The sequence below is a fragment of the Callithrix jacchus genome, chromosome 12 (assembly GCF_049354715.1).
Source record: "Callithrix jacchus isolate 240 chromosome 12, calJac240_pri, whole genome shotgun sequence".
NCBI lineage: Eukaryota > Metazoa > Chordata > Mammalia > Primates > Cebidae > Callithrix > Callithrix jacchus.
In genome coordinates this window covers 93025934-93311916 of record NC_133513.1, presented here as the reverse complement: position 1 = coordinate 93311916, position 285983 = coordinate 93025934, and the positions used below count along the sequence as shown (strand labels likewise).

Sequence of the window (285983 nt, the reverse complement as noted above, 5' to 3'; positions counted from 1 at the left end):
TTTAAAGTTTTTGTTGTTTGTGCTTTTACTGTCATATCTAGGAAACTATTGTCTAATCCAAGGTGGTAAAGATTTACACCTGTGTTTTCTCCTAAGCATTGTAGAGTTTTTGTTGATCCATTTTGAGTTAATACTCCTACGTGGTGTGAGGTAGTGGACCGACATTCTTTTGCATGTGGGTATCTAATTGTCCCAGCAGCATTTGTTGAAAAAAACTATTCTTTCCTCATTGAATTGTCTAAGCATCTCTGTCAAAAATCAATTGGCCATAGATGTATGAGCTTATTTCTATACCTTCAATTTCATTTCATTGATCTATATGTCTATCTTTATGCCAGTACCACACTGTCTGCATTACTGGCCCTTTGAAGTAGTTTTGAAATCAGGAAATGTGAGTCCTTCCATTTTGTGCCTTTTTCATCATTTATTTTTTGCTATTCTGGGCCCCTTGAATTTTTCTATGAATTTTAGCATCAGCTTATCAATTTCTCTAAAAAAAAAAAAAGAAGCTGGAATTTGATAGATTGCCTTGAAGCTAACGCCCTTTTCGGCATTAGCCCACCTGCACCCAGGTGAAATTATTTTTTTTAAAAAAAAGATTGGGCCGGGCACAGTGGCTCACGCCTATAATCCCAGTACTTTGGGAGGCCGAGGCGGGTGGATCATGGGGTCAAGAGATCGAGACCATCCTGGTCAACATGGTGAAACCCCCTCTCTACTAAAAATACAAAAAATTAGCTGGGCATGGTGGTTCGTGCCTGTAATCCCAGCTACTCAGGAGGCTGAGGCAGGAGAATTGCCTGAACCCAGAAGGCGGAGGTTGCGGTGAGCCAAGATCGAGCCATTGCACTCCAGCCTGGGTAACAAGAGCGAAACTCCGTCTCAAAAAAAAAAAGATTGCCTTGAATCTGTAGATCAATTTTGGGAGTATGACCACATTAACAATATTGTCTTTAATCCATGAACATGGGATTTCTTATTTATTTAGTAGGTCTTCTTTAATTTCTTTCAATAGCATTTTGTAATTTTCAGTGTACCATTCTTACATACTTATATGGTTAAATTTATTCCTATTTGTTCTTTTTGGTGTTGTTATAAGTGGAATTCTTTAATTTCATTTTCAAATTATTCATTTCTAGTTTAATTTTATTTTTGCAAATTGACATTATTATATCCTGCAACCTGGCTGAACTCATTAGCTTTAATATGTGTATGTGTGTGTATTCTTTAAGATTTTCTGTATAGTCATGTCATCTGCAAATAGAGATAGTTCTTCCTTTCCAATTTAGATGCCTCTTCTTTTTCTATCCTGGCAGACATCTTTAGGAACTATCTTGGTTCTTCCAGGGAAAAGTGAAAAAACTGGTGGCCATTTGGGCATTGGAAATTTTACTTCCATGCTCTTCTCCATTATTATCTTAATTTGTTTTTTGTCCTTTTGTCCCATGGTTAATCTTAATTTCAAAACAGAACCTTAATTTCTTTATACCTTTCCATATAAAACATACCAAAATCAGGGTTCATTATTTCGTTCCCCTAAAACTCTTATTCTACAAATCACCCTTTCAGGTAAGCTCATCACATATTCCCTGTCTTGAATTCAACTGACCCTGTTCATCAACCCTTTTCCAGCTCTATATGTCTTTTTTCTTCTTCCTCTTTGGAACTTTTGCAGCTAATAATAAGGAAACAGCTCCAGGGTGAAATAACGAACATGCAAAATACAGATTCCTGGAGGAAACACAGAGGTGTGTGTAATCAGAGGGAGCTCAACTGTGAAATAAGAGGATATAAGAAAGTAGCAAAGGCCACGTGTGTTGGTGCGCACCTGTAGCCCCAGTTACTTGGGAGGCTGTGGCAGGAGGATCTCTTGATCCTAATAGTTAAATGCTGCAGTGAGCCATGATTGCACCACTGCACTCCAGCCTGGGTGACACAGCAGGACCCTGTCTGAAACAAAAAAACAGAAAGCAGCAAAGAGCACAGTGAGGATAAATTATTTAAAATGAGGCTGCATGTGGTGGCTCACGCTTGTAATCCCAGCACTTTGGGAGGCTGAGGCAGGTCAGGAGCTCGAGACCAGCATGGCCAACATGGCAAAACCCTGTCTCTACTAAAAATACAAAAAGTAGTCAGGCAGGTGTGGTGGCAGATGCCTGTTATCACAGCTACTTGGGAGGCTGAAGCAGAAGAATCGCTTGAACTTGGGAGTCGGAGGTTGCAGTGAGCCAAGATGGAGCCACTGTACTCCAGGCTGGGCAACAGAGGGAGACTCTGTCTCAAAAATAAAAAATAAGTAAGTAAATTAGATCCCAGTTAATGGGAAACAACATGGAGACTTGGAAGAAACTTGCAGTTACTTACAGAATGACTGAAAAAATACTCTGGCTTGAACACGTTAAGCAAAATAGAGAGGGAAAGGGACTCATGGTAGAAAGCCAGATATTGATGAAGAAAACATCACCATTAAGGTCTAGCAAGGCCTCCATGTACATAGTTTTGAGTTTGGATTCTCTGAATTACTCTGAGAGACTTGTGCTTCTTCTCCAAGGTGCGGGCAACCTTAGATTAGAAAGCAAGGTGAGTTGGCAGAATTGGCTCTGGGGAGCTCTTAGAAACCCAGGTATTGGTCAAGGTGGCTCCTGATGGAATATGGAGCTTCTTTAAACTCTAAAAAAAATTCTGCCTTCTTTTTTCCGTAGGAGGATTATCAGATAAAGTAGTAAAAGCTAGGCTGGGTGTGGTGGCTCACACCTGTTATCCCAGCACTTTGGGAGGCTGAGGTGGGAGGATTGCTTGAGCCCAGGAGTTTGAGACAAGCCTAGCCAATATAGTGAGACCTGTCTCTTTAAAAATAAAACTAAACAATTAGCCAGGCACGGTGGCACATGCCTGTAGTCTCAGCTGCTCGGGAGGCAGCTGAGAATCACTTGTGACTAGGAGTTGAGGCTGCAGTGAGTTACGATCACACCACTGCACTCCAGCCTGGGCAACAGAGCAAGACCCTATCTTAAAAAAAAAAAAAAAAAAAACAATTTTCAAAGTATTAAAAGCTAAAAGGAAAAACCAAAACCGTTTCCACTTTGTGCACCTGTGAGCATGAAACCCTCTGCTCCAGGAACATATAAGCCTTCTCTTCGATTGGTTTTCCTTTCTTCCTGCTGTTGTGCATATCAGCATTCTCAAGCAGCCATTTTATTCCCTGCAGGCGACTACATTTCAGAAACAGGAAAGAGCTGGACTGCCCAGCCTGGGTTGCAAGGTAAAGAACTGCTTTTGACCAGGTGTGGCGGCTCATGCCTGTAATCTCAGCACTTTGAGAGGCCAAGGCAGGTGGATCACCTGAGGTCAGGTGTTCGAGACCAGCCTGATCAACATGGGGAAACCCTGTCTCTAGTAAAAATACAAAATTAACTGGGTGTGGTGGTACATGCCTGTAATTCCAGCTACTTGGAAGACTGAGGCAGGAGAATTCTTGAACTGGAGGCAGAGGTTGTAGCGAGGCATTGCACTCCAGCCTGGGAAACAAGAGCGAAACTGTCTCAAAAAACAAACAAACAAAAAGAACTGCTTTCCCAGGGAGTGCTTCTCCTGCTGGTCTCTTCCTCTCCCAGTATCTCTATCTTAGGTCTCTGTGCCCGAACACGTGACACATCTGAGAACCCTGGCACTTCCCCAGGCTCAAGTTGCCAGCTGGTGTTAATGTTTGATTTAATGGCAGCAGACTCCTGGCTTCCTGCTTCCCAGAGTTTAACCTAAAGTTACCTTTAGGACAGCAGGGCAGGTTACTGGGGTATGAGTCAACCATTGTAACTTCTGTCTTCTATACTCTTGAAGGTACAGACATAGATAGAAGCCAATCACAGCCAAAAAAACTCCCAGACCCAGTGCAATCAGATTCACTTCACTTTTATTATGAACAAACACAATCCAGATCAGTACAACTAACTTCAGAGTTGATATTAATAGAAATTATTCCAAAATTATTTTGTCACAAATAACTACTATCCCACATAAAAGGGGAAAAATCCCACCAAATCAAAGAAAAGGTATCCTGCGTATGTTTCCATGGCAATGAGTTTATGCATTCTCAAATTTTCTTCTGGCTAGTTATCTACCACTTCTCCAGTGGATTCATTCAATCTCTTGGAGAACCATAGACTAATGAAACTAACAATAGCATCTGGGACACATGGACATAGTAAGTTCATGGTGGACATTGCTATTAAAAAAATACTCAGGTCTTGAGAATTCCTGTGCTGAAGGATCCCAAAATGCTTTATAAAAAGCATTAGTCACGCCTCAAAACTGCCCTTTGAGGTAGGTCAGTATTATTATCCCCATTTTAACAGAAGGAAAACTGAGGCACATTATAGTTAAGTGACTTGCCCAGGGTCACGTAGCAAGTCAATGGCACAGTGGTAGGAGAGGCCCTGGCCTTAACCACCAGCAGAGCATTGCCACCTTGCTTTATTTAACCTTTCATGCTGACCCATTTGAGCTACACTTAAAGAGAATACACTCAGGATACTACCAAACCAAAGAGAAAAAATTCCATTTTAAATGCTACGATCATCTTTTAACCTAAAAAAAAAAATTATAAATCAAATACATTCAAATTACTTCCACCCTTCATCAAATGTGGGCACTTAAGAAAAATAGCCCTAACAAAAAATCTCCAGAATGAAGCCCAGAAGGGAATCCTGCAATTCGTGATACTGACAATCCTCCATTCAGGCCCCTTTTTCTACCAGCCACTTCTGTAGGCTCTCAGGTGCAAAGGGACTCCACAGAGGGAGTGAGGGCAGGCTCATATGCAACACTGATTAGAAAGATGTAAGGCACCGGGTAAGTTGTCAGCACACCCCCAAAGCAAGGACTGTTAGAGATCTAGACTCTTGATCAGATCTGAGTTTCTCATTAATGTGTCGCTTGAATTGAGCTTTAGAATATGGAAAATAGTGTTCCTTACTCAGCAGACAAATCCCCACCCATACCCACACATATATTGGGGCCCTCAGCCTGAGGTCTCCATCCAGCCTTATATAAGGGTCATGGTACAGATCAGATCCATGGCACACGATTACAATAGGAAGAAGTGAAAGTTATTTTTATTGTTCATATATTATCAAGCAGGCATCTGGTGACCTGTGGAATTAGAAGTACCCAGCAGACATTTCCAAGGGGTCACAAGTCAACAGATCTAAACTATACTGATTTTCCCTTAGATTCTTTTCTACTGAGGTGAATAGCTCAAAAGACAAGGATGCCTTTAGTCCAGGCTAACCCCTGTAGCTTCTATGCGATTAACACAGGAAGAAAGGCCCTCCGCCCTTCCACCACTGGGGCTCAACAGTGGACTGAGCGTTTGGTAGTGTACATTTCCAATCTTAATAGAGCAAAGCCAGGCTTCTGCTTTGATGACTGAGGTACAGGGACAGGAGTGGTCCAAGGTTCTAAGACCACTCATGTTCTGTTTCCGTTTTTTTTCAGACTTCTATACTATTGTCTGCCCTAGGCTGTAGGGAATGCTGGTTAGTTTGCTGAACACTCTGTTCAGCAGGTTTTGTGGTATCTCAAATCCCAAGTCTCAGCCAAACCTTTGCAGTCCACCCTGACTCCAGGGAACAGGGCCTCCTTTCTAGGTGAGGCACTTGGGTTCTTGCCCTTCCAGTGAGGACTGTTTCCTCCTACTTCTATAAGCATTGCACTGCCAGCTGAGAGCACTGACTCAGGCGGGGCAGCCTTACTGAGCAAGCAGGGGGCAATCAGCATGCTCTCTGGTTCTGACCCAGACTGAGGGGACTGAAAACAAACCCTCTTTTGCTCTGTGGCTGGCTCACTGGCTCAACATGAGCGCTTGGCTTGGCCATGCCCCCTGAGAGAGGAGGAGGGAAAGGGGTTCTGGGCCAGAGATGTTTCTGGGAAGGGTTGCCAGCCTTGTCTTGAGCCATCACTGTGGCAGGGGAGCACAGGGTGTAGGTGGAAACATGCCGGAGGCCACGTGAAAGTGGCAGCCAGCTCTACTTTCGAAAGAGAAGCAGTGGTTCAGTGACCCTGAGCATTCTGTCTGCAGGAGGGAGCTGCCTGGACAGCAAGTCATCACCACCTCTGAATACACACAAAGGAGGCTGCCCATCCAGGGAAAGAAGAAAACGTTCAGGGAAGAGAAAGATCTGTTAAGAGAAAAGGGACAGACAGGGTAGAGCCAGGAATCAAGAATCAGGATAGTGAAGAGATTCCTAACCCTGTCCCTAACAGGCAGTTCTATTCATTAGGCTAGATGTTAACAGAGCCAAAAAAAAAAAAAGAAAGAAAAAAGTGAAGGGACCCAACACTGAGGAGAGAAGCCTTCTAGATTTTACCCATTTCAAGGAGAAACTGGAACTAATTAATGAATGGACCTAACATCTAGCTTATTTTATTAAGACTTTCACTAACTCCCTCAGTAACCTTCTCACGCCCTTGGCAATGTGTTCTCAGATCCTTTTCTATATGAAGTTCACTTAGAAGCTGCCTACAGATTCTGTCCCTCAGCCTCTCCATCTCATGTCCAGCAGTGGAGAGGAAACTGGCAGCCCAACTAATTCCTCCTCTCCTTCAGAGTTTTTTCAAACATCCCTCTTTGGAAGGGAAATACTCTAAGTGAAATAGTTTAACGTTCTAAGCAATGTTTATGTATATATATATTTTATGTTTGACCCGACTCCATCTCCTAAAATCTTTCCCTTTTTTGGATGTTTGGAAATGCCACAGCCATCTTCTTACTATGAGGGGAGCAACCAATATGCTGAAGATGGCAGAGCAGAGGAAAGAATTTTGATGAGCAGCTCATGGAATCCTCAAAATTCTGTGAGCTACTGTATTTACCAATTCTGGAATCACCCAACTTCAAGACTTCTTGATAAATGACCTAAGAAATCTCCTTGTCATTAAAGAAAAAAATCCCTTCCCCAGCAGAGACCACTTTTTCTACAAACTTATGTTTCTTCTTTATCCTCAGCCTAAACTATACATTGTGACATTGAGATTAGCATTGCCAAAACTCCATAGCCACTTCTTACTCCAAGCCAGGAGAGAAAGGAAGCATGCTGTGTGGTGGGGCTTGAAGTAGGCAGCTGCATGTCTGATCATGGCAAGAGCTTCCTCTTGCTTCATTTCCCTCGTCCTTACATCCATAGATGCTAACTCCCTCCCCCCACAATTCATCTGCTTTAGAAGCTTTGTGTCAAATGAAGTTACTTTTCCATTCCATCTAGCAAAAGCCTGGGCTGAAGATAATTCACAGGGGGGAACTGCCCAGGTTCTGTTTTATCTCTAGCTTGAGCCACCTGCCCCAAAGCTCACAACAGCTCAAGGAAAGAGAGTTATTTGGAGCAAAGACTATTACTTTTAGGCTACAGAAAGGTTGTCTAGGCTTTGGAAGCTAGACACTGAACAATGACTGATCAGCTGTTTGCCTAGGAAGCAATGAGAGGAGAAAGGAAGGTGATAGCAACAAAGTGAAAGGAGGACAATGGGCTTAGAAGAGAGAGAGGATAGAAGAAAAAATATCAGCTTAGCATCATAAAGACAGAGTTCTTGACTTTCAATACTTTCGCATTTTAAAAGAATACTGTACTGGAACGGGTTAACGTCATCATCTTTAGCATCCTGGTAGCATTATTCAGTAGTTAATAAACAGACATAAAACCTCTGCCTGGCTGACTTTGAAAAAGAACCTGAGGGACCCCAAACTCAGCCACTCTTGTAGCTTCCATCCCCAGTTCTTTTAATCCTGGCCAAGATGGCGGCCTTGGATACTTTCTTCCGGTCGTAGGCCAGACCGAGGAGAGCCATGCAATCAATGAAGAATGTGGTTAAGTTGATGTGCCAGCGGTACTCACTGGCAGAGTAGTCATAGGGAAAGGAGTGGTGGTAGTTGTGGAAGCCCTCACCTGAAACAAAAGCAAGAAGAGATGTTATGGAGTGAGGGTGCATCGAGGTCTTCTTGATTTGTGCATACCAGTTAGCTAGCAGGGTACCTCACACCAAATAGATCCCCTCAGAGGTAACTTTACTTTTATTTTATTATTTTACCTTTTCTGTAGAGATGGTATCTTGCCATGCTGCAAACAACCTTCCCACCTTGACCACCCAAAGTGCTAGGATTACAGTCATGAGTCACTGCACACAGCCAGTGAAAGGCATCTTAAGTAGTGATTGGAGAGACTCTGGCCACCCATGGCTGGCTGGGAGCCTGATGGGAGGAGAACTGACAGTTTCTCGGAGGATACAATGACTAGAGAGAAGCTGCTACTTTTGGGAATGGATTTCAGACTGGAAATTCCAAATTCACTATTGGCCCTGCCTCAAGGCTGTGTGTGTATGTGCCTGTGTCTGCAGAATGACTGTTAGAGAAGGAGTAAAGGAGCACACCTTTCCCCACCGCACTACCTCTAGGGTGGGTGGTTCCTACAGAGGGAGCCCTGCAGCCAAGGGTCAGAAGAAAGGCCAGCCAAAGGCTGGAATCTCCTGAGCCACTGCAGTTCAGAGGTGGGAGGGGTGGCGTGCTGCTCTTTTTTGACCTTTGTCCCTGGTGTAGGGGAGGTGCTGATAAAACAGACACTCTCTGAGGGAAGAAAACTGGAAATGCTTAGAAACTCTCTAACATCTGAGATTCTGAGGACTCTTGGGATGACCATTTCACTTTGCAGGAGGGAGGAAAACAAATTCTGGATTCAGGGCAATTTTTGTAACATGTAAAGCTTTGGAAACTCTACAGATAGAGACTTCACCAACTCTTGGCAGGACTCTTCTTTCTGAACCACGGCCAACAATAATCCTGAATGCAATCAGGCCTGGGTAAAAAACAGCTACTAAGAGCTAATACTGGGCTCTGTGTGGATAAAAATACCCTCAGACAGACCAGTTATGGCATTAATCAGAAGTGAGGGAAGGAGTCCTGCAAAGTAAATGATAACATCCAGGGTATTCCAAGGTATGTCCACCCTCTGTGACACTTGATGATCTGCAGAGTGAATGAGAAGGAGGGGGGTAGAATGCCAGAAATAAAGGTACTGATGATTCTTAATTTCCAATAATGGTTTTGCAGCTGGGCTCTGTGTAAGCACTAGCCAGGCCTTTAGTTACCAGATTTAAAATGGAATCAGATACACAAAGAGACACAGGGAGGGAAAAAAAAAAAAAGAGAAAGAGGGTCAATGGCTAGAAAGAAAACAGGACTTTGCAACTGGGGCAGCAACAGACAGCCCAAGAAAGCCTCAAGGGAGAAGGTTGATTTGGCAGAGATGAGCATGTGACCATGGGGGAGCTAATTCAAGAAACAAAAAGATTAGGGTGGCAGGAAACAGAGCCAGAGGAAACAGAGAGTGAGGTGATGAGGGAGGAAAGCAGCCTGGTAAGGAGGAGTGAATGATAACCAAGAGGCAGCTACTGTGAACCCAGAGGCTAGAGGTAGGGAAGGTCACTAGAGATCCGTTTGCAATACAGGACACGTCTCATGCCAGAAACTCCATTCCTATGATCTCAGATTTATACAGTGTATGTGATTTATTTTAATCATGGGTAAAAGTAAGAATAGGCACAATGGCAAGAAGATGCCTGAAAGGAGCAAGGAGATATATGAAAGTTTAAAAAAGACAGGGAAAAAATTGATTTTATTTTCATTATTGGTTTTTTGAGATGGAGTCTTGCTCTGTCACCCAGGCTTGAGTGCGGTGGCACAATGTTGGCTCACTGAAACCTCCACCACCTGAGTTCAAGCGATTTTCCTGCCTCAGCCTCCTGAGTAGCTGGGACTACAGGTGCGTTCCATCACACCTGGCTAATTTTTTTAATTTTATTTTTTAGTAGAGACAGAGCTTCACTATATTGACCAGACTGATCTCTAACTCCTGAACCTCAAGTGATCCACTCACCTTGGCTTCCCAAAGTGCGAGAATTACAAGTGCTGGAATTACAGGTGTGAGCCACCATGCCTAGACAAATAAATCCTTTTAATAAAGATGGGCCAGTCATGGTGGCACTTTGGAAGGCCAAGGTGGTCAGATCACTCAAGCTCAGGAGTTCGAGACCAGCCTGGGAAACCCGGCAAAACCCTGTCTCTACAAAAAAAAAAAAAAAAAAAAAAAAAAAAATTAGCCAAGCATGGTGGCATGCACCTGTAGTCCCAGTTACTTGGGAGGTGGAGGCCAGAGGCTCACTTGAACAGAGGAGGTCACAGCTGCAGTGAGCCATGATCACACCATTGTACTCAAACCTGGGCAACAGAGTGAGACTGTCTCAACAACAACAACAACAATTTAAAGGACAGTAAAGATGGTTAAGGTGGAGAATATAAAGGAAGATTTTAAAGAGAAAATGAGTGTAAGGCAATGACCTGCATAGACGTGTATAGTAGTACAGTTGTCTAGATATTATCGAAGGACTAATAGCACCAGTTGCTGGAGAGAAGAGGCCACCGGATCTATTTAAGGAAAACTCATCCAGGGCCTTGACCAAAGTCTATATTCAGTTGGAAAGAGGGACAGAGAAAAAAATGTAGACACTTTGGGAAGCTGAGGCAGAAGGATCACTTGAGCCTAGAGTTCAAGACCAGCCTTGGGCACCATGGTGAGAACTCATCTCATTTGAAAAGAAACAGTCAACATTAGAAAACTGAGCAGGAACTTGTGATCAAACTAACTGCTATATTGGGAGATTCTTGAAGGCATGTTGGGGGAAGGGACGTTCCTAGCTCAGAATAGAAGAGAGAAAAGCACAGGCCAAGAGACAGGACGGCAGGTGGTAGTCAAGGGCCACCAGCAGTTACTTTGATGCCCTTCATAATGGCGTCACCAAACAGTGAGGCACGGCACACACTGAAGAGTACAGCATATCTGAGTGGAAAGATAAAAAATACTGTGTGTGGCATACTTGAAGTTGAGAACACTAGGCTTGCTGGCCACTCAGATGACCCCAGTGTTCTATTTATGTATTCCTTGCCTCAAGCAAGTCCAGCCCAGAGCTGATGAAAGAAAGGAAAACTCCAAGGTGCTCATCATACATGGCATTTGGTTTTCTGTTTATTTTCTTTTTTCTAGTAGAAACAGGGTTTCACCACAATGGCCAGACTGGTCTCAAACTCTTGACCGCAGGTGATCTGCCTGCCTCAGCCTCCCAAAATGCTGGGATTACAGGCCTTAGCCACCACATCTGGACCATATATGGCATTTGGAAATTGTTTTAGAACCTGGAATCAAAATCAGTGTTTTCTTTTTTATCCTTTCATTTTTACATAAAACATGTTGCCTGACTCTCATAGGGTTTTCCAATATACTGCTCCCTAGTTTTATAGTAGAAAAACTGAGATACAAAGTAGCCATAAAAAACAGGTTTATCGAATTTTTCTGGCTCCTAGCCTAATACCCGGATAAGCAGACCCCTGGTTGTTCTTGCTTGGACCGCTGACTTACCCACAGCTCCAAAGGAAACCAGGATGTTCTCCCGGGGGCTAATGTTCTTGTCATAAGGACGATATCCGTAGAGGTGGGCAGCGCTGTTCACCAGCCAGGTGGCATTAAGCACTACAGCATATCGCAAGAAAGTGGCAACGTACAAGCTGTGTTGAAAAGTTTCACCCCAGAAATAAAAGGGCACAAGTGTGGGCAGGATGAAGCACATCAGCAGCACACCAGGTTTGTAGTACCTACATTGAGACCAGACACCGTGTCAGTGGAGGGGACTCCACACCTACCTGGATCTTCCGCACTAACTGGGATGGGCTGTCTCTTTTCTCCGTCATGAGTACAGTATGGCAGACAACAGCAAGGGGGAATACGGTGGAAAACTCTTTTGAGAATGTGGCGTTACCTCACTTCTTAGATGAGGTGGTGGGGAGGGGTTAAATGACTTTTCTAGGATCATACCCATATCCACTATGACATGGTAGAGCAAGGAGTGAAAGCTGAATTGCTTGTCTCTGTCTCCTGACTCTCTAAGTTCACTGTTTTATTATTTGTTTGTTTGTTTTGACAGGGTCTCACTCTGTTGCCAAGGCTAAAGTGCAGTGGCATGACCATGGTTCACTGCAGCCTTGAACTCGTGGGCTCAAGAGATCCTCGCACCTCAGCCCCCTGAGTAGCTGTGGGACCACAGGTATGAACCATCATACCCATCTAGTTTTCAATTTTTTGTAGAGATGAGGTCTCACTACGTTGCCCAGGCTGGTCCTGAATGCCTGAGCTTTCAAACGATTGTCCCACTTCAGCCTCCCAAAGTGCTGGGATTATAGGCATGAGCCACCAAGCCCAGCCGTCACTGATTTTCACTAGCGCATAATACCACATTGGTAAAACAGGTAAGGTCCAAATTACAAACCAACGAACAGACTTCTTCATCCTTGACTGGTTTTCCAGTCTGCCTTTGGGCTCCTTTCTGTTTCCAGCAGCACTCTTAATCAGTCTGTGTTTAGTGTCATGCCTCCATTTGCTGCTAGCTACCCCCCAATTATTTGGTCTTCTTTTCCCTCAGAGGCCCATTGAGTGTCCTTGATCACCTGCAGCTCTCTGTCCCTCTGGAAGCCCTTTCTCAACCTTCATTCTCAATGTACACCAGGCCATTGACATTCCAAGGGCACTGATTCCCTATATCCCTTCAGCAGTCAAGTCTTTGACATTTACATCACTGATATTCCCTGCACCCAACTCTTTTTTCCATTTCTGCCACTGCTTCCCTAGCAGGGGTCCTCATTACCTAACTTATGTCCCTAACTCTTGCTTTGGCTCAATGGTTTCCTACACTTGCTCTGAAAGGAGGCTTCCTAAAGCACACGTCTAACTCCACCACACTGCAGTTCAAAAAATGTAATGGCTTCCTATTGCCTAAATCCTAAGTCTGCTTTTTGGACTCTACAAGAACGGCAGTCTCTCCAGTTTTACTTCTTCCCACACCCTATACTTCAAGGAAAAGGACTCTATTGCTGGAACATGCTTCAGGCTTTAGCTCCTTCTGTTTCTTGTGTTTGCACTGTCCCTCCCCACACATAGTTGTAGAAATTTCTATCCATCGGTGGATTCCAACACTACTTATGTCATAAACACCTCCTTGGCATTGCCCATTGAGCAATCTCCCTCCCCTTTGTACCTCTCACAGTACAGAAAATATTCTGCCTTATACCATGGTTATTCGGATACTTGGCTTATCCTTCCATCCCCTTAGAGGCTACAAACTTTTTGAAGGTAAGAACAAAGCTACCAGCCTGGGAAATATAGCAACTGAGACCTTGTCTCCACAAATATTAGCCAGGCATGGTGGTCTGTGCCTGTAGTCCCAAAAACTTGGGAGGCTAAGGTGGAAGGATTGTTTGAGCCTGGGATGTCAAGGCTGCAGTGAACCAAGATTGTGCCACTGCACTCCTGCCTGGGCAACAGAGAAAGACTCTGTTAAAAATAAAAAAATTGAAACACCTAGGCAACTAGGCTATCATCATCTTTGAATCTATGACTGTCCTAGGTCAACAAACATCTGTTGAACGTAATGAGTTTAATTAAGATAGCTCAGAAAGAACGAAACAGAGCAATAGTCTATGGCTATGCGCCTGTGGGACGTTACAAATTGGGATTTTAAATTATGAGTGTGAACATGCAAACCCAGTCCATTTCTCAGCATATATATTACAATCTAGAATATGCTCCTAAACTCAGCTTCTATTTTGTAAGTCTTAGGAGAAAAGATGGAGTCCCTAACCACGAGGTGCCAGGGCCATATCCCCACCTCCATCAGGCCTTCACTCACCTCCTCTGGAACATCACCAGTTTCTCAGCTTTTAGGTCAGACAAGTCCAGCGTACCGCCCTTCTCTTTGACAGCTGGGTGTTTGCGCACAAGCAGCCAGCCCACGTGAGAAAAGAAAAAGCCACGTCGGGAATTATGAGGATCAGCATCTGTTTCTGAAAACTTGTGGTGGGCACGGTGGTCACGAGCCCATTCAAAGACATCATTCTGGGGAGAGAGAGAAGAGGAATGTAAGGCTGGAGGATAGACACGCTCTTAGGAGAATTCCAATGGACAGTTATCAATAGCCCAAGGCTCTCAGCCCAACCTTACAAAATACCCAGGAATCTGGGCTCCAAAGGAGTTATGGAGTTACCTTCCCTCTTCTCCCAACTTGCCACTGAAGCTTAAGTGGAAAAAGCAACTTAAAACCCCAAGACCACAGGAATAGGACTGCTGTTTCCTGAAAGTTATATGGTGGGCGGAATGGAGGTAAATCATACAGAGCTCAGAGAGTTTCAAGAAGCGAGAACATTACAATTCTTTAAGCCAGGAATGTTGGAAAAGATCCTCATGGGGTACCTAATCCCTGGGCATGGAGAACATGAGCCAGACAGCCTTGTGTCCTAAGGTCTCAATCAGTAGATAAAGCTGTAAAGGCACCACCATTCTGGTGCCTTGTAAAAGAGAGCTCAGATAACCCAATAATAAGGCCAGGCATGCAACTCGTTCATGGCTGCATTTGCAAACGGACTCTGGGCTTCTCCATGACTTTTTCCATCCCTTAAAGAATGTACCAATATCTTGGGCTGGGTGCAGTGGCTAATGCCTGTAATCTTAGCACATTGGAGGCTGAGGCAGGTGGATTACCTGAACTCAGGAGTTCAAGACCAGCCTGGGCAACATAGCAAAACCCCATCTCTACTAAAATCCCAAGAATGTACCAATAACTCTCTTCCCTCCTTTCGCCCCACAGGACAACCTCAGAAGCCTTCAAGGTATAAGCTGCTATGGCAGAGATGATTATGCAAATGTGGTAAGTTCTTGGGATATTGCCATGACTTAAGTTGGTTTCCTTTATTCCTCTTGCTCCAAGCTAAGCCCCACACCACATGCTATAATTTGCCCATTGCTACAGTTTCATGGTATGATGTGTTCCCTTTCCCCACTTCCCTTCATTCTGTCTTTGCTATAAACTTTTTGCCTCAACAAACCTGTGATTTTACTTAGCCAGCATGACACCCCAAGAAAGGGCCACAATGTTGGGGTGGTCTATATAATCTCTGTGACTTGGTTTCCTCATCTGTAAAATGGGGATAATAATAGTATCTGCTTCCTAAGATTGTTGTGAGGACTTTATAACAAATGCTTAAATAGTGCCAGGCACATAGTGCAGTAAAAGTTGTCTGTTCTCATTATCTGAAAATAAGAGTTCATGAGTCTGGGAACATCAACTTCGGTCCCACTGTGGTAGAGTCCTCAGTTACTCACTTTTTTTTTTTTTTTTGAGACAGTATACTCTGTCACCAGGCTGGAGTGCAATGGCATGATCTCGGCTCACTACAACCTCCGCTTCCTGGGTTCAAGCGATTCTCCTACCTCAGCCTTCCGAGTAGCGGGACTACAGGCATGCGCCACCGTACCCAGCTAATTTTTTATTTTTAGTAGAGACAGGGTTTCACCATCTTGGGCCAGGATGGTCTCGATCTCTTGACCTCACGATCCGCCCCTCTTGGCCTCCCAAAGTGCTGGGATTTACAGGCGTGAGCCACCATGCCTGGCGAAGTTGTTCACTTAAAAAAATTTTTTTTTTAAAAGTTGGGGTCTCATCACCCAGGCTGCAGTGCAGTGGTGATATTATGGCTCACTGCAGCTTCAAACTCCTGGGCTCCAGCAATCCTCCCACTTCTGCCTCCCTAGTACTAAGATACTGATCTTAAATAGTGAATTTATTGTCCAATGTCTGCCCAGGCACCCAAGGTCAGTCTCTGGCTTATGTGCCAAAGCCCCTTATGATGAAGAGCCTCAACAGCCAGACTGTGTGACAACACAGGGACCTTAGGATCAAAAATAATCCTACACACCAGCGTATTTCCCATTTATCTTCCAGTTCCCTTTTCCAAGACTCAGAAGTCTCTTCAGCCTTTATGGACTTAAGGACTAAACTGGCACTTGAGGTGACCAAGGAGAGAAGAAAGTGAAACCGCTGCCCAGGTGTGGCTCCTCTCTGGCTGCAGATCCCTCTTTTCTGCCCCCAGATCTTTGATAGGGTGGAGGACAAACGGTTGAGCAGAGACAGCTTCTTACCTGGAATGCCATTGTGTTGGCAATGATCAGAAAGACCCGCAGGGGCAGCCGAGCTTTGTAAGTTCGGTGGCTCCACAGGCGATGAACTCCCGCTGTTATGCCCAGGGCACTGACAAAATAGTAGAATAACCCTGCCAGGAGAAGACAATGGGGGAGTCACCAACCAGTGTGAGTTCGATCTGGGGAAGGATGCCAGAGACACTCTCTGGATGTTACAAACTGTGTCTTCTTCAGGCTTAGGGTGAAAACTGCCTTACCATGAACTCTAGGGATAACCATGTCCCTTGCTTTCACCACTTGAAAAATCATCACCCCTCAGACTCTCAAAGATAAAAAAGATTAAGCAAAGGAATCCCAAGAACTAAGGAGTCAGAAAGGCAGGAGAGAGAATAATGCTCTTACCACTCATTCTTTATCCGGAACGCGTTCTTCCAGGGCCTAGCTATCTCCTTTCACTTCTGTCTAGGCCTTCTCTAAGGCTTTTCTTTTTTGAGACAGTCTCACTCTGTCACCCAGGCTGGAATGCAATGGTGCGATCTCGGCTCACCGCAACCTCTGCCTCCTGGGTTCAAGCAATTCTCTGCCTCAGCCTCCTGAGTAGCTGGGATTACAGGCACACATCACCACACCTGGCTAACTTTTGTATTTTTAGTAGAGATGGGGTTTCACCATCTTGGCCAGGCTGGTCTTGAACTCCTGACCACATGATCCACCTGACTCAGACTCCCAAAGTGCTGGGATTACAGGTGTGAGCCACCACATCCGGTCGCCTTCTCTAAGGTTTTAAGGGCCACAAACTACTCCTACAGAGCTCAGGATTCATAAGCAAGGGTGTTATTAAAATAACAGCAGAGGGCCAGGTGCGGTGGCTCACACTTGTCATCCCAGCTCTTTGGGAGGCCAAGGCAGGAGGATCCCTTGAGTCCAGGAGTTCGAGACCAGCCTCGGTAACATAGGGAGACCTTGTCTCTAGATAATTTTAAAAATTAGCTGGGCATGGTGGCATCTGCCAGTGGTTCCAGCTACTCCACAGGTTGAAGTGAGGGGATCTCGAGCCCATTAGGTCAAGGCTGCGGTGAGCCATGATTGTGCCACTGCACTGATGCCTGATCAACAGAGCAAGACCTTACCTCAAAAAACAACAGCCAATACAATATGGGCACTGACCAACTTGACAAGCCCTTAGCTGTAGGGGACTCAGAACTATGGCCATTTATCAACTGGTACAGAAAAGCACGTCAATATTCTAGCAGGCAGTGTGGCCATATAAGGGGAAAATTAGCCCTGCACTTAAGCCCTATTTGCACAGTGTCTTAAGTTTGACCAAGGATTTTAATATTCTCCACTTTATTCGGTACCTTCAATGGGGTTAGGTGGTATTAATACCCTCACTTTGCAGCTGAAGAAATAGATGCTCAGAAAGGTGAAGTGTTTATCTAGGGTCACATGGCTAGTAAGAAATGAAGCCACGGTTTGAAGCTACATTTTCTGTTGACAAGCAGTTCACCTTCTAGCTATACTATCCATCTCCCTGAGACCCGTGCACAGCTCCTGAGTGTCTCCTTTGCCTCGTCCCTGTCAGACCATACTCTTATGGGCAATGCTCCTTCTAGACAATGGTGGGATATTCTTCAAGCTGTCAGTGCAGCTCCCCACCATTGTCTTCCCTCACCTTCCTGGAGGCCTGGAGGCCCAAGAGGTGCCAGAAATAATCTCTAACTGGGAAGTGGGTGGCTGAGCACCCATTTCTTCCTCTGTTCAGTTGCTCTAGCAGGCAGCTGTGGCCTTGGTAGAAACCTTTAACAATGTTTCATTCCTAGGGAAACAGCTAGAAACAATAGAGCCTCAGTGGCCACAGAGCTTAGTTGCAGCTGGAGACACCACACATTGTAACAAACTGTCCTGTGTTCTTTTGCAGCCGCTTCCTAAACAACCTCCTTTTTCCCCAATGCTACCTCCATTTTTCTTTCCTTTTCCTCCTATAGAATCTCCAGGAGAGCCATATGGTCAGAGTCAGCCTCAACAAGAGCTCTCTCCACACTGCCTCAGAGTGGGGATTAAGGCCCCAGGTGATCTGGCTTCAAGCCAAGTGGTGACCACCATCTCCCCAAATGCCGTAGCTAACCTGCATGTTACCCAGAAATCCATCCGTTGAGCCAGAGCCCTCTCTAATGACCAAAGGAGCTTCTGGGGTTGTTTCTTGCCACATAATATGCTGGGGTAAGTTGACTCAGAAAGTACATAAAATCTTATGTTAACAGGGAAATTGGGACAAGAACTCAGGCACTCTGGTGCCTTTTCCGGAAACACCTTTAGGCCTATCAAATAGAAGGGCTTAAAACAGTTGGAGATTCAGTCCCTCTCTCTTCCCCAGGGGAAGAAATACTAATGTCCAAATTGATGGTTAAGCAACATCTCATTGCTCTGGCCTTAAGAAAGAGACTTGAAGGGTTTTGCCTCTGGCTCTCAGTGTTGCCAGAGGTTTTCTCCTCAGTCCTGCCCTAAGGGCTCCTTTGGGAGACTCCAAAATGAAAAAAGGGCTATAAGGTTCTCAAAAGTGCTCAGTCATAAGAAATGCTGGAATCACGAGCAGTTGCTAACATCGTCTGTAGGGATTAAAACCAGAAAGACGAAGCTCCTAAACTCTGAAGGTGGGAAGAGAAGACGCCCAGGTTGAGACCTCTGACCCTCCTCCCCTCATCCGCCCTGTTTCTTCAGACAGAGTTCTGATACTCCCATATTAAGATGGTCATTCTGTCAGCTAAGCCATCCACCAAAGGGCCCAGTAAAGTAAGTTACCATCCAGTCTCTGTGAGCCAAGTTTCTCTGCCTGAAGGCACAGCACACACCCATGGGCAAGTCACCAAAATAAAGGTAGCAGGCACAGCCTTGGCTGAGAGTATTCTGCTTCCTGTCCTAGCAGCTGAAGGTGACCAAGCAGAGTCAATTGGGTCAAACTCTGGGCTTCAGAAGACCTACAGGGAGTGCTGAGGCTGGAAGGAGCTTACAGGTGAGAAAACTACTACTTGTGAAGACTCTCCTCTTGGGGAGAAAGGGTGGAGAGGCATCCACAGACTCCCTGGGGAATCCTATCCTGGCTCTTCATCCTTCATGCTGCAAAAGAAGTTCTGCTGGATCCTCAGAGGGGCTAGACAACACATGTCGTCCTCCCCTCACTAATACAAGAGCCCTTCCTGGTATGCAGATGAACTCATCTGCACCTGGCCTGTTCTTTCTGTCTCTACCACAGCTGCAACACATATGTAACCCAAGGAATGCTACCTTCCTAATCCTAAGAAAGTACTGTTGCCCACAGGTGGCACCTAGAAAAACAGAGATCCTGACAAAGGAGCTCTTCTCAGTTGCATTTCACTGTAGCACCTGGAGGATTTCCCAAAACAAACTTAGTGAACCAGATCTCACCATCTTTGGAAGACCTAAGAGGTCCTGAGGGAAACAGCTAAAACTTGGCCTACTAGCCCTTCTGCATAACTGCCCACCAAGGGTCAGCTGTCAGGTATCCCACACCCAGGCTGTTCTGAAAAACCTCAAGTTGTTTTCTGGAAGAGTAGTCCTGGCTCAGTATCCCTTAGAGAGTAGCAATGCGGAGCCCCTGGTCTGCAGAGCTTCCTGCTGTCCCTTCCCAACTTAGGCTCATGGTGGCAGAGGTGAAAAAGGCTGCAAAGCACATGTGTGTATCCAGGGGGCAGGGCCATGCCATCAGGCCAATGGGTCCCTGAAACAGCTGAGCTAAGGGCAGGTCAGGGACAAACTGGAAACTGTCTCCCTCATTACAGCAGACTTAAGACCAAGGTCTCTTTTCTGAGGGCTCTTTTCTGGCCTTGCCTCGACATCCCTGGCAAGGAGGGATGGGTAGGACTGGTATTAGAAGGTTCAGAATTCTTGGCACTTCACTGCATCAGCAGGGGTGGGGGTCCGGGGGGAGGGGCCTGGAGCAGGCTGGATGGGAGATGGAACATGAAACATTTCTTCAACCTGATTTCATTCTAAGAGCATTTTGTTGACTGGCTTGTGCACCCTGGAGACCTAAGCAGAGTAACAGACCAACACACATCTGTGCGACTTGGGTGACGTGGGAGCTTCTTCATCTTCCTCTGTAACAAAGAAGCCTGCTCTGGCCCAGGGATAAGGGCAAAATAGTTTTGTGGATGACGACCTATGTTCCTCCCTTTCCAACGAACTCTCTCCCTGACTAGTTTCCCTCTGCCCTAGCCCGTGACTGCTCAACACAGACCCTAGAAAGCCAATGGTTTAGTACCAAGTTCCCATGCCTCCCAGGTAGAGGGCTTTGATTCTTTTGTGGCTGGCAGGGGTGGGACAGGCAGCCAAGCAACTGACTCAAACAGAAAGACTCTTTCAGGAAAAGCTGACTCCAGCACAGGTCTACACTTCAAGGCCCACAGCACATGGTCCCAGAGCTCTCAATGTCCCCAGCACTGACATTCCTGCATTTCAGTCCCCGCCTCCCCACCAAGGCTCTATTCCCAGCCCACTAGGCCTGAAGCAACCGAAGAGAAATGCCTGACAAAAACCCCAGCCGGGAGGCTGGGAGGGGCTGGAGTTCTATGTAAGATCCTATCTTATTAGAAGAGCAGTGAGTACCTGGAGGACTGAGTCAGGAGGACAGGGAGGCTGCTTACCCCAAAGCCAGGTGTAGAACTTGCAGGTAGGAATCAAAATGATCCCATACAGGGCGCCCAAGTGTAGCAGAGACATCAGGATGATGTTTCTCCAGACATACTCAACCTTGGGCCTTGGGCCTTCCTTATCCTTGTAGGTGGGGTCATATATATCATCTTTCATATCTGGGCGAATGTCTTCTTCCAAATAGAGGGGCGTCTTCTCCAACTTATCTCCTCCATTCTGCGGGACCCTGGAGGGAGGCGCTGTGATGGTGGTGGTGGTGGTATAGGAGCTAGAGATCTGGAAGGGAGAGGAAGCAGAGAGTCTGGAGAGGAGACACGGAGAGTCATGAGGAGACACGTGGAGGTAGCTGGGGCTACTCGGCTCTCTAATCACACTGGGGGAAGGGAGGACAGCACAAGCACAGACCCTCCCCCAGCGCCCGGGTTCACTGAAGATAGGGGTGTATGCCAGATGCAACGGAGAGAAGTTCCCAGAAACTGTGCAGATGGATTAGGGGCGGAGGGCGAGGGGGCGGAGGGCGGAGAACGAGGGGGGTGGGAGGCGAGGGGCGAGAAACCTACGGGAGGCGGCAGTAGGAAGGAGATGTAAAGCACTCACATCCACACGAACACAAAGGAAAACCTGCATAATTCATAAAAGCACTAGCACGAACGGATTTTTCTTTACTTTAAAGCTTAAGAAAAGTTGGAGACTCAAATCTCCCAATTACAATCCACATTCCCAACTCACTGAAGGCAGCACAACTCGAAAAGGACGCCCAAGTCCTCCGCGAAGCTCTCCCCTCTCTTCTGCCGCCAACCCGTCCCCTGGAATCCCAGCCCGCGCCGGCGACCCTGCGGTGCGGGGCCAGGCTGGGAAGCTCACCTCCTCCTGCAGCAAGTGGGCCGGCATCTTGGCTCTCGGATGCCGAGATCACTTTCCAGGGGCTGAGGCTGCGGAGCGGAGTTCGGGGGCGCCGGGGGACTTCGGTTTCAGAGCTCGCCGGTGCACGCTGGATGGGTGTCGGGGCCCGAGCCGCAGTGCGTGGAGGTTCCCGAGCCGGGAATTTAAAGGCTAGAGCTGGCAGTGGGTGACCGTATCCTGTATTTTTTCAGCCCCCGTTTTATGCGCTGCCAAGCAGGGGCAAAGTGCGCGGAGTTGACTGGCGCGGGCGGCCCCGCGTGGAGGTGAGGGCGGGACGGGGAGGAGACAGAGGCCGAGGCTCGAAGCAATAGCAGCCGGGCGCCGGGATGCTGCAGACACCGACACCGCACCGCCGGGCCCCGGCCCCTGCCCCTGCCCCTGGGGAAATGCTAATGAGGCTCCTGTAAACTCCGGCTTGTCATTGGCCGAAGGGAATTTGGTGCCACCTCGTCCTGCCGTTGCCATTGGCTCGGCGCAATCTGCTGTTCCCTCTGCCGCCAGCTCCTCGCTCCCCCTCCCCTCCCTTTCTCCTCGGCTTCTCTTCCACCGGCCGCTGGGCCTCTGCCCGGCATCCCGCGTCGGGAGCTTTCTCTCTGGAAGGGGCTGGGGCCCCTGTTTGGGGCTGGGGCGCGGGGTCTAGCCCAGGACCGGCCCGGGGCACTCGGCGAATGGGTGGGTGGGCACTGGGGAAGTTTCTCAGGAAACGGTGGGGAAGCCTCGGGGGCGCCCACTACTACTCACAACTCGGTCCCATCTTCCCGTCTCCCCAGGCGCTTGGCAGGGGGACCTGGCCGCCACCCTGGGGTCAGGGGACGCGGGAAGCCCCGCCTCCCTCTCGGGCGAGCGTCGGGGGCTCGGTCCTCGGACGAACAATGGCTCTGCCCCGCCCACCAGCCACGCGCTGCTCACCCGGGACCGCACCGGACTCCGGCCCCACAGACTGACTGACTGGTGTGTGTGCCCGCGCGCACGCACCCTGTTCAGGCCCCGGGCGGGCAGTCCCATCCCCTTCCCGCGTCTCCAGGTTGCGTGCGGGACGTTTTGGAGATTCTTCAGACTGACAGATTGTAATTTTGGAATCTTCTTCGTGGAAAGAGGCAGGAAACACTCGCATGTGCTTTCACCCAGCAGCAGGCGAAAGGGCTTGGATGTGGAATAAGAATAGCTGGCAGGTATCGAATTGTTTACTGCCAGCCAATTCACAAGAATCATTTTCTGTAATCCTCACTGTGACCCTGGGAGGTGGGTACCCCATTATTCTATTTTAAAAGTGAGGAAAGTGAGATATGAAGAGATGGAATAACTTGCCCATATTCACGGCAGCCAGTAAGTGATGGAGCTGGCAGTTGAGCTGAAACAGAAACGCCGTATGAGAGCCCTGATCTGTCCCTGTGCCCCATCTTTTTCCGGCCTGTGGGAGCCTTACCATGAGAGCTCTGTACCAGGCAGATTATGCATTCACCCGGTGTCCTTCCATGCCCATGTCTCCCCGAATACTGAATACTGCCCCGGGGTCCTTCCTCTGCGAAAGGGAGAAAACAGGCAGTGCTGTGCCAAATGATTCGCTTCTTGAAAGAGAAGCACCTGAGATTTCCTGGGAGGAAGACTAAGCAGCTCCCTTCTTGGCCACTGGTCTCAGGGTCAGGCCAACTGTCTGGCCAGTGACCAGGAGCCTGCATTCCAGTCCTGGCTCCCTGTCCGGTATGAAAGCTCTGAACAGGACTGGATGATTTTAGATGTAGACAGCTCATCTAGTCATGTCTCAGAAGTACTTGGTGTGTGGTGTAGAAATCTGTACATGGGCTGCCGCCCTTCAGGTTCTCTCTGCAATGTCTATTTGCTTAATTTTTTTTTTTTTTTTTTTTTTTTTGAGACGGAGTTTCGCTCTTGTTGCTCAGGCTGGAGTGCAATGGCGCGATCTCGGCTCTCCACAACTTCCGCCTCCCAGGTTCAAGCCATTCTCCTGCCTCAGTCTCCCAAGTAGCTGGGATTACAGGCATGCGCTACCCCCCCTCAGCTAATTCTTTTGTATTTTTAGTAGAGACGGGGTTTCACCATGTTGGCCAGGTTGGTCTCAAACTCCTGACCTCGGGTGATCCTCTCGCCTTGGCCTCCCAAAGTGATGGGATTACAGGTGTGAGCCTGTATTATTTTCAAAATAAAGAAAAGTTTGATTTTTATTATTTTGTTTACATCCAAGCTCCTTAATTTGGGTATTCAAAGTGCTTCATTATTTTAATCTGAACACCCTGTTCCAGCCTTAATTTTCACTTCCTACTTAATATCATTTGTACCTTCATCAAACTGCACATTTGTCAATAGAAGATAGGAAAACTAAAAAAAAAAAAACCAAACAAACAAAAACCCTACACTGTTGCTTGCTTGCTTTTTTTTTTCTTTTTTTTTTGAGACAGAACTTTGCTTGTTGCCCAGGCTGGAGTGCAATGGCACTATCTCGGCTCACCACAACCTTTGCCTCCTGGGTTCAAGCAATTCTGCTCAGCCTCCCAAGTAGCTGGGATTATAGATGCACACCACCACATCTGCTATTTTTTTTTTTGGCATTTTTCGTAAAGGCGGGGTTTCTCCATGTTGGTCAGGCTGGTCTTGAACTCCCACCTCAGGTGATCCAGCCACCTCGGCCTCCCAAAGTGCTGGGATTACAGGTGTGAACCACGGCACCCAGCCCTACTCTTGCTGATTTCTAAATATGCTTCATCTTCTCAAGTTTTTCTTCCCCTGAACTCTGTCAAAATATTACCCATGATCCAGCAATTCCACTCCTAGATATAAACCCAAGAGAAAAGAAAACGTATGTTCACACAAATTTATATATGATTATTCATAGAAGTATTATTTATAATCGCCAAAAAGTCGAAACAACCTAATTGTCAACTACTGAACAAATAAGATGAGGTTTCCAGGCATACTGACTCAGGCCTGTAATCCCAGCACTTTGGGAAGAGAAGGTGGGAGGATGATGGCAACATAGTGAGACCTTGTCTCAACAACAAAAATAACAGCCCAAGGAAGTAGCAAGAGAAAGACCTTGTCTATACTAAAAATAATAATTGTTTTAGGTCAGGCACAGTAGGTCACGCCTGTACTCCCAGCACTTTGGGAGGCTGTGGCAGGTGGGTCACGAGGTCAGGAGTTCAAGACCAGCCTGGTCAACATGGTGAAACCTCTTCTCTACTAAAAATACAAAAATTAACTGGGCTTGGTGATGGGCTCCTGTAATCCCAGCTACTTGGGAGGCTGAGGCAGGAAAATCACTTGAACCCAGGACGTGGAGGTTGCAGTGAGGCGGGAGAAGTGCTTGAGCCCAGGAGGGGGAGGCTGCCGTGAGCTATTACTATGCCACTGCACTCCAGCCTAGGCAACAGAGTTATATCCTGTTTCAAGAAAAAAAGTATTAGCTGGGCATGGTGGCATGTGTCTATAGTCCCAGCTACTTGGGAGGCTAGGCAGGAGTATCACTTGATCCCGGGAAGTCAAGACTGCAGTGAGCTGTCATCGTGCCTCTGCACTCCAGCGTGGGTAAGAAAGTGAGACCTTGTCTCAAAACAACAACAAAAAAGAAAGAAAATAAGTATATAAAATGAAAATTAAAAAATAACAATTAGCCAGGCATGGCGGTTATATGCCTGTAGTTCTAGCTACTCTGGAGGCTGGGGTGGGAGGATCGCTTGAGCCAGGAGTTTGAGGTTACAGTGAACTATGATTGTGAGCCTAGGTGACAGAGTAAGACCCTGTCTCTAATAATAATAAGAAGAAGATGTGGGAAACCCACATAATGGAATATTATTTGAGAATAAAAAAGAATAAAGTACTGCTAGATACTATAACATAAATGAGCTTTAAAAATTTAATGCTAAGTGAAAGAAGTCAGTCACAGGCTAAGTGAAATAAAGTCCCCCATGTTGTTTGGTTCCATTTATATGAAATGTCCAGAATTGGCACATTTATACAGAGAGAAAGTAGATTGGTGGTTGCCCAGGGTTTGGAAGGAGGATCGAGGATGTTGGGGGGTGATGGCTAAGGAATTCAGGGTTTATTGTTGGAGTAATAAAAATGTTCTAAAATTGATTGTGGTGATGAATGCACACCTGTGAATATACTAAAAGCCATTAAATTGGCTGATTTAATGGATGAATTCTGTAGTATATAAAGTATATCTCAATAAGAAAAGTTATTTATTTATTTTTGTTTGTTTGTTTTTTTAAATAACTTAAGGCTGGGCATGGTGGCTCATACCTGTAATCCTAGCACTTTGGGAGGCGGAGGCAGGTGGATCGCCTGAGGTCAGGAGTTCTAGATCAGGCTGGGCAACATGGCAAAACCTACTAAAAATACAAATAATTAGCTGGGCATGGTTTCGGGTGCCTATAATCCCAGCTGCTCTGGAGGCTGAGGCAGAAGAATTGCTTGAACCCAGGGGGTGGGGGTGGAGGTTGCAGTGAGCTGAGATTGCACCACTGCACTCCAGCTTGGGTGAAAAGAGCAAAATTCCATCTCAAAAAAAAAAAAGTCAGCCAGGCGTGGTGGCTCATGCCTGTAATCCCAGCACTTTGGGAGGCCAAGGAGGGAGGATCATGAGGTCAGGAGATTGGGACCATCCTGGCTAACATAGTGAAACCTGTCTCTACTAAAAATACAAAAATTAGCCGGGTGCGGGGGCACATGCCTGTAATCCCAGCTACTCGGGTGGCTGAGGCAGGAGAATCGGTTGAATCCGGGAGGCGGAGGTTGCAGTGAGCCGAGATCGTGCCATTACATGTTAGCCTGGGCAACAGAGTGAGACTCCATCTCAAAAAAAAAAAAAAAAAATCTAAAATGCGATACTACTACACACTTACTAGAATGACCAAATTAAAAAAGGCTGAGAACAACTGGAACTCGCATACATTGCTGGTGGGAGCATGATGTGATACAACTACTTTGGAAAACAATGTGGCAGTTTCTTGTAATGTTAAATGTTCATCTATCCCAAGACCCAGCCGTTTAATTCCTAGGAGTTTCCTCAAGCAAAATGAAACATATGCCCACAAAAAGACTTATACGAGAAAATTTATGGTAGTTTCATTTAGAATAGCTTCAAATAGGGAATATTACAAAAGTTCATCAATAGGAAAATGGATTAACAATTTATGGAATATTCATACAATAGACAATAAAAAAAATGAACTTCAGGAACAAGGCAAGGATGTCTCATCTCATCACTCCTTTTCAACATTGTGTTGGAAGTCCTAGCTAATCAGACAAAAAAGGAAATAGACAAATAGATTCATGGAACAAAATAGAGATCCCCCAAATAGACCCAAGTAAATATAGTCAACTGATCTTTGACAAAGGAGCAAAGACAATGCAATGGAAGTAAACAGTAAATGGTGATGAAACCACTGGACATCACTCAAAAAAACAAATCTAGGCACAGACCTTGCACCCTTCCCAAATACTAACTCAAAGTGGATTATAGATCTAACTGTAAATGTAAGACTGTAAAACTCCTCAAAGATGACATAGAGAAAATCTAGGTGAGCCTTGGGTTTGGCAATGACTTTTTAAATATGTGAAAGGCATGATCTATGAAATAAATAATTGATAAATTAGACTTCATTACAATTAAAATTTTCTGCTCTGTGAAAAACACTCTGAAGAAAATGAAAAGACAAGCCACAGACTGGGAGAAAATATTTGCAAAAGACATTATCTGGTGAAGGACTATTACACAAAATACACAGAGCTCTTGAGACTCAACAATAAGAAAATGAATAACCCAATTTTAAAATGGGCCAAAGACCTGAACATACATCTCACCAAAAAATAAATAAATAAATAGAGCTGGCCAATAAGCATAGGAAAATGCTCGATATCAGGGAAATGCAAATTAAAGCAACAAGTTACTACTACATACCTATTAGAATCGCCAAAATCCAGAACACTGACATATGACGCTGATGAGGATGTGGGGCAACAGGAACTCTCTTACATTGTCAATGGAAATGCAGAAGCCACTTTGGAAGACTGGCAGTTTCAACGGGCGCAGTGGCTCGTGCCTGTAATCCCAGCACTTTGGGAGGCTGAAGTGGGCAGATCACTTGAGGTCAGGAGTTCGATTCCAGGTTGGCCAACATGGCGAAAACCAGTCTCTACTAAAAATACAAAAATTAGCTGGGTGTGGTGTAGTGGCCTGTGCCTGTAATCCCAGCTACTCATGAGGTTGAGGCAGGAGAATTGCTTGAACCCAGGAGGGAGAGGTTGCAGTGAGCTGCAGTCATACCACTGCACTTCAGCCTGGGTGACAAAGCAAGACTATCTGGAAAAAAAAAAAAAGAAAGAAAGACTGGCAGTTTCTTAGAAAACTAAACATGGTCTGTATTTTTATTTATTTATTTGAGATGGAGTTTCGTTCTTGTTACCCAGGCTGGAGTGCAATGGCACAATATTGGCTCACTGCAACCTCCACCTCCTGAGTTCAAGCGATTCTCCTGCCTCAGCCTCCTGAATAGCTGGGATTACAGCCCTGCCACCGTGCCTGGCTAATTTTTGTGTTTTTAGTAGAGATGTATTTTTCACTATGTTGGCCAGGCTGGTCTCAAACTTCTGACCTCAAGTGATCACCCACCACAGCTTCCCAAAGTGCTGGGGTTACAGGCATGAGCCACTGCACTTGGCATTTTTTTTTTGACAGGGTCTCACTGTCACCCAGACTGCTGAAATGCAGTGGTGTTATCATGGCTCACTGCAGCCTCGACCTCCCAGGCTCCAGTGATCCTCCCACCTTCTCCTCCCAAGTAGCCGAAACCACAAGCATGTGCCACCATGCCCAGCTAATTTTTGTATTTTGTAGAGACCAGGTCATTGCATGTTGCCCAGGCTGGTCTCAAACTGCTGGACTCAAGTGATCCTCCTACCTCAGCCTCCCAAAGTGTTGGGATTACAGGCATGAGCCACCACATCCAGCCTTCAGAAAATGTTCTATGTCTTGATTTGGGTGGTGGTTGCCTGAGAATGTACAACTGTCAGGATTCATCAAACTGAGCGCTTGTGATCTGCACATTTTATTGTAAAGTAATTATATCTCAACAGAAAAAAATTAGCAAGAGTTGGAAACCAGAGTATGAGCCCATAAAAGGGTGTCCTAAATTTGCCTCATTCATTCATTCAAAATGCAATCGATGTTTACTGAGCCCTTGTTATGGGCGAGGCACTATTGTTGGAGCTAGGGACACTGGTGACCAAGTTCCATGTGGGAGAGACAATCAACAAAATAAACAGATAAATGTCTGGTGCAGAAAAAAAGATAAGGGGATTTAGAGTAAATTGTTCTATAAAATGCATGAACTTTCAAGATTCTGGCATCATCTTTGCTCAAGAGGAACCCAAGCAAACCTCTTTTTTGTTTTTGTTTTGTTTTGAGACAGAGTTTCACTCTGGCTCCCATGCTGGAGTGCAGTGGCACAGTCTCATCTCACCGCCACCTCTGTGAGCTCAAGTCCTCCCACCTCAGCCCTCTGAGTAGCCAAGACTAGCTGCCATGACCTGCTAATTTTTTTTTTTTTTTTTTTAAGACAGGGTTTTGACATATTGCTCATGCTGGTCTCAAACTATTGGGCTTAGGCGACCTGCCTGCCTTAGCTTCCCAAAGTGCTGGGATTACAAGCGTGAGCCACCGTGTCCAGCCTGGTTTTGTTTCTTAACTCAGTGTCCACCTGCCCTTTACACCCGGTGTTGCAGGCATTGTGTCTATGTTTCTTAGCTGAATTCACACTTGGCTGTGGCTTTTCTGGCTCCCGTTTGGGGTACAAATACAGTAATCAGGACACGCCATTATGGATGTTTCCAGAACTGGCCCCAGTGTAGGTATACTCTCCGTCAGATGAAGCTATTTCCAAGAGCATAGATAGCTCCAGGAAAGAGCCCCAGGGCAGAGCTGGCCAGCAGAGCCCAAGTCTCTTAATCTAGGCTCTCATCCTTACCTGACCTCTGCCAGGGTAGGAATCTTTCTGAGTAATTCTGCGCCCTCATTCTTATTGGATTTTGCTTTCCAGCAGAGTTCTGGCAGCTAAGCTATCTCTAGCACCTGAGCTGTTGAATTTACCTGACCTTTTTCCTCAAAGGAACACCTGGTGGGAAGGAGGATCATTCAGAGGATTTCTCTCCTCATCTCACTGCTAAGAGGGCAAAGATGTTGATTGTCCTGTCAAAATTTCTGTCCACCCACGAAGAAAGGACATGACCCTGAGTAGGTCACTGTCCAGAGAGATGAGACAGTGTGGTGTCTCTTGCACAGTGGAGGTGCTTGTCAAGAGTGGCATTGGCCACCACCCCCCGCCCCCCACCCTGCCTCCTGCAGAGGCCTCTCTGGAATCACCAGTCATTTGTCACTTCGAGCATGGCTTCAGGTTTCTCAGTCTAAGCAGCTCAATAACAATGTGGTAGAGTTCCGTGGGAAATCATGGCCTCCCTGGAACGGGTGTCCTCCGGGGGCGGAGAGGGGAGGGTGGTCCACTCCCAGAGCTTTCCAGAGTTTTCGGGGCAGAAGCAGACTTGTGGGGCATCATCATTTCGCCTTTCTCATCTCTGGTGACTATGAGTCACTTTGGCTGCAAAGTCAATTGCCACATCTATGAAGACATCCTCCTTGTTGACCTCGATGTGGCCTGGGCAAGGGTTGTGTTTTTTGTTTTTTGTTTTTTTTGAGACGAAGTCTCACTGTCACCTAGGCTGGAATGGTGATGTGATCTCAGCTCACTGCAACCTCCGCCTTCCAGGTTCAAGTGATTCTTCTGCCTCAGTCTCCCAAGTAGCTGGGATTACAGGCACCTGCCATTATGCCTGGTTAATTTTGTATGTTTAGTAGAGACTGGCTTTTGCCATGTTGGTCAGGCTGGTCTCAAACTCCTGTTCTCAAGTGATTCACTCACCTTGGCCTCCCAAAGTGCTGGGACTATAGGGGTGAGCTGCTGTGCCCGGCCCTGGGCAAGGGTTTTGAAATCCATGGGTGCACTCTGCCTGATGGTCTTTCTGATAGTTTGTTGGTGTTTCTCTGCTCCATGGACTCACGTTGAAGACTCCAGAGTCCTAGGCAACTAACTTACTTTCTTTCTTTCCTTTCTCTCTCTCTCTCTTTCTTCCTTTTTCTTTTTTTTCTCTCTTTTCTTTCTTTTTCTCTTTCTTCTATTCTTTTTCTTTCTCTCTCTCCTTCCTTCTCTCTCCCTTCCTTCCTTTCTTTCTCTCCTTCCTTCCTTCCTTCCTTCCTTCCTTCCTTCCTTCCTTCCTTCCTTCCTTCCTTCCTTCCTTCCTTCTTCCTTGCTTCCTTATTTCTTTTCTGATGGAGCCTTGCTCCATCTGGGAGTGCAGTGGTGCCATCTCGGCAAACTACAACTTCCGCCTCCCAGGTTCAAACAATTCTTGTGCCTCAACCTCCCGAGTAGCTGGGAATACAGGCACCCACCACCATGCCCAGCTAATTTTTGTATTTTCAGTAGAGATGGGGTTTCATCATGTTGGCCAGGCTGGTCTTGAACCCCTGACCTCAAATAATTCACCTGCCTTAGCCTCCCAAAGTGCTGGGACTACAGGCACACGTCACCACACCTGGCTAATTTTTGTATTTTTAGTAGAGATGGGGTTTCACCATGCGCTAGTCTTTCTGATGGTTTGTTGGTGTCTCTCTGCTCCCTGGACTCACGTTGAAGACTCTGGAGTGCTGGGTATTCTGATACTGAGTCTGGATTGCTTCATGACTGACCAGACTACACTTCTGCAAGTTTCCATTTCTTCCTCTATTTCACAGTGGTTAAGGGGGTGACACAGGAGCTTTTATATTCCAGAGCTCACTTAACCATTCCCTTCCTTTTGTCTTTCTGGGCTCCTTGCAAGGAAAGGCTAGAAATAGCCATAGGGCTCTGACCCTGGAGAGGTGAGGTTTATACGTGGACTGACTATAGGCCCCACAAGTGTTCAGGGACCTCAGGGCTGTCCCTGATCTCAGTTCCTTCCCTTCTCCTTCCTCATCTGTTTACATTTTTTAAAAAACCCAGATTTAAGCCAAACTTTGGATGTAAATAAGAAAACATCATCCCTTCCCTTGACGTAAGGCCCTAGCGCTTAAGTGTCTGAAACTAGACACATGCTCTTCCCCATGACTGGTGGGTGCTTAGCCCAAGCCCTCTCCCAGCCACTGTCACTTCAGCCATTCCAGATCCTGAGATTAAAGTGTCAGCTTGCTCAAATAAACAAGCATGCTGAGACACATTGTCATCGAGCCAAGCCCATGGCTCTGTCCATCCACACTGCCCGTGGCATCATGACACTGGGCAGGAGGCCAGAGCTGCAGAAAGTTCCCTCCTAACACTAGTCCTCTCAGCCTTTCCTGTGACAGGGCAATGTGGGGAAGGGATAGAAGCCAGTGCCTGTCCCAGAGGTTGCCTGAGTCAGTGCTCTGTGCCAAGAGAATAGGGCAGGGTCCTTCCTGGATGTGGGCTCTTTCCTGTCCAGTGTCAAAGCTGGATAGCCAGGAGGAACGGGGAGAGTGACTCCTCCTCCTCCTGCCAGGCTCAGGCTATTCTGCCTTTATGGAGCCTGTCTGGCCACCACCGGCCTCTGGAGGAGATTGGGGAAAACAAGAGGTTGGGCCCCCACACTTCCATGAGTGTATTAATTCACTAATTCAGGGACTTTTTGTGAAATACCCACATGGGTCCCAGACACAGTGGTAAGAGCTGAGGTCACAGGAGATCACAGGTGACCTTGGACAGTTCACCATAGTAAGGAGATCTCTTTTTGTTTTTTATTAAGATGAAGTCTCGCTCTGTCGCCCAAACTGGAGTTCAGTGACATGATCTGCAACCTCCATCTCTGGGGTTCAAGCAATTCTCCTACCTCAGCCTCCTGAGTAGCTGGGATTACAGGCATGTACCACCATGACCGGCTAATGTTTGTATTTTTAGTAAAGATGAGGTTTCACCGTGTTGGCTAGACTGGTCTCAAACTCCCAACCTCATGATCTGCCTGCCTCAGCCTCCCAAAGTGATGCAATTACAGGCGTGAGCCACCATGCCCGGCTGGAGATCTTTATAACTCTAGATGATTGTGCCATAGGTTCCAGAGGAAAGGCACACTCCAGACCAGCTCCCGAGAACCAGGGAAGACTTCCTGGAGGAGATGGTGCTGCTAAATCCCAAGGGACCATTAAAGGTGAATGTGGAGAAGGGCAGTTGGCAAGGTCAGAGGCCTAGAGGAGGAGAAGACTGAAGACATTCTATGAACAAGGACCCTCAAATATGGCTCCTCCTGGGCCCCAGGCTGGAGAGACGGTGCAGCACGCCCTCCCCCGGTAGAGAGCAGGCCAGTGCATTGCCCTGCACATCTTCCTGTGTTGGCAGCATCTGTCTCTCCACACCATCCACAGAGCCATGGCCTTCCTCTCCAGCCTTTTCTGTGTGTGCTAGTGCACAGGAATGTCTGCACACACAGGTGTGTGTACTGGGGAGAGGCCTCCACCAGCTTATTACCTACCCCTGGAGCCTGGAGGTAGGTCCTCAGATCAGATAGTGCATGTGATGTCTCAAGGGCAGAATGTGTGAGATGGAGACTGACAGTCCTGGAAGATGAGGCCTGGGGACAAAGGCCTTAGGACCAGGACCAGGGCCAGAGAGTTCTGTGGTGGTCTGACCTTACAAAGATGCATTTTTCCAGGCCACAGTCTCCTCCCTCCCTCCTCTGGAGGCTCACAGTGGGTCCTTCCCCAGCCTGGAAGGCTACCCCTTTCTGAGCAAGCCATCTAGGATGAACACATCGAGAGGAAAGGCAGCTACAGGCCCAGGACCTCCAACAACAAACAAACAAGCCGAAGGGAAGGTCTCTCCAGCCCTGACTCAACTTCGGAGCCACAGTAAAGAGAGAAGAGGAGCTTGCCTTCAAGTTGCCCTTTTTCTTTTCTCTCTCTCTCTCTTTTTTTTTTTTGGTGAGACAAAGTCTTGCTCTGTTGCCCAGGCTGGAGTACAGTGGCATGATATCTGCTCACTGCAGCCTCCGCCTCCCAGGTTCAAGCAATTATCCTGCCTCAGCCTCCCAATTAGTTGGGACTATAGGCGCTCATCACCACACCCGGCTAATTTTTGTATTTTTACTAGAGACAGGGTTTCATCATGTTGGCCAGGCTGGACTCAAACTGCTGAGCTCACAATCCGCCTGCCTCGGCCTCCCAAAAGTCTGGAATTATAGGCATGAGCCCCTGTGCCTGGCCCCCGTGCTGCCTTCGTGGTGGTAGAGAGGTACACCCCCATTTTCTTCCTGCAGTTGCTAAGCGTGCTCCGAGGAAGATCACAACTCTCTTGAGGAGTTCAGAATCCGTGCCTCTCTCCCTGCTGTAGGTGAAAGGTACAGGCCCTGGCCATTCCTGGCCCTTCACCCTTTTTGCTTCTCTCCTCCCAACTGCCCCTCCCAAGCTGTCGCTTCCCCTACAAGGGAACCCTTTCCTGAATCCATCTAACCTTGTGCCCCAGCCAGCCAGCTCTCCGTCGGCCTTCCCTTTGCCTGACAGTAACCTCTCCGGCAGTTGATGTCACCCTGGCTTTGCACTGACACAGCAGCTGAGCTGGCCACAGCAGGGCGGTGAGGTCCAGAGGGCAGCTGGCTGTGTCTGAGGCCAAGATCCCCTCAGCACTCCCCCAGGGCTCTTCCTCAGCCAAAAGCCTGCTTCTCTCTCATTCCATGCCTCTAGCCCCACATAGCCACTTGGGGATAGAGTGTTGACTGAACCTCCCCTGTGCCCAGCGGAAAGTCAATTCTCTGCTCTGTGTGGGAGAGAATGGAGCCAAAGCTCTGCTCCCACCCCCGGGGAGCTCACAGATTTCTAAGAGAAACAGGACAAAGCACAATAGCAAACTGGGCAGACTAGCGTCTGATGAAGGCAGAGTGTAAACACACCATATTACACAGGTTAGGAGTTCAAGGAAGAGAGAGGGGTGCCTTTCCTAAGAGACGCCCCTAGAACCAGGCAGGGGGAGAGAATGGGCTGGTGATAGAGTCACTCTGTGTTTGTTTGTTTGTTTGTTTTTTATGTGTCTATTTATGTGCACTTTGGCACTTTGACAATCTATTAATATTTGCCCACGTGTTTACCTCTATTTTGCAAGGCTCAGAAAAGTTGTACCAGACTGGGGGCGCTGGGGTGGGGATTTGTCTGTACCTAACATCTGCTAGGCGCGAACTAGGTACTTAATATATTGTGTCTAGTAATTCGTTCTTCCCAGCCACAAAACAAACATGCTAAGCAGAAAGTCAGACAGACACTTGCTGGCTGTGTCTCCCGTGCCCTATCACCATTCACCACTTTCTCTGTGATCACATTCCCTGCTGCACAAGCCCTGGAGGCCTGGCCCCTGGGTATGCTACAATCTGGAAGACTCCCCAGGTCAGCTAAAGGCTTCATCATCCTACTCCAGCACCCAACTCCACCTTTCTTCCCCATCTCCTCCTACCCAAGAGAGAAAGGGAAAACCCAGTGCTAGCCCTCAGCTTTACCTTCAGCATCTAAGGTGTACATTAATGTCATCAGGTGAATTTCCATGCTATTTTTCTGCTGTTCCCACACCTGGGGTTGGCTGGATTTCCTTTTCAAGCCCAGAGTTATTTCTTCTCATGTCGTAAGGGACTCTGGATTTGCAATATCATCTGGCCCAGATATGCTCTTGCACAATCTTTGGTGTCCCTATGTCCTCCTTTCAGGCCAACTGCTTTTATCCCATCCCTCCCAAGCCTGCAGCTGAGGACCAGCCAGGGAGAGAGGGGAGCCAATCCTGGAGCCCCATGTACAGCAGGCCCATCAGCCCCACCTCAGTTCCCACAGCCTCAACGGCACCCACAGAGCCCCAAAGGGAGCTGTGGACCCTGACGATCCCCAGGACAAGCCAAGAACCCATCAGAGGTTTTCCCTAACATGCACTTTACCAAACCTCTGCTTTCCTCAGACAAGTGCCAACATCTTTTTTCTGATCCCCAAGAGCTACCTGGCTCTCTGAGCCACCTGGCAAAGCTATGGCTGCCTGTCACATAGTTCAGGGAGGTCTTTGAGCTCAGCTGAGGCTGGGACCTCGCCACCAACTCTGGCACCAGAGGATGGAGGGTTATCTGAGAAACAGAGACCCCACTCCCCACCCCAGGAAAGGGTTGGGGCCTGGCTCTGGCCAGCTAGCTTCCAGCCAGGGCAGGCTGGCACCCAGGACCAGGGCTAAAGCCAGCACCCACATGATCCCATTACCACCTTCGTGTTTTAGGGCTTCTAAGCAAGAAGCAGCCAAAGGCAGAGACATGGAAATGTAGGGCTTGCTTGTGAGGGTGAGTGTGCCCGGATTCATCCAGGAGAGCAGGCACAGAGGCTGATTCAGGGCATGGGAGGAGCCATGGGGAGGGGGAGGTGTAGAGAAGGAAGCGAGATCGAGGCGTGAAATCAGCACAGGAGGTGAGAGGTGAGGGTTGAGTTGTCTTCCTGAGAGGTGGAGAGCATATGTGGCACTTGGTAGAGACTCTCAAGGGCTGAGGCTGTAAATTCTTTGAAAGGAAGGCAAGGAGGCAGTGCGAATGGGCCTCAGAGACCTCTGATTACAAGCAGGGCAGCTGACCAAGACATTCACCTGGGCTGCACTGCCCCAGGCCTGCTCCCACCCGGAGCATCTTTGCCAGGAGTTGAATGTGGCGGGGATGCGAAGGCAAGCCCATTTCTGGGAGATGCAGAACGCCCTGATGGCCTATTGTGGCTCCCGAGTGGTCTCACTGAACCTCTCTTCAACTACACACCACAGCCGTCCTCCCGGCTTCCTACCCTTTCTCCTTCACTCAGGCGAGAATTTCCTCACTTCCTGCCAGTGCCCTCAGCCTTACTCAGCTCCCTGTTTTCTCTCACAGATGTCTCCCTCACAAGAACAACACACATAGTTGCCCAGCCTTGGTGTCTGCTTCTCAGAGGAGCCAGTTTAACAGGGGCCACTGCTAGGCCTCAAGAATGAGAAAGCCCTATGGGTTAGGACTGTTAGCAGGCCCAGATCTGAACCTGCAGAGTGACCCAGAGGGGAAAAAATGGTAAGGTATAGGAAGAAGCTGGGAGAGAACTGGTTTCTAGATTGGGGCCCCTCTGAGGGCTCAGCCCTCCAAACTGGATTATCTGCTATTTTACATCCAGAAAAGAGCAGGCTCTCTATGGACAGACATAGGTCCAGGGTCCTGCTGCCACCCAGTGGCCATGGTAGGCAAAGCACCTTTGTGGCCTCGCACTGGGTCCACTGATGCTGCCAGTGAGGGTAGGAGTAGAGAATTTGTTCTGGTGGTTGGGGTCCTCTCCCTCTCTCATTTACAGCATAAGTTACAAAAATCCTGACTTCCAAACTTAATTCCCAAACTTTCCTCCTTTAAAATTAGCACCATAGTCGGCCAGGCACAGAGGCTCACGCCTAGAATCCCAGCACTTTGGGAGGCTGAGGCGGGTGGATCACCTGAGGTCAGAAGTTCATGACCAGCCTGGCCAACATGGCAAAACCCCATCTCTACTAAAAATACAAAAATTAGCCATACATGATGGCAGATGCCTATAATTCCAGCTACTCGGGAGGCTGAGGCAGGAGAATCGCTTGAACCGGGGGGCAGAGGTTGCAGTGAGCCGAGATTGTGCCACTTCACTCCAGCCTGGGCAAAAGAGCAAAACTCCATCTCAAAAAATAAAATAGCACCATCGTCACACACATCTATGAATGTGCTACAACCACTGAAGTCTCTGTTTTAAGAAGGTGAATTGTGTGGTATGTGATTCTATCTTAATAAAATCAGCACCATAAGAAGAGGTGGGTGAGGCTTTTAGTAGGTGAAGATGAGGATGGTTGTTTCTGTTTCTTGGAACTCCCCACACCGATATGAAAGAAGGTCACACAGTAGGTTCTCAACAAATCTTTAATACATTACTAGTGTTGTTAAATGGAGCCATTTTTTTTCTTTTTCTTTTCTTTGTAATTTCTTTCTCCTTTTTTTTTTCAGCCACTGTTTTCATTGCCTCACTACTCACCCTTGAAGCTGTACACCTTCATTTCCCCAAATCTGTAGGTATCTAAAGCCTTCTTACTTTCCAAGGTCACCTGAGATCTTCTGGTCTAAACATCCAAAAGCTTTTCAGTGATCAGAACCCTCAAACTTTGAGCAGTACTGAATACTGTTCATCATGAGCCCCCCACCTTTTTTTTTTTTTGAGATAGAGTCTCGCTCTGTCAGCCAAGCTGGAGTGCAGTGGTGAAATCTCAACTCACTTCAACCTCTGCCTCCCGGGTTCAAGCAATTCTCCTGCCTCAGCCTCCCAAGTAGCTGGGACTACAAGCGTGCGCCACCACACCTGGCTAATTTTTTGTATTTTTAGGAGAGACAGGGCTTCACCATGTTAGCCAGGATGGTCTCGATCTCCTGACCTTGTGATCTGCCCGCCTTGGCCTCCCAAAGTGCTGGGATTACAGGTATGAGCCACCACGCCTAGCCGAGCCCCTTTCTTAAAACTGTCCTCCTCTGGCTTTTGGTCTTGAAAATCCACATCTCTCTTCCTTTCTCTCTTATGACTCTTCTGTTTTCTTTACAGCTCTTCTTCCTTGCCCTGGCCCCTTAAGCTCTTTAGTGTCTTCACTCAGTTCTTTAGCAATATCATCTATTGCTGTGGCTCCAATAATCACCTCTAGCTACATGAGCCCCACATCACTCCCTTCAGTCTTTATCCCTCTCTCAAGCTTTAGCTCAAACTGGCCAATGGCCTCTCAGGTTTCATCATCCGAGTGTCTCATTAACACTTGAGACACAAATATACCCACAGCTGAATTTATTGCCTTCCTGCTATAACCTTTCTCCTTCTTTTTTTTTGGACAAAGTCTTGCTCTGTCACCCAGGCTGGAGTGTGGTGGCATGATCATGGCTTTCTGCAGCTTCAAACTCCCAGGCTCAAGGGCTTCTCCTGCTTCAGCCTCTCAGCTTTCTGAGTAGCTAGGACTATAGGACTACAAGCATGCACCACCACACATGGCTATTTTTTTTTTTTTTTTTTAATTTTTGTAGAGATGGGAGTCTCACTATGTTGCCCAGACTGGTCTTAAACTCCTGGGTTCAAGCGATCCTCCGGTCTCTGCCTCCCAAAGTGCTGGTATTACAGGCATGAGCCACCGTTCCCAGCCTTGAAAGCTAGCTTCTTCTGACCCTTCCCCACACCCTGTTAACGTCACCATTATCCATCCAGTTGTCCAGGTCTGAGGACTTAGAGTCACCTTTGATTTCTCTATCCCTTGAACACTGCAGCCAATTTGATGCTAATTTCATCAGGGGCTGCCTATAAGATGTCTTGCTTATCTTTCCATTCTTTTCTATTCTTATGTTACCACCTTAATTCAGGCTTTCATTATGTGTTCCTGAACTAGCACAGAAACCTTCCAGCTGATACCCTCCCTTCCAATTTCCTCTGAAACCAACCCATCTTACTGTTCGACTGTTTCTCATGAAGTCTGTCTTGGATTTCATTACTCTGCTCAGAAAACATGTTTGTCTTTCTAATGTCTAATGAAGTAAATGCCTGGCATTCGAGGCCTTGTGCATTTGCTCCCAATTCTCTTTCCAGGCTTACGTTCTATTCTGTAGTCCAAGTGGAATGATTTTTCCAAAAAAGCACCCAGTGTTCCTGCCTGCCTTCTTTTCCTCAGGCTGTTTCTTCTGCATAGGAGACAGAGAGGAAGCTTTTATCTTTACAGCCACAGGCCAAATTCCAAACCCTAATTCCCCCATAAGTTATCTCTCTGATCCTCAGTTTCTTCGTCTGTAAAGTGGAAAAAATAAAAATCCACCCCATACAATTGTGTGAGAATTAACTAAGATAATGCACTATAAAGTGTCTGGCCTTTGAGTGTTGATAAATGGTAGCTATACTTTATTTCTGCCTCTTAAAATATTACCCATCCTTCAAAGTCCATCTCAATGCCATTCCTTAGAAATTCCACTCTTGACCTTCCCACTTTCTAGCCTAATCATCTGCCTTTCTTGGAAAAACTTCTAGGTGCTGTACTTATTGTAGCTATTTCCATACTTGCCACACATTTCGCAGTACTCTTCCCCAACTGTTATCTACAAGGAAGTCATGACTAATACAATAAGTTGGCACAAGGAGGTGATAAAGCAAATCTATTGCATGGATGACTTCCATGTCAAGAAATGAACGGTAATAATCTCCTGCTGAAGTGAAAAGCAGGCTGACCAGCTGGGAGTTTCTCTGAGTCTGAGATGAAAATGAGCCTCAAGTCTCATAACTATTGACTACTGGCTTTTAAAAAAATATTTTTCTAGCTGGGCACAGTGGCTCACACCTGTAATCCCAGCACTTTGGGAGGCCGAGGTGGGTGGATCATCTGAAGTCAGGAGTTCAAGGCCAACATGGTGAAACCCCGTCTCTACTAAAAATACAAAAATTAGCTGGGTGTGGTGGTGCACCCCTGCACTCCCAGTTACTTGTGAGTCTGAGGCAAGAGAATCGCTTGCACCTGGGAGGTGGAGGTTGCAGTGAGCAGAGATCATACCACTGCACTCCAGCCTGGGTGACAGAGTGAGACTCAACCCCCAACCCCCAAAAATATATATATTCTAATTGTGAAAGTACTTATAATCATTGCAGAAGAAAATGAACGCAATAAAAGCACCTGTAACCACACTATCCAGAGATAACCACCGTTAACTTGTTCCTTTTTTAAATTACTTTCTGTTGGAAGGTTGTTAATTTGTTTTTAAATTTGATTTTTAGTCAGGTCTCACCCTGTCATCCAGGCTGGAATGCAGTGGTGCAATCATACCTGCAGCCTTGAACTCTTGGGCTTCAGTGATCCTCCCACCTTAGCCTCCAGAGCTAGGGCTACAGGTGCACATCATCACGCCTGGCTAATTTTTAAAATGTTTGTAGAGATGGGATCTTGCTATGTTGCCCAGGCTGGTCTCAAACTCCTGAGCTCAAGTGATCCTCCCGCTTCGGCCTCCTAAAGTGTTAGAACTGGGCCACTCACTCAACTCACACACACTGGGTGTTGAGCCACTGAGCCCAGCGCAAGTCTCAACATTTCTTGCAGTATTGTGACTTTTTCTGTGTTTGGTCTTTTACTCTGTGTGTTCTTCTGTGCTTTTTAGTAAAATATATTCAAATCTCAGAACACCTTGTTTTCCTCAGGGACAAGAAGTGGAAAGAGAAGTAGAACTCATCATTCTATTTCTCATCAGCTTCAGAAAGCCTGGTCTGTATTTCTCCCTTGTAGCACTTTTTATGATTATAAATCATAAATTATTTAAGTATGCATTGAATTCCTGTATTTTCTGCCAGAACGGAGCTTCTATGAGGAAGGGGCCATGATCATCTTTTTTGCCACTTCATCCCTAGAGCTAACCTACCATATAGTCAGCGCTTGGAAAATATTTGTGGAATAAATTAATGCCTGGAGGGAGGACTCTGTATGGAAGAACATGTCTCCTGTAAAGAAGCCCTCAGAGGCTGGGGCAAGGAGGCGACTGCCCTGAGACCCCAAAAGATGCTGGAAGTGTGTGTATCAGGAGGGTCCCCTGGTATCTCAGTCTCTCCTCTTTACAGTCGCTGGGCACTCAGTTAGCTGTGCCTCACGTGGAATTTGGCGAGTGGCTCTGAGGTGAGAAGAATTGCGTTCTCTTGTGCCTTTGTCCCCAAACCCCCTTGCAGACTTTCCTTTTCTCCCTCCTGCCTTTCTTGATGCTCCCCTCACCTCGCAGTGGCCCCTCTCTGTCTAGCCTGCTGTCTCAAATTCACATGGTCTCTCTCTTCCCCCACTCTACTAGCTCCAGCAGGTGGCCGGACTGATACTCAGATACTCAGCTACAGAGCCCCGTCTGACGCAGCTGGAACTCTGTTTGGAAATGATAATACTGATGGATTGCCTCAGAGCCTGTGAGCACATGATGTCTGGACTACATTCAGCAAGGGATCATGGCGTGACCTCAGGACCACATTCCCAGCGGCTCAGGGAACTGAAGACTTCCTTCCTGATATTTGTTGATGGCATCATCTGTCTCCCGCCACCTGGGTTCAATCGGTTCCTTCCATCTATTCAATCTTCTATAGAAGGCATGGACAAAGGGACATAGATTTCCAGGAGGGCCCTCTAGAAATGGGAGAAAAGCTAAGGATTTCATTCAAAAAGGATCTCTTTAAAGACATGGGGCTGGGTGCAGTGGCTCATGCCTAGCACTTTAGGAGACTGAGGCAGGAGGATCACTTGAGGCCAGGAGTTTGAGACCAGCCTGGGCAACATGGTGAAACCCTGTCTCTCCAAAAAATGCAAAAATTAGCCGGGTGTGGTGGTATGCCCTGTAGTCATAGGTATATGGGAGGCTGAGGTGGGAGGATTGCTTGAGCCTGGGGTGTTGAGGTTGCAGTGAGCTGTGATTGCACCTCTGCACTCCAGCCTAGGCAACAGAGCGAGACTCTGTCTCAAAAAACAAAGAAAAAAAGAACAAATTTTTTGCCACGCAGATAACTAGTGGCTTATTGATGAAGCTTAAGGTCTCATGCCCAGGATTCTTTCTTATAGGTAAGTGATTTCCAATATTTTACATTAAGAATCATTGTCACAGTGTGTGGGGATCACTCCTGAGAAGGGCCCTTGACAGGACCCTCGCCATCTTGAGCTTGAGCCCATACACGTTTCTCCTCTCCTGGAGGCTGTTGAGCTAAGGGAAAGGAGGAAGTCTGGTTGCACTGATTTTATAAACATCAATCTTTGCCTCTGACATTTGCAACAGAATGGCTGAGCTCAGGCCTTGTGGTCTAATGAGACATTGTATGGTTAGATGTTGTGTGCCTCCTAGTTCCTTCTCAGCACAATAACTGTATGACTTTGTTTACCTCTGCTAACTCAATCATATTGTTTGCATATGATTCTGTATGAATAGGCAAGGTTAGAATGACATTTGGAAAGGTCCAGCTATACCTTGTTAACAATCTTACTTACTTGCTTAACTGATTTTAGAAAAACACATGTTTAGATTTATGATCCCCTTTTTTGCAAACTTTATTGTCCCTTTGCTGTACACCCTTTGATTAAGTCATACTTTCTGTACCCCTTTTCTTGTGATTTTTTGTTCTTGATTTTATTTCAAGATACAATGGAATGTACGTCACTCCTCAAACACTGAAAGGTATATAACCTGTAGTTTGCACAAATAAACTTGCTGTCTTGGCACTTCTTGCTCCGGCATTGCCTGGCAGCCCTCCAGACCCCGCTTTCTATCTATCTTTTCTTCCGCGCACTCCCTCTTCCAGGTTAAGAACACTTGAGTGGGGCTGAGGCTCTCCGCTGGTCGGAAGCCCCCCGGGCAGACATGCCGGACCCCCACAATAGTGAGCCATGGTTACTTACGGATTGTGTCCTATGATGTATGCTTATTGAGGTAGAAACGGTTAAGAATCATTATGTAGTATACAGAAGCGAGCCTCCCATCTCGGCAGTTTGAAATTTGCCTCTCTCCGTAGAACTTGGAATTCTACAGAAGGTGGTTTGAAGTTTGCCTCTCTTTGTAGAACTTGGAATGTGAATCACTCCAAGGTTCTATTGTCTGGAATGTGGAAGGTGACTTTCCCCAGGGGTTCATCAGGAGAACTTATAAGGTCATGGGCCAGAAGTTTCCTTCCTAGAGACTTTGCTATTTCTGGCTCTTCACTGGAGTCCAGTAGATTGGGGTGTCAGTGAAGAAGCTTGCTGGGATGGGCATGGTGTGGAAAGAAAGTGCACTGGTGGTAGAAATGGGGTAATCCCCATCCCAGTGTCTACACTTGGATAGCATATTACAAAAACCACATCCCAGTGAAGCCATGGGACCAATTCGCCAAGTGGGTGAAAAGCTTCCTAATGAAGAGGTGCTTCTGATTTTGATGGGCCACAAGACTTGTCATGTAGTTATAAAACTCGTCTAAGGCTGGGCAGGGTGGCTTACACCTATAATCCCAGCACTTTGGGACAGTAAGGCGGGGGGATCATGAGGTCAAAAATTCAAGACCATCCTGGCCAACATGGTGAAACCCTGTCTCTACTAAAAATACAAAAATTAGCTGGGCATGGTGGTGTGCATCTGTAGTCCCAACTACTTGGGAGGCTGAGGGAGGAGAATCACTTGAACCCGGGAGGTGGAGGTTGCATTGAGCCGAGGTCATGCCATCGCACTCCAGCTTGGCGACAGAGTGAGATTCCACCTTAAAAAAACAAAAAACAAAACTCCTCTAATAGGTGCTGTCACTCAAAGATTACCCTTCAAATTCTCTCCAGGCCAAAGATTGCCTTTTGAATTCTCTCCAGGCAAATTGGTATCACTCCATTCTGCTGGTGTCAGCTGCTCGAAATAGTGTAGACGCAGAGAGTTCTGGGACCCATGTCGCTCAGAAACCATGTCAAAGTCCTGGCTGAAGGTATCTACATTACCCACAAATTGCTGTATATGAGTAGAATGTCCAAGCATGATGCCATAGTGAGAGAAGTAAATTTGTATTGTGCTTCAAAGTGCACAGTTTATAAGACTTCTATGTTCAACTGTCTGAATCCTAAAACATTCCTTAAGGTCAAAAGGGCAGGCATTGCTATCAACACTTTGGAGATTTGCAGATAGGTAAATTGAGTCTCAAAAGCTACTTATCCAGAACCATATACTAGTAAGTTGTGAGCCCCCAGGGACTTTATGCACGTTTTTTGTTTGTTTGAGGCAGTCTTGCTCTGTCTCCCAGGCTTGAGTGCAGTGGTGCGATCTTGGCTCACTTCAACCTCCGCCTCCCAGGTTCAAGCGATTCTCCTTCCTCAGCTTCCCGAGTAGCTGGAATTACAGGAGTGCACTATCACACTGAGCTAATTTTTGTATTTTTAGTAGAGACGAGCTTTCACCATGTTGGCCAGGCTGCTCTTGAACTCCTGACTTCAGGTGATCCACCCGCCTCAACCTCCCAAAGTGCTGGGATTACAGGCGTGAGCCGCCACACCCGGCCTACACTGGTTCTTTTTTAACTGCAAAAGTCAAGTGCTGGCAGGAGCTTGAGGACATGGAGATGTACTGGACACAAGATAATCAGGAGATGCCACTTGATTACTACACTTGCAATTTCTTGAGCAAATTTAAACATCATAAAAATGCTAAGATCTTCTTGAGAAAATTTCTCAAGCTGTGTTGCATAAGCTGTGCTCCTGGGGCCAGTAGAGGTTGATCCACACACACGGGGAATGGTTAATACTAAACAGGAGAAAACAATTGGATTTTGCCCAGGTAAGTGACCAAAGGTGAGTAAAGCAGTGCACTGGTGGCCTTGACCAATCAGATGTGAGACTTGTCACATGATGATCCTCCTTTAGCACATTCAAACCCCCGCTCGTCACAAGCCTCCTCCAGAATTCAAAATTAACCAATGGAAATCAGATACCGTTCTCCTGTTGCTCTTCCCGCTTCTCTGGACCATACTGTCAGCTTCCTGTTCATCACCCCTATCCTGAAGTCCAGTTATGCAAGGCAGGGGTCCTTTTGCAATTATTTAAAAGGCTGGTGGGTAAGAGGCAGTGGCTCTCTTTTCCTTTGTCATCAGCTTATTTAACACAAGATGGTTGATACTGGCACAGTTCCTCCTCCTTTTTCCTTTTTTTTTTTTCTGGGGAGTTTCCAAATTTATTGTTTATCAATTGACTCATCTTGGAAATTGAGCTGTTAAACACCAGGATAGAGGATGGTCTTGGTTGCCAAATCTGTCCCCAGCCAGGGCAGCATTGTACCCTTCCAAAATTTTCTAGGCCTCCTCCAAATAACTCAAGAAATGGGAATTTCACCACCTCTCATGGGAGGTTATTTTATAGCCTCTTAACAGCTTAGCTATTATGAAAGTTCTTCTGATGAAATCTTTTTTCCCTTGGGTTCATTCATTACCTTTAGTTAATCCCCTAAAAAGCACCTTCACAATCCCTCTTCCTTCTTTGGGATTTATGGTGCCTTCAACTATCTGCACATGACTTTTAGGCCCCCATCCCATACACAGGCACCCACACTGCTTAGCTCTTCAGCAGCCTACCCACATGCAATTCTTTTCATCTTTCCTCCTACATCAAAACCTCAAGTGAATTTGAAGGGGAATTATGGTTCCCTTCTCAAGATTTTCTCATGTCAGCTGCCTCCCTTCTCCTCAACCACATGCCAGATTTCTGTATGCCAATAGCCCTTCACCAGTGGAAATGACATTTTTCTGGAATGCTGTGTTCTATAGTTTTAAAAAAATAGATTCCTCCTACCTATAGCTTATATCTAGGTTGGATCAATATTTATACAAACTATAATAAGGAGGAAAAATCTAACGTCTGGGACTACCTTAAATCTCTCACTCTGTCACCCATGCTGGAGTGCAGTGGCGCAATCTCGGCTCATTACAACCTCTGCCTCCTGGGTTCAAGCCATTCTCCTGCCTCAGCCTCCTGAGTAGCTGGGACTACAGGCACGTGCCACCACACCTGGCTAATTTTTTATTTTTAGTAGAGACGAGATTTCACCATGTTGGCCAGGCTGCTCTTGAACTCCTGACCTCAGGTGATCTGCCTGCCTCGGCCTCCCAAAGTGCTAGGATTACAGGTGTGAGCCATCACACCCAGCTGAAACTTTTAAACTACAAGTAAAAATCTCAAAATAATATATTTTCCTTAAACATAGGCTATGAATTAATAAAATAGATTCAATCACCTTTTGGTAAAGGAAGTGTGAAGGATTGACTACTCATTTCTTTATGGATGAAAAATTCGCATGGGTGAGTGCCCTAGATGAAAAAGAACTCTTTCTTTCCTTCTTTTTTGGTATTTCCTTCCCATTGACTTTTTCAGAAGCTACCTCATTTTGTTTTTCAGCCACCTTGAATAGCTTGTAGTTTCCTTGGTCTCTGAAGGGACTCACACACACCACAGTCCTTGACGGCAATAGCAACCACCAGGAGGGCCTCACCCTCGTTATGCAACCTTGGGCCTTCCCCCTCCACTGTTTTCTTTCAGCTGCACCAAGGGCCAACCTTTTAAAGCTCTAGGGGCATCACAGACATATTCAGAGCCCCAGGACCCCACCTATTATTCCTTTGCTTAGAAGGAACCTCTCCTTCTCCAAACCTCCCCATCCAAACCTGATGGGGCTCTTCCTTCCCAAACCTCATCCATCCATCAAGATCTAGCTTCTGTTTCATTTCCTCCAGAGGAAGCTGCCTTTTCCTCTAAACTTCATAATGTTTAGTGTCTATACCATTAAAATATGCTACCTCACATTATTCATGCCTCCATTTGCTGCTGCGGCTGCTGCTTTTTTTTTTTTTGAGATAAGGTCTTGCTCTGTCGCCAAGGCTGGAGTGCAATGGCATGAACACAGCTCACTGCAGCCCTGACCTCCTGGCTCAAGCAATCCTCCTGCCTCAGTCTCCTGTGTATCTGGGATCACAGACATGCACTACCATGCCCAGCTAATTTTTAAATTTTTTTGTAGAGACGGGTCTCACTTTGTTGCCCAGGCTGGCCTTGAACTCCTAGTTTCAAGCTCGGCCTCCCAAAGTGCTGGTGTTAGCCACTGCACCTGGCCCATTTGCTCTGTTTTTAAAAGTTGCATTTTATTTTTAATTGATAAATAATGATTGTGTATACTTATGAGGTACAATGTGACATTTTGATACATATATACATTGTGGAGTGATCAAATCTGGTGAATTAGCATATTCATCACTTCAAATATTTATCATTTTTTGTAGTAAGAACATTTAAAATCCTCTCATTTAGCTATTTTGAAGTATACAGGACCTCATTATTTATAGTCACCACACTGTGCAACAGAACACCAGAACGTATTCCTCTTGCCTGACTGAAACCTTGATCCATCAATCACTCTCTTCCCCTCTCACCCACCCCTCACCCCCAGCCTCTCGTAACCACCATTCTAGAATCTCTACTTCTATAAGTTCAGTTTTTTTATAGATTCCACATATAAGTGAGAGCATATGGCATCTGTCTCGCTGTGCCTGGCTTATTTCACTTAACATAACATTCTCTAGGTTTATCTATGTTGTCGTAATGACAGAATTTTCTGTGCCTTTTTCAAGGCTGAATATATTCTATTGTGCATACATGCCACATCTTTTAAATCCATTCATCTGTTGATGGATACTTAGATTGTTTCCATATCTTGGCTATTTTTAATAATCCTGCAATGGACAGGGGAGAGCAGATGTCTCTTCAACACACTGATTTCAATTCCTCGGTGCTTCCTGAGACATATGGCAATTCTATTTTTAGTTTTTTGAGGAACCTCCATACTGTTTTTCAAGATGTCTGTACTAATTTATGATACAGCCAAGTGTACAAGGGCTCCCTTTTCTCCACAGCCTCGCCAACACTTGTTATCTTTCTTTCTTTCTTTTAAAGATGGGGTTTCACCATGTTGGTCAGGCTGGTCTTGAACTCCTGACCTCAGGTGATCCACCCGCCTTGGCCTCCAAAGTGCTTGGATTACAGGCGTGAGCCACCATGCCCAACCCTCTTTCTTTCTTTATTCTTGAGACAGGATCTTGCTCTGTTGTCCAGGCTGCAGTGCAGTGGTGTGATTTCAGCTCACTGCAGCCTCAACACCTCGACCTCCCCAGCTCAAGCAGTTCTACCCTACCCCAGCCACCTGAGTAGCTGGGACTGCATGCACACACCACCATGCCTGGCATTTTTTTTTTTTTGTAGAGGCGGTGTTTCACCATGTTGCCCAGGCTGGTCTTGAACTCCTGAGCTCAAGTGATCCTCCTGCCCTGGCCTCCAAAAGTGCTGGGATTACAGGTGTGAACCACCATGCCTAGCCAAGATCTCTTTATAGGGACACCGAACACATGACTTTGACAAGGCTGATGTTTTGCTGAACATGAAGATGGGCTTCAGGCCAGTGGGTGGCCCTAGCTGGGGAGCTAGGAGTTGGGAAAGTCTCCCCTCTAGCCATCGAAGATGAGGAACTGCAGGGTGACCATCAGCACCTGTAGGGCCAGCCCCATTCCTGGGCTTCACACATGCCTATAGGGGAACCAGGGCAGGTGATCAGAGGCTGGAGTAGGGCATAGGCAGGGATGTGCTTGGGGGCCCATGCCAGGGTTTCAATTCAGGTTATAAAGAAAGCAGATCAATCCTGATATCACTCATAGTTCCATTTTGTGCTCAAGCTTACAATTCTAGGCCCAGGACAAGGCAGAGCAATGGGAAAAGGTTTCCAGCTCAGCTGGGTCCAGATATCCACTCCCTTTAGTCCCAAGCCATACTGTCCTTGTCCTTTGTTCTCTGATCCAGCTTCCCAAACAGGTCTTAGCCTTTTCCCTGCACTGAGCCCCACACCCTTAAGAAACCCCCTTTCTTGGTATATCTCATCTGTAAGCCAGGACAAGGCAAGCCTCAGAAAAAGGAATATAAACTACCTGGGACTCTGCAGTCCTCTGCGGTCCTCTCCCCTGCCCCATCAGTGGTCAGAGACCCTGGCCCTGAAGTCTCTGAGATGGGTTCCTCCTGCCACTTTCCTTCCCCTGTGGCTGAGAGGGTGCAGTGAGGGAGGAGAGCTGCCCCTCCGTATACTCCACCAGGGGACAGCTCAAGGTGAGATAGGATGGGAGCCTCAGACCCATTGGCTGCTCCTGGGAGGGGAGCAGCGCTCTTCAGCCTCCTGCCCAGGCGTTGGTCCCCACCCCAATCCATGTCGGCCCTTTCAGGAGCTTTTAGTGGGAATGAGCTCAGACCCGCAGCACAGGCCCGGCTGCCCTCCTGTCTCAGCTCCTCCCATTGCTCTTTGATCGTCTCTTCCATCTGACCTCTGGGCCCTCTCTCCACCAGGCACTTCTGCAAGCAGCCCCCTTCATCCCAGCATCACCTCTTCCTCCCGTTTCTCCTTCCACTCGCAGGTCCACATCCTCCTCCCATTCCCCTCTCTCCCCTCTTCAGACCCCCACCTTCCAGTTTCCTCACCTCCCCTTTCTGTGGGTTCCCTGGGGCTTACAGCAAGAGGGAGAGAGAGCTCCTGACAGGATTGATGGTCCTTCCCCACCCTGTCCTCTCATCTGCTCCCTCCCCATCGGGCACAGACAGCCCCCTACAAAAGGCAGGAGCCTGGCAGTGTGGAAACAGCTGCTCTCAGACGCCCTTCCCTTCGCCCTCTGCTGGCTAGGCTGGGCTGTGCCTCCGCTCCCTCTTCCTCCAGCTGAGAGTGGGCACCTGGGGTGCTGAGCCCCCCACCTCATTCTCCATGAATGCTGTGGAAAGTCCTGAGGGGCAGGAGCTACAAAAGCTGGGAAGCGGAGCCTGGGACAACCCCGCCTACAGCGGTCCCCCTTCCCCGCACGGGACACTGAGAGTCTGCACCATCTCCAGCACAGGCCTCCCCCAGCCCCAACCCAAGAAGACTGAAGATATACCCGAGGAGACAGCACACAGGACCCGGGTATCCAGATGCTGCCTCCTTATCTGCCGAGGCATCAGAGGTACTGGGTAGGGGGCGGGTTCTCCCGGGATATTGGAGTCAGAAGAAGGAGTCATCACAGGCTTTTGGGCAGGGAGTGGAGGTGGAAGGTAATCTGAAGAAGAGGTGGCTTTTCAGTGTCACTTTGGGGTGTGTGAATTGCCTGTGGTAGTGCTGCATGCCCCAGAACACAGAGGTCAGCTGAATGGGCTACCAGTTGCAGGGAGCCTGGCATGGTCATCACTTGGGGACCCAGAAGGGTATGTGGGAGCTGCTTGGAGGGAGGATGTGGATGTGATGACACCTGGAGCAGATGACTTCTTTCCATGCCTTCATTCTCTGTGAGCCAGGGCTTTCACCCCTGTCGACCTCAGGGAGTTGATGGGAAGGAAGAGCACAGGTGTGGGTAGAGCACCGAGATTCAGCAAGGAAGAAGGCAATGGGCAAGGAAGGGCAGGCGTGGAAAGGGGCTGAAGTCCAGGGACAGAAGGGTGGAACACTGCCACTGGGGATCCCGGGTATCTCTCCCATGCCCCTTTAGGACTTTGGGGAACAACCCTGACTGAGAACACAGCTGAGAACCGGGAACTTTATGTCAAGACCACCCTGCGGGAGCTGCTGATATACATTGTGTTCCTGGTGGACATCTGTCTGTGTAAGTAGCATTTGTCTTTGTGCACATCTGTCTGTGAGAGACATCTACGTGTGCACTATCTGTATACACATTCCTGGGGGTAACATCTGTGGAGCCAGCATCCATCTGTGTACACAGGCTATGTCTGGGAACTTCAGATAACAATATTCCAATGCTATCTATTTATCTTCACAGCTTAAGATACTTTGTTTAAAAGGAATTTGTCAGTCGAAGAAGGCAGATTATTAGAAAGCTGTTAAGAAAAGTTGTTTGGTCAAGAATTACAAGAGGAAGCCAGTTTTTAAGTTCACTTGGCAGCCATTGTTTTCTACTGGCTGAAAAGGTGAAAGGTGAAAATGTTTACCCTTCTATAGAGAGTGGGCCAGCACGGTGGCCCATGCCTGCAATCCCAGCACTTTGGGAGGCTGAGGTGGGCACATCACCTGAGGTCAGGAGTTTGAGACCAGCTTGTTAGAGATCAAACCTCAGTTTGTGTCTATAGCTAGAGCCTCAGGTTTGATCTCTAAGTTGAGAGAAGCAAGTGAAAAGACAGGAGGGTGACTTTGGAAAAATAGAGTCAAAGAACTGTAAATAATAATACAGTATTATTATTACAGGTAATGACAGCAACTTTGCATTTGGTTTATCACTTCTTTCAAAAGTTGCGCAAGTGATGTTTGCCTACTTTAGTATAGCTGTGTGTCGGGTCACATTTTGTTTTGTTTTGTTTTGTTTTGTTTTGAGATGGAATTTCGCTGTTGTTACCCAGACTGGAGTGCAATGGCATGATCTCGGCTCACCGCAACCTCCGCCTTCTGGGTTCAAGCAATTCTCCTGCCTCAGGCTCCTGAGTAGCTGGGACTACAGGCGTGCACCACCATGCCCAGCTAATTTTTGTATTTTTAGTAGAGACGGGGTTTTACCTTGTTGACCAGGATGGTCTCGATCTGTTGACCTCGTGATCCACCCGCCTCGGCCTCCCAAAGTGCTGGGATTATAGGCATGAGCCACCACACCCGGCCCACCTTTTGATAAAAGCTGTAGGTGAGGTCATACAACTAAGGTACCCTCATTACTAGGTGTTCTAGGCTCCATAACACTTCTTGTCAAGGTGCATAAACTTTTTGGAAGTGGAGTCAGAAAGTCAGTCTGACATCAGTACTGATGAAACATTTTGTTTTTTGAGCCACGCACATTTGTGCAAGCCCTCCAGGAAAGCTGGCAGAAAGCGCTTGCTTCTGGCTGTGCTCTGTCGGGCTCACTCTGTGCTGGACAGAAGGGGCGGTACTCTGTGTTTACCACCCACCACTCGGCAGGGAGTGAAAGGACACAGTGCACGTGAGGAACAACGACCTGCCCAATGTGCATTTTGTGGGGCCCTTTCAATTCCTTTCAGCAAATGGCTGTCAGAAATTCATTTGTTGACATATTGATTTTTTTGTCCTAACCATCTGCTAGCAAGGAGGATTCATCTCCTTTTTCAGATCCCATGACAGCAGCTGAAACCCACAGGCAGAGCCATTCTCTATAAATGACTTAAACATCTCTCTTTCCACATTAGCCTCTGGAATGGGACTGTTTCTAGCTCCCCAGAGTTACAGTGAACCATTTTTTTTTCATGATCTGTGTTTTTCTTTTTAATTATCTTAAGTCTTATGATCACACATAATTTCTAAATTTGTGTATATCTCCTCTACTTTAATCCTTTTAAGTTGGCAAAATCGCCATTCCCAATCACAGATACACAGCAGGTCTACGGTTTTGCTTCTGAATGGCTGTTTAAAGACAATCCTAAATTATAACTTAGTTTGACTTAGATTGTAAAGAATCCAAGAGTGAAGTTTAATTGGCTACTAGGCATGTGACCTTATAGATCATCTATAAAATGTGTGAAGTGTTAAATAATTTTTGATATTACACATAAACCATACTAAAATGGCTTTCAAGAAGTAAAGGGAGCCATTTTAAATACAGGGAATTCTAATTAGATTGGCATAATTAAGGCCGAAAATATACAGTAGCCATTGCTACCCATTTATCTTCAATCCTTGCCTTTAAGAGGCAAATGAACACAAAACACAGGTGAATCTTGCTTGGTTCTGAGACAGTGAAGGAATTTCCCCCATATTTAAACATATTCACATAACCAGTTATATAAATCTAAATATAAAACCAATCTCCATTAAGTTTTATGATGGCACTCACCATCTTTGTGAAAAGTTTAGCATTGCTAACAAAGTCTAATCATATCTTTAGAAGGGGTAAACAGTGATAGAATTTATTAAGTTGGAATTACTATTAAAATTCAAAAACTGAACATACTCATTTAACCACAAGCCAGTCTTAGTTTTAAATCAAGACTTCCCAACAAAATATTCTATCATTCATTCATGATGTAAATTCTGGTGTATGAAGTCTATTAAAGTATGGTACACATAAAAAAAGTCATGAGATCTGTTTTGTGATAAATAAGGCAGTGGCCAATTATTATTCTTTAGTAGCTTTTTGAGATAAGCTATCAAGTCTGCCCTTTCTCCCTTCTTCTTCTTTTTTTTTTTTTTGAGATGGAGTTTCGCTCTTGTTACCCAGGCTGGAGTGCAATGACGCGATCTCGGCTCACCGCAACCTCCGCCTCCTGGGTTCAGGCAATTCTCCTGCCTCAGCCTCCAGAGTAGCTGGGATTACAGGCGCGCGCCACCATGCCCAGCTAATTTTTTGTATTTTTAGTAGAGACGGGGTTTCACCATGTTGACCAGGATGGTCTCGATCTCTTCACCTCGTGATCCACCAGCCTCGGCCTCCCAAAGTGCTGGGATTACAGGTGTGAGCCACTGCGCCCGGCCCTCTCCCTTCTTCTTAATGCCAGTAAATATCATTTTTGTTCCAGGGATGTACTTCTTGGGATTCTCCAAATATTCCATCAGTGTATCCTCTCCCCAGGTGATGCCTCTGTTCTTACTGGACTCAGTATAAGGGAATCCAGTGGGCTGATCTCAGTGATACCGTGGAGATTAGGCCCAGTCTTGTGGTTGCCTCCCTTTTCCACGGTGTGGCATTGGGAACACTTCTGAACAAAAATCTTCTTGCCTTTCTCAATATCACCCAAATTTAATTCTCTTTTTTCATCGCTGGCACAACAAAGATTACCACTCCGAAGCCGGATGTCCCACTATTTCACAGAGAACCGTTTTTTAACTCCACTCTATGGGGCAGGAAAGGGTGGAAGCTTGGGTTCTGGAAGTCCAAGAGTCCAATCCACTCATGTTCTCTGCTTGCTGAGATCTCAGTTGCATTGCTGGATGGTCTGTGACTTGCCAAAATCTGAGTCATATACTCAGTCCAATAATTACAGAATCCTTGAGTGGACAGGAGCTTTAGAGGTCATTTAGTTTGAGGATGCAGAATATGTGGAATCCTTTCTCTATGATCCTTCCCATGGTGCTCTGTCAGGTGGCCAACCAGCCCATCCTGGGGAGTGTCAACAAGGCCTTCACTGTTTCACGAGGCAACCCGTTCTGTGATTGGGCAGCTCTGTTTCCTTCCTCTTATGGAGCACCCTCCTCTGCGCCAGACGTTGGACTGAGAAACACATAGATGACTGATACTTGGTCCTTTCCCCTCAGAGGCTCACTTCCTTTTTAGGACTTTCTTCTATTAAACCAACTACTGAGGTGTCCCTGTTACTCTCTGAAGTGACAACCTTTCAACTGATTGAATGGATATAGCTTCCCCTTGGTCATCTGTTCTCTAGGTTAAATAACTTCTATTTAATCACTAAACCAGTCACTATACCATGGTTTTCAGAGGTGGTATTATGCAGAGATTGAAGGCATGGGCTCCAAATTTGCACAGGTTTGGGTCAAACACCATGCACTGCCATTCACCATTTGAGGGCCCTGGAGCAATTTGCTTAACGTCTTTGAATTTCAGTTTTCTCATCTGTTCTTATGCAATCCAATAGGATTATGTGAGGCAATAGCCATAAAATCATTAACTTAGCACCTGGCATATATTAAAAGCAATTTCAGAATGTACTTGCCTGCCTGCAGACTTCATCTATGTGATGCCTGGCACTGGCCAAAATATGCCACGGACAATCTGACCAGCACACAGTTCTGTGGTGCCATTATTTCTGTCGTAGCTAGATTCTGGGGATCTGTGAGGAAACACAGAGGAAGTGATATCTGAGCTATAACCTGAGAGATACGGAGGATTTATCCCATTGAAAGGGAGGTGAATAGAAAGGAAGTCTCTGGGAAGAGGGGACAGCATGTGCCAAGGCCCGAAAGGGAAAAGTGCATCAACATGGCTGGAGCAGAGAGTTTGAGAAGCAAAGTGGTAAAAGACGACAAGGCTGGCCTTATAAGAAGGGGCCGATCATGAGGGGCCTTATAAAGCATGACAAAGAATTTTGACTTTATTCTGAAGGGTACAGGGGGAGCTATTCAAGAGTTTTAAGCACAGGAGTGACATGATGAATTTTGAGTTCTCCTGAGGAGAAGATTGAAGTATAGACCTTGGATCACAGAGGTATCTCTGGGAAAGTTGAGTAGGGGAGATAATAGTCCTTGCTAAGGATATTAATGGGATTTTTAGAAACAAAAACCTTATCAGGGCCACTGAGTCAATCCAGTGGCAGTATAACATGCTGGTGAAGCAGTGGGGCTCTGGAGTCTACTATGTGGGTTCAAGGTCTGGCACTTCCCCAATTATCAGTTGTGTGATCCTGAGAAAGTTTGCTAACCTCTCTTAGCCTTGGGTAATGATCATACCTCCCCAAGAAGATGATTATGCAGGTTAAATAAAACAGCTCACTAATACGCTTAGCACAGTGTCTTTCTGGCACATGGTAAATAATGCCTATTGTCTTCAAGTCCCAGAAGGCACTGTAAAACAGTACGGTGGCATCATAAACCCCGCCAGAAGTGGAGGGTGAGGAAGGGAGAATTAATGTGATACCTTTAAACCTCAAAAACCTACAGGTCCTGTGGAATTGGGCTCTTAATAAAGACCCTGAAATTATTAGACTACCTGAAAATGTGCCATTTCACTGCTTTGGGCTTTAAGAATTAAAGTCCACGCCAGGTGTGGGATGTCACGCCTGTAATCCCAACACTTTGGGAGGCCAAGTTAGATGGATCATGAGGTTAGGAATTCTAGACCAGCCTGGCCAAGATGATGAAACCCCATCTCTACTAAAAATATAAAAGTTAGCCAGGTGTGGTGGCAGGCACCTGTAATCCCAGCTATTTGGGAGGCTGAGGCAGGAGAATCTCTTGAACCCGGAAGGTGGAGGTTGCAGTGAGCCGAGATCCCAGCATTGCACTCCAGACTGGGCAACAGAACAAGACTTGGTCTCAAAAAAAAAAAAAAAAAAAAAAAAAAAGGGAAGTCCGCACTCAGAAAGTGCCAGCCCCACAAGAACTTTTTATGAAACAGAATTAGGAGGCCCTCACATTCTGATGATTCCTACAACATCTAGTAAGATAATACTAATACTAGTTTCCTAGTCTCCCTGCCTTTCCCTTTCAAGCATATGTTTGGGCAACATGGAGCCTTGGAATGGTCTCAGGAGGGCCACTTGCGCTCTCCAGGGTCCTGGCCTCAGCTCCCCGGTGTCTCAGCTCCGTTAGCCTCCCTGAGCTCTGGCCAACTGCACATAGACCATACGTTCTCAATGGGGATGATATAGCCCCCAAGTGTGTAAAAATAGTTTCTCCAAGGGCAAAAAGAACCCCTTAGATATTACAATGGCTTTTGGGCCACCAAAGAGCCACGATACATAAGCAAATGTAGACTCTGTGTGATATTGGAGTGGGGAGTGATTAGGAAGAAAATGTCTAAAGAGGCTTCTGGGGAGACAGATAATGCAAAAAAGGCTAAGAAACACTGAACCAGAGACACTTAATTTTGCTAGTCAGTATGCTAACTGAGCTCCCCTGCCTAAGGATTGGGAATACAAGTTCTAAGCTTGAAAGCGGGCACCAAGCAGGGTGGCTGTTGTGTTGCCCTATCAGGAAGCTGTTCTCTAAGAACTGGAGTGACGTGCAGTAGTATATGCAGCTGTGCCAGTGTGCTTTTCCGTGTCAGTTCCCGTGACTGGGTTCAAATGCTCCAGGACCCATGTTTACTATTAGGTAAACACTGTGGCATGATGAAAACATAAAAAATGGGAGGAGTCAGACACACTGGATTCAAATACTTGCTCTTCTACTTACTGGCTTTGTGACCTTGAACACTTGTTCTACCAACAAGGATAATAACATTGATCTTCTGGAGCTATCATGTGTAAGAACCAAACACAATCACTGGTAATAGTTATCTTTGTATTATCCAGCGGAAATTCAAAACCCTCACCCGGTCCTCTAGACTGGTCATTAAAAAAATACCTTTCAAGAAAGAAGCCCTTCTGAAAAGGCTACATACGATATGATTCCAACTATATGCCATGGAAAAGATGAAACTACGGAGATAGTAAAAGTTGTCAGTGGTTTCCAGGGGTTGGGGAAAGGGAGAATGAATAGGTGAAACAGGATTTTTAGGGCAGTGAAACCATTCTGCATGGTGAATACCTGTCATTATATAAATAAAACCCATAGAATGTACAATACCAAGAGTGAAACCTAACGTATACTGCGGACTTTGGGTAACAATTATGTGTCAATGTAGGTCCATTGTGAAACAAAGGTACCACTCTGGTGTTAGATGTTGATAGCAGGGGAGTCTGTACCTATGGGAGGGCAAGGGATTTTTGGGAAATCTGTACCCATAGGCTGAGGTGGGTGGATCACCTGAGGTCAGGAGTTCGAGACCAGCCTGGCCAATGTGGTGAAACCCTGTCTCTACTAAAAATACAAAAATTAGCTGGGTAGTCCCAGCTACTCAGGAGACAGAGGCAGGAGAATCACTTGAACCCAGGAGGCAGAGGTTGCAGTGAGCTGAGATTGCACCACTGCAATCCAGCCTGGGTTACAAACTGAGACTCCATGTTAAAAAAAAAAAGAAGAAGATATAGAGTAATTATCTGTCAATTAAAAATAAATCAATAAATAATATAAAACTACATTTCATAATTTGTAGTTGGCTCCACATATAGGAATAGTATTATTTGAGCAGCATATTTTAAGTGACGTCAAATCTTTACATTAAAGTACTTTCCCTGGAAGCCCTCAGTTTATCAATACCACTATCATCATCATTATTAACAGCACAAGCAACAAATCTCAGCTCACTCCAGCCTCAAGCTCCCAGGCTCAGGTGATTCTCCCACTTCAGCCCTATAAGTAGCTGGGTCTACAGGCAGGTACCACCACACCTGGCTAATCTTTGTATTTTTTTTGTAGAAATGGGGTTTCCCCATGTTGCCCAGTCTGGTTTTGAACTCTTGGGCCTTCCACAGGGTAGGATTACAGGCAGGAGCCACTGTGTGTGCCTGGCCTCTAAGTAGTTTTTATATTTTCTTTCTTTCTTCTTCTTCTTTTTTTTTTTTTTTTGAGACAAGTTCTCACTCTGTTACTCAGGCTGGAGTGCAGTGCTGCAATCTCAGCTCACTACAGCCTCAACCTCTTGGGCTCAAACAATCCTCCTACTTCAGCCTCACAAGTACCTGGGACTACAGGTGCACACCACCACACCCTGCTAACTTTTAAATTTTTTGTAGAGACGGGGTGTTGCTATGTTGCCTAGGCTGTTCTTCAACTCCTGAGCTGAAGTCATTCCCCTGCCTTGGCTTCTCCAAAGTGTTGGAATTACAGGCGTGAGCCACCGTGTCCAGCCAGTTTTTATATTTTTATTTTAAGGACCACAGTCACACCACAAGTAACTAAAACATTTCTCTGGTTGTTTCAGTATTTGCCTATCAAGGGTAAATGTATCTATAGCTGCAGCTTTTTCTTTTTCACTTTTGTTAAAAATTTTTGGGGAATTGCTAAGGAGAGAGATTACCACGAGGCCAAAAGATAAAAATATCTCCTTAGTATTTGCTGTGTCATCATTGTGCCTCTGTAAGGGATTATACAAATTTATTATGCCACTAGTGCTATAAGATTACATCAATTTTGTCACAGGCTCATCAAATTTGGATGTTCTCATTTATAATTTTTATTATTAAATAGGTATTATATGGTAAACTCACATTAATTTACTTGCCTTTGATTACCAATGAGGATGGACAATTTTCTCATGTTTTAATTTATACTGTGTATTTATTTTTGTGTAAATTGCACGAGAGATGTTTTCGGGGGACAAAGGAGGGAAGAAAGTGAGGAACTTGGACCATTAGACCCTAGGTGAGGAATCAACCACCAGTGACCTCATTTCCAGGATCTGGGCTATTGGGAGTGGAAAGAATAGGCGACCAAGTTAGCCATCACCTGCACAGCAATTTGGCGGGGGACAAGCCCTAGTAGACTATCATGGTCAGCCATACTGACCATGTTTCTTCTCCCTTATGCTTTATTCAAGGAACTGGTGGACCTAGAAACCAAGACTATTTGGAATCTCATCTGGCTAAAATAGAGCTGTTTTTTTCAGGCAGACAATGTGGTTGGCCCATCAATCATCTCATAATAATAATGTCAATTGTGCAGTTCTTTAAACCTTACAAAGAGATTTAACACCTGCTATCTAATTTGATCCCAATGGGAATCCTGTAATGGCTAGATATTTTTATTTTCTTTTTGCAGATTCGGGAATGTTATTTTTGTCATTACGAATAGTTCAGGAATGATTAGTCACTCAGAACTCTTTCTGAGGGGTGGAGTCAGTTGTGTCCCAGCTATTCCTCAGCAGAGAAAGTGCTGGAGAATAATCTTCCTCCTCTCCCTGCCCACTGGGCCCACACCATCATCACAATATTTATGAAAGAGCTTCTAGCCCTTTGTCTTCTTGGAGGGATGGCTGTAGCCTTTTGTTGATGGAGGAAACATTGAAGGCCTTTGTGTAGAAATAATGGCTGTTTGTTTTAGGAGACATTATTGTTATCTCAAAGGTGCACCTGGGACTGGCCCTGTATAGGAGAGGCTCTAAGCCAGGAAATGGCTGGGTCTGGTCACCATGGAGCTGGGGAGGAGGACAGAGACCTTCAGCCTTTAATGTTTCATGGCTACATGTCAATTAATATCAGTTGGATGCGCTAATCCCTCACTGGTTGTCAAGAAATGCGTGTCTCTCTTTACTCTGCTTTCTTCTAGTGGATTTCAAGGTTCCATCCATAGATTGGTGGAATTGCATTAATAGGAGAGGTTGAAGTGAGCTTGGAGATCACAAAGAAGATGTCTTTCTAGACAGTATTTCTAGAATCAATGAGGAAAGGAGCAGAAATGTATTGGAGGTTCAGGAAGTATCTGTGGATGAGTTCCTGTGTAGCTGTAATGATGCAGAAGATACTTTGTGATATAGAACCATGATTTTAGTGAAGGCACAGTTGCATAATGGAAAGAGCGTGTGACCTGGATTAAGGTGGCCTGATCTAAATGATGGTGCTACCAGTTATTAACCATGCATCTTTGGCAAATAGGTCGAGACACTGAAATCTTTCTAATCCTTGATTCTTCAAGTGGGAATAACATCTGCTTTGGAGAGGCTGGTGGAAAACAAATTAGGTACCTGGTAGTACAGTGCTTGGAGTATAATAGGCTTTCAATAAATATTAGTTGCCATTCTTTGTCAAGATATAAATGAGTAAAAATTTGAAGTACATCTCCGCCAGGCACAGTGGCTCATGCCTGTAATCTTAACACTTTGGGAGGCTGAGGTGGGTGGATCACCTGAAGTCAGAAGTTCAAGACCAGCCTGGGCAACATGGTAAAACCCTGTCTCTACTAAAAATACAAAAATCAGCTAGGCACGGCAGTGTGTGCCTGTTATCCCAGCTACTCGGGATGCTGAGGCAGGAGAATCTAGAAACCAAGACTACTTGGAATCTTACCTGGCTAAAATAGAGCTATCTTTTTCATGCAGGCAATGTGGTTGGCCCATCAATCATCTCTTAATAATAATGTCAATTGTGCACTCCTTACAAAGATATTTCACACCTATTACCTCATTTGATCCCAATGGGAATCCTGTAATGGCTAGATATTTTTTATTTTCTTTCCGCAGATTAGGGAGATGTTATTTTTGTCATTATGAATAGTTCAGGAATGATTAGTCACTCAGAACTCTTTCTGAGGGGTGGAGTCTGTCCTGTCCCAGCTATTCCTCAGCAGAGGAAGTGCTGGAGAAGAATCTTCCTTGCTCTCCCTGCCCACTGGGCCCACACCATCATCATGATATTTATGAAAGGGCTTGATATGGATTTCATGATATTTATGAAAGGAGAATCGCTTGGACCTGGGAGGCAGAAATTGCAGTGAGCCGAGATCACGCCACTGTACTCAGCCTGAGCAACAGAATGAGATTCCGTCTCAAAAGAAAGAGTGGAGGAAAAAAAAAAAGAAAAACATCTCAATACTCGTTTGTTGTAGATGAGGCCAGGCTGGGGTACTGCTGTGTAAGTGGCTAGAGAAAGAGCATGTAACTCATATTATATAAAGCATGAGTTTGAGCACTAGCTCCGCCTCTTGCCCTGACCAAATCAGGTAGACTCTGAACTGCATTATTTATAGGAAACTTTGCTCATGGGTAAGAGGGAATCAGCAGACATGTCTAGCAGGCAACTGGGAGACATTATATAGGAAAACTCCTTGAAAACTATGAAATAAGGTACATAGGTAGGGGATTATAAGGATATTGACAATTATGTTATTGGTGGTGGCAGCAGGATGACTGAGATTTTAAGTTCAGACAGAAACTTCAAAAAGAAGGAATTAGGGCAATCTTTTTCTTTTCTCTTTTCTTTTCTTTCTTGAGGCTGAGTCTCATTGTGTCATCCAGGCTGGAGTGCAGTGGTGTGATTTTGTCTCACTGTGACCTCTGCCTCCTGAGTTCAAGCGATTCTCCTGCCTCAGCCTCTGGAGTAGCTGGGATTACAGGTACACACCAGCACACCCCGCTACTTTATGTATTTTTAGTAGAGATGGCGTTTCACCATGTTGGCCAGGCTGGTGAGCTCAGGTGACCCACCCACCTTGGCCTCCCAAAGTGCTGGGATTACAAGCATGAGCCACTGCACCCAGCCAGGGCAATCTTTTTCAAAGATGTCCTCTGTGGATCCCTAAGGCTTCCTGAGACCCTTTCCGGGGGGTTTGTGAGGTTTTCTCTTACCCAAAAACATATTTGCATAAGATTATACTTTCTTCATATACTTCAAGCAAAATAACATATTGCAATGATTGTGCAGAAGCAGATGTGAGAATACAGCTGTCTTCTATTAAGCCAGACATTAGGAGACTTGCAAACATGGAAAACGATTCCATTAGAATTTTCCTTTCTTTCTTTCTTTGTTTTGAGACAGGGTCTCACTCAGTCACCAAGACTAAGTACTGTGCTGAGATGACTGCTCACTGCAGCCTTGACCTCTCAGGCTCAAGCAATCCTCCCATCTCAGCCTCCCAAGTAGCTGGGACTACAGGCGTGTACCACCACACCCAGTTAGCTTTTGACTTTTTGTAAAGACAGGGTCTCACTATGTTGCCCAGGCTGGTCTCAAACTCCTGAATGCAACTGATCCTCCTGCCTTGGCCTCCCGAAGTGCTGAGATTATAGGTATGAGCCACCATGCTCAGCCAAATTTTTTGGGGGTTTGTTTGAAAAAATATAGTATTTTAAAAAAATAAAAATGTGATTTGTTTACATGTATTGGTATTATCATTATTTTCAAATGAATGAATTAATACATATTTACATTTTCCCTCAGTTTTAATTCCTTCCTTCCTTCCTTCCTTCCTTCCTTCCTTCCTTCCTTCCTTCCTTCCTTCCTTCCTTCCTTTTTGAGATGGAGTCTTGCTCTGTCACCCAGGCTGGAATACAGTGGGGCGATCTTGGCTAACTGCAGCCACTGCTTCCCAGGCTCAGGGGAATCCTCCCACCTCAGCCTCCCAAGTAGCTGGGACTACAGGCACATGCCATCGTGCCCAGCTAATTTTTTTGTATTTTTGATAGAGATGGGGTTTACCATGTGGCCCAGGCTGGACTCAAACTCCTGAGCTCAAGCTATCTGCCTGCCTTGGCTTCCCAAGAGTGCTAGGATTACAGGCATGAACCACCGCGCCTGGCCAGTTTTAACTTTTAATAAGGTAATGGTTGATAGATATAACCCAAATAAATGAAAACTGTTTTGCAGTCCTCAAAATGTTGAAGGGTTGCAAGGAGGTTTTGAGAACAAAATGTGTGTAAACCACTGGCTCAGAGACTGAGTCTATGCTGGTCGAATTAGATTATTTCATAGCATGTAGTAAAGATGAGACAAAGAGCCAGGCGTGGTGGCTCAAGCCTGTAATCCCAGCACTTTGGGAGGCTGAGGCGGGTGGATCATGAGGTCAAGAGATCAAGACCATCCTGGTCAATATGGTGAAACCCCGTCTCTACTAAAAATACAAAATATTAGCTGTGCATGATGGCGCGTGCCTGCAATCCCAGTTACTCAGGAGGCTGAGGCGGGAGAATTGCTTGAACCCAGGAGGCGGAGGTTGCGGTGAGCCGAGATCGCACCATGGCACTCCAGCCTGGGTAACAAGGGCGTAACTCCGTCTCAAAAAAAAAAAAAAAAAGATGAGACAAAGAGAGCTTATTAGCAAAATGCTTAAACTAAGTTTGAGATCCTGGATATTCATGCATCCATTCATCCAAACATTTATGAAGTCCTCTCATGTGCCAGGCCCTAGGCCAAGTGCTGAGGGCTTTGAAATACCTGAGACAAGGCCAGGCACAGTGGTTCATGCCTTTAATACCAGCACTTTGGGAGGCTGAGGCAGGTGGATCATCTGAGCTACTTTTCCTTTGACTCTTTCCTATATCTGCCTCCCTTAAAATTTGTATTAAATACTCATTTTGTAAGGCAATTTTAGGAGTGGGAAATGTGTGTGTGTGTGAGCACATACATATATAAATGTATGCATGTATATGTATGTGTATATAATATACATTTTTCATGGTATTTTAGAGATCTTGCCTTACCCAGAAATAAACCTTGAAGAGCCTAAGGACTTAATGATAAGCATGTTTTTAGAATATCATCATCAGTTGACCTGGTCAGCAAACCCCTTTTACTACAGGGTAAGAAGGTATTTTAATTAATGTAGGCTTCGGCATAGATATGCAATGTCCTCCATTGCCCTCTTTTTGCTTTTATTTTTCTTGTTGTTTGTGTTTGTTTTTTGTTTAAGACAGAGTCTTGCTCTGTCACCCAGGCTGGAGCGTGGTGGTGTGTACATAGCTCATTGCAGCCTCAGCCTCCTGGGCTCAAGCACCCTCCTGCCTCAGCCTCCCCAAGTAGCTGGGCTACAGATGTGTGCCACCACATCCAGCTAATTTTTTCACTTTTTGTAGAAATGGGGTCTCACCCTGTTGCCCAGGGTGGTCTTGAACTCCTGGACTCAAGCAATCCTCCCTCCTTGGCCTCCCAAATTTCTGAGATTACAGGTGTGAGCAACTGTGCCTGGCTCGCTGCCCTCTTTTCTAGCTCTCTTTTCCTCAGAAATAATGGAACTCTTTGGAAATGTCATGGTTGCCATATAAGTAAGGACTATGTTAAAAGGAAGGACAACCCAATGAAAACTGGCTTAAACCATAATGGGATTTATTGTCTGGGTAATGAAAATTCGAAGAAGGGCAGGGTTCAGGGCGGATCAAGCTAGTGGCTTAATGACATTGTCAAGGATCTGTCTGTTTCTATTACTCAATTCTGCCAGGGGCACAATCAGTTTCATCCTAAGGCTGACTCTTCTGGGGCTTTCTCATTCACATCTAGTATAAAAAAGAAGATCCCAAAAGGTTCCAGAAATCTTTCTGTATGACTCCTTAGCCTGAAATGGGTTACAAGATTATCCCTGAACCTGTAATTGTGCTAAGGGAGGAGTCTTTGGGGATTAGCTCTGGCCTGAACTGCTTGTCCAAGCCCTATAGCTAGGGTTGGATTTAGCTTCTGCCAACATATGTGAGATGATCCGGAGAGATGTGATACCTCAAATACCTCAAATAAAATCATGGTATTAGCTAGGAGAGGAGGGAACAAGTCTTAATGAAGGAATAGCAAAGTTCAGTACAGCATCTAGCACCTGGAAATTTTAGCCCATAACTTGAAAACATACAGAGGAAAAATTTTTAAATGATTTTATGACTTTTATATGCTTTTCTTACTACTATTGCATTAAGTGAACTCCATAAGAATGAAAAGAAAGAAAATCTATTATACCACTGGTTTTTAAAAAGTCAGTTTTCCCTTCAAGTTTTTACACTTAGTGTTTTTTAAAAAAAAATTTTCAGCCTGGCACAGTGCTGTAATCCCAGCACTTTGGGAGGCCGAGGCAGGCAGATCTTGAGGTCAGGAGATCGAGACCATCCTGGCTAACATGGTGAAATCCTGTCTCTACTAAAAATACAAAAATTGAGCCGGGCATGGTGGCATGCACCTGTAGTCCCAGCTACTCGGGAGGCTGAGGCAGGAGAGTTGCTTAAACCTGGGAGGCGGAGGTTGCAGTGAGCCTAGATCATGCCACTGTATTCTAACCTGGGCGACAGAGTGAAACTACAACTCAAAACAAACCATTGTATGGATACTGTTTTGCATTGTTTTTATTATTGTTTCCATGACTGTATTAAGTGACTCAGTGATCTCATAATTTACTTAATCATTGTCTCTGTAGGATTTTAGGTTGTTTGCAGTTTTTTGACACTATAACTCAGTTATCATTTTTATGCCTGTGACTTTTTTCTTCCTTGGGACTCCTCTATGTCAGAATATGGTTCCTGATACAGATTTAGATACTGTTACCCATTTTATACCAGAATGGAGCTTCTTTTAAGACAGCGATCTTTTGAGTTTAACAAGTGTTTTTGCAATTCACCTTCAGACTCAGATATTAAACTCTTAAAATGGAGTTTGCTTGTGAGGACATCTTCTAGACTTGCAGAATCCTATTTGGACTGAATTTTGAAAGGAGAGTCAGAATCCCTGATCAGAAGGATGTAGGGTGTTGGGGTGATAGCATGATATATTAGTGTAGTGTAGAATGGTGGCTAAATTCATGGCTTTTGGAGTAAGGCAGACTTGAGTTTGAATCCAAGTTATATTAATACTTGCTTTCTATGTGATCTTTTGACAAGTTATTTAATAACATTTTGGGGCTGGGCGAGGTGGCTCATGACTGTAATTCCAGCACTTTAGGAGGCCAAGGCAGGCAGATCACCTAAGATCAGGCGTTCGAAATCAGCCTGTTCAACATGATGAAACCCCAACTCTACTGAAAATACAAAAATTAGCTGGGCATTGTGGCGCACACCTATAATCCCAGCTACTTGGAGACCAAGGCAGGATAATCACTTGAACCTGGGAGACACAGGTTGCAGTGAGCTGAGTTCATGCCATTATACTCCCACCTACACAATGAGAGTGAGACTCCATCTCAAAAACAAACAAACAAAAAAAACAACATTCTGAATCTGAGTTATCTGCATAAAATGGAGATGGTAGTTTCTACTTTAGCAGTATTTTCCAGAATCCTGGGAGACAATGTGTAGAAAGCCTAGTGAATAATACATCAATAATGGTGGTTATTGTTATTATTGGGCAATTGTGAATTTGATCTGAGGCCAAGATTAGGAAGCATGATACAGTGTGTGCAGAAGAATTTAATTTCTGCCCAAGAAAAAAAATGAGATACTCTCTATATTTTACATGAAACCATCACCTACTCTCTGAATCCCCTTTGCACATTCTCATGTAGTTATAATCCAGTCTGAAGATTTCCTGGAATGAGCCCATTTCTGCTTCAAAATGGTAGTGATGTATAGACATTCTGGCATTTGACATATGAGTCAAATTCTGACTCCTTTCATCCTCTGGTCTAGTGTCACCTTGTGAAATACAAAAGGCAATTCCACTCCTTCGCTGTATCTTACAGGAAGGAACTTGGAAGGCCAGCCCTGGAACCCCTCCGAGTGAGGCTCAGATGATCCTCAGCTGACAATCTTTTGCTGACACTCCCAGTAGTGAAAAGGATGTTTGTGACATGGCCCATTTCATAATAGGAAGCACTAGTAGCGAAGAAGGACTGCCTTTTTTATGTAGCTTCAGTTTCTCCCCTGTAACTTTTTTATTTTTTGAGACAGGGTCTCGCTCTGTTGCACAGGCTAGAGTGCAGTGTCCCGATCACTGCTTACTGTAACCTCAACCTCCAGGGCTCAAGTGATCCTCCCACCTCAGCCTGCTGAGCAGCTGGGACCACAGGTGCCCACCACCATGCCTAACTAATTTTTAAAATTTTTTGTAGAGACGAGGTCTCCCACTTTGCCCATGCTGCTCTATGAACTCCTGGGCTCAAGTGATCCTCAAGTCCTAGCCTCCTAAAGTATTGGGATTACAGACATGAGCCACCACACCTGGCCACCCTCTGTAACTCTATCTCTTGAGATAGTTCTGGGAGCGATACGGGATCAGTCTACTATGGAGGCAGACAGATTTGCCTCTGAATCCTGGCTCCATTAGTTGTTTTCCTTGGGCAAGTTACTTAAACTCACCAAAACTAGAATGCGTGGATAATATTGGCACCCACTGCATAAGGTTACAGTAGGATTAAATGAAATAAGCATGTCAAGCACTTAGCACAGGACACATAATAGGTGTTTCGAGGTGATGGGTGTCTAGTCTGGTCATTTTTTTATCCTGATTTGGGGAAGGGTGATGGTGAAATGGATATGTTGAGCCTCTGTCAGATACAGAAATCTTTGAACTAGGAGTTCCAGTTAGGCTGGTTTTTGATGATACTTATTACCTAAAGAGAATAGAAACTAGTGGGGATATAAGGGCAGGGAGACACCAGGAAAGATCATCAAGTTGTTTTCTTTCTTTTTCTTTTTTTCCTTTTTTTGAGACAGGGTCTCATTCTGTCACCCAGGCTGGAGTGTAGTGGCACAATCATGACTCACTGCCTCCTCAATCTCCTAAGGCTCAGTTGATCTTCCTGCCTCAGTCCCCTGAGTAGCTGGGACTACAGGTGTGTGCCACTACACCCAATTTTTGTACTTTCAGTAGAGACAGAGTTTCACCATGTTGTCTGGGCTGGCGTTGAACTCCTGTCTCAAGCAATCCACTCGCTTTGGCCTCCCAAAATGCTGGGATTACAGGCATGTAAGCTGTTTTCAATCTTCTTCTACAATAATGCACCCAAGGGATGTGATCCCCTTACATGTGTATCAGTGCTTTATGTGGGCAGCGAACTCAGTGGTTTTCCCCTGGCGTGGGAAGGAGGTGTTCTAAGTGATCTGCGTAGTTTATAAAACCATCTCACAATCCCTGGGAAGTTCTGAGAGCCCTCTGGGAGGTTTTTCTTCTCTTTTCTACTCTCTATCTTGAGAATCACCAAAATAGACACTGGGAACCTCACTGCCTTCTTAACATCTTTATTGAAGACAAATGGGATTGGTTGGTTGTCTGATTGCAACAGGTCAAGGCAGCAGTTCTCAAAGTGTGGCCCCTTAACCACTAGTATCACTTTGGAACTTATTAGAAATGCAAATTGTTGAGCCCCACCCAAACCTACAGCAATCCGTGTTTTTTGGGGGTTTTTGGTTTTGGTTTTTTGAGATGATCTTGGCTCACTGCAGCCTTGACCTCTCACTTCAGCCTCTCAAGTAGCTGGGATCCCAGGTGCACACCACCATGCCCAGCTAATTTATGTATTTTTTTGTAGAAATAGGATCTTGCCATGTTGACCAGGTATTGAACTCCTGGATTCAAGTGATCCACCTGCATGAGCCTCTCAACCACTTGGCCAGCAATTCGTGTTTTAACAAGCCTTCCAGGTGATTCTGATGCATGCTAAAGTTTGCTTATCATCAGTGGGTAAGAAAAGGGGAGAAAGACACAGGAGCCAAATCATCACCCCATGAACAACCCTGGGCTTCTTCTAACCTGCTTTTAGATTCAGATTTCTGCAGCCTCCATACCTGATGCCCATCTGATGCTCTCGATGGACAACTTATCAGAGAGACTTAGTTCTGCCAGCACCATGTCTACTCTCATGCTGTGTAGGGAAGGGTTACTGACAAACTGTGCTTGCTTGCTAGATCAACCAAGGACTGGCTTTATTTCTCTTACCCAAGACTTCTATGAATGTATTGTTCTCTTTAGACTAAGGAATGTTCCAGTCTCTTTTCAACATTTACTAAATATAAGTTGTCCTTGACTATTTTGATGACATTGCTGTGATGGGTCAAATATGGAGTAATAATGCTTTACTCAGTTTGGAAATTATTGACGACTGGGCTGCCTGTAATCCCAGCACTCTGGGAGGCGAAGGTTGGTGGATCTCAAGGTCAAGAGTTCGAGACCAGCCTGGCCAAGATGGTGAAACGCTGTTTCTACTGAAAATACAAAAATTAGCTGGGCACAGTGGCAAGTGCCTGTAATCTCAGCTACTCCAGAAGCTGAGGCAGGAGAATTGCTTGAACCTGAGAGGCAGAGATTGCAGTGAGCTGAGATCGCACCACTGCACTCTAGCCTGGGCGACAGAGCAAGACTCCATCTCAAAAAAAAAGAGGAAAGAAAGAAGAAAGAAAGAAAGAAAGAAAGAAAGAAAGAAAGAAAGAAAGAAAGAAAGAAAGAAAGAAAGAAAGAAGAAAGAAGGAAGGAAGGAAGGAAGGAAGGAAGGAAGGAAGGAAGGAAGGAAGGAAGGAAAGAAAGAAAGAGAAAAAAGAAAATTATTCACTTGGTTGGGCATAATGGCTCATGATTGTAATCCCATCACTTTAGAAGGCCAAGGAGGGTAGATCATTTGAGATCAGGAGTTCGATACCAGCCTGGCCATCATGGTAAAACCCTGTTTATACTAAAAATACAAAAATTAACCAGGTGTGGTGGTGTGTGCCTGTAATCCTAACTACTTGGGAGGTTGAGGCAGGGGAATCGCTTCAACCCAGCGGGCAGAGGTTGCAGTGAGCCAAGATCACACTACTGCACTCCAGCCTGGGTAACAGAGTGAGACTCCATCTCAAAAAAAAGAGAAAATGATTCACTTATTTCATTTCTACCCTTTATTATAGTATTATAGTTATTTTTTATTTTTCCATTGTTGGTTCAGCCCAATAAACACTTATTGGGAACCTACTCAACTACTTATTGAGGAGCCTAAAAGGTATTATATTCCCAGTTTTACAGATAAGAAAGCTGAGACTCAGAGCCCAAGTCTATACTGTAAGTGGTCGAGCTGGGATTTGAACCTAAATGTGTCTGGCTCTAGTGTTCATGCTCATTCTGCTACATCAAGTTCATTCTGGGACATGTCTTCCTCAATAGAACATTTTAAGGATAGAAACCATGACACTGCTGGTTGTGGTGGCTCACACCTATGATTCCAGCACTTTGGGAGGCCAAAGCAGGAGGACAACTTGAGCCCAGGAGTTCAAGACCAGAGCTTGTCTCTACAAAAAATTAGTCAGAAGTGGTGGCATGTACTTGTGGTCCCAACTATTCAGGAGGCTGAAATGGAAGGATCACTTGATCCCAAGAGGTTGAGGCTGCAGTGAGCCATGATCATGTCACTGCACTCCAGCCTGGGCAACACAGCAAGACCCTGTCTCAAAAAAAAAAAAAAAAAGAAAAAGAAAAGAAAATATCAAGGTAAAAGACACCAAGGCACGTAGCAAGGTACTTTACACATTGTAGAATGTGAATAATGTTTGTTTAATGAATATAAAATGTGTTTTTAGAATCATTCAGTTTGGGTTTCATAAAATGGTGGGAAAGCGTCCCTCATCTCATAGGATGGAGTAAAAAATTGACAGATATAAGAATTAATGAGGGAGAAAGAGTGTTTGTATGTGGAGAGAGTGTTGAATAGATACTAAACCAAATTTAGATTCTAATTGAGAAAGTTTTTAAGGTTGCTTCTGGGTCTTTTCTGTACCTATGCACTTCAATTTAAAAAGTTACAAATAACGAATACTGAATTTCTGCATGTCAATAGGCATTTTACCGGGTGAAGCCATTTTTCTCAGAAGATAAAATACTTAAAAATTGTCTTGTATAATAATCAGAGATATTATGCATCCGTAAATGGTTGACAAGCCATTCAGAGCAACGCTAATTCTCTGAATTGGAAAAGAGGAAAAAGGAAACGCTATAGCAATGAGCACCACCTAGTGGCTACTCAGAAGATGTGACAATTTAGCCAACCTACTTCATTAGGAAAGGTTGAGCTTGCTAACAGTTGTAACTGTGCTGGGCTCTCAGCACACAGACGTTTGATTTCCAGTGGGAACCCATTTTCCAGATCCAGAAAAATTGAGTCCAGATAACTAACGACAAGTAATCACAGATTTGAGTTAGAAGTAAGGCCATATCTTGGACTTAACAGTGTGGAATGGGGAAATGTGAAGTAATAATGTTTCCTACTTTGCAGTTTCTCCCCTCTGAAAAAGTAGAATGTTAGTGCCCAATTTGTGATCATTCCCCTTCCAGATGAGGAAGTGGGAGAAAATATGGCCCAAGATCTGAAAAGGAAAATTCTTGAAGGGAATTGCTCATAAAAGGCTGACAAATTCTACTTTAAAAATATTTGATGTAATTATGGACTTACAGAAAATTTGCAAGAAAAACACAAATAATTCCTGATACAATGCATATGTCTCACTCAGATTTCCCACATATGAACATGTTACCATACTTGCTTCTCCTTTCTCGTTCTCTCTCTTTCCCCCACCCTACACACACACACACACACACACACACACACACACACACACACACCTGTTTGAGGGTAAATTATAGACATAATACCCTTAAAATTTTTTTTTTTAATTTAGAGACAGAGAGAGAAACAGGAGAAGGAAAGAGAAAGAGACAGCTAACTCTCAGGCTGAGTGAGAGAATCCAGAAAGATGGAATCCAGGAGAGGAAAGCAGCTTCTACACTGAGTGGAAGGGAATAGAGAAAGATGGAGTTTAGGAGGGGAAGACAGGCTTCCACGAGCGTGTGGAAGGGGACCCCAGTGGGGAAATCCAGGAGAGAGAAAGATGGCTTCCATGAGAGTGTTCGTGGAAGGGGACCCAAACATGGAGTCCCAATACCCATTTGTTTCTAAATACTTTAATATGTATTTTCTAAAAACAAGGATATTCTCTTATCAAAGTCATAAAATTATCAGCAATCCAGTACCATCATCTAATGAACAGATCTTATCATATTTTCTCCAATTATTCCACTAACAGCCTTTATAGCAAAAGAAAAAAAGTGTGGTCCAGGATTAGCTTTCATTTTTTTTTTTTTTTACTTTAGAATATTTACATCAAGTCAAATTTCTTTAGTCTCATTTAACCTGGAACAATTCTTTTTTTTTTTTTTTTTGAGACAGAGTCTCACTTTGTCACCCAGTGGTGTGATCCTGGCTCATTGCAACCTCTGCCTCCTGTGCTCAAGTGATCCTCCTGCCTCGGCCTCCCGAGGAACTACAACTGGAACTACAGGCATGCAACACCATGCCCAGTTAATTTTTGTATTATTATTATTATTATGTGTAGAGATGGGGTTTGGCTATATTGCCCAGGCTGCTCTTGAACTCCTGAGCTCAAGTGATCTGCCCACCTCTGTCACCCATAGTGCTAGAATTACAGGTGTGAGCTATGGCACCCGGCCAAACCTAGAACAATTCCTTAGTTTTTCTTTGCCTTTTATTACCTGGCCGAAAACCCAAAATAAATAATAAGTAGCAAAATAAATAATAAGTTATAACCCACAGGAAAAAACCCACCAAGAATCTATGTGTGTGTGTGTGTGTGTGTGTGTGTGTCTGTGTGTGTGTGTGTGTGAGTGTGTGTGTATCATTCATGAATACATGAATTAGGAATAAGGAAAAGCTCTTCCTGAAGAGAACATTAACTAATAAATGCAGAAGAAATTGTGGAATTAAAAACAATCATCATTTGACAATATTAGTAATAATCAGGCAAAAATCATCAAGGGATGCTAAAACTAGCATTGATGCTAAGTGAAAGTGAAAGATTGATGAGTAACAGAACATGTACATAGTTTGAATGGGTCTCCCACAAAAATACATATTAATTACAAAAAGAAAAACAGTAATTTTATAAGAAACTGGCAGACACCACCTTAACAAAAGATCGAAATTAACATCACCAGTAATGAGATGAACAGACAATATGTACCTCCTGATATCATGCACCGAGAAAGACACAGTATCCTTTCTATGGTATTCCTCCCAAAAATGCATAACCTGAGTTTGAAAATGAGGAAACATTAGACTAACTTAAATTGAGGGACAATCTATAAAATAAATGGCTTATACTTTTTGAATCCTGCTTTGTAAACAGAAACTTAGAGCTCCCTACAGGCCTAGAGGCACATGGGACTGGATGTATATGTTAGGATGTGTGAGGGAGATTAAGTTCTTCAGGGTAAAGGCCAGTTTTTTTTTTGTTTGTTTGTTTTTTAACTTCTACCCAATGTGTGCAAAGGGAGGACCACAGGGTGATTGCCCCTAGGTCTTTTTTAATCTGGGAACACTGAGTCCCTCTCTCAAGAGATGACTGTGCCCATCAGATTGCACTAGTCGTACTAGGGCCGGAGGTGCCGTACCTACCTGCCACTCCCCTGGCTACAGTAACTGACACCAGGGGCCATGAGACCAGGTCTCTATTGTAAGGTGTTTGGCCAAGGCCTTGAACTCCAGACGGAGTACTCTAGAATTTGGGGGTACTTTCCAAAAGGCATCACTACCTTTTGAAAGAGGACAAAAGGAATTACTACCCAGTGAAGAAGGCAGAAATATCTTGGCTCTAGGGAGTAAAAACTGGGAAGCTAAGCTGGTTCAGGAAAAGAAAAGTGTATTACTGAGTGGAGTTCAGTTTTTCTGAGGTGAGTTGGAAGAAGAGGAGGAGACATTGTAGCTACAACCCTTCCCTAATGCATTTCCTGGCTTCCTCATCCCACCATTAGGCTCCCAACCAAGTCTAGGGGTTGGGTCCAGATGGGGGATGAGCTCCCATCTTGGTAGCATCTCTGGCTCCAGAGCAATGGGCTTTCCTGTCTCCTCTGGGGGAACGGTGAGAAGGACATAGCCTCTTGGGTTGTTTTCTAGTGACCTATGGAATGACGAGCTCCAGTGCTTATTACTACACCAAAGTGATGTCTGAGCTCTTCTTACATACTGCATCAGACACTGGAGTCTCCTTTCAGGCCATCAGCAGCATGGCTGACTTCTGGGATGTGAGTATAAGATCTTTTCTGTCCCTCCCTCTCTTACTCAATTGCCTGAAGCCACAGGTCAGACAATGAATCAGACCTTGGACTCAGAATCAGATCAGTCAGGGTTCAGACTGAGTTAAAGGGTCAGGCTGAATCAATGGGTTAGGCTAGAGTTCAGGTGGAGGTGGGTAAGAGATCAATATGGTGATCAGAGAATTAAACCAGGAATTAGACTAATATAGTGAGTCAGAGGTAAGGCTGAACTTCAAACCAATTTTCAATAAAGAGTAGGGTCACTTCAGGTCAGACTCTGGTCAGAATCCATGGAGGAGTTTTTAATAGCAGGCCAGGTCTGGGCATGGTAGCTCACACCTATAATCCCAGTATTTTGGGAGGCCAAGGCGGGCAGATCACCTGAGGTCTGGAGTTCAAGACCAGCCTGACCAACATGGAGAAACCCTATCTCTACTAAAAATACAAAATTAGCTGGGTGTGGTGGCCCATGCCTGTAATTCCAGTTACTCAGGAGGCTGAGGCAGGAGAATCGCTTGAACCTGGGAGGCAGAGGTTGCAGTGAGCTGAGATTGCGCCACTGCACTCCAGCCTGGGCAACACAAGCAAAACTCCAGGCCAGGTGCAGTGGCTCACACTTGTAATCCCAGCACTTTGGGAGGCCAAGGTGGGCAAATCACCTGAGGTCAGGAGTTCAAGACTAGCCTGGGCAACACGGTGAAACCCCATCTCTACTAAAAACACAAAAATATAAAAATTAGCCAGGCGTAGTGATGCACACCTGAAGTCCCAGCTACTCAGGAGGCTGAGGCACAATAATCACCTGGGAGACACAGGTTGCATTGAGCTGAAATTGTGCCACTGCATTCCAGCCTGGGTGACAGAGTGAGACTGTCCTCAAAATATTAAAAAAATAATAATTTTTTTAAAAGCAGACTGGAGACAAGCTGGGGAGTCAGAGGATGAGGGCAAAGGTCATCCTAAGGGTAGGGGGCCAGGAGGAGGCTGGGTCAGGTTCGAGCCAGCTTGTGGTTCAGTTTGCCCAGGGCCCACTACTGGACAGTTTATATTGGACCAAATGGTACAACAACCAGAGCTTGGGCCATGGCTCCCACTCCTTCATCTACTATGAGAACCTGCTGCTGGGGGTTCCGCGGCTGCGGCAGCTGAAGGTCCGCAATGACTCCTGTGTGGTGCATGAGGACTTCCGGGAGGACATTCTGAGCTGCTATGATGTCTACTCTCCAGACAAAGAAGAACAACTCCCCTTCGGGCCCCTCAATGGCACAGCGTGAGTGAGCCTGTCCTACCAATATCACAGGGCTTGCCCCTCTAAAGTTGACAATGTTCCAATGTGTGGGAACCACTTCCGCTGAGGCTTAATGAGCCCTGAGAGCACTTTAGGGGACTTCAGGGGCCATCTCCCTGAGTCCCAGCTATGACTGTTTGGGGATCTTGGTCTGTGTCACTCAGGAACAGAGGAGGTAGGTTAGCAAACACAACCGTAGCCTCCAGACTTGTTCCCACACAAGGTCATAGTCACACCTGTCCTACTTTGCATGTAGTCCTTCCAGAGAAAGCTTCCTTTCCTGCCTAGAAGTTGGTTAGGGGTATAGAGAATGGGTGAAATTGAAGAGCTCAACCCTTGAGATTGATATGTGGAGCAGCAAGGGGTCAAGGATGGATGATGAATTAGGGAAGAAGGGGAAAAGGGTGGACAGGACAGGACAGAAAGGGGAGGAAATAATCACCCAGAGTAGAAGGTTTAGTGGATAGAATGGAGAAACATGAGCTGAAGGAGCCTGAGGTGCAATCACAGAGCTGGAAGGACTTTTTAATTCTGGTCCAGGTGCTTCCCTCAGGGGGATTATTCAGGTTGGCCCAAAAGTGGGGTTTAGCTTTGTCATCCAAATTGTTGAGTGACATAGTGAAAAATCAGATTCACATCTGAGTTTCAGTTCTGTCATTTATAGCTGGATTATCTCAGAAATTTCTTTCACAGTTTCCTCTTCTGCAAAACGTGGATAATATTCACCCTCTCTTCTCAAATGGTTGTTAGTATCAAACAGAATAGTAGACAATACATTTGGAAATCAGGTCAGTCAGAGATCAGAGTGAGTCAAAGAGTCAGGCTGAGTTAATGGGCTACACACATACACCCCCCCAACACACACACACACACAATATGTAAGCCTGTAAAGCCCAGACAATGATAAAGCATTGTCATTGCCGTGGGAGATGAACTTTTGGGCTGGCTCAGCCGGCATTTTCTGTGGCAGGTGGACATACCACTCGCAGGAGGAGTTGGGGGGCTCCTCCCACTGGGGCAGGCTCACAAGCTACAGCGGAGGCGGCTACTACCTGGACCTTCCAGGATCCCGACAGGCCAGTGCAGAGGTTCTCCGGGATCTTCAGGAGGGGCTGTGGCTGGACAGGGGCACTCGGGTGGTGTTCATCGACTTCTCAGTCTACAATGCCAACATCAATCTTTTCTGTGTTCTGAGGTCAGCCCCCTTTCCCTACTTCATCCCTCTGTCCATGGCTCCTGGTTGCAATCTCTCGTGCATAAGACCCTTGCCTAAACTCATACCCTGTGATGGGGGTGGAGAGGAGAGGAAGTGGGAGGAGTTGTCCCAGCCCAGACTCCACTAGACATCTCCCTCTCACCCCATAGGCTGGTGGTGGAGTTTCCAGCTACAGGAGGTGCCATCCCATCCTGGCAAATCCGCACAGTCAAGCTGATCCGCTATGTCAGCAACTGGGACTTCTTTATTGTCGGCTGTGAGGTTGTCTTCTGTGTCTTCATCTTCTACTATGTGGTGGAAGAGATCCTGGAGCTCCACATTCACCGGCTTCACTACCTCAGAAGCATCTGGAACATCCTGGACCTGGTGGTCATCTTGGTGAGGGGCAGATATCTAGGACTTGGGGCATTCTGGGGGGAGGAGGAGGATCCACCCTGATAGGGCCTCCAAGTTCTTCCTTTTGGAGCCCTAAGCCCTCCTGACTTTCAGTCCAATCATCGTTTAGCAGCTCCCTAAGTGAAAGGGAGATATTCCCCTCTCTCAGCCCTTGGGAACCCTGTCTCTCACACCTTCTCTCCTCCTCACCTGTCATCTGAGCCCTGCTCTTCTTTTAAAAAAATGTACTGGCTGGGCACAGTGGCTCATGCCTGTAATCCCAGCACTTTGGGAGACCGAGACATGCAGATCACCTGAGGTTGGGAGTTCAAGACAAGCCTGACCAACATGGAGAAACCTGGTCACCACTAAAAATACATAATTAGCCGGGCATGGTCCTGCAGGCCTGTAATCCCAGTTACTTGGGAGGCTGAGGCAGGAGAATCGCTTGAACCTGGTAGGTGAAGGTTGAGGTGAGCCAAGATCTTGCCATTACACTCCAGCCAGGACAACAAGAGTGAAACTCCAACTCAAAAAAAAAAAGTACTGGGAACGATCCAAGATGGCTGATCGCTAACATCTCGGGATTGCAGCTCCCAGTGAAAGCTCAGAAAACGAGAGGATGCCACACTTTCAGACAAATTTTGGTCGCTCATGGAGCAGAAGATTCCCAGTGGAGGAGCTCCACAGGTCGCCAGCGCAACTCTTGTGGCTGGCGCAGCGGTTTCGCCGGCACCTCGGTGCGGCAGCTCCTGGTGCAGAGTAAAAGGGACTGGTTCCCCTTCTGACTGAAGTTTAGAGCTCCGGGAAGGCAGAGTCGCCTATTAGGGACTCAAGAAGGAAGCCAGACTGGAGATTCCCGGGCTGAAAAGCACCATCAGTCTTAACACTGCTGTTTTGGCCGGCGCAGTGGGTTGCTCATATTTCAGCCCTGGGAATTAACAACTTGGACGTCCACTCAGAGACCTAATTTGAAAGTTGGTAATTACAAAGACGACAGGTGGATAAATTTACAATGATGGGAAGAAACCAGCGTAAAAAGGTTGAGAATACGCAAAATCAGAACGCCCCTCCCTCTAAAGATTATCACAGTTCCTCATCAACAATGGAACAAGGCTTGACGGAGAACAAACGCATCCCAATGATAGAATCACTCTTCAAGGAATGGATAATAAGAAACTTCTGTGAGTTAAAAGAACATGTTGTAGCCCAACATAAACAAACTAGGAACTTTGAAAAAAGATTTGACGAAAACCTATTGAGAATAGACAACTTAGAGAGGAATATAAGTGAATTAATGGAACTGAAAAATACAATACAGGAACTCCGAGAAGTATGCACAGGTTTAAACACTCGAATTGTTCAAGCAGAAGAAAGGATAACAGAGGTCAAAATCCAACTTAATGAAAGAAAACAAGAAGACAAGATTAGAGATAAAAGGATAAAAAGGAATGAGCAAAGTCTCCAAGAAATGTGGGACTATGTGAAAAGACCAAATTTACATTTGATAGGTGTACCTGAATGCGACGGAGAGAATGAACCCAAGCTGGAAAATACCCTTCAGGATATTATTTAGGAAAATTTTCCTGAACTAGCAAAGCAGGTCAATATTCAACCCCAGGTAATACAGAGAACACCACAAAGATATTCCTCAAGAAGAGCATATTCCTCAAGAAGAGCAACATAATCGTTAGATTCACCAGGGTTGAAACGAAGGAGAAAATACGAAGGGCAGCCAGAGAGAAAGGTCAGGTTACCCACAAAGGCAAGCCTATCAGACTTACAGCAGATCTCTCAGCAGAAACTCTACAAGCCAAGAGAGAGTGGGGGCCAATATTCAACATCCTCCAAGAACAGAACCTTCAGCCCAGAATTTCATATCCAGCCAAACTAAGCTTCACAACTGAAGGAAAAATAAAATCTTTTATGAACAAGCAAGTACTCAGAGATTTTATTACCACCAGGCGTGCTTTACAAGAGCTTCTGAAAGAGGCATTACACACAGAAAGAAACAACCAGTATTAGCCTTTCTAAAAATATACCAAAAAGTAAAGAGCACCAACATAAAGAAGAATTTACATCAACGAATGGTTAAAACAGCCAGTTAACATCAAATGGCAGTAACCCTAAATTTAAATCGACGCAATCCCCCAATCAAAAGACACAGCCAAAACTCAACGGCATGTTACATCCAGACCTGTTTCACATGCAAGGATACACAAAGACTCAAAACAAAGGGATGGAGAAAAATTTACCAACCAAATGGAGAGCAAAAATAAATAAAAAGCAGGAGTTGCAATTCTCATATCTGATAAAATAGATTTTAAAGCAACAAAGATATAGTGGTAAAAGGATCAATGCAACAAGAAGAGCTAACGATCCTAACACCCAGATACATAGAGACTTAGACTCAATGAGACAGAAAATTAATAAGGATATCAAGGACTTGAACTCAGATCTGGAACAAGTAAACTTAATAAATATTTATAGAGCTCTCCACTTTAAATACACAAAATATACATTCTTGTCAATACCACATCACAACTACTCATAGGTTTAAATGAAACATTGATTGGCCATTATTAATATCCATTTTTTTTAGAATAAAGCAACATTTCCATTCTCTTTCCCTCTTTTTCTTCCTCTTTCTTCCTCTCCTTCACTCCTTTTTTTCTTTCCTTCTCTAAAAAAAAAAAAGTACTGTATTTCGTTCATCTCTTGTCTTTTTTTTGTCTTTATGACCTGTTCTGTGGAAAGATTTGCCTTTTATTGTCTCTTCAAATATTCTGCTCCTTCATCTTCATCTCCCTCTTATTAGCTGGAAGTGGTGGGAATAGAAGGAAATGACTGGTTCCAATTCCCTATGGCCCTTTACAATCTATATATTAATATTTACCACTAGCCCCAAAGCCTTCTCGCAGGCTTTAGAACACTTAAGATGCTCCCCAGTCTTCCTATCCAGTTCCATTTGAACTTGAGACAGTGAACGACTCAGCAGGGAAGGTTTTCCCACCTGTCTTACCTACCCTGGCTCTCCCTTGGGACTTTATCTTGGAACTTCCCTTGAGATCCCCTTGCCTTCTCTGACACCCCCATCACCCCTGTGTGACAGCTCTCCATCGTGGCTGTGGGCTTCCACATATTCCGAACGCTCGAGGTGAATCGGCTGATGGGAAAGCTCCTGCAGCAGCCAAACATGTATGCGGACTTTGAGTTCCTCGCCTTCTGGCAGACACAGTACAACAACATGAATGCTGTCAACCTCTTCTTCGCCTGGATCAAGGTACCTGGGACTCCCCGCACCCAACTTTGCTTCAAGGTGCTCATTCTCCCTTCTTTTTTTCCTTCTTCTTTTTTTTATTTGAGGAGTCTTTCCCAGGCTGGAGTGTGCAGTGGCATGATCTCAGCTAACTGCAACCTCCACCTCCTAGGTTCAAGTGATTCTCCTGCCTCAGTTTCCTGAGTAGCTGGGACTATAGGTGCTCAACACTATGCCCAGCTAATTTTTGTATATTTAGTAGAGATGGGGTTTTACCATGTTGGCCAGGCTGGTCTCAAACTCCTGACCTCAAGTGATCCTCCCACCTCAGCCTTTCAAAGTGCTGGGATAACAGGCATGAGCCACCGAACCTGTCTATTTTTTTAAGAGGAGGTCTCAATCACCATGGCTGGAGTACAGTGGCACGATCTCAGCTCACTGCAACTTCTGCCTCCCAGGTTCAAGCAATTCTCCTGCCTCAGCCTTCTGAGTAGCTGGGATCACAGGCATGAGCCACCACACCTGGCTAATCTTTGCTTTTTTAGTAGAGATGGGTTTTCACCATCTTGGCCAGGCTGGTCTGGAACTCCTGACTTCAAGCAATCCACCCACCTTGGCCTCCCAAAGTACTGGGATTACAGGAGTAAGCCACCGTGCCTGGCCATTTTTTTTTTTTTGAGACAAGTCTCACTCTGTTGCCCAGACTTGAGTGCAGTGATGTAATCTCAGCTCACTGCAACCTCCGCCTCTCAGGTTCAAGTGATTCTCATGCCTCAGCCTCCCAAGTAGCTGGAATTACAGGTGCTTGCCACCACACCTGGCTAATTTTTATATCATTCTCCCTTCTTCAATATATGTCTCATTTTCTTTGTCTGGCTTGGCAATTCCTGTGGCCTCCATAGGCCCTTGGTGTGGACTTTTCAATGCTTCTCCCTTTTCCTTCTTCATCCCTTGGTTCAACATGGCCCTTCCAGATATTCAAGTATATCAGCTTCAACAAAACCATGACCCAGCTCTCCTCCACGCTGGCCCGCTGTGCCAAGGACATCCTGGGCTTCGCCGTCATGTTCTTCATTGTTTTCTTCGCCTATGCCCAACTCGGCTACCTGCTTTTCGGGACCCAAGTGGAAAACTTTAGCACTTTCATCAAGTGCATGTGTGTGTCCTGACCCCTTCACTCCTCCCTGGCCCCCACCCTCCAGCTCCAAGGATGTATGTATCCTTGGAGAAGATGGGTACATGCATGTGGGTGTGTCTGCATTTAAAGCATCTGTGTGAGAGTCTCCAGAAGCCCTGCTGTGTGTGCTCAAATAATATATGTGCCCTGCCCCGTCTCCATCAGATTGGGGTGGACATGTGGCGAGGGGTCTGTCTGGTTGGTAAAGTGGGATGGGGGTGTTTATTAGGCTCTGGATGAATCCCAGACCTGGTCTCTCAGTTTTACTCAGTTCCGCATAATCCTTGGGGACTTTGACTACAATGCTATCGACAAGGCCAACCGCATCCTGGGCCCTGCCTACTTTGTCACCTATGTCTTCTTCGTCTTCTTCGTGCTCCTGGTGAGGTTCTTTCTGAGGGGTGGGGATGTAGAGAGACTGCAAGGTGGAGTTTTGGTCCCAGTATATCCCTCACTCAGGATTGTTAAGTTTCTCGAATCAAAGATGGAGAGTGGGTGGGGGCAGATGTCTGGATCTTCTGAGAGCTGGTTACTGTAGTATAGCCAGCATGGTCAGTTTGCAGGTTTGCAGAGTACAAGGGAACCTGCAGACTCCCTCAGTAAAATCAAACCCTCATTCTCCAAGGGTGGAAATGGGGAGAAAAGTGCCTCATAAGGAGCATTCACTGCATCTGGTAGCTTCTATGACTGTCCTCCAAGACTCCCCTTCCTCTGGGGATCTCATGCTGATTTCTACTGCCACTACTTGGTAGCTCTCTCTCCCTGCCAACCATGAAAAATCTGGATTTTATTTATTAATTTACTTATTTATTTTAGACAGGGTCTCACTCTGCCACCCAGGCTAGAGTGCAGTGGTGCAATCTCAGCTCACTGCAACCTCCACCTCACTGAGCTCAAACTATCCTCCTACCTCAGCTTCCTGAGTAGATAGGACCACTGGCATGGTCAGGAGCCACCACACCCAGCTAATTTTTGTATGTTTTGAAGAGATGGGGTTTTGCTATGTTGCCCAGGCTGATCTTGAACTCCTGGACTCAAGCAATCTGCCTGCCTCAGCCTCCCAAAGATTATAGGTGTAGGCCACAGTGCCCTGCTCTTGGATTTAATTCTCACTAACAAGGCCAGCAATTTTCTTTACTTGATCAATGGATAGGGATGCAGATATGGATTGGGGGATAGATGGTAAAGAGAACACAATTGGACTCTTGCCCTGAAAAGCTTCTAATTTCAATGATTGGTGGGCCCTTATACGAAGAAGGTCTGTAGCATATGTTAGGGTATCTCCGTGGTCAGAAAGGTTACTACAGCAACTGAGAGTGAGGACACCAGGTTGGTCAGGAAGCATGATCCATCTCTAATAGAACTGTGCTGAAAGGCTGGGCTCTGGGGACCCTGAGAAGCAGGGATTAGTGGGCTGCAGAGCTGGGACTGAGAGCACTGGCCCCTTTGGAACATGTGTCTTGGACATTAATGGGGTCAGTGGGCTCAATCCTTCCAGTGGGTCTGGGGGTGAGGATCCAGGTCCCTACTTTATTCTCCAGAATATGTTCCTGGCCATCATCAATGACACATATTCAGAGGTCAAGGAGGAGCTGGCTGGACAGAAGGATGAGCTACAACTTTCTGACCTCCTGAAACAGGTGACTGCTCAGTCTCCTTGAGCTACACATTTGCATCAGTGCCCCAATCTAAGGCTCTGTGTCCTGGTCTGTTCCTGACTGGTTGAGGTCGCCCGTGCCCTTCTGTGCCTTCAATTTATCCTTAGAAGCCTGGGTGGGGCTGGGGGCCAGGGATGAGTGAGCAGCCTGTGAGAACTTGTCTATTTCCTTTCTCTTTCAGGGCTACAACAAGACCCTACTAAGACTGCGTCTGAGGAAGGAGAGGGTTTCAGATGTGCAGAAGGTCCTGCAGGGTGGAGAGCAGGAAATCCAGTTTGAGGATTTCACCAACACCTTAAGGGAGTAAGCAGCCAGACACCCAACCTTCTCTAATACCAGTCTCTAAGTCTTCGACCCTCAACCATACTTCATTTGCCTATAAGCCTTTGGTCTTAGTTTAGGATCCTCTGATCTTGACTTGCAGGCTTCTGATCTTTGCCTGTAGGTCTTTGCTCCAGACCTTCAGAACTCTGCCCTTGGTTTAAAGGTCTCTGACTGTGGTCTACAACATCCTGGATCTTGTTGAACGACTCTTAGGAACCAATGTAATAATTCCCTAATCATTGAATGCACACCCTACTCCCACAAAACTCTGATTTTTGTTCTTTGCTTCCCCACAAACATTTATCTATTTCTTTAACCATTCACTCCTTGATTCCCAAACATATTAATACACATTGAACAAATACATTGTGAGCACCAGCTGCGGTGCTCACAATATTTGTTCAATGTGTATTAATATGTTTGTCTATTACTCAGTCTATTACCAGGCACTGAGTAATAGACAACATTTTTTTTGAGACAGAGTCTTGCTCTGTTGCCTAGACTAGAGTGAAGTGGTACAATCTCAGCTTCCCGCAACCTCAGCTTTCCTGAGTCAAGCGATTTTTATGCCTCAGCCTCCTGAGTAGCTGGAACTACAGTCATGTGCCACCACGCCCAGCTAATTTTTGTATTTTTAGTAGAGATGTGATTTTTCCATGTTGGCCAGGCTGGTCTCAAATTCCTGACCTCAAGTGATCTACCCGCCTTAGCCACCCAAAGTGCTGGGATCAGGAGACAATATAATTAAATGAGACAAAGTCTTTGTTTTCTAAGAGCTCATAGACTTGTAAGCAAGTAAACTGAATCACAGAATAAACTCAACAGAAGTGACTAGGAGTAGAGGGTGAGCAATTCTATTTCTAAGCTTAAAAGACGGCTTCTTGGGAGAGGTAATGTCTAAATAGGGTATTGGAGGATGAATAGCTTATAAGTGGACAAGCAGAGGAAAGTTGTTCCAAGAAGAGATAAAAGCACATACAAAGGCACTGAGGTCTGAAACCAAGCAACATACACAGGAGGAATAAGTAGTTGAGCATTGCTAAGGTATTAAATAAAAGGGTGGGGTTGGGGGTGGTCATAGCAGGAGATGAGGCCAGAGAAGCAGGCAAGGGACACACTGGGAAAGTCCACACTGCCGCTCTGTCCAAAGAATAGGGTAGCAGAAAGGATTTCAAGAAGGGACATATTTAGACCTGCATATTAGAAAGGTTAATTACTCTAGTTGTGTTATGGAGGATGGATTTCAGGGTTAGGAAGTGAAGGGGAAGCTGGGGGATAGCAGGTTATTTAGAGGCAAATAGATTTTGCAATAATCCCTGTAGGAGGTCATGAGGCCATGAACTTACTAAGCAGGAGTCAGGAAAGGAAGAAGAAATAGAACCAAGTGTTTTCTTGGGAGTAAGATTGCTAGACTTTGGAGAAGCTTCTTTCCCAGAAAGCAGAACTTTTGCCAGAGTCAAGCAAAAGAGTGAGGAAGTCCATAATTGAGAGGTCACAGCCACAGCTGGGTAGAAATCATTTCATCATCCTGTTCTCCTCAGACTGGGACACGCAGAGCATGAAATCACTGAGCTCACAGCCACCTTCACCAAGTTTGACAGAGATGGGAATCGTATTCTGGATAAGAAGGAACAGGAACAAATGCGACAGGACCTGGAGGAAGAGAGGGTGAGTCGGGCTGATGGGTGGAGAGGCAGTGTAAGGAAACAGGTCACCCTCCCCTTCCCCCTTCCCCCAACACATCTAGAACACAAACCCAACCTGAAAACTCTCCCATAGACAGATGGTAAAGAACTCTCTAGAATAGTAGTTCTCAAACTGCTGCATGTTAGAATACTCTAGGGGGCCTTTAAAACAATCTTCATACTCAGGACACACACTCTAGACCAATTAAAGCACAGTCTCTGGTATGAGGCCAGACATCAGTACTTTTTAAAACTCCCTAGGTGATTCCAGTATATAGCCAAGGTTGAGAACCACGCTCTAAAACACAGGCTTAGGGAAAAATGACCCACTGCCTAAGAATCCCTGATCATTCCTTCAGAGGATTTGCCCTCTCCTGGGAATTTTCAAACTCGGGTTCCTGGCTGTCCCTACTCTGCCTGCTCTATCCCTATCCAGTGTAGACCAAAAAAAGTCAAAGACAGGGTGACAGCAGCCTAGAAAGTGCCAAGAACATTGGTAGTGTTCCTCCTCTGCTAAAATGAGTTGGCATCCAGTGAACACCTCATCCGTCAAGGCTTCAAGGATCTTGTGTTTTCTTTGAGAGGTGACTCTCCTCCAGAGGTTGGTTCAGTACCACTACCCTGACCCTGTTGTCTCCAGAGTCTGGGAGGGAAGGGGAATAGCAAGAACTAGAACCCGAGGCTTGGTTCTGAGATCCTGGTAGAGCCGGGTGATAGAACAGGAGCTGATGGCTTCCCAGAGTTATCCCCTCTCCTCTAACGTCTGACTTCCTGAGCAGGTGACCCTCAACACTGAGATTGAGAACCTGGGCCGATCCATCGTGAGCAGCCCACAAGGCGAGTCCAGCGCAGAGGCTGCCAGAGCAGGAGGCTGGATTTCAGAAGAAGAATTCTACATGTACGTGCAGCCAAGAAGGGCTGGCTCAAGGCTGACAACACTTCTATTATGATATCCTATCTTGTACTTTTTCCCACAACTTTCCAATTCTCTGTCCTACCCCAGGGAGAACGTCTGCTCCCCTTTAATTCTGTCTACAAGGCTGGGTCTTCTTTTCTTTGTTCCAGTCCAGAAACATGTCCTTCTGTGAACCCTGCCTCTTTAGATGCCCAGCCCCCAAACACAGATTTCTGCTCCATTCATCTCTCTCAAACCCTACACAGGCTCACAAGGAGAGTTCTGCAGCTGGAGACTGTCCTGGAAGGAGTTGTGTCCCAGGTTGATGCTGTAGGCTCCAAGTTGAAAATGCTGGAGAGGAAGGGGTGGCTGGCTCCCTCTCCAGGCGTGGTGAGTGGCCCTTCACCTGGTCCTCCTAGTTCCTCATCGGCTGAACTCTGCCGTCTTTTCCACTCAGTGGATGGGGCAAGAACATTTTTGAAAGCCCTATGTTTTTAGGCTCCTGGGGAAACAAGTTCACAGCTGTCAATTTATCAGCAGAGATGGGTCATGGAGATAAGGCCTGGAAGTTGCTTGCCCTGGCCTGAGGGCTGCCTTGGCCACTATGAGATGATCTGTGTCAGGTTGGTTGGGCTGCTATAATAAATTATTATAGACTGGGTGGCTTATAAGCAACAAAAGTGTGTTTCTCACAGTTTGGGAGGCTGGAAAGTCTAAGATCAAGGTGCTAATAGAATTGGTATCTGTTGAGGGCCCACTTCCTGATTCATAGACAGCTGTCTTCTTGCTGTGCCCTTTCATGGTAGAAGGGGTAAAGGAAGTCTATTTAATTTTTAATTTTTATTTATTTATTTATTTATTTTGAGACAGAGTTTTGCTCTTGTTGCCCAGGCTGGAGTGCAATGGCATGATCCCAGTTCACCGCAACCTCTGCCTCACAGATTCAAGCGATTCTCCTGCTTCACTTTCCCGAGTAGCTGTAATTATAGGCATGCACCACTAAGCCCAGCTAATTTTGTATTTTTAGTAGAGATGGGTTTTCTCCATGTTGGTCAGGCTAGTCTCAAACTGCCAACCTCAGGTGACCCACCTGCCTCGGCCTCCCAAAGTGCTGGGATTACAGGCGTGAGCCACCGTGCCCGATGGAAGTCTCTTTTATAAGGGCACTAAACCCATTCGTAAGGGCTACATACTCACTATCTAATCACCTCCCAAAGGCCCCACCTCCTAATACCATCATATTGGAGGTTACAATTTCAACAGATGAGTTTGGGAGAGACACAAATAGTCTATCGCAGTCTGAGTTCTCTGGAATCAGATATAGAGAAAAGAAAAGTGGTACACAAACTGTTTCTTCAAATGACTTGTCCCTTTCTTTTTCCAACAGGAGGAACAAGCCCTTTGGAAGCACCTGCAGCCAGCCCCAGCTGTGACTCCAGACCCCTGGGGAGTCCACTGTGGGCAGGAGAGTGGTGAGGGAGGAGGCCTAAAGCATCAGACAGTAGCCTCCTCTTCCTCTGCCTCCCCAGAGGTCCCCTCGCCACATCCGCTGCACTTCTAGGTCCCATCATGGCTGCTGCTGAGCCCCACCCTGCATCTGGCCTTTTGAGCCAATGTTTCTGTGTGTGGTGGGCATCATGCTTAGGCTTGTGACTCAGTGTTTCTATGTGACGCCACATAGCTCTGTGAAATAACATCTTCCACTGGTCCTTTTACTCCCTGTGCACTTAGCTCTGTGTGTTAAAAAAAAAAAAAAAAAGTTAATAACAAACAGGATAAAGGGAGGGAGGGTAATGACACTCCCTAAGCACCTGGATAGCCATCGTTTGTGAAAAAAGGTAGAAAACAAGAAAGTAAGCAATGTCTAGATGTCTTCCTTCTTCCCAGTGAATCTTATCCTTTGTGCATCTCAAGACCTGCTGCTAGCACCCATGGGTTTCTTGTTTTCCCCTATAGACGTTCTCTATAAAAGAGAAGAAGAAGCCTTAGAGGAGAGGAGACTCCCATGTGGTAAGATTCCAGTGTTGCAGAGTAGTTACGAGTGAGGCACTCCCAGAGCAAAGTCTGTGAAGGCTCTTCTGCAGGAGGCTGCCTCCTGGTTCACTGAACCTGGGAAGTGAGAGGGCTTTAACCAGGAGATTAAAATGGAGCCTGAAGGGAATCAGGCAAGGAAATGACCTCAGGATTGGGAGATCTTTGAATTAGCATGTGGTGGGTTCTGACATTATTCTTCTATAAGACCATGTGAGTTTCCATGGTGGCTATCAATAAAACTCCTTAGGAAAACTAGGACTTTGCATTTGCTTCTGGGATTATAGAGGGAAGAAAGGCCAAAACTGTGGGCCATCCATGTGCCTGGGCTGGAGTAGGTTCATGCTGTCTAGGAGGTATAGAGCAGGGGCAGTGATGTGAAGGAGCTGGGCTACCATAGGAGTCCTGAAATAAGAACTTCTAGACCAGCGTTGTGTCTCACACTTGTAATCCCAGCACTTTGGCATTACAACTTGAGGCTAGAAGTTGAAGACAACCCTGGTCAAAATGCTGAAACCCCGTCTCCACTAAAAATACAAATATATTAGCCAGGCATGGTGGCGCATGCCTGTAATCCCAGCTACTTGGGAGGCTGAGGCTTGAGAATCCCTTGAACTCAGGGGGTGGAGGTTGCAGTGAGCTAAGCTGAGATTGTGCTACCGTACCCATGCCTCGGAGACAGAGTAATACTGTTTTTTTAAGAAAAGAACTTCTGACTCACAGGAATGGCTTGAAATAGTGGCTACTGTGGTTGCACCATAGGAAGAGTGGGGACAGGTGACAAGGGAGACTCAGTCCTCAGAGTGGACAGAGTCAGGATAGGAGGGCTGGGGATAGTGGGTAGCTGGTGTGTGTGTATGTATATGGTGTACTAGCATGGGGGTGGGGTGAGAGGGTGCAGATGGAGGATAACCGGGGATGAGAAACTCCCACACCAAGATTTTGGGTGTCCAGGAGCCTGCCTGAGGCCCACTGCGTATCTCCCCTCCCTTCTCCTGTGGTCTTTATTCCTCCTCATTTTGCACCTTTCATTTCTCCCTAGTCACTTCTCATACATCTCTTTCACTCACCCCTGTTCTCCCATCCCATTAACTAATCCCTACACCTAGGAGACTTGTGATATAGCTTAAATGCAATCAAGATAACCAGAGTGTATCCTCCGCCCTAAAAAAGTTATAGTCCAAGCTTTCTTCAAGAAAGGCTGTATTCTGAGGAGAAGTAGGTGCCTGCCTGCAGTTTAAGAAATAGTGAGTTGGTGTTAACCCCGGACATTGGGAAGGGAGAATATTTAGGACCAGGGATCAGTGCCCGAAGGTTTCCCAAAGCCTGACAACCTGCAAACGTTTGGATTCCCTGAGCAATCTTTTGATGACTAACTCCAGTGCAGAGTGTCGGGGAGGGGGCTCCCCGTCTTCAGTGGTTTTGGGATGGGTCGTGAGTGGTACAAAGCAAGTGATCCCTCCAGGGTGTGACTAGGGATGAGCTCGCCTTCAGTCCCAGACGTCGCGACTGTTGGCAGTGGATCGATTCACAACAGCCTGGCGTAGCTTCAATTTCGGCTCCGGAATCACCCTTCTCTGTGTCATACCTGAGGCTGGAGAGGACCGCGAGGCGCCGGATCGCTGGGCCGGCCGGGCGGGCAGGGCATACCCAGTGCGCATGCGCACAACCCCGGCCCGGAAACAGAGCAGGGTCAGCCATGGCGGCAGCAGCGGAGGGCGTCTTGGCGACCCGGCGTGAGGAGCCCGCTCGAGGTACCCGGAATGGAAGTGGAGGAAGCGTCTGGTGGGGGACCCGGGGGTCCGTCTCGGGAGGGCGGGGTTGAGTTCACCTGGCAGGAACGGGCTGGTGGGAGGAGTGCACCTGTCTTTTGCGCGCGAGTGTTTGTCTTGTCAGGGCGACTGGTTTGGCGCGGGTGCCGGGTCTGGACGAGGGCGGTGTGAGGGAGCTGAGTTGGTGTGTCAGGTGGTCAGGGACACAGTGAAGGACTTGAAATTACGGCAGTTGGAGAATGGAGCCGACTTGATGGAATGAAGGCTGGTGGAGGGATGCCGGAACAGGCTGCTTTGGCTGGATTAGCTCCGGGTGTTAGGCGGGACACTTAGTCATTCTCCCTCGGCCCAGACGATGCCGCCGTGGAGACAGCTGAGGAAGCAAAGGAGCCTGCTGAAGCTGACATCACTGAGCTCTGCCGGGACATGTTCTCCAAAATGGCCACTTACCTGACTGGGGAACTGACGGGTGAGGCGGGATCTGGGTTGATTGGGGTGCGGTTAGCCTCGGGTGGCCTGGGAGATGGATAGCAGCATCAGTCTGCAGCTCCCTTCCCACCCTGCATGCCCTGAGACAGGCCTGTTGGAAGTTTGGGGAGGTCATGAATGGGAGAGAAAGAGAATACAACTCTGCAGGCCTCTGTAAAGTAGACTAAGGAGAAAACAATAAAAAAGGATTGATATCCAGCAACATTAATCAAGACGTGCTTCCTTGGGGAAAGTGTATTTTGAGCAGGGTTGTGAAGGGAATTATTGGTGGAGAAGGGGGAGATGATACAACTAGTGAATGAGGTTGAATGTGCAAGCAGTGTGTTTGGCTAAAGCAGAAGACATGTTTACTCGGATAAAGAAAAATGAAATTGAGGAACAGGGAGTGACCTGCAGATTCAGGGACCTATTAGGTTGTTCTGAGGATTTCACAACCCACCCTTTGGGACATGACTAGGTTTTGATCGTTTTTTTTCAGGTGGTCACATGACCTATGTGTGGAGGAGGATCAGAAAGTGAAATCTGGGCCAGGCACCTGGCTCACGTCTATAATCCCAGCATTTGGGAGGCTGAGGCAGTGGATCACTTGAGGTCAGAAATTCCAGACCAGCCTAGGCAACATGGCAAAACACTGTCTCCACTAAAAATACAAAAATTAGGCTGGCGTGGTGGTGAGTACCTGTAATCCCAGCTACTGGGGTGGCTGAGGCAGGAGAATCACTTAGCCCAGGAGGTAGAGTTTGCAGGTTGCAGTGAAGTGAGATCACACCACTGCACTCCAGCCTGGGTGATAGAGTGAGACTCTGTCTCAAAAAAGAAAGAAAGTGAAGTCTCGTCCAGTATAGCATCTCGTGTTTATTAAATTGTTTCACTTCCCCAGAAAATTACAGTAAGCTAAATTTGTGAACCAGAATCTTTGAGAAAAGGCTTGATGCAGACTAGGAGGGGTTGTGAATCTCTAACTAATTAATTAATTAATTAATTTTTTTAGAGATGGGTTTCACCTTGTTGACCAGATTGGTCTCAAACTCCTGACATCAGGTGACCCACCCACCTCGGCCTCCCAAAGTGCTGGGATTACAGGTGTGAGCCACTGTACCTGGCCTCTAATTTCTTTTCTTTTCTTTCTTTCTTTCCTTTTTTTTTTTTTTTTTTGCTTTTTCTGTTTTTAAGAGACAGGGTCTTACTATGTTGCCTGAACTGTCTTGAACTCCTGAGCTCAAGTGATCCTTTTCCCAACTATTTTGGTTGATGGCACTACCCAGGCTTAAAACCCCAGATACATCTTGGTCTGCTTCTATCCCTCAATATCTATTCGAACAAGTCCTATAAATTCCACTTCTCTAATGTTCTTGCACCCATGCTCTCCTTTCCATTCCTTTTACTGCCACTCTGCCTCAGATTTTTATTACTTTTCTTTTACACACACACACACACACACACACACACACACATATATATGATATTATTTTATTTTTTTTAAATACGGATGGGAATGGTGGCTCATGCCTGTAATCCCAGCAATTTGGGAGGCTGAGGTGGGTGGATCACCTGAGGTCAGGAGTTCCAGACCAGCCTGGTCAACAGAATGAAACCCCATCTCTACTAAAAATACAAAAATTAGCCAGGTGTGGTGGCACATGCCTGTAATCCCAGCTGTTCAGGAGGCTGACACAGAAGAATTGCTTGAACCTGGGAAATGGAGGTTATAATGAGCTGTGATCGTGCCATTGCACTCCAGCCTGGGTGACAGAGGGAGACTCTGTCCTAAATGAATGAATGAATGAGAGAAGGAACTACTGGCCTCAAGTGTTCCTCCTGCCTCCCAAAGTGCTGGGATTACAGGTGTGAGCCACTGCACCCAGCTGTGACTCTCTAATTTATCAGCCTGATTATTTGTTTGTTTATTTTTGAGCAAGAGAAACCAAGTAACAAAATTTAGATTTTTGGCTTCTCTTTAATTCCAAAGATTTGGGGCTGCTACCCACCCCCCTCACCCCCCAATTCTTTCAAGGTTGTAATTGACTAGAGCTGAGTAGCTGCCTCTTTTAAAAGGACTGGTGATATCTAATTTGTCCTTACCACTTCCTGTTTTCTCCTCTTTACTGAGACCTAGTGTCGGATGCCATTGCTCACTATTCTCTACTGTTATTTTTATTAGTAGCAGTAGAGAAATGGTTTTCTGTACCAACGCCTCTATCAAAACTGGTAAATGATGGGCTAAGAGGACCGCATATTCCAAAAAGTAGGGGGAAGCATATTTCTTCATGGAAGTGGATAATTTTCTTGTCCATTTACTGCGCAAACACTTGGCTCACTTTACGCATTTATATTATGTTGCTGGCTTCTAGGTGTTTGAATACATGACCCTTGTTTTATTTTATTTTATTGACAGAATTTTCGTTCTTGTTGCCCAGGCTAGAATGCAGTGGCACAATCTCAGCTCATTGCAATCTCCACCTGTTAGGTTCGAGCAATTCTGCCTCAGCCTCCCGAGTAGCTGGGATTACAGGCACATGCCACCACGCTTGGCTAATTTTTTTGTATTTTTAGTAGAGATGGGGTTTTGCCATGTTGGCAAGGCTGGTCTCAAACTCCTGACCTCAAGTGATCCACCCACCTTGGCCTCCTAAAGTGCTGGGATTACAGGCCACAATGCCTAGCCATGACACTTTTTTTTAGAGAGACTAATTTGATAGCAGTATAAATATGAGAGTACAGATATGAGGGAGAGAGACCAGAGACAGATGAGCAATAGTTCAGATGAAAAGTAATGAAGACACCAGGCACTGTGGCTCATGCCTATAATCTTAGCATTCTGGGAGGCAGGAGGATTCCTTGAGGCCAGTAGTTCAAAACCTGCCTGGGCAACATAGCAAGACTCCATCCTTATAGTCTTTGTCTTTTTCCCTGCCATGCAGAGATTACATGCACCAAGTAATAAAATAATAATAAGAAAAAAAAAGTAATGAAGATCTGAGGCAGAATGGTAGTAAAAGGAATGGAAAGGAGAGCATGGGTACAAGAACATTATGGAAGTGGAATTTGTAGGACTTGTTCAAGTAGATATTGAGGGATGGAAGCAGACCAAGATGTATCTGAGGTTTTAAGCCTGGGTGGTGCCATCAGCCAAAATAGCTGGAAAGAGGAACCATGTTTAGCATGAAGATGTTTTCAGTTTTTGGTTGGCTGCTCGTTGACATTACTAGGGAACTCAGGTGACTTGTACATATGATTCCAGAGCTCAGAGACTTATCAGAGCAGAAGAAACAAATTTCAGTGTCACTTTCGCAGTGGTGTGATTGGAGGCTATGCAGGATGAGATTGCCAAGGAAGAGCTTAGAAGTAGGTAAGAGAGCCTAGGCCCTGTTACCCAGGCTGGTGCAGTGGTGCAGTCTCGGCTCACTGCAACCTCCACCTACTGGGTTCAAGTGATTCTCCTGCCTCACCCTCCTGAGTAGCTGGGACTACAGGCACATACCACCATGCCCAGCTAATTTTTGTATTTTTAATAGAGACGGGATTTCATCATGTTGGCCAGGATGGTCTCAATCTTCTGACCCTGTGATCTGCCTGCCTCAGCCTCCCAAAGTGCTGGGATTACAGACATGAGCCACTGCATCTGGCCTATATTTTCTCTTAAACTATGTTAGTTGCTTTTTTTCTTTCTTTTTTTTTTGAGATGGTGTCTCACTCTGTCACCTAGGCTTGAGTGCAGTGGTGTGATCCTGGCTCACTGCAACCTTTGCCTCCTGGTTCAAGCAATTCTCCTGCCTCAGCCTCCCAAGTAGCTGGGACTACAGGTACCTGCCACTGCACCCAGCTAATTTTTTTTTTTGAGACAGACTTTTGCTCTTGTTACCCAGGCTGGAGTGCAATGGCATGATCTCAACTCACCACAACCTCCGCCTCCTGGGTTCAGGCAGTTCTCCTGCCTCAGCCTCCTGAGTAGCTGGGATTACAGGCACGCGCCACCATGCCCAGCTAATTTTTTGTATTTTTAGTAGAGACGGGGTTTCACCATGTTGACCAGGATGGTCTCGATCTCTTGACCTCATGGTCCACCCGTCTCAGCCTCCCAAAGTGCTGGGATTACAGGCATGAGCCACCGCACCCGGCCCAGCTAATTTTTTAAAAAAATTTTTAGTAGAGACGGGGTTTCACTCTGTTGAGCCAGGCTGGTCTGGGACTCATGACCCCATGATCCACCCGCCTCAGCCTCCCAAAGTACTGGGATTATTGGCGTGAGCCACCAAGGCTGGCCAAATATATGTCAGTTTCTAGCACAGCCATGGGAATGCCCATAGGTATGTGCTACCCATGTAAACATCAGTTATGTGTTATAGCTGCGAAAAAGTTGAGAACTGATAGTTAAGGGGATCTGATAGGAAAGAATCTGGCATAGAAGTCTAAGAGCAGTTAGAGATTAGAAAATCAGTGTAGTACAATACCATAGCAGCTAAGGGAAATGAGCATTTCCCAATGAGAAAGAGATCACTAGTATCCAAGACCATGGAGAGGTTTCGGAGGATAAGAACTGAGCAAATGCCATGGATTTGGTGATTAGCAGGGCACTGATGACCTTGGCATGTAATCTCTGGATGGTAAGGGCAAAGACCAGACTACAAGGATTTATGCAAGTAAATGATAAGGAAGAGGAAGTAGTGAGTGTCAGCTATTTTTTTCAAATTGTTTAGCAGTGAAGCTCCTTTGCTTTACTGAACAAATGATATAGGTGTAGCAGAACAGAGGGAGTGCTTTTGATTTGAAGGAAATGTGAATATATTGCTGTATAGAGAGGAAGGTGCCAAGAGACAGGGAGAATTTGGAAATGCAAGTGAAAGGAGATGATTGAAGAGAGGCCCTGAAGAAGTAGAAGTGTTTTGGATCAAGGGCACAAGAGGAGGGGGTTGTCTTGGGAAGAATAGGAACACTTCTGCCTCTTGGGAAGATATTAAGATCCAGAGAAGTTTAGAAGTAAGGCAGAGAGAAAAACCAACCAACCAAACAGACAAAAAACAGAAAAAAGAAGTAAGGCAGAGAGATTGAAGCAGCTTATGTTAATGGACTTGGCTTTTTAAGAAAATTGGAGTAGAGGCCATTTGCTTTGAATGAAGTTAGGGAAAGAACTGAGGATATGAGAAGCAGACAGATGGTTTGGAAATGTCACTGCATAAAATGCAATATAGAATCATACATGGTAATGAACGAGTTACTAAGAAGTAGTGAGGTCCTGGCTGATAGTATATACATTGTATGTATATAAGTTAAATGTTTTCATGCTGTAGAAGTACCAAGACTATTTCACCTTCTACAAGACTATTCACTTGTAGAAGTACCAAGACTATAAACTCATTTCTTAAGACATGAGTTTATCATTTTCCTTTGTAACCATGATCCTGAACCTGCTGGATCTTGTTTGGTTTAAATAGTTTGCTGATTCTTGCCTGAATTTCTGCTTAGACTTTCAAAGTACATAGGCTGAGTTATAAATGTCTCAGATTAAAAATGGCCGACTCATTTGACACGTCCTAGATCCTGCCTTTGACTACCATTTAGCCTATACTCCTGCATTCTAATGATCACATCATCATCTGTTTAATTTTCAAGCCACCAGTGAAGACTATAAGCTCCTGGAAAATATGAATAAACTCACCAGCTTGAAGTATCTTGAAATGAAAGATATTGCTATAAACATTAGTAGGAACTTAAAGGACTTAAACCAGAAATGTAAGTAATAATATTTGTAATGAAGCATGTTTGTATTTAATGTTCTTTTGTGCTTGGGGCCATGGAAAAGAGGAGGGAACATGACAATTTTGTCTTGTGGGAGCTTGTTTTCTTAAAATGAATTCCAAATTTAAGATGAATTTCTTCCATTCTGAGGATTAGCATGCTTTGGTGGTATGATTATTTTTGCTTCTAAATCTTGATTTTATCAGTTTATTCCTAGAAGGGGAGGGGGCCAGATTCTAATGAATTGATACATAAATCCATAAAGCCATCACATCTTCAGATTATTCTATAAGCAGAAAACCAAAAACTCTATAATGGAAAACACTAATTTAGAGTAGTCGAGTGTATTTTTCCATTGACATATGGTATTTGTGTTCCTTGACTTTAGGGTGCTCTTTCTTGGTATGGGAGTACCCAAGAAACAATCAGTAATAGAAAGCTTGCTCAAGGAGCAAGAAATGAAAAAGAACAGAAAATTAGTAGATTAGAGACACTGACTAAGTCTGGGCCACAGTCGTGCCTGATCAACTAGCTACTGTCTTCTAAAGCACCTGCCCTGCGAGTGATCAGAATCATGTCACTCCACCTAATCTGTCTTAGCATAGATGGAGAGACACTAGCATTATTACTTTTCCACTCTTTTCCTATATTCATTGTTGATACAACCATATAAACATGAGGTTTTTCTTTGTTTTTAAAGATGCTGGACTGCAGCCTTATCTGGATCAGATCAATGTCATTGAAGAGCAGGTAGCAGCTCTTGAGCAGGCAGCTTACAAGTTGGATGCATATTCAAAAAAACTGGGTAACCATTTTATTTCTGTTTTGATGTATTAAAGAGTACCTCTTGCCAGCCATGTCCTTAATAAACATAATAATTAACATTTATGGTGTGCCTACAGTGATCTATTAATCTTCACAAAACTTAGTAACTTATTATTACATTAATAAAAATAACATTTCCTGATTACTTAATGATGTATCAGGCACGGTTCTTAGTGCTTTGCATGTATTATGTTTTTTATCTTCCCAATAATCTATGCGGTAAGTGCATGATTTTTATCCCCATTTTGTAGGCAAGGAAACTGGTTTAAGGAGATAAGTAGCTTGCTTAAGGACAGAAAGCTAGTACATGGAAGAGCTATATTTCTTTTTTTTTTTTTTTTTTTTGAGACAGAGTTTCGCTGTTGTTACCCAGACAGGAGTGCAATGGCGTGATCTCGGCTCACCACAACCTCCGCCTCCTGGGTTCAGGCAATTCTCCTGCCTCAGCCTCCTGAGTAGCTGGGATTACAGGCACGCACCACCATACCCAGCTAATTTTTGTATTTTTAGTAGAGACAGGGTTTCACCTTGTTGACCAGGATGGTCTCGATCTCTTGACCTCGTGATCCGCCCGCCTCACCTCCCAAAGTGCTGGGATTATAGGCCTGAGCCACTGCACCCGGCCAAGAGCTATATTTCTAAGTAGGTCTGTTTGCTTACAAAGCTCAAGTTTTTATTTGTGGTTGAGAAGGCCGGAGCACCTTTAATAATGTAGATAGGGGCGGGGCGCGGTGGCTCACGCCTATAATCCCAGCACTTTGGGAGGCCAAGGTGAGCAGATCACCTGAGGTCAGGAGTTTGAGACCAGCCTGGCCAACATGGAGAAACCCCATCTCTATTAAAAAACAAAAACAAAAACAAAATAAATTTAAAAAATAATAATAATGTAGATAAATATGTCTTAAACAAATAGTCAATTGAGGGTTTTCTTGAAAGACCACTTTTTCTTTGAGGAAGAAACTAATATTTTTAGTGCTAGTAGCTTGCTAACTGGCTCTGGCTCTTATACACATGGTTAAAAGTAATGAGTTTAGTGGGTTTTTGTTGTTATTGTTTTGTTTTGTTTTTTATAAGAGATGAGGTCTTGCTGTATCACCCAGGCTAGGGTGCAGTGGTGTGATCATAGTTCACTGTAGCCTTGAATTCCTGGGCTCTAGTGATTCTCCTGCCTCAGCCTCCTGAGTAGCTGGGACTACAGGTGTGCACCATCACATCTAGCTACTTTAAAAATTTTGTTTTTGAAACAAGGCCTTGCTATGTTGCCCAGGCTGGTGTTGAACTTGTGTCCTCAAGCAGTCCTCCCACCTCAGCCTCCAGCCAAGTAGCTCCCACCTCCCACCTCCAGCCAAGTAGCTGGAATCACAGACCTGAGCTACCACATCTGGCCTGAGTTTGTTTTTGTCCTAGATAACATTTATAGATTATTTTAGTTTCGTCTTTTCGCAAGGGTGGATGGACTACTTCAAGAAGGTAGTTTGTAGTAGGCTGGGATTTGATATGGGTGGTGATTAACCATTAGTTTCATTGTCTACAGTTACATTTGGCCAATGATTACTGTGAACCTTACTGCATAGAAGGCAGGGGTAACCTAACCATGTAGAAGGTATCTTAGTTCACAGTAACCATTTGTGACAGAGTCCCTTTTTCTGTTAAAATTGTGAAACCAGGTACTTTCATGGTTTTAACAGAAAAATGGAATGTCACAGTAAGAGGCTTATTTGATGGCCTTTTAAATTTTTGTATCTTTCAAAATTGCTTTCCTGGGGAAAGGTATAAGGATAAGAACGTAAAAGGGGAAACATACATTTATACTTCCTAAGGGTTCCAGTCTGGTTCCAGAGGGCACCTGGGACAGTGCTGAGAGAAGCCGTTTTTATTAAGGCTCCTGATAGGTCAAGTGACAGATCTGCCTCATCCTGGTGGAGCTGTCTAAGCAGGTGCCGTTGACAGGGTTAGGACTTGTAAACCTGTGTTAGGTTCTCAATTCTGGGTGTCTGTGCTTGACTTCTTCCAAGTTTTACAGATCAATGATCTGTATATTTGGACAGGTGATGAGATTGAAGCTAACAGATTTTTAGCAATATTATAGGTATTTTTTAACTTGACCGGAAATGCTAACTAAAAGCTGTCTTTGTAAGAGCTAGTTTTAAAAGATGTAACTCTCTTTCATCCCTCACAGAAGCCAAATACAAGAAGCTGGAGAAGCGATGAGAAACTTATTTTTATGGGATAGAGTCTTCTTTTTAACATGGAAGAATGTTGTATAAAACCTGAATCCTGAGGCTGATGAATTGTGAAAACTCCTCAAAAGGAAATTATGCTGGTCATCCCAGGAACATCTCAACGTTGGAGTAAACTGGAGGACTGTGGCTATTCGTGAACCTTCTTTGAGGCAGTATTTCTCAGAATCTCACACTTAAAACTCCTTACCTTTTACTCGAATGCTTTGCCATATTCAGGACAGAGACTCTCTCAAAGTTCAGAATACAGCTGGGCTTGCCAGTAAAATCTAATGAGAGGACCTATTTTCTCTGGTAGTGGATGAATACTATATTATTTTCTTAAGTGGCTGGTTTTTTAATTACTATGTAAATGGTTGTTTTTTTTCTGTTAATGATGCTAATGTGTTATAAACAAGATTCTAAATTTAAAAAGGAAAGAAAACAAACTTGGTTCTTTACAGTTTATCACCTTGTGAATGTCAGTAACTTACTTTTCATAATACTGCAAATAACATAAAATCTTAAAATAACTCCAAGCTGAGTCTTCTAGACTCAGAAATGGTGAAAGGAATGTTCTAGCAGAAATGATGAAAGGAATGTTGATAACTTGGTGTATGTGATGGCCCCTCTTGTTTATTTTCTATGTGAATTAAATTGACATGTGGCCAGTTTGGAAATGTGATGAAGACAAAGACTAGATGGGTATGTCTCTTTATGTGTTGAGTGGGGAGGTGAGGATCGCCACTCATAAAGGATTTTATAAAATACTTCCTACTGTGTGTGTAGTATCGGGGGGTCTTAGGGACCTAATTGACTTCTTTTCACGCTAAAGACATCAGCAAATGGGACATACTGACTGACCAGTCTAAGTTGAAAGATAGGCAGCCTTACCCAGAACACAAAGATACTACACTTAGGTTGATTGCATATTAACAGCTGGGAAGGTGTCTGAGGTCCCCAATTACACCCCCCAAATAATTTCTTACTTCTCTTTCCATCATTTCCCCTCTGTGCCAGACCAACATCATTTATCCTCTATTCTTCTGGACTGTTGCTGTGGTGTCTTCTCATCTTAACTGTCCCTCAAATCACACTTCATTGCTGCCAGAGCAATCTTAAAAATATAGACTGGCCATATTACTCCTGCTTAGAATCCTATAGTGACTTATCATGGCCTCTTTGAAAAAGCTGGACTTTTATTATTCATACAAGTCCCTTTGTTTGTTTGTTTATAGACAGGGTCCCTTGTCACCCAGGCTGTATTGCAGTGGTGTGGTAATGCTCCCTGCAGCCTTGACTCAACTGATCCTCCTACCTCAGCCTCCTGAATAGCTAGGACTACCTGCACACTCCCCCATGCCTTGCCGATTATTTTTGGTACAGATGGAGCCTCCATATGTTGTCTAGGCTGGTCTTGAACTGACTTCAAGTGATTCTCTTACCACAGCCTCCCAAAGTGCTGGGATTGTAGGCATGAACCACCTTGCCTAGCATAAGGCCCCTATTTAAACATTTTTTTAAAAACTTGTAATATGTACATTATTTTCTCCTATTATAGAAAATAAAAAACAAAAGAGGAATTAAACTGTAACTCTCCCATCTCAACATAGAATCAGTCTTACCTCTTCTTCCAACCCTTTTCCTTTTCTGTGTATGTATTGACCTAGTGTGTGTGTGTGTGTGTGTGTGTGTGTGTGTGTGAGAGAGAGAGAGAGAGATAGAGAGAGAGAAAGACACTGCCCAGCCTGGAGTGCAGTGGGGCGATCTCAGCTCACTGCAACCTTTGCCTCCTGGGTTCAAGCGATTCTCCGGCCTCAGCCTCCCAAGTAGCTGGTATTACAGGCACCCACCACTAGGCCCTAGTAATTTTTGTATTTTTACTAGAGACAGGGTTTCACCATGTTGGCTAGGCTAGTCTCAAATTCCTGACCCCAAAGAATCTACCTACCTGGCCTCCCAAAGTGCTGGGATTATAGGCATGAGCCACTACCCCTGGCCATATTGATCTATTTTTAGAAAGTTTTTATTTCAGTAGCTTTAAACCATTTCTATATCCTGTTATACTGTACTGTGTTCAGCTCTCTTCAGCCATCTTAAATTCTCATGGATGCATTTTCATGAACTTTTTATTTTAGAATAGATTTAGATTTATAGGAAAGTTGCAAAGATAATACAGAATTTCATGGATGAGTTTTTTGATACATAATAGATGTATTTTCTTTTCAGAGTACATATGATAATACATATATATAATGTATAAAAATCAAATCAGTTATTGGGATATCCATCACCTTAATATTTATCTTGTCTCTATGCTAAGAACATTACTTGAATCATTCTCTTCTACCTATTTAAAAATGTACAGTAGATTTAATGTTCTAGTCACTACTGATCTATCATAGGTCTTATTTCTTCTACATTTGTGTCCACTAATCGAACTCTTCATCCTCCCATCCGCACTACCTTTCCTGGCCTCTGGTAACCACCAATCTACCTCCATCTCCATAAGATCCAGGTTTTTAGCATCCACATGTGAGTGAGAACATGTAATATTTGTCTTTTCTGTGCTTGGCTTAGTTCAGTCAACACAGTGACCAACAGTTTCATCCATGTTGCTGAGAATCACAGGATTTCATTCCTTTTATGGCTGAATGATATTCCATTGTGTATGCATACACCACATCTTCTTTACCCATTCATCCACTGACAGGCACTTAGGTCGATTCCATATTTTGGCTATTGTGAATAGTGCTGCAGTAAACATGAGAGGCATATATCTCTTTGATACATTGATTTCCTTTTGGATACATACCCAGTAGTGGAATTTGCTGGATCATATTGTAGTTCTATTTTTAGTGTTTGGAGGAAACTTCATATAATTTTCCATAGTGGCTGTACTAATTTACATTCCTACCAACTGTGTACGAGAATTCTTTCTCCGCATCCTTGCCAGCATCTGTTAATTCCTGTCTTTTTGACAGGAAATCTTAACTGGGATGATATCTTAGTGTTTTGATTTGAGTTTCTCTGATGAGCATTTTTTCTTATAGCTATTGGCCATTTGTATGGCTTAAGAAATGTCTATTTTGATTTTTTGTCCCCCTCCTTTTTTTTTTATTTTAAGAGATGAGTTTTCATTATGTTGTGCATGCTGGAATCACACTGGGCTCAAACAATCCTGTTGGGGCTGGGCGTGGGGGCTGAGGCTTGTAATCCCAGCACTTTGGGAGGCTGAGGCAGGCGGATCACCAGTGGCTGGGAGTTCGAGGCCAGCCTGGCCAACATAGCGAAATCCCATCTCTACTAAAAATACAAAAAAATAGCCAGGCATGGTGATGAGCACCTGTAATCTCAGCTACTTGGGAGGCTGAGGCAGGAGAATCACTTAAATCCTGGAGGTGGAGGCTGCAGTGAGCTGAGACTGCACCACTGTATTCCAACCTGGGTAACAGAGACTCCATCCCCCAACTCCTGCCCCCCAAAAAATCCTCCTGCTTCAGCCTCCTGAGTAGCTGGGACTACAGGCAATCACCCCCACATGTGACATTTGCCCATTTTAAAGTATAATTATTTATGGTACTTTTGCTATTGAGTTGTTTGAGCTCCTTATTTTATTTATTCCGGTTATTAATCCCTTATCAGATGGATACTTAGCAAATATTTTCTCCCATTCTGTGGGTTGTCTCTTCACTTTGTTGATTGTTTCCTTTGCTGTGCAGAAGATTTTTAGTTTGATATAATCCTATTCGTCTATTTTTGCTTTTGTTGGCCTGTGCTTTTGAAGTCTTATACAAAAAATTTTTGCCCAGATCATTGTCTTGGAAGAGACTGTCCTTTCCTCATTGTATGTTCTTGGCACCTCATTGTATGTTCTATGTACTTTTGGTGCTAAAATAAAATGAGTTGGCTGTAAATGCATGGATTTATATGCGAGTTTTCTATTCTGTTCCATTGGTCTATGTGTCTATTTTTATGTCAGTACCATACTGATTGGTTTACTATTGCTTTGTAGTAGATTTTGAGGTTGGGTAGTGTGATGCCTTCAGCTTTGTGTTTTTTGTTCAGGATTGCTTTGGCTCTTTGGGGTCTTTTGTGGTTCCATATAGATTTTGTAATTTTTTTTTTCTATTTCTATTTCTGTAGAGCAGTGGTTCCTAACCTTTTTGGCACCAGGGACAGCTTTTGTGGAAGACAATTTTTCCATGGGTGGGGGGAGGATGGGGGTGGGATTTTAATGGTATGAACCTTATTTATTGAAAACATTATTTCTTGCCTTTCTCAAATTGAAAACTGCAAAAAATAAAAGTGGTGCTTTATTGAGTTGTCATTAACCTCAAGAGCAGCCTCTCCATGCTCCGGAAACGGTGGAAACTGTGGCTGGCACATGCCACATCTATCCCACCTTGCTTTACAAAACAGTCCTGAAGCTTAGGCAAATAAAACAATAGTATATGACATTTACATTAGAAAGAAAAGAGCTGACTGCAGGAATGGGGGATGGTTCAGGCGTCAGATGATGATGATGATTATTTTTTTGAAACTGTCTGGCTCTGCGGTCGGGCTGGAGTGCAGTGGCGCGATCTCGGCTTACTGCAACCTCCGTTCCGCCTTCAGGGTTCAAGCAATTCTGCCTCAGACTGCCGAGTAGCTGGGACTACAGGCGCGCGCCACCACACCCAGCTAATTTTTGTATTTTAGTAGAGACGGGGTTTCACCATATGGGCCAGGATGGTCTCGATCTCTTGACCACGTGACCTGTCCGCCTCGGCCTCCCAAAGTGCTGGGATTACAGGTGTGAGCCACCACGCCCAGCCTTTTTATTTTTTATTTTTTAAATTTTTTTGAGACGGAGTTTCACTCTCGTTACCCAGGCTGGAGTGCCATGGCACGATCTCGGCTCACTGCAACCTCCGCCTCCTGGGTTCAAGCAATTCTCCTGCCTTAGCCTCCCTAGTAGCTGGGACTATAGGCGTGCACCACCACACCCAGCTAATTTTTGTATTTTTAGTAGAGACAGGGTTTCACCATGTTGACCAGGATGGTCTCAATCTCTTGACCTCGTAATCCACCCGCCTCAGCCTCCCAAAGTGCTAGGATTATAGGCGTGACCCACCGCGACCGGCCCTCTTTTTTTTTTTTTTTTTTTTTTGAGATGAAGTCTTGCTCTGTTGCCCAGGCTGGAGTGCAGTGAGGTGATCTTGGCTCATTGCAACCTCTGCCTCCCAGGTTCAAGTGATTCTCTTGCCTCAGCCTCTGAGTAGCTGGGATTACAGGAGTGTGCCACCACGCCTGGCTAATTTTTGCATTTTTACGAGAGACGGGGGTTTCACCTGTTGGTCAAGCTGGGCTCCAATTCCTGACCTTGTGATCTGCCTGCCTTGCCCTCCCAAAGTGCATGAGCCACCGCACCTGGCCTACATCAGATTCTTTGCCCTAGAACCCTCACATGTGCAGTTCACAATAAGGTTCTGGCCTCTATAAATAATCGAATGCCACCACTGATCTGATAGGAAGCAAGCTCAGGCGGTTATGCTCACTTGTCCACCACTCACTTCCTGCTGTGCATACTGGTTCCTAACAGGCTGCAGATGGATACTAGTCCATAGCCCAGGGCTGGGGGATCCTTGCTGTGGAGAATGCCATTTGTATTTTGATAGAGATTGCATTGAATCTATAAATTGCTCTAGGTAGTGTTGTCATTTTAACAATATTAATTCTTCCAATCCATGAGCATGGAATATCTTTCCCTTTTTTGGTGTGTCCTCTTTAATTGCTTTCATCAGTATTTTATCGTTTTTCTTGTATAGATCTTTCACTTCTTTGGTTAAATTGATTCCTAGGTAGTTTATATTCTTTGTAGCTATCGTAAATGGGATTGCTTTCTTGATTTTTTTCAGATTGTTTGCTGTTGGTGCAAACTGATTTTCGTACGTTGATTTGGTATCCTGCAACTTTTACTAAATTCATTTATTATTTGTAACAGTCTTTTTTGTGTAGTCTTTTGGCTTTTCAATACAGATGAGTTTTTGTTGTTGTTTTTAATACCAGTCAGGCCCCTCTGCTGTAGGACTGCTGAGATCCACACAGATGAGTTTTTTATATCTTATTTTTGTATCCTCATCTTGGAATTATTACCTGCTCATGGTTGGCAAACTTCTCTTCTTCAAGATTCAGTCTTGAGTGCCACTCCTGAGCAGTGCTATATTATCCAAAGAGTAAGAAAAAATGCATGCTTTTGTGACAGGAAATCAGAGGCATCAGTGTTTATGAGGCGAAAAATGAACAAACAAAAAAGAGGCCTTGCAGAAGCTGTGGGAAAAGCCAGAACTTTGTAGTTTTGTTTGTTTGTTTGTTGAGACAGGGTCTTGGTCTGTCACCCAGGCTGGAGTGCAGTGGCAAGGAAATAGCTCACAGAAGCCTCTATCTCCTGGGCTCAAGCTATCCTCCCACCTCAGCCTCTGGAGTAGCTGGGAGTATAGGCATGTGCCACCATGCCCAGCTAATTTTTTTTTTTTTTTAATTTGTAGTAGGTACAAGGTCTTGCTATGTTGCCCAGGTTGGTTTTGAACTCCTGGTCTCAAGTGAACCTCTTGCCTCAGCCTCCCAAAGTGCTGGGATTATGGGCATGAGCCAATGTGCCTGGCATGTAGTTCTTCTTTATTTTGTGTTTTAATTAGTTTTGAATTATTGGGATGCCCTTAATGAGTCTTCCCCACCATTGTCAGGGGCTCTCTTGTTTCCATTTCCTTACACACTTTTTTCCTACCATTTGGCCTGAGCCCTTCAAAAAGTCAGTATTATGAAAACTAAAACCAAAGAGGTAAGAGGGCTTTTGTGGATTAAAATAGACTAGAGACAGAACAAAATGCAAGTGTGAAAAACTTGATTGGATCTTGAATCAAAACAAGCCCCAAATATAAAATCAATTTAGGGGGACAAATGGTGAACTTTAAATATGGATGTATATTAGGTGATATTATTGAATTAATGTTAATTTTCTTAGATGTATTAATAGTATTATGGTTATATAGAAGGCTGTCCTAATCTTATGCATACGGAGGTATTCCTGTTGTGTGCACTTAACTTTCAAATGATTAAGTAAGAATAGAAGGGCTTGGGCATTTTGATAGAAAGACAGCACAAGCAAATTTGGCAACATGCTGAGACTTACTAAATCAAGGTAATAGCCATTATTCTTTTAACTTTTTCTTTTCTGTTTTTTTTTTTTTTTTTTTTTTTTTTTTGAGACGGAGTTTCGCTCTTGTTGTCCAGGCTGGAGTGCAATGGTTTGATCTTGACTCACTGCATCCTCTGCCTCCTAGGTTCAAGCAATTCTCCTGCCTCAGCCCCGCGAGTAGCTGGGATTACAGGCACGCACCACCGTGTCCGGCTAATTTTTGTATTTTTAGTAGAGACGGGCTTTCACCATGTTGCCCAGGATGGTCTTGCACTCCTGACCTCAGGTGATCCACCTGCCTCGGCCTCCCAAAGTGCTGGAATTACAGGTGTGAGCCACTGCGCCAAACCTCTTTTAACTTTTTGATAGATTAAAAACTTAGAAAAAACGTGGATAGAGGGGATCTGTCTTGCCCACTAGCCCGATATGGTTAGGATAGGTTAGAACCCGACATTGTGCTCTGTATTTCCTAGTCGTTCACTCACTTCAAGTGCTCTGAAAAAAAAATTTTTTAAGTCGTAATTGGAATCCTTTTGGTCACTTCCTTTCTCCCTTCACTCCTCACATTCCCTCTTGATTCTTCCTTGAGGCGCAACCACCTGAGAGAGGCTTCTGTCCCTCGGCGCTGTCCGTAAGTAAGTGAACAGTTATTGGCTAGAGCGCGCTGACGTCTGATTGTTGCGCGGTCGCACTTTTCCGAGGAGCGCGGATTAGCAGTCCCAATTTTAGGCGGCGGTCACAACCCACACTTTTTGGACAGATGGCAGAGAAACCGCTGCGCCTGTGAGTGACCCTGAATGGAAGCCTTTCTCTCTGTGTCTCTCTCGTGTGTGTATATGTAGGTGTCCACCCGGGCGGGAGCCTTTCCCATGACAGGAAGGGAGAAGGAAAAGGCGGAGAGACACGGGGCTGCTCAGGAGCTTCGGTCACGTCTTTGCCTGGCCGGTGCTGAGCTCTTTTCCTTGTCCTTTTCGCCTCTGAGGGGGTTTCTCCTGACGACGCTCGTTGGGAGAGGCGGAAGCTCCCAGAGTTAGGCCTCCTCCATCTTAGGGGGCAGTCCTGGCCTCTGACACATCCTTTCCCCTTCGTTTCTCCTGACCCTATTTGTTCACCAAATACTCTAAATCAGCGGGCCCACTGATGAGCCCTGGACAGTGGTGGACAGAGAAGATAGGGACCCTTCCCTGGCGCACGTTTTTTTGGGTGGTGGTTGTGAAGAGAGGGCTTCATTCAGCGAGTATTTATTGAAGAACTGCAGTGTGCCGGACATTGTGCTAGATATTACAACAGATGGAGTTCCTGTCTTAATGGAGCGTATAGCCTAGAGGGACGAGTACTGAGGAATCCAGATAATGGCAGGGCACAGTGGCTCACTCCTGTAATCCCAGCACTTTCGGAGGCTGAGGTGGTAGGATCACTTAAGGTCAGGAGTTCGAGACCAGCCTTGCCAACATGGTGACACCCCATTTCTACTAATAATAAAAAAATTAGCCAGACGTAGTGATGTGTGCCTGTAATCCCATCTACTCGGGAGGCGGAGGCAGATCAATCGCTTGAACCCAGAGGCAGACGTTGCACAGCGAGCCGAGATTGCACCACTGGACTCCAGCCTGGGTAACAGAGCGAGGGTCTGTCAAAAAAAAAAAAAGAAGAAGAAAAAAAAAAAAATCCAGTTAAATGTGAAGTGACTATAGTGATAGGGACAGGTGCAGTGGCTCACATCTATAATCCCAACGACTCGGGAGGGTGAGGCAGGAGGATCGCTTGAGCCTAGGGATTCAAGACCAGCTTGGGCAATATGGCAAGGCCCCATCTCTACCTAAAGGAAAAAAAAAAATTACCCAGCGTGGTGGTGCCAGCTGATTGGGAGACTGAAGCGGGAGGACCACCTGAGCCTGGGGAGGTCGAGGCTGCAGTGAGCTGTGATCGTGTCACTGCTCTCCAGCCTGGGTGACAAATTGAAACCCTATTTCAGAAAAAAATTGCAATAGTGGTAAATTTTAGGAAGAAAAGGTTTGAGGTTCTGGGAGAATGCGTAAGAGGGGTATTTGGCTTAATGGTAGGAGTCAAGAAGACTTTTCAAAAAAGTTAGGATTGAGCCTTGGTAAATACAGTAATACATTGCTTAACAGCAGGGTTATCTTCTGAGAAATGAGTTGTTAGGCGATTTCATCATTGTGCAAACATCCTTGAGTGTACTTACACAGGCCTAGATGGTATGGCTTCCTGTTCCATCTAGGCTATATGATATAATCTGTTGCTCCTAGGCTACAAAGCTGTACAGCATGTTACTGTGCTGAATACTGTAGGCAATTGTAACATAATGGTATTTTTGTATTTAATATAGAAAGGGTATAGTGAAAATACTGTATATAGAAAAAAAATGGGTACACCTCTGTAGGACACTTAGAATGAATGGAGTTTGCAGAACTGAAAATTTCTCTGAGTGAGTCGGTAAGAGGTGAGTGAATATTTTACTTTACACTGTTGTAGACTATGAGTACTGTACACTTCACCTATATTAAATTTATAGAAACATTATTAGTATTCAACAATAAATCTTAGTTTACTGTAGCTTTTACTTTATAAACTTTAAGTTTTTTTTAACTTTTTGACTCGTTATAAAACTTAGCTTAAGACACAAAACACATTGTACAACTGTACAAAAATATTTCCTTTATATCCTTCTTCTACAAGCTTTTTTCTATTAATTTTTTTTTCATTTTACCTTTTAAACTTTTTTTTTTTTTTTTTTTGAGACAGGGTCTCCCTGTTGCCCAGGCTGGAGTGCAGTTGTGTAATCATGGCTTACTGTAGCCTCAACCTCCTGGGCTCAAGTGATTCTCCCACCTCAGCCTCCTGAGTAGCTGGCACTAAGGCACAAGCCACCACACTTGGCTAATTTTTGTATTTTTTGTAGAGCTGTGGTGTTGCTATGTTACCCAGGCTAGTCTTGAACTCCTGGGCTCAAGTGAACATCCTGCCTCAGCCTCCCAAAGTGCTGGGTTTACAGGCATGAGCCACTGTGCCTGGCTTTAAACTTTTTTTGTTACAAATTAAGACACAAACACACACATAAGTCTAGGCCTACACAGAATCAGGATCATCAGTATTACTGGCTTCTACCTCCATATCTTGTCCCACTGGAAGGGCTTCAGTAGTAATATGCATAAAGCTGTCATCTCCTATGATAACAATGCCTGAGGCTCTTTTACAGTTAATTTTTTTTCTTTCAATAAGTCGGAGTATAGTTTAAAATGACAGTAAATAGTATAACATAATAGCTGGGTGCAGTGGCTCATGCCTGTAATCCCAGCACTTTGGGAGGCTGAGGCATGCAGATCATGAGGTCAGGAGTTTGAGACCAGCTTGGCCAACATGGTGAAACCCAGTCTCTACTAAAAATACAAAAATTAGCTATAGTCCCAGCTACTTGGGAGGCTGAGGCAGGAGAATCACTTGAACCCTGGATGTGGAGGTTACAGTGAGCTGAGATGGGCCACTGCACTCCAGCCTGGTGACAGAGCGAGACTCTGTCTCAAAAAAAAAGTGTATAGCATACTAAATATTGTATATAAACCAATTATTGTCAAATATCTACTGTACATAACTGTATGTGCTATACTTTTTATAACCACCAGCCCAGTAGGTTTGTTGTTCTACCAGCATTACCACAAACAAATGAGTAATACATTGCACTATGATGTTACAGATGGCTAGGAGGACATCACTAGGTGATAGGAATTTTTCAGTTTCAATATAATCTTAATGGGACCACTGTCATATATATAGTCCTTTGTTGACTGAAACATTGTTATGTGGCATATAACTGTATTTTTGTCTTTAACTTAAAAAGGTTACCAAAATGTTTAAGAACACCTTGGCATGGTTCAGTTTTCATTTTGGAAAGTAGTTCTGGCTGCAATGTGGAGAACAAATCGGAGCCAAAGCAGAGAACAGCTGAAATTAGGTAGAATGATGACAGAGAAAAGTTTAGGGATTCAAGGTTTATTAAGGAAGTGAAATCAACAAGTCTTGTGATGGTTTAATTGTGAGTGAAAAGGAGTAGGCCCTGTTGGGTCATAGGTTTCTATCTTTATTCAGTGGGATAGAGAACACCAGAAAAGGGCCCAGATCAGGAGATGAGGCACCTCGTGATGTATAAACTGGACATTGGATCTCACAGAAACAGTGATAATTCCATGTGACAACTGTGATGGAAGAAATGCAGGATCATGTGGGAACACTCAAAATTGGTAACTGATAGGTATTAGAAGGCTTCCTAGAGGAGGCGGTGCTCAAAATATAAATAAAAGTGCTGTTAGTTTATGACAGAGCTTGCTTTGAAATGCTATAATATGACTTTCTAAGGTTTTGAGACGGGGATGACTTCTGAGCCAGCCAGGAAAGCTTCAGAAATGTGCTAGACCTTGAAGGATGGGAAAAACTTAGATTCAGGATGGGTAGGGTGGACCTATTAGGTAGTTACTTCCCCTAGGGATGACAGAGGTAGAGTAATCAAATTCCAGTAGGTAAGGTTTCAGTTAAGAAAACTTGGAGAAAGCACTAGAAAGATGACCTGTCAGGGCCTGTGGAAAGCTGTGGTTCCATAGGCAGTGGAGAACCACTCAATGTTTTTGAGGAAAGAACATTAAACTGATGACTAAATGTAGGATGCATAGGAAGAAGAGAAGGCGTTAGATGAAATATAAGCATATCCTCTACTTTGAATCTAATACTAGAGTCATTGTATTTTTCTCTGATTCTTCCTTCGCCATAACAGAACTCAGTTGCTCAGCCTTGCAGTTATCCTCTGTTCCTACTTCTTCATTTCCCATCCTACTTCCCCACTGCAGTTTGTTTTCAGATTCTAAATTTCTCATCTGTTTCTCTCCTTATCTTCATTAGTCATTGACTTTCTTGTTGATATTTTTGCTTATAATCACCTCTTCCTCCAGACCATCTTTTACTGTGACTAAAATGATCTTTGTAAAGCAGATAAGATCATGGCACCGGGCATGGTAGCTCACAACTGTAATCCCAGCACTTTGGAAGGCTGAGGTGGGCGGATAACCTGAAGTCAGGAGTTTTGAGAGCAGTCTGGCCAAGATGGTGAAACTCCATCTCTATTAAAAATAAAAAATTGAGAGGGAATAATCCAAGATGGCCGATCGCTAACATCTCGGGATTGCAGCTTTCAGTGGAAGGATAGAAAACTAGAGGACACCACACTTTCAGACAAATTCTGGTCGCTCACGGAGCAGAAGAACCCCAGTGGAGGAGTGACATGGGTTGCCAGCATGACTCTTGTGGCCGGTGCAGCGGTTTCACCGGCACCTCGGCGCGGCAGCTCTCAGAGCAGAGTAAACAGGGCTGGCTCCCCTTCCGACCGAGGTTTGGAGGACCCACACGGGTCCCCAGCACGACTCCTGAGGCTGGTGCAGTGGCTGTGACGGCACCTCAGCGCAGAGTAAACAAGTCTGGTTCCCGTTCTGACCGAGGTTTGGAGCCCTGGGAAGGCAGAATCGCCTATTATGGACACAAGAAGGAAGCCAGACAGGAGAATCCTGGGCAGAAAAGCACCATCAGTCTTAACGCAGCTGTTCTGGCCCTGGAAACTAACAGTTTGGATGTCCACTCAAGAGACCTAATCTGAAAATTGGTAATTTCAAAGACGACAGGAGGATAAAGTTACAATGATGGGAAGAAACCAGCGTAAAAAGGCTGAGAATACTCAAAATCAGAACGCCTCTCCCTCTAAAGATGATCACAGTTCCACATCAACAATAGAACAAGGCTTGATGGAGAACGAGCGCATCCCAATAACAGAATCACACTTTAGGGAATGTATAATAAGAAACTTCTATGAGTTAAAAGAACATGTTGTAGCCCAACGTAAAGAAACTAGGAACTTTGAAAAAAGGTTTGATGAAATCCTATTGAGAATAGACAACTTAGAGAGGAATATAAGTGAATTAATGGAACTGAAGAATACAGTACAGGAACTCTGAGAAGTATGCACAGGTTTAAACACTCGAATTGTTCAAGCAGAAGAAAGGATATCAGAGGTCAAAGTCCAACTTAATGAAAGAAAACAAGAAGACAAGATCAGAGAAAAAAGGATAAAAAGGAATGAGCAAAGTCTCCAAGAAATGTGGGACTATGTGAAAAGACCAAATTTACGTTTGATAGGTGTACCTGAATGCGACGGAGAGAATGAACCCAAGCTGGAAAATACCCTTCAGGATATTATTCAGGAAAATTTTCCTGAACTAGCAAAGCAGGTCAGTATTCAACCCCAGGTAATACAGAGAACACCACAAAGATATTCCTCAAGAAGAGCAACATAATCGTTAGATTCACCAGGGTTGAAACGAAGGAGGAAATACTAAGGGCAGCCAGAGAGAAAGGTCAGGTTACCCACAAAGGCAAGCCTATCAGACTTACAGCAGATCTCTCAGCAGAAACTCTACAAGCCAGAAGAGAGTGGGGGCCAATATTCAACATCCTCCAAGAACAGAACCTTCAGCCCAGAATTTCATATCCAGCCAAACTAAGCTTTACAACTGAAGGAAACATAAAATCTTTTATGAACAAGCAAGTACTCAGAGATTTTATTACTACCAGGCCTGCTTTACAAGAGCTTCTGAAAGAGGCATTACACACAGAAAGAAACAACCAGTATTAGCCTTTCTAAAAATATACCAAAAGATAAAGAGCACCAACATAAAGAAGAATTTACATCAAGGAATAGATAAAACAGCCAGTTAACATCAAATGGCAGTAACCCTAAATTTAAATCGACGCAATCCCCCAATCAAAAGACACAGCCAAAACCCAATGGCATGTTACATCCAGACCTGTTTCACATGCAAGGATACACAAAGACTCAAAACAAAGGGATGGAGGAAGATTTACCAACCAAATGGAGAGCAAAAATAAATAAATAAATAAATAAAAATCAGGAGTTCCAATTCTCGTAGCAGATAAAATAGATTTTAAAGCAACAAAGATATAGTGGTAAAAGGATCAATGCAACAACAAGAGCTAACGATCCTAACACCCAGATACATAGAGACTTAGATTCAGTGAAACAGAAAATTAATAAGGATATCAAGGACTCGAACTCAGATCTGGAACAAGTAAACTTAATAAATATTTATAGAGCTCTCCACTTCAAGTACACAAAATATACATTCTTGTCAATAACACATCACACCTACTCATAGGTTTAAATGAAACATTGATTGGCCATTAATACCCAGTTTTTTTCAGAATAAAGCAATATTTCCGTTCACCCTCTTTCTCTTCCTCTTTCTTCCTCTCCTTTACTAATTTTTTTTCTTTCCTTCTCTCAAAAAAAAAAAAAAAAAAAAACAACTTGTAAACTTCTAGATCCAGGTCGGCAATGTCTCTCTCATTGCTTGATTTCCTTCCTTCCCTTCCCTCCCTCCCTCCCTCCCTCCCTCCCTCCCTCTCCCCCTCCCCCCTTCCTCCCTTCCTTCCTTCCTTCATCCCTTCCTCCCTCCCTTCCTCCTTCTCTCTCTTCCTGCCTTCCTCCCAAAAAATAAAAATAAATTAAAAATTAGCCAGGTGTGGTTTTGGGCATGGTTTTATGTAATCCCACACACATATATATGTGTGTGTGTGTGTGTGTGTGTGTGTGTGTGTGTGTGGCTTGGTGCGGTGGCTCATGCTTGTAATCCCAACACGTTGGGAGGTCGAAGTGGGTGGATCACCTGAGGTAAGGAGTTTGAGACCAGCTTGGCCAATATGGTGAAACTCTGTCTCTACTAAAAATACAAAAAATCAGCTGGGCATGGTGGTGCATGCCTGTAATCCCAGCTACTTGTGAGGCTGAGGCAGGAGAATTGCTTGAACTTGGGAAGTAGTGGTTGCAGTGAGCTGAGATTGCACCATTGCACTCCAGTCTGGGTAACAGAGTGAGACTTTGTCTCAAAAAAAAAAAAGTGAGGTGGACACACAAAACAATAAATTTTTTTTTTTTTTTTTTTTTTTTTTAGGGAGGGAAGGAGGATGGGAGGAAGGCAGGAAGGGAGGGAAGGAGGAAGGGAGGGAGGAAGGAAGGGAGGAGGGGGGAGGGAGGGAAAGGAAGGAAAGGAAAGGAAAGAATTCAATCAATGAGAGAGACATTGTCAACCTGGATCTAGAGGTATACAAGTTGATTTCTTTTTTTGAGAGAAGGAAAGAAGAAAATAATGAGTAAAGGAGAGAAAGAAAAAGGAAGAGAGAGAGGGAGGATGAACAGAAATATTGCTTTATTCTGAAAAAAAAGGGGTATTAATAATGGCCAATGTTTCATTTAAACCTATGAGTAGATGTGATGTGGTATTGACAAGAATGTATATTTTATGTATTTGAAGTGGAGAGCTCTATAAATATTTATTAAGTTTTACTTTTTCCGGATCTGAGTTTGAGTCCTTGATATCCTTATTAATTTTCTGTCTCATTGAATCTAAGCCTCTATGTATCCTATGTGTTAGGATCGTTAGCTCTTGTTGTTGTATTGATCCTTTTACCACTGTATTTTTGTTGCTTTTAAATCTATTTTATCCGCTACGAGAATTGTAACTCCTGCTTATTTATTTATTTATTTTTGCTCTCCATTTGGTTGGTAAATCTTTCTCCATCCCTTTGAGTCTTTGTGTATCCTTGCATGTGAAACAGGTCTGGATGTAACATGCCGTTGGGTTTTGGCTGTGTCTTTTGATTGGGGGATTTAGTCGATTTAAATTTAGGGTTACTGCCATTTGATGTTAACTGGCTATTTTATCCATTCATTGATGAAAATTCTTCTTTATGTTGGTGCTCTTTACTTTTTGGTATATTTTTAGTAAGGCTAATACTGGTTGTTTCTTTCTGTGTGTAATGCCTCTTTCAGAAGCTCTTGTAAAGCACGCCTGGTGGTAATAAAATCTCTGAGTACTTGCTTGTTCATAAAAGATTTTATGTTTCCTTCAGTTGTGAAGCTTAGTTTGGCTGGATATGAAATTCTGGGCTGAAGGTTCTGTTCTTGGAGGATGTTGAATATTGGCCCCCACTCTCTTGGCTTGTAGAGTTTCTGCTGAGAGATCTGCTGTAAGTCTGATAGGCTTGCCTTTGTGGGTAACCTGACCTTTCTCTCTGGCTGCCCTTAGTATTTCCTCCTTCGTTTCAACCCTGGTGAATCTAACGATTATGTTGCTCTTCTTGAGGAATATCTTTGTGGTGTTCTCTGTATTACCTGGGGTTGAATATTGACCTGCTTTGCTAGTTCAGGAAAATTTTCCTGAATAATATCCTGAAGGGTATTTTCCAGCTTGGGTTCATTCTCTCCGTCGCATTCAGGTACACCTATCAAACGTAAATTTGGTCTTTTCACATAGTCCCACATTTCTTGGAGACTTTGCTCATTCCTTTTTATCCTTTTTTCTCTGATCTTGTCTTCTTGTTTTCTTTCATTAAGTTGGACTTTGACCTCTGATATCCTTTCTTCTGCTTGAACAATTCGAGTGTTTAAACCTGTGCATACTTCTCGGAGTTCCTGTATTATATTCTTCAGTTCCATTAATTCACTTATATTCCTCTCTAAGTTGTCTATTCTCAATAGGATTTCATCAAACCTTTTTTCAAAGTTCCTAGTTTCTTTACGTTGGGCTACAACATGTTCTTTTAACTCACAGAAGTTTCTTATTATACATTCCTTGAAGAATGATTCTGTCATTGGGATGCGCTCGTTCTCCGTCAAGCCTTGTTCCATTGTTGATGTGGAACTGTGATCATCTTTAGAGGGAGAGGCGTTCTGATTTTGAGTATTCTCAGCCTTTTTACGCTGGTTTCTTCCCATCATTGTAACTTTATCCTCCTGTCGTCTTTGAAATTACCAACTTTCAGATTAGGTCTCTTGAGTGGACGTCCAAGTTGTTAGTTTCCAGGGCCAGAACAGCTGCGTTAAGACTGATGGTGCTTTTCTGCCCAGGATTCTCCTGTCTGGCTTCCTTCTTGTGTCCGTACTGGGCGACTCTGCCTTCCCCGGGCTCCAAACCTTGGTCAGAAGGGGAGCCATTCTCGTTTACTCTGCTCCGAGAGCTGCCGCGCTGAGGTGCCGTCAGCCGCTGCACTGGTCTCAGGAGTCGTGCTGGGGACCCGTGTGGGTCCTCCAAACCGCGGTCAGAAGGGGAGCCGGCCCTGTTTACTCTGCTCCGAGAGCTGCTGCGCCGAGGTGCCGGCGAAGCCACTGCGCCGGCCACAAGAGTCGCGCTGGTGGCCCGTGTGGGTCCTCCAAGCCTCGGTCAGAAGGGGAGCCAGCCCTGTTTACTCTGCTCCAAGAGCTGCTGTGCCGAGGTGCTGGCGAAACCGCTGCGCCGGCCACAAGGGTCACGCTGGCGACCCGTGTGGTTCCTCCACTGGGGATCTTCTGCTCCGTGAGCGACCAGAATTTGTCTGAAAGTGTGGCGTCCTCTAGTTCTCTGCACTTTGACTGAAAGCTGCAATCCCGAGCTGTTATCGATGGGCCATCTTGGATCGTTCCCAACAATAAAATTTTAATGTTTCAAGATGAGTTAAAAGACATTAAGAAAATTATAGTGCCATGGGAAAACCATGTAAATCAGAATTAGGAAAACTCAGAAATGAGATGGTAGTAAAAGTCACTTCACAATCTACGGCCAGTTTACCTTACCAACATCAGTTCTTGCCATTTTCTACCTCCTGCCCCATAATTTGACACATACCTCCTGTGGTAGCCCTTTTCTGATAGATTTATAATGATTAGAGTGTCTTCCTTTCCTTGATTATAAACTCTTTGACGCTTAAACCGAGTCTTCCTCCACCTTGTACTGCTAACATGTTCTTAGCGTAGTTTACTTGGCATGTTGTACTTAACAAATTGTAGGAATCCAGTTTGCTTACCAAATGAATGACTGAAGCTCTGTAATAAGATAGTAGAAGTCAAAATAAAAAGGATAGAATGAATGTGAAAGATGTTTGGAAAAAGGGATTGATGGGACTTGGTGACTGGATCAGGGATTTTTGATACTTGTTGACCATGTCAGCTATAGACATGGGCACAAAACTTAGGAATGAGGAAAAGAAGCTGGCTTAGTTGTGGAGTAAATGACAAGCTAAAGTTTGGATATGGCGAGTGGGAGGCGTTGGTGAGACTCTCAGTGGATCTGCCCAGTGCACTGAACCTTGTAAGGTAACTGCAGAGAGACCAGATCATCTATCTATCTAATCCATCCAAAAGACTAGTATATAGGAAACCTGGCAGGCCCATTTCTTCCTGAATTGCTATAATCTCAAATCTGTGTTATCTCTTTGTTTGCAGCTTGGCTTGTGGAGATGTTGAAGGAAAGTTTGATATTTTATTCAATAGAGTTCGAGCAATTCAGAAGAAAAGTGGAAATTTTGATGTAAGATGTTTGTTTTTACTGAATTTAGTTTTACCTTTGTAGTCATAAATAAAAATAAAGTTCGAGCTCCTTTAGGTCTTGATTAAATACATACTCACCATTTTTGTTAAATTGAGTTCCCTTCATGAGCATAGGAACTCAGGAGCTTCTGAGTGGTTGGGGGAGGGAGACCTATTTACTATTTACTGTTGACCTTTATGTTTTTTGAAGTTGAATTTTGTTACTTTATCATTGTACAAAAAACTGAAAACAGACTAGCAACACTTCCCTAAGTGATTCTGACCCCTAGGTTTGTGAGGCACAGATCTATTTTATGAATTTGGTGTGGGTTAAGTCAGATAACATATATGCCACTGCTTCACAAGCTTAAGAGCCCTACATGAATGTTAAACTCCTGAGAGTACAGCAGAGAGTATTCCAGGTATGAGGATAATTTGTTCATTGGGTTAAAGGTTGAGTAAAGAAAACAGGCAGGAAATGTGTTTTTTATGCTTTGTATTTCTAAGAGTTTCTAATATTTTAAATTTTTTGTTTCACATGGGGATTCTTTAAAGATCTATTTCTCTGTGACTGTATATTCCAGGGAAGGATACATGGAGAGAGTTATGAGTGGCAGAGTGGGACTGGGAATATTTGAGGAGCACTTGAATTCTAACTTGTTTTAAAAGTTTAGTTCCTTGACTCTCTTACCCATCTCTAAGTTGAATTTGACAGCCAGAGAGCCAAAACTTAATAATTCATAGAATCAGTAACTATTACAATTGCTGCTAATGAATTGTATATTGAAATCTGCAAATTTATTAAGAATAAAAAACTGATTTGAAACTATTAAATAACTAGTTGAATGTTACTATTAATTATGTACTGTTTGGTATTTTAAAATCTTATATATCTGTTTAAAAAACTCATTTTAGCTGCTGTTGTGTGTAGGAAATTTCTTTGGCTCCACCCCAGATGCTGAATGGGAGGAGTATAAGACTGGCATCAAGAAAGGTATAGAAATTATTTTTATTTAACATATGATTTCTAATAAAATTTCAAGGGCCACAGTTCTTTCTGAGTTGTTTTTCATTATTTAAGAATTTCCTGGCTGGGCGCTGTGGCTCACGCCTGTAATCCCAGCACTTTGGGAGGCCAAGGCAGGCAGATCACCTGAAGTCAGGAGTTCGAGAGCAGCCTGGCCAACATGATGCAACCCTGTCGCTACAAAAAATATAAAAATTAGCTGGGCTTGGTGGTGCACACCTGTAATCCCAGCTCCTCAGGAGACTGAGGGAGCAAAATTGCCTGAACCCGGGAGTCAGGGTTTGCAGTGAGCCAAGATTGTGTCACTGCACTCCAGCTTGGGTGACAGAGCAAGGCTCTGTCCTCAAAAAGAAAAAAAAAGTCAAGTTACAAGGTTTTGTGTAGTATATCCTTAGTGGACAGCACTTCTGCATTTAGGACTGCTATGTGGGGAATGTGAATACATGGACTATTTACTTTTGCTATAAGTATTTTTTTCTATAGAGAAGCATTTCTCAAGTTCTGAAGCAGATCTGGTAACTATATGGTGTCATGTCTGTTTCCCTCACTAGCTCCTATTCAGACATATGTGCTTGGTGCTAATAACCAGGAAACAGTAAAATATTTCCAGGATGCTGATGGATGTGAATTAGCTGAAAACATTACTTATCTGGGTAAGCTGATATTTGTTGTATTTGTTTTTTTTTGTTTTTTTGAGATGGAGTCTTGCTCTATTGGCCAGGCTGGAGTACAGTGGTGCAATCTCAGCTCACTGCAACCTTTGCCTCCCATGTTCAAGTGATTCTCCTGCCTCCTGAATAGCTGGGATTACAGGCACGTGCCACCACCACGTCTGGCTAATTTTTAGTATTTTTAGTAGAGATGGGTTTCACTATGTTAGCCAGGATAGTCTTGATCTCCTGACCTCTTGATCTACCCACTTTGGCCTCCCAAAGTGCTGGGATTACAGGTGTGAGCCCCTGTGCCTGGCTGATATTTGTTGTATTTGTAATGAACGTAATATAGTATTCTCAGGAATTAGTTTCCCAGAAAATTTTTGGCCAGATTTTTCGGTGTTGACAGCCTGAGATAATGGGGGTTGGAGGATTCTTTCCCGAAGTCTGTATATGTGCTGCTATGCCCTTAGGACAATGCCCATAGGATGGTGGCATTTTTCCTTTATTTTCTGTACCACTTAGCCCCAATCTCGTTGTGTTCCCACAACGTAATACGTACTTGTTTAGCCAACCGAAGAGATAAACTGCTTGTCTACAGTGTATGAAATACTTAAGGAATAAACTATGTTTAAATAAAGGAAATGTCATGTATGTGGCCTTACCATACAATCTTGGTAGATATATACAGCTTACTTGTTGATTAGGCTTCCACCTCGTGATAGGTCTAGGTTTCACTCGTAAGGTTTTGGCAACTCGAGTTTTTAATGCTATTCTTTTGGGTTTTTTACTCTTTTTTTTTTACTCTCCTTTTTCTGGTTCCAGGTACACTATTTGGTTCCTGCTTAAAGTTATTTCCTCCACAACCCTCTCTATTGCTTTCAAGTGGCTCTTTCAATGTCTGGCCATTTTCAAAACTACTCTTAAATTTTGCTTTTGTTACCCACCCCCCACCCCGCCACCTGCTGGTCTGCTGCCTCTTAGATCATTCAACTCATTTTTTTCTCTAGAAAGCTTCTGCATTTCCTTTGCTGTAAATGTCTCTCTCTCCTTCCCTGTCATAGTTCATCTGGGCCTTAATCTCTGTTTGGCTATGGCCCTCATGTTAGCAGTCTTATTTTGCACTAATTCTATAGGGCTTCTTTAAGCAAAAATTGAAGGAAGGACTTTATTTGTTGTTGTTGTAATATGGAACTCTTCATGAATTTGCATGTCATTCTCGTTCAGGTGCCATGCTAATATTCCCTCTATCTTTCCAGTTGTAGTATATGTGCTGCTGAAGTGAGCACTGTTTTTTTATTTTTATTTTTATTATTTTTTTTGAGACGGAGTTTTGCTCTTGTTGCCCAGGCTTAGAGTGCAATGGCACGATCTCAGCTCACCACAACCTCCGCCTCCTGGGTTCAAGTGATTCTCCTGCCTCAGCCTCCTGAGTAGCTGGGATTACAGCCACCATGCCTGGCTAATTTTTTGTATTTTTCTAGAGACAGCGTTTCTTCTCCAAATTGGTCTCAAACTCCCAACCTCAGGTGATCCGCCTGCCTCGGTCTCCCAAAGTGCTGGGACTACAGGCATGAGCCACTGCACCCGGCCTGTTTTTTATTTTTGACTACAGGTGTGAGATACACATTTTCAAATTCTGTTGTAGATTTTAACATGGGCCTGATGTATGGCAGTTCTTGGTATAATTTTTAGATTTGGATTAAGGGCATTATTGTAGATATTTGGCAGCCATTTTACTATGTAAATTTAGTATTAGGAGTAGAAAGAGCTGCTGAGGTACTTGGGTTATTTCTGTGAAATAGATTTTTTGGATCCAGTAGAAGGATCAAGCAATGAACTTGGCAGTGAACATGAGATGGTGAGCTTGAAGTACTGGTAGGATATTCAACATATAGTTGGAAGTGAGAGTTCTTTTTTTCTTGAGGTGGAGTTTTTCCCCAGTTGGATTGCAATGGCACAGTCTCAGCTCACTGCAGTCTCTGCCTCCTGGATTCAAGCGATTCTCCTGCCTCAGCTTTCTGAGTAGCTGGGATTATAGGTGTGTGCCACTGTGCCTGGCTAATTTTGTATTTTTTAGTAGAGACAGGGTTTCACCATGTTGTTCAGGCTGGTCTCAGACTCCTGACCTCACGTGATCCAACTGCCTTGGCCTACCAAAGTGCTAGGATTACAGGCATGAGCCACCTTGCCCAGCCTGAGAGTTCTTTCTAGAGTATCAATGTTGAAGAGTATAGACTTTGGGGAGTTGGTCCCATAATGATGAAAAACAGAGCTGAGAAGAGGATCAAATTATTAAGGAAGAAATACAATCAGAAGGAAAGCAGGTAGATGATAGTACGTTGGTGGGTGGGGATGGGATGGTATATCTTCATCTAAGGGGTAGGAAAAGAGACATAAAAGTACTTAGAGTACTGTTTGAGAGGTAAAGATACTGTCAACTTCATAGAATCTAAGTGAAGAGAACATAGTTTCAGGAGAACATGGGCATATATAGGGTGACCTTTAAGAGAGTGATAGGAGAGGGAAACTGATTGCAGTGGGTTAAGGAACTAATTAAGAGGTAAAGTAGGCCAGGCGCGGTGGCTCATGCCTCTAATCCCAGCACTTTGGGAGGCCAAGGTGGGTGGATCACGAGGTCAAGAGATCAAGACCATCCTGGCCAACATGGTGAAACCCTGTCTCTGCTAAAAATACAAAAATTCGCTGGGCGTGGTGGCGCATGCCTGTAGTCCCAGCTACTCAGGAGGCTGAGGCAGGATAATTGCTTAAACCTGGGAGGCAGAGGTTGCAGTGAGCCAAGATTGTGCCACTGCACTCCAGCCTGGTGACAGAGTAAGACTCTGTCTCAAAACAAAACAAAACAAACAAAAAAGAGGTAAAGTACTTAGCCACAGACTACTCTTCAGAAATTCAAAACTAAAGAGGAGGAAGTTTCTTAGTATGTGTATTCATTTTGGATGGCTGAGCATGTTTTCTTCTGAACAGAGAGAGCCAGCTAAGGAGACTCAGTAGATGAAAGGGAGGTGAAAATTGATGCAAGGTCTTGGAGGCAACAGGAGGAATTGGAAACAAGGCCACAAGCCAGGAATAACCCTAGAAGAGAATAGAGTCTCTAATTTTTCCTAAACACTTGCTCTTTCCAGATGTTTTCCTTCACTTGGAAGTTGCTGCCTGCCAGAAGAATGCATCTTTTCTAGACTCTAGCTTCCTTTGAACTGTATTTTTCTTCTCATTGTTTTTTCCTTTGTCTAGATGTCTGGGTTTAAGTCCATGTAGAGTCTTCTCTAGAAGGCAGAAAGCCTTTTTCCTAATCTTCTCTTCCCAAGTTTTTCCAGTAATATTGTAAGGTACCTTGTATAAACAGACTGCCCTGTGGGCTCCAGCAGCCTCCATGTAGGGCTGTTCATCCTTACTGAACAGGAATACTGTTGTAGCCATTCACCATTGATACCTAGCAACCAGAAGGGAGCTACCGGAGAGTTTACACTTAAGACATGTAAAATGGCAGGGACATAGGAGATTCATGGGAGATTCATCCCCATATTGATGGCTTTTCATTCTGCAATTTTGACTAAAATTTGTTCATTTTATTTTGAACCCAGGTCGTAAAGGTGTCTTCACTGGAAGCTCGGGGCTGCAGATTGTGTACCTCAGTGGGACAGAGTCCTTAACTGAGCCAGTACCGGCTTATAGTTTCAGTCCCAAGGATGTGTCTTCTCTGAGAATGATGATGTGTACAACCTCCCAGTTTAAGGGTGTTGATATCTTGCTCACATCCCCATGGCCCAAGTATGTTGGGAACTTTGGGAATTCTTCTGTGAGTAGAGCTTGTTTAGTTGAAGTTTCTAAAAGTGAATTGCATTGGCTTGTGTTGGGCCTTTTTTCTTTTCCTGTTTATATTGAGTATTTCAGCTCTTGGGTACCTTTCATTAGAAAAAGTCTTTTGTGAAAATTTTCAGGATTCTAAAAGCTGTATCAACTGACCAAATCAAAAGTTAATTTCATATAAGTGTGAATCATAGATGAGACTGCTGAAATCTTAATTATAAATGAATTTTTTATTATCTGCTTCAAATGCCCTTTTTTCTAAGCCTCTTAATGTTTTGTGGCTTCACTAATTTTTTTTTTGAGACAGCCTTACTCTGGCGCCCAGGCTGGAGTGCAGTGGTGCAATCTTGGCTCACTCCAACCTCCTCCTCCTGGGTTCAAGAGATTCTCTGGCTTCAGCCTCCTGAGTAGCTGAGATTACAGGCATGTACCACCACACCTAATTTTTTTGTATTTTTAGTAGAGATTGGGTTTCACCATGTTGGCCAGGCTGGTCTTGAACTCCTGACCTCAGGTGATCTGCCCGCCTCAGCCTCCTAAAATGCTGAAATTACAGGCATGAGCCACTGTGCTGTCCTAATTTTTGTATTTTTAGTAGAGAAGGGGTTGCCCAGGCTGGTCTCGAACTCCTGGGCTCAAGTGATCCACCTGCCTTGGCTTCCCAAAGTGCTGGGATTACGCGTGTGAGCCACCATGCCTGGCCAGATTTTAATGTTTGATGAGTAATCTTGAAATGGATGGTACACCGGGAGTGACAACTGTCATGGGGAGTTAAATACTACACTGGTAGGTGGAAGTAAGCCTAAGGAAGATTTTGAAAAGATTCTGTGTGAGGGCAGAAAGCATTGGCTGAGCTTCATTGAAGGGAAATGTAAGAATGCATTTGAGGACAAATCTCCATGGATGGATTCAGGATTATCGGTGATCCAGAAGTGGAGCCTGTACACCACCCACTGCCAGCTTCATCACCATGTGTCTATGACCAGAAAGGCCAAGAGGATACCAGGCATTGTCAAGGAGAATGTTGAAAGGAAAACGGTCAAGGCTCTCTTCCTTTTTGACAAACCTGTGGTTGCTCTTTACCTAGAATACAAACGGTAGTGCTGGTTGGAGCACAAGGATATAGCAAAGCTAGGGAAGATCCAGAGAAGGACTGCTATAGTGATGAACGCAGAGAGAAAGACACATGTGATGCTCTGTAAGGAAGGATGAGAAATGAGGCCCCTTCATTTTGCAGGGAGCTAAAAATTGATTTTGATCAAGACTGATAAATAACCACACAGTATCTTTATGGAGGAGAAAAGTATAGTTCACCAGTCCCTAAGATGCTAGGACTGACCTCAGAGCTAATTCCCTGCCCTTCAGTAGAAACCTGAAGAAAACAAGCATAAGACAAAAGAAAATTCTTGCCTTACTTAGTGGAAAACAAACTTTGTTAGCTTATTTCCAAGTAATACCTTCTCTTAGAATAGAGTTCATAAATAATGTTATGGGTGAGAGTTCACATAATTTGTTGTTAATAGAATCTGGGGGATATTCTGGGAACAAGAATAGCTTTGGGCAAACTTTGTTACTTAAGAAGGGTTTGGTTGTGCCCTTCCTCAAACTGCCGCTTCCTTGACAGAAGCAAAGTAAAGGGTTATATACTCACGTGACGAAATCCTTGAATATTCTATGCCAGATATATTCTGTGGATCCTAGGAGCCCTGAGGCCTAGCTTTTCATTTTGATTTTCTGCATTGACTATGACTGTCTGTACCTGTGAACTACAGATGCACTACAAAACAAACTAGAGGCCAGGCACGGTGGCTCATACCTGTAATCCCAACACTTTGGGAGGCCAAGGCAGGTGGATCATGAGGTCAGGAGTTTGAGACTAGCCTGGCCAACATGGTGAAACCCCATTTCTACTAAAAATACAAAAATTAGCCGAGCGTGGTGGCATGTGCCTGTAATCCCAGCTACTAGGGAGGCTGAGGCAGGAGAATTTCTTGAACCCAAGAGGCGGAGGTTGGAGGGAGCTGAGATTGTGCCACTGCACTCCAGCCTGGGCGACAGAGCAAGACTAGAAGCAAGTCTAGAAGCCCAGACAGAGGAAGACTAGAAGCCCAGTCTGTGGGGTTCAGAGGGAGAGCTTGCTTTTCCAAAAAAAGGTTTTAATAATTTATGTTTTGGGTACTGATGTGGAGGAGTTACCTTTTAATCTCTGTCCTCCAACAGTTGTTTCTATTTCTACATTTATAATAGTTCAGCTCCCTTGTTTGTTAGATTTTTCTTGTTAGTTTTTCTCTGATTGCCATATGCAGTTCCTTCTGCCCACATTTGTATTCATGTATAAATTTCAAAGACATTTCAAAATGTCTTATTATTTTCATTTCTTGATAACTTTTAGTCTGTATGGATGACTGAGTTTTTGTTTACTAGGGAGAAGTGGATACCAAAAAATGTGGTTCTTCTTTGGTTTCCAGTCTTGCCACAGGCTTGAAACCAAGATATCATTTCGCTGCTTTGGAAAAGACCTATTATGAGAGGCTTCCATATCGGTGAGTAGCATTTATTCTTTTTGGCTTTTTGAAGAATTTGCCTTGGATCTTCTGTGTAAACTTCTCTTGTTTGTTTTTAACCATACAACATCTTGGCTCTGTTTGGTTACTCAGACACTGAAATAAGTGACTCTCAAGTCATTCATCTTCTCTGAGTTTGTTCCCTAATTTGAAATCACTTTGGAAATCCGTCAGTTTCAGAATCAAGAACTTGTATCAGTTTTTGCCTTTTCAGAGCCCGGCTTGGTGGTATGTGCCTGTAGTTCCAGCTACTTGGAAGGCTGAGCCAGGAGTTCTAGGCTATACTGTGCAATGACTACACCTGTGAATAGCCACTGTACTCTAGCCTGGGCAACACTGGGAGCCCCATTTCTTTAAAACGTTTTTTTATCACAGATAAACATAAGATAATGCATATGTTAATTAGCTTGATTTAGCCATCCCATAAAACAGCATGTTGTATACCATAAAATTATAGAATTTTTAGTTACCAATTAAAAATAAATGAGAAGGAAAAAGAAAAATTTTTAGTTTGCACTTAGAAGTAGTTTTTATTTTAATTATTAATTTCTTTTTTTTTTTTTTTTTTTTTTTAATTTTTTATTGGATTATAGGTTTTGGGGTACATGAGCAGAGCATGCAAGACAGTTGCGTAGGTACACACATGGCAGTGTGCTTTGCTTTTCTTCTCCCCTTCACCCACATTTGGCATTTCTCCCCAGGCTATCCCTCCCCACCTCCCCCTCCCACTGGCCCTCCCCTTTTCCCCCCAATAGACCCCAGTGTTTAGTACTCCCCTTTCTGTGTCCATGTGTTCTCATTTTTCATCACCCACCTATGAGTGAGAATATGCGGTGTTTCATTTTCTGTTCTTGTGTCAGTTTGCTGAGGGTGATGTTTTCCAGATTCATCCATGTCCCTACAAACGACACGAACTCATCATTTCTGATTGCTGCATAATATTCCATGGTGTATATGTGCCACATTTTTCCAATCCAGTCTATTATCAATGGGCATTTGGGTTGATTCCAGGTCTTTGCTATTGTAAACAGTGCTGCAATGAACATTCGTGTACATGTGTCCTTATAGTAGAACGATTTATAGTCTTTTGGATATATACCCAGTAATGGGATTGCTGGGTCAAATGGAATTTCTATTTCTAAGGCCTTGAGAAATCGCCACACTGTCTTCCACAATGGTTGAACTAAATCCTTCTGTAAGTCATTAAGAACTTGCCTTATGTATCTGGGTGCTCCTGTGTTGGGTCCATATATGTTTAGGATCGTTAGCTCTTCTTGTTGTATCGATCCTTTTACCATTATGTAATGGCCTTCTTTGTCTCTTTTGATCTTTGTTGCTTTAAAGTCTATTTTATCAGAGATGAGAATTGCAACTCCTGCTTTTTTTTGCTTTCCATTAGCTTGGTAAATCTTCCTCCATCCCTTTATTTTGAGCCTTTGTGTATCCTTGCATGTGAGATGGGTTTCCTGGATACAGCACACTGATGGGTTTTGGATTTTTATCCAATTTGCCAGTCTGTGTCTTTTGATTGGTGCATTTAGTCCATTTACATTTAGGGTTAATATTGTTATGTGTGAATTTGATACTGCCATTTTGATGCTAAGTGGCTGTTTTGCCTGTTAGTTGTTGTAGATTCTTCATTATGTTGAAGCTCTTTAGCATTCAGTGTGATTTTGGAATGGCTGGTACTGATTGATCCTTTCTATGGGTAGTGCCTCTTTTAGGAGCTCTTGTAAAGCAGGCCTGGTGGTGACAAAATCTCTGAGTACTTGCTTGTTCGCAGAGGATTTTATTCTTCCTTCACTTCTGAAGCTCAGTTTGGCTGGATATGAAATTCTGGGTTGAAAGTTCTTTTCTTTAAGAATGTTGAATATTGGCCCCCACTCTCTTCTGGCTTGTAGTGTTTCTGCCGAGAGATCTGCTGTGAGTCTGATGGGCTTCCCTTTGTGGGTGACCCGACCTTTCTCTCTGGCTGCCCTTAGTATTCTCTCCTTTATTTCAACCCTGTTGAATCTGACGATTATGTGCCTTGGGGTTGCTCTTCTTGCGGAATATCTTTGTGGTGTTCTCTGTATTTCCTGCAATTGAGTGTTGGCTTGTCTTGCTAGGTGGGGGAAATTTTCCTGGATGATGTCCTGAAGAGTATTTTCCAGCTGGGATTCATTCTCTTCGTCCCCTTCTGGTACACCTATCAAACGTAGGTTAGGTCTTTTCACATAGTCCCACATTTCTTGGAGACTTTGTTCATTCCTTTTTGTGCTTTTTTCTCTGATCTTGGTTTCTCGTTTTATTTCATTGAGTTGGTCTTCGACTTCAGATATTCTTTCTTCTGCTTGGTCAATTCGGCTATTGAAACTTGCGTTTGCTTCGCGAAGTTCTCGTATTGTGTTTTTCAGCTCCTTTAATTCATTCATATTCCTCTCTAAGGTATCCATTCTTGTTATCATTTCCTCGAATCTTTTTTCAAGGTTCTTAGTTTCTTTGCATTGATTTAATACATGATCTTTTAGCTCACAAAAGTTTCTCATTATCCATCTTCTGAAGTCTAATTCCGTCATTTCGTCACAGTCATTCTCCGTCCAGCTTTGTTCCCTTGCTGGTGAGGAGTTTTGGTCCTTTCTAGGAGGCAATGTGTTCTGGTTTCGGGTGTTTTCCTCCTTTTTGTGCTGGTTTCTTCCCATCTTTGTGGATTTGTCCGCTGGTCGTCTGCGTAGTTGCTGACTTTTCGTTTGGGTCTCTGAGTGGACACCCAGAATGTTGATGATGAAGTATTTCTGTTGCTTGGTTTTCCTTCTACCAGTCTAGCCCCTTCGCTGTACGACTGTTGAGGTCCACTCCAGACCCTGCTTGTCTGGGGTGCACCTCTAGTAGCCGTGGCACAGCGAGGGATGCTACCAGTTTCTTTTTCTGCTCTCTTTGTCCCAGGATGATGCCTGCCTAATGACAGTCTTTTGGATATAGAGGGGTCAGGGAGCTGCTTGAGGAGACAGTTTGTACTTTATAGGGGTTTAATTGCTGAGCTGTGCACTCTGTTGTTCATTCAGGGCTGTTAGGCTGCTATGTTTGATTCTGCTGCAACACAGCTCATTAAACAACCCTTTTTTTTTTCTCAAATGCTCTGTGTTGAGGGGTTTGGGCTTTATTTTTGGATGTCCGATCAGGTGTCCTGCCCAGCTCAAAGGCAGACTAGCCACTGTTTGGTTGCCGAGGCTCCGCCCTGCTGTTGTGTGATTCGCGCTGTTCCTGCCGGCTCTGCTGTGGTCTCTGCCACGCCCTGCGGCGGAGTCTCTTCGTTGTAGCGTGTTGCCTCAGCAACGGCAGGCTGCGTCAGCAGTGGGCGTGTATCTCAGTAGGGACGGGTTGCCTCGGCAACGGCTGGCTGCGTCAGCAGTGGGCGTGTATCTCAGTTGGGGCGGGTTGCCTCGGCAACGGCTGGCTGCCTCAGCAGTGGGCGTGTATATCAGTTGGGGCAGGTTGCCTCCGTAGTGGTGGACGCCCCTCCCCCACAGAGCGTCTCGGTCCGTCTGCCCGGGATAGTTTGAAATCGCGGTTTCGTTCGTCCCACTGGGTATCCCAAACGATCTGTCCCTGCAATCCCCTGGGCTGGGCTACTGTGCAAGTCTCGTTCAGTCTCAAGTCCAGCCCTCTCAAGTCTCAGGTTGCCGGTTCAACAAGGCACCCGGACAAGTGCGCCCTGTGGGGATTGCTGGGTAGGGCCGGCCGCCGCCGCCCCAGCTGCTGGCTTCGCCAGGCAGACCTACTGCCTGGCGTCCCGTGTCTTTTTATACTTGGGAGTTTCCCTGTTCTGTGGGCAACAAAGATCAGTCTGGAAATGCAGCACTGACTCACCGTTTGCGAATTCAACGCGGGCTCCAATCCTGGGTTGTTCTCACAGCGCCATCTTGAGTCCCCTCCCTTAATTATTAATTTCTAATTTTTGTGGGTACATAGTAGGCATACAGAGGTAGAGTTCTTAAAGGATACATTGCCAAGAAAACCAGTACAAGTGAGAGAGTTAAGTAAACTCAGAATTATCTTCACTGATAAAGGGCATGGATTATCCCTAAAATAACTTCCTTCCCTTCTTTTTCATAAAAGTAATATATTACTTGTTGCCAGTCCAAAAAATGTAAGTGAGCAAGAAGAGAATACCCCCTGTACCATAATTTCACAGCCTAATGCAGAATCATAAGTAATACAAGTTGACCGACCTACCCTCTGCGGGAAGACTGAGCTCGTTCGGAAAAAACTGGACCGCAGGCTAGAAGAAAGTCTTAAGTTCAGGCTTTATTGAGAGAAAAGAGCCTCCGGGCGGGCCAGCCGGGGCGAAAAGGAAAAATGGCCACGCCGCTCAGAGGGGCAGGGTTGTTTTATAGGGGGCTGAAGGGCTGAGGGAGTGGGGAAGCCGAAAGCCAAGGTGGTGGGCAACTGTTGGTCAGTTTGAACTGCTGGGCGGGAAGCTGGGCGGTGGGAAGCTGGGCGGCGGGAAGCTGGGCGGCGGGAGGGCTAGGGCCGGTATGTAAAGTGAGAGATAAGGGAGCCTCTTTGTGGGGGAGGGAAAGAGAGAGAGAGAGCTTTCGCAGTAGGGGCAGAGTTTTCTAAACATTCCCGACTCCTTAAAGAAAAGAAAAAGAGGGGGTCAGGGGCGTCGGTTGTCTCTCTGGCTACTTCCTGCTGACAAGGGTCGACGGGGGGTTCTGAAGAGGTTTCTTTTCCTAAGGAGCCTGGATGTTCGGGGAGAGGTCTGTTTCTTGCACTCGTTCAGGGTAGGGTTGGAGCAGCATCTGGTGGATGGTGACTCGAGTCAGTTCTTGAAAGCGCCACTGTAGGAACTGTAGAAAGCAAGGAGCAATAAGTAAGATTAGGCAAACGGCTACTAGGGGCCCAAGCAATGGGGACAAGAGGGTATACATAGAGGAAGACCACCACGCTGTGCCTTCAGCCGAGAACTTCTGACTCTGCAGGTTAGTTTTGAGTTTCTGGAGGCTCTCGATTCGGGTTTCTACTAGGCCGGATTCATTGATGTAGTAACAGCATTCTTCTTGTAGGAAGATACAGGTCCCTCCTTGTTCAGCGGTGAGCAGGTCTAGGGCTCTTCGGTTCTGTAAGGCAACTTGGGCAACTGAGGTGATCTGTCATTGGAGTGATGCTAAAGACTCAGTAGAGTCATCAATAGCTGCTTGGAATTGTGAGGTCAGTCGGGCTATGGTCAGGTGAGAGTGGACTAGTGCCCCTCCTCCTAATCCTGCTGCAAGTGCTAAACCAGCAAGGGAGACTCCAACGGCAATGGGTAGGAAGGCAGCTCGTCGGGTGCGGCGATGGGGAGTTTGCAGCATCTGGAATTCGGCTGGGGAATATATAATGAGTCGAGGGACTAGGGTTACTGGGAGGCATAAAAGAGATGAGGAAAGACCAATGTAGAGAGTTTTTGTTAAGGTCTTGTTACACCAAAAAAACATTCCTCGTGGGGCTGTTATATTAGTGGTTACCCGTATAGTTCTGTTACAGCTAGGGAAGTTTCGGCCTAGGAAATAGCACACAGGTAGCTGTTCAAAATCAGGTGGAGTGTAGAGATCAACTTCCTTGATAGGGGAGAAGGAAGAAGTTGAGGCTGAAAGGTTGAGAGGGATGGGGTAGGGGACTGCAATGAAGGGAGTCTGTCCTAAGAAGGCACACATGAGGCATGAGGTTAGGTCAGTTAATCCTGAGAGGTTAGCTAACTTGATTCCTTCTTGGAGAAAGGTTAACCAGGAAAACGGAGGCGAATGTGGTTGCAATTGGTCATTCAGAGATTTTTCTTGTAGGCTAATGTCAGAGTGGACTTGGTGGACTGTACGTACGTATGCCCGCCAGATGTACAGGTGGGAAGAGGGATATTTGGTATCTATGTGGTCATACATGGCAGCTTTCTGGGGGCTTTTCCACTGGTTGTCCCAGGGGTCAGGTATGAGAAGGGAATACCGTGTAGAACTGATAATGGTGTTTCCTCCTCCATCTACATCTGGGATGATTTTGAGCTGAGATCGGGCAGGTACTGTGGACTTGATAGCTATATGTAGTCGACAGCTCATCCAAGTACATCCCATGCAGGAGCGCCAAGGAGTATTATTGCATGCTTCTGATGGTTGGTCATGGTTGAAGCACATGAGAGGTATATCAGTATGGACGTTGCGGAATTTGGTGAAGTTCAGATATATGGCACTTTGGCATCCGGCTGTGGGGCAGTCGGAAGTTGCAAGAAGATGGTTGTGGCTGTATGGGGGGGTATTACAGATGAAGGTGTTTTTGGTATAGTTTTCAGTTAGGAAGAATCTCCATCTGTAGGGGGTGTGGCTGCTAGGCCCTGGTAAGTTTGACAGATAAAGGGCCAGTAGGAACAGCCTTCCAGCATAAGGAGGGTCCATGAGGGGCCTTTTTTACCCGAGACAGGTGGACCCAAGATGGGATTTCAACAATTCTTATAGCTGATGGAGTGGTAAGGAGCACTGTGTATGGTCCTTCCCTCTCCCCAAAGCCCCTCGCCCCCAAGTGGGACCTGATAAGGACTGAGTCTCCGGGGGAGACTTTCTGTGTATTTTCAGATGGCTGGGTGGGTTGGGGAAGAGAAGCGTTGGCGTGTTCTTGGAGAAGGCTGCGAAGGAGAGTAAAGTAGGGGAGGTAGCTGTCTAGAGGAGTGGTCTCTGGCTGTGGGGGAGTTGAAAGTAGGAAGGGGCGACCATACAGCAGCTCGAATGGGCTAAGCTGTGATGGGCCCCGGGGGCTTGCTCTCAACCTGGTGAGGGCAATAGGAAGCAAGGTTACCCAGGATTGGCGGAGCTCAAGCATGAGCTTAGTCAGATGCTCCTTTATTAGGCCATTGGCCCGTTCCACCTTACCAGAGGACTGAGGATGGTAGGCGGCGTGTAGCTTCCACTGAATTCCTAGAGAGGTAGAAACGGCATTAGTGACTTTGGAGATAAAGGCTGGGCCGTTGTCTGACTGTATGGTGGCTGGGAGTCCAAAGCGTGGGATGATGTCTTGAATGAGATGAGTGGCTCCTGTCCTGGCAGACTCAGAGGCTGTGGGGTAAGCTTCAATCCAGCCTGAAAATGTGTCAACAATGGTTAGCAGATACTGGTACTGTTTGTGCTTTGGCATATGGGTGAAATCAATTTGCCAGTCTTGGCCAGGTAGGAACCCGCGTAGCTGATGAAGCTGGTGCCGGGGATGACAGGAACCCTGGGAATTAGTTTTCACGCAGACAATACATGAGGACTGGACTTCCTGTATGGTACTGAGGAGATGGTGAGGGTGAAAAAGTTGGTTGAGGAACTGGTATAAGGCTTTAGGCCCAATGTGGAGTGAATTGTGGATGTCTTGGATTATCTGGTACTTTTGCTTTTCGGGGAGGATGAGGAGGTTATGCTTGAAGGCCCAGTCGTCTTTGAACCGTACCCCCGGGGTAGACTGGAGAGCCTGGAGTTCTGAGGTAGAGTATTGAGGGCTATATGACTTGGACAAAAAACAGAGAGTGGAGGTGGGTGGCGGATGGTTTCTTGCCGTGTCTTTAGCTACCCTGTCTGCAAAGGCATTCCCTGCGGCTATGGGTGAGTTCAGGGACTGATGCCCTTTACAGTGGACGATGGCTACCTTGCTAGGGAGTTGAATGGCTTGGATAAGGGCAGCAATGAGTTTTCCATTGAGAACGGGCGTGCCTTTAGTGGTGAGGAAGCCTCGTTCCTTCCAGATCATGCAGTGTGAGTGAGCTATGAGGAAGGCATACTTGGAGTCAGTATATATATTTACTTGTTTGTTCTGGGACCAGGATAGGGCCCGAGTGAGGGCGACTAATTCAGCCTGTTGTGAAGCGGTCCCAAGAGGAAGGGGGCGGGTCTCTATAATTTCAGAGTGAGTTACTACAGCATAGGCCACTCTCCGTGGGCCGGTGGGATGAGGTATAGAGCTGCCATCAACGAATAGGGTAATGGAGGCAGATGGTAGGGGTTGAGGTAGCAAGTCGGGACGAGGAGACTGGGCTAATTTGAGGATTTCAGTACAGGAATGTAGGGGGCTGGAGTACGGAGGGCAAGGGAGGAGGGTAGCCGGATTTAATGAGGAGCAGTGAGAAAGAGTGATGTTGGGGTTCTCAATAAACAGTAGGTGAAGCAGTTGAATATGGGAGGGCCCGAGGTGGGGCAGAGAGTGTTGACTGAGCAGTTCAGTCAACCTGTGTGGAGAAAAGACTTGGAGTGGGAGTTGTAGATTGATCTTAAGAGCTTCTGTGGTTAGGGTGACGGCGGCAGCTAGGGCTCTAAGACATGGCTGCCATCCTCGCTCAGTTGGGTCAAGTTGTCTAGACAGGTAGGCTATAGGCAGAAGGGTCTTTCCTACCGGTTGGACTAGCACTCCTACAGCTGTATGTTGTTTCTTGTCTGTATATAGTTGGAAGGGTAAGTTGGGATTAGGCAGGGCTAGGCTGGTGGAGGTGCAAAGGGCGTTAAGCAGTGACTTGAACGCCCGGTTGACAGAACCTGGTGAGGAGAGTGGTCCCTCGGGGGCTTCTGCAGCAGCATGGTATAGAGGTTTTGCTAGCAAAGCATAATTAGGTATCCAGTGGCGAAAAAACCCTACTAGTCCTAGGAAGGAGAGGATTTCTTTCGCTGACTCAGGGGCCTGGAGCGCCTTTAAGGCTTGTAGTCGGTCGATTGTGATAGACCGTCGCCCAGGTGTGAGCTGTATACCTAGGTAGATGACGGTGGGTGAGGCTATTTGTGCTTTGGTTGGTGACACCCGGTATCCCTTATCTCCTAGGAAATTGAGTAGAGCGGTGGTGGCCTGGATGCACTCCTGGCAGGTGGGGGAGCAGATAAGAAGGTCATCTATGTACTGGAGGAGGTGAGAGGGCTTGAGGTTGCAGTGAAGTAGGTCAGAGGCGAGTGCCTGGCCGAATAGGTGTGGGCTATCTCGGAAGCCCTGTGGAAGGACTGTCCAGGCCAGTTGTTGGGACATGTTCGTGAGGGGATCATCCCAAGTGAAGGCAAAGATAAAGTAGGAATTAGGGTGTAGAGGTATAGTGAAGAAGGCATCCTTTAGGTCTAAGACTGAGAAACAGGTGGTCCCTGGGGGAATGTTAGAGACAATGGTGTATGGGTTGGGGACAACTGGATGTATGGGAATTACAGCTTCATTGACTAAGCGCAAGTCCTGGACTAGCCTATATTGTCCTGAGGGTTTTTGTACTGGGAGGATGGGGGTATTACATGGGGAGTTAATGGGAATTAGGAGGCCTTGACCTTTTAGTTTCTCTATGATGGGTCTGATACCCATACGGTGGGCTTTAGAGATGGGAAATTGAGGGCGGCAGAGAAAATGAGGCAAGGAGTCTTTAAGGCGGACCTGAACTGGCTGGTGGTGGGTAGCTACAGATGGGTTGTTAATGTCCCAGACCTGAGGGTGGACTCCGGGGAGTAGTTCTGACAGGGCTTTTTGGGGTTCAGTGTCTGAGGTGAGGGCTAGGAGAAAGAGACTGTGTGGGTTGGCGGAGGGGAAGGTTATGACGGCCTTCAGCTTTGAAAGGATGTCTCGCCCCAGAAGGGGAACTGGGCAGGTGGGGATTACTAAAAAGGAGTGGGTGAATGGAGTGGAGTTATATGAGCACATGAGTGGTGGGGTTTGGTAGGGGATACTCGGGGTCCCGTCGATTCCCATGACCGAGACCTGGGAAGGAGTGAGATGGCCAGAATAGGAAGGAAGTGCGGAGTAGGTAGCCCCCGCGTCGAGCAAGAACGAGACACTTTTACCCGCTACCTGAATTTTGACCCTTGGCTCGGCGAGGGTAACCGGAGTCAGTAAGCCAGGGCCCCACTAGTCATCTAGCAGCCCTAGTAGACTGGGGAACGGAGCTCCCTCGGAGGTTGGCTCCTGGCAAGCAGGCTCCTCCCTACTGAGGGTGACCGCCGGCTGCGTAACGCCAGTGTGCCTGTTTCGAGGAACCGGCACCCTGGGGAAGCTGGGGCAGTCTGACTTCCAGTGTCCCGGGAGCCGACAGATAGGGCAAGGCTTAGTTGGTGGCCGTGGTTGTGGACAGGCTCAGGACCAGTGTCCTTCCTTTCCACATTTGAAACATGCCCCTGGAGGGGCATGGGTTTTGGCCTTGGGCTTCTGGTTCCCTGCCGGCCTTAGAGCCGCCACTAGGGCTTGGGTCTGGAGGGCAGCCTTCTGCTTCATGCGAGTTTGGCGGGCAGCCTCAGCCGCATCTTCCCTGGCATTGAATACTTTAAAGGCCATTTTTACCAGGTCTTGGATGGGAGTCTCTGGCCCCTCTTCTGCTTTCTTTAGTTTCTTTCTTATGTCGGGTGCTGATTGGGAGATAAAATGGGAGGCTAATACAGTGGCCCCGTTTTGGGAGGCTGGGTCTAGTCAAGTATACCGGACTAGGGCTTCTTGCAAGCGGGCGAGAAAGAGGGCGGGGTTCTCATCAGGTAGTTGGGTGATTTCTCTCAGTTTATCATAGTTTACAACTTTGTTAGATACAGCATCCATTCCCCTGAGGAGGTATCTAATCATGCGGTCCCTCTTGGGTATATCAGACCCTCGATTAGCCTGATAGTCCCATTGGGGGTCTTCACCTGGGATTGCTTCAGGGCCTAGGGGGATCTGGTTAACTATAGCATGGTCTTTATCTGCTTGGTTTCTGGCTGCCGCTAGGATGCGCTCGTGCTCTTCCACTGTGAGGGTGGAGGAACAGATAACGCGAATATCATGCCAAGTGAGGCTGTAGGCTTGAGTGAGGTATTGGAATTCCTTAATATAGGTGGACGGGTCGGCTGAGAAGGATCCTAAACGTTTCTCAATTTGGGACAGGTCTTGGAGTGAGAAAGGAACATGGACCCTGATTAAACCTTCTGCGCCTGCTACTTCTCGGAGTGGGGCCAGGATAGCTGGCTGGTGAGAGCGGGTGTGGGCCGCCACCGGAGAGGCAAGAGGAAGTGCGGCCTCTGAGGGAGGGGGCTCGGAGGGAGTAGAGGGAGAGCGAGGCATGGCCTCTGAGGTAGGAGGTGCAGAGGGAGTGGGGGAAGGGCATGCCGTTGATGGCGACTGGTTGCTGAGATTGGCAGGAGAGGATAGATGTTCAGGCAGATCCTCCGGTGAGGAGTAGGGAGGGGGAGAGGTAGTGGAGGAAGATTTACGAGGGGTACGAGCTAAGAGGATTTGGTAGGTGGAGCAGGAAGAACATAGGTCGGGGTGGGTACGGAGGTCCCAAAAAGCCTGAACGTAAGGAATTTCATTGTCCTTGCCTGCACGGCGACAAAAATCGTCGAGATCTCGGAGGGTGTTGAAATCAAAAGTGCCAGTCAGGGGCCAATGTGACTGGTTACCGAGTTTGTACTGGGGCCAAGCCACCTGAGACAGGAAGATAAGCTTTTTCTTTCTGAGGGTTTGGGAATATCCCAATTTGGTAAAATTTCGCAGCAAGCACCCAACGGGGGTGCTCAGAGGTATTTTGGACTCCGAATTTCCCATGGCAGGCACAGCTACAGACCCTCCGGCGCGGATGGGCAGATGCAACGAAAAGGTGTCCCCGTTCGTTGCAAATTCCCCGGAGTACAATTAAGTACGGAAAGGGAAGCGGTCAGAGGGGGCGTCCCCCATCTGGCGGCTGTCCCTCGGAAGGCTCCTGGAGCTGGAACGGAAGACTACCTTGGCTCGGCCGAGACTAGGCAAGGAGTCTGTGCAGAACGCCGGAGAGGGAGCAACTGCACCGTGCCGTAGGAAGAGGAGACGGGAAGCGGGGGAAGGCAAAGCAAGAAAAACTTGGCTTACCTTAATCGGAGCGTGGAGGTGGCAGGGCCAGTGTTGGGTAGGTCGGGGAGGGGGGCCGTGACTGGGCCAACGGCCCCTTCCGTCCCGGGTTTCAGCACCACTGACCGACCTACCCTCTGCGGGAAGACTGAGCTCATTCGGAAAAAACCGGACCGCAGGCTAGAAGAAAGTCTTAAGTTCAGGCTTTATTGAGAGAAAAGAGCCTCCGGGCGGGCAAGTCAGGGCGAAAAGGAAAAATGGCCACTCCGCTCAGAGGGGCAGGGTTGTTTTATAGGGGGCTGAAGGGCTGAGGGAGTGGGGAAGCCGAAAGCCGAGGTGGTGGGCAACTGTTGGTCAGTTTGAACTGCTGGGCGGGAAGCTGGGCGGCAGGAGGGCTAGGGCCGGTATGTAAAGTGAGAGATAAGGGAGCCTCTTTGTGGGGGAGGGAAAGAGAGAGAGAGAGCTTTCGCGGTAGGGGCAGAGTTTTCCAAACACAAGTTTTTCTGTTAAATCTCTCTATATATGTATTCTAGAAAAATCTCTTACTCTCTAAAAGTATACTGCAAAAACAGAAATTTTGGGAACAAGCTACTCAAAACCTATACAGTTATTAAGAATCTGAATACAGTTTTTCATAAAACATATAACATTGGCCAATAGGCATATAAAAATATCTCATATCATTAGCCATTATGGTAATGCAAATCAAAATCACAATGATATAGTACTTCATACCCACTAGGATGACTATAGACAAAAAGGAAAATACATAGTAACAACTGTTGGCAAGGATGTGGAGGAATTGGAACCCTCACACATTGCTGGTAAGAATGTAAAATGGTGCAGCCACTTTGGAAAACTGTTTAGCAGTTTTTGAAAGGTTAAACATAAGAGTTATCAGCATGGTAATGGCAGTTTTACTCCTGTCCCAAGATAAGTGAAAACACATGTCCACACAAAAACTTGTACATAAATCATCATAACAGCATTATTCATAATAGCTCAAAAGTGCAGACAACCCAAATGTCCATCACATGATAAATAGGTAAATTAAAAGTGGTATATCTATATGATTAAATGTTATTTGGCAAGGAAAAGCAATGACGTACTGATATGTGCTATGATGTGGTTGAACCTTGAAAACTTTATGTTAAGTGAATGAAGCCAGACACAAAGGACCACATTTTTTTTTTTTTGAGACAAGATCTCATTCTATCGCCTAGGCTGGAGTGCTGAGGTATGATCACGGCTCACTGCGGCCTCAGCCTCATGGGCTCACGTGATTCTCCTACCTCATCCTCCTGAGTAGCTGGGGCTATAGGTGTGCACCACCATGCCCAGTTAATTAAAAAATTTTTTTGTAGAGATAGAGTCTCACTATATTGCCCAGGCTGGTCTCAAACTCCTGGGCTCAAGCAGTCCTCCTGCCCCAGCCTCCCAAAGTGCCTGGCCTATTTTAGCTTTTTATTACATCAAAGAAGAGTCAGTAGTAAAATGAACCCTCATGTGCCCATCACTTAGCTTCAGTTGTTATCAACGTTTTGCCAATTTTACAATTCTTTTAAAGCCAAAAGTTGGAGTTTTGATGCTTTCTGAATACATAATCACATTTCTTCCTAAAACAGCCTTGTGAGGTAGGGATTGTTGCCCTACTAGGTAGACAGATAGCAACTTATCTGAAATCATTTGACTTGTGGTGATGAACTGAGGAGGACCTTTGCTCTTTTCATGGCCCCATGGAGTCCACATATTTTGTCATTGCAAATCAAAAGTAAAAGTGTTAGTAATTTTTTGTCTCTCAAATATTTTCTAGAAACCATATTGTTCTACAGGAAAATGCACAGCATGCCACCCGGTTTATAGCTCTGGCAAATGTTGGAAATCCAGAAAAGAAAAAGGTAAAGATTTACCTATTTGGTGGAAGGTTGATATTCCTGGCCTGCCTGATAAGTGTTTCTCTTGCCCAGTTGAGCATTCAGATCTTCTCTTCTCTCTGACTGCAAGGTTTCAGCAGCTTTGGTGACTCCTTTGTAAAGATATGGTAACAAAAGGTCAAGTCTCTGGATCTTTTTGAGGAGAGTTTAAAGAAGGGTTTGGGAAAATAGGCCCAGAGGAATAAAGGCAAAATATCAAATGAACAGTGTTCCTTTACTTCCACATCTGTGTTGCCTCTATGGATATTTGTGCATTTGCCCTCAGATGCTTGCTTGCTTCTTTTAGCAACTTCATTTAGTTGAAATTAAAAAACCTCCAAAGAGCCGGGCATGGTGGCCCACGCCTCTAATCCCAGCACTTTGGGAGGCTAAGGTGGGCAGATCGCTTGAGGCCAGGAGTTCAAGACCAGCCTGGCCAACATGGTGAAACCCGATCTCTATTAAAAAATAAATTGGCCAGGTGTGGTGGGGGACACCTGTAATCCTAGCTACTCAGGACGCTGAGGCAGGAGAATCGCTTGAATGTGGGAGGCGGAGACTTCAGTGAGCCGAGATGGGGCCACTGCACTCCAGCCTGGGTGACAAAAGGAGACTCTGTCTCAGGAAACAAAAAACAAAAAACCTAGAGGACTTATCTAAGCCCTGCTTGGCTGAGGGAAATCTTAGTGATAACTGAAATCTATCTTTGCATTGGAAAACAGTGCAGTTGATGAAAGAACATACCAGAAAAGTAGGTTGTTTTTCCCACTTCTTTGAGAGCATTTCTGATTTCCCAGAGCCAAAACAAACCTGTTGTGGATTGAGACCGCTAAAATTAGAACAATTAATGAAGTGGGAAAATAGGCAGATAAATAGTCTGAAGATTATTCCACTATCACATCCCATAGACAACATGCATACACAAGAAAAGCAAAGCGATATTTTGTTTTGTCCATAATATTTTAAGCTTTCTTTTTAGCGGGGCAGATCTGAAGTGATTTTACCTTTATTTCTTCACTTTAAGCCAATCATGACATTTCACAGTGATTTCTGGGGTGGGGGCAGAAGGAAGACAGTGTGAAGAATCACTGGGACTGTGGCCCAATTGGCCCATTGAGGTACAGGCAGGGTGGCCCCTCAGGGGCGGCTGGAGAAGCACGAACCACCCCACTGGCAGAGAGGTGATGTTCCCGGAGTGTGACAGCTGGTACACGATGTCCTCCGCAGCTCCCACTTGCGCAGCTTGATCAGATTATCCCTGCAGTGGCCAGTGAGTTGGCGATCAGCTTGGCTGCCTTGGAGTCACCATCAGCAGAGATGATGGCCGCCTTTTTCTGCTGCTCAGCCTTTTCCACCACAAATCTGGCACTCTGTGCTTCCTGCTGAGCCACCTGTTTGGCTTCCACTGCCTCTGTGAACTCCTTCCCAAAGGTCAGATGTGTCAAGAACCGATCATCCAGGATGAGCCCAAAGGTGGCTGCTCGCTCCCTAAGGTTGTTGCTCACCTGCCTGGAGACCAGCTCTTTTTGGGTGATTAGTTCTGCCGCATCAAAACAAGCTACTACTGACTTGAGGATCTCGGTAGTGATAGACAGCAGCACATTCTCATCATAGTCCTCCCCAGTGCTGGTCAAGATGCAAGGAAACTGGCTAGTGATGGGCACCAATGGACAGTGTGATGTTGATGCTGTAAATGTTTGCTACCAGTGATGACTTGACTGGTACATTATGTGATCGAGTACGGCAGACAAAAATAATTGGTTTCTGTACCCACGGAATGAGTACTGTACTACACAGAATTGCTCAAAGATAATAGCTCTTTGCCCAGCATCCACATTATATAAGGCAAAGTTCACCACGCCACCTGCAATAGCTTAAGGCCAGGCCAGGCCAGGCCAGACTTGCTGATGGACTCAAACACTTTGGTAGCCATGTTTTCTTCTGCTGGACCTTCTCACACCGGCTTCCACTTTGACCTCCACATGAATTCCCCAGCCTATTTGAAGCTTTTTTGCTCAATTCTTAGCAAGTTTAGATTTGTAATTTTTCTTTTAATTGCCCTTTCAAACTGAATAACACTCAGTATTTTCGTCTGTTGTTTTATTTTCAGGGACATGTTACCCTCAGCCATAAGCAATTTACATTTCAGTCAAAAGGTGTGCACATTTTAAAATTTGGCAAGCATTATTTATCTAAAAATTTTGTTCCACTTTATACCCCTACCAGCAGTGTTTTTTACCTCTCCATATTTTCCCTGGATCATGTCAAATTTGTATTAAAGTTTTTGCCAATGTGATAGATGAAATATAGTATATAATTGTTCCTTAGTTGCATTTCCCTAATCAGTAGTAAGTTTAACATCTATTTATATCTTATCTAAAGTTTTCCATGTCTGTGGCATTAGTGCAAGATTCGGATGTTTATATGAATATTTACTTCTTTGCTGCCAGTCTCTTAAGAAAATGTTATTAGCATATATAGCAGAATTTGTATAATATCAGAGAAAGGAAACCCTAAGTTGTTCATTTGTAATATTCATTAGGAAAAAAGAATGGCAGTGCCACAATTCTGTTGACAAAGTACACAAAGATAAGGGTCTCAGAGACAGAAGCAGTTTGTCTTCAAGGTTTATAGAGCAAGTTTCTCTGGGCCTTGTAGTGACAGTTGTCACTATTCCTTTATCCGAGTGAGAACTCCTGATTTGTGAGGGCTGGGGCTTTGATTTATTGTTCATTTCTCTGTTAGCCCTTGGTGAGCCCATGCAGAGGTCACTGAATTGGCATTTGATTTACTGTTTATTCTCTGAGCTATGGATGGGCTGGTTGCTGTTTTAATTTTACTGAGTTTCACATTTTTCTATGAAACCTTCATAGTAAAATAGGTTGATTACATTTGGGTAAATAGTATTTCCCCTAATGTTGTTATGTTCTTTTTCTCTAAAGTATCTTTATGCATTCAGTATTGTTCCCATGAAGTTAATGGGTGCAGCAGAACTGGTAAAACAGCCTCCAGATGTCACTGAAAACCCTTACAGAAAATCTGGGCAGGAAGCATCCATAGGAAAGCAAATTCCTGTCCCTGTGGTATGTTCTGATTGAGGGTTGGCATTTTCTGGGCAAGGTTGCCTGTTACATGTGTTATTTTCCTGGTTATAGTTTAGTACATAAGACAAGTTTAACCCTTAGAATCTAAATCTTTTCTCCCTCCCCCCCACCCCCGGGGAAATCATGATGGTGTTTAGAAAAATCTTAGTAGATTTCAACTAAGCCTAGTGTTTTTTATTGTAGTTTGGGGTTAATAGTTTCGTACATTGGGTCTTTCTTTGTCCAAACTGGATTCATAGGTTTGGGATTACAGTTTCATTTGTAAAGTCTTTGTCTAAAGTTGATTATCTGTTCGTAGCTCTTTAGGCAAGGACCTAGCAGCTTCATAGCAATGTAATTTGTGATTTTATGATGATTACTTATAGGAAAATAAGATGCACTCCGAAGAAATTTTCTTAATAGAGAGTTTTCTCATTAATTTTTTCCCCACTAAAGCAAGGAATGTCAAGTTCCCTTACTAGCATGCATGGTCTGCTTTCTCAGGCTTTTCTTTCTTTCTGAGCAGCCTTCTCATCTCTTAATTAAGGCTGAATTAAGCTTGTTTGACCTGTGAAATTGTAGGACTACACTATGTCCCTGTTGAGAAAAAAGGAAAAGCTAATTTAGGTGGATCCATGTTATTCAGTTTTAGGCAAGTATTAGTTTATAACTTGCATTTTAACTTGTTTTCCAACAAGATGAATTTGGTGTTGATGTATGACTGAGAGTTCAGGCATCAGAATTGGGATTTGCTTCCCTAGAATATGCAGAAAGGACTGAGAGGAAAGATAGGTATGGCATGGCAGGAATGTTCCCTTGTATGTGAATGGTTGGCTACTTATCTAAAGGTTAGTTGAGTAACATTGACTTTTTTGCTTTTGGCCATCCAGGAAGAATCAGCCTGTCAATTTTTCTTTGATTTAAATGAAAAGCAGGGAAGGAAGCGTTCATCCACAGGTCGAGATAGCAAATCTCCTCACCCAAAGCAGCCTCGCAAACCTCGTAAGTGCCTTTATTCTAGAGGTCTCCTCTATGAACAATAACCATTATTTTGGCTTTTGTTTGGAAAGCAGCATTGCTAAGAGAGCCTCTTCTGGCAGGAGAGAATTGTGCAGTAGGTCATTAGGACCAATAGTAAAAATAAAATACAAACATGGTCTTGGCTGGCTGTTGTGACTGCACAATCTGCTATTCCCACCAGCAATGTATGAAGGTTTCTGCCTTTCCACATCCTTGTCAACATTTGTTATAGCAATAGCCAGTTTTACCAGATAGCTCCCTCTTTTCCTCTCATAAATAGGTATGGTTCTCCACGGGTGATGCTTTTATATACTTCTCTGTATTTTTAGCCCATCTACTTGAGAGTGAAGAGTTTCTTTTGCTAATTGCCATTTAAAGCAATTTTCTTTGTCCTAAAAAGGCAGTCTTCTGTGCTTATATACCCATATTGGGTTAAAAATGTTGATAGTCTTTTTATAGAGTCAGATTCAGAAACTAGAGCTTTATGAATTTTTATCTAGATATAGTGCTGGAAACTGGTTCATACTAACTGTAATCCCAGCACTTTGGATCACTTGAGCAGGAGTTTGAGACCAGCCTGGCCAACATGGTTGAAACCCTGTCTCTACTAAAAATACAAAAAATTAGCCAGGCATGGTGACACCACCTGTAGTCCCAGCTCCTCAGGAGGCTGAGGCAGGAGAGTCACTTGAACTCAGGAGGTGGAGGTTGCAGTGAGCCAAGATGGCACCACACTCCAGCCTGGGTGACAGAGCAAGGTTCTCTCTCAAAAAAAATAAAATAAAAATGGCCTGACTTTGAAGCTGTTCTGAGGAACTTCCCATAAGTTCCTGTAAGAACTGTGGAAAAAGCACCTTTTCTTCGTGTCTGCAAGACATGATGAGGTAAAGAGCCTCCAAAACCAATGTAGGTTCATAAGATAATAGAATAATCAAACTGGGAGGAAAGACTTTAAGGCTGTTTCATTGAGATTCTCTTTCTCCATCTTTTTGTTTCAAAGAAGAAGCTGACCTTGGGAGAGTAAATTTTTCAGGGTCATGGCTAATGGCATAGCCGGGTTATAATTGGGGTTCCTGACACCCAGTTCAATGTTCTTTTGTTGTAGCTTATTGCCAGTTATGTGCTACTTTAATCAGTGTGTGATTTTGCACTTGTGAGTCACCTTCCTATGGATTGGTTACAAATTCTAATGGAGGTTTAATTTTATTGAAAATGTTCATAGTGGGTCATAGTGAGGAACACAGGCTCAGCCCATGAGGCAGTGTTGTATAACAGTCTTTTTACGTTATAAAAATCAGACAAGGCTGAGTTCTGTGGGGTGATTACATGCTGTAGTGCTTGGACCATAGTAACACCTGGTTTTCTTTTACATGAAGCTCAGCCTCCAGGACCCTGCTGGTTTTGCCTTGCTAGCCCTGAAGTGGAAAAGCATTTGGTGGTCAACATCGGCACACATGTGAGTGACTTCCATGGATCTTTATAGAGAAGGAGATGCCTATTTGTTTTTTATTAACTTTACTGAGGCATAATATACATAAAACATTTACCTATTTTTAAGTGTACACTTCAGTGATTTTAGGTTACTGAGTTGTACCACCATCACATAGTATAGTTTTAGAACATTTTTATTATTGTAGCATGCCCATTTACAGTTAATCCCTGTTCCCAACTTTAGCCTCAGGCAGCCACTAATCTACTTACTCTCTCCATAGGTTTTCCTTTTATGGACATTTCTTATAAATGGAATTATACAACATGTAGTCTTTTGTGTCTGGCTTCTTTTACTTAGCATAATATTCTTGGGCTTCGTCCATGTTGCAGCATGTATCAGTATTTCATTCCTTTTTATTGCCAAATCATATTCTAACATGTAGATATACCATATTTCATCTATATCTGTTCATCAGTTGATGAACTGGGTTGTTTCTACTTTATGAGTATTAGAAATGATGCTTCCATAAAACATCTGCATGTAAGTCTTTGCGTGGATATGTTTTTACATTGGATAGACATAGGAATGGATTTGCCAGGGTATGTGGAAAAGTTATGTTTCACTTTTTAAGAAACTGCCAAACTGTTTTTCAAAATGACTGTACCATCTTATATTCCCACCAGCAATGTATGAAGGTTTCTGCCTTTCCATATGCTTGTCAACATTCGTTATAGCAATAGCCAGTGTTATAAGGTAACTCCCTCTTTTCCTCTCTTATAAATAGGTATGGTTCCCCCGGGGGTGATGCTTTTGTGTACTTCTTGGACTCTCTGTATTTTTAGCCCATCTACCTGAGAGTGAAGAGTTCCTTTTGCTAATTACCATTTAAAGTGATTTTCTTTGTCTTAAAAAGGCAGTCTTCTGTTGCTTATATACCCATACTGGGTTAAAAATGTTGATATTGTTGGCCAAGCGCAGTGGCTCATGCCTGTAATCCCAGCACCTTGGGAGGCTGAGGTGGGCAGATCACCTGAGGTTGGGTGTTTGAGACCAGCCTGACCAACATGGAGAAACCCTGTGTCTACTAAAAAATACAAAATTAGCTGGGCATGATGCTCATGCCTGTAATCCCAGCTACTCTGGAGGCTGAGGCAGAAGAATCGTTTGAACCCAGGAGGCAGAGGTTGCGGTGAGCTGAAATCATGCCATTGCACTCCAGCCTGGGCAACGACCAAAACTCCGTCTCAAAAAAAAAAAAAAGTTGATGTGTTTTTTTTTATAGCTTCGGATTCAGAAACTAGAGCTTTATTAATTTTTATCTAGAATTATATAATCTGGAAATGGATTCACACTAACTGATCACATCAAAGACCAAAGGATAAAATTTCAGTTTTGCCTAGTAGTGGAGGGCGTAGCTTACTGGTGTGAGTACTTGGGAACCCAAGATAATGACGATAAGGGTGTTTGGTAAGCACTGAATGACACTATGAGAACTGAATGGTCTTCAGTATGATTTTATTCACGTGGTGGAAAGCTTGAATGTGTGTGTCTCATGAGAAAGTCATTCTATTTCACATTTGCCTAGATACTTTTGCTTGGGCAGGGCTGGATTAGACATTAAATAATACCACTCTTTGACTTTCATTTCCCTGAATTTTCTATAGACCATTATTCTTTTTCATTCATTTAGAATGAAAAAGCTTAATTTTTAACACTCTAGTCACCTGTGACTAGACTTGGATGTTCCTCAAGATTCCTGAGGAAAATATTTGCAAGCCTTTTTTGTTTTGTAACAGTTTTGGGAAGTGGGGGCCTAATAAGAGGTGATTAGGGTATGAGGACTCTGCCCTCATGAATGGATTAACGTTATTACAGGAGTGGCTTATCATGAGATTGGCATTGTTAAAGTGAGTTCAGGTCCCGTTTTGCTCCTCCTCTACTCTCACCATCTCTTGCCTTTCTGCCATGGGATGATGCAGCATAAAGACCATTGCCAGGTGCCCGTGTATGCACTTGGACTTCCCAGTCTACAGAATCACAAGCCAAATAAATTTCTATTCATATAAATTCTAGTCTGTGGTATTCTATTAATAGCAACACAAGATGGACTAAGACAATTCTTAGTGTGTAGTGTTTCTGAAGACAGATGCCTTCGTCCATTTCTCACTGATTTGTTCTAATTTTGGTTTCTGGGGTTGACCCTTTCAACTAACAATCTGAGGACCCTTTTTTGAGTCTTCCATCCTATAGACTGACTAGAGTCTCAATTTCATCTTTCACTTTAAGTCACTTAACACTTAAGGAGTTACACTCCTACCTGTATTGTTTCCACCTGAAGCGTCCCAGTCTTTAACATTTTAAAAAATGTCTTAATTAGTGGCACACTCCTACTTCTAGAAGGAGCACTAATGGAGTCAAGGCCTGTGACACAATTGAGCCATAGAACCTGTGGATGAAGTATTCAGTGGAATAAGAGCAAACTTGAGAAGCTCTGACCTTTACAACAGTGCCCTTTTTGGATGATCTCTTTTGCATCTTTTTTCCTCTTTGGATTAGTGTATGCCATTTTCACTCCCATACAATGTGATTAGTAAGGCAGGCTTTGAATTGCCTTCTGTTTGGGAAGCTTCAGTAGGTTCAAGGTTGCATGCAGGGGATAAGAGATTTGGAAAGTGTGGCATAGCTCAGTGCTGCTCTAGGCTTCAGTGAGAAGTGACTTTTCTTTTTCATTCATCTTTCCATTGTCCAGGTTATCTAACTCAGGTTGTGGGCCTGGGCATCAATCAAGGAAACCTGTTCTCTTCTCATCTAGGCCTAAAATTAGAGGGGGAAAAGGTCTTGTTTGTAGCCCAACCTAACGTCGCAAGTAGGCCATGTGAGCATTGTAGCCTAGAGGCTGCACTGTCCTTTGATAGAAACCTCTTACAAACCTGTAATGACTTTTGGGTGTCTGCAGAAGGGTTTGGGATCTTCTCTCTGCAACCATTTTTTTGATTGCCTTTTTTTTTTTTTTTTAACATTTTTTTCTGTGGCTTTCTCTGTCTTTGCTATGCCTTCCTCTAGGGTAGTACATAGAACGGTGCTGATGGTCCATAGCCACAGATTAGTAGAAAGGGGGAAGGGCTGCAGAGAGTCGAAAATAATTATTGCAAAATCAATGGATTTTACTTATGGAAAGAAACATTTATTCAGGGCCTATTTATACATGGTTAGAGATAATTCAAGTACAGAGCAGATTAGAAGGTGAGATTTTGAAAGAGAGAGGAGATTGGGTGAATATGAAACTATTCACAAAAATAGGAAGTACATGGCTGGGTATGGTGGCTCACGCCTGTAATCCCAGCACCTTGGGAGGCTGAGGCAGGAAGATTGCCTGAGGTCAGGCATTCGAGACCAGCCTGGCCAGTATGGTGAAACCCCATCTCTACTAAAAATACAAAAATTAGCCAGGTATAATGGCAGACACCTGTAATCCCAGCTACTCAGAAGGCTGAGGCAGGAGAATGGCTTAAACCTGGGAAGCAGAGATTGCAGTGAGCTGAGATTGTGCTATTGCACTCTAGCCTGAGCAACAAGAGTGAGATTTTGTCTCAAAAAATAAATAAATAAATAAAAAATAAAAGAAATTAGAAGTACAACATTAGAGGTGGTGCGGAGGAGCCATTTAGTTTATTCTTCATTACCCAGAGTGCACATCACAGTAGAAAAGCTGATGTTCATGTCAGTGACCTGACACAAAAAGCTAGAAGACTCAGGTTTCTAGAGTAACCTTTTAAACAAATACAATATAAAATGGTTATTATAAAAATAAAAAATGTTTTAGTGCCTATGAGGTGTTTGTTGTTGTTGTTGTTTTTTGAGACGGAGTCTTGCTGTGTTGCCCAAGCTGGAGTACAGTAGCATGATCTCAGCTCACTGCAACCTCTGCCTCCCAGGTTCAAGCAATTCTCCTGCCTCAGCCTCCCAAGTACCTGGGATTATAGGCGCACACCAACATGCCCAAGTCATTTTTGTATTTTTAGTAGAGGTGGGGTTTCACCCTGTTGGCCAGGCTGGTCTCAAACTCCTGACCTCGTGATCCACCCGCCTCGGCCTCTCAAAGTGCTGGGATTACAGGCCTGAACCACTGTGCCCAGTCTGGATAATTTTTTCCTAAAGTATCTATGTTTGCCTGTATTGATACTCATTGGGCCCTTCTCTGCTCACTCATGGCATCTTCCCAACAGAGAATCTGAGTGATAGAACATTCTTGCATGTTTGGCTTTTTACAGAAATATTTTTAGTTGCTATTAAAGGCTGACATTGATTATTGGAAACTGTTCTTTTCTGCCTCTTTGGATGCATCTGAGTTTGAGGTTTTACTTTCCTTCCACCCCATTAGGTTGTACATTTGTTTTGTTCTGTAGAGTTTAGTCAGCAGCTTAAGGCTTAAAGTAGTTGTTTTTGTTTTTTGTGAGCGAGACTCTTGTCTCAAAAAAAAACCTGAAAAATTGTTTTCAAGTTTGGAGCCTGTGAGGGAAAACCCAACAGTTTGTTCTGGTTTCCTTTAGCATAGTGTATTTGAAGCCAAAAGCCTGCTTGTGTGCCTCTCCCAATTCATTTGCTACTTGCATAGAAATTTTTTATATGTAATCTCATTCTTCAGATGAGAACATTGTACTTGAGAACATTGTTGCTATGCCCTCTAAAATTAAATTTTTTTAAGTAAGAGAATTTTTATTGATAAACTCAAATACTTTCTCCTACACCTTCACGCTCACTCTTTGTATAGGCTTTTCTTCGTGGAGAATCTTACATGCAATATTGATATCTCAATTCTGTGTGCTGCTTCTTCAGTGCTACCTCGCCCTGGCCAAAGGAGGATTATGCGATGACCATGTCCTTATCCTGCCCATTGGACACTACCAGTCAGTGGTGGAGCTTTCAGCAGAGGTGGTAGAAGAGGTGGAGAAGTATAAGGCCACACTGAGACGGTTCTTTAAGAGTCGAGGGAAACGGTGTGTTGTATTTGAGAGAAACTATAAGAGCCATCACCTCCAGCTACAGGTAGGTGTTCTGTCCATAGGAACTTGGAAGGGTACTACGGGGACCTTGAAATTTGATAAATATTTAAATAATGTTTAGCTTTAATATTTAAAATATTTAATCTTTTTATATTAATATTTAAATAATGTTCATTTAAAAGGTTAAAGAGTATCTGGTGGTAACCCTAGATGTTTCACAGGGAAGTGTGTGGTCAGTACAAGTAAACAGCAGAGATAGTAAGTTCCTTGTTTGGAGAAGGAATGGGTAGTTGAGGAAGTTCCAAGGAAGATGTGGGGCTTGCTGGATAAGAATTTGGAAGAAAGTGAGTATTTTGTGTGGAGGCCTAGCATGAGTGAAATCTTAGTAGTAGGAAATAGTCTCAAAGCCTGCCTGGGGCTAGCAGTTCAGAAAATCAGATCGTTTATAGATCATTTGTAGTTGTGGTGGTTTTCTTTTTGGCACATTTGTTAAGTTTTCAAATGGGCCTAACTCTGCCACATATATTATATCGGAGATGGCAAAGGCTTGTGACAGAGATATCTCTCTTAAGCCTTTCCTGCATCAGAGAATGGCTCCCACATGTGGCAGGCTATCTCATAAGTTTAAGTCCTTACAGACAGGCTGAGGCAGGCTTGTCTGGCTTGAGGAGATTCTGTGCTGAGGGGTGTTTCTCCACCCCTATGATGGATTTGCTGCTTCTCAGAGACTGTAAGACTGTACAGGGACAACTTCTCTGGGACCCGCACAAAGAATTTCTCCTGTCCCCCTAACCCCCAGGTCATTCCTGTCCCAGTCAGTTGCTGTGCTACTGATGATATTAAAGATGCCTTCATTACCCAGGCACAGGAGCAACAGATAGAGCTGTTGGAAATACCAGAGCACACTGACATCAAGCAGGTGAAACAGAGGGGATGGTGATATTCGGGGAAGAGTAAGATCTGGTTTTTGACATGTTGAGACTAAGGTGCTATCAAGGCATTCCAAAAATGTTATTAAATAGGCAGTGGGTTTGGGCATGGTGGCTCACACCTGTAATTCAACATTTTGAGAGTCCGAAGTAGGAGGAGCACTTGAAGCCATTAGTTTGATACTGGCCTGGGCAATAAAGTGAGACATCCCATCTCTACAAAAAATAAAAAATAAGCTAGGCATGGTGCCACATGCCTGTAGTGTTAGCTACTCGGGAGGGTGAGAGGCAGGAGGATCATTTGAGCTTAGGAGTTGAGGATATAGTGAGGTATGATTGCACCACTGTACTTCAGCCTGGGGAACATAGCAAGACCTTGTCTCTTAAAAAAACACAAACAAAAACAAGAGGCAGTAGACAATTTGGAACTAGAGCACTGGGTATTGACTAGATTGGAGATGAAGAGGGCATTACTGCAAAGTTTAGTGCTTTCCTGGGAAGAGCAAGAAATTAGAATTTCCTAAGGTGGAAACTTAGAGGGATGGATGCCTCTGGGAGGATATTTATAGTATCTTCCAGTTAGTTTTTAAGTCCTAGTTCCACTAAGTGGCTTGGGATCTCTAGCTACATACACATCCTTTTTCTTGTGCATTTAGACTGAATTCTTTGCCTGGAGATGAACTAGAATTGTAGATTTCTAAAGCATTATTGAACATCCTCATACACCTCTGTTTACTTTAGATTGCACAGCCAGGAGCAGCATATTTTTATGTCGAACTTGACACAGGAGAAAAGCTTTTCCACAGAATTAAAAAGAATTTTCCTTTGCAGTTTGGAAGGTATGTTTTTCTTCTTTTCAGTGTATTTTTACTAGACCTGCTATAAGCAAAGTAGTGGTCTACACGGACAATGGATAAAAAGCTAAATTGTAAACAGTCTTTGCCGCAAAGGACCCATGGTCTTAGGGTAAGTCAGATATTTACATATATGACAGTAATGTCATGGAGAATGTAAAGAATACCATGACAGAGTTTTGGGGAACAATGTGCTGTAGAAATTCAGAAAAGGGAGAGCTCATTTCTACTTGGTGAAAGCCTTCATGAAAGTGATGAAGTTGAACCAGAGGGACATATTTAGAGGGCAAAGGTTGGGGTGAGGGCATTCCAGCCAGAAGTGCTAGAGAACTTTAATTGAGCACATACTCTCTGCCAAGAACTTTACAAATACATGCCTCATTTAATCTTCACAACTCTGTAAGGTAGGTACTGTCATCCAAATTTACCAGTGTGGAAAATGAGGCTCTAGAGCAGTGCCCAATAGACTTTTCACAATGATGGAAATGCTCAGTTATCTGCATTGTCCAATATAGTAGTGACTAGCCATTTGTGGTCACTGAGCACTGAAATGTGGCTAATGTGACTGAGGAACTAAATTTTTTAAATTTTAATTTATTAGAATTTAAATTTAAATAGCCATACCTGGCTAATGGTTACTCCAATAGATAGCAAGCTGTTAAGAGGTTAGGTAGTCATACAGTGGTAGGGTCACACCCAGGCCTGTTGGAACTGAGGCCTCTTCCAGGCCTTTGGAATACTGTAGAATACTGAGGTTAAGGCCTTGACTCAGGCCCACGTAGGCACAGCAGCACATGCCCAATGTTAACAAAACAACTTATCTTGGCTCTTAGGACTAAAGAATAACTACACACAGATACACAACAGACTGCCTTCTAATTGCCATTGCTTTATATTTTTACTTATTTCGATATATTAGAATTGTATTACACATTTATATGGTTCATTTTCCACCTTGAAGATACAGTAAATAGAGGAGTTAGAAACAAATCATGTGAGTTCTTCAAAAGTCAAAGAACCTAAGCTTCCTGGGCAAACTTTGAGCCTACTGTTTCAAATGTAAAATGAAAATAGAACTATCTTTCTTGTACAGCTGGGAAAAAAATGCCATTTTAAATATTTTGTTAACTATAAAATGCTATGTAACTATAAATTAGTATCTTGATAATTACTCAGTATTGAAAATACAACTATCATAAGGACAAAACCATTCAGAGAATCTCCTTTTTGAGTGCTTTATATGCCTATGTGTATCTGCAATCGTGTGGTTATTTTGTCAATGTTCAAAACCGCATCTGTTGCTGAAGCAACACCCAGGCCTCTTAAAAGTCGAGATCTTAACCTCAGTATTCTACAGTATTCTAAAGGCCTGGAGGAGGCTTCAGTTCTATTCCTCATATCAAGCAAAATACGACTGCAAAACCACACGGGTGGTAACTTAGGCAGAGATTAAAGATAAGAGGATGCTGACAAGAAGAGACAGTTTGAAGGGGAGTGGAAAATGTGTAGAACAGAGTATCTGATGCTGGTGTCTGTGATTTGTACTATTTTTTCTCCCCTACTTAAAAATGGGCTTTGATGAGTCTTGAACCTGTCTTGGACTAATTTGGAAAGCCTCCAAGAGATTGTTTCCTTAGATAACTCCTGTAAATGTAGTCTACATTTTTCAAAAAGATGATTTTTTTGTTATTTTTGTTTTTGTTTTTGTTTTGAGATGGGATCTTGCTCTGTTGCCCAGGCTGGAGTGCAGTGGCGCGATCTTGGCTCACTGCAGCCTCCGCCTACTGGGTTCAAGCAATTCTCCTGCCTCAGCCTCCCAAGCAGCTGGCGCTACAGGCGCAAACCACCACGTCCAGCTAAAAAAAAAAGATAATTGTTAAATGGGAACAAGTGTGTTATGAGATTCAGACATCTGAGATGATCTTTTCATTGTTGCCTCAGCAACAGATGCAGTTTTGAACATTGACAAAATAATCACACGATTGCAGATACACATAGGCGTATAAAGCACTCAAAAAGGAGATTCTCTGAATGGTTTTGTGCTTATGATAGTTGTATTTTCAATACTGAGTAATTATCAAGATACTAATTTGTAGTTATATAGCATTTTATAGTTAACAAAATATTTAAAATGGCATTTTTTTCCCAGCTGTACAAGAAAGATAGTTCTATTTTCATTTTACATTTGAAACAGTAGGCTCAAAGTTTGCCCAGGGAGCTTAGGTTCTTTGACTTTTGAAGAACTCACGATTTGTTTCTAACTCCTCTATTTACTGTATCTTCAAGGTGGAAAATGAACCATATAAATGTGTAATACAATTCTAATATATCGAAATAAGTAAAAATATAAAGCAATGGCAATTAGAAGGCAGTCTGTTGTGTATCTGTGTGTAGTTATTCTTTAGTGCTAAGAGCCAAGATAAGTTGTTTTGTTGACATTGGGCTTGTGTTGCTGTGCCTACGTGGGCCTGGGTGCCCTAGAAGGAGAAGTAGAGGAATTTTAAATCAGAGTGGGTATGACTATGCACCTGACTCTGCAAACTCATGTCTAATCGAGGTGACAAAACTACAGTTTAAGGCAGGATGTAATCACAGTTAATATGGCTCTTTGGTTGTGTTATCTCTCTACTTCAGAAACCCTGTATAGTAGGTGTTCTTATTTGCATTTCATAGGTGAGGAAATCAAGACTCAGAGATGAAGTCATCTATCTAAGTCATAGATAGCAAGCGGCAAAGCTGGAAATGAAATCCAGTCTCTGATCTTTCTCACACCAGGGCCTGCCCTTTTTCTACTATGTGGTAATGCTTCTCTAAGTACCAATAATATAGTTATAAGTTTTTCAGGAGAGGGAGAAGTAAGTGGGGTTTGAAGGATTAGGAAATACGTAGTAGCTGAGCTGGTCATTTAAAAATGGGTATGATTTTGATCAGTAGTATGGCAGAGATGGCACTCAGGGCAGGAGAGCAAAGTCAGATAAATTTGCATACCTTCTTTGGGTGATGTTGAGGAGAGCTCAGGCTGATAGTTTCCATTTTGACTTCTTTGTGCTCTTTCTTCAGGGAGGTCCTGGCCAGCGAAGCCATACTTAATATTCCCGATAAGTCTGACTGGAGGCAGTGTCAGATCAGCAAAGAAGACGAGGAGACCCTAGCTCGCCGCTTCCGGAAAGATTTTGAGCCCTTTGACTTTACTCTGGATGACTAAGCAAAGGGAAGAACTTTTTATGAACTTTATAGGAAGTAGTAAAAGCCTTTTTTTTTTAATTAAAAAAATTTATTTTGAGACAAGATCTCACTCTGTTGCCCAGGCAGGATTGCAGTGGCGCAATTGTGGCTCACTGTAGCCTCAACCTCCTAGGCTCTAGAGTTCCTCCAACCTCAGCCTCCTGCATAGCTGGGACCACAGGCGTATGCTACCAACACCTGGCAAACTTTTTTTTATTTTTTGTAGAGATGGAGTTCTCCCTCTGTTGCCCAGGCTGGTCTCTAACTCATAGGCTCAAGGCATTCTCCACCTTGGCTTCTTAACTTGCTGGGATTGTAAGCATGAGCCACCATTCCTGGCCTAGAAGCCTATTTTTAAAGAAACTACAGTCTCCCATTGTGGGGACTGTTTCCCTGCCTCTTTTGTGCAGTCCCATGGAACTGCCTGCAGCAAGAGACCTAAGATTGAATCTTTTGGGGGAAAAAGTCATTCTGGCATGAAAATCCTATGTTAAAAGCATGTCACCAGGTGCAGTGGCTCACGCCCATATTCCCAGTACTTTCGGAGGCTGAGGTGGGTGGATCACCTGAGGTCAGGAGTTTTAGACCAGCCTGGCCAACATGGTGGAACCCCATCTCTACTAAAACTACAAAAATTAGTTGGGTGTGGTGGCAGGTGGTTGTAATCCCAGCTACTGAGGAGGCTGAGGCAGGAGAATCACTTGAACCCGGAGACAGAGGTTGCAGTGAGCTGAGATCACGCCATTGCACTCCAGCCTGAGTGACAGAGTGAAATTCTGTCTCAAAAGTAAAATAAAATACAATAAAAGAATAAAATAATACCTGTCATCCAGCTCCAAGTACAGCTTGTGTATATCAACATTTTCAAAAACCTTTAAATGATCAAATAAATCCAGATGTTTTCCCATAGTTGAGAAGTGCCTTGTGTTCATGTTGCCTATGACCGTTGAAATGAGGTAATAGGTGTAATAGGAGGGGCTAGAGCTTTAGGCCCAGCTGTTAACCCAGAATCACACAGGGTGGTTTCTCCCTGAGCAACCCAAAGTAGAGAAGGGTCCAAGGCTTTTGCTACTTTTCTCTTAAAGCATTCATTTTATTCACTGATAAGAGCCCATTTCACCTGAGGCTAGGAGTTTGAGACCAGCCTGGGCAACATAGTGAGATCCCATCTCCACAATAAATACATGAGAAAAAGAAAATAGGCTGGGCGCAGTGGCTCAAGCCTGTAAACTCAGCACTTTGGGAGGCCGAGGCGGGTGGATCACGAGGTCAAGAGATCAAGACCATCCTGGTCAACATGGTGAAACCCTGTCTCTACTAAAAATACAAAAAGTTAGCTGGGCATGGTGGCGTGTGCCTGTAATCCCAGCTACTCAGGAGGCTGAGGCAGGAGAATTGTCGGAACCCAGGAGGCGGAGGCTATGGTGAGCCGAGATCGCGCCATTGCACTCCAGCCTGGGTAACAAGTGCGAAACTCTGTCTCAGAAAAAAAAAAAGAGCCCATTTAGTCCTTCAGATGTTTAACTTCTATGTGCCAGGCATTCTTTTATGCTCCAGGACCATAGCCATGTCCCAGTGTGGTCCCTGTTGTCCCAGAGATTACAGTTTAATGGGGAAGATAAAGGACAGATTTAAGGAAAAAAAGAAACTCTGCTTTGGATATGTTATTTTAGGTGCTTGATAGATCTAATGTGTGTCTGTTGTGCTGTTGGGCAATTCTAAACTCATCGGGACCTGGGTTAGTTACAGGGCTTTGGGGATCATCAGGGTATAGGCCATAGGTGAAATTATGACAATAGATGAACGTAAGATAGGGTAAATACAGTCCTGAGCTGAAGACGATTACTTGAGAAATATCAATATTTAAGGAGTGCTTGAAAATATTGATCTGTTTGGGTGTGGTGGCTCATGCCTGTAATCCCAGCACTGGGAGGCTGAGGCAGGCGGATCATGAGGTCAGGAGTTTAAGACCAGCCTGGCCAATATGGTGAAACCCTGTCTCTACTAAAAATACAAAAATTAGCCAGGTATGGTGGTGTGTGCCTTTAGTCCCAGCCACCCAGGAGGCTGACGCAGAAGAATCGCTTAAACCTGGGAGGCGGAGGTGGCAGTGAGCCGAGGTCATGTCACTGCACTCCAGCCTGGGTGACAGAGTGAGACTCTGTCTCAAAAAAAAAAAATGGTGATCTGACATTTACATGGAGAAGGAGCAAAGATAATGCTGTATATTAGAAGCCAAAAAAATGTTTTTACCTTTATATTGGCACTTATGGTCCAGATACTGTTTAACTTAATCTTCACAAAATCTCCATGAGGTAGGTATTACCTCAATTTTACACATGAAAAAAAAAAAACTTGAGACTCAGAATATTGAAGATTGTGGAGCCTGGGGTCCACAAGCTTAGGCTTTTTTGAAAACTTGAAGGCCAGGTGTGATGGGTCACACCTGTAATCCCAGCAGAGGCTGAGACGGGCAGATCACCTGAGATCAGGAGTTTGAGACCAGCCTAGCCAACGTGGTGAAACCCGTCTGTACTGAAAATATAAAAATTAGCGGGGCATGGTGGTGGGTGCTTGTAATCCCCGCTACTCAGGAAGGTGACGCAGGAGAATTAATTGAACCTGGAATGTGGAGGTTGCAGTGAGCCGAGATCGTGCCATTGCACTCTGGCCTGGGTGACTAGAGCAAAACTCTGTTTAAAAAAAAAAAAAAAAAAAAAAAAAACCTCAAGTTATGGCCCCGAGAATGGGAGCATTTAAAGAGTTACCTAAGGGAACCAACCTAGTTTCCACAAAGATGGCCACTTTGAGGTCAGCCCAATCATCAGTATCCCTGGGTCCTCAGCATCCCTTCTTACCCCTTGTGAGTGGGAATTATGAGATTACAGCCCCACCTGTGGAAATTGAGCACACTAGCACTGGCTATGCTGTACATAGGCAAACAAGAGGGCTTCATACTGTTATAACAATCTGTACCACAATTCTCTATGCAGTCTGCCCAGCTCTAAATGACATATCCTCAGAGGCACCATCATCTCCTAAGTCCATGGAAACCATGCACTTACAGAAACCAGAACCTCCCATACCACGTTACTAATGACCTACAACATCGACGTGGTCTGTATCATGCAGTGCTCAGCATTCTGGTTGCAGCATCACATTTCTCAAGAATTTGATTCCATGATGATTACTTTACTTGGAGTATTGAAATCTCCCAGGTACTGTGAAGGTATGGCCCTCTCAAATAGAAGACCAGGAGCTGATTCCCCTCTGCTATGGCAATCTGCCACCCAGAAGCACTTGCTGCACCAACAGCAAGGCAAGCCTGCCTCTGCAGCCCTGCAGCACCCATCAGAAACACTTATCACAATGAATTACTGTGTTGGCCAACCCATAACTGGACTGTCAGACAGCGAGCTCCATGAAGCATCTAGGGAAAAAGCTCCCCAAATCCAGAGAAACATTTATTCCGGAATAGAGTCACATCCTTGAGTAATTTGGGATGACAGGGATATCCTGGGGCAGGTGTATTGGGAAGTCACTGAACAAGAAAGCTGATTTATTAGTGGGCCTGTTATAAGTGCAGTATTTTTCCGATTCCGCAGGCTTTAAATCACTCATTGGTGGTCTTTGGCATGCGGGATCAGCAGATGGTGGAGTTGGAGGATAGATGGCAGGGATCTGAAGAAAGGTGAAGGGTAGACAGGAGTGGAGACAATGTGAAGTTTTCCAAAGACTAATTACCGGGCGCGGTGGCTCAAGTCTGTAATCCCAACACTTTGGGATGCCGAGATGAGAGGACTACTTGAGGCCAAGAGTTCGAGACCAGTCTGGGCAATGTAGCAAGACTACAAAAAAACAATGATGAAAAATTAGCAAGCGAGGTGGTGCGCGCCTGCAATCCCAACTACTCGGGAGGCTGAGGTGGGAAATTCCGGGACGTCGAGGCTGTAGTGAGCCGTGATCACGCCACTGCACTCCAGATTGAGCAACAGAGCGAGACCCCGTCCTAATTAAAAGAAAAACGATGGGAATGTGGGGTTTGGAGAGACCTTATGTTTTCTAAGACTAGAAAAACATTGCGGTTCCATTCAGCCCTCCCGGAAAATATCTAGGGAACTCCAAGAGCAGACCAGGTCCCTGTTATTTCCCCACCCCTTCGTCGGCAGGGGTCCCGTAGCGCCCTGGGAGAACTTAGGGCGGGGGCATTCTCGCAGCAGTTACCGGAAGTGACGCATTTACTATCGCGAGAAGAAAGACGCGCGAGCCTCGGCGGCCCGGAACCGGTCTTGGAACAACGGCGAAATCTGAGGCCGCTTTCCCTCCCGCCCCATGGAGCGGCCCCCGGGGCTGCGGCCGGGCGCGGGCGGGCCCTGGGAGATGCGGGAGCGGCTGGGCACCGGCGGCTTCGGGAACGTCTGTCTGTACCAGCATCGGGTGAGGCGGGGCGCGAGAGGTGGAACCACAGGGCTGACAGTATGGGATAGATGATTGGTGGACCTTGGGCAGTATTTATGGGCCAGTGGGCTTGTGTGTGTGTATGAGAGAGAAAAATACATGCTTGTGAGTCCAAGGTTGTATCTGAGGTCCTGGGGCAAAGATAGAGCTGTTGCGGGGAACTTGGGTATGAGTGTCAGGCTGTGACCAGGTGTTTAGTGAGTGTGACATTGCGTGTGTATATCTCTTTGTGAATGTAAAGTGTCAGGCAGATTCACAGTGTGTGTGAGCACGAATGTGTGAGAAGACTGCCTGTTGGAATGTGTGCGTCCGTATGTGTGTGTCCGTGTGTGTGTGTGTGCGCGCGCGCGCCTGGAGGCCGTGTGATATCAGTGGGGACTGGAGTAGACAAGGAAGGTTTCACGGTGAGTCCAGTGTTAAGCCTTTGGATGCATGGATGGGCTTTGGAATTGGGGATGTATTCCACATCGGGAACAGTATGAGGGTAAGTTGGTGCGGATCATGGCTTCAAAGTGAAGGGAATATTAATAGATTGGAGATGGGGAGCAGTCTAGTCGGGGTTAACATCAGACTCAAGAATTTTACTTTGATTTAATAGAGAATGTTTAACCATTGTAGCAGCAGTTAAAAATCATATTTGGGTCATGTTTTGTTTGTTTGTTTGTTTGTTTGTTTTTGAGACGGAGTCTCACTCTGTCGCCCAGGCTGGAGTACAGTGCTGTGATCTCGGCTCACTGCAACCTCCTCCTCCCGGGTTCAAGCTGTTCTCCTGACTCAGTCTCCGGAGTAGCTGGGATTACAGGCGCCAGCCGCCATGCCCAGCTAATTTTTGTATTTTTAGTAGAGACGTGGTTTCACCATGTTGGCCAGGCTGGTCTCAAACTCCTGACCTCAGGTGATCCACCTGTCTCAGCCTTCCAAAGTGCAGGGATTACAGGCATGAGCCGCCCCGCCAAGCCTGGGACGTGTCTTTTTTGATATACCAATAAAAGCTGTGAACCTTTTCCCCAGAAAAATGCACAGATGCACATCCACACAACCTTATGCAGTCATTTGAGGGGTTCATGCTTTCCTAAAGGACATTTTAGGTGAACAAACCTTGGACTAGTAATTTATGTAAATAGGCTTTGTTTTGTTACCTGTAAAATAGATATAGTATAATAATTACATGCATCGTGGATCTGACAGTTAAATAAAATAATAATATATGTAAAGCTAAATACAGTACCTTACCCATTAAAGCCCTCAACTGTTAGCACCTGCTGCTCCTTTGTTATTGCTGCTATAATCGTAATCCTCATTATTAATTGGCCTTAAGGAAATATCAAGATAAAAAGTGTTGTTCTAGGAAAATGATTTTGTAAAGGGTAAATATGAATAGAACAACACAACATATGGATGTAGAACAAGATGAACAGTTAAGATTTGACTAAAGTGCCCGAACTTGGCTTGTGAATAGAGAAATGAATTCAAGAAGAAAAGTAACAATTTGCTATCAAAAGGAATATGGGTGTAGGGAGGAAGTCCATAATTTGGGGTAGGAGAAAGGGGAGATGGGAGTCTACCTTGGGAAAATATCCATGTTTAGGGCAATTGGAATGACAACGGAAACTGGTAGAACTGAGGAAGTTTTGCAAAGCAGGTTTCTAGATAGGGCGTAGGAGGAAATCTTGGAGAAAGAGAATGGAAGGTGAAGGACTAAGGCATTAGGTCCTGTGGTAGCAGGATAAGTAGTAAATTCAGAGGGGACATAACACACTCAAAAAAAAAGTGGGAGCTAAGGGCTTCCAGTAGCATGTTTCCTGTGTTACCTAAGCCTGCCTATCAGCCTGGTTATAAGGAAAAAGGATGCATGCTGGTATGCTTTTGTGACTGCTTTTCTTCATCCCTGGCTGGGGATGGATGAATTCATCACTTTTTGTTTTATTGTGGTAAAGTATACATAACACAACACTTATCACTTTATTTTTAAGTGTACAGTTTAGCAACATTAAGTACATTCACATTGTTGTACAGCTGTCACCACTATCCATCTCCAACTTTTTTAACTCTGAACTTTTTTGTTGTTGTTGGACAAGTATAAACTTCCCATAGAACATTCTTTGTGAAAAGGTAGAATTTCACAGATTGGATGAAATATAAATTAAGGAGTTGAAGGATCTTACACAGTGGGATTTTTGAAATAGATAACTTACTACTCTATTAGCCTGAGAATTTAGGGCTTAATGTTCATGGTTGTGCTTGATTCTCATCTGCATGGTGGTAAAGGCTTGCATGGGACATAGATATAGCTGGGTACCTGCTCATGACAAAAGGAAGATTGAAGAGAGTGAGAATTGCAGGTAGGCTAGCTTGTAGTCTGCCCTAGTTTCCTTCTCTATGCAAGTATCATCTTATCTCTAGCCTCTTTTTTCCTTTCACCCCCCAGTTCACACTGCCCTATCCAAGCTATGTCTTGCTTCCCCACCTATAATATATTTTTTCTGTCCTGGCCCCTGAGCTCTTCTTCTTTATTCATACACAGCCTTTATTACAACTCAGGTTTGTGTCAGAGACTACATGTGTTGGAAATTCTTTTGAACTCTCCTCCTGGTATCAGAAATATTGTGCAGCCTATTTAGCCCTGACTGCTGTTTCTGGGCTGCATTATTAGTGTTGACAGAATATGATGGGGTCTGGCTATTTCCTGTAATATGTATCAAAATTAGTTTAATTTCAGTCAGATTTGGCTAAATTACTGGTCACAGGCAGGAGATGTTAAGTTCATTATGTGGATATGGAAACAGAAGTACACTCATTGGTAGGATTTTTTTTTTGCCTTCATGTCATTTGAAATGCAAACATTAGGATTGGAGTTTTTTGTTTTAGGCTTGGTTATATTAAAACTTTCTCTTGCTGTTTCGAGTCCAGGAAGCCCTGAATTACCTTCCTCATTCTAGTTATGCTGGAAACTGGGGCCTACATTAGTTGTTTTGACTAAGCTCTGAAAGGGGTTTGCTGGGGAAACAGAATTTTTTTTTTTTTCTAATTCTGTATGAGTGTTCTAAAGAGACCTGTTATAAAATCAGTTTCAGTCACTTTTCCCTGTGTGCTGTTGTGTGTTTGAAGGTCAGTTTTAAAGCATTAGTGTAATAGTCTCACAGTTCATCTTTTTAAGAAGTGTTGTTTCAAGAGAGCTGTGGATAAATATGTTAAATTAGTAAAGCTAAAGAGAGTTTTGTTTTCTTAGGTTATTTCTTTGGTAGCAAATAAATCTGCACAAGAACCTAATTTTTTTGTTGTTGTTGATTTTCTATTTTGGCAGGAACTTGATCTCAAAATAGCAATTAAGTCTTGTCGCCTAGAGCTAAGTACCAAAAACAGAGAACGGTGGTGCCACGAAATCCAGATTATGAAGAAGTAAGTGTGCTTCTTGACTTATATTTCCCTGGTTCTACAGCCTAACCAGATGTCATCAAGGGGAAAGAGGCCAGGAATCCACTCTTCTCAGGATCTTTTTGGGAACATATTTTTTTTCCTCTCTTTAAATATATCTATTCTATTTCAAATAATAACATCACATTAGGATTAAGAAGTTTTAGTTACGAAAATCAGCTAGGACACTTATACACTATTGGTGGGAATGTAAATTTGTGCAGCTGTTATGGAAAACAGTATGTGATTCCTAAAAACTTAAAAATAGAATTGCCATATGATCCAGCAGTTCCATTTCTGGGTATATACACAAATGAATTTAAAGCAGGGACTTAAAGACTAATTTGTACACTGATATTCATAGCATTGTTATTCACAATAGCCAAAAGGTAAAAGCAACCCAGTGTCTACCAACAGAGAAATGTATAAACATAATGTGGTATATTCATGCAATGTAATATAATGCAGCCTTAAAAAGGAAGGAAATTCTGACACATGCCACAGCATGGATGAATCTTGTGGACGTTATGCCAAATGAAATAAGTCAGTCCCAAAAAGACAAATACTGTGTTATTCCACTTATATGTGGTACCTAGAGCAGTCAAACTCACAGGAAAGAAAGCAGAATGGTGTTTGCCAGAGGGTAAAGGGACCAGCAAATAGAGAATAATTTTAAATTATTCTCTATGGAGTTTCATCCTTGCAGAATTCAACAGTTTTGTGCAGTATAGTGATAGTAGCAAAACAATGAAATTATTTGATGCCAGGCTGGGCAGGTTGGCTCACACTGTAATTCTGTCATTTTGGGAGGCCAAAATGGGTGGATTGCTTTAGCTCAGGAGTTCGGCAACATGGCAAAACCGCATCTCTACAAAAAATATAAAAATTAGCCAGATGTGGTGATGCATGCCTGTAGTCCCAGCTCCTCAGGAGGCTGAGGAGGGAGGATTGCTTGAGCCCAGGAGGTCGAGGCTACAGTGAGCTGAGATCTCACCACTGTACTCCAGCCTGGGTGACAGAGCAAGACCTTGTCTTAAAAAAAAAAAAGGAAAATATTTGATGCCACTAAACTGTACACTTAAAAATGGTTATGAAGTATTTGGATCGAGTATAGAATTAGCACCAAGACAAAGTATGCCAAATTGCAGGGTCTTTATTGCCAATGACCACGGAGGACTCACGTCTCTCCAACCCATGCCCCGAAAGGAGGGTGACAAGATGCTTTTATGCCCGTAAACCACCTCTGGGGTGATGGTGTGGGGCGGGGGTGGGGGTGAAGGGATTCAGACATTCTGAGGGCCAGGGGATTCCGTAAATCACCTCCCGGGCAGAGAGGAGGGTGCAGGTCTCCGGACATTCCAAGGGCTAGGGGACTTGTTGTCACTTTGATTGTTATCTAAGTGGTTTACAGAAGTCAAGATAAGCGTTAGTTTACACATTGCCTGGGCAGTGGTGGAATCCACAGATCTTAGTTCCTTATTACATGTCGCAGGGGCCAGGATGGAATTAGCATGGGCTGCTTATTCTGGTCATTACTGGTAAGCAAAGGCCAGAAATTCAGGCAGTTACTGATAAGAAAGGTAAGCAGCTTTACAATAGTGGGCATTTTGCAGAGCAAGGTAGCAATTTTATTTACAGAAGCCAAGGCCAGCAGTTATTGTGAGGAGAATGGGGCAGCCGTTACAACTTATTTCTGAAAAACAGCTTTGTTTTGTATAAAATGGTGTTATTCAGGCTCTAACTCTAGACCAGCTATAGCACAGTTAAGGTGGTAAGTTGTATGCTATGTGTATTTCACCACAATCAAAATTAAAAAGTATTTCATTTCGGTTAACAAAAGTCAGCTAGGGCTGGGCATGGGGACTCACACCTGTAATCCCAGCACTTTGAGAGGCTAAGCCAGGTGGATCATCTGAGGTCAGGAGTTCAAGACCAGCTTGGCCAACATGGCAAAACCCTGTCTCTACTAAAAATACAAAAATTAGCTGGGCATGGTGGTGGGTGCCTGTAATCCCAGCTACTCAGGAGGTTGAGGCAGGAGAATTACGTGAGTCTGGAGATGAAAGTTGCAGTGAGCTGAGATTGTGTCACTGCACTCCAGCCTGGATGACAGAGTAAGACTGTCTGAAAGAAAAAAGAAGGCAGCTAGGTATTTATGAGACTCAGTTCTCTAAAGGCAGAATCTGTTTCTTCTGGATCTTGGGCAATGCTCATCTATTACACTTTCTAACTAAACAATAATCACTAGTCTACTTTCTTTTTTACCTATTTTTGTTAATGTATCTATTGCTTTGTAAAAAATTATCCCAACATGGCTGGGTGTAGTGGCTCACGCCTGTAATCCCAGCACTTTGGGAGGCTGAGGCGAGCGCATCACCTGAGGTCAGCCTGGCTAACATGGTGAAACCCTGTTTCTACTAAAAATACAAAAAATTAGCTGGGCATGGTGGTGCACACCAGTAATCCCAGCTACTCAGGAGGCTAAGACAGGAGAATTGCTTGAACCCGGGAGGCAGAGGTTGCAGCGAGCTGAGATCGCACCATTGCATTCCAACTTGGGCAACAAGAGCGAAACTTTGTCTTAAAAAAAAAAAAAAAAAAGGCTGGGCGTGGTGGCTCATGCCTATAATCCCAGTACTTTGAGAGACTGAGGCAGGTGGATCACCTGAGGTCAGGAGCTCGAGACCAGCCTGGCCAACATGGTGAGACCTTGTCTCTACTAAAAATACAAAAATTAGCCAGGTGTGGTGGTGGGCACCTCTAATCCCAGCTACTCAGGAGGCTGAGGCAGAAGAATTGCTTGAACCCGGGAGGCAAAGGTTATGGTGAGCCAAGATCATGCCACTGCACTCCAGCCTGGGCAACGGAGTGAGACTCCATCTCATAAAAAAAAAAAATTACCCTAACATTTGGTGGCTTAAAATAGCAAACATTTAGTATCTTTTAGTTTCTGTGACTTAGGAATTTGGGAGTGACTTAGCTGGGTGACTTTACCTTAGAGTCTCTCCTGAGACATCTCAAGATATTGTTGGAGCTGCAGTAATCCAAAGGCTTGACTGGGGCTGGAGTATCTGCTTCTGTGCTCACTTATATGACTGTTGGCCAGAAACATCAGTTCTTCACCATGTGGGCCTCTTCATGGGGAAGCTTGAATATCTCTTCATGACATGGAAGCTAGCTTTCCCCAGAAAGAGTGAGTGATCTGAGAGAGTGAGCAAGATGAAAACTGACATGTCTTTTATGATCTTCCCTCAGAAGTGAGACTCCATCCTTTTCTACCACATTGTTTGTTACAGTGAGTTACTAAGTACAGCCTACATTCAAGGGGAGGAGTGTTAAGCTCTTAAAGGGAGAAGTAGACATTTTAAAACTTACACAGATAGTGTGCTAAGTAATTTTCAGATCATTCTTCCAATTATCACAGGAGTCTTATATGTAAGTATTATTTTGTAAATGAGGTGTATAGAGTCACTCAGCTGGTGGTTGGTAAAGTGTGGATTTGAAATAAATGCTTTCTGACTCCAATATGTGTGCTTAAACTTTGATTCTCAAACTTGGCTATGTTACAGAATCACCAGGGAAGCTTACCAATATAAATTCTCAGGCCCTACATTTACATGGAAATTCTGCTTGTTTGTTTGTGTGTTTGTTTGAAGAGATGTGGTCTTGCTATGTTACCCAGGCCTGACTTGAACTGGGCTCAAGCAGTCCTCCCACCTCAGCCTCTGGAGTAGCTGGGACTATAGGCATGCACCACCACACCTGGCTAAGTTTTAATTTTTTGGAGAGGTTATGTCTCACTGTGTTACCCAGGCTGATCTGAACTCTTGGCCTCAAACAATCCTCCCACCTCTGCCTCCCAAATTGTTGGGATTACGGGTGTTAGCCACTGCACTCAGCCTAGACTGCCAGATTTGAATTCTTACTTGACTACCTACTCACTGTGTGATCTTTTTACATAGCCAATTTGTGCTTTAATTTTCTCCAGTTTGGTGAAGTATTAATAAATCTACCTATAACAGGATTATTGTGACAAGTAATAGAGTTAATATATGTAAAGTGCTTACTGCTTGGCACATAGAAGTATAATAGTGATGGTATTTTAATGTATATTTTCTTTTAAAAATTAATTTTTAATTATACAAATCAGAAATTAGAATATTATAAATAATACTGATTTTCTATCCCCCCACAATTAAGTAGCATTTCAAATCCAGTCCCTTTTTTTTTCTTGTAATGTTTCTCTTTTATTAGGTTGAACCATGCCAATGTTGTAAAGGCCTGTGATGTTCCTGAAGAATTGAATGTTTTGATTCATGATGTGCCTCTTCTAGCAATGGAATACTGTTCTGGAGGAGATCTCCGAAAGGTAGTGTGGATGTTTTGAGATGAGAGATGATAAATCACAAACTTTAGCAATGTTTGAATCATATTATAAACTAGAATAAGAATTGGAAAAACTATGGTCTGCTTCCTGTTTTATAAGTGAAGTTTTATTAGAACATAGCCACATTCATTTCTTTACACTTTGTCTATGGCTGCTTTCTTATGGCTGCAGAATTGAGTAGTTTTAACAGAGACTATGTAACTTGCAAAACCTAAAGTATTTACCCATCTGGTTCCTTACAGAAAATGTTTGTTGACTCCTAATTTAGAAAATGCATTTTTGGCCGGGTGCAGTGGCTCGAGCCTGTAATCCCAGCACTTTGGGAGGCCAGGGCGGGTGGATCACGAGGTCAAGAGATCAAGACCATCCTGGTCAACATGGTAAAACCCTGTCTCTACTAAAAATACAAAAAATTAGCTGGGCATGGTGGCGTGTGCCTGTAATCCCAGCTACTCAGGAGGCTGAGGCAGAATTGCCTGAACCCAGGAGGCGGAGGTTGTGGTGAGCCGCGATCGCGCCATTGCATTCCAGCCTGGGTAACAAGAGCCAAACTCCATCTCAAAAAAAAAAAAAAGAAAAGGAAATGCATTTTTGTTGCTGCTGTTTGTATGATGGGTCTATAGCAATAGTGTTAGATAAAAATTTCGGTGATTAAGGTGCTTCTAAAAAGTTGTTTTCTATATTGCGATCTTTCTTTTCTACCTAATTTTAAATGTGCCTGTGTGACTTTTTATATGTATCTGTGTTTATATGCATTCATGAGATTTGTCAGTCTTTTCCAGTTTCAAATGCTTTTAGCCTCTTTTTACTTTTATAAGCCTTATGAAATTTATATGCCTTCAGTATGGATTTGGTAATTTTATTCCCTTGTATTTTATCATGACATTTTCTCATTTGAATATTCTCTTATAGTAATTAATGTGTGGCCACTATTGCAGCGCAGCAATTTGCAGAACACATTTTCTTTCTTTTCTTAGCTGCTCAACAAACCAGAAAATTGTTGTGGACTTAAAGAAAGCCAGATACTTTCTTTACTAAGTGATATAGGTATGTAATCAGTATTAAAATACCATTGTAATTTAATGCCCTTTGGTCCGTAAAAGATTCTGTATCTCTTTGGGAATTCAGGAGAATTGATAATACTGTACAGAGTCTATAGAATTTTAACATCTATAAGAAGTTATAAAAATCTATTACTGTTGATGCTAAATTCAAACTAGGATATTGTTTATTTTTGGCTAGGAGTTCTTTTTTTTTTTTTTTTTTGGTCCAGTAGGTGTTCCAATAACTGACGAAAAAATCATGTGAAATGACCTTATTCAATTTCACTCCCCCCCTACCCAACTGACATAGTAATTTTGTTTATACTGAAATTGCTTCTTCTTGAGGGATGGGTTCTCAAGTCAGCTCTTTAGGGTGAAAAATCTCTGCTTAATCAGAATGACTCCTGAAAAATTCCTAAAATAACCAGTATCTAACCTTTTGGAGGAACCTCAAAAACCAAGAATTTGTTTCCCCATATATTTTGTTTTGCCTCTTTTCTAAGGTCATGAGGGCCAAACTCCAGTTGAAATGGGTGATTTAGGAGGGAGAAAGAGGCTTATAAGAGTTGCAGGGATTTTTCCAACTGCTTGTTCAATTTCTATTTAATGTTCATTCTAATGAGTTATATGAGCATATAGTATAACTTTGTAGTTTGTTTAATGTTACTTTCTTCTGTGAAGAAAATTTGAGCTACTGTAATATTAGTTGTGTAGATATGATGATCCGTATAAACTTGAGCATCAGAGCAGATTTGTACAAAATGTGAGGTGATTTTTTCTTTTAACTCAATGCTTTCTGTTACTTCAAAGTATACTTTAAACTTTATTTAGGGTCTGGGATTCGATATTTGCATGAAAACAAAATTATACATCGAGATCTAAAACCTGAAAACATAGTTCTTCAGGACGCTGGTGGAAAGGTAGGTGAACCCTAAAGTAGTGTTTCATGCCTGTTGAATATAGTCTCTCTGATACAGTTAGTCCTTGAGCTTTGGTGTCTTTGCTGTATGCCCATAACACTCTTTTTCCATTTCAGTCCTCACCACACTGAACTGTAGTTTGGTGTTTAGTTTTTTTTTGTGTTTTCTGCTAAACAGTGGTTCCATTAGAGAAGGGACTGCACCTTTCTTTTTTTTTCATTTTTCTTTTTTTTTTTTATTGCATTTTAGGTTTTGGGGTACATGTGCAGATCATGCAAGATAGTTGCATAGGTACACACATGGCAGTGTGTTTTGCTGCCGTCTTCCCCTTCACCCACATTTGGCATTTCCCCCCATGCTATCCCTCCCCCTTCTCCCCCACGCTGTCCCTCCCCTATTCCCCCCAGTAGACCCCAGTGTGTACTACTCCCTTCCCTGTGTCCATGTGTTCTCATTTTTCATCACCCTCCTATGAGTGAGAATATACGGTATTTCATTTTCTGTTCTTGTGTCAGTTTGCTGAGAACGATGTTAATTCATCCATGTCCCTACAGGGAAACACAAACTCATCCTTTTTGATTGCTGCATAATATTCCATGGTGTATATGTGCCACATTTTCCCAGTCCAGTCTGTCGTGGATGGGCATTTGGGTTGGTTCCAGGTCTTTGCTATTGTAAACAGTGCTGCAATGAACATTCGTGTGCATGTGTCCTTATAGTAGAATGATTTATAGTTTTTTGGATATATACCCAGTAATGGGATTGCTGGGTCAAATGGAATTTCTATTTCTAAGGCCTTGAGGAATCGCCACACTGTCTTCCACAATGGTTGAACTAATTTACACTCCCAACAGTGTAAAAGTGTTCCTATTCCTTCACATCCTCTCCAGCATCTGTTGTCTCCAGATTTTTTAATGATCGCCATTCTAACTGGTGTGAGATGGTATCTCAATGTGGTTTTGATTTGCATCTCTCTAATGACCAGTGATGATGAGCATTTTTTCATATGTTTGTTGGCCTCATGTATGTCTTCTTTTCAAAAGTATCTGTTCATATCCTTTGCCCATTTTTGAATGGGCTTGTTTGTTTTTTTCCTGTAAATTTGTTTGAGTTCTTTGTAAATTCTGGATATCAGCCCTTTGTCAGATGGGTAAACTGCAAAAATGTTTTCCCATTCTGTTGGTTGCCGATTCACTCTAGTGACTGTTTCTTTTGCCGTGCAGAAGCTGTGGAATTTGATTAGGTCCCATTTGTCTATTTTGGCTTTTGTTGCCAACGCTTTTGGTGTTTTGGTCATGAAGTCCTTGCCTACTCCTATGTCCTGAATGGTTTTGCCTAAATTTTCCTCTAGGGTTTTTATGGTGCCAGGTCTTATATTTAAGTCTTTAATCCATCTGGAGTTAATTTTAGTGTAAGGTGTCAGGAAGGGGTCCAGTTTCTGCTTTCTGCATATGGTTAGCCAGTTATCCCAACACCATTTGTTAAACAGGGAATCCTTTCCCCATTGCTTGTTTTTGTCAGGTTTATCAAATATTGTATGGTTGTAGATATGCTGTGTTGCCTCCGATGCCTCTGATCTGTTCCATTGGTCTATATCTCTATTTTGGTACCAGTACCATGCTGTTTTGATTACTGTAGCCTTGTAATATAGTTTGAAGTCCAGTAGTGTGATGCCTCCCACTGTGTTCTTTTTGCTTAGAATTGACTTGGCTATGCGGGCTCTCTTTTGGTTCCATATGAAGTTCATGGTGGTTTTTTCCAGTTCTGTGAAGAAAGTCAATGGTAGCTTGATGGGGATAGCATTGAATCTGTAAATTACTTTGGGCAGTATAGCCATTTTCATGATATTGATTCTTCCTAACCATGAACATGGAATGTTTCTCCATCTGTTTGTGTCCTCTCTTATTTCGTTGAGCAGTGGTTTGTAGGTTTCCTTGAAGAGGTCCCTTATGTTCCTTATAAGTTGTATTCCTAGGTATTTTATTCTTTTTGCAGCAATTGTGAATGGCAGTTCATTCTTGATTTGGCTTTCTTTTTTTTTTTTCATTTTTCATACTTACCCAGCTCCTAGACTTCATCTGTCTCATTCATGTCAGTTTTTCCAGCATAGTTTCTATCAGAGATATAGTCAGTGAATACATAATATGTTAACTCTTACTATTCTATTCTTACAAAGCACATCTAAAACACATACACACAAATCCTGGGTCCACTTTAAGAAAATAAAAGAGCCAGGCGTGGTGGCTCACACCTGTAATCCCACTTTGGAAGGCACTTTGGGAGGCCGAGGTTGGTGGATCACCTGAGGTTGAAAGTTCAAGACCAGCCTGACCAACATGGAGAAACCCCATCCCTGCTAAAAAATACAAAATTAGCCGGACGTGGTGGTGTATGCCTGTAATTCCAGCTACTCAGTGGGCTGAGGCAGGAGAATTGCCTGAACCCAGGAGGCAGAGGTTGCAATGAGCTGAGATCATGCCATTGCACTCCAGCCTGGGCAACAAGAGTGAAACATCGTCTCAAAAAGAGAAAAGAAAAAAAAGTATGTATCTTTTTAAAACTTATTTTTTTCCCCCAGTTTAAATGAATCATCTGGAGAAGAACCAGAAATTGTGAATTGACTCTTAAAATGTTCATTTCATTAGTAATTTAAGCAGTTTTCTTGTTCCTAACATCTAAATTCCATTCCAAAGAAGACTTAAAAGCCAAGAGTCTGAACCTTGCATTGAGTTGTATGTTGTGTCTTTACTTAGTGAAGATAGTTGTTTGTCTGTTGGAAGTGTTGGAACCTTGGTGATGCTTCTTCTCTTAGGAACCTTTCGTGTATGCTTGGCACCAGATATCTCTGCTTTTTTTTTTTTTAAATCCAAAGACTTCAGGACATTCTTGAAGTTAGATCTAAGCATTTACTTACATTTAATGCACTCTAGGGTGGGTATGATGCTTCTTCAAGTTTGGACGTCACCCTAACCCTTACTTTCCAGTTTAATGGATCATGCTTATTTTGAATATAGCAAAATAAAAATAAATAGCCCACCCGTATTTAATTTTTACCATGTACCAAGCACTGTTATGTTCTTTACTTTCGTTATTTCACTGGATCCTAATAACAATTCTGTGAAGTAGGGACTGTTAGTCATCTAATTAGATTACTGAGAGAAGTTAAATGACTTGGTTGATCACATGCCTAGTTAAGTAAGTGGTGGCACGCAGGCTTGCAATATATTTGTGTTATTACAGAGCCCAAGTTCCTCACCACCACCCTTCCTATAGCCTTATAAGGATATTGTTGTCTTTCATTTTTAAATTTCTCTACCACTTAATACTTATTCAGTCTTATTATTTTGCAGATAATACATAAAATAATTGATCTAGGATATGCCAAAGATGTTGATCAAGGAAGTCTGTGTACATCTTTTGTGGGAACACTGCAGTATCTGGTGAGACCTCTTATTGTTTCTTTGACTTTAAGTGTGTATAGGATTCTCTTATTTCTGAAGATCATGAATATAGTAGTTCAAAAATAAAGTAGCTTTTCCCATACAGTGTTGGTATTTAAATCATTTTCTCTTTTGAAGGCCCCAGAGCTCTTTGAGAATAAGCCTTACACAGCCACTGTTGATTATTGGAGCTTTGGGACCATGGTATTTGAATGTATTGCTGGATATAGGCCTTTTTTGCATCATCTGCAGCCATTTACCTGGTAAGAAATGGATGAGAACTTGGGCATGCTTAATGGGAATGGAAATTTTTTTCATTTATCTGATTTTTTTTTCTTAAATTGTTTAATTCCCTTTGAAATGTACAATTGAATATGATTAAATGTCAAGAAATCTTAGAGTATTTGTGAAAATCAGGTTGTCCACTGAGATAGCTTTTGTTTTTACAGGCATGAGAAGATTAAGAAGAAGGATCCAAAGTGTATATTTGCATGTGAAGAGATGTCAGGAGAAGTTCGGTTTAGTAGCCATTTACCTCAACCAAATAGCCTTTGTAGGTAAGTATATTTTAGTTAAGGAAGTTCGCCTCAGTTTCTCCAGAGTTGTAAAGGAATAATAGAGTCTCTATCAAATTGGATTATCCAGTAGAACTTTCTGTGATGATGTAGAAATCTTCTGTATCTTTGTTGGCCACGTGAGGCTATTGAGTACTTGACAGGTAGATAGTCTGGCTAGAGAGCTGAAGTTTTAATAAATAGTAACTGTAAATAGCTACTTGGGACTAGTGGCTATCATATTGAATAGCACAGGTCTAGTGGAAACAAGAACTGCCATTTAACTGATTGGCATAGGTCCTAAGAAGGATAATGAAGTAAATGGGTTCTTTGCAGAATGGATTTGGACTCATTGTCGAAGTTATGAGTAACTGCATGTGGAGTTTTGAATAGTTTTTAATGGAAAAAGTTTGTCCCCTGTCATTTTATGAATTATTTGAAAGTAAGTTATGAAATGGTACAGACAAGTGATGTTGGAAAGGAAATGGATAACCTACAAAATTACCTTTCTAACAGTGTAAAGTGAAATTGGAACATAATGATTTCATTTTCACCCCATTTTATACATTTTCTAGTTTAATAGTAGAACCCATGGAAAACTGGCTACAGTTGATGTTGAATTGGGACCCTCAGCAGAGAGGAGGACCTGTTGACCTTACTTTGAAGCAGCCAAGATGTTTTGTATTAATGGATCACATTTTGAATTTGAAGGTTAGTCTTAATTGGGTCTACTGTGTAAGACCAGCTTTGAAATTAACAAGTTTATTTGGAAAATTAGCATAAATATATTCTAATAATCTTTTCCTGATGCTTTTTTTTTTTTTTTTTGAGACAAAGTCTCACTCTGTCGCCCAGGCTGGAGTGCAGTGGCACGATCTTGGCTCACTACAACCTCCACCTCCCAGGTTCAGGCAATTCTCCTGCCTCAGCCTCCTGAGTAGCTGGGATTACAGGTGTGTGCCACCACACCCAGCTAATTTTTGTATTTTTAGTAGAGACGAGGTTTCACCATGTTGGTCAAGTTGGTCTCGAACTCCTGACCTCTTGATCCACCCGCCTCGGCTTCCCAAAGTGCTGGGATTACAGGCTTGAGCCACTGTGTCCGGCATTTTTTTTTTAAAAGACCGGGTCTCACTTTGTCACCTAGGCTGGAGTGCAGTGGCACAATCTCAGCTAACTGCAACCTCTGCTTCCCGGGTTCAAGTGATTCTCCTGCCTCAGCCTCCTGAGTAGCTGGAACTACAGGCATCCACCAACATGCCTGGCTAATTTTTGTGTTTTTAGTAGAGATGGGGTTTCACCATGTTGGCCAGGATGGTCTTGATCTCTTGACCTCATGATCCACCCACCTTGGCCTCCCAAAGTGCTGGGATTACAGGCGTGAGCCACTGCACACAGCCCCCTCTTTCTTTTTTGAGAAGGAGCCTCACTCTGATGCCTGGAGTGCAGTGGCGTGATCTTGGCTCACTGCAGCCTTGGTCTCCCAGGTTCAGGCAATTCTCCTGCTTCAGTCTTCCAAGTAGCAGGAATTACAGGTGTTATGCCATCTAGCCCAGCTAATTTTTATATTTGTAGTAGAGAGCAGGTTTCACCATGTTGGCCAGATTGGTCTCGAACTCCTGACTTTAAGTGATCCACCTGCCTTGTAATCCCAAAGTGCTGGGATTATAGGCGTGAGCCACCATGCCCTGCCTCAGTTTAGTATCTGTAGCATCACTTATTTGGGCATCTGTGTTAGGATTTCTAAGTAGAAATAATAGTGGTCCTTCAAACTAAAAAGTGTACAGTAAAGGAAACAAATCAACAAAATGAAAAAGCAACCCATGGATTGGGAAAAGATATTTGCACACTATATATCCAATAAGAAATTAATATCTTAAATTTATAAGGAATTCATGCAACTCAATACCAAAAATGTAAATAATCCAATTAAAAATGTGCAAAGGACCTAAAATAGACACTTCTCAAAAGAAGAAATTCAAGTGGCCAACAAACATATGAAAAGGTGCTCAGCAACTCTTAGCATCAGGGAAATGCAAATAAAAACCACACTAATATATCACCCCAACCTGTTAGGATGGCTATTATCAAAAAGAAAAAAGATAAGTGTTAGTGAGGATGTGGGAGAAAAGGAATCCTTTGTACACTGTTGGTGGGAATGTTAATTATTATAGATATTGTGGCAAACAGTATAAAGGTTCCTCAAAATTAAAAACAGAACTACTGGCTGGGTGCGGTGGCTCACACCTTTAATCGCAGCACTTTGGGAAGCTGAGGCAGGCAGGTCATGTGAGGCCAGGAGTTCAAGACCAGCCTGGGCAACATGTGGAAACTGTCTCAACTAAAATTACAAAAATGAGCTGGGCATGGTGGTACACATCTGTAACCCCAGCTACTTGGTAGGCTGAGGCAGGAGAATTACTTGAACCCAGGAGGTGGAGGTTGCAGCTGAGATTGTACCACTGCACACCAGCCTGGGTGACAGAGCAAGACTCTGTCTCAAAAAAAAAAAAAAAGTAGAACCGTAAGATTCCGCAATCTCACCTCTGGGTGTATATCCAAAGGATTTTAAAGTAGGATTGTGAAGAGATACTTGCACTCCCATGTTCATTGCAGCATTATTCACAATAGCCAAGATATGGAAACAACCTAAATGTCCTTTGACAGATGAATGGATAGGGAAAAGGTGGTATATATACACAGTGGAATAGTATTTAACCTTAAGAAAAAGAAGGAAGTTCTGCGATTTAGGACAATGTGGAAGAACTTGGAGGACATGCTAAGTAAAATAAGCAAGACAGAAAAAGAGATACTGCATGATCTCACTTATATGTGGAATCTTTAATAGTTAAACTTACAGAAGCAGACAGTAGGATCATAGTTGCCAGGGGCTGCAGGGAGGTGGGGGTGTATGTAGAGACGATGATCAAAAGGTCCAAACATTATGGCAGCAAAAGAAAAGGTACAAAAATGACAACTATGAAGAGGTGACACATATATTAATTAGCTGAAATGTGATAATTTCACAATGTATATCAAAATAGCCAGTTGTATACCTCAAATATATAAAATTTTTATATGTCAAAATTAAAGTCACAAAATAAAATATTTAAAAGACAAAATAGTACATCAGGAGAGGGGGCTATGACAGATAGAAGATGGACTCTATGTAAATGATGGTTGAAACTAGGCGAGGCATTCACAGGGTTCAGAGGGGGCTTATACTATTGTCTATAGTTTTGTGTGTTTGAAAACATCAATTCAGATTTGTGTTGTAAAGGGAAAAAAGAAATAATAGTGGCCTTGGATTAATGCTTTCCCTTTTTAGTAAGGATTTTCAGCAGAGAGGATTTTAATCGTTTGTATATACTAGTCAGTGTAAGGCTTGGAGAAATGTAGGCATTAATTTTGTATGGCTTTTCTTTTCTTTTTTTTTGAGACAGTCTTGCTCTGTAGCCCAGGCTGGAGTGTGCAGTGGCACAATCTTGGCTCACTGCAACCTCTGCCTCCAGGGTTTAAGCAGTTCTCTGCCTCAGCCTCCCAAGTAGTTGGGATTATAGGCGGCCGCCACCACACCCTGCTAATATTCGTGTTTTTAGTAGAGATGGGGTTTAACCATATTGGCCAGGCTGATCTTGACCTCTGACCTCGTGATCCACCCACCTCCCAAAGTGTTGCGATTACAGGCATGGGCCACCAGGCCCAGCCAGGATTTTTTTTTTTTTTTTTGAGACAGAGTTTCCTAGGCTGGAGTGCTACGGTGCCGTCTCAGCTCACTGCAACCCCCGACTCCCTGGTTCAAGCAATTCTCCTGCCTCAGCCTCCTGAGTAGCTGGGATTACAGGCATGCGCCATCACGCCCACCTCATTTTGTATTTTGAGTAGATACATATTTGTCAGGCTGGTCTTGTACTCCCAACGTCAGGTGATATGCCTGCCTTGGCCTCCCAGAGTGCTGGGATTACAGGTGTCCACTGTGCCTGGCCTTGTATGACTTTTCTAAGGACACTGGAAGGAAGAGAATTTAAAGTCATGTTATTTTCAAAAGACTGACGTACAACTCTGTGACTGTCTGTGCTTACCTGGGCACAGCCCCACCTGACTCAGCCTCATAGTCACTTGGCCTGTATGAGGTTACTTTTAACTGGGCGTTAGGTGAGAGTGATAAAACCGTTCTTATCTGACTTTGGGCCCTTAGGCAGGTTGCTGCTCTGGGATTAAGTTGCCTTATAAAAAGGCAACTGACCATGCATAACCATGCTTTTTAGTGTTTGAAGAGAGACCTAGTTCTTTCATCAGATGATTTTAGGTAGCATGAAGTAGTCAGACACAAAAAGAGTTCAGATCCAAGCTCTACCAGCTGTGTAATCCCTAACAAGTTATTTAACTTAGAATTCTGGTTTCTTTCTCTGTTAAAATGGAGATTAAAAGGTTTAATTAGTGGGGATGTTATGTGAAAGTGGTTTACCCCTGTGATTGTCTTCTGTTAGGCATTTTATGAATTGGAATGTTTTCTTTTAGGTCTATGCTAATGTTTTTTCAAAATAAGTAAGTGTTGTTCTTTCAAATTGCGATTTTTATTTCCTAATTTTGTGTATCCTTATAACTTTGAAATTTTATTGTTGGAGCTTTTATTGTAGAAAAGGAAATTGTTCAGTTTTCAGAATTTCATTTTATAATTATGGAAGGAGATCTCACTTTGGAGAATGAGTGAGACTTGTTTAGTGTAGAAATAATGCCTTTTGCTCATAGTCCCCTTTTAGTATTTGGCAGTGAATCTTTTATGTAGCAAATGATCAATAAATTTATCTTTTTTTCTTATTTATACAGATAGTACACATCCTAAATATGACTTCTGCAAAGATAATTTCTTTTCTGTTACCACCTGATGAAAGTCTTCATTCACTACAGTCTCGTATTGAGCGTGAAACCGGAATAAATACTGGTTCTCAGGAGCTTCTTTCAGAGACAGGAATTTCTCTGGATCCTCGGAAACCAGCCTCTCAGTGTGTTCTAGATGGAGTTGTAAGAGAATCAATTATAATATACCTAGAGTGTAAGAAATCTAGAGGGATTAGATGCCCTGCAATTTTTGGGCATACTTGGAATTCCTTAAGGGGGCACATTTTGTTTTGGTTTTGTCCTACTCCCGACTCTTAGCATTGCTTTGCAAGGTGAACAGGACAGAAATGAAACATTTGTTGTTTTGAACTTTGCAATGTTTTTTCTTTGTGCCAGTTTTCTGCTCTTGTTCCCACACCAAACTGAGGGGCAGGCCGTTTGTTTTTGCGGCCCAATAACGAGATGCAGATGAACTGGTAGAGTTGGGAGTTTTTATTTCTGTAACCAGTTGCAGGGAGAAGGCCTGGAAATTATTGCCAGACCAACTCAAAATTATAGTTTTTCCAGAGCCTATATACCTTCTAAGCTGTATGTCTACATGTAAGTGTGCATTCATCAGAAGACATAAGTGATTAACTTCTTTTAATCTGTAACTATGGTCTGAATCTTGAAGATCTACCTCTGGAGCCTCAGTAAATTTCCTTACTCTAAATGGGTTCAAGTGCTGGGGTGATTATCCTTATCTTGTCTCCTTAAGGGGGCACATTTTGTTTTGTGCCCTCACAGAGGTTTGAGGAGTTCCTTCAGACCTCCAGTAAACTTGTTTGTGGAGCCCTGGGGAGTTTCCTCAGCCCCCCAGTGAAACTTGTTTAATCTTAAACAGGTCCCATTAAGAATTCCTTTGTTATTTTGCTTTTAGGCCCAGGAAAGCCTGGGCAGAACCCTTGGTGGCTTTGGTTACATTCAAGCCTTTGTGTAAGGGCACTGGCTCTTTTCAGCTTTTTTTTTTTGAGATGGAATCTCACTCTGTTGCTCAGGCTGGAGTGTGACGGCACAATCTCGGCTCACTGCAACCTCTGCTTCCCAGGTTCAAGCGATTCTCCCTGCCTCAGCCTCCCAAGTAGCTGGGATTACAGGTACCTGCCACCACACTCAACTAGTTTTTTGTATTTTTAGTAGAGATAGGAGTTTCACCATGTTGACCAGGCTCATCTCTGGTCTCAGGCGATCCGCCCGCCTCTGTCTCCTGAAGTGCTGAGATTACAAACGTGAGCCACTGTACCCACTGCTCTTTCAACTTTTAATATTTAACTTCACTACTCAGTCAGTGCTGAAACAGTTTTTATGGAAGCCTGCGTTAGTGAGACCTGGCCTGCCACACTCCCACTTAATATTCCTTCTTGGCTTGGTGCTATGGCACATGCCTATAATCCCAGCACTTTGGGAAGCCAAGGTGGGTGGATTGCTTGAGTTCAAGAGTTTGAGACCTGCCTGAGCAACATGGTGAAGCCCTGTCTCTACAAAAACTACAAAAATTAGCCGGGCTTGGTGGCACACCCCTGTAGTCCTAGCTACTTGGGAGGCTGAGGTGGGAGAATCACTTGAGCCCAGGGAGGTTGAGGCTGCAATGAGCCATGATCACACCACTACACTCCAACCTGGATGACAGAGCAAGACCCTGTCTCAAAAAAAAAAAAAAAAGGTTTTATTTCTTTTTGTATTTGAAGCCCAGTATTCTGAAACTACTATGAGACCAGCAGTCTCATAGGTCTTGCAGAGGATAAATGACTGGTAAAATATGACTATGGTCATGACTTTTTTCCTTACTTTTCTTTTTATGGTGTTGTTGAGGCATATTTTAAATATATTAGTTTCCATTTAAGGTGTACAAGACAGTGATTTTTTATTTCTTTTTATTAACTTGTCGCTGACTTGCTCAATTGCAGTGATTTTTTTTTAAAGTACATTTTACCAAATTGTGCAGCTATCACCGTCAATCAGCTTAAAAACATTTCCATTAACAGTCCATTAACTGCTAATCTCCATTCTGCATACTCCAGGCAACCAGGATCTATTTTCTATCTGCACAAGTTTGCCTTTTCTGAACATTTCATATAAATGGAATTCATATATAGTCTCGTGTCTGACTTGTTTTACTTGGCATTATATTTTTGAAGTTCATGCATGTTGTAGCATGTACCAGTCAGTACTTCATTCCTTTTGATTACTGAATAGTATTTTCACTGTATGTGTATACCTTTTTGCATTTGTTCTTTTGGTGTGGGTGATTGTTTTTCACTTTAGGCCATACAAAAGTTTAGGTCTTTTTCCTCATCAAAAGTTTAGACTCTGTTTTCTGTAAGAGGTATGCTAATACACATTGACTTTGTTCATTTGCATTTTGAGGTAGGAAATCTGGTGTATAAGTATTTAGAGAACCTAGGATTTTCAAAGATCCTTGAGCAGGATTTTAATTGTTTGTTTCTTTTTCAGAGAGGCTGTGATAGCTATATGGTTTATTTGTTTGATAAAAGTAAAACTGTATATGAAGGGCCATTTGCTTCCAGAAGTTTATCTGAATGTGTAAATTATATCGGTAAGTCCAGTCCATTTAGCAGCTGAGCTTTAAACCTGAATTAATATAACTTTGACTCACAGCATGATTAGTAGAAATGGTCATTTTGGAGTTGTGTTCTGTATCTCATACTTGAAGTTTCTATATGGATTTAGATAAGAATTCTGAAAAATGGATTTATATAGTTAGGGAGGTGAAAAGGTAGATACTAAGTCTCCATCAGATTATTCATTTAGGAGAAGATTTACTTTCTTGAGAATAGGGCTCTCACAGGAGAATGAAACTTCACTATTAGTTAAACCTACTTTTTTTTTTGAGATGGAGTCTCACTCTGTTGCCCACACTGAAGTGCAGTGGCACAATCTTAGCTCACTGCACTCTGCCACCTGGATTCAAGCGATTCTTCTGCCTCAGCCTCCCGAGTAGCTGAGGTTGCAAGCACCTGCCACCGTGCCTGGCTAAATTTTGTAGTTTTAGTAGAGACAGGTTTTCACCATATTGGCCAGGCTGGTCTCGAACTCCTGACCTTGTGATCCACACCCCCTCAGCCTCCCAAAGTACTGGAATTACAGGTGTGAGCCACTGTGCCCATCCCAGATCTACTTTTTAATTGTCTCTTCATTGTCTAAGCATGTTCAGGTATTTATTTCATTTTTCCTATGAATACTGCTTAATGTTCAAATATTTTAATTTATCCTGTGAAAATTATTATTTTCTTTTGAACAAGTTAAATGTTTCATCACTGTATGTCTACCTAAATAAAATAAAGCACAAAATTGTAAAATCAAGAACAAAATTGAACAGAGGGGCTAAAATATAGGTGATCTTACTTTTTTTTTTTTTTTGAGACAGAGTCTTACACTGTTGCCTGAGCTAGAGTGCAGTGGTGCAATCTTGGTTCACTGCAACCTCCGCCTCCTGGGTTCAAGCAGTTCTCCGGAATAGCTGGGATTACAGGCGCTTACTACCTTGCCTGGCTAATTTTTTGTATTTTTAGTAGAGACAGGGTTTCACTATGTTGGCCAGGCTGGTCTCAAACTCCTGACCTTGTGATCCGTCTTCCTTGGCCTCCCAAAGTGCTGGGATTGCAGGGGTGAGCCACCATGCCCGGCCTACATAATCTAACTTTTTTAAAATACTTTTTTATTAGTTTCCTTTTAAACTTTTTTAAAAAATTGAGGCAGTTTACATAGAGTGAAATAAACAGATCATATAGTTTGATAACTTTTTTTTTTTCTTTTGAGATGGAGTTTCACTCTTGTTACCCAGGCTGGAATGCAATGGCGTGATCTCGGCTTACCGCAACCTCCGCATCCTGGGTTCAAGCAATTCTCCTGCCTCAGCCTCCTGGGTAGCTGGGACTACAGGCGCGCACCACCATGCCCAGCTAATTTTTGTATTTTTAGTAAGACGGGGTTTCACCTTGTTGACCAGGATGGTCTCAATCTCTTGACCTTGTGATCCACCCGCCTCAGCCTCCCAAAGTGCTGGGATTATAGGTGTGAGCCACCGCGCCCAGCCCAGTTTGATAACTTTTGACAAATATATATACTTTTGTAGTCCACACCATAGTCATGATATAGAACATTTTCTTCACGTCAGAAAGTTCCCTCATGTTTCTTTTCAGTCAACTCTCCTTGCCCCAGACTTTATTATATTATTTTACTAATGGACTTTTTTTTTTTTTTTAAAGAATGGTTTTAGATTTGCCGGAAAATTGGGCAGATACTACAGAGTTCTCATTTAACTCCCCTTACTCATGCGTGTAGTTTCTCCTGTTGTTAACATTTACCTGGAAGGTGGAGGTTGCAGTGAGCCAACATCACCACTGCACTTCAGCCTGGGCAACAGAGTGAGACCTTTTCTCAAAAAAAAAAAATAAAATAAAAAATAAAAGATTAAAAAACATTAAAAAGTAAAAAAAAAAAAAACTATTTTACATTAGTATGATGCATTTGTTAATTTAATAAACCCATATATCACTAATTGAAGCCCATACTTCATTCACATTTCCTTCATTTTTACCTAGTATCCTTTTCCTGTTCTGAGATCTCATCTAGGATACCACATTTAGTTGTCATGTCTCTTGAGGCTCCTCTTTGCTGTGACATTTTCTCAGACTTCAAGTAGTTACTGTTTTTGATGACCTTGACAATTCTGAGGAATACTATTTTGTAAGATGCCCCTCTGCTGAATTTTTATTTTTTTTTGAGACAGAGTTTTGGTCTTGTCAGTCAAAGTTGGAGTGCAATGGTGCAATCTTGGCTCACTACAACCTCTGCCTCCTGGGTTCAAGTGATTTTCCTGCCTCAGTCTCCCAAGTAGCTGGGATTACAGGCCCGTGCCACCACACCCAGATACTTTTTGTATTTTTAGTAGAGACGGGGTTTTGCCATGTTGGCAAGGCTGGTCTCAAACTTCTGACCTCAGGTGAACCGCCCAGCTTGGCTTCCCAAAGTGCTGGGGTTAAGGCATGAGCCACCATGCCGGGCCTTTTTTTTTTTTTTTTTTTTTCATTATTAGACTGAGACAGTGGGTTTTTGAGAGAAAGGTCACAGAAGACAGAAGTGAACCAAGATTGCACCACTACATTCCTGCTGGGGTGACAGAGTGAAGCCCTGTCTCAAAAAAAAGGGGAGGAGTTATGTTCCCTTCCTTTAGAATAGAGTATCTATGTAATTTATTTGGAACTCTTCTGCATAGGACATTTGTCCTTTAACATTTATAAATTTCAGTCATTTATATTAGTATAAACTCATGGATTTTTTTGTGTGTGCTTTATGTTATAATACAATACTAGCTTATTCTGTTGCTCAAATTGTTCCAGCTTTGGCCATTTGGAGCTCTTTCAGTTGGCTCCTGTACCTCTCTTACATGCCCCCATCAATGAGTTGTTTTCATTTTGTTTTGTTACAGGCACGTGCCACCACACCCAGATACTTTTTGTATTTTTAGTAGAGGCAGGGTTTGCTTTTTTTTTTGGTTTATTGTAGGAAGCCACAGGTGGAGAAAGGTTGATGGAGGCTATTAATAATTATTAAGGGAAGCAAATACTTTTCCGTTTGTATAGCTTTATTTTTTTACAGTCTGCTTCAGATGATGTGCTTTCTCAGTAGGAACACTAGTGTAGCAAGTTTTGCCTAAGCTTTCTCTGAAGTTTTTATTAGAAAAGAGCAACAGAGAATATATTTGCTGCCTTACAGTATGTATCTGTTTCAATATTGGAGAATTTCATGTTAAAGTAGAATTTCATTGAACTTAACATACAGTTTTAGAAAAGCAGCATTCCTTTACCAAAAAAATGGGTAAGATAAAATCATAAATAGATAAATTTTTGAAGTCTGGCATTGAAGAAAGCATATTTTATTAAACTGCCATTTACCCTGTGTCCTTTCTTTTCTTTTTCTTTTTCTTTTTTTTTTTTTTTTAATGAGACAAAGTCCCTCTCTCTTGCCCAGGCTGGAGTGCAGTGGTATTATATCAGCTCACTGTAACATCCACCTCCCAGGTTCAAGCGATTCTCTTGCCTCAGCCTCCTGAGTAGCTGGGACTGTAGTTACACATCATCCACACCCAGCTTATTTTTATATTTTTAGTAAAGATGAGTTTTCACTTTATTGGCCGGCTGGTCTTGAATTCCTGACCTCAAGGGATGTGCCTGCCTTGGCCTCCCAAAGTGCTGGGATTACAGGTGTGAGCCATCACACTTGGTTCTTGTGTGTATTCTTAAAGCTGGATTGGTGGGCCAGGATGTGAAATTTATTTATTCAGAGGTAGAAAGATCCAGAAGAGATGGGATTTGATTTAGATCTTGAAAGAAATAATTTGGATTACCAGAGAGAAAAAGAGTATTCCAGGTTGCAGAAAAGCAAGAAATAAGACAGATACAGGAATAATCTCAAGCTCTGTGAGGGTAGTGATTATGTCATGCATTATTTTTCCCCTTGTATCTGGAGCAGGGCTTAATGTATTCCAGGTGTTCTGTAAATGTATACTGAACTGAATTAAATGGAAACAAGTGATTCTTTTAGCATCAGTTTCTAGCATCTATGGGAATGCTGTTTGTGTGGACAGTAAATCTCAGAGAATGATAAATCAACTCTAAAATCCTCAAAAGTAATTAACTCCCTTGCCCTTTTTTTCATCTTCTTGTATATAGTACGGGACAGTAAAATACAGCTTCCAGTTATACAGCTGCGTAAAGTATGGGCTGAAGCTGTGCACTATGTGTCTGGACTAAAAGAAGACTACAGCAGGCTCTTTCAGGGACAAAGAGCAGCAATGTAAGTGGATTTTGTTGTTTATAAGCACAATGCAATGCACATTATATACTCAAGAATTAATCTTGCTGGTTTTCACTAATTAGTATTTCATGTAATAGTAACATATTGGGCCAATTTGAAGTGTAATGTCCTGATTAAACTTGCAGAAGTCTTACTAATGGTCTGAGACCACTCTATTTTAATAGCTTGAGGGTAATAGTTCCCATGGTCCTAGTATAAAAAGATTGTTTATCACAGAGTATTATAGGCAGGAAGTCTTTAGAAATCAGATTCTGAGATCAGCTGTTTCTCATAGATTGATAATAGAAACTTAGGCTTTGTGGCACTTTATTTTTTTTAATTATTGTTCAATGTTTCTGAATGCTGACAATATCTTTTTTCTTTTTTTTGTTATGGTTTAGGTTAAGTCTTCTTAGATATAATGCTAACTTAACAAAAATGAAGAACACTTTAATCTCAGCATCACAACAACTGAAAGCTAAATTGGAGTTTTTTCACAAAAGCATTCAGCTTGACTTGGAGAGATATAGCGAGCAGATGACTTATGGGATATGTAAGTGCCTGGATAATGTATGTGAAAGGAGTATCTCGTTTCTTGAAGCCATCTGTTGTTTTGCCTTCTTAACTCAGCTGGTTGTTTTACTTACCTTCACATTAGAACAATAGAGTGGACAACTTACATTACCTCTTTTTTAAAATTTGCTTAGTTGAGCAATTTAGTTTCACAATTAGGGTAAAATTATTTAGCTCCAAAAAAATACAGAAGCGATTTAATGATCTTGAATTTCAAGCCAAATTTAAAAATAAATACAAAATCTGGACTTCTTAGCCAGTGCTATGGACTAAATATTTATGTCCCACCAAAATACATATGTTGAAATTCTGACCCTGAAGATGAAGGTGTTGGTAGGTGGAGCCTTTGGGAAGTGATTAGGTCATGAGAGTAGAGCCTTTATGTTGGGGATTAATGCGGTTATAAAAGAGGCCTGAATGAGATCCCTCACCCCTTCTGCATGTGAGGACAGAGCAAGAAGATGGTCATGTAGGAACCAGAAAGCAGGCCCTCACCAGATACCAGATCTACCTTTGTTCTTGGACTTGCCTCCAGAACTAGGAGAAATAAATTTCTGTTGTTTGTATGGCACTAAGTTTATGATATTTTGTTACAGTAGCCCAAATGTACTAAGACAACGAGGGGAGTCTTAAACTACTTACCTTTCTGTAAATAATGACACAAATATTCTAAGACTTTTTTTCAAACCATCTACTGTGGAGTCCTACTATTTTTTAGTATACACAGTCTCCAAATTTTCAGTATTTGACTCCAAGCTTATTTCCTTCAGATATACTAAGGAAATGTTTAAAAAAAAAGAAGAGTTAAAATATGAGTAAATTGAAGGAGTCACTACCAGCATTTCTGTTTTCTTTTGTAAGACAAATCCTTTTTGGGAAACAAATACTGTTTGTACAATTGTCTTGAGCAAGGTATGTGTATCTCAAAATAAATAGTCAATAGTGTCCAGTTGGGTGAATAAATTTACTCTCCAGAACTGGTTTTATTAATATTATTGATATTTTATTTCTATTTGCATATTATTGATTCTGGTAACAGAACATTATAATTATTTCATTAAAATATCTTTGACTTGTCAAAGGCATATTATACAATTGTTAAAGAAGAATGTGGTAGATCTATATGTGCTTTTATTAAAAATTCACCTGGGTCTTTAGTTGGCAGCAAAGTTTTAAACTGTGGGAAAAAGTAGAGTATACAGGTGTTCTCACTTGTGAGGGAGTAGGGTAGGTATTTATGTAACAAATAATCATAGTAAGGTCCCTTGAGGTAGAGGGGAGGAAGAGTCTTTTCTGTTTATATCCTTTTATAGTGTTCAATTTAAAAAAATCACATTCATGTATTAAAATTATTTTCTGCCCAGGTATGGTGACTCGCCTGTAATCCCAACACTTTGGGAGGCTGAAGCAGGTGGACCCCTTGAGCTCAGTCAGGACTAACCTGGGCAACATGGTAGAACCCTATCTCTACAAAAAATGCAAAAATTAGCTGGGCATGGTGGTGCACGCCTCAGGTACTCAGGAGGCTGAGGTGGGAGGATCACTTGATCCCTGGAGATAGAGGTTGCGGTGAGCTGAGATCATGCCACTGCACTGTAGCCTGGGTAACAGAGTGAGACCTTGCCTCAAAAAAAAAAAAAAAAGTTTTTGTTTTTTCCTCTGTCTACATCTGCACATAGATATATATATATTTTAAAGAAAACAATCATCTGTATTCATTTCCTAAGGCTTCCATAACAAAATCCCATAAACTGGGTGGCTTAAACAATAGAATCTTACTGATGTCTCACTGCCCTGGAGGCTAAAAGTCCAAAATCAAGGTGTTGGCAGGGCCATGTTTCCAGTGAAATCTGTAGAGAAGCATCTTTTTTTGCTTCTTTCTAGCTTCTTAATGGTCTGCCAGCCATCACTGGCATTCCTTGGCTTACAGTTGCAGCACCTCAATTTGTCTCCATTGTCACGTAGCATTCTCCCCTGTGCATCTGTATCCTGTGTCTCTTCTAAGGACACTGGTTGTACTGGGTTAGGGCCCAGCCCATTCCAGTATGAATATCAATTTATGTGATTACTTCTTTAACAACCTTATTTTCAAATAAGGTCACATTCTGAGGTACTGGGGGTTAGGACTTCTACATATCTCTTGGGGGATCACAATTCAACTCATAACACATCTTTGATGTTGATATGGCAAGGAGGCAGACATGCCAGTAATTTAAGATATGGCTATTTCTGAGATAACCAATTTAGACTTTTCTTTTAGCTTCAGAAAAAATGCTAAAAGCATGGAAAGAAATGGAAGAAAAGGCCATCCACTATGCTGAGGTAAAATCATTGACCTCACTCTGTATACTTATTAATTCTTGATGTCTCCCTTAGAAACTGTCTTTGGTTTTGGTATATAAAGAGCATGTTTCATGTCATTCCTGAAATACAGACAAAATACTATTAGATGCTTTGTATATAGAGATATAATAGTGATAAAAACAAGGGCTTTGCGAAAATTAGTGCGTCACTGAGCTTTGGTTTCTTTTATTTATTTATTTTTTGAGACAGGGTCTCACTCTTTTGCCCAGGTTGGAGTGCAGTGGTGTGATCAAAGCTCACTGCAGCCTTCCCAGGCTAAAGCAATCCTCCCATCTTAGCCTCCTGTGTAGCTGGGACAAGAGGTGCACCACCATGCCTGGCTTTTACATTTTTGTAGAGATGGTGTCTCACTATGTTGCCTAGGCTGGTCTCAAACTCCTGGGCTTAAGCAATCCTCCCACCTCAGCCTCCCATAGAGCTGGGATTACAGGCGTGAGCCACCACGTCCAGCTAGTTTCCATATTATGGGGACAATTTTTTTTCTAGTAGGGTTATGAAGATTAAATGGGAGTCAGTAATGGTAATTGTCACTATTATTTTTGTGATTGGTTTAGATGGGATAGCTGTACATCCTGGTTTATCTAGAACAGTCCCAGTTTATACCTTATGTCTTGCCATAATTATCAGTAGTATTCCCTTTCACTCTCAAAATTATGCTGGTTTGGACAAGAAATTATATGATGTCCCTAGGTATAGATCATTCTCTAGGCAGCAGATTTTTTCCCCTTATCCTGTACATTTGTCCATGGCCCATTAAGTACTTGACTCCTTATTGTCAGTACTTACCTTGAGGATGTGGGATACCCTGGGATACCCGTGGTATTCAGGGTTGGGAAATCGAAGCAGCAAGTCATTCTGTATCCTTAAGATGTGAATTTTGTTTCCTGTGATATAGTGGTAAGCCTTTCATTTCCTTTGTGTTTGGATCATATTTCAGGTTGGTGTCATTGGATACCTGGAGGATCAGATTATGTCTTTGCATGCTGAAATCATGGAGCTACAGAAGAGCCCCTATGGAAGACGTCAGGGAGACTTGATGGAATCTCTGTAAGGATGCACTCATTTTGTTGGTTTTCTGACATCTGTAATATTCTATAGCAGATTGTTCTTTCTGCTTACATCTGGGAAATTAAACCTCTATGTGGTTCTTTTCTATAGTTTTTCTTTCCCCAAGTATATTGGTATTATATTTTAAATGGAAGCTTTTTCTTAATCGCAGGAAAGGAAACTTTGGAAATAACTCTTTGGGTTGGCCTTTTTTGGTTTTTAATAAAAGCATTTATTTCATATGAGTTTTAAGCATTTTCCAAGTATAACTAAGTTACAAGCTATTTCCCTACTTACTGTACCTCTGGTCCAAGGTATTGACTCTCAAATGCCCTAAAACTTCAGATTTTTTCTGAATTAGTGTCTGGATTAAAAACTTTAGATTTTTTCTCTAATTATAGGCCATAATTTTTGTCTGTTTAAGTGTCTCTGGTGCAGAGATGTCCTCATGGCATTTTAAGAACTTGTATAGTTCTTACTACTAAATAAAATGTTCTGCGAAATACTCATTGGCAATATGAACTTGCTTTAAAATGGGTTCATTATTCAAATAAAATAATATTTCTTCAAGCTGTAGATTACTGAAGTCATTAAATTACCTTCACATATCAGAGAATGTTTTCTCTTTTATAGGGAACAGCGTGCCATTGATCTATATAAGCAGTTAAAACACAGACCTTCAGGTAAGACACTTCTGTCACAGTGCTTGAAGGCATTTTAGGTAATTATCACTAGCCTAACAAGGGATTTTAAATTTTTAAGTTAAAAATTTTCTTAAAGCTGCAGAATAAATTCCAGTTTAGGTATTCCCATTGAGACATGGTATAATAAGCTTTAAGTTTGTGAGAATTTAGGAGATTAGAAAGATAAAGTTACAGAGAAAGTGAGGGAGAAAAATTTTAGAAGGGGAGGTGAAAAGAAAGAATTGAATATAGAAAGAGGAACTTGAAGAGGAAGAAGCAGCAAGAAAATGTTTAGAAAGATGGGAAAACAAGTGTTGCTTAAGATTAGACAGATTGGGCCAGTTGTGGTGGCTCATGCCTGTAATCCCAGCACTTTGGGAGGCCCAGGTGGGCGGATCACTTGAGGTCAGGAATTTGAGACCAGCTTGGCCAACATAGTGAAACCTCATCTCTACTAAAAATACAAAAATAAGCAGATGCTTGGATTAATCCAAGGTTAGGATTTTGCTGCTAGAAGAAGAGGATATAAAGGTTGAAGATGAAAACAAAATAGTGATAATAGTGATTTAAGTGATAGAAGTTGTTGTAGCTAGAGTAAAATATTAAAATCTATAAGACTTCAAATAGAACAAGTCCAGTTCTTTTTATTTTCTTTTTTTTTTTTTTTTGAGTCAGAGTTTTGCTCTTGTTTACCCAGGCTGGAGTGCAATGGCGCAATCTCGGCTCACTGCAACCTCCACCTCCTGGGTTCGGGCAATTCTCCTGCCTCAGCCTCCTGAGCAACTGGGGTTACAGGCACGTGCCACTATGCCCAGCTAATTTTTTGTATTTTTAGTAGAGACGGGGTTTCACCATGTTGACCAGGATGGTCTCGATCTCTTGACCTCATGATTCACCTGCCTTGGCCTCCCAAAATGCTGGCAATTGTTTTTTTTAAATCAGTATTTCTCAGCCAGCCATGGTGCCTCACACCTGAGGCGGGTGGATCACTTGAGGGCAGGAGATTGAGACCAGACTTGCCAATATGGCGAAACCTTGTCTCTACTGAAAATACAAAAATCAGCCAGGCATGGTGGCACAGGCCTGTAATTCCAGCTACTCTGGAGGCTGAGGCAGGAGAATCGCTTGAACCAGAAAGGCAGAGGTTGCCGTCAGCTGAGATTGTGCCACTGCAATCTAGCCTGGGCTACAAAGTTAGACTCCATCTCAAAAAAAAAAAAAAAATCAGACTCCCAGTCTTCTGGCTAATGAATCAGATACTGCAGATACACAATGATAGCATTTGTTTAGGTTATATTTTTAAAAACTTTGAGGTATGAAGTTCAAAAATAAATTTGCTATCCAGGTAGCTTTGAGTATCACCTTGAGTGACAAACTGGTTGTAACAAGATTGTGTCTCTGTCATTGGGGCCTATTATATAATCACACTTGAATTGTGGCCTTGTTGTCTTTTCTAGCTTAGAGTTGACTTATATCTCTTGTTCAACTGAAAATGGTAAAAACCAACTTTCTTCATCCTCTGTGTTAGAGAAGGCTAAAGTTCTGAGGGCTTTGACTATCTAAAAGAGTTAGTTGTATGAGAAAGCTCTTGGGGTTGGTCCATGGTATTTAGGAAGAAATTCTGTTTGGAGAAGAACCTTTTTGGAGCCTTGCATTTGATTGTTGGTGAGACAACAGAGATGTGTGGGGAATAAAGTTGGGTTATGGGGGAGGTCTCTGGAGTGATAACAAAGGGCACAACTTTTTAAAACCTCTTGATGTTCCTTTCATCATTTCTTTTTTGTTACTTTTGGGATAACAAAAGTAGCCTTCTCACAGGACTCCTGCGAGGATTAAATGGGAAAATTATGATCAACTTTCAGCTCCTTTAGCCGTTTTCTGAAATATAACGATTAATGATATTATGAACTGTAGAACTCACTGTGACCAGCAGTTATCCCATTTGAGTGTATCTGTCTACTACCAGTGGCTTTAAGATGTCATACTGCCCTCAAATGGAACTTTCAAGATGTCTACAGTTCCCTTTACTGGTGTATCAGATTTGGTTTCAGTGAGTTTTTTTCAAAGTTTTTATGGGCTGTAAACAGATGGATTAACATGAAATTCCAAGCAACCTAGTTCAAGGGCCTCCTTTCTTTAGGCAATGAAAGTTTGATGAATTGTCCTACTGTTTGTAAATATGTGGTCAGTCATCCAAGAAAAATTGTTCTCTTGGCCAGAGGCTGCATTTGTGTCTGGGGCTTGGGTCAGTATGGGTTAAAGACAGCCAAGATTATTCTTCTCAAGCACAGACAACTAAGGTCTCTTACTGATAAATTTGTATATACATTATACACATACAAACGTTGTTTTTTATATATGACTAGAATTAATTTACAGGTAATCTTTAAATATTTTATCTTAACACAATTTTTAATTTAAATGGAGATGTTTATTAAAATTAGTTTCACAGTTTCATGGATTTTTGGTTTGGAGGCGGATATGTTACAGAAGAAAGGTTATATCCACTGACCGATGTCTTTTATAGATCACTCCTACAGTGACAGCACAGAGATGGTGAAAATCATTGTGCACACTGTGCAGAGTCAGGACCGTGTGCTCAAGGAGCTGTTTGGTCATTTGAGGTAGGAAAATTGCTTCATTTCCTACTGAAAAACCAGGATATGTTTACCTTGTTCCTCTCAAAGTACAAAAGCCCTATTTGGTAAAGTAGACTTACCCAGGAAGAATTCTGAGAGTACCTTGGGCAGCTTGGCCATAGCTTTGTGCATTTATATGTCCTTTTGTATGCAGTACTTTGGAGATCAGTTGTTAAATCTGATGCTGATTGTGGTTCATTTCCTCAGCTGGGTTTTGGGAATATGGTGTACAACCATGGGAGATGTGTAAGTATCTGACACTGACTTAATCTCTTCAGCAAGTTGTTGGGCTGTAAGCAGAAGATTATTGATCTACTCCCTAAGGTGGAAGTGGCCCTCAGTAACATCAAAGAAGCTGACAATACTGTAATGTTCATGCAGGGAAAAAGGCAGAAAGAAATATGGCATCTCCTTAAAATTGCCTGTGTAAGTAATTATTAATGAATTATTTAATGTGACATTCAGTTGTTATTGCCCCTGCAAAGGGGATTTTTTTATTAGCATGAGGTGGGCCCTCTTGAAGACATGTGTATTTTGTGTTGGGATGAAGTCCACGTTCCTTGCTTGGTGTCCAAACTAGCAATTGAGATGCAGGACTTCATTATCATCTCTCCTTTCCAGTTTCTCTGTTGTTATACTCTTAGTCCTTGACCACTGTGGTATTCCGACTCAACTTGCGGATAGATGTACCTGACTAGATAATGAAACTGACCATCTATTATTCAACTGGGTTTTTTTCTTTTCTTCAACTAAAATGGTATAAGAAGAGTGGATACATTTGGTTTTAGTCAATGAAGAAAGGGGCCAATGAGAGGTTACCAATGATCTGTAAAGGTGGGAATAGTTTTGTACTGAAATACTCTGGTTGTACGTTATGTAGTAATGGAAATGTAAGCTTTAGGAATATGGTAAGAAATTGTGTGAACCAACAGAGATGCTTGCCTGTAATCTTTTGATGTTTTTTTTTCTTTTCCTTCAGACACAAAGTTCTGCCCGGTCCCTTGTGGGATCCAGTCTAGAAGGTGCAGTAACCCCTCAGACATCAGCATGGCTGCCCCCAACTTCAACAGAACATAATCATTCTTTGTCATGTGTGGTAACTCCTCAAGATGGGTGGGTTCACTTTGTAGCAATAGATAGCTGTGTTTTCATAGCAGTGTATAGGAATGAGGCAATAGTTGTTAAGGTAGTCTTTGTGTGTTCAGACCAGGGTTGAGTCTTGACTATCCGTTTCTAATAATCTAAGGCAACTTACTTGACTTTCTTGATGTCCATATCTCCTCACCTGTAAAACAGGAATGTCTCATGGAACTGCTGTAGAAATTCGATTAGACAGTGTATATAAAGTGCTTGTGAATTAAATGTTCTGCAAATGTTGCTTATTATTAGCTCAATCCAAGTTCTAAGTCCTTTCTCTTACTGGCTTATTACTTTCTTTTACTCAAACCTTACTCCTTCATTAACATTTATCTCTATGAGAAAGTATGCTATCATTTTGCAAATATCATTTATCAGATTACTCTTCTAATAAATTTTTGAGTTCTATTTTATAACTTTGTATTTCTAACATAAGACTTTCTTTCAGTGCTTTAAATCAGTTTTACAAGTAAGAACTCAAATTCCAAGCCCTATATTTTATTAATTCCTACTCTTTTGCTAAAAGCTGAATGACTATCCATTTCTGTTATTTTCTCAGCATAAGATGTGCCGTATCCAAAGCCAGTGACTCTTTGCTAGCTTGTGTATTGTCGCTTTTCTCACAACTCATGGAGGCCTCTACAGCACCAGCATTTCCTGGAAGCTCTGCCCATAATTAGTTTTGCAGAAGTGCAGCCATGTTACATCACTGCTCAGGAGTTGCACATTCTGTACTCTGCTTTTATGAGAGAAAAGCACATGGCAGGAAGGCAAGCTGATATCAGGTATTTTATTTTTTTAAAGAAAGCAAGTTCCAGGGTATATCTTGGGGTCATTATACATGTGGCCCAATGCAGTACATCTACAACTGTAGCATAGGCTATAATTGAATACATAGACTTAATAAAATATTCCAGTAATCAGAGTTGAAGGAAGTAAAATTTAGTATTTTACTTACTTTTTTGCCTTTATTAAAGGCATTTAGGTTTTTTAGCGGATGCTAATGTTTGCAGATGTCATCACAATACAGGTAATTTCCAATTTGAGGTGTTTTCTGACAGTCTGTCAGAAAAGTATATCTGACATATTTTCAATGTATTTTTCTAGAAGGGATACATTATATTTTATTTTATTTTTATTTTTTGAGATGGAGTTTTGCTCTATCACCCAGGCTAGGGTGCAGTGGTGCAGTCTTGGCTCATTGCAACCTCCGCCTCCCAGGTTCAAGCAATTCTCCTGACTCAGCTTCCTGAGTAGCTGAGATTACAGGTGTGTGCCTCTATACCTGGCTAATTTTTGTATTTTGGTAAAGACGGGGTTTCACCGTGTTGGCCAGGCTGGTCTGAAATCCTGACCTCAAGTAATCCACCCACTTCAGCCTCCCAAAGTCTTGGGATTACGGGTGTGAGCCACCACATCCGGCTGGAATACACTGTAAAGGAAAATTGATTTCAATCATAACGTGCCTGTGGTACCTAACTACCAAAGATTGGGAACTGTTTGAGCACAATTTTTCCATCTGTTGGATGAGAGCTGAATCAGAATTTCATTCTAAGCTAATAGTGGCTATCATCCATGGCCTAAAACGAACTCTTAGGGTATTGAGGGTTGGCAAGGGGAGAAGATAGAGGCCATATGGAAGAGGAAAGCATGAAGGTAGAAACCAGAATCAGGATTGTCTTCAAATATGAACTTCTGGGGACACTCATTTGGTTCTGGGTAGCTCCTCCACCACACCATTTTCTTTTGCTGTCCTTAGGAATCAGCTTGCTTGTTTTGTTTCATTGCTATCACCTGTAGTTACCAATGAGTTTTTCACTTTCTGTGATCTCTACAGAACAGACTTTACATTTTTCCTCTTTTCCCCTACATTTGTGTCTGTGAAGTAAGCATGCTGGTGTTTTTACTACTTTTAAGGAAAGAGAAATACTTAGAAACAAAAGGAGGTATTTCATCTGTCTTTGCCACAAGGATTTTTTTCCTCCTTAGTTAACATTTTCAGGGGAAAAACAAGTTGTGCATAAGTGCCTCATATGTTTCAGAGGAAAGTCAGATTGGAGTTATTGTGGATTTCTTATCATTAGAGTTAGGTGGCAGCAGAGGCAGCAGCATGGTGTAAACAGGATTCTGCCTCTGCAGGGAGGGATGAGGAAACTAAAGACTACAGGAGTCTACTGCATTGGGGTCCTGGGTTCAGGAAGGGTAGTGATCATGCTGACCTAGAGGACTAGAAAGTAGAGGAAATTCATATGCTCTTGCTGAATTTGAAAAGGCTTTGTTCTTTCATCTCACAGGGAGACTTCAGCACAAATGATAGAAGAAAATTTGAACTGCCTTGACCTTTTAAGCACTATTATTCATGAGGCAAATGAGGAGGAACAGGGCAGTAGTATGATGGTAAGTTTTGTGTGGATATGGGTGCCTGTTTTAGCTATGTTGGGTGCAAAAGGTTTAACTTTCCTTGCTAGCTGTATCTGGCATTTGGGATGCATGTGGGAAGTAGAACTCAGAGGAAAGAGCATTTGAAGAATATTCTCAACCTTAAAATCCCTATCTGCTGTTACTTAGGGATATACTAGGATTATGTCATCAGTTATCTTCCATAATAGCATTTTTGGTCAAATTAAATGAATGGTAAGCTTGCTTCACAATGTAACCACTGAAATTAAATGGTTTGTACTGTACTTTTTTGTTTCAGCAATCAGTTTTCTCCATTAAGATGGGACTTGTACTTTAATTTGATATGGTACCTCCCAAATAGAAAATAAATTATGTTAATATAGTTGTAATAATAAAAGTGTGTATTAAGATTTGGTTACTATGAACCACTGATTTGTTAAAACTTGGAGAAATTACAATAAAATGTTTACTGAATCAATTTTTGCTGCATTTAGTCTTAATGTCAGTTCTGTATATTTCTTTTTTCATTAAGAAAAATAGCAGTGGCCAGGCATGGTGGCTCATGCCTGTAATCCTAGCACTTTGGGAGGCCAAGGCAGGTGGATTGCTTGAGCCCAGGAGTTTGAGACCAGCCTGGCCAATGTGGCGAAACCCTGTCTTTACAAAAAATATAAAAATTGGTCAGGTGTGGTGGCACACAATTGTGGTGCCAGCTACTTGGGAGGCTGAGGCAGAAGATCGCTTGAGTCCAAGAGTTTCAGGCTGCACTCCAGCCTTGGTGACAGAGTAACACCCTGTCTCAAAAAAACAACAACAACAAAGAATAATGACAGCCAGGCATGGTGACATGCACCTGTAATCCTAGTTACTAGGGAGGCTGAGACAGAAGGATTATATGAGCCCGGGAATTCAAGACTGTAGTACATTTATAATTGGACTTGTGAATAGCCACTGCACTCCAGCTTGGCAATATAGCAAGACCCTGCTCTCAAAAAAAAAAAAAGAAAAGAAAAGAAAAGAAAAAATTGTTTGCTTCAAATATTTATGAAAAAAACTGAAATGTTTTCTTTAAATTAGGAAATAAGGTGTAAATGAAATGATTTTTCAATTTTTGATTATAAAATGTCCAAACATACAGAAAACTTGCAAAAATGAACACCTATATACTTATCACTTATAGTCAACATCTAAGTGTAACTTTCTCCTGCCTGGTTTTAGAGTCTTGATTGGAGTTGGTTAACAGAATGACTTGTCACTTCTTCATTGCGCCCAAACCTATGGAAGTTGTCGTTATACATATTGGAAATGTGTTTTTCCCGCATGAAACCATTCTTCAGACATCAGTCAAAGGAAGAAATGGCTTTGAACAGAAACTACATTTCTGCTATGATCAGAAGAACATGATTTTACAACTAGAACATTTTTGAGTAATTTAAGCCTCTAAACAGATAGGAATTTATTTAAAAAAAAAAAATCAGTAGACTTGTTTTAATACCACAGCTATTCAGGAGCATCATCATGACACATTTGTCTTTAATCTTGGTAAAACATGACTTATTTAACTGTAAAAATACCTTCTATGTATTAGTTTTAACTTTTAACTTTTGGGTGTAAGGCCAAATGTAATTTTGTATACAGAGAAGAAAACTTCAACTAATAGGCATTTTAAATAAAATAAATAAATATGTTTTTTCTAAAAAGGCTGCTCACAAGTAAAGTTACATTTCTTGAAGAATAAATTCTACTTCCTTGTGTTGCACTCAACAGGTGCTCTTCCTGGCATCATAAGGAGTTGGTGTAATCATTTTAAATTCTACAGAAAATTTAACAGTATCCCCTTCTCACTGAAGGGAGTGTGTATCTGCCCCTAATGTTAGCTCGCTTTCATAAATCATGTTATGTGTATATGTATTTAAGATGTACATTTAATAATATCAGAGACGATGCCTGTTAATTTATAATGTATTTGAAAGCTACATGTTTTTTCATTTGTAAAAATGAGTTATTTGTTTAAACAATCTTTCATGTCTTGTTATACAGATTTATAAAGGTCTGCACTCCTTTATCTGTAATTGTAATTCCAAAATCCAAAAAGCTCTGAAAACAAGGTTTCCATAAGCTTGGTGACAAAACTCATTTTCTTGCAATCTACTCTGAACTGACCTTGAATCTTTTTATCCCATTTAGTTAGCAGAATGACTTGTCACTTGTTCACTGTCCCCAAACCTATGGAAGTTGTTGCTATATATGTTGGAAATGTGTTTTTGCTGCTTGATGATTTGTGGGGGAGTGTGCTGCCAGTCTCTGATGAGGGCTGGTTAATGTAGTATGGTATACGCACAAAATTACCTTTCTAAAATCTAAAACTTCTTAAATCTGAAACATTTTGCCCCAAGGGTTTCAGATAAAGGACTGTGGACCTCTAAGAAGATATTATTTGTCTCAAAAAATGTGAAATGCTTTTATATTCTAACAGTTTTTCACCACTTTGTGTATTAAATGGTTTTTAAGTTACTTTTTGGATCTCTATTCCTTATAAAAATCAGATTGTAATAAAACAGTTGAATATGGCTTAGGAAAATATGAAGGTTCTATAAAGCGGAATTAGAACACAGAATAACTGTACCTTCCTTAGGAATAACAAGACTTTCAGTAAAGGCAGTACTGGACAACTTCTTTAAAAGTGTTTTCCTCTGAGATGTCCTGTCACCACTATCTACATCTAAAAAACATGCTTGTATCTTGCCCTATAAACTGTTGTCACAGTCCCACACCCCCATTTTTGCTAGTGGTATCATTTTCCTAGTCAACTAGATTTTTTAGTCGTCAGATACCACTGTTCGTCAGCTGTTGTAATAGGCAGTCTCTCTCGCTTCCCTAGTTTTAGAAGATGCTAATAATAAACACTTATTGGATACCTGTTACTTGGAGGATATTAAGCTAGATGGCAAGATCAGAAATAACATAGGCAGTACAGTAAAAGTGCTCATCTGGGAGTCTAAACATTACAAGCCATCTAAGCATTGCAATTATTAAGGATTTTTTTCAATGGTCATGCATTTTCATTTTTTTTTCACATAATCATGCCTTTGTAATGAAGTGGTCATGCATTTTCTAAATATTTTAATATTGGTAAAGGATTTGCTATAGGGTGGGGGCTGCTGATGGTGTGTGGCTGGGGTTATGTCAGGGCAGCCTGATATATATAATGTGGGCAGATGGCGTGAGTCAGAACAGACTATCATAGTGGGATCCCCAGACTTGCTTTTGATGCATGAGTTGGACCACTATTTTTTGTTGGGTAACAACTTTTCAGAGGGGAATGGCAGTTGTGAATTTTATACATTTCATTCTTTGAGCAATATTATGAAAAACTAAGAGAATGTCTACAGAAAACAGGGTATAAAGCAAGTTATTTTCCATTCATTTTGCTTTTTGGAAGTTAAAATAGCTAAGCTCTGCAAATACCATTCATCTGGAACAAATAAGGTCCCAGATATTCCTAGGTAATAAAAATCGAATGAGACAGGTAAGTGTACTTATTGAAGGGTATGGGTAGAGTGGTCTGGAAAGGCTTGCTTTAATGAAGGCGAATTTCTCTTTACCTTTTCTCACTTCCACTATTAAGTAACCTTAGGCCTGCTGTTTCCTAACCACCTGGCTCGCTTGCCAATAGTCTGTCTCCACTTTCAGCCCTTTTGTAGATTCATTGGCCTTAAAGCACTGCTTTCCCATATTTCCCTACCCAAGAGTTCAGGGGTCCCCAAGCCCTGGGCCGCGGGACCACTACCATACAGTGATCTGCTAGAAACCTAGCCAGACAGCAAGAGGTGAGCAGCGGTCGAGCGAGCATTATCGCCTTGAGCTCTGCCTGCTATTAGATTAGCCCATGGCATCATATTCTCATATAAGCGCGAACCCTATTGTGAACTGCATATGCGAGGGTTGCGGTCTCCCTGTGAGAATCTTAACTAATGCCTGATGTTCTGAAGTGGAACAGTTTCATCCGAAACGATTCCCACCCCCCCACCCCCCCCAACACAAACCCACCCGTCCGTTAGAGGACTTTCCAACCCTAGTCTACCTTGTCCATTACGGTTCCACCTCTAGCCATTCAAGGCTTACACCATTAATGCCCTTAATTTCTCTTGTATTCATCTATCTCCCACCTATACCTTTTTCCTTGCCTTTTTTATTTTTGGCAATATGTGCACATGGTTTAGAATGTAAAACGAACGAAGAATATGTAGTGACGGCTACCATAGCACTCCTTTCCAACACACAAGCCTTCAAGGAAACTGAAGTACTTACTTTGGTCTCCCTGGAGGACAGTCCTCCGCTTCCCGCCGCATGTGCTTAGCAATTCTGTTCCTATTGCCTGGATGACCTTCATAAAAGCCCTCACTGGACCAGAATTCTAGCACGTAATAGGAACACAAGCAAGAGAATGATGCAGTTATATTTAACATCTTTCTCTTCCTAACTTTCACAGCACTTTACTTGCAACAAGTTTGGTTGCTTCTGAAGTGCAGGATCTGTGCCGGAAGCACGTGCGTGCCACACAGTGGGGCTCCCCATATACCGCAAAAGGACAAACCGAACAGCTACAGCTTGAGAGTGAGCGAGTGGGTTCACTACACAAGAACAAACCGACCTTGTCCGAAAGGCCCTCTCCTTTTCTCTGCTTCGCTGCTCACTCCAGACCCCCAACTGTCCTCTTCCGAGCAGTTAACTAGCAGTGTACAGAAAAGCGACTTGCCTTCAAGGGAGCCTGCGCAGCCGCGCGGCTGGGAGAATTTTGTCCCGTGCGCTCCCCGTCTCACTAGTCGCGGACCGGGGCTACGCCTTGTGCGTCCCCGCGCAGCCGCAGTGCTGGGCGAGTGGGCGGGGCCGGCTGTTGGCGGCTGTTGGCTCTGCACGGGAGTCGGCTGCACGTGCGGGCGGGGGCGATGCGTCACTGATCGGTAAGGCGCGGCGCGGCCGAGGGATCAGCTTTCCTCCCAAGCCTGAGGCTGCACTCCTTAGTTAGTGCCTGCCGCCGGGGAGCGACCCTTGGGAGAGGGGGTGACAGGAAGCTCACCGAGCAGGGGCGGCCCTCCGACCGCCTGGGGCGGAGAAGTTGGCAAGGGGTCAGCGGGCTCCGCCAGGAGGAAAGAATGAGGGGACTGGGGCACTGGACTCCCCGGCTCAGGCTGCTAGAGAGCGCCAAGTTTCCGGAGGGAGAGGGTGGAAACTGGAGGGGGTGGACCTGTCACTCACGGGACTGAGGGTCTTTTTCTCTCGCTCCCAGGAGGAACGAGGATGAATATGACTCAAGCCCGGGTTCTGGTGGCTGCAGTGGTGGGGTTGGTGGTTGTCCTGCTCTACGCCTCCATCCACAAGATTGAGGAGGGCCACCTGGCTGTGTACTACAGGTGAGCGGCATGTGCAGTCAGTTCGAGCACTAGAGCAGATAGAAGGGTACTCACGTTAGAGTGGAGTCTGGGAAGTTGTTCCCTCTGCAGCGTTCGGGGACGCACGTCCCATCTCTAGGGAAAGCACGGGGGTCGAAGAGGGCTTTTGCTGAGCACCCTCCAGGTGCTGACAGTTTTAGTGCTATGTTCGTTTTGCAGAGATTAAGTCTCCCTACAGTGAGTCTATACACAGCAAACTCAATTTTATTTTGTAGAAAAATGAAGAAGGAAGAAAGGAAGTAGTCTTTGTACCTCTGACTGAAGACATGGATAAATTATAGATCGTGCAACTGTACAGGCTTTAGTTTGCCACTATAGACGGTGTACAGAAAATTTGGTTCTGTTTATGGTTGTTCTTTAGACTGTTTCGCTTAAAAGCTTCCAGTGTCTGGTTACGTCTTACAACACCGTGATAACAGTGATAGTTGTTATATCCCTGCACCTCCTGGGACATCAGCACAACACCGATGGGCCGTCCTCCTCCTCACTGTTTCTGTTCAGGTTGGGGACAGGAGTGGTATGGAAGCTGTTGCTCTCTTGTTGAGCCTGCTTAGCTTTTCCTTCAGCCTAATTACCACAAGTTCCTTTTGATATAGACTAGTAAGAGAGAGGCCAGTTTGTGGAGAAATTGGAATAATGGTGTATTGAAAAAGAGCGTCAACTTTTTGCTTTTTTCTTTTATCCCTCAAAACTGATATTTCTTTCAGATCCATCCAGAATCCTAGAAAAAGAACAATTTTAGTGGTATATCTTAGCAGACGGACCTCTAGAGTAAGAGATTACAGATCAGCCCAGATTTCCTTCCAGTTTAGCATTGTCTGATAGTAAAACCGGAGAAAGGACATTTCAACGAATGGTTCAAAGAATTAGTGATGAACCTAAAACAGTTCATCTTTTCTTTATTATGACTTTGCCAACGTGTTTATATTTTCAAGACAGGAAGCTAAGTTCTGTGAATTTACAAGGCGCAAAATAGGACTTCTTTGTTTTATTTGCTCCCCAAATACCTCCTTTTTATAGTGCCCTTATAGGGCTTGCTTTCCTAGTTCTCACATTCCAGGATTTGGTGAACAAGCCCTTATCCTATCTATTTATATGGTCTTGCCACCCTTCATCTTTTCATGCTATTTTTTTTTGTTTTTTATATAGAAACTTTATGTTCCCAATATTTTAATTACCTTGCCAGTAGATTGAAAGAATTATAAGCCTCAGAAATTTTCTCTTTAAAGTTTGTGTTGTCTTTTTCTCAACCTGGTGATTAAATGTGTTATATATTTTGATTTTGTTCTTGTTGTGTACAGTTGCTGTAGGTACATTTACCTCTGTTAAAAGCCATTGTAATTTTTTAAACAAGTATTTCTCAGAAAGTTAAAGACCAAGGAGAATCCTTTGAACCTAAGGGCAGTGCTGGAGACCCAGAGGTGCGGTTAGTTGAGCTTACGAAACAAGGTGTAACATTGACAATTCAGTTTGATCTTTTTGCCTTTTTAGGTGTGGAGGTATTTTAAGCAGTTGTTCATTATGAGTAATTAATGTTAGTGAGGCTTTAGTAGGTCAGTAGCATGAGTAAGAGTGGGTATTTATTATAGCACTTTAGATTTGGAAAGATAATTTATCTTTTTATGATTTTGTCAAATTGAAACATCTTTTTGCAGGGGAGGAGCGTTACTAACCAGCCCTAGTGGACCAGGCTATCATATCATGTTGCCTTTCATTACTACGTTCAGATCTGTGCAGGTGAGTGATTCCTAGGGAAGCCCCCATACCAGATAGACAGGTATGACAGGAGTTACCACACTTGTGGGTAGAGATAGATTTCCCTATTGCTTAAGCAGGTGGTGGTATTTGCCTAAATGCAGCAGTTAGCGTTCAGAGTACAGTTGTTACAACACAGGTTATGTTTAACCACCCCGCTTGCATGAAATGAGTTAAAAGTATGAACTAGGCAATTAGGAAGACTAACTTCTGCCATCTGTATAGTGGTATGTAGCAAATTTTCTGTTGCTGCTTTCACAATAAAAGCAAGAATTAGGAACACAAATAGACATAAAAACCAGTGATTATGTGGTTTAGAACAGTGTTTGGTTTCCATAGAGGCAGGCTCCTGGGCTACTGTTAACATGGAGGATCAAAATTTTTATACACAGCTTTTCTGCCTCTTTTTTTTTTTTTTTTTGGCCTGGTACATTAAGCACAATTTTATGTAGAACTTTAGTACATATTATATTTTGATGACATCTCAGGATGTTTGAAATAAGTGTCTAGTCATTGAAAAGTGTCTTGGCCATGGGAGACAATAAAACAGGTATCTTCCAATACAGCAAGACAACAAAACAAGGATTAGGCTGTGACCACTTTTGCAAGCTCAGTGTGATCATAAATCTTTGGATTCAGAAGTCTGTCTGCCATCTGCTGCTAATTTTTCAGGACTTAGGAAAATTCTGTGTTATTTAATCTTGTAATCTTATGTCTAGGCTTCCTGCTAAGTGAGAGTTTAATTATAAATTCTTAAATCCCCTAGGTTTCCTTCCTGTCCCCTTTTAGATGGGTTAGGGAAGGAATTGTGTGTATTGAAGTGAAATGTATTCTTCTCCTTGTCAGACCGATTTCCATGTTTTTCCATATTTATTTTATTCATTCTTTCCTTGGTTCATGTTGTCACTTCTTTATCTACCAGTTCACTCTCCATTCCTTCTCTCCTGTCTAAATCTTGCCAGGCTTTTAAAGCCTTGTCCCAGATTCTTCCTCTTCTGATCTATAACTCTTAAAGTCTGTATTGTAAATTTTGGCCGTTTGTCTTATTTTCTTTAATATTGTTGTCTTGCATTGTTTGCTAAGTTTTTTGTGTGTTTTCTTTCCAGAAAGGCTCCAGATTTCTTAAAGGCAGGAGTAACACATATTTCTGGCTTTCTATTTATGGTGGGAGTTGTTAAATTGAGCTGATTTCTCAGGAAGCAATGTGGTGTAATGAATGTGGGGACCTGGTGTTGTCACCAGTTGGTGGCGTGACTTTGGAAAAATTGCTTAACTGTCATAGACTTCAGTTAGTCTTCTGTGGAAGAAGGAGTTTTAATTATATGATCTCATCAACAGCCCAAACAATCTGTAATAACATTAGCAATGGCAGTGCTAGACCCTTAAAAATCAAGGCTCTAAGGCTGGGCATAGTGGCTCATGCCTGTAATCCCAGCACTTTGGGAAGCCGAAGCAGGTGGATTGCTTGAGCCCAGGAGTTTGAGACCAGCCTGGGCAACGTGGTGAAACCCTGTCTCTTTAAAAAAAAAAAAAAAACCTGTCTCTCTAAAAAAAAAAACAAGGCTGTAACAAATAGATCTTGTTCAAAGTCAGGTAAATCTGTCTCTGCCTTTATGATGCTTAGTATGTTAAGTCATACTGATGCAAATATATAAGTAAGGGAAATATAGATAATAGTAAACAGATTTTGGAGTTCAATTGTGTATATATATAACAAATACACAGTGTGTGTATATGTATTTAGTAATAAACTATCTCTTATAAGATAGTTTATTACTATATATAGTATCTCTTATGAGATATTTTATTACTAAATACGTACACACACACACTGTATATAGTAAATGAAATTAGTACAGAGATTTCAGTGTAAACTAAAATACTTGCACCACAAAAAAGTTTCAAATGCTAGAGCCAGCCAGTATGACTAAATACGAATGTTCTTTATGTGTGAAACAGTAACATTCTAGGAAAGATTTATATTAATAAAACCATATTTAAAAAGTGTTCTTGGCTGGGTGTGATGGTTCACACCTGTAATCCCAGCACTTTGGGAGGTTGAGGCAGATAGATCACTTGAGGTCAAGAGTTTGAGACCAGCCTGGCCAACATGGTGAAACCCCGTCTCTACAAAAATACAAAAATTAACTGGGCATGGTAGTGCATGCCTGTGATCCCAGCTACTTGGGAGGCTGAGGCAGGAGAATCGCTTGAACCTGGGAAGCGGAGGTTGCAGTGAGCTGAGATTGTGCCCTTGCCCTCCAGCCTGGGTGACAGAGCAAGATTCTGTCTCTTAAAAAAAACAAAAACAAAAACTGTTCTTAGGAGAATAAGACATAAATTTATTTTTAGGAATTTTTGGACCATATTAGAAAACATAGTCCAGATAAACAAATGGTTTAACAAACTTGACAATTGGAAGGAACATATATAATTGTGAAGTTCCATATATGATGTAAGAAGAAAAAACAATATTTAATTACATGAAAACTTTTAGCCTTCAGAAAGTAACCGAAGATTCACTTTTTAAATAATTTTTCTATCATACTGAGAAAATAATGTTTTAAAGGAAATAGAGTTTGTCTCTTTATCAGTCCCCTTTAGTTTACCTAGAACTGCCACTAATGTTTACCATCATTCCAATCTTTCAACCTAAGAGTTATTTTTTATTCTTCCCCTCCTGGAATTTTATGTCAACCATGTATCAGATCCTTCCTCTATTTATCCCCTGGATCGACAACTTTCAATTTAATGGCTTTTACTGAATTAATCTAAATAAAGTAATTGTTTAGCCTCCCAGCTGATTTTCTTGCCTCCATATAAGATGGAGAATGAGAACTACCTCACATATGAGAAAAGGAATTAAGTAAACATATTTTTGAAAGGTTCATTTTGTGACTGTATTTAAGGTGAACTAGAGAGAGCTCAAACTCCCCAGCCAGCATTCAGGCCCCCTTATCTAATATCACCATGGCCGCTTGTCAGAATTTCATCTTTCATCCAAATTGTCCATTCTGCTCTAGGCAAGCCAATCTGCTTTCATTCACCTGTACACACATTGTCTTCAACTGTGTGTATTTCAGTTGGATATTTATTGAACTTAAAATGTTCCTCTGCCTCATCTGTTCTTATTTCTCCCACTCTAGACCTGGCTTATAAATCCTTCACGTCAGAGAACTTTTCAAACTACTATTTTTTTTTACTCTCTGTAATTTACCACTTACCAGTTCAATTTATAATATATTTGTTTGTTTGTTTTTGTACCTGTTAATGGATTTCGTTGTAAGATTTTGTGTCCTGTGCTGGATTGTGAACTCTTTGGAAACAGAGACTTCTGCTTTCCTTTGCTTTCTGCTTGATAAGATGCAGTGTGTCTAGAATGCACTCATTAGGTGCTGACCTGTTTGAGGCCTTAGAGTACAGCAGGAAGTAATTCATTCTGGATCTGAACAACGGTGTGACATGGGCAAAGCAATTAAGTACCAGATTGTTGGTTTACCAGGAGGAAGCAGTACTGGTGGTAGCACCTCTATTAAAAAGGAAACTGAATAGGACATGTAAGAGATCACTAGGTACTAAACTAAACTGTTGACCATAGCTTTAGAGAAGAAAGGTTGCTATTGGCTTCAAGGGCAGCTTTGAGTGGTAGACTACTTGTATGCATATAATCTCTTTTATCTTCAACATCAATAGTAATATTAGCAGTGGAATCAAAGTTCAGAGCACAAGTCCTAGGCAGAGTATCCATATGAGCAAGTTGTGTTGTTTACAATCCCAGGCCAGCTCCAGGCAGATAAGGGACTCTGGAAGTTTTCTACTTATTAGCAGATTGAACATTGAACCTTTCCTAGTGCATCTTGATTCAAACATTTGCTGTAGACCGGGTGAAGTGACTCATGCCTGTAATCTTAGCACTTTGGGAGGCCGAGGTGGGTGGATCACTTGAGGCCAGTAGTTCAAGACCAGCCTGGCCAATATGGTGAAACCTCACCTTTACTAAAAATACAAAAATTAGCTGGGACGTGGTAACACATACCTGTAATCCCAGCTACTTGGGAGGCTGAGGCACAAGAATCACTTGAACCTGGGAGATAGAGGTTGCAGTGTGTCGAGATTGCACCACTGTACTCCAGCCTGGGTGACAAAGCAAGACTCTGTCTCCAAAAAAACAAAATTGCTGTAAAATATTTTCTGTCTCAAGTCTTTCATTTCTACTAGGATACAAATTAAATGACTATTCTGAGAACTAATCTTTGGGAACTGAAATTGCGATGGGGCTCTGCTGCACTACTGTTAGCAGCTCTGCAGAGATTTGCCTCTGGCACCAGTAGTTTTTTGACAATGTGTGTCTTGAGTGTTGATGAGATATCTTTTCCTCCCTAGACAACACTGCAAACTGATGAAGTTAAAAATGTGCCTTGTGGAACAAGGTAAGCTTTCTTTTTGGCTACCAGCCTCCCTTTAGCTCACATGGAGTTTCTGTTCCTAAAGCTGTGATCACTTAAACATCTTTCAAATAGGCATGATAGTTAACCCAAGGGGATTTCTGATCTGAGCATTGTTTGAGCAAAGGCCTGTCTCCAAATAGGAGCTTTTCCGTCTTAGGAACGATTTGAGTATTACTGAAAAAAATTGGAGTTTTAGAGCAAGTAGACCTAACTGTATATTAGCACTGCTGCATCTGCTTTATTGACTATTTTTTAAATAGACTTTATTTTTTACAGCAGTTTTAGGTTCATAGTGAAATTGAGCAAAAAGTATAGTTTCTATATACCTCTTTCCCCAACAGATTCCTTTACTGACACTTTAAAGCTTAGTTTCCTCATTTATAAGAGGCAGTGAAATCTACCTTGCAGAGTTATTATAAGGATTAGAATTACCATATTTGAAGTGCCTAACCCAGCACTTGGCCCAGAATAGGTGCTTAATGAAACGTAGATTAAAATTAATCATCTCACCTTCTCATCTGTCGTGTTAAATGCCATCTGATTTAGAGTTTCTGATTCAGTAGGTCTAGAGTGAGGCCTGAGAATTTGCATTTCTAACAAAAGTTCCTGTGTGATGCTGCTACTGGTGGTCTGAAGACCTCACTTTGAGAATTGCTATCCTAAAGAGGTTTAGGGAAAGAGGCAATGAGGACCCAAATTATTTCTAGGGTATAAGCACTGCATTGAATTGTTTTATATACATACATACATATATATATATATATATATATATATATTTTTTTTTTTTTTTTTTTTTTTTTTTTTTTTTCTGAGACAGAGTCTTGCTCTGTCACCAGGCTAGAGCACAGTGGCGCAGTCTCGGCTCACTGCAACCTCTGCCTCCCAGGTTCAAGTGATCCTTCCACCTCAGCCTCCTGAGTAGCTGGGACTACAGGCGCATGCCACCATGCCCAGCTAATTTTTGTATTTTTAGTAGAGATGGGGTTTCACCATGTTGGCCAGGATGGTCTCGATCTCTTGACCTCGTGATCTGCCCACCTTGGCATCCCAAAGTGCTGGGATTACAGGCGTGAGCCACCGCGCCTGGCTTGTAAAATATTACAAGTGTACAAAAGACATTGACATCTCTAGAGGGACAGAAATGCTTTTAAATAAGTGACTATTAATATGTTTGATTATCGTGTTCTCCCCAGCTCTTATCTATAGCTCTGTTTTATGGATTCCCTTTAGTAGTTCACACTTCTTTTCCTTTCTTTGTTTTTAGTGGTGGGGTCATGATCTATATTGACCGAATAGAAGTGGTTAATATGTTGGCTCCTTATGCAGGTATGTTACCCATCTACCCTGTGGTTTTTATGGTTATTGCCAGAGGATTTATAGCTGAGAGATCCTCTGATGAATAGAAGGGTACTTTGAGAGTTTTATGACTTCATTGATCACTGATTAATAAATTCCTAAGGAATAGAGGCAAAAATGGGTCGAAGTTCTGGACATAGTTGACTTTCTGTAACTGTATGAGTTACTTTTCTCTGAGCGTGGTGTTTCTAAGAGCAAGATGGTCCTTGGTTATTTCTAGAATAGGAAAGTCATATTTTATACAGTCAGGATGAGAGATAATTTCCTTGTGTGTTAGAAATCTGTAACTGATCAATGCCTTGGGCCAGATTTGCCACCAAAGAGAAGTATTTTCTAGTTGAGATTTGCTATAACTTGCAAAGCAGTCTGGAAGGCTTCAGTATGGGGAAAGCATTTTCTTGATACAAGATGAAAACCTACAGAAATGGGGTGGGTGTAGGTATTATTGTAATCAAAAACTGAATCAGAAGCCCTGAAGAAAAATACGCCATTTTGTATGTATGCTTGTTAATAAAACTGGCATGTCTAGTATGTACAGAATATTTTGTTTGGTGAGAACAATTTAAAAACATGAAATTATAGCTTTTGCCATTGGGGTTTTAATTTTACTTTAGAAGACATAATTCAGATTTAAAAAAACATCTGTTGGGATGTAAGGTCATAATAAATTTCACATCACTGGTACAGGCACAAATAGTGAAAAGATTTCAGAGTAGAGGGCAGGCGTATTACCGTCAAGTGCATTTGGATTGTATTTTTTAGAGATTAAGCATTTCCCTTGTCTTTTTTTCTTTTTCTTTTCTTTTATTTATATTTTATTTTTGAGATGGAGTCTCACTTTGTAGCCCATGCTGGAGCAGTAGCACTGTCTCGTCTCACTGCAACCTCCTCCTCCCGGGTCCTGATTGAAGCAGTTCTACCTCAGCCTCTCAAGTAGCTGGGGTTACAAGCACAAGCCACCATGCCCAGCCAATTTTTGTATTTTTAGTAGAGATGGGGTTTCACCATGTTGGCTAGTCTGGTCTTGAACTCCTAAACTCATGATCCGTCCGCCTCGGCCTCCCAAATTGCTGGGATTATGGACATGAGCCATCGCACCCAACCGCTTCCTTGTCTTTTTTTTTTCATCTCCTTTCCTTGATCACAAATCACTGGAATGGATTATGATTGAAAACTGAAAAGCGGAAGGGACTGATGATTCCTTAGCCAGAGATTAATTAGGAAACTATTAGATACAATGCTTTTTGGAAATGATCAAGCAAATTATTTAGTCATAAGTATTTATTGATGGCCTAGTCATTAATTTTTTTTTTCCTTTTTGAAACATTCTTGCTTTGTAGCCTAGGCTGAAGTGCAGTGGCGCCATCTTGGCTCATTGCAACTTTTGCCTTTTGGGTTCATCCAGTTCTCCTGCCTCAGCCTCCCTAGTAGCTGGGACTATAGGTGTGCACCACCATGCCTGGCTAATTTTTCTATTTTTAGTAGAGGCAGGGTTTCACCATGTTGGCCAGGCTGGTCTTGAACTCCTGATCCCAAATGATCTACCTGCCTCAGCCTCCCAAAATGCTGGGATTGCAGGAGTGAGCCACCACACCCAGCCATGTCTATTAATTGTGATTTGAAATCCAGTTGCGTCTAAAATCTCACATGAGGCCAGTGGAGCAAATTCTTGGATCTGAAGACAGAAAGCAGCATGTTTTCATAGAGAACAGGTTCTTACATGGTCTAGTTTGTACCTTTTGGGACATTTCTAAAATTCTCTGGTTTTTAGTTTCCTAATATGCAAATATAGGAAAAATTCAGTGCTAATTTATGTAAATTACCTGACATAAAGCCCAGCTTGGTAAATATTTGCTCCTTTCCCTTCTAGCCTGCTGTCTTTTTTTTTTAACAGGTTTAAATAATTGCCTTTTAAAAAATGTGTTTTTTTGCAGCTGCTTTCTTCTTTTGTTTCTACTGTTCCTCAATTTGCTTAGTCTCTCTTTACCTCTTAGCTAAACTTTTGCAGTAGTAATTGCCTTTTGTTTTCCTGCCTCTGATCTCTATGCCTCCCAATTCAGCTTCACACTGCTGGCCAAAGAGTACATCTGACTGTCATGCCCTTGCTTGAAAACTCTGATAGTTCCTTATTACATCCAAAATAATGAATACTTTAGTGTGGACCTTAAAGTTAGCCCGTGTTTAACGGGCTAGCCAGCAGGTGTTTGGCATTAGTATTGCAAATGCAAGGGTATTTGGAAAATTGAGCACAAGCAACACATCAAGATTTGTTACTTGTGGTTTTTGGTTTCACTATTTTGTTGGCACTTTTCCTCATGTGTAATATATCACCCTGACTGTTACCCTGGCTGACTTTGAAGGTACCTGAGTCATTGTTGGGTAAAACAAACATGGGTTGTACCTCTCCTTCAGTGTTTGATATCGTGAGGAACTATACTGCAGATTATGACAAGACCTTGATCTTCAATAAAATCCACCATGAGCTGAACCAGTTCTGCAGTGCCCACACACTTCAGGAAGTTTACATTGAATTGTTCGGTAAGTATCTTAATTCTTTTAAATATATAAATAGCCAATTGGAAATCTTGTTCAGCTTACTTATTAAGGTTATATTGGTAAACCTTAGTGTTACTTAAACATTTCAAAGTAGCTTTGAATTTATCATAGAGCAGTTGTCTTTAAAATATTTTTTATCTTAAGTTTAAATTTTTTATATAACTTGGTAGAGACTGGAAAAACTACTCACAGACTATATTCTGCTTTTACTGTAATAACTTGTTGAAAATTAGCTTTGTTTCCATTTTAATAGGTAATTGAAAGAAATTTTGAAACCTGTGTCTTGAGGCTCCCATTTTTGATGATTTGCTAGGAGGCTAACAGGACTCAGCATATAGTTGCCTTCACAGCTAAGATTTATCACAGCCAGAGGACACAAACAAAATCAGCTAGAGGAAAAGGCACATCAGCAAAGTGTGGAGGAAGCAGGTGCAGGCTTCCAGGAGTCCTGTCACCGTGGAGTCAAACATGTGCTTAATTCCCACGGCAACAAGCTGCGACAACACATGTGAAATATTGTCTACTAGGGAAGCTCATTAGGGACTCATTGCCCGGGGTTTTCACTGGGGGCTGGTTATGTAGGCACCTTCTGCCTACCGTAGACATATCAAAATTCCAGACTCCTAGAAGGAAAGCAGGTGTTTGGCATAAGCCACGTTGTATAAAGTGTAGGCACGGCACAGCAAGTCAATTGTATCACCTCTGGGGACAGTGGCACCCTTCCACAAATCCAGGTTACTGTGTGCCAACCAAGGACCAGTTTGCAAAAGGCCTTTCTTAACTCACTTCTATACAACTTACTTTTCATTTATGATATTGAAGGTTGTGACCAGGGAGTGGGTTGCTGGTGTTGGTAGCTAGCCCATTTTTCCCTCCTGAAATTTTTAGTGACTTTCTTTTTTTTTTTTGAGACGGAGTCTCACTCTGTCACCCAGGCTGGAGTGCAGTGGCGTGATCTTGGCTCACTGCAACCTCCACCTACTGGATTCAAGTGATTCTCCTGCCTCAGCCTCCTGAATTGGGACTACAGGCGTGTGCCACTATGCCCAGCAAATTTTTTTGTGTTTTTTAGAAGAGATGGGCTTTCACCATATTGGCCAGGCTGGTCTTGAACTCCTGACCTTGTGATCCACCTACCTTGGCCTCCCAAAGTGGTGGAATTACAGGTGTGAGCCACCATGCCCAGCTGTGAATTTCTAAGATGAAGGAATAAGCAAGAGTAATCAATTTGAAATCTACCAATTGAGTCCTCTCAACCACTGCAACAGCATATGTGGAAACTGATGGATCCTGCTTTGTCTTACCACCAGTCTTTGAAATAATGAAAGTACCAGTGAGGTGAATAGAAAGTGCATGAGTTACAAGGCCAAATGGAGTGATGGCATCTTTATTGTTCATGCTGTGTGTACTTCAAATACTTTTCTCTGAGCTTTTCTCTCTCTCTCTTTTTAAATCCAAAATAACAGTAAGGCCGGGATTCATGGAAATGAAGTTTAGTTATTTGAGAATTTTGAGTAAAGATTTCCTGAAAATAGGAATTTGCTTTTCTGTGAGAATCAGGATCGTATTGAGTAAGAGCCCTGAATTAAGATACTAGAGATCCATATTCTCCATTTATTAGATCAATACATTTTACCCAGTAGTTGTTTATCGAGTAAGTAAGTCTAATACATTACCCAGTAAATAAGTTCATCAATAGTTAAGTAATACATTTATTGGATGAACTTATTGGATAAACAGAATAGCTGCTTGTCATCTTCCTTCCTTAATTTATTAGATAATTCCTCGCAATTTTTTCCTACACAATAGGGAGGAAAAGGCAGTTTAAGCTCTGTAAAAGAATAGTATTGTGGAAACTTTAGGTCTAATAATGATTAGTTTTGTTTCATTATGAATACAATGTTAAAAAAAATTGAGTATCATGAATCTGTTGTTCTTGGCTTAAAAACCAGATCAAATAGATGAAAACCTGAAGCAAGCTCTGCAGAAAGACTTAAACCTCATGGCCCCAGGTCTCACTATACAGGTAAGTTCTTTTCCTAGGGAAATTCTCTGGGAATTTTGAGAGCTTTGAGTTTGTTCCTGCTTTCATTGGATTATTTATTCAGCAATTATTTAATTGAGATGCTGTGGTGATTTATAGAATACCTTTCTCAATTTGACTTTAGGTCTCTGCCAAAATAAAATACTGTCATAGCTTACCATGGGTGACATTTGTGAACTCCTAGATGGAACTGATAAGCTGAGGCTCTTACAAGGAAGTGAAATTCATATTTCTGCCATGTATGAGGCATTAAGATACAGTAATGATTATAAATCAATGTAAGCATAATCCCTGCCCTCAGTAAGATTACGAAAAGGGAATTCAAGTATAAGATTTGAATAATTCTGGACAAAACAGTTGTCACAAAGTATTAATTGACAGATGAATCTATTGAATGATCATTGCTGTTAGAGCAAGAGAACATTGGAAGATAGCGTGCCCAGGAGAGGGCTGTGATTGAGTTGAGATTTGAAGTAGGTTTGGAAAAATTAATTGAATTTAAATGGGGTAAGAATGAGAAACGTATTTCAAGTGGGAGGGATAGCCCTAGTAAAAGCAAAGTAGCAGATGAATTTAGTGGTGGTGGTAGTGGTGGCAGTGGCTTTAGCATTGTGAAATAGAATGCAGAGATGTTATACCCCTGCTGTTTTGGGGGTCATTGTGTTTTCAGATCGTGGGTTGTAAAATCAACTTTAGTAGGTCATGAACAGCATCTTAAATAAAATGGAATAGAATAGGAAAAGAAACAGCATGTAATAAGTTTAAATATTCTGTGAAACTTGTGTTTTACAAAAGTGTGGGGGGTAGGTGTTTATATTGGATGTCAGTGCAAAATGTGTTTCTCACTGTGTCCATGGTCAGTAACATTCAAAAGCTACTGCTCTGGATCCAGATGACCTAAGAAGTGGCATTGAGGCTTCTCTAGTGCCCTTTCTCAGGGTATAGCAGACCAGTTGATTGTTGTGATGAACATTACTGCAACTAGAGCTTATCACATTTCTTAATTCTGTACACTCAGCAGCACTGCTACTGAGAGTGTGCATTCACTGTGATTGTGTGCGTTTGTGCTTCTCATAAACAAGACTGGGAAGATAGGTGGGGTCTTTCTCGTGGCTTCATTCATGCAATGTCATTATTTCAGGCACCTGAGAGTGAGCCCCCAGAACTAAGGGATGAAATGTCCAGAGGTAACTTTGTAAAATCTTCTGAGTTGTTCAAGTCAGTTGTAGCTGGAGTCCCTTTTTTAATTTTAAAGATAGTGAACGTGAAGGTCAGCTGTTCTTAGATTCTGCCCAGGGGGTTACTCAGAGATCTAGCTCATTCAACAGCTGTTTAGAATTCCTTGCCTTATATTACTTAGCCATTTTTCTGTTTCCAAGTTATTAAACAATAGTGTAATGAACATTCATGACACATGTTCTTGTATGTACAAATTATCTTTCAAACTGACTGTACAAATCTACATTCCTTTTTTTTTTCAGACAGACTCTCGCTCTGTTGCCCAGGCTCGAGTGCAATGGTGCAGTCTTGGCTCACTGAAACCTCCACCTCCCGGGTTCAAGTGATTCTCCTGCCTCAGCCTCCTGAGTAGCTGGGATTACAGGCGCCCGCCACACAACCCGGCTAATTTTGTTTGTATTTTTAGTAGAGACAGGGTTTCACCACATTGGCCAGGTTGGTCTCGAACTCCTGACCTCGTGATCTGCCCGCCTCAGCCTCCAAAGTGTTGGGATTACAGGTGTGAACCAGTGTGTCCGGCCCCTCAAATCTACATTCTTAACAGCAGTATATGCAAATAATTGTGACCCACAGACTCATCAACATTGGAAGCAGTCCAACATACTGATTATTACCATACGGATGGATTGTTACCATATGGATGAGTTATATCTCCCTTTGATTTGCATTCCCTTGGTTATTAATGAGGTTGAACATCTTTTGATATATTTATTGGTCATTTATACTCTCTTCTGTTGCTCACCCATTCATATCTTTTGCCTGTTTTTCTGTTGGATTATTTTCTTTCTTACTGATTTGTTCTGTATATATTAGGAATTTTTTTTTTGAAATTTGAAGTTTCGCTCTTGTTACCCAGGCTGGAGTGTAATGGCGCGATCTCGGCTCACCGCAACCTCTGCCTCCTGAGTTCAGGCAATTCTCCTGCCTCAGCCTCCTGAGTAGCTGGGATTACAGGCACGCGCCACCATGCCCAGCTAATTTTTTGTATTTTTAGTAGAAATGGGGTTTCACCATGTTGACCAGGATGGTCTCGATCTCTTGACCTCATGATCCGCCCTCCTCGGCCTCCCAAAGTGCTGGGATTACAGACTTGAGCCACCGCGCCCAGCCTATATTTGGAATTTTTATACACACACATTATATGTGCTGTAGGAAAAAGCTAGATGTTAGAAGAATGAAGAATACAGTGAAATTTACCAGCAATGTTATTATGCAGGGATAACATCATTTGTTGTATCTTTCCTAACTCTTCTTAGTATATATACATGAACAAATGTTTGTAGATGTAAATGCATATATGCTCAACTAAAGCAGAATCTTACCATATCTGCTTTTTTCACTAATATTGTCTGTGAACATCTTTCCAAAACAAAAATACAGGTTTGGTAAATCATTACTTTTAATGGTTACTTTTAGTGAATCTCTATTTTTTCACATTTTTTGCTATTATATACATGTTGATTCCAACATGTATATAATATATATAATATCTATATGCCAAGTGTATATATTCTGTACGTCTTTTTAAATCCTTCTCTTATGACAAATTCTTGAAGTGGGATTGATGATCAAAGTGTATGCCCTGTTTGGGGTTTATTGATACATACTACCAAATCACCGTTTGGAAAAATGTTAGCAGCTCCCACCTTCTCATCAGCAGTGTTGGTAAGCTGTAGTTCTTACACATTCGATTGCATGATTATATTCAAATAATTAGCAGATGCAAGCTTTCTCTTTCTCTCTTAATTCTTTTGGAGAAAATCGATCTGGTATTTTGTATTAATTATTGAAGTTGATTACCCTAGGTTATTTATTGGCCACTTTTATTTTATTTATAAATTGTTGGTTTTGCTTATTTATTTGGTTTTTTTTTTTTAGTTAATGGTATTTCTAACTGATTTTAATAAGCTATTCTTGGCTGGACATAGTGGCTCACATCTGTAATCGCACCACATTGGGAGGCTGAGGTGGGAAGCTCCCTTGAGCCCAGGAGTTTGAGGCCAGTCTGGGTAGCATAGTGAGACCCCTTCTCAAAAAAAAAAAAAAAAAAAAAAAAAATTAGGTGGGTGTGGTGGCATGTGCCTATAGTCCCAGCTACTTGTGAGGCTGGGGTGGGAGGATGACTTGAGCCCAGCAGGTTGAGGCTGCAGTGAGCTGTGTTCATGCTGTACTCCTATCTGGATAACAGAGCAATACCATCTATAAATAAATAGCATTTGTATATAGAGAACTTGTTTTTGAGCCTTACCCTTTGAGAAGGGTAGAATTCATTTTAGAAAATAAGCTATTTTTTATATGTTGGACATTGTAGCTCTCTTATATATGTATAGGAAACATTTTCTTGCAGGGTTTTTTTTTTTTGTCATTTAACTTTGTTTTTTCTCCACTGACAACTTTGAAGTTTTAATCTTTTACTTAGTAATTTCAGTGATTTATGTCTTTATGGTGTGCTGCTGAGCTGGCATGTTCTAGGAGTCTTTCACTACCTCAAAAGTATCAGAATTAAAATTACAAATTACAAAAATGTTATCTGCTTTTACTGGAGTGCAGTGGTGCAATCTCGGCTCACTGCAACCTCCGCCTCCCAGGTTCAAGCGATTCTCCTGCCTCAGTCTCCAGGCATGCGCCACCACGCCCAGCTAATTTTGTATTTTTAGTAGAGACGGGGTTTCTCCATGTTGGTCAGGCCGGTCTTGAACTCCTAACCCCAGGTGATCCTCCTGCCTCAGCCTCCCAAAGTGCTGGGATTACAGACGTGGGCTACTGTGCCCGGCGTACAGTCGTATTCTTAGATTTAAGTCTTTTAATTCATCTGGGATCCATTTTGATCTCAGTTGCAAAGTAGGCCTTCAACTCCATTCCCCCCAACCCCAAATAGGGTAACAGCAGTAATTACTGAATAATTTATTTTTCTATCTTCCCCCTTCTTTGAAACAGTATGTATGTTATATGCTACATTCTATTATATACTAGAGTCCTTTTCTGATCTTAGTTCTGTTCCATTGATCTTCCCATTCCTATTCTTTCATTAGTTATTGAGTCCTTGGTCTTTTCTTTTCTTTTTTTTTTTTGAGACGGAGTTTTGCTCTTGTTACCCAGGCTGGAGTGCAATGGCAGGATCCTGGCTCACCGCAACCTCCGCCTCCTGGGTTCAGGCAATTCTCCTGCCTCAGCCTCTCGAGTAGCTAGGATTACAGGCACATGCCGCCATGCCCAGCTAATTTTTTGTATTTTTAGTACAGACGGGGTTTCACCATGTTGACCAGGATGGTCTCGATCTCTTGACCTCGTGATCCACCCGCCTCGGCCTCCCAAAGTGCTGGGATTACAGGCGCGAGGTCTTTTCTTATCAAATCACATTTTCTCCTGTTTTTCTCATCTTGTCAGGTAATGGCAACTCCTTCCCCTCAAACCATTCTAGAAGTGTAGGAGGCATCTTTGATAATTGCCTCACCCTCAACATCTCATCAGTCCCTGTGTCCTGCTGATTCCACCACCAAAATCCATGTAGTAATAAAACTAACCACACCTCTATCTTCACTGCCATCTCAAGCCAGGCTGCCAACTCTTACCTTGACATGTCCAGTAGCCACCCCCCTGCCTTTGTCTACTTCATTTTCTGCACAACAACCAGAAGGATCTTTTAAATTTACTTGTTTTTATTTACTGTTTTTATAAGAAGTTATTGAATGAAAAAATGTAGTTTTGTTATATGTTCTTATAGTGGTAGGGAAGATCTCCTTTGATTTAGGGTTAAAATTTTTTTTAAACTTTTATATTTTGTAATAACTTCATACCCTAGAAGAGAAGAGCTCCTTTGCTTTGGTTGCTCTTGTCTTGTTATAAAACAATTTTTTATAATAGTTGGAATGTATTTTAAGAATTTCAAGTTTGTTTTCGAGCTTTGTTATTTTTAACACATTACCATATGGTTGTGATAATTCAACTTTTTATTTAATTTTAAAATCTGGCAGGAGACATCATCTTTTAAAAAATAATGGCCTTTGCTGTTTCTGCCAGCTTCATCTTACAGATGAGTTTTCATTATCGATACTTTCAAGCTGTATCAGGCACCTAAGGAGGCGTGTATGTGTTGTTTTGTTTTATTTTGAGACAGAGTCTCCCTTTGTTGCCCAGGCTGGAGTGCAGTGGCATGATCATAGCTCACTGCAGCTTTGAACTCCTGGGCTCAAGCAATCCACCTGCCTTAACCTACCAAGTAGCTGGGAGTACAGGCGCACACCACAATGTCTGGCCAATTTTTTTTATTTTTTGTAGAGATAGGCCCTCGCTGTGTTGCCCAGGCTGGTCTCAAACTCCTGGCCTCATGCAATCCTCCACTATAAGTTAAAAATAGGAACACAGTTTATGGCTTTACTTTATGATGTCAGCCTTTTTGTTTTTTAGAATTTCTGATGTGGAGGAAAAACTCATCCTAAGTTATTACCAATGGATTTAATGAATTTTAATGCTGTTCAACATGTAAAAATCACAATGATTTTTTTTTAATCATTGAGAAATGTGATTGATTCTTGTTAGATTTATCATATATCTACAACTTGAATTCACTGCCTTCTAGTAATTTTTTTGGTTAAATGACATGAGACCAACCTTATCTTGTTGTTCACTGCTATATCCACAATTCCTGCAACAAATAGCACTTGACACACAGTAGGTACCTGATAAATATATATTGTTGAATGAACATTCTCTGTTAATCACTATTTTATTTTGTTCCTTTCCATATATTTATATCCCATTCTTCTTGAAAAACTACTCTGGCAAATTAGAATGATGAGAATGGTCAACTTTTATTTGTTTTCCCTATATTATTTAAGAGAGTGACTATATTATAGGCTGTTTTTTTATTTATAATGTATGCTTAATACCCAGGGGTCAGTTTCAGCAGATACATTTATTTCCTTAGCCATTTTTTTTCTCCGTTCACTGTGTGTGTGGAGGGTGGGGGCATTATTTTATTTTATTTTATTTTTTAAGGTTAAGAGTGAAAGTTTAATAGGCAAAAGAAACAGAAAGGAGAACAGCTGTCTCTCTTGCGAGAGAGAGGGGTGCCCAAGTGGGACTACCCTGTCATTTTACTTTTAAAATCTCTTATGATGCAACTTACTCATGGTATCTGTACAGTAAGTGTTTTTGTCTTCATATATTTAAAAATCTGAGCTTTCCCAAGATTGGCAAGCACAATGTAGTGTGTTCTTCAGCCTCATTCAGTAAAACAGGAGTGTGCGAAAGACAGTGGATCATGCCTGTAATCCCAGCACTTTGGGAGGCCAAGGTGGGTGGATCACCTGAGATCAGGAGTTTGAGACCGCCCTCATGGTGAAACCTTGTCTCTGCTAAAAAAATACAAAAATTAGTTGGGTGTGTTGGTACATGTCTGTAATCCCAACCACTAGGGAGGCTGAGGCAGGAGAATCACTTGAACCTGGGAGGCAGAGGTTGCAGTGAGCCGAGATTGCTCTACTGCACTCCAGCCTGAGTAACAAGAGCAAAAGTCTGTCTTAAAAAAAAAAAAAGACAATCCTACTTTATGCTGCTTTTAATAAGGCTAAAAAGATATGTGGCCAGTTTCTTAATTAAATACAGTATGACAGTGCTTCCCTTAGTCACATGGTGAAATCTGCCATCTCACAAAATCTGTCCTGAATTTTTATTTGTCTTCGGGATGTCTCCACTGAGTTGTGGGGCCTCACGTGTGTCACTGCCAGTGTGTCGTGAGTTCTTTCCACACAGCCTTCAGCTGCTTATTCCGTTCCACTGTAATCCTTATATTTAGTTGTGATAGTTCTTAAAATTACCTACAAATTTGACTCATCTATTTCATATAGGGAATGCTGTATTGCTTAAAAGTTTTAAAAGCCTTTAAAGAAGACTTACGTGCTTAAAGCCTTTGTTATAATACTTAAAATGTTAGCCAGTTTTCAGAGGAAAAGCTTTTCTTCAAACCAGCAAAGTGTTTCTTGTATGTTTGCAGTATAGGTGGGGCGGCAGGGGTAGGTTATGTGGGTATCGTATGTTTAGTAAAATCAAAAACTTTTGAGAGACAAGTCCTTGATGTAGAAAAGTCAGCCTTCAAGAAACCAACAGGTACATAATCTTAACTATGTCCAGGTAGACAATCGTAATTAATGCCAAATAACACTATGGTTAGGGAAACACCATGTCTAGTAAACACTGTCCATAAAGACAGACAGACTTTATTCTGAGTTAGAGTTCAGGAAGAAAGAATATAAGCAATTAATTGATATTTTTTTTCCTCCAGCCACTGGGCTGTTTACTTATAGCAAATACCGAGTGATTGCAGGGGGTGGAAGTGATAAATTGATTGACTCACTACTCACTGTATTAAATTGCATATACCAACCTAGGTTTTTTTTGTTGCTTTTGTATTTGAGTGATTGTTTCTGACTTTACAATTTCAGTCTTGGAACTTTACCTTCCCAGCTTCTTTGGTTTACAGGGTTGAAAAAGAAAGCAAAACATCTAATGACCTTTGTAAAACATCTTTTAAGGGAGAACCTTTTTCCTAAGGCAGTTGTTTTCTCGTTGGGTACAGTGGTTTTTCCTATCTGACATTGTTTAAGGAAATAAGAAGCAGCTGGTCTTTGATTCTTGGTGTGGTGGCATGAAAAGTAAATGTTCTGCTGGGCTCCCCAAACATGTTAGTAGGCCACTGTATTATGGTTGTTGTTTTATTAGATTAGTATCATTTGAGGAGCTCTTCCGTAGAAGATTTAATTTGAAGATTTAATCTTTCAAATATACTTCGGCTTTTTCACTTTTATTTTTTAGGCTGTGCGTGTTACAAAACCCAAAATCCCAGAAGCCATAAGAAGAAATTTTGAGTTAATGTGAGTAACTCAATATGCATGGGATCCCAATATTTCTGTTTAGGGCTGTCTGTATATTAATACTCCAGTCTAGAGGAAACGTGTGAGATAATACACTCTGGGGTGGAGGATGTGTCTATCTCCTTTACTCTTACTCTAGTAATATTGCCTATTCTTGTGTCTTAATTCCCACTAGACTCTTATTACTGTTCTCTTTATGGACATTTCAGAAGCAGTTTCAGTGGCTAAAGATGCAGTTTGCTCTAAAAGTATTGCTGGAAGCTTAAGGAACTATAATTTTATGTGACTAGTACCTTGAATTAAATATTAATAGAGGACAGAGTCCTGAAGCTGTTAAGATTGAAGAGAGTGCTCATGTTTTGTTTCTGTGTTGTAATGGTAGGAATAGATATCTTCTTGGTATAAAGTTTGGTTTTCCATTTTATGTGATTGCATATGTAAAATTAGACCCGGTTCTTTATGCCGTGCCTCTAGGGAAGCCTTGCTTGTGTTGACTCCTGGTGGTCTTCTCTTTTATGTGTCCAGGGCAGGCTGGGAATGAGAAGACATGAAATTAGTTTTAAGAGGATCCCTCTTAGGGGAGTACTTACTGTGTTTGAAATGGCAATTATTGTTTTCGTATGACAGGTACTAAAAAGAAATAAAAGTCTTTAGGAAATTTGGCTGATAGGTTAAAAGGGAAAATATGAGATGGAAAAATAAATTTACAGAAGTCAAGGATACCACAGATGTATAAATACTGGAAGTCCAAGGAGCAGTAATACTGCTTTATGAGGTTATTTCTGAGTCCTTTTCGTTACCATGAAGCATTTTATTATTTTATTCTTCTTTTATATTTTTACTTTCCCTCTCATACCCTCTCTGAGGTCATACAGAGTTTTATTTCTTTTTCTTTCTTTTTTTTTAAATTAAATTAAATTTTTTTATTTTAGAGACAGGGTCTTGCTCTGTTGCCCAGGCTAGAGTACAGTGGCACAATCACAGCTCACTGCAGTCTCAACCTCCCGGGCTCAAGCGATTAAGCAATCCTCCCACGTCAGCCTCCTGAGTTGGGACTACCAGTGCATGCCACCATACCTGGCTAAATTTTGTATTTTTCGTAGAGATGTGGTTTTGCCCTGTTGCCCAGCCTGGTCTCAAACTCCTGGGCTCAAGCAGTCCTCCTCCTGCCTTGGCCTCCCAAAGTACTGGGATTAAAGATGTGAGTCACCACATCCAGCCTGTTTTCTCTTTTTACTGTATAGGCAAGGAACTCTTCTTTTAAAACTATAAAGTATAGAGTGCCAGGCTGGGTAGATTATGGATGTGATCCACTTATTTAAAAAATATTATAGGCTGGGTGTGGTGGCTTATGACTATAATCCCAGTACTTCAGGATGCTGAGGCAGGCGGATCACCTGAGGTCAGGAGTTTCGAGACCAGCCTGGCCAACAGGGCGAAACCCTGTCTCTACTAAAAATGCAAAAATTAGCTGGGTGTGGTGGTGGGTGCCTATAATCTCAGCTACTTCAGAGGCTGAGGCAGGAGAATTGCTTGAACCCAGGAGGCGGAGGTTGCAGTGAGACAAGACCACACCATTGCACTCCAACCTGGGCAACAAAAACAAAACTCTATTAAAAAAAAAAAAAAAACCATTAAAGGTCCAGCATGTCTTAGGCTTTAAATATAACTGCTCCTGATGATGGAAAAATGAATATTGTGTTTTTTCTGCTCTCATAGTATTCAGATTGTCATTTCATGTCTTTATCAATGTTATCAGAGGAAAGAGGGGTGTTTTGGGAAAACAATAGGAGTTACTTTTCAGATAATTCTGGATCTTTCTTAATTTTATAGACTATTGGAATTCCAGAAGTAAAAGCCACCTTGGGATGATCCAGTATGACCTTGCACCGATAGTAGTGTTTTCTTATACCATTTCTGCCACATGGTTACCCAGTAGCTACTTGTACATGTTTAGTAATATGCCAGCCATTTGCATTACAGGTTGAATATCTCTTACCCGAAATACTTGGGACCAGAGTATTTTAAATTTTGGATTTTTAAAGGTTTTGGAATATTTGCATAGACATGATATATCTTGCAGATGAGACCCAGGTTTAAACATGAAATTCATTTACGTTCTTCCTTGTTGGTGTACTGGTTAGTTTAAAAAAAAAGAAAAAAGAAATTCATTTATGTCCCTTATCCACCTATACCCTGAAGGTAACTTTATAGGATATTTTTAATAATTTTGTGCACGAAACAAAGTTTATCTTAAGTGCTTATTTGTGGAATTTTTCACTTGTGACATAATGTGGATGCTCAAAAAGTTTCAGAATTGGGAGGATTTTGGATTTCAAAGTGTCAGATTAGAGATGCTCAACCTGTATTAGACACTAGAAGCCTTAGAAAATTCTTCTTACATGAAGCCCCATTTACTACCTAATACTACCACCTAGTTATATGGTCTGTGCAACAAATATGGCCACCGCACATGGGTGCCCACCTGAGGAGGGCAGGAGCTGAAACTCAGCTTCATTCTGCATGTCAAACCATGCACCTGTGGGACTGCATCTGCTCAGAGGCTGGTGCCATTTTCTAATTGGCACAGAACTGCTATATGGACTAGCCAGAGGTCTAACAGCAAAGAAAGTGTTGATATATTCCCTTCCAGATCACAGCTTTATACAATACAACCAGGAGAAGAAAACCAGACTAAAATTCAAATGTATGAAATTTTTTTCATATCTCTGAGTGACTTTGGGCAAAACATTGAATCTTTCAACCTCAGATTTATAATAAGTAAAATAAAGTCACACCTCTCTTACCTACCTTAACGGGTCCAAAAGTTTGTGTTGAAAATAACAGTTCTTTGAGTCACTATAGCTTGACTCATGAAAACATGGCAGGATTGCTTACAGTTCATTTTGGATTATAGTGGCTTTCCTTATAGGTCACTGTGTATTAGAAGCCCTCTTTGGACTTTAGTTGATGTTGAAAGTTTAAGATGTCTTTAATTAAATAATTCAGTTATACAGGAATGTACAGAGAACAATATAAGGAAAGCTTAAGATTTTGTCATATTCCCTTCAGATCACATATAGCGTCAGAATTACTGGCTGTGACTGCACATGAGAGAATCATTTCTAATTTTTATAACATTTTGCTTACAGGGAAGCTGAGAAGACAAAACTCCTTATAGCTGCACAGAAACAAAAGGTTGTGGAAAAAGAAGCTGAGACAGAGAGGAAAAAGGCCGTTATAGGTACTTGGACTTCTCTCTGAAATGATTGTCTCAAGTACATTTGTTGTTTGTCCTGTTCTTTGTCAGTCTCATTTTGGTTATAATGGGACTCAGTAAGATTGCATCATATATAGTGGGGAATTCTGGGAACTCCGTCTTAGGTTCAGATGTTCTAAAGCCTTTAAAAGTAGGTGAGACCAGTACTTAGTGACTTGCCGTGGCTCTCCATCATGTTGTTGGCTGTCACTGTCGTCTCTTTCAAGATCAGTGAGAATAGATAGTGTTTATAGGCAGCTTTGGTCTGTGGATAGCATTTTCATTTATACAGATTAAGAGTAGGGAAGTTTTTTTTGACCAAAGGTTCAGATGATAGTATGCATCCTTGTTGTTGACACGCTCTTAGTTTTACCTAGATAGACAGTGCCGTTTATGAAAACATGGCAGGATTGCTTCCAGTTCATTTTGGATTACAGTGGCTTCCCTTATATTCCAGGTCACTGTATATTAGACACCCTCTTTGGCCTTTAGTTGATGCTGAAAGCTTAATATGTCTTTAATTAAATAATTCAATTATGCAGGAATATACAGAGAACAATATAGTGAAAGCTTAAGATTTTGCCACATTCCCTTTAGATCATTTTTTAAGAAAAAAATTACATATCTGTTTGAAGCCTCCTTTGTATATTCGCTGGTCCTACTTCTTGAACTCTCTTCTCAGATTAGCTTCTGTTCTGAAGTTGATATATATCCTTTCTGTCCATATTTTTATACCTTTATTATATGTATATAACAGTTTATAAAATTGTTTTATCTATTTGAAATTACAAAAATGATATCAAACTCTACCTTTTATTTTACCACTTGCCTTATTTTTACTAACATTGAGTTTTATTCATATTGACATGTGCAGATCTAGGGTTTTTTTCTTTTTCTTTTTTTTTTTTTGGCATCTTATTCTCTGAGATGATAGACCGTTTATTTCTAGCTGGTATATATTTCATTCCACGAGCGGGCCTAGTTTTATTGTAATGAATTCCCAATGAAGAGTTAGGTAGTTTCTAGTTTTTTCTTCTTACAAACACTGCCACAATAGCGTTCTTATCCAGTGCCTCCTTGTGAACACATGCAAGAGTTTCTGTAGAGTAGCATTATTCAACATATGGTGTGAGCCAGTGCCCTATCACCAGCTTGTTTCTGAGCCTCAATGAGATGAGTATAGAAATTGAGAATGAGTGTTTAGAATAGTTTTTATAGCATTTTAATAACAGCAGTTTTGCCGGGCACGGTGGCTCAAGCCTGTAATCCCAGCACTTTGGGAGGCCGAGGCGGGTGGATCATGAGGTCGACAGATTGAGACCATCCTGGTCAACATGGTGAAACCCCGTCTCTACTAAAATTACAAAAAATTAGCTGGGCATGGTGGTGCGTGCCTGTAATCCCAGCTACTCTGGAGGCTGAGGCAGGAGAATTGCCTGAACCCAGGGGGCGGAGGTTGCGGTGAGCCTAGATCACGCCATTGCACTCCAGCCTGGGTAACGAGCGAAACTCCGTCTCAAAAAAAAACAGCAGTTTTATATCTGTTGAATCAAAGATGAACAATCAGAACTTATATATTTATTTTTTTGTTTTTTAATATCTTTTTTCTAGTACTATAATTTGTTTTCATTATGGTTTACAATTTATTGTTTCCTCATAAATTGAAATACACACACAAAGAAGGTAAGGTACTCTTCCACAGGGAGCTTGAGAAGCACTCCTCTAGAATAGCTATTTCAAAGTAGAATTGATGGGTCATAGGGTAGTATGTCTTCACATTTAACAGATTGACAAATTGCTCTCTCAAGTACTTATTTGATTTTACCTTCTCTTCACCAATATTTCAGTCCCAGTTTCTATGCTGCCGTATTTGTGGATACCCATATCCACACAAACTTCTCGGTCCTTGGAGTTATCTGACTTAAAAATTTATGCCCGTTTAATGGATGACATGGTATCATGTAATTTCAATTTGAATTTCCCTGATCGTTAGTAAAGTCAAATATTGCTTATCAGTCATTCAACTTTCCTTTTTTTTGTTGTTATATGAATTGCCTATTAATGTCTTTAGCCCATTATTTGATTGCTTTTTTGAGTGGATTTGTAAGAGTTCTTTGTATCTACTGGATACTAATCCTTTTCCAGATTTATGCATTACAGATATCGTCTTTCAATTTGTGGCTTGTCTTTGAACTTTACAATGTCTTCAGTATACATATATGTGTAATTTTTGTGTAGTCAAATTCATTAATCTTTTCCTTTATGTTTTGTGCTTTTCCTTTCTTAAGAATTCTTTCCCTACTCCAAAGTAATAATTTTATTCTAAAAGTTTTAAAGTTTTGCTTTTCATATTTAAGTCTTTAACCCATCTGGAATTTATTTTGGTGTTGAGTGTGACATAGAGATTCAGTTTCATTTTTTCCAAATGGCAAGCCAATTGTCTCAGACTATGTATTGAATAGTTCATTATTTCCCCTACTTATTTCTAATGCCATATCCATCTTGTTATAACAAGATATTATACATAATTTGTTCTGATGCCAGATTCTCTGTTATTTTCCAATTTTTTGGTCTCTCCTTCCTCAATATTACTTTGTTTTAACTGTAGCTTTTATGCTAACTTGCTATCTGGAGAGTAAGTTTCGTAACTATTCCTCTTAACTGTTAACTATTCCTAACTATATTTAAAATTATCCTGGACTTTTCAAGGACCTTTATTCTTCCACGTGAATTTTAGGACCAGGTCCTTAAGTTTTGTGAAACACTATGTTGGGATTTTGATTGGAATTGCATTAAAATATATACATCAATTTGGAGAAAATTATGATATTAAGTCTTATAAATCTATTGTATTTCACCATTTATGAGAGATGTCTTTTTAAAAGTGTCATAATTTTCTTCTAAGGTTCTTGCACATTTATTAAAGATTTGTTCTTATGTGTCTTTTAAATTTTTTGTTATAGGCTTTTTTAAAGGCACATTTTCTAATTGGTATAAGTATGCTGTTGGTTTTTTTATTTAGCGATATTGCTGAAGATGCTCTTATTTCTAATAGTCACTTAGGTTTCCCATGAACAGTCACATGGGCTTCAGACAATAGGTCCTTATCTTCACATAAAGACAATTTAATTTTTCTTCTTATAGTCACATGCCTTTATTCCTTCCTATCTTACTGCTTTAGGCTATGACTTCTAGTACAGGGTTGAAAAGAAAGTGCCAAGCATTCATCTCTTTAAATAATCCAGTGACATTTGCTGTACTTAACGAAGGTTAATAAAGTTTCAGTCTGTACTTTGCTTGCTGAGAGCTTTTATTGTGAATGGCTGTTAAAACTTTCAGAATTTTTTTGAGATAGGGTCTTGCTTTGTCACCCAGGCTGGAGTACAGTGGTATAATCACAGTTCACTGAAGCCTCAGCCTCCTGGGCTCAAGTGATCTTCCCACCTCAGCCTCTCGAGTGGCTGGGACTACAAGCGCATGCCACCACACCCAGGTAATTTTTGTATTTTCTGTAGAGACAGAGTTTCACCATGTTGCCCAGGCTGGTCTTGAATTCCTGAGCTCAAGTGATCCACCTGCCTCAGTCTTCGAAAGTGCTGGGATTACAGGTGTGAGCCACTGTGCCCGGCCTAGAATTTTCTTCTACATATGTTGAGATGAACATATGATTTTTCTTTTTAAAGCTGTTAATATGGTAAATTATATTAATAGATTCATCTTTGCATTCCTGGGATAAACAACCGCTTGTTCATTATATAGGTCATGATATACATTTTTTATATAATTTGCTGATTAATTTTTTTAGAATTTTTACCTTCATTTTCATAAATGAGATCAGCTTATAATTTTCTTATACTATTAATGTCAAGGTTTTTTGTATCATGGTTATACTATCCTCAAAATGAGTTGAAGAGCATGTCTTCCTTTTCTGTGTTCTGTTGTATATCAGATCATTATATATCAGATATGTATCATTTCATCTTTGTGGGTCTGATAGAACTTGTAAAAGCCATCTTAGTCTTGTGGGGTTTGTGCCTTTTTTGTTTTCTTGTTTGCTTTTTGTAGTAACAGTTAACCTACTGATTTAATTCCTGTATTGAATATAGGTCTATTCAGATATATGTTTCTTTTTAAGCCAGTTTTGGTAATTATATTTTCATAGAAAATTGTTCATTTCATCTGATATTTCAAATTTGGGGGCATAAATTTGTTTGTAGAATTCTCTCATGATTTTTAAAACCTCTACCTGATCTGTGTGCCCGCTTCTCATTCCTAATACTGCTTGTTTGTGCCTTTTCTTCTGCTGAATCAGTTTTGCCAGAGGTCTGTTTTATTTTGTCTTTTCAGAGAATTGGCTTTTGGTTTTGATTTTGTTGATTGTTATTGTTTTGATTATATTATTTACACTTTTTAAAAGTTATTTCCTTCCATCTATTTTTAGTTTTGTCGTTTATTCATTTGTTCTTTTCTAATTTCTTGAGTTGGATAGTTTGTTTTTTTTTTTGAGATGGAGTTTCACTCTTGTTTCCCAGGCTGGAGTGCAATGGCACGATCTCGGCTCACTGCAACCTCCGCCTTCTGGATTCAAGCAATTCTCTTGCCTCAGCCTCCCAAGTAGCTGGGACTATAGGCGCGCACCACCATGCCCAGCTAATTTTTGTATTTTTAGTAGAGACGGGGTTTCCCCATGTTGACCAGGATGGTCTCAATCTCTTGACCTCGTGATCCACCTGCCTCAGCCTCCCAAAGTGCTGGGATTATACATGTGAGCTACTGCACCCGGCCCAGTTTCGATCTTTTCTAGTGGAAAAATGGAAGATTATAAATGTTCTTCTAAATACTGCTTTAGCTATGTTTCACGGGTTTTGAAATGTACTTTGTTTATTGGTATTTAGTTTTAATTCTGTTAAAAAATTTTCCTTCTAATTTCTTCTTTAGCTCATGAATTATTAAAAGTATATGTTTCAGTTTCTGGTTCATTTTGTTTCGAGGGGCTACCTTTTTATGGTTGATTTCCAGTGTTACTACCTTGTAGTCAGAAAAGAAAACCTGTTATATGGATTCTTAAATATTTATTGAAAATTGCTTTGTGGCTTACCTGTACATGGTCCTTTTTGTAAATATCTGTGTGCTTGAAAAGACTGAATCTATGTTCTCTAGTTGTTGAATGCAGGTTTCTTTATATACCCATTTGGTCAGGCTTATGAATTGTGTTGTTCACGTCGTCTGTATTCTTCGAATTTTTGCCTTCTTGAGCTCTCAATTACTGAGAAAGATACGTTAAAATCTCCCACTATGACTATGGGTTTTTGAGTTGTGATTTTTTCTTTATATATTTTAGGACTATATCATTAAGAGTATTCAGATTTAGGATTGTTATATCTCCCTGGAGAATTGCTTCCATTTTGTAATAACCTTTATTCCTAGATATGTTTTTAACTTAAGATCTTTTTGGCCTGATAATATAGCTATGCCAGATTTTTCTTGGTTAGTTATTTTCTTGGTGTATCTTTTCCCATTCTTTTCCTTTCAACTTTTCTATGTCGTTATGTTTTAGGTGTGTCTCTTGTAAACAGCATATAGCTGGATTTTGTTATCTTATCCAATGTGAGAATCTGTCTTTTAACTGGTGAGTTTAGTCTTTTTATATTTATTGTGGTTACTCCTGTATTTGGATGTGTTTGTATCATTTAATTATGTGCTATTTACCATGCATTTTTCTCTGCTTCTTTTTCCCTTTTCTGATTGGTATTGAATTGATTGAATTTTCTTTTCTTCCTTTTACTTGATTGGAAGTTTTACATTCTATTTCTGGAATGTATAATTAGTTGTTAATCATTCTGTCCTCTTCTTGAACAATACCTTAGAATGCTTTAACTCTTACCACTGTCCTCCAGTCTTACATATTATTATTACATAGTGTTTTAGTTTCATGTTATCTTTATCCTCCCATCAATTATGATCATTATGATTAATCCTTATAGTAAATATTTATTTTGATAGACATGTGTTGAGTAAATTTTTTTCCTCTCCATTGCTTCTGGTGATTTTTTTTTTTCTTAACTAGTAGTTTTTTTTTTTTTTTCAGTGAAGACTAAGGAGTGGAAGTCATCTTCAGTCTTCCTTGGCTTGAAAATGCTTTTATTTCATTCTTGAATGGTAATTTAGCCTACAATTCTAAAGCAAGCTAATATTTCCTTATCATCATTGCAGTATTATTTCAATTTTGTTTGGCCTCTTGTACCTGTTTGCAAGTATGCTGTTAGTCTAATTGTTCCTTTTGAGTAATCAGCCTTTCTTCTCTTTTTGTTTTTAACGTTTCTCTCTGATTTGAGTGTTGTTCCATTTCCCTGTGATGCGTCTAGGTAGAGGAAAGATTACTTCTTAACTGGGCTGGTTGGTAGAGTGTTTTAGTTCCCCTTTCATTAAAGGTGCAGCCCTCTAGAGGTCTCAGTTTTATGCAAGGGTCTTAGTTCTAACATCACAAGGCCTCATCTCCTGGCCTTGCATGGGTAATCAGGTCCCTCTCCCTTCTTGTCTCGTAACCACCCTGGCGATGCCACATTCAGCCTCTCAGCTCCCCCTTGGCTTAAGTCACTTGAGGATCTCTCATTCTTTCTTATAACTCAGCTATGCATTAAAAAAAAAATTTGCTAAATTTCATCTAGCATTTTAAGGTGTTGTTAGCTAAAGGGTTTTCTCTCAGACCTTTTGCACCATTTTTCTAGAAGTCTGGAGGTGCTTTTTATTGGTTTATTCCCATATGACAGAGAGCTTTGTTGAATGGGATTACCACAACAGTCCCCCTATTTTCAGGCAACATTCTCTGGGTTCCAGCTGCAGGCTTTGAATCTCTCACCTTTCATTCATGTTTTATCTTGGTTTCTACTTTCAGTTCAATTTCTAGCCCCGTTAAACACAGTATTTCGTTTTTGGATGGTGTAATATAGATTGACTTTACGTTGATGGAGAAAGAGGGAATTGTCTCCTGGAGTAGTTCATAAAGCATACTGTTTGCTGGAATGAAGAAATCACTTGGAAGTTTTCTTTCCATTGTGCACTTTCCCTAGGGGTCAGAGATAAGATGTCTTAAAATACCCATCCTCTTTGACTGAAAAGGAAAATTGAGAATGTTCTTGGATTGGATATAAAGTGTAATTGGAGTCTTTCTTCCTTGTCCTGGGTCATTCGGGTAGGCCAGAGGTTTATGAAGGGTGTTGAGTTTCCCCTGCATGTACTTGGTTGCCGCACCAACATGTTCATTCCCAATGCTTGTTTTCACCTTCTTAAATGAATCACCCTGCTCTCTGCTTTATTTCCCTACAGCAGTTGGAATACTCCTCTTCTGATACCATTTCCATCATGTCATTTCCCTAATGGTAACTTAACAGTAGATCCTGAGTATAGTAAAATTAAGCTCCTTAGCTTGTCACCGAGGATACAGGTCTCCTAGCCCTCTTTCTGTTCTTATTTTTTGTTGTCTTCTCTTATCAGCTGGCTCCATATCACCTTTCCTTTGTGACTTATTCATTTGCGCCTTCTTGTCTTTCTTTCTTTCTTTTTTTTGAGGCAAGGCCTCACTGTCACCCTGGCTGGAGTGCGGTGGCATGATCATGGCTCACTGTAGCCTTGACTTCCCAGGCTCAAGAGATCCTCTTGCCTCAGGCTCCTGTGTTGCTGGGATTATAGGCACTTACCATCATGCTTGGATTATTTTTTAAATTTTGCTTAGAGGCAAAGGTCTCACTATGTTGCTCAAGCTGGTCTTGAACTCTTGGGCTTAAGAGATCCTCCTGCCTGAGCCTCCCAAAATGCTGGGATTACAGGTGTGAATCACCATGCCTGGCTCTTGTCTTTTTCTTTGCTTCCTGGCATGTCTTCCTAGGTCATATCCATTATTTCCTTTAAGATTCCTTACAGAAGACCTCCCTTGGTTTCACTTACCTCACTCGTTTCATCTGCCACAATTAACGTTTCATTAGTTAATTGTCCTGTGTTGCCATGTGTTTATATTGCTCTGTTTTTGTTCTGTGGTACTTTCATAAAGTATCTTTTTTCCCCATTAGCTTGTTGACCATTGATACAGAGTTGCATGAAGGACTGGCACTGTTAACCTTTTTTTCCTTCTTCCCACAAAACTAGCACTGTCAAAATAGAAGAGTAAAGTAGAAAATAAATTCCCTTTTTCCCTTTGAGTAGTTTGCAGTCTGACTAGATAAAACTTAGTGAAGCAATTAGCACATAAAACTTTCTGTAATTCAGTGTTAGACTGTGTGCTGCTGGTTCCAAGTGCCTCAGGTTCTGTAGAAATGGTTTTGAATATGTCTTCTTTTGTTGCATGTTTATAGAAGCAGAGAAGATTGCACAAGTGGCAAAAATTCGGTTTCAGCAGAAAGTGATGGAGAAAGAAACTGAAAAGCGCATTTCTGAAATAGAAGGTACATTGTGGGGAGAGGACGAAGCGCTGTCCCGGACTGCCTCCTCCCTGCTCCAGGGATCAGGCCTTTGATTGTTGCGGGTGAAAAGGTCATAGACAGAATAGTGTGGTCAGGAGGAAGTAGCTGGCCTGGTAGTCTAAATAAATTTTTTAAAATTGCTATCACATATCTAGCTTTTGGGTTTGTTTGTGACTGTGGGTAGCTCAGCTTTCCTTTTCTTCCCTGAATTGGAGCTTATTAGCTACCACTTTATTTGGTAGTTAATATCTGGTAGCTTTATATGGCAGACTATCCATAATCTTGTATAAAGAATATACAAGATAATAAAAACCATCACCACCAGTTTCTTTTCCATCTGTCCAAAAAAACCAAATTAGTTGGGGGAAAAAAAATAATTTTTATGGAGGGATCCTTGATTTCATGTAGTGAGTTGTTGTTCTTAGCTCAGTCATGAAGTCACTTGTTTATATATTGTGCCTCCTGTCTGCTTCTGTTGACTGATTCTGGATCAAATTTGGAGGGGCTTGAGACAATGCAATAAATAGATCAGAGCTTTTATGTCTGGACATATTATACTTGAAGCTTAGCGCTTGAGTGTGAGGCTTTGGGTGATAGGAAGTGGGAGAGTGGGTGGAGGAAAGAAGGAACAACTTAGAGTAGAAAACAAGTAGGCTCAGATGAGCTGAGAGTTACTTGACAGTGAAAGGAGTATTCGTCTTTGAGAAGGAGCTGTCTGGGGACTGGGACTCGAAAACTGCTAATATTTAAAAAAATTTTCAATGTGAAATAAGCAGTCAAAATATTAGGCAGTGGAGAAAGGGACTCTTAGCCAGCTGAGGGAATGGATTGACACCTTTCCTTTGTTTTATTTGCTAGATGCTGCATTTCTAGCCCGAGAGAAGGCGAAAGCAGATGCTGAATATTATGCTGCACACAAATACGCCACTTCAAACAAGGTGACTGGCTCCCAGGGCCACTTTCCTAATGATGCACTTCGGGGTTTTGCTTTCTCTTTTCAGGAGATCTGATATGACAGTAATGATTTTGTCCAGTGTCAAGAAAGTGTAGTCACCAAGACATCCTCCACAATTAGTCAATTAGCAAGAAATATTTCACACTCATTGGGTGGGAAACTTTGTATAGTTCCTTATAAAAGCAGGGCGCTTAGGACAAAGGCTAACGTACATAAACACAGGTCACATGCTGTAAATGCATTCATTTGTACTGCTATATAAGGCTCAATAATTAGTAAAGTTGAAGGTCTTCTGAAATAAGAGTGACAGGATAAGAGTAAGTCCATTTAGAATATCCTTCCAAATAAGGTCGTTTTTTGGGAAGATACTAAGCTTGATTAGAGCAGTGTTTCTCATCAGACATTCCTGGCATTTTGGGTGGAGATACTTTTTCATTGTTGAAGACCATCTCATGGGTTGTAGGATATTTTGTATCTCTAGCCCTTGTCTACTGAATGTCAGTAGTGTTCACCAATTGTTTTAACAGATACACACACACATGCATGTGCACACACACGTATTTCCAAATGCCCCCCATTGAGTTCTCCTTGTTTATTGGATTTAAAAAACTATTCCAGTCATGAGGAATTTCATGTGGGATAACTTGAGAAGGGGGGTTAGGTGATATATAGGTGACAATTTGGTCTAAGGACTGGGGTAAGTGGGCTAGAGGGTACATGGCTAGTGAGCAGGGGCCATTTAAGAGGCAGCTAGAAATCTGATAGTCTTCTGAGAAGGAAAGGATATATCCAAGATTTATAAGGTTATTGTGGAGCAGATTGGAACAGAGAAAGAGTTGAGAAAGAGATTACTGAAGTGGTTGATGCAGTTTGAAGGGTTAGAGTCAGAATTTAAGATATAGACAGGGCTTTCAATTTAGAAAGGAACAACATAATCCATATTTAGAAGAAATGATAAGATATGTTAGAATGAATGTTGTCAGTACTTTGAAAACCAATATAAATTTTAAAATGAACTTAACATTGAAAGACACAGTTCTATAGAAACGGAATGGAATTTGGCCAAGAGAAAGGCACAACAGGAAACTCGAGTTGAGGAAACTAGCAGTCCAAATCTGATGGGAGAAGCTAGTCAGGCACAAGTTTCAAAACCCTGCCATTGAGGTCAGCCTTTTTCAGAAAGGAGAGTAGTTTTAGACCGTTTTGAAAAATGTGACTTAGATACTGACCTATATTAAAAAGGCTTGCGGAAGTAATTTGGTTGTGTACTATGACCAGATTTGAATGCAGTGTTTTGACAGAGGATATGAATCAACTGGAGAAGATAGAGATCCAAGGAGTGGAAGATGTCAGGTGTGGAAAATAAATATAGGACTGTGAAGGACAAGATGGGCTTTTGCCTGGGGATAGGCCAGGACTCAAGGAGAGGATCACAGAAGGGTCTGAGGGGCTTTGGAAGGCATATGTTCCAGGGAACAGTGGAAATGAGTTTTAATCAAATCCGGTTAGATTCTGGTTAGATATATCTTGGCATCCTGATTTAAACAAAACAACACTGTGACAGGGAGATCTGGTGGTTGACAAACATCTATCTATCACAAACAGCTTAAACATCCAGCTTCTGGGGAAAGGCAAAAGGCCAGATCAGGTGACGTCTTGAGATTTTATTCCAGTTCTAGAATTTGTTCAAGAAAGCAGAATCACAGCTAATGATAAGATAATGAACACCAGCTCATCCTTTGAAGTTCTTCTCTCATCCATTGACCTGTGTCTCTCAAGAGAATCTGCAGAGAACCAGGCGTGCTGGCTCATTCCTGTAGCCTCCATGGGGATATTGCTTGAGCCCAGAAGTGTGAGGCTGCAGCAGTGGGCTGTGGTTGAACCACTGCATTCAAGCCTGGGCACCAGAGTGAGATCTCATCTCAAAAAAAAAAGGGTGGGGGCTGGGTGCAGTGGCTTACACCTGTAATCCCAACACTTTGGGAGGCCAAGGTAGGAAGATCGCTTGAGGCTAGGAGTTTGAGACCGGCCTGGCAACATAGACCCCATCTCTACAAAAATAAAAATAATTTTTTTAGAAAAGAGAATCAGCAGAAACTCCAGACCAATTCCAGGTTGAATTCAACTAGATGAAATGAAAGTTGTTGTAGAAATATTAGTTATTATCATTAGTTATCACAGATTCTTTTCTGACCTCCCACATCTTTTTATTAAAAAGTGAATGGTTTCTCTTGCATTCAGTCAGGAGCTTATTGAAGGAATTTTAAGTCAGGAACGCACCTGTTAATGTGATAGCCACTCTCCAAAGTGAGAGAGGGTCATTGGCAGTTACTCAGACTTGACTCATGATACTCAGGAGAGCAACAGGAGAAATGTATGTAGGGAGAGAGAAGACTGTTACATCAAAGTATCCTGATGCCTTTGCTCTCGTTTGCCCCCCACACAGCACAAATTGACCCCAGAATATCTGGAGCTCAAAAAGTACCAGGCCATTGCTTCTAACAGTAAGATCTACTTTGGCAGCAACATCCCTAACATGTTCGTGGACTCCTCATGTGCTTTGAAATATTCAGATAGGACTGGAAGAGAAAGCTCACTCCCCTCTGAGGAGGCTCTTGAACCCTCTGGAGAGAACCTCATCCAAAACAAAGAGGGCACAGGTTGATGCAAGAGGTGGAAATGTTCTCCATATCAAGATGTGGCCCAAGGGGTTAAGTGGGAACAATGGTTATACCGACTCTAAAGATTTTCAGAGAACTTACACTTCATCTGTTCGGCCTCTCCTGCGATGGTCCTGGGTAGTCCACTGAGTGGAGGATAGAGCCAGCTGTCTGACACACAAATGGTCTTTTCAGCCACAGCCTTGTCAAGTATCCTATACGTGTTCCTTTCTAAACTGCTACTCATGAATGAGGAAAGTCTGATGCTGAGATACTGCCTGCACTGGAATGTCAAACACTATATAACAAGCTGTGTTTTCCTAAGCTGAGATCTGTTGAATAATGTTTACATTGGTCCCCTGGGGAAATGTGTGCTGAGCTATTCAAGAGATGAGAGGCCTGAGAAAGATATGGTAAGTTCAAGAAGACTGATTTTATCTGGGACCCAGGCTCTTTCTTTGGGACCCAGTCCCAGCCTTCATCCATGTGATTAAGTTCCAGGCTGCTGAAGTTCCCCAGGAAATGATTTTCCACTTGAGCAACCATGTACTTGATACGATTTGCACCTTTCTGTTTTCCTGCAGTCACAGTGGTGGCCTGCAGGGACCTGAGCTTTGCTACCCAACCAGAGTTCTTATAGAGATTCCTAATCACTAGTTTGTTGTATTCATAAGCTCAGAGATACAGGGGGCTTGGTGTGAGGTTTTGGGTGAGATGAAGGCTTTGCTCTGAACCAAAGCCCTGGGGCCCTGCATTCCCTGCATTGGGTGGTGACTGTCAGCATCACTGCCGCAGGCCATGCTTGACTAAGGTGCCTGTTTTTAGCCACAGCCAACTCCTTGTGTGTTACCTTTCAGCTCTGACTGGCCAAGAGTAGGACAGGGCTTTAACCACAAATAGGAGCAGCGTACAATCCCTAGCAGTTTGCTGCACAGTGTTGTATCATAATTGCCGGAAGTTTATATTTTTAAAACTGGATCTGGGGTATAGTCATTTGCCCCATCACCTCTGTCTAAAGGCCCAAGTCCTAGGGCTGTCACGGTCACAAGCACACTGATTCTCCTTAAGATTCTTCGTCTGGAGCCCACATAGTGTGGAACAAAAAGTCACCTAGAAAGCCTCCTGGGTCATCATTGTCTCCTTCCCACCTGGCCTGAGATGCTTAAATTCAGGTGGTTTCTCCAGCTCTCAGCTCCCCCAGGAGATCAGGATTCCACGGACATCCTGGGCAGCCAGCGAATTTAATTTTCCATGAGAGATGACAGTTAACCTGTGGCAATAGGAGATCTACTTCACGTGGACCTTTTTTTCCCTTCAGTTAACTTTTTTGGGGCAGTGTGCCGCGTAGTTCAGCCTGTTTCTGCAGCTTGTTAAGACACCTCTTGTGAACACTATGTTGACGCTCAACAAAAAAATTCATGGGACCACTTCTAGAAACCTTTCAGCTGTCAGGCCTGTCAGTCTTGTGACAGCTTGTTGGTTGTGCCAAACACTTTATTTGGGAAAGGAAAGCCCAGAGTAAATGGGTCTTTCCCCGCTGGGCCTTATCCTATAGAGGCATTTGTAATATGGAGAAAAGAATTTTTCATTTTTGCTCATTTAATTCTATAAATTCTCTTTATGAATGAATTTTGTGTTCTTTAGTTCTTAAAAGAACTTTTGGATTATAAAAATAAATTCTTTGCCTGTTGAATTGTTGCCGCAGATGATTGTTGTGGGGAATCTGGATCATTGACCTCTGTACTTTCACTCCTAGAGATGTTTTCTAGTTACGTGAGCAAAAGCTATTGCCCCAAAGTGATGGCTGTGGGTTTTCTTAGCAGCCACAAGCCCTGGAGGCAGGGCTGAGGAACTGGGAAATGCCGCTGTGAAGTCTTAAGAAAGCACTTCTGCTGAAACTCAGCGTGGAGCGTGCTTCCCTGTGGCCACTCAGCTCTGAGGCAAGCCATCTTTCAGGGGTGTTCCTTTTGGCAAATATACACTGTAATCTTGAGTCTAAATTTATATGTTGAAATGCTACCTTTTTTAAAATAAGAAATGAAATAAAATTATTTTACTATCAGTGATTTGTATTTTTTTCCCGCATCTTCATTTTTCTGTCATCTTAACATGCTCCTAAGGCTGTCTTGCACATTTCAATTAGGGAGCTAGTTTACTTGCTGGTTTAACTTAACTATAGAGGCTTTTATTACACTCTTCCAAGAATACTGCCTACCTGGTGTAGGAATGTTTAAAACAAGGTGTCCACTCTTTGCTGACTCCTGAAATTTAGCAAGTTATGTTCTTCTAATTCCTTGTGGGACAGGGCCTGCAGAGAGGGGCAAGGAGGGAGGATGGAGCATCGGGCCACTAGGATTCATCCCTGAGAGCAAAAATACTTCTATGCTGAGTAGGGGAGCAGACAGATCAAGCCAGAGGAAGGAAAATTTGTACAAATTATAACTGGCAATGTAATGGCACAATATAATCAACTTCGATAATTAAGATATTAGTGGCCCAAGGGCCAGAGTTGGACCTACTCTCCCCGAGTATTCTATATTTCCTCCTAGGGTCAATTTCCTGGTGATCCTGGGCCAGCAGGGAGTGGTAATGAGAGTTTCGGGGAAAGCAGCTCTTCCCTCCTGTTCCTATGGGATCTACCCCATGGTATTCTATGTCAGTTGCTGTGGACCTGAGAATAATTTGACCTGACTATCCTATAGGCTTTTGGTAGGTATTAAAATGAAGTGATTTCTGCCTTTTCTCTGGCGAAAGAATTTTGTGAATTAGAAGCTGTGCCTTCTAATTGCTTTAGGATTAAGTCTCAAGTGTGTGCATGTGAAGTTTGTGATCTGGACCCTGCTGTCCTCTCTAGCCACTCTTCTCTACAGTCCCTAAATGCACCTTCTTTCTGTCCCTTTGCATATATATTGTTCCATGTGCCTGGTTCACTTTCCTTCCCTCGTAGTTCTGACTTTCTTCAGCCAACTCCTAATGAGTCTTCGTCACTTCAGATTTAAGAGCTTCAGTTTGCCTTGAACTGCTTGACCCGGGTTAGCATCCTGTGTGTTCTCCCTTGTCACATGTCATGCACACTTCATGCCTCTCGTTACCTGCTTAATGTCTGTTTTCACAAATGCTAACCTCTGTGAGGGCAGGGGCTGACTGTGCTGTTCCCGGGGGGTTGTTCTGTTGCTAATGCCTAACATGGTGTCTGGCCCATATGAGATGGTTTCGTTGCATGAAAGAGCAAAGGTTGGATATGACATGCAGGTGAATCAGGAAAGTGAGTCATAGAAAAAAGAACTTAGGAGTGAGCCTAGAGTGTCCATGTCAGGACTTCACGTGTCCTGGGCAGTTATCTAACATCCCTGAGCCTGTTGATTCATCCTTGCAGGGCGGCTCTTCAGCGGGTTCAGGAGGATATGTTGATGCACCTAGGGTAGAGATTTGCACGTGGTAATTGCTGGGATACATTAGCTCACCTTGACTACTGGAGTCAGTATACGTGTCTGTCTCTGAATAGCTGTAAGTTCCCGTAGTGGAGAGGGTGAGTGCAGTGCCTGCTACATGCAAATGCATAATAGAACACGTTGATTAGTGTGTTCAGCAGCTGTAAGCTAAGCTAGCTGGATGTTAAACCCCAACCATAGCCTTCCAGGAGCATCCCAACAAGCTGGGCCAGCTTCTCATCTTTCTCCTGGTCTCTGCCCTGGTATAAGTACTTAAAACTAGTTTCCTGTTCATTCATTGCTCATGCCTAGTGTCTATTTTGACAAAGACCGTAACTCAGAATGATGTTTTATTCATTTCCATTACCATATTTCTTTTGAATTAGTACCTGTCTAATTTTTCTTATCTTTTTCAATCAATTTTTCTCCTTTCTTGGTTTTTTAAATTTTTATTTAAAAGTCTCCTTCCTTTCTTCCTATATTTATTGAGCATCTACTATGTGCTGGTTGCTGAGGCAACAAAAAGCCACATAGTGGTGGGGTGCTGTGTGTGGAGGGGCGGAATAAGGCAATGTGGCAAGTAAGTAAGCAAGTTTGATAAAATGGTAAGTAAGCAGGGTGTTCACTGGGTGCTGTGGGGCTGTGGTAAAGATCAACCCAGGCTCGTGGTTTCTAGGAAGCAATGTCTGATCTGAGCCAAATTTTTAAGGATGGACAGGACACAATGGTGATGGTGGAGTGGGAGAACCACTTGCTAAAATGCATTTCACTGGGTCCCCTTGCCTCAACAGTGCTAGGAGGCATGAGAGACTGTCCATTGCAAACCTTATGAGGCTCTACCGTTACTTCATTTCATGGCTGAGATCAAGAGAGATTACATTGCTCAAGATCCCATGAACGTGAGTGGCAAAGTAAGGGTTTGAACCTGTCATATTCCAGATTATCACAGCCCTTTACATTTGCCTTGGAAGCCATTACATTTAGGGTGATGGAAGCTCTCAATTTAGGGGAGATTTTAGAGGCTGTTTTGAGATTGTTAAGCCCTGCAGTTGAGGTCAGGAAAGCGGGTAATCAGATGGCCCATGTGTTTAAGTGGTGACCCATGGCTGACTTTCTGCCCTCTGCAGGGCATGGCAGAGGTGATCTTGGTAAGCTCAGCGGTATGACAGCTGATTCCAGAAAGATCAGCCCTTTGGAGCCTGGGGGAGCAGCCCCCCTTATTTGTGTTATGAAGCAAGTGGAGCTGAATAGCGCAAGCCTGACAGCACACCTCTCGGATCCCGTTTGCAGATGTGAGCCACTCATTCTCCCAGTTGTTGGGAGTGTTCCTGGTGACAGCTTTTAGCTGAGTCGCTCTACAGAAATTATCCACAGCTAAAGAAAAAATCCTGCCCTGGGCCAAGGGCACATCCCCTCCCTCGGGACAACACATTCAATAAGTAGTTGATGCAGGAGTAGAAAGCAATTTGCCCAAAAAAATTTGCATTGGTTTTCTCCATATACAAGTCTGTCAGGGTGTGCATCTTTTTTTTTTTTTTTTTGAGACGGAGTTTCGCTCTTGTTACCCAGGCTGAAGTGCAATGGCGTGATCTCGGCTCACCGCAACCTCTGCCTCCTGGGTTCAGGCAATTCTCCTGCCTCAGCCTCCCAAGTAGCTGGGATTACAGGCACACGCCACCACGCCCAGCTAATTTTGTGTATTTTTAGTAGAGATGGGGTTTCACCATCTTGACCAGGATGGTCTCGATCTCTTGACCTCGTGATCCACCTGCCTCAGCCTCCCAAAGTGCTGGGATTACAGGTGTGAGCCACCGCGCCCAGCCAGGTTGTGCATCTTAATAGGCACAATAACTGCAACTGGATTTCAGCCACAGAAGGCAGTTTCTGACAAACTGGGTGCGTCTGACGCCTCTGGTGCCCTGTCACAGTTCTGCTCCACCTCACCTCTAACTCCAGCTGTGGCCATGGTAGACAGTTCATATGGCATCAACTCACTTTCCTCCGACCAAATCTCACCTCACACGTGAGCTGCACTTACTGCTTTTCACCCTAGGGATCCTCCAGCACTATGGAAGCTGCAGTCTCCAAACCTATGCTCTACTAGGGCACAAGAATGAATAGTCTCTGGGACAGCCCCCAACCGGTAGCAGTCAGGACCACAAATGGTTAGAGTGGAGGTGACCCAAAAAACCTTTTCAATGGAGACAGCAACCCTCCTGACACAAGAGAAACTGTGAAAATAACATTCAATACAATTCAACAAATGCTTGTCAGGAAACCTAAAATGTATAAAGTAATGGGCCAATAACCAACAACAGTGAGTAAGACGGACATAGTCTCTGCTGTCTTAGAATCAGCAGTCTTGTGGGAAGGTAGACATTAACCAAAGCACTTAAGAGACTGTCAAAGTGGGAGGAATGCAGCACTAGGGGTTATCAAAAAACAGGGAGAAGATAAACAATGAGAAAGAGCATCAGCCAGTTAGAGATTGGGAAATAATGACTCAATAAAAAGACAACCCAATGTTAAAATGTGTAAATGATCTCACCAGACATTTCTCAAGGCAAGATATACAAATGGCTAATAAAAACATGAAGAAGTAGGCACGGTGGCTCATGCCTGTAATCCCAGCACTTTGGGAGGCTGAGGCGGGCAGATCATTTGAGATCAGGAGCTCGAGACCAGCCAGGTCAACATGGTGAAACCCCCTCTCTACTAAAAATAGAAAAAAATTAGCTGGGCATGGTGGCATCCACCTGTAATCCCAGCTACTGGGAGGCTGAGGCAGGCGAATTGCTTAAAGCCAGAAGATGGAGGTTGCAGTGAGCCAAGATCGTGCCACTGCACTCTAGCCTGGGCAACAGAGCAAGACTCCAGCTCAAAAAATAAAAATTAAAAAAATAATAAAAACTACTAAACTGTATACTTTATAAATTGTATGATATGTGAATTATATCTCAAACTGTTATTTTTTTTTAAGGAATTGAGTGATAGCATGATAACCTCAGTTCAAGAACCTTCCAGAAATGGTAAAAAATATTTAACATAGGTACATTATTAGTGAGAATGGGAGCACCAAAACTTGAGACTGAAGAGGTGGGTGTGAGGAGAGGGGAAGGGTGAGATAGAGCATGGTGGGCCTTCTAGAGTCTTCTTACCCATCGGTGGCTTTTCCTAAAGGTTGAAACCCTTTCAAACAAAGCTTTTCACAGCGAGATGGTGGCAGCTGCCCAGGGCAGGAGAAGTGGTGGTGGCAGAGGCTGTAGTGGGGCGGGCAGTGGTCCCAGCTGCGTGACAGGCCTCAGTGGCTTCTTGGATAAGCGGAAGGCAGATGAGAACCATGGAAAAACTGACAAGTGGGATGGATCTGCTGTGAAAAAATCTGGTTGATTCTGCCAGAAAGGTACTTCTGGAAAAATACAAGTAGGTGGAGAATTTTGGTCTCACTGACACTCACCTCACCATCTGAATGCGCTCCTCTTTCCCTGCCATAGTGGCTTTGATTTGGGATTCTATGCACCCCTTTCTAGGGTCAGCCTGTTTTGGCCATGTGCATCCTATTTTGTGATGATGGGGATTCTGATCATTTATTTATTTTTATCTTTATGTTTTATTTTTTGAGACAGAGTCTTGCTGTATCACCCAGGCTGGAGTGTAGTGCCACAATCTGGGCTCACTGCAACCTCCGTCTCCCAGGTTTAAGTGATTCTTGTGCCTCAGCCTCCTGAGTAGCTGGGATTACAGGCACATGTCACCACGCCTCGCTAATTTTTGTATTTTTAGTAGAGACAGGGTTTTGCCATGTTGGCCAGGCTGGTCTTGAACTCCTGACCTCAAGTGATCTGCCCACCTCGGCCTCCCAAAGTGTTGGGATTACAGGCGTGAGCCGCGGCACCCAGCCATGACCATTTATACCTCACAAAAGAAGAGCGTCTTATGGCCAACGGCAAGGATCCTGCAGGAACAGATCCTGATGTTTGGGAGCTGCCCTCCAGTCTTAAAAGGGTCAGTGACAAATAGACCCTGAAGCTGACCTTCATCCGTGGGAGGAGAAGGCAGCTGCGGGAAGCTGAGTTCACCAAGTTCATTGCTAAGTTTTTTGACCACGGCGGGATACTGGTCAGGGATGCACAGGAGCCTAAAATATCCAGGCTGCATGACAGTCTCCACAGAGAGAAAATAGCCAGTTCTCACAGCAGCCCTCTTTCTGCTAGATCATGCTGAAAATACAGAAAATTTTAAATGGGTAAAGTAAGAAATGTTTTAAATGTCCCTGTTTTGTCCTGAAATTTTAGTCTTTTCTGGACAAATAGGATCTTCTAGCAAGATACGGGAAGGTGTAGCCCTCATGTTCGGCTGTAGCCTCCTTGGTTGGCTGATTACATTGTTTTGATTTGGTTTTCTGGAAAAGCACTTTTGCTAGAAGCGGTACTTTATACAGTATAGCTTTGTGCCACGCAGCATTTGAAGACTCAATTTAAAAATATGATTAACCTGTTGTTGACTCGTTTTAATTCCGATTTCAACATCAGTTTCCTTGAAGAATTCAGGATATAACTTCTTGTGTAACACAGGTTTCCTTCACACATTATATTTGTGAGTGTTGTACATAGCTGATGGGGAGAATTTTAAAAATATGTTGCTTTAGAAAATTTGTTTAAAACAGACCTTTTGCCTGTTAAATTTTGTGCTCTTAATCAGTTACAAAAGCTAATGGCATTTTAAGTTTTATATTGTGTTTTCCACTAGTATATCCCTGTTGATTCATTGTTGCTTTTCATAACTGACATTTTCTTTTCTTTTGAGACAGAGTTTTGCTCTTGTTACCCAGGCTCGAGTGCAATGGCGCGATCTCGGCTCACCGCAACCTCCACCTCCTGGGTTCAGGCAATTCTCCTGCCTCAGCCTCCTGAGTAGCTGGGATTACAGGCACGCGCCACCATGCCCAGCTAATTTTTTGTATTTTTAGTAGAGACGGAGTTTCACCATGCTGACCAGGATGGTCTCCATCTCTTGACCTTGTGATCCTCCAGCCTCGGCCTCCCAAAGTGCTGGGATTACAGGCCTGAGCCACTGCGCCCGGCCATTAACTGACATTTTGTAAAGTGTTTTTCAATAAAAGGAAAGAAGATATAGGAAAAAGGAAAAAAAAAAAACAACACCTCTCAAGAGTTTTAAGAAGGAGACGGACATGATTCGGTCATTGTATAAATACCCTTTACCCAGCGTGTTTGCCAGTTGCCTCTATTTATTCACCTGCTTTCTACATCCAAATCAACATTAAAGTTCTAACTTTCCACAGTATTTCAAAATCAATAATTTACTTTCAATAATTTGAAAGTGTTCACTCACAGAAACAGCAAATATTTGAAAGTGTCCACTCACAGAAACCCCATTGATTCTGTCTACCTTGGTTTTTCTCCAAGTACAAGCCCATCCTCAGCCCTGGCACCATCCTCAAGGGTCCTAAAGCTCTTTACATAAAAATCCTCCTGGTCCTTATGCTAATGGATACCTGCATGCAGGCTAATCAGCAAGTTTGCTTAATAGAAGTAAATAGTCTGCTGTGGGAAGTCCAGAGAGATGGCTCTGACATAAGAGAAAAATATCAGAGTTGAAACCATTTAACAAATAATTTTAGTGCTACAGAGATTTTCAATGTTTGCTACAATAAGTAATAGGAAAACCACAGTGGATTTTAGTAACAGTTTAATTCCCCATAAAATAATGTATAGACCATGAGACACTAGTAGTAAGTTTATCTCTAAGAATAAATCTTAGGATCTTGGAGAATCAGCTGTTATTAAAAATCAAAAAATATATCAATAAGATTATTTTAAATGTAAATAAAAATGAGATAACATTTTTCAACTACCAAGTTAGCAAATGTTTCCTTTGTCTTTATTGTGGCAAAATATAAACAACAAAAGATTTACCATTTCAACCATGTTTAAATTGTACAAGTAGTGGCAATAAATGCCATCACTATTATCAATTTTCAGAATTTTTTCAACATCCCAAACAGAAACTCTGTGTCTGTTAAACAATGGCTCCCTATGCCTTCCTCCTCCCCCAGGCCCTAGTAACCTACCTCTATTCTACTTTCTGTCTCTGTGAATTTGCCTATTGAAGATATCTCAGATAAGCAGAATTATATAATATTTGTCCTTTTTTGTCTGGTGTATTTCACTTAGCATGGTGTTTTCAAGGTGTGTCCATGGGTAGCATGTATTAGAATGTCATCCCTCCTTAAGGCTGAATAATATTCCATTGTACGTATAACCACATTTTATTTATTCTTCTGTTGGACCTGTGGGCTTTTTTCCCCCCCCAAATAACTCAATTCACTGTCAAGGACACAGTAGACTCTTAACTGATGAGAGAAATGAGAAAAATGTTGTTTGAGGAGGACAACCTTGATAGCTATAGTTTTCCGAATCAGATCCCGGAATATATGACCTGTGTTTTTTAATTTGTAAAGTTAATTATTTGAACAGTTTCAGGAAGCTATGAAAAATAAAATGAAGTTTTATATGTAATGAATCATCAATGCTGAAATGAAAAAGTACATATAAAGGATGCTTAGAAATTCAAAGAGAAAAGTTGCAGATTTTCCGAATGAGGTAGGAAAGAGATGAACCCTTCTTAATCTCAAGCTTCAGCAAGGTCAACAAACTCAGAACCTCTTTCCATATTTTTCCCAAGCCCAAGAACCAGGAGCAGCCTTTGTCCAGCAGGGACAAGCTGGTTCCAGCTACTCCTATATAAGCTTTTGCTTTCTGACAAGTGACCCAGATGGTTGCTAACACCTAGGGGTGAAATGGAGTCGCTGGAACTCACGCCTCAGCTCTTGTGATGTGTGTCACTTGTCTGATTTTCTTTTTGGTGTGGAAGAAAAGTCACATGGGGGAAGGCTCCTCCCAGCCCAACTCCCCTTCCCATTATTGGGAATGTGCTACAACGAAACCCCAAAGATGCCCCTGCATCTCTCTCCAGGACAAGGGGCTTTGATTCCAGGGCTGGTCATCTCTAGGCTGGGCTCTGTGTCTCAGATCACTGTAGGCCAGCATCTTACCTCAGCCTGTCTTAGTTCTACACATCGTAGAGGCACTTTTTGTTCTTTATTACTGTCGTACAAGGCAGATACCTACTTCCTTTGAGCACTGGAGCACTGCAGAGCAGGTAGTGAGGGTGATGACCTAACTTGGGATATTGGTTGAATTCTAGTGAATGCGAAAATCCTGGAGTCAGAACATATTTTAATTGGAAGGCTTCCAGTTCTTCCAGCATGTAACACCAAAAAACAAGCCATGGCAATGTAAAATTGTAATAAATTGGATCACCTGAGGTCAGGAGTTCGAGACCAGCCTGGCCAACATGGCAAACCCCAGTCTCTGCTAAAAATACAAAAATTAGCGCACACCTGTAGTCCCAGCTACTCGGGAGGCTGAGACATGAGAATTCCTTGAACCTGGGAGGTAGAGGTTGCAGTGAGTTGAGATTGCACCACTGCACTCCAGCCAGGGCAACAGAGCGAGACTCTGTCTCAAAAAAAAAAAAAAAAGTAATAAATGTCCTTGGATATTGTTACTATTATTTTACACTAAGTGATCCATGGGAGGCTCTGTGATCCTCTTTCTAGCAAGTGGTCTCCACTCCTCTCCCCAACTCTAAGCTCTAATACAGCCCAGCTTGGCTACCCTGGCTGATATTCATACCTTTAGAAATGCTGTTTGAGAGACAGATATTATATCCATAAATTCATTGCAAAAACATATTCTCTAGGACAGAAGAAGCAGGACAGGACATTGATCTGATGGTAAATCTTAGCACTAATTTCTTTTTTTTTTTTTTTAATTTTTAATTTTTTGGAGGGGGGCACCCGGATTTGAACCAGAGTACTAATTTCTTAGATAAACATTCCATGAGCCATACTTTTTGACAGGGTGTCTTTTAGAGTCTGGGAGCATTGCCATGAATAAAATAGGGGGGAAAAACCCTGCCCTTGTATAACTTAAACAATTCTATTAAGGAGAGTCAAACAAAACCAAAACAAGTCAACACATGTTGAGTATTTTCTTTTCTTATTTTTTTTTTTTTTTTGAGACAGAGTTTCGCTCTTGTTACCCAGGCTGGAGTGCAATGGTGCGATCTCGGCTCACCGCAACCTCCGCCTCCTGGGTTCAGGCAATTCTCCTGCCTCAGCCTCCCGAGTAGCTGGGATTACAGGCACGCACCACCATGCCCAGCTAATTTTTGTATTTTTAGTAGAGACGGGGTTTCACCATGTTGACCAGGATGGTCTCAATCTCTTGACCTCGTGATCCATCCGCCTCAGCCTCCCAAAGTGCTGGGATTACAGGCGTGAGCCACTGCACCTGGCCTATGTTGAGTATCTTCTATCAAAATGTTTGGGAACAGAAGGGTTCCAGATTTCAGATTTTTTCAGACTTTGGGTGGAAAAAAATATATATATACACATACACATACATACATACTCTGTGTGTGTGTGTGTGTGTGTGTGTGTGTGTGTGTGTGTGTGTGTGTGTTTGACAGAGTCTCGCTGTCACCCAGGCTGGAGTGCAGTAACATCATCTTGGTTCACTGAAACCTCTGCCTCCCGGGTCAAAGAGATTGTCCTGTCTCAGCTTCCCAAGTAGTTGGGATTACAGGTGTGCACCACCACATCCAGCTAATTTTTGTATTTTTAGTAGAGATGGAGTTTCATCATATTGCCCAGACTTGTCTTGAACTCCTGACCTCAGGCGAGCTACCTGCTTCAGCTTCCCAAAGTGCTGGGTTTACATTTGTGAGCCACTGAGCCCAGCCATGGTTTTGGAATATTTATATATACATACTGAGATATCTTGGAGATGGGCCCCAGGTCTAAACAGAAATTCATCTGTGTTTCATATGCATCTTATATGGGCCTGAAGGTAAACTTTATTCACTGTTTTTAATAATTTTGTGCATAAAACAAAGTTTTGATTGCATTTTGACTGCAACCCATCACATGAGGTTAAGTGTGGAAATTTTCCACTTGTGTCATGTTGGCACTCAGAAAGTTTTGGATTTTGAAGCTTTTCAGATGTCAGATTTTTGGATTAGGGATATTCAACCTGTAATATAAATATGTATATATATATATGGCATCGTAGCATTATGAATGGTGTAGAGAAAAATAATGCAGAGAAGGAGAACAGAGGTAATTTTTTTAAAAATAGATTTTACTTTTTAGAACAATTTTAGTTTCACAGCCAAACTGAATGGAAAATACAGAGAGTCCTTATATACCTCCTGCCTCTAGGCATGTACAGTGTCCCCCACTGCTGAGATCTCATAGCAGAGGATCCATTTGTTACAATTCATGAACTTTCATTGACATGTTGTCATCCAGAGATGATACTTTACGTTACATTCACTTATGATGATGTACATTCTATGGGTTTGGACAAAAGTGTAATGACAGGTACCCACCATTATAGTATCAAACAGAATAGTTTCCTTCCCTGAAAATCCCCTATGTGCTTCCCGATTATCCGTCCCTCCCCACAAGCCCTGGCAAACACCGATCCTTTTTGCTATCTCCACAGTTTGGCCTTTTCCAAAATGTCATATAGTTGTAATTATACTATATATCACCCTGTCAGATTGGTTTCCTTCACCTAATAATATGCATTTGAGTTTCCTTCATGTCTTTTCTTGATTTGATAGCGCATTTCTTTTTAGCACTGAATAATATTCCATTATCTGGATATACAATAGTTTAGTTATTCAAGTACTTACTAAAGGACATCTTAGTTGCTTCCAAATTTTGGCAATTGTAAATTAAGCTGCTACAAACATCCATGTGCAGGTTTTTGTGAAGGCATAAGTCTTCAGCTCTCTTGGGTAAATACCAGGTAGTGCAATTGCAGATCATATGGTGACAGTACGCTTACTTTTGTTAGCTTTTTTTTTTTTTTTGCTTACTTTTGTAAGCATACTCTGGGACAGAGTATCATTGTTTATACCTGTAATCCCAACACTTTGGAAGGCCAAAGTGGGAGGATTGCTTGAGGCCATAGGTTCAAGAAAAGCCTGGACAATATGGTAAAACCCCATCTCTACAAAAAAAATTTAAACATTAGCCAGGTGTGGTGGCACGTGCCTGTGTTCCCAGATACTTGGTAGGCTGAGGCAGAAGGATTACTTGTGCCCAGGAGTTAGAAGCTACAGTGAGCTATGATCAAGCTACTGCACTCCAACCCAGGCAACAGAGCAAGACCCTGTCTCAGATAAAAAAAAAAAAGCCGGTGTGGTGGCTCACACCTGCAATCCCAGCACTTGGGAGGCCAAGGCAGGCGGATCACCTGAGGTCAGGAGTTTGAGACCAGCTTGACCAACATGGAGAAACCCCATTTCTCCTAAAAATACAAAATTAGCAGGGCGTGGTGGCGCACACCTGTAATCCCAGCTACTCGTTAGCTGAGGCAGGAGAATTGCTTGAACCCAGGAGATGGAGGTTGCAGTGAGCCGAGATCGCACCATTGCACTCCAGCCTGAGCAACAAGAGTGAAACTCCATCTCAAAAAAAAAAAAAAAGCCAGGCACAGTGACTCATGCCTGCAATCCCAGCACTTTGGGAGGCTGAGGCAGGGGCAGATCACAAGGTCAGGAGATCGAGACCATCCTGGCCAACATGGTAAAACCCCATCTTTTCTAAAAATACAAAAAATTAACTGGATGTGGTGGCACGTACCTGTAATCCCAGCTACTAGGGAGGCTGAGGCACAAGAATCACTTGAACCCAGGAGGCAGATGTTGCCGATTGGAGATCACAGTCACTGCACTTCAGCCTGGTGACAGAGCGTGACTGTCTTAAAACAACAAACAAACAAAAAGAAAGAACTGCCGGCCAGCCACTGTGGCTCAAGCCTGTAATCCCAGCACTTTGGGAGGCTGAGGCGGGTGGATCACGAGGTCAAGAGATAGAGACCATCCTGGTCAACATGGTGAAACCCCGTCTCTACTAAAAATACAAAAAATTTTAGCTGGGCATGAGGGCGCATGCCTGTAATCCCATCTACTCAGGAGGCTGAGGCAGGAGAATTGCCTGAACCCAGGAGTCGGAGGTTGCAGTGAGCCGAGATCGCGCCATTGCACTCCAGCCTAGGTAACGAGCGAAACTCTGTCTCAAAAAAAAAAAAAAAAAAAAAAGGAACTGCCAAATTGTGTTCTAAATGGCAGTTTCACTTTTGTATTCCTATCAGCAATGAATTAAAGTTTCTGTTGCCCCACATCCTCATCAGCATTTGGAGTTGCCCATGTTTGGGATTTTGGCCATTCTAATAGATGTGTAGTGGTATCTCATTGCTGCTTTAATTTGCAATTTCCTAATGATATATGATGTGGAGCATATTTTCATATGCTCATTTGCCATCTGTCTTGTTCTGTTTTTTGCTGCAATAACAGAATACCACAGACTGGGTAATTTAGAAAGAAATGAAGGTTTTTTTGGCTCATGGCTCTGGAGGCTAGGAAATCCAAGATTGAGGGGCCACATCTGGTGAGGGCCTCTTGCTGTATCATAACACACAGTCAGGAAGTACACACGAGAGACACAGCAAGAGAGAACTGAACCTCACCCTTTCATCAGGAGCACAGTCCTGTGATAACTAACCCATGCCCACAGTAACAAACCAATCCCTTCAGGAGGGCAGTGCCCTCATGCCCTTGACCTAATCACCCAGCCTGTCAATGCTGTTACCATGGCAATGAAATTTCAGCATGAGTTTTGGAGGGGACATTCAAGCTGCAGTACCATCTATATATCTTTTTTTGGTAAAGTGTCTCTTCAGATCTTTTGCCCATTTTTATTTTTATTTTTGAGACAGAGACTCACTGTCACCCAGGCTGGAGTGCATGTTTCCATAGCATTATATAATAACCTCCTGTCAGTAATTTCAAGTGGCTGTTTTGAATTTAGTTGCATGAATGTAAAATAAGTTTGGAAACCAACCCCTAGTTATTGCATGCTTTAGTACCACATTTGCCTCCTGGAACAGCACTACCATAAATATATGTTGGTTTTTGGTTTTTGTTTGTTTGTTTGTTTTAGAGATGAGATCTCACCATGTTGCCAGGCTGGTCTTGAATTCCTGGGCTCAAGCTGTCCTCTCACCTTGGCCTCCCAAAGTACTGGGTTTACAGGAATGAGCTTCTGCGCCCGGCCAATATATGGATATCATCCTTGGAAGAGTTTATACCTGCTTGGTGAGCTTTCCCCCAAGCCCTTATCCTGGCTGCTTCCTCCTCATCTTTAGTTTTTTTTTTTTTTTTTTATTGCATTTTAGGTTTTGGGGTACATGTGCAGAGCATGCAATACAGTTGCATAGGTACACACAGGGCAGTGTGTTTTGTTTGCTTTCTCCCCTTCACCCACATTTGGCATTTCTCCCCTGGCAATCCCTCCCCACCTCCCCCTCCCACTGGCCCTCCCCTTTTCCCCCTATAGACCCCAGTGTTTAGTACTCCCCTCTCTGTGTCCATGTGTTCTCATTTTTCATCACCCGCCTATGAGTGAGAATATGCGGTGTTTCATTTTCTGTTCTTGTGTCAGTTTGCTGAGAATGATGTTCTCCAGATTCATCCATGTCCCTATAAACGACACGAACTCATCATTTCTGATTGCTGCATAATATTCCATGGTGTATATGTGCCACATTTTCCCAATCCAGTCTATCATCGATGGGCATTTGGGTTGATTCCAGGTCTTTGCTATTGTAAACAGTGCTGCAATGAACATTCGTGTGTATGTGTCCTTGTAGTAGAACGATTTATAGTCCTTTGGATATATACCCAGTAATGGGATTGCTGGGTCAAATGGGATTTCTATTTCTAAGGCCTTGAGGAATCGCCACACTGTCTTCCACAATGGTTGGACTAATTTACACTCCCACCAACAGTGTAAAAGTGTTCCTTTTTCTCCACATCCTCTCCAGCATCTGTTGTCTCCAGATTTTTTAATGATCGCCATTCTAACTGGCATGAGATGGTATCTCAATGTGGTTTTGATTTGCATCTCTCTGATGACCAGTGATGATGAGCATTTTTTCATATGATTGTTGGCCTCATATATGTCTTCTTTCGTAAAGTGTCTGTTCATATCCTTTGCCCACTTTTGAATGGGCTTGTTTGTTTTTTTCCTGTAAATCTGTTTGAGTTCTTTGTAAATTCTGGATATCAGCCCTGTGTCAGATGGGTAAACTGCAAACATTTTTTCCCATTCTGTTGGTTGCCGATTCACACTAGAGACTGTTTCTTTTGCTGTGCAGAAGCTGTGGAGTTTCATTAGGTCCCATTTGTCTATTTTGGCTTTTGTTGCCAATGCTTTTGGTGTTTGTTCATGAAGTCCTTGCCTACTCCTATGTCCTGGATGGTTTTGCCTAGATTTCCTTCTAGGGTTTTTATGGTGCCGGGTCTTATGTTTAAGTCTTTAATCCATCTGGAGTTAATTTTGGTGTAAGGTGTCAGGAAGGGGTCCATTTTCTGCTTTCTACACATGGCTAGTCAGTTTTCCCAACACCATTTGTTGAACAGGGAGTCCTTTCCCCATTGCTTGTTTTTGTCAGGTTTATCAAAGATTGTATGGTTGTAGCTATGTTGTGTTGCCTCTGATGCCTCTGTTCTGTTCCATTGATCTATATCTTTGTTTTGGTACCAGTACCATGCTGTTTTGATTACTGTAGCCTTATAGTATAGTTTGAAATCCGGTAGTGTGATGCCCCCCGCTGTGTTCTTTTTGCTTAGAATTGACTTGGCTATGCGGGCTCTCTTTTGGTTCCATATGAAGTTCAAGGTGGTTTTTTCCAGTTCTGTGAAGAAAGTCAATGGTAGCTTGATGGGGATAGCATTGATTCTGTAAATTACTTTGGGCAGTATAGCCATTTTCACGATATTGATTCTTCCTAACCATGAATATGGAATGTTTCTTCATCTGTTTGTGTCCTCTCTGATTTCGTTGAGCAGTGGTTTGTAGTTTTCCCTGAAGAGGTCCCTTACGTTCCTTGTGAGTTGTATTCCAAGGTATTTTATTCTTTTTGTAGCAATTGTGAATGGCAGTTCATTCTTGATTTGGCTCTCTTTAAGTCTGTTATTGGTGTAGAGGAAGGCTTGTGATTTTTGCACATTGATTTTATATCCTGAGACTTTGCTGAAGTTGCTTATCAGTTTCAGGAGTTTTTGGGCTGAGGTGATGGGGTCTTCTAGGTATACTATCATGTCGTCTGCAAATAGAGACAATTTGGCTTCCACCTTTCCTATTTGAATACCCTTTATTTCTTTTTCTTGCCTGATTGCTGTGGCTAGAACTTCCAGTACTATATTGAATAGGAGTGGTGACAGAGGGCATCCTTGTCTAGTGCCGGATTTCAAAGGGAATGCTTCCAGTTTTTGCCCATTCAGTATGATATTGGCTGTTGGTTTGTCATAAATAGCTTTTATTACTTTGAGATACGTTCCATCGATACCGAGTTTATTGAGGGTTTTTAGCATAAAGGGCTGTTGAATTTTGTCAAATGCCTTCTCTGCATCAATTGAGATAATCATGTGGTTTTTGTTTTTGGTTCTGTTTATGTGGTGAATTACGTTGATAGACTTGTGTATGTTGAACCAGCCTTGCATCCCCGGGATGAATCCTACTTGATCATGATGAATAAGTTTTTTGATTTGCTGTTGCAATCGGCTTGCCAATATTTTATTGAAGATTTTTGCATCTATGTTCATCATGGATATTGGCCTGAAGTTTTCTTTTCTTGTTGGGTCTCTGCCGGGTTTTGGTATCAGGATGATATTGGTCTCGTAGAATGATTTGGGTAGGATTCCTTCTTTTTGGATTATTTGGAATAGTTTCAGAAGAAATGGTACCAGCTCCTCTTTGTGTGTCTGGTAGAATTCGGCTGTGAACCCGTCTGGACCTGGGCTTTTTTTGTGTGGTAGGCTCTTAATTGCTGCCTCGACTTCTGCCCTTGTTATTGGTCTATTCATAGTTTCAGCTTCCTCCTGGTTTAGGCTTGGGAGGACACAGGAGTCCAGGAATTTATCCATTTCTTCCAGGTTTACTAGTTTATGTGCATAGAGTTGTTTGTAATATTCTCTGATGATGGTTTGAATTTCTGTGGAATCTGTGGTGATTTCCCCTTTATCATTTTTTATTGCATCTATTTGGTTGTTCTCTCTTTTCTTTTTAATCAATCTGGCTAGTGGTCTGTCTATTTTGTTGATCTTTTCAAAAAACCAGCTCTTGATTTATTGATTTTTTGGAGGGTTTTTCGTGTCTCAATCTCCCTCAGTTCAGCTCTGATCTTAGTTATTTCTTGTCTTCTGCTGGGTTTTGAGTTTTTTTGATCTTGCTCCTCTAGCTCTTTCAATTTTGATGATAGGGTGTCAATTTTGGATCTCTCCATTCTTCTCATATGGGCACTTATTGCTATATACTTTCCTCTAGAGACTGCTTTAAATGTGTCCCAGAGGTTCTGGCATGTTGTGTCTTCGTTCTCATTGGTTTCGAAGAACTTCTTTATTTCTGCCTTCATTTCGTTGTCTATCCAGTCAACATTCAGGAGCCAGTTGTTCAGTTTCCATGAAGCTGTGCGGTTCTGGGTTGGTTTCTGAATTCTGAGTTCTAACTTGATTGCACTATGGTCTGAGAGGCTGTTTGTTATGATTTCAGTTGTTTTGCATTTGCTGAGCAGTGCTTTACTTCCAATTATGTGGTCAATTTTAGAGTAGGTATGATGTGGTGCTGAGAAGAATGTATATTCTGTGGATTTGGGGTGGAGAGTTCTGTAAATGTCTATCAGGTTTGCTTGCTCCAGGTCTGAGTTCAAGCCCTGGGTATCCTTGTTGATTTTCTGTCTGGTTGATCTGTCTAATATTGACAGTGGAGTGTTAAAGTCTCCCACTATTATTGTGTGGGAGTCTAAGTCTCTTTGTAAGTCATTAAGAACTTGCCTTATGTATCTGGGTGCTCCTGTATTGGGTCCATATATGTTTAGGATCGTTAGCTCTTCTTGTTGTATCGATCCTTTTACCATTATGTAATGGCCTTCTTTGTCTCTTTTGATCTTTGTTGCTTTAAAGTCTATTTTATCAGAGATGAGGATTGCAACTCCTGCTTTCTTTTGCTCTCCATTTGCTTGGTAAATCTTCCTCCATCCCTTTATTTTGAGCCTTTGTGTATCCTTGCATGTGAGATGGGTTTCCTGGATACAGCACACTGATGGGTTTTGGCTTTTTATCCAATTTGCCAGTCTGTGTCTTTTGATTGGTGCATTTAGTCCATTTACATTTAGGGTTAATATTGTTATGTGTGAGTTTGACACTGCCATTTTGATGCTAGCTGGCTGTTCTGCCCATTATTTGATGCAGATTCTTCATTATGTTGATGCTCTTTAGCATTTAGTGTGATTTTGGAATGGCTGGTACTGGTTGTTCCTTTCTATGTGTAGTGCCTCTTTCAGGAGCTCTTGTAAAGCAGGGCTGGTGGTGACAAAATCTCTGAGTGCTTGCTTGTTCGCAAAGGATTTTATTTTTCCTTCACTTCTGAAGCTCAGTTTGGCTGGATATGAAATTCTGGGTTGAAAGTTCTTTTCTTTAAGGATGTTGAATATTGGCCCCCACTCTCTTCTGGCTTGTAGAGTTTCTGCCGAGAGATCTGCTGTGAGTCTGATGGGCTTCCCTTTGTGGGTGACCCGACCTTTCTCTCTGGCTGCCCTTAGTATTTTCTCCTTTATTTCAACCTTGTTGAATCTGACGATTATGTGCCTTGGGGTTGCTCTTCTTGCAGAATATCTCTGTGGTGTTCTCTGTATTTCCTGCATTTGAGTGTTGGCCTGTCTTGCTAGGTGGGGGAAATTTTCCTGGATAATGTCCTGCAGAGTATTTTCTAGCTTGGATTCATTCTCTTCATCACATTCTGGTATGCCTATCAAACGTAGGTTAGGTCTCTTCACATAGTCCCACATTTCTTGGAGACTTTGTTCATTCCTTTTTGCGCTTTTTTCTCTGGTCTTGGTTTCTCATTTTATTTCATTGAGTTGATCCTCGACTTCTGATATTCTTTCTTCTGCTTGGTCAATTCGGCTATTGAAACTTGTGCATGTTTCGCGAAGTTCTCGTATTGTGTTTTTCAGCTCCTTTAATTCATTCATATTCCTCTCTAAGGTATCCATTCTTGTTATCATTTCCTCAAATCTTTTTTCAAATCTTTTTTCAAGGTTCTTAGTTTCTTTACGTTGATTTAAAACATGTTCTTTTAGCTCACAAAAGTTTCTCATTATCCACCTTCTGAAGTCTAATTCCGTCATTTCATCACAGTCATTCTCCGTCCAGCTTTGTTCCCTTGCTGGTGAGGAGTTTTGGTCCTTTCTAGGTGGCGAGGTGTTCTGGTTTCGGGTGTTTTCCTCCTTTTTGCGCTGGTTTCTTCCCATCTTTGTGGATTTATCCACCTGTCGTCTGTGTAGTTACTGACTTTTTGATTGGATCTCTGAGTGGACACCCAGATTGTTGATGATGGAGTATTTCTGTTACTTGGTTTTCCTTCTACCAGTCTAGCCCCTTCGCTGTACGACCGCTGAGGTCCACTCCAGGCCCTGCTTGTCTGGGGTGCACCTGTAGCGGCTGCAGAACAGCGAGGGATGCTACCAGTTTCTTTTTCTGCTATCTTTGTCCCAGGATGATGTCTGCCGAATGTCAGTCTTATGGATATAGAGGGGTCAGGGAGTTGCTTGAGGAGACAGTCTGTAGGAGCTCAAGTGCTGAGCTGTGAGCTCTGTTGTTCATTCAGGGCTGCTAGGCTGCTATGTTTAGTTCTGCTGCAACCTATCTTGTAAGAAAAGCCCTTTTTTTTCCTCAGATGCTCTGTCTGGGGGGGGGGTTGGGGCTTTCCTTGTGAGTGTCCGCCTCACTGTCCTGCCCAGCTAGGAGGCAGTGTAGTCACTTTTTGCCTGCCGAGGCTCCGCCCTGCTGGTGTGAGGTTCGCCCTTTTCCTGCAGGCTCCGCCCTTCTGCTGTGGTCTTCGCCCTGTTGCCTCGGGCTACGCCCTGCGGCGGAGTCTCTCTGTTGTACCGGGTTGCAGCGGCAGGCTGCGTCAGCAATGGGCGTGTACCTCAGTAGGGGCTGATTGCCTCAGTAATGGCTGACGCCCCTCCCCCGCAGAGCTGCGCTTTAAAAAAAAAAACCTATTCACCGGGAGTGTTTGGAATCGCCGTTTTGTTTGTCGCACTGCGCTCCCCCAAACGCTGAGTCCCTGGGATTTCCTGGGCTGGGTCACAGTTCATGACCCTTTCAGTCTCAAGTTCAGCCCTCTCGGGTCTTAGTTTGCCGGTTCAACAGGGCACCCATAACAGTGCGCTTTTGTATGGAGCGCTGAGGAGCGCCAGCAGAGACCTCATCTTTAGTTTTTACTTAAATACTGCCTCCTCATAAATGCCTTCTCTTACCTCTCTGTTTTATTAAGTTCTCCCTTTGCATCCATCTCTTTATCAATTTTTAGAATTATGCTCAATTTGTATTGCAAATGTAGTTTGTTTGACTGTGTATTTCCTGTCACTTTCACCAGACTTTAAGTTCCACGAGGAATCCTGGGCTGTGCACAGTGTCTGACACAGCATAGATGCTTAGTAAATATTTGCTGAGTGATTGCATATATAAATGAAGAAAAGAATGAATTTATGTCAGTACCTCAGGTTGAATTCCTAAGATGGAACTGATGGAGCAAAGGCTAAGCCACATGTAAAAGTATTACTTAATTTCTCCCCAAACCTTCAACAGATTTCACAATAGCATTTACACAGGTGTTTGTGTCTCTTTCCAGTTGGCCAAAGAGTACGGCTGTATTTACACCCTGTACTTTGAATCCTGGTCCACCATGGTCTTCTATGAATATAAAGCAGTGAAGGAAGCTCTGATTAATCAGGGTGTTAAATTCCTTGGCAGAGGACATATTACAATGATTGATGATGCCCAGAAAAGATATGGTATGTTTTAAATCAAAAGACATGTTAATTTTCTTTGGCACCTGAATATTTAGCAAAAAATTTTGATCAACCGATTCAACAGTGTCTGTTCTGCACTAAGCAACTGACTAAATGCTACCATACTGCAATGAAATTCTGACACTAACTACCCAGAGTTAGCATAGACTGCATAGATAAGGACACAGTCCCCAACAAGACTGCCCTCACCTCAGATGCCAGCTGCAAGTTCAAGGGTCCTCAGGTCACCCACATTTCTGATCAATTAAAAAAATTCAGGATTTCCCATGACCCTTTCAGGTATGATAATTTGCTAGAACAACTCACAGAACTCAGGAAGCTGCTATACTTAAAATTATGGTTTTATTCTATAAAGGATACAAATAAAGAATTTCATAAGGTGAGGTCTGGGAGGCTCTCAAATGCAGAGCATCTGTATCCTCCACCTAGGAAATAGAATGTGTTACCCTCCTGGCACACCAGCGTGTTCAGCTACCAGGAAGCTTGATCCAGAGTTTTTACTAGAGTCTCATTACATAGACATGATTGATGGAATCTTTAGCCATGTCATTGAAGTCGTGAACTCAGTCTCCAGCCTCCTCTGCTCCATGGAGGTTGAGAGTTCAGGCTGATATCACTTGGCTCAAAGCCTCAACCCTCTAAACATATGGCTGGTCTTTCTGGCCTGGTTGGCATCCATCTTAAAACTATCCTGGAACCCACCTGAACCATTTCATTGACACATAGTCAGGTGTGATCCCAGGGATCCACCATGTTCCAAAGACACTTCTTTTTCTTTTTTTGGAGATGGAGTCTCAGTCACTGCAACCTCCACCTCCCAGGTTCAAGCCACTCTCCTACCTCAGCCTCCTAGGTAGCTGGAATTACAGGCATCTGCCACCATGCCCAGCTAATTTTTGTATTTTTTGTAGAGACAGGGTTTCACCATGTTGGCCAGGCTGGTCTCATACTCCTGGGCTCAAGTGATCTGCCTGCCTCAGCCTCCCAAAGTGCTGGGATTACAGGTGTGAGCCTCTGCGCCCCACCTGCCTACCAAAGACACTTTTAACACTCAGGAAATTCCAGGGGTTTAGAAGCTCCCACAAACTACGAACTATATGTGTGTGTATATATATATGTGTGTATGTGTGCGTATATATCTGTATACACACACACACGTTTGTTTATTTAATTAGACGACAATAGATCCTCTGGTAGCTCCATTGAGATGAACATCAGAAACAGACCCCGAGTATCCTGCAAGTTAATGCTGTGAATATGATTGAGATAAAAACAATCTGAGAACCTTTTGAAATAAGAGTTGTTACCCAGAGGTCTCAGGGTTGAGGGAGCGGAAGTCATGCTTGGGGTATAGTTTCCCATGGCACACAGGATGTAGTAGCACCGTGGCCACAACAGGAGACACTGACTAGACATAGAAATGGCTGTGCTTTCAATGGCAGCCTGGGCGCGAGGGAGATGGAGAGGAGGGAGGGCAAACCAGGACATCATGCACAGGGAGCAACGATGGTCAGTCACATTTTAGTTCTTCAATTGGAGAATAGGCTCACAAATAATTCCTTTTGTTATGCTTCAAAATTTAGATGTATGGCATATGTTCCTTTATGGGTATCAAATAACACCATAAAAAATGTAGAACAGTCTGAAAGTCTCCTCCAAACCACTTAAAATTATAAAATTACAAGTCCTAGAAAAGTAGAAAGAAATTCTTTCACAGCATATTTACGAATCATTAAACACAATGCTGTGTATTAAGTGCTATAAGAGAAGCAAGTTTTTGTGTCTCTCACATAAGATTAAGGTACAATTGCTTAACTAAAGAAGCAACCAATTCTTACCACTGAGTTTACGAAAAAAGGAAAAGAAATAAAAAAAGTAGAAGCAACCAAGTTCCCCTTCTACAACCTCCCTTTTTGAAAAACAAGTTGGTTATATTGGGTATGCATGACTTTTTACATTAATTTTAAAACTGGAGATGGAGGCCACTGGGCTGGATTGAACTGAAGCAGGAGAAAATGGTTGGTCTAAAACTTACAGTTTTGGTAACTCAAAAAATTGGTTTCCAAACTTCCCATAAAATTCTTCTTACCACTGCTTACTAGCCAGTAATGGGAACAGATAATTCAGCTCTTCCTTCCACTAACCTTTCTATTTTAGAAAATAACAGAGAAGGGCTGGGTATGGTGACTCACGCCTGTAATCCCAGCACTTTGGGAGGCTGAGGCAGGAGAATCGATGGAACCTGGGAGGCAGAGGTTGCAGGGAGCTGAGATCATGCCACTGCACTCCAGCTTAGTCAACAGAGTGAGACTCGATCTCAAAACATAATAATAATAATAACAGAAAAGAGCCATTCATTGATATTTTAGTTTTCCTTCTCTATTAGTTCCCTAGGGCTGCCATAATGAAGTACCAATAATTTGGTGGCTTAGAACTCACAGTTTGGGAGCCTGGAAATCTGAGATCAAGGTGTTGGCAGGATTGGTTCCTTCTGAGAGCTGTCAGGGAGAATCTGTTCTGTGCCTCTGCCATAGCTCCTGGTGGCTTTCTGGCCATTTTTGGAGTTCCGTGGCTTGTAGGTGCATCACCCTGAACTCTTTTCATGTTTGTGTGATATTCTCCCTGTGTGCATGTCTGTCTCTGTGTCCAAATGTCCCCTTTTAATAAGGATAGTCATATTGGCTTAGGGCCCACCTGTGACCTCATTTCAACCTGACCTCTGTAAAGAGCCTATTTCCAAATTAAGTTCACATTCACAGATACTGGGGTTAGGGTGCCAACATTTTTTGGGGGAAACAATTCAATAAATAGTACCTCACTACATGGAAGAACTGCTAAAATACTAAATAGCTTTCTGAGATATTTCTTTATTTATTCATTTATTCATTCATTCAAGACACAGAGTCTTGCTATATTGACCAGGCTGGTTTTGCAGTTGTGGGCTCAAGCAGTCCTCCCACCTCAGCCTCCCGAGTAGCTGGGACTAAAGGCATGTGCCACCACACCTGGATAATTTTGGTAATTTTTGTAGAAATGAGGTCTTACTGTATTGCCCAGGCTGCTCTTAAACTCCAGAGCTCAAGCAATCCTGCTGCCTTGGCCTCCCAAAGTGCTGGGATTACAGGTGCGAACTACCAAGCCCAGCCTGCTTTCTGACCTCTTTAAACAGCTATAATACAGTGCTGCATGTTCCTGGAATATATATCTAACTAATCAAGTAATGGAAACCTTTCTTGGTAACTATTGACTCGATATTTTGCCTCGTTTCTTTTGTTGTTGTTGTTGTTTTGTTTTGTTTTTTTAGATGGAGTCTGGCTCTGTCACTCAGGATGGAGTGCAGTGGCTCTATCTTGGCTCACTGCAACCTCCACCTCCCAGGTTCAAGCAATTCTCCTGCCTCAGCCTCCCTAGTAGCTGGGATTACAGGCACCCACCACCATGCCTAGCTAATTTTTGTATTTTTAGTAGAGACGGGGTTTCACCATGTTGACCAGGATGGTCTTGATCTTCTGACCTTGTGATCCACCCGTCTCGGCCTCCCAAAGTGCTGGGATTACAGGCGTGAGCCACTGCCATCTTTACATATTTATCTCATTGACAGATGGCAACAGAGCAAACTCTTACTTTATTTTATTCATTTGAGCCACATACCAATATTAGATGCTATTGTTCATTCACTGAAATGCAAAGTTTAAAATAACTTAGTGTTCTTAGAGGCAAGGAAAAACAGCCCTCATGCCTTACCTGAGGGAGCACAGATACTATAACATTTTTGGAAAGGAATCTAGTAATATCTATTGACATATTATAGAGACCTATGGGAGAATCTGGTTTACATAAATAGGAACAACCCACTTTGCAGTTAAGCAACCCATCCACACACTCACACAGACCCTGGGGTGTGGAGGGCATTGCTTCCTTGAAAAGCACCAGAATGACAGGGATGCAGGTATGGGAGAGAGAAGTAAATATACTTAAATATATATATATTTACATAAATATATAATATGTTATAGCATAAATTATTCATAATCTATATACGTTATATAATAACTAAATATAAATATGTGATATACAAATATATATTAAATAAATAAATTTTATTTTATTTTTGAGATAAGGTCTCCATGGCTGGAGTGTAGTGGCACCATCATGGCTCAGGTGATCTCCCACTTCAGACTCTCGAGTAGTGGTACTAGAAGCGCCACTCCCTGCAAATTTTTGTATTTTTAGTAGAGATGGGGTTTCACCATATTGTCCAGGCTGGTCTCAAACCCAGGACTCAAGTGATCTGCCTGCCTTGGCCTCCCAAGGTGCTGGGATTGCAGACATGAGCCACTGCGCCAAGTTAACTAAATCTATTTTAAATGTATGCATAAATATTCACAAGTTTCTCAATAAAGAGTGAGGAGACATGGGAGACACTTCCAGGAATCTCCTGTTACGTGACCAACCTCCCCAAACTCGAAGATGTAAAGCAACCAGCATTTTTCACGCTCATAAGTTCTGCGGGTCAGGAATCTGAACCGGTACAGTGCAAATGGCTTTTCCCTGATTTATAGGCCCGGGGCCTCGGCAGACTTCCAATTTTTTCCACCCTGAACAGCTGTGTGGATTCAAATGGCTGAGGGTTGGAATCCCACTGAGGCTTCTTCACTTACGAGTCTGGTTTCTGGGCAGGGATGACCCAAAAGCTGAGGTCAGCTGGGAGCATCAACCTGAGCATCTTCATGACCTGCCCACCTCATGGCTTGATGCCTGGAACCCAGTGGGGAGCCTCCTGGGGGAGATTAGAGAGCGAGGCAGAGGCTGCAAAGCTTCTGCTGACCAAACCTCAGAATGTATGGCCACGGTCTATTCATTGCAAACAACTCCCAATAGTCAACTCGAATTCACAGCAAGAGGAGTAAGGCCTCCCCTCTTGAAGGGGAGGTGATGTCCACACCACAGGAGGGCAGGAGGGACAGGACATATTGCTGCCAGGCAGATGAAGGGGCCCTCTGAGCAGCCTTGGAAAGACCAGCCCCAGTGGTGGGAAGGACACTGGGAGACAGGGAGACTCAGAAGCCAAGGAAGAAGAGTTGTCTGCTGGGTCAATGGACCATAGGTATGGATTTGGCCAAGCAGGTGGTAAGCACATCCTGACCAGGTGTCAGTGGAAGAGCGAGGGTGGAGCTAGGCTACAGTGGGATGAAGAATGAATGGGAACTTCTGCTTCCTGGCACAATGAATGGCTGAATGATCTTCTCATCGAAATTCCTATTACATTTGGATAAAATATTTTTTCCATGAGCAGAAAACTTTGTTTTCTTTTGTCTTTTGGGATGGGGTCTTGCACTGTTGCCCCCTGTTGCAGTGATGCAGTCAGTTCACTGTGGCCCTGACCTTCTGGCCTTGAGCCATGCTCCCATCTTAGCCCCCTGAGTAGCTGGGACTATAAGCATGCACCGCCACACCTGGCTAATTTTTTATTTTTATTTGTGAGATGGTGTCTCACTATGTTACTGAGGCTGGTCTCAAACTCCTGGCCTCAGGCTGTTCTCCCATCCTATCCACACAGAGTGGTGAGATTACAGGCATGAGCCACAGTGCCCAGCTCAGGCAGAAAAATCTTTCAAATTTATGAGTGTTACAATAAATATAATTTGAGAACTTCCAGTTTTAGCTTGGAGAAGTAAAAATCTAGAAGAGCACTGCTCTACCCATACAAGAAAAATAAATTAAAACTTCAGCAGTAAATTAACTTTTCTTGAATTCATCAGAGCTGAGCATTCAGGGAAAGGTATAACCTAAAAGCTGGGTAAGATAGGCAACACAGGACTAGAACATCACTGGCCTGGAACAAATAGCACCCAAGCACGGTATAAGGTGATTAAACTAGAAATGTTTCATGAATTGCTAATGGCCAAGTGAAAGCTGGCAAGAATATGTAAAGCCCTTGGTGGGGGACACTAACCTAAGGAAACAGAAGAGGTTTCTCTCCTCTCGCAGGTGGAGCCATCTCACCTAGTCTCTCCCACTTGCCCTATGGGCTGGTCATGGTGGTTCCCAGCACTTTGAGAGGCCAAGGTGGGAGAAAAGCTTGAGTCCACGGGTTTCAGACCACCTGGGCAAAATAATGAGCCCTTGTCTCTACAGAAACAAACAAACAAACAAACAAACAAAATTAGCTGGATGTGGTGGCAAGTGCCTGTAGTCCCAACTGCTCTGATCCCTGGATCCTGGGACATTGAGGCTGCAGTAAGCCTTGATTGCACCACTGCACTCCAGTCTGGGCGACAGAGCAGGGCAATGCCTCAAAACAAAAATAAACAAGAAAGAAACCACCCTTTACATAGCTCATTACAGTCAGCCCCTGGAAAATACACTGTCCCCTTCTCCCTCCATCATATTTGCCTGGCATATACTCCAACCCCAGAAGAATTCAAACACCTGTCCTTTCTGTGTTAGTGCTCAGAAAATGAGCACTTCTACAGAAATTCTCACAAGAATTAGACGAGCTTCCCTTGACATTTATACCTGCAAACCTCAGCTAGTGTCTTGATGGGGTCAGTCAGTTCCTCTGTTGGCTCACTTTTCCACTCTCGGAGACGCCTTATTCTCCTACTAACCCCCATTATGCACTTCCACTCTCAGAGCCATCGAATCCTCAGTCATTTAAAAAAACGTAGGCCAGGTTTGGTGGCTCACATCTGTGATCCCAGCACTTTGGAAGGCCGAGGAGGATGCATCACCTAATGTCAGGAGTTGGGGACCAGCCTGGCCAACATGGTGAAACCCTGTCTCTACTAAAAATGCAAAAATTAGCTGGGCATGGTGGCAGGCACCTATAATCCCAGCTACTCGGAGGCTGAGGCAGGAGAATCTCTTGAACCTGGGAGGCAGAGATTGCAGTTAGCCAAGATTGTGCCACTGCATTCCAACCTGGGCAACAGAGAAAGACTCTGTCAAAAAAAAAAAAAAAAAAAATAGAGGCATCTGAAGAAAACTCTCTCTCCTCTTCTCTTCAACATTTTATCTATAGGTCTATCTGCCTCTACACCCATATTCTCCTTCTTACCTCTAGTTACAACTGAAAAAGTGTGCCTTCTCCTGACAGGGAGAATCTCTACCTGTACCCTAGATCCTGCAGCATCTCCCCTGACCAAGAATTTGACTTCTAGGGTAATGTCTTCTCCTCAGGGATGATCCATTTTTCTCTGTGCTTGACCTGAGAACTATTTCTCTCCTGTCTCTCATGGGGCCTATTTATCTAATAGCTTTAGGGTGCTGCGGGCTGGACTTCCCACACTCCTTTAACAGATGCTTCGGGTTGGACCAGCCAAAGGGAGGCAATGGCAAGAGAGTGGGGAGGGGAGGAGAGGGAAGCCAGGGCTGGCATCTCCCCAGAGCTGCATGGCCCCTATAGCTCCAGCTCCTTCAGGACAGGCCTGCGTTGGTTCCAGCTCTTATCAGGTAACCCAGCCCCTGAGCTCCAAGGATGCCAACTCCTCCTTTTGTGCCTTCCACTGGGAGGTGGTAGCCACTTTCTGCTGCTAATAATTACCAGATTGGCTTGCTGTCCCTGATGTGGCCTCTCAGTGTTTCCATCTCCTTTATGCCAATTCCCTGCATTGAGTTTCCTCTGTTTTAAATATTTAGGCCAAGCAGAGTGGCTCACTCCTGTAATTTGAACTTTGAGAGGCTGAGATGGGAGGATTGCTTGACTCTAGGAGTTCGAGGCCAGCCTGGGTGACATAGCACCCAGGTATAAATTCTCTACAAAACATTTTAAAAGTTAGCTGGCTGTGGTGCCACGTACCGGTATCCTAGATATTTGGGAGGCTAAGGTGGGAGGATGGCTGGAGTCCAGAAGCTGAAGGCAGCAGTAAGTTAGGGTCACACCACTGCACTCCAGCCTGGGTGGCAGAGTGAGACTATATCACTTTTAAGAAGGAGGTAGGGCTAGGCACAATGGCTCACATGTATAATAACCAGCACTTTGGCAGGCTGAAGTGGGAGGATCACATGAGGCCAGGAGTTTGAGACCAGCTTGGCGGATATAGTGAGCTCCCATCTCTAAAAAAAAAAATTGAAGAGAAAAATACTTCTGCAATTTCATCTAATAATTTTCAGGCCAGGAGGTGGCTCATGCCTATAGTCCCAGTACTTTGGAATTTGGGATCATTTGATCTCAGGATTTTGAGAAAATAACAATTTTCATTATTATTATTATGACAGCTAACATTTATGAGTACCTTTTATGTGTCAGATACTCTACTAAGGATGTTGCATGCCTGATCATATTTAGTCAACACAATGGTCCCATGAGGAAGAAACTATTTTTTGTTTTCATTCTTCAGATGAAGTTATTGAGGCAATCGAAATTAAATAGGCCGGCATCAGTGGCTCACCCCTGTAATCCCAGCACTTTGGGAGGCTGACTCGGGCAGATGGCTTGAGTCCAGGAGTTCGAGATCAGGCTGGTCAACATGGTGAGAACCTGTCTCTAATAAAAAATACAAATAAATAAATAAATAATTAGCTGGACATGGTGGTGTGTGTCTGTAGTCTCAGCTACTCAGGAGGCTGAGGTGGGAGAATCACCTGAGCCTGGAAGGTTGAGGCTTCAGTGAGCCGAGATCACATCACACTCCAGCTTGAGTGACAGAGAGAGACCTTGTCTCAAAAAAAAAAAAAAAAAGAGTTAACTAATTTGCCCAAAGAAGAAAGTGTTGGAGATAAGATTTGAATTCAGTCTGCTTAGTTCTAGAGCCCATACCCCTAAGCATATGCTGCAATACACTAACACATTTACTTTTATTTTTAGGTACCATCTCCCAGATATTGTCCGTATACACATATATTTTACACAGTTCTATTTAAAGTACATAGAAATTTTTTCTTTTCTTTCTTTTTTTTTAAAAAATTAGAGACAGGGTCTCAGGATGTTGCCCAAACTGGTCTTGAACTCCAGCAATCTGCCCACCTCAGCCTCATGAATTGCTGCAATTACAGGTGTGAGCCACCATGCCCAGCCCAGTAATTTTGCATACTGATTTCTTCTAAAATTTATGAACATTTCTGACATTTCTACATAGTTTTCATAATTATTATTTTCATAGTTGCTTAAGTTTTCCTAACATTGGTTTATTATAATTATGCAAACTGTTACCCAATTATTAGAAGTTAGATTGTTCACAGATTTTTAAAATTAGTATACATGGTGTGAAAGGAAAATGAATCTTGGGACCCCAAATTCACTAAGCCAAAGGGAAACGTCAAGCTTGGCACTGCCTTCCATTTTGGTTCTTAAATAAGATGGCTACAAAGATGAACAGCTACATACCTCCCTCACACTTTGCCCACAAGAACATTCCTGATGGGTCCCAAGGTCTTTACCCTAGAGTGTTTCTGTTTAAGTTCACAATGGCAATGGAAATTGATAGCTTATCTTCACAGATGGGAGACACAGGACAGAGCTCCAAGTCATCACCGTGCCTACCTGAGACAAATGTTTATCTCATTGTTTCCTCTGCCCTGTTGTCTACATTTCTTATGTAAAAACACAGATTCACTGAGCCAGAGGAAGGCATGAATGGCTATTTTCCCCTATCGCCCTCTCACATATCTGAATATCCCACCCAATATGGTTTGGTTCTGTGTCCCTACCCAAATCTTATGTCAAATGGTAACACATGTGAGGGGAGGTGATTGGATCATGGGGGCTAATTTCCCCCTTGCTGTTCTTGTGATAATAAGTTCTCATGACATCTGATGATTTTTAAGTGTAGCACTTCCTCTTTTGGTCTCTCTCTCTCTCTCCTGCCACTATGTAAGATGTGCCTTGCTTCCCATTTGCCTTCCACCATGATTGTAAGTTTCCTGAGGTCTCCCCTGCCATGTGGAACTGTGAGTCAATGAAACTTCTTCTTTTTTTTTTTTTCTGAGACAGAGTCTCGCCTGTTGCCCAGGCTGGAGTGCAATGGCATGATCTTGGCTCACCTCTGCCTCCCAAGCAATTCTCCTGCCTCAGTCTCCTGAGTAGCTGAGATTACAGGCATGCGCCACCATGCCCAGCTAATTTTATATTTTTAGTAGAGATGGGATTTCTCCATGTTGGTCAGGCTGGTCTCAAGCTGCCAACCTCAGGTGATCCACCCACTGCAGCCTCCCAAAGTGCTGAGATTACAGGCGTGAGCCACTGTGCCTAGCCTGACAAATTAACTTTTCTAAGATGCATTCTCCTCATCTAAAAAATAAGGGGCTAAAAACCAAACCTCAGAATGAAGGTGAAATAATACAGTATGCAAAACATTTACATAGTATCCAACATTATAAATGCTCCATAATAGTACTTGTTGCTATGATTACTATCATAGCATCCAAATAACAATGTTAGTACTATAGTATAATACTATACAGCATTTGGTATCCTATGCTATAATATAATACTACTACTATGTTTATGATTCCATCCTAGGGTGGAGAAGCTTACAGGAAAATGAACTCTATATAAATCTGACAGGAGGGAAGCCCAGATCTTGAAATCCTGATGTAAGATGATTCAATTCTGAATGTGGGGGCTGCTGTTTTCTCACATCGGCTCAGCTCTTTGACTCCACATATATCCTTGCCTCTGCTCCCTGCAATTTACCTGCTCCACCCTCTCTTCAAGGAGTGTTTCCAGCATGAGAATGAGACATTCCTCTCCCTGATGGGTTTGTTAAATGAAAATTTTAAGGCCAACTCTGTGCATACTGTTTATGAATTAGCCCTGCTCCACAAGGAGCTGTTTAAAAAAATAAAGAAAAAGAAAAGTGAAGTAAACTGTGTGTGTGTGTGTGTGTGTGTGTGTGTGTGTGTGTGTGTGAGACGGGGTCTTGCTCTGTTGCCCAGGCTGAAATGCAGGGGTATGAACTCAGCTCACTGCAACCTCTGCCTCCTGGGTTCAAGTGATTCTCCTGCTTCAGCCTCCTGAGTAGCTGGGATTAGAGGCACCCGCCACCATGCCTGGCTAATTTTTGTATTTTTAGTAGAGATGAGGTTTCACCTTGTTGGCTAAGCTGGTCTCAAACTCCTGACCTCAGGTGATCCATATGCCTTGGCCTCCCAAAGTACTGGGATTATACACCATGCCTGGGTGGGCTTGCTTGCTCTCTTTCTTTTCTTTTCTTTTCTTTTCTTTTCCTTTCTCTTTCCTTCCTTCCTTCCTTCCTTCCTTCCTTCCTTCCTTCCTTCCTTCCTTCCTTCCTTCTTTCTTTCTCTTTCTTTCTTTTCTCTTCCTTACCACCCTCCCTCCCTCCCCTCCCTCCTTCCCTCCTTCCCTCCTTCCCTCCTTCCCTCCCTCCTTCCCTCCTTCCCTCCTTCCCTCCTTCCCTCCTTCCCTCCCTCCCTCCCTCCTTCCCTCCTTCCCTCCTTCCCTCCTTCCCTCCTTCCCTCCTTCCCTCCTTCCCTCCTTCCCTCCTTCCCTCCTTCCCTCCTTCCCTCCTTCCCTCCTTCCCTCCTTCCCTCCTTCCCTCCTTCCTTCCTTCCTTCCTTCCTTCCTTCCTTCCTTCCTTCCTTTCTTCTTTTCTTTCAACAAGATCTTGCTCTGTCACCCAGGCTGGAGCGCAGTGGCATAATCTTGGCTCACTGCAGCCTCTACCTCCTGGGTTCCAGTGATCCTCTTACCTCAGCTTACCAAGTAACTGGGATTACAGGCACCCACCACCACACCCAGCTAATTTTTGTATTTTTAGTAGAGATGAGGTTTCACTTTGTGCCAGGTTGGTCTTGAACTCCTGACCTTAGGTGATCTGCTCACCTTGGCCTCCCAAAGTTCTAGGATTACAGGCATGAGTCACTGTGCCAACCTAAATGTTTTCAATATATATTTCAGATGAGCTAAGTGATATATTTTTTACACACACACATATGTTTCTGAACATACGTTTATCTGGGAGTGGTTAAAACGCATGCATTTTCTCTATAGATCATTCACACTTATATAGCACTTATATAGTCAGCCATTTTTTTTCCTCTTCTTTTTCTCTCTTTTTTTTTAAGAGTTAAGGTCTTGCTTTGGCACCCAGGCTAGAATGAAGTGGTATAATCATAGCTCACTTTAGCCTGGAACTCCTGGGTTCAAGTGATCCTCCCACCTCAGACTCCCAAGAAGCTGGGACTACAGGCATGAACAACTACACCTGGCTAAGTTTTTTTTGTAGAGATGGAGTCTGACTGTGTTGCCCTGGCTGGTCTTAAATTCCTGGCTGCAAGTGATCCTTTTTTTTTTTTTTGAGATGGAGTCTTGCTCTGTCATCAGGCTGGATTGCAGTGGCACAATCTCGGCTCACTGCAACCTCCACCTCCTGGGTTCAAGCGATTCTCCTGCCTCAGCCTCCTAAGTAGCTGGGACTACAGGTGTGTGCCACCGCACCCAGCTAGTTTTTGTATTTTTAGTAGAGATGGGATTTCACCATGTTGGGTCTCGATCTCTTGACCTAGTGATCTGCCCACCTCGGCCTCCCAAAGTGCTGGGATTACAGGCATGAGCCACCATGCCCAGACGCAAGTGATCCTTTTACCCCAGCCTCTCAGAGTGCTAGGATTATAGGCGTGAGCCACTGTGCCTGGCCTTAGCCACTTTAGCCACAATGCCTTCCCAGATAGCATGCCATAGATCAATACATTATAAAAAGCTGATTATGTTTTCACATAAAGACAATTTTGTTGTTTGAAATTGGCTCTGGATAAAGGATTCTAAAGCAAATACATTATATATTAATCGTGGGTGTTGTTAAATGTCTTGAACAACAACTATAGCACAGTCACCGGTCCTTAGAATACAATTGAGCATTAAACACCAGCTGGACAGAAGAAAAATACATCAACGTATAAAAACACCACAACTCAGAATCTGAAAATTATACTTTGAGCTCTGTAAAATTAACATTGTTTATATAAAGTTTCCCCAAATACGGATAAATGAAAGAAAACTACCACTCAACTATATCATAAATATGTAAATTATAGCAAACCTTTAATTCATAATAACCTGTTTAACCTTCTTAAGCTCTGGGAGAGCTGGTTCCTTTAGAAACTCTAAGGCAGGAGTGTTGCCATGGTTTTGCAGTTACTTCTCACAGATTTCCTTGCAATCAGTTGAGCTATTTAAAATCATTCTTCTTACTGAGGAGGTACAGTAAAATGTCCTATTCATTTTGATGGACTCTCAGAAGACTAGATGTTTACCTGGGAAAGAGACAGAAGACATAGCCAGGTTGTTTATGTAATCCTTCAAAATTTTTATTGCGCATTCGTTGTGTATCAGACTTGCTTGGTAAAGGGAATAAAATGATGAGTCAGACAATACCCTACAAATTATCTTCTGATACAGGCAATGAAAATCATTGTCTTTTAAAAATAGTAATACTGGCCACATGCAGTGGTGCATGTCCGTAATCCTAGCACTTCAGGAGGCTGTGGTGGGCAGTCTTGCTTGAGCCCAGGAGTTCGAGACCACCTTGGGCAACATGGTAAAACCCCATCTCTACAAAAAATACCAAAAAAGTTATCTGGGTTTGGTGGAGCATGCCTGTAGTCCAAGCTACTCAGGAGGCTCAGGTGGGAGGACTGCTTGAGCCTACGAGGTTGAGGCTGCAGTGAGCTGTGACAGCACCACTGCACTCAAGCCTGGGCAACAGAGCAAGACTCTGTCTCAAAAAAGAAATAGCAATAATAATACCTTGCAATTTTCTTTCATAGCACCTGTCACTGTTGTGACAATGAAGTATAAATGAAGTATATTTAACTTACTTCTATATTCTTCGCTACACTATATACTCCTAGAGGGCCAGGACAGTGTCAATTTCCCACAGTGTGTATTGCTAACAACTAGTACACACTTGGAATATTACAGGAGCACAATAAAAGAAATTAAAATAAATTTACTTATTAATAATCTGTCAGCATGTTAATAAAAATGAAGATTTATAATAATACAGTCCTTGCCTTCATGGAGCTTATTATCTAATGCAAAGATCATTAAAACAAGCAATACAATGAAATGCTAAGAGAGGAGGTACACACTGCTATGGGAGGATGTGGCAGGAACTAATGTGAGCCAGGGAGGGACTTCTAACCCAAGGCCCACTGGGTACATTCCTGCATGGGCAGTGATTGAGCTAAGAGCTGAAGAGTGAGTAGGGATCAGTGGTATGAGATGATGGCAGAGAAAAATAGACTAAGCAGGACAACCAGATGTGCAAAGGCCCTGAGGCAGAAGAAAGCTGGGAATAAGAGAGGGAGAAAGAAAGCCAGTGTGACTAAGGGCTGAGCAGTGGGAGGTCAGCAGCCAGACCTCTTCCAAAGACCTTGGAGGCCATAGTAATGTTTCCTGTTTATCCCAATAGCAATGGGAGTTATTTCCAGGGTCTAAGCCTGTGTAAAGAATGATCACATTTGTGATGTGGAGGACAGATTGGAGCAGTCAAGTGTGGATTCAGGGAGAGCAGTTAGGAGTAGTTTCAGGGCATGTTTCCTAGTTGCAGAGCCTAAAACAGGCATTTGTATGAGGGATTGGTCAAGTCAATGCAGTCAGGAGAAACTTGAATATATGTGGATGAGAGAAGCAGGACAGGGAAGAGGGAAAAGTTAGACGTAGATGTGGTTTTACAAAACGTCTAGCTTCCACCTGATGCTTTGTTTTCTCTGGGGTGCTTCGTAGAACATCATGCAAAGGGCCATTCATTGTGGTTTTGCTTTCATAGATCAGAATTATGTCCAATGACACTGATAAGCAGAGAGGCCTTTAAGAACTCAAGGCCTTTCGTTTCAGTTTAAAAATGGAGAGGAGCTTCTGAATCCCAAATTTTATATATGAAGTGCTTGCCCAAGAGCGAGCCTTAATGGAATGGAGGGCACATGGGTTCCATGCTGGCTTCTCATCTCCAGCCGGCCAGTACTTGACTGTGTGGCCTCAAGCAAGTTATTTCATCTTGCAGACTTGTATTTTTCCACTTTGAAAATGGACCAAAATTCCCACAGGGGACTCTTAGCTCTGATATAATTTGTATTTGAAATTCAAAAATGAAATTGTGGTAGCTGGGTTATCTCAAGCACATTCTCAGAGGTGCAGCTATAGGAAGCCAGTGTTTGTATTGCTCAACAAAGTGTGTTTGCCATTTCCACAAAACATGCAGGAGAGTGGGTGAAGCTGACAAGGAAGATCCCCACTAGAGTGAGGATTAAGCATTTCCCCTCAACAGTTGCTTTGCCAGGTAATGTGGAATAAGTCAGAATCCCTGCCACCCAGATTCTCCTCACCTCTACAGGAGAACAAACCAATTCAGCCAGGAGGCTGAGGACACATCTGACCCAGCCTTCATTTTTCCTATAGCAAAGTCCTTGGTATTTGCAGCAAAATCAAGAATAGGAGTTCCATCAGGAGCAGAGCAATGCATTGCTTAACATGTCTTTGACCTTGGGAGCCTTTTATTTTATTTTGAGATGGAGTCTCATTCTGTCGCCCAGGCTGGCGTGCAGTGGCGTGATCATGGCTGGTACCAGCCTTGACCTCCCTGGGTTCAGGTGATCTTCCCACTTCAGTCTCCCACTAGCTGGGACTATAGCTGTGTGCCACCATGCCCAGCTAATTTTGTGTGTGTTTTTTGTAGATACCCTGTGTTGCCCAGGCTGGTCTCGAACTCCTGGGCTCAAGTGGTCTGTCTGCCTCGGCCTCCTGGGAGGCTTTTCTAGGCCACTTTCTGTCACGCATTATGAGCACTTCCAGAGCATTTCCAGGTAACAGTCATGATTCATGTCTCTGCAGACAAAGTTCAGAAGAAACTGTTCATGGCATTGGATGCAGCCAAAGCCCCTCTGTGAAGGACAAGACAAAACTGGACCAGCCTGCGTGAGATACAAGGATAAATCACCCTCCTTCCTTCTACTATGCCCCATGCTGTGGCCCGGGGCCTATTCAGACGGTGCACCATCCCTAAGTGAGATGAGTCTGGGAAATCTGACTGGGGAATCGGGGTCCATTGCTGGGGCCGCTGAGAAATTTTTACTTCTGTTGTTGCAAGAGAGGCAGCTAAGAGCCACAGAAAGAACGTAAGGCTGGAGTGGTGTGCCAGGGTTTGAAATATGTCACAGCCACGCAGTACACTTTCAGGCCGTTCCATCACCTCTGGGGCCCTGTCTCTGTCTTCCTAGAATGGAGGAGGCTGATTGGGGCTTCCAAGGCCCCTTCCCCACTCTCATCTACAATGTATGAAGGGAGCTCTGATTTCCATTCATAATCTCATGGGAACAGAAATCTGGTTTTTCATGGTGGATTTAAAAAGGGGGCAAGAGAGGGAAATGGTACCTGCAGCTCTAGGGCAATCAAGGCAACTCTCACCTCCTTGATCTTAATACTCTCCTCTCACGATCACTTGTACCAGGACATTTGGGATACTGCTGTATCTGACAGTTAACATTTGTAAAGCACATGGAATTTACTAAATGTTTACATGCACACTGGGGATGCAGCCAGTCTTACATAGTGATCAAGGGTTTGGGCTTTACATTTAAACAGTTCCAAAGTATAGAGGAGGAAGAAAAGGTGCCAAACCTGACCAAAATGCTGCAAACAGAAACAGCTGCCAATCTTGCTTACAGATATCAATCCAAAAGTCTATTTTTTTTTTGTTAGAAATTTCTTTATTATTACGTATTCTTATTAAGCGCCAGCTTAATACTGCAGAAAATTTCAAATCACCCTTGATAACACACTTTCTTTTCTCCTACCCGAATTCTTGATCCAGAGTTTCTCAAGTAAAGACATGCTCTTCTCTCTTCTGTATAAAACTTTATGAAATAAAGGCAAAAGATTGTGTATATCTTGCTGGAAAATGCTGCCCAGGAATCTGGAGATGGTGGCTGCCCGAGCTCCCTTCACTGTCCAGGTCCTGAAAGACTCTTGTTCATGAACTGTCTCTTCACAAAGCAAGTCCACCACTTGCTGGGTTTATCATTCTGACGGTTGAAAACTTTCTCACAAAGTCTCAGTCCAGTCTCTTGTCTTAGCTGTTGTAAATAGGCTCTCATCACCTCATCTTCCTGTTTGTTTGCAGGTTTGGCGTAAATCGCATTAAGTGGAAAACCAGGCTCTCCAGGAATGGGAAAATTAGTGATTCCCAGTGTATACATCTCTTTCTCACCTTGGCTTTTGGAATTGCACTTTTGGAGTTTCTTCAGACACTCAGAAATGTAGAGAGTTATATATATCAAGGTCCTATCAGCTTCATTCTTAATTTCATAGTTCTTGAAGAAGACATTGGCCTTGAAGTAATAGATGGCTTCATCCACAATATCTGTATCTTTTGTCTCTCTGGGGGCAGGTCCTTTGAATTGACTTCTGATAGGTAACAGTGCCATGTTTCCAATGAGTTTGGTGTCAGGATCCATGAGAGAAGAGTGGTAAGCCAGCATCTTGGTGGCGCCCGAGTTTCAACCCAGAGGAGCAGGATCTCTCCAAAAGTCTATTGATGCATAGGTCTGGCATCATATTAAAAGTACTACACCACTGGCTGGGTGCGGTGGCTCACATGTGTAATCCCAGCATTTTGGGAGGTCAAGGTGGGTCGATCACCTGAGGTCAGGAGTTCGAGATCAGCCTGGCCAACATGGTGAAACGCCTCCTCTACTAAAAATACAAAAATTAGTGGGGCATAATGGCACATGTCTATAATTTCAGCTACTCAGGAGGCCGAGGCAGGAGAATTGCTTGAACCTGGGAGGTGGCAGCTGCAGTGAGCCAAGACCCTGGGCGACAGAGCAAGACTCCTTCTAAAAAAAAAAAAAAGTTAGACCTCTAACACAGCAATCAGGAACTTAGCAGGGATGCAACACCAGGAAATTCGTCTTAAGAAAACTCACCATATAAATTGTATAAATACAATGTACAAATGCAATTTTGACATTACATGATAATCTCATTTGTACAGAAAATGCTTTTGATAATATTTGACATCCATTCTTGATTTTCCTAACCCTTAGTGAAATAGAAATAGATGAATATCTCTTTAGCTAATGAAAATATATCTCCCAAATTGTGCTTCTTTGTAAAAGCCTGGAAACATTCTCATTAATATCAAGAATAAGACAAGACCGGCTCATGCCTGTAATTCCAGCACTTTGGGAGGCCGTGGCAGGTGGATCAGCTGAAGTCAGGAGTTCGAGACCAGCCTGTCTCCACTAAAAAAACAAAAAAATTAAGCCAGGCTTCCTGGCGGGTGCCTGTAGTCCCAGCTCCTTGGGAGGCTGAGGTGGGAGGACCGCTTGAGCCTGGGAGGTGGAGGTTGCTCAGATCGTGCCACTGCGCTCCAGCCTGGGCGACAGAGTGAAACCCCATGTCAAAAATAAATAAATAAATATAAATAAGACAAGGCCATTTACCATTACAGTAACTGTTCAACTGGAATTAGAAAAAAGTAACAAGAAATAAAAAACTTAAAAGATGGAAGCAAAAACTTTAGTTGCTATAACTGTACCTGAAAAACCCAAGAAAATTGACTTCCACAGTCAGTATGAATAAACCTCAGAATCAACAGATACCGTGCAAGGGGCGGGTGACGTCATAGCCCCGACGGGGGCAGCCGACAGAGTCGGGGGAGGGGGGGCGGTGGAGTGCGGGAGAGAGGTGCGGGGGAGGCCCCTGCGCCGCCAAAGGCTTGGGGGCACTGGAGTGGCCCTGCAGCTGTCGCCTGACCCCGGCCCAGTCTGGCGCCCGCCGCAGATGGTGAAACGCAAGATTCGGGCCCTACAGCAGCAGGCGGAAGAGGCAAAGACCGCGCGCAGGGCCTGTAACTGCAGCTGGATGGCGGGCGCGAGCGAGCGACTCGAGGAAGCTGAAGGTGATGTGGCTGTCCTCAACCGACGCCTACTAGTGGTCATGGCCCTGCAGAAGCTGGAGGAGGCGGGAACGGCTGCAGATGAGCGTGAGAGAGGAATGCAGGTGACAGAAAACCGGGCCATGACGGATGAGAAGATGGAGATTCAGGAAATGCAGCTCCAAGAGGCCAGGCACACTCTGGAAGGGGCTGACCGCAGGTACAAGGAGATAGCTCGAAAGCTGGCCATCCTGGAGGGCGAACTGGCCAGGGAAGAGGAGCGTGTGGAGCTGTGTGAACGAAAATGTGGTGACCTGGCAGAAGAACTCAAGAATGTCATTAATTATTTGAAATCGCCGGAGGCTGCATCTGAAAAGTATTCTGAGGAGGACAAATATGAAGAAAAAATTAAACGTCTGTCTGGCAAACTGAAGGAGGCTGAGAACCTTGCTACATTTGCAGAGAGAATGGTTGCAAAACTGGAAGAGACAATTGATGACCTGGAAGAGAAACTTGACCAGGCCAAAGAAGAGAGCGTGGCCTTCTATCAGACACTGGCTCAGGCACAAAACGAACTTGACTGTATATAACCAAAATGGAAGAGTCTTGTTCCAGCAGAAACTGGCGCTCCATGTGTCTTTCTCTTCTCTTGTAAGAAGTTTCTTTGTTATTGCCTTCTTCGCTTTGCTGGAAATGTCAAGCAAATTATGAATACATGACCAAATATTTTGTATGAGAGAAGCTTTGAGCAGCAGTTAAATCTCATTCCTTCCTTGTTTTTCAAATGGCACCATTTTTTTTCAGCTCTATTTTTTTCCTTTATGTAGCATTTATTCCTAAGGTAGGCAGGGTATTTCTTTGTAAGCACACTCTCTTAAGATGGAGGGTGGCCGGGTGTGGTGGCTCACGCCTGTAATCTCAGTACTTTGGGAGGCCGAGGCAGTGGATCGCTTGAGGTCAGGAGTTCGAGACCAGCCTGGCCAACATGGTGAAACCCTGTCTCCACTAAAATACAAAATTTAGCCAGGCATGGTGGTGCATACCTGTAATCCCAGCTACTCAGGAGGCTGAGGCAGGAGAATTGCTTGAACCTGGGAGGCAGAGGTTACAGTGAGCTGAGATTGCGCCATTGCACTCCAGCCTGGGCTACAAGAATGAAATTCCATCTCAAAACAACAACAACAACAAAATGATAGAGGGCATTTGGTTCCTGGGAGAACAAGCAACCCCACACTTTGAAGAGCAGAGACTCCAATGTCTAGTAATGGATCTATTTAAAACACTGAAGAACATAAACATTTGGGTCAACCATTGGTTAGACTACAGGAGAGACCAGGGACCATCACATGGGGGTGGGGGGGGAAGGTGGGCGGGGTTGCTATTGCATAAACCACAGATATTAACCTAGGCATCCTGGCCCTTCTCCACATTCCACCATGCAGAACCAACATCCTCTCAAGTAATCAGTGTGAGAATGCTTGGGAAATAGTCATAATTACCCACATATTTTCGGGATAGATCCTTGATGTAATGTTCTTCTGCATATTTATTTCATTCTAAAGTTGTTCTCTGGCTAAGCACAGTGGCTCATGCCTGTAATCTAACACTGGGAAGTCCCAGCAAGCAGATCACCTGAGGTCAGGAGTTTGAGATTGGCCTGGCCAAAATGGCAAAACCTTGTATCTACTAAAAATACAAACATGAGCTGGGCATGGTGGCATGCACCTGTAGTCACAGCTACTAGGGAGGCTAAGATGGAAGGACTGCTTGAATCTGGGAGGTAGAGTTTGCAGTGAGCTGAGATGGCACCACTGCATTCCAGCCTGGGTGACAGAGTGAGATTCTGTCTCAGGAAAAAATAAAATCAAAATAAAGTTGTTCTCTGAGAAGCAAGTGTCTCATTCCAATAATGACCCCTCCACTCAGCAGGAATATGGTGGAGTTCAGTTCAATTCAGGTCAGCCATATTCAAAAGACTACAAGGCATTAATAAATTGAGCAAAAGAGCTTTATTCTATTAGCAGAAAGGGCCTCTCTGGCAGCAGAGATTGAAAATTGGCTCCCATCACTTTGGGAAGCCGAGGAGGGCAGATCACTTGAGGCTAGGAGTTCGAGCCCATCCTGGCCAACATGGTGAAACCTCATCTCTACTGAAAATACAAAAATTAGCCTTGAACCTCCGCCTCTCGGGTTCAAGCAATTCTCCTGCCTCTGCCTCCCAAGTAGCTGGAACTACAGATGTGTGCCACCACACCCAGCCAATTTTTGTATTTTTAGTAGAGACGGGGTTTCACCCTGTTGGCCAGGTTGGTCTCGAACTCCTGACCTCAGGTGATCTACCAGCCCAGCCCTTGGTTATTTCCTAAGGCTACTTCCTGAATTTCTTTTATTAAAAAAATTTTTTTTTGTTTTAACCTTAATAGAATCACTCAGTTTGGTCTGAAACTCTTTAAGGAAAAGGCATGGTTCAAACATGATGGCATCAGTGAGGTAGTGGAGTAGATTTTGTGATCAGTGGGGATGCATGAAAGAATGCTCTAGTGGGGCAGGCTGAAGCCAAGCCCTGTTCCTATTCTCTCACTAGGAGTTTATCCTTCATGTATGTTTCCCCCAAAATAAGAATATTTATTATAGCAATATTTTTGATATTTGCTTTTTTCTTTTCTTTCTTTTTTTTTTTTTTTTTTGAGACTGAGTTTCACTCTTTCACTCACGCTGGAGTGCAATGGTGCAATCTCAGCTCACTGCAACCTTGCAACCTCCGCCTCAGCCTCCCGAGTAGCTGGGATTACAGGTGCCTGACACCACGGCCAACTAATCATTGTATTTTTAGTAGAGATGGGGTTTCACCATGTTGGCCAGGCTGGTCTCGAACTCCTAACTGCAGGTGATCCACTGCCTCTGCCTTCCAAAGTGCTGGGATTATAGGTGTGAGCCACAGCGCCCAGCTGGAAGACTTATTTTCACTTTTTACCCTTGAGTACATATTTTGGTATTGTATATTATGAACTCTAATAATTGTACAAATAATGTTTAAGGAAATATGAAGTTAAAATGGAAAAAGGAAGCTTTCACTTTAACAGGAGTGCCTTGTGATCAGATAGAATTTAGTTTGAATTCTAACTATGCCACATGACAAAAGCATAATTTCAAGCAAGGTATTTCTCCTTCTGAACCTTGGTTTTTCTCATTTATACAGTGTGAAGAGCAACAACAAAAGCAGCTACTAGATATAGTTTATATGAAAATGAAGTGAGATTTATAAACAACTAGGCAGTGTGATATGATTTGGCTTCGTGTCCCCGCCCAAATCTCACCTTGAATTGTAATCCCCATAATTCCCACTTGTCAAGGGAGAGACCAGGTGGAGGTAATTGGATCATGGGCGTGGTTTCTCCCATACTGTTCTCATGATAGTGAGTCTCACGAGATCTGATGGTTTTATAAGCACCTGGCACTTCCTTGCTTGCACTCACTTCCCTGCTGCCCTGTGAAGAAGGTGTCCGCTTCTCTTTTGCCTTCCGCTATGACTATAAGTGTTCTGAGGCCTCCTAGCAATACAGAACTGTGAGTCAATTAAACCTCTTTCCTTTATAAATTACCCAGTCTTGGGTATTTCTTCATAGCAGTGTGAGAATGGGCTAATATACAGTGTCAGGCAAATGTAAAGCATCCAGTATTATTTTGTTATTTAAGCCTCACAAAAATTTTATGAGGCAAGGAGAAAAGCCGGCTGTTGTCATCATAATAATCATGGTTGTTACCCTACCCCAATTTACAAGCGAGGAAAGTAGAGTTTGATTCAATAGAGTCAAGTTTCCAGATCTCATTTTCTTTCATTCATACCTGAATCCAGGAAGAAAAAAAATAGTAAAAAAAAAAAAAGCTCTTACGATTTGAGGCAGCAATTCCAGTAAAGCTTCTTTCTAGACAGTATGGTTGCAAACTCCAGTTTTTCACAAGAATTCATTATTGCACATTGACATAATAATCTTCCTTCAGAGAACAATCTGATTACTAGATTAAAGCTATTGTATGATAGTGTGTGTAAAATAGCCATAAATTGAGGAAATCACTCACAGGCAAGCTTAAGAATGCTCAGTCCTATTAAATCCACTATATTTTAGAGTGTTGACTGGATGCAATGGCTCATGCCTGCCAGCACTTTGGGAGGCTGAGGTGGGCAGATCTCTTGAGCTAGTAGTTCAAGACCAGCCTGGACAACATGATGAAACCCTGTCTCTACAAAAAATACAAGGATTAGCTGGGCATGGTGGTGCATGCCTGTACTTGGGGGGCTAAGGTGGGAAGATCATTTGAGCCTGGGAGGTCGAGGCCACAGTGAGCCAGCCTAGGCAACAGAGTGAGATTCTGTCTCAAAAAAAAAAAAAAAAAAAAAAGTGTTAGGTGGGGTGTGGTAGCTCATGCCTGTAATTCTAGCACTCTGAGAGGCCAAGGTAGAAGGATCACTTAAGCCCAGGAGTTTAAGACTAGTCCTGGCAATATAGCAAGACTCTGTCTCTACCAAAAATAAAAATAAAAGACTTGGTCAGGCATGGTGGTGAATACCTGTATTTCTGGCTATTCAGGAGGCTGAGATAGGAAGATCATTGAGCCTGGAAGTTGGAGGATGTAGTAAGCTGTGATTGGACCACTGCGCTCAGCCTGGGTGACAGAGCATAACCTGTCTCTTTTTTTAAAAAAAGTGTTAGACTTGTTTACAAACCAAAAATAAGCAATAAGCATAATAAAGTGCCCCTGTGCCCTCCATTTCTTGGTTCCAGGGCACTACTGTGGTGCCATTATTGTCTCTGGTCTTGTTCAGTTAAAAGCAAAGTTTCCCAAAGTGTCCTGGGTCAAACTTAGGACATTTTCTGCATAAAAATGGCTGCTTCAAGAAAACAGATTACTTTGTGCTATTGTCCATTGGTAAATACAAATAAAGCCGTCCAGATCAACACCTGCACATTTTGGACAATTTCTTAGCTTTACTTAGTTTGTGGCATAATTAAGTAATCCACTGAGAATAGCAAAGGCAATCAAACTGGTATAAACTCCCAAATCTAGATGGAGCCATTTAAGTCTGTATACTGATAGAATCAGGCCAGTCATCCAAGGACTGATTTGTCATTTGGTAATTGAATATGACAGGTTTTAAAGAAACCAAAGCAAGTCAATCCAATTTAGATGTCACACATTACCAAATGACAAAGGGACCTGCTTTTGCAAACTTCTCTTTTTTGATCTCCCCTTTGTAATACTGACTTTTCCAAAACAAAATGTACAGGTTTCTTTTCTTTAAGTATTAACTGTTGTTAGTTTTCTGTTTCTTGGAGCCAGAGGCCATCAAAGATGCCTGGCCACTGCATCTTCCTTCTTCCCCTCTGAAATTCAGAGCCTCACATGTCCCCGCCTTTATACAAGAGTTGCTTGGCTCCAGTCACGATTTCCCAGAAGGTGGCAAAGATGATTTAGGATTGGCCAACACACATTTCTCCCTGTTATCTTATGCTTTGGTTTGATTAGTATTTTCAAAAATAACATTTAATATGTTTTGTTTCTTTCTTTTGAGAGGAGCTCTTGCTCTGTTGCCCAGGCTGGAGTGCAGTGGTGCAATCATAGTTCACTGTAACCTTAAACTCCTGGGCTCAAGGGATCCTGCCAACACAGCCTCCTGAGTAGCTAGGACTACCGATGTGGGCCACCATGCCCAGCAAATTTTTGTATTTTTTTTGTAGACATGGGCTCTTGCTATGTTGCCCATCCCATGCTAGTCTCAAGTTCCTGCCCTCAAGCAATCTTCTCACCTCAGCCTCCCAAAGCACTAGGATTACAGATGTGAGCCACTTTACCCAGCCAATATATTTTGTTTCTAATTGCAATGATAATAAATGTTCAATATAAAAAATGGAAAATGCAGAAAAGCAAAAAGAGAAAGAAGTTATCTGCAATTTTGCCTTACAGAGATAATCTGTTAATATTTTATTATCTATTCTTCAAAAGATTTCTATGTATTTTACAGTAGGTAGGTAGACATGAACAGGGCAGAAGAGAGCAGCCCTCCCTCACCAGGAATGTCAGGAGACCATCAGGTGATTGTCAGGCAGTTTGTTAACTCTCTCTCTAAAATAATAATTGGTCGCAACCAGCCCCAGGGAAACGCAGTCTCCCAAGAGAAAAACACCTAAAGCTGCTGAAGATCTCAGGAACTGGGTGAGTGGGCTCAAGCATGCACACTAAGAAGCAAGATGGCTGAGTTTAACTAGCACATGACCACCGTTAGGGAAAACTCGGCAGGTAAGGGACCAGCACCTCAACTGAGCATGCGCACAACTTCAGTAACCACACTGCGCATGTGGCCCCTCCCAACCGCTGGCAGGCTACTGCGTGCATGCGGACAGCCCACTCCAAGGGAAGAACCTGGGGAGAAGGGAGGCAATTCCCAGAAGCATGCCAGTGTATAAACCCCCAAGCCGAAAGTCAAACCATGCACTTGAGTCTCTCAAGTCACTCACTTGGCCCTCTTTATCCCTGCTCTAAAAACTTTTTTTTGTGTGTGTGAGATGGAGTCTCTCTCTGCTGCCAGGCTGCAGTGGCACGATCTTGGCTCACTGCAACCTCTACCTCCCGGGTTCAAGCGATTCTCCTGCCTCAGCCTCCTGAGTAGCTGGGACTACAGGTGTGAACCACCACGCCCAGCTAATTTTTGTATTTTTAGTAGAGACAGAGTTACATCATGTTGGCCAGGATGGTCTCCACCTCTTGACCTCAAGATCTGCCCTCCTCAGCCTCCCAACGTGCTGGGAATACTGGCATGAGCCACAGAGCCCAGCCTAAACACTTTTTAAATAAACTTTCACTCCTGTTCTGAAGTTGCCTGGGTCTCCTACTCTGCCTTATGTTCCTCTATTGAATTCTTTCTTCTGAAGAGGTAAGGATTGAAATTGCTGTAGACCTGTACGAATTTGTCACTGCTAACAGGTATATATAATCTATATTTTAATTTTTACTTATCTAATTATTTTTTAGAGACAGGGTCTTACTCTGCCACCCAGAGTGCTGTGGTGTGATCATGGCTCACTGAAGTTTAGCTGGAACTACAGGGGTGTGTCACCATGCCTGGCTAATTCTTTTTGTTGTTGTTGTTGTTTTTAGACAAGGTCTCGCTATATTGCCTAGGCTGGTTTTGAACTCTAGGGCTTAAGCGAGCTTCCCACCTTGGCCTCCCAATGTAATAGGAATACAAGTGTGAGCCACCATGCCTGGCCCTTATAGTACATATTTTAAAAATAAAATTTGGTACATTATATATAATCTATTTGATAATCTGCTTTTACTTAGTGTATTGTGATAAAAGACAATCTATTGTATTAATCTTCCATATAGACATTTGTAGGTTGCATTGTATGTTAGAGGCACAGTGATTTACAATCTATTACAGATAGATATATAGGTTTCATCTAATTCATCAGTATCATAAATAATGATGCAAGTGATATCCTCATAAGTAAATCTCTGTTTCTTATAGATAGGTTGTCAGAAGGAGAATCACTGGAGAGTGAAAATTTCCTTAGAGTGTTTTGATGTATATTGACAAATACTCCTCTAGAAAAACTATACCGATTTGTGTCCTCCAACAGTTTATGAGAGTTCCTTTCTGATTAGTGTTTCTAATGGCTTTTAGGGCCATACTGTATTTGAACATGAAGAAAACTAATGGAAGTGTTCCTTCCTTCCAGGAAAGCTATCCTGTGTTGGAGAGAGCCTGGCCCACATGGAGCTGTTCCTATTTTTATTTTAAAATAAATTATTTGCTCTTTGTTGTTGGGATAGGATCTCCCTCTGTCACTCAGGCTGGAGTACAGCAGCA

The 285983-nt window shown here is 42.9% G+C and overlaps 6 protein-coding genes, 3 long non-coding RNA genes, 2 other non-coding genes and 2 pseudogenes across 39 annotated transcripts; 8 read left to right on the top strand and 5 right to left on the bottom strand.

Moving 5' to 3' along the window:
* Positions 1 to 3893: 3893 nt before the first annotated feature.
* SCD (stearoyl-CoA desaturase) lies at positions 3894 to 21750 on the bottom strand. 2 transcript variants are annotated; one of them, XM_009010136.5, is made up of 6 exons: positions 21594 to 21750; positions 20723 to 21030; positions 16062 to 16192; positions 13777 to 13982; positions 11457 to 11689; positions 3894 to 7937 (listed from the first exon to the last, which is right to left on the bottom strand). In XM_009010136.5, exons 2-6 carry the CDS (start codon positions 20883 to 20885, stop codon positions 7738 to 7740), a joined length of 933 nt encoding a protein of 310 aa, XP_009008384.1. In that variant the 5' UTR covers positions 20886 to 21030; positions 21594 to 21750; the 3' UTR covers positions 3894 to 7737. The 2 variants fall into 2 exon arrangements, with proteins under 2 accessions (XP_009008384.1, XP_002756570.1); XM_002756524.6 differs by having other exon boundaries at positions 20723 to 21005.
* Positions 21751 to 49838: 28088 nt separating this feature from the next.
* On the top strand, positions 49839 to 88200 carry PKD2L1 (polycystin 2 like 1, transient receptor potential cation channel). The gene is made up of 16 exons (XM_002807459.5): positions 49839 to 50193; positions 50713 to 50826; positions 73998 to 74125; positions 75154 to 75407; positions 76396 to 76620; positions 76791 to 77019; positions 80129 to 80299; positions 81250 to 81431; positions 81714 to 81834; positions 82994 to 83092; positions 83292 to 83413; positions 84976 to 85102; positions 85899 to 86017; positions 86281 to 86404; positions 87402 to 87486; positions 87971 to 88200. The coding sequence occupies exons 1-16, from the start codon at positions 49959 to 49961 to the stop codon at positions 88057 to 88059; spliced, it is 2424 nt and encodes an 807-aa protein (XP_002807505.3). The 5' UTR covers positions 49839 to 49958; the 3' UTR covers positions 88060 to 88200.
* Positions 88201 to 89723: 1523 nt separating this feature from the next.
* BLOC1S2 (biogenesis of lysosomal organelles complex 1 subunit 2) lies at positions 89724 to 100692 on the top strand. Of its 6 annotated transcripts, none has more exons than XM_078346264.1 (6): positions 89724 to 89799; positions 90170 to 90286; positions 90785 to 90977; positions 95917 to 96036; positions 96743 to 96847; positions 99047 to 100692. In XM_078346264.1, the coding sequence occupies exons 3-6, from the start codon at positions 90800 to 90802 to the stop codon at positions 99076 to 99078; spliced, it is 435 nt and encodes a 144-aa protein (XP_078202390.1). In that variant the 5' UTR covers positions 89724 to 89799; positions 90170 to 90286; positions 90785 to 90799; the 3' UTR covers positions 99079 to 100692. The 6 variants fall into 6 exon arrangements, with proteins under 6 accessions (XP_078202390.1, XP_078202391.1, XP_009008382.2 ...); XM_078346265.1 differs by having other exon boundaries at positions 89724 to 89830; XM_009010134.5 differs by lacking the exon at positions 90785 to 90977 and having other exon boundaries at positions 89724 to 89830.
* A 6247-nt stretch (positions 100693 to 106939) lies between these two features.
* CWF19L1 (CWF19 like cell cycle control factor 1) lies at positions 106940 to 155903 on the top strand. Of its 13 annotated transcripts, XR_001914961.4 has the most exons (15): positions 106940 to 107049; positions 117596 to 117680; positions 118595 to 118673; positions 119258 to 119359; positions 122965 to 123179; positions 125615 to 125733; positions 139349 to 139433; positions 142391 to 142531; positions 143422 to 143533; positions 144928 to 145007; positions 149820 to 150029; positions 150786 to 150905; positions 151657 to 151754; positions 154443 to 154568; positions 154830 to 155903. XR_001914961.4 is itself a non-coding variant. In XM_078346254.1 (14 exons), the coding sequence occupies exons 5-14, from the start codon at positions 123143 to 123145 to the stop codon at positions 154972 to 154974; spliced, it is 1119 nt and encodes a 372-aa protein (XP_078202380.1). In that variant the 5' UTR covers positions 106940 to 107049; positions 117596 to 117680; positions 118595 to 118673; positions 119258 to 119359; positions 122965 to 123142; the 3' UTR covers positions 154975 to 155903. The 13 variants fall into 13 exon arrangements, 11 of the variants coding, with proteins under 11 accessions (XP_078202380.1, XP_002756568.1, XP_078202383.1 ...); XR_008475634.2 differs by lacking the exon at positions 150786 to 150905; XM_078346254.1 differs by lacking the exon at positions 154443 to 154568 and having other exon boundaries at positions 122965 to 123151.
* On the bottom strand, positions 120542 to 120648 carry LOC118146522 (U6 spliceosomal RNA). Its single transcript, XR_004732382.1, has one exon. It is a non-coding gene; the product is annotated as a U6 spliceosomal RNA (small nuclear RNA).
* On the bottom strand, positions 139445 to 154883 carry LOC118146369 (uncharacterized). The gene is made up of 3 exons (XR_004732114.1): positions 154758 to 154883; positions 140193 to 140258; positions 139445 to 139561 (listed from the first exon to the last, which is right to left on the bottom strand). It is a non-coding gene; the product is annotated as an uncharacterized LOC118146369 (long non-coding RNA).
* Positions 150445 to 150591, top strand: LOC118146586 (small nucleolar RNA SNORA12). The gene has a single exon (XR_004732437.1). It is a non-coding gene; the product is annotated as a small nucleolar RNA SNORA12 (small nucleolar RNA).
* A 3359-nt stretch (positions 155904 to 159262) lies between the features above and the next one.
* LOC103796785 (component of inhibitor of nuclear factor kappa B kinase complex) lies at positions 159263 to 198267 on the top strand. 5 transcript variants are annotated; one of them, XR_004732109.3, is made up of 22 exons: positions 159263 to 159431; positions 162757 to 162851; positions 167121 to 167235; positions 168231 to 168300; positions 169128 to 169216; positions 172567 to 172656; positions 172795 to 172919; positions 173106 to 173213; positions 173786 to 173921; positions 178041 to 178235; positions 180546 to 180648; positions 184787 to 184910; positions 185312 to 185463; positions 187744 to 187805; positions 188785 to 188894; positions 189528 to 189577; positions 192105 to 192201; positions 192495 to 192642; positions 193196 to 193329; positions 193913 to 194138; positions 195648 to 195750; positions 196972 to 198267. It is a non-coding gene; the product is annotated as a component of inhibitor of nuclear factor kappa B kinase complex (long non-coding RNA). The 5 variants fall into 5 exon arrangements; XR_013525063.1 differs by lacking the exon at positions 196972 to 198267 and adding an exon at positions 196052 to 196231; XR_013525064.1 differs by lacking the exon at positions 193913 to 194138 and having other exon boundaries at positions 197091 to 198267.
* Positions 171180 to 200120, bottom strand: LOC144578725 (uncharacterized). Its single transcript, XR_013525065.1, has 2 exons — positions 200065 to 200120; positions 171180 to 171329 (listed from the first exon to the last, which is right to left on the bottom strand). It is a non-coding gene; the product is annotated as an uncharacterized LOC144578725 (long non-coding RNA).
* A 529-nt stretch (positions 200121 to 200649) lies between these two features.
* On the top strand, positions 200650 to 275183 carry ERLIN1 (ER lipid raft associated 1). 7 transcript variants are annotated; one of them, XM_035268770.3, is made up of 13 exons: positions 200650 to 200717; positions 201044 to 201167; positions 202862 to 202943; positions 207345 to 207391; positions 208674 to 208735; positions 211178 to 211303; positions 213274 to 213347; positions 221418 to 221476; positions 224629 to 224720; positions 233084 to 233173; positions 234050 to 234129; positions 259094 to 259256; positions 275068 to 275183. In XM_035268770.3, exons 2-13 carry the CDS (start codon positions 201055 to 201057, stop codon positions 275121 to 275123), a joined length of 1044 nt encoding a protein of 347 aa, XP_035124661.1. In that variant the 5' UTR covers positions 200650 to 200717; positions 201044 to 201054; the 3' UTR covers positions 275124 to 275183. The 7 variants fall into 7 exon arrangements, with proteins under 7 accessions (XP_035124661.1, XP_035124658.1, XP_035124660.1 ...); XM_035268767.3 differs by lacking the exon at positions 275068 to 275183 and adding an exon at positions 269737 to 269927; XM_035268769.3 differs by lacking the exon at positions 275068 to 275183 and adding an exon at positions 269737 to 269927 and having other exon boundaries at positions 200650 to 200777.
* LOC144578724 (signal peptidase complex subunit 2-like) lies at positions 243333 to 244572 on the top strand (annotated as a pseudogene).
* An 856-nt stretch (positions 275184 to 276039) lies between the features above and the next one.
* On the bottom strand, positions 276040 to 276735 carry LOC128929325 (actin-related protein 2/3 complex subunit 3 pseudogene; annotated as a pseudogene).
* A 1133-nt stretch (positions 276736 to 277868) lies between these two features.
* On the top strand, positions 277869 to 279814 carry LOC128929326 (tropomyosin-like). Its single transcript, XM_078346263.1, has one exon. It carries the CDS (start codon positions 278020 to 278022, stop codon positions 278701 to 278703), a length of 684 nt encoding a protein of 227 aa, XP_078202389.1. The 5' UTR covers positions 277869 to 278019; the 3' UTR covers positions 278704 to 279814.
* The last annotated feature ends 6169 nt before the right edge of the window (positions 279815 to 285983 follow it).

Bases quoted from the DNA above. Each gene is read 5' to 3' on its own strand.
- SCD (XM_002756524.6), bottom strand. From the start codon at position 21,620: ATGCCGGCCCACTTGCTGCAGGAGGAG. The intron at 21,006-21,593 runs GTGAGCTTCCCA...TCTCCCTTCCAG, and splicing joins CCCACTTGCTGCAGGAGGAG to ATCTCTAGCTCCTATACCAC. The intron at 13,983-16,061 runs GTAAGAAGCTGT...CTCTCTCCCCAG, and splicing joins CCAACACAATGGCATTCCAG to AATGATGTCTTTGAATGGGC.
- PKD2L1 (XM_002807459.5), top strand. From the start codon at position 49,959: ATGAATGCTGTGGAAAGTCCTGAGGGGCAGGAGCTACAAAAGCTGGGA. The intron at 81,432-81,713 runs GTGTGTGTCCTG...CTGGTCTCTCAG, and splicing joins AGCACTTTCATCAAGTGCAT to TTTTACTCAGTTCCGCATAA. The intron at 83,414-84,975 runs GTAAGCAGCCAG...TGTTCTCCTCAG, and splicing joins TTCACCAACACCTTAAGGGA to ACTGGGACACGCAGAGCATG.
- BLOC1S2 (XM_078346264.1), top strand. From the start codon at position 90,800: ATGTGTGGAGGAGGATCAGAAAGTGAAATCTGGGCCAGGCACCTGGCT. The intron at 90,978-95,916 runs GTGAGTACCTGT...TTAATTTTCAAG, and splicing joins AAAATTAGGCTGGCGTGGTG to CCACCAGTGAAGACTATAAG. The intron at 96,037-96,742 runs GTAAGTAATAAT...TTGTTTTTAAAG, and splicing joins AAAGGACTTAAACCAGAAAT to ATGCTGGACTGCAGCCTTAT.
- CWF19L1 (XM_002756522.7), top strand. From the start codon at position 107,027: ATGGCAGAGAAACCGCTGCGCCT. The intron at 123,180-125,614 runs GTGAGTAGAGCT...TTTGTTTACTAG, and splicing joins GGAACTTTGGGAATTCTTCT to GGAGAAGTGGATACCAAAAA. The intron at 142,532-143,421 runs GTATGTTCTGAT...TTGGCCATCCAG, and splicing joins AGCAAATTCCTGTCCCTGTG to GAAGAATCAGCCTGTCAATT.
- ERLIN1 (XM_035268768.3), top strand. From the start codon at position 201,055: ATGAATATGACTCAAGCCCGGGTTCTGGTGGCTGCAGTGGTGGGGTTG. The intron at 201,168-202,861 runs GTGAGCGGCATG...ATCTTTTTGCAG, and splicing joins CACCTGGCTGTGTACTACAG to GGGAGGAGCGTTACTAACCA. The intron at 221,477-224,628 runs GTGAGTAACTCA...TTTTGCTTACAG, and splicing joins AGAAGAAATTTTGAGTTAAT to GGAAGCTGAGAAGACAAAAC.
- LOC128929326 (XM_078346263.1), top strand. From the start codon at position 278,020: ATGGTGAAACGCAAGATTCGGGCCCTACAGCAGCAGGCGGAAGAGGCA.